The sequence below is a fragment of the Xenopus laevis genome, chromosome 4S (assembly GCF_017654675.1).
Source record: "Xenopus laevis strain J_2021 chromosome 4S, Xenopus_laevis_v10.1, whole genome shotgun sequence".
In the NCBI taxonomy this organism is placed as follows: Eukaryota; Metazoa; Chordata; class Amphibia; order Anura; family Pipidae; genus Xenopus; species Xenopus laevis.
This window is the reverse complement of record NC_054378.1, coordinates 90,460,034-90,748,391: the sequence shown is the minus strand read 5'-3', so window position 1 is coordinate 90,748,391 and position 288,358 is coordinate 90,460,034. Positions and strand designations below refer to the sequence as shown.

General features: G+C 38.2%; 3 protein-coding genes and 1 long non-coding RNA gene across 11 annotated transcripts; 2 read left to right on the top strand and 2 right to left on the bottom strand.

The window, feature by feature from the left end:
• The first annotated feature begins 20,328 nt into the window (after window positions 1-20,328).
• LOC121393335 lies at window positions 20,329-50,240 on the top strand. The gene is made up of 3 exons (XR_005960991.1): window positions 20,329-20,500; window positions 40,211-40,352; window positions 49,278-50,240. It is a non-coding gene; the product is annotated as an uncharacterized LOC121393335 (long non-coding RNA).
• Window positions 50,241-71,089: 20,849 nt separating this feature from the next.
• On the bottom strand, window positions 71,090-159,845 carry LOC495208 (receptor-type tyrosine-protein phosphatase C). Of its 8 annotated transcripts, none has more exons than XM_041561566.1 (33): window positions 159,742-159,845; window positions 159,553-159,651; window positions 126,772-126,783; window positions 123,871-123,954; window positions 122,881-123,021; window positions 121,397-121,528; window positions 119,381-119,455; window positions 118,554-118,574; window positions 117,456-117,722; window positions 109,634-109,747; window positions 106,513-106,668; window positions 104,394-104,525; window positions 99,086-99,238; window positions 98,232-98,431; window positions 97,652-97,712; window positions 96,305-96,413; window positions 92,968-92,999; window positions 91,585-91,694; window positions 90,837-90,927; window positions 90,286-90,362; window positions 88,886-88,922; window positions 83,977-84,074; window positions 82,478-82,603; window positions 81,972-82,126; window positions 79,698-79,833; window positions 78,485-78,634; window positions 77,506-77,596; window positions 76,609-76,742; window positions 74,778-74,912; window positions 74,070-74,195; window positions 73,300-73,475; window positions 72,929-73,064; window positions 71,090-72,726 (listed from the first exon to the last, which is right to left on the bottom strand). In XM_041561566.1, the coding sequence occupies exons 2-33, from the start codon at window positions 159,617-159,619 to the stop codon at window positions 72,466-72,468; spliced, it is 3,795 nt and encodes a 1,264-aa protein (XP_041417500.1). In that variant the 5' UTR covers window positions 159,620-159,651; window positions 159,742-159,845; the 3' UTR covers window positions 71,090-72,465. The 8 variants fall into 8 exon arrangements, with proteins under 8 accessions (XP_041417500.1, XP_041417501.1, XP_041417502.1 ...); XM_041561567.1 differs by having other exon boundaries at window positions 74,070-74,192; XM_041561568.1 differs by having other exon boundaries at window positions 126,772-126,780.
• A 25,336-nt stretch (window positions 159,846-185,181) lies between these two features.
• atp6v1g3.S (ATPase, H+ transporting, lysosomal 13kDa, V1 subunit G3 S homeolog) lies at window positions 185,182-193,349 on the top strand. Its single transcript, XM_018261093.2, has 3 exons — window positions 185,182-185,320; window positions 190,818-190,918; window positions 192,829-193,349. Exons 1-3 carry the CDS (start codon window positions 185,239-185,241, stop codon window positions 193,003-193,005), a joined length of 360 nt encoding a protein of 119 aa, XP_018116582.1. The 5' UTR covers window positions 185,182-185,238; the 3' UTR covers window positions 193,006-193,349.
• Window positions 193,350-241,569: 48,220 nt separating this feature from the next.
• On the bottom strand, window positions 241,570-283,282 carry nek7.S (NIMA-related kinase 7 S homeolog; the record flags this gene model as incomplete). Its single annotated transcript, NM_001091286.1, is given in 11 exon segments — window positions 241,570-241,945; window positions 245,433-245,546; window positions 258,481-258,575; window positions 260,932-261,039; window positions 262,023-262,131; window positions 266,078-266,188; window positions 267,948-268,010; window positions 271,174-271,314; window positions 276,449-276,534; window positions 279,799-279,899; window positions 283,251-283,282. Coding segments are annotated over 9 exon segments (909 nt in total).
• Between the last annotated feature and the right edge of the window lie 5,076 nt (window positions 283,283-288,358).

The window sequence follows — 288,358 nt, the reverse complement described above, 5'->3', positions numbered from 1 at the left end:
CATGACTTATGAATGTTTGTACATTTGGGATTATTGTATTCCTTACTTGAATATAACCCCTGCACAGTGTTTGTATTACATACTCTAAACAGGTCGCTGTTATCTCCAATCAGGAAAAACATACTGAGGCTCATTTATAAACTTTGTGCAGTACAGAATGATTCTCACAGTGAATATATTTGCCCTGTGCATGGTTATATTTATTAAGCTGATAAGAGTGGGGTATTTAATGTGCAAACAGAATTGAGAATGTCTCTAAGAGCTTTTTAAATATGGCATAATCACAAATTGGGAATATTTATATGCGCACTCTGCGTTTCAGTTACGCCACGACTTTGGTGGTAGAGAAAATATTTGCAAAACAGTTTTCGTAAAATTTTGAATTGAAACAAACAATATATGCATATAAATGAAAGAACTGTTTTTAAGTTTCTAAGATGTGAATTCTCCTGCCACAGACTCCTTAAGTTACTTTTCTATTAGCTATTCAATGCCATCATTGCCTTTCCATTCTCGACATTCAGGCAATTCCCATGTCCTCATCTGAACAATGCACAAACATTTATAATAAAGACCTCCATACAGCTTTAAATTACCCACCCTATGCACATTTTCCTAAGTGCAAGATCACTAGTGAATTTTCGCTAGACACAAACAAACGCTAGTGCATTTCACAGAAATGCTCACACTGCCGAAGTAATGCAAGCTAAAAGTCGCCAGTATTTGTCGCCCAGGACGAAACTCAGCATATTATTGAATTGGCATAGTCATAGCGCATTTGCGCCTGGCGAACTGGTGCGAGCTGTGCGAAGCTGAAGGTGGCGAAAATTCACTCGTTAGTGAATTTATCCCTTTGACTGCATGCTCTTAATCTTTATTAAAACTGTACTTTGAATGTATTTGTATTTATTATTTTACTTTGTATTTATTATTGTAATGACCCAGTTTGTGCTATTATTTTATTGTTCTGCTGCTATACAGTTCTGCTTACATAAGTAATGCTATATAAATAAAATATACATACATACAAAAATGTTTAAAATTTGGGAAAATGTTGCTCATAATATACAACGATGCTGATCACAACTCTTCAAATAAAGTGCCTGCCAATTTGTTAAAAAAAGAAAAAAAAAACCTGCACATATGCCCAGTCATATAGGACCAACATGCAGTAAAAACAAGAAAAGACCACTACACTATCGTATAAATTTGCTTGTACTAATAGACAGAAAAAACATTCACAAAACCAAAATAAATAATTATACATGGATGTCAGACAGGACTCCGCATCAATCTCAATTGTAATAGTTTGAGTGGCATTAGTCCAGATATGTCCCCCAGATCAATGTCCCCATTATTTATCTTTAGGAATTTAGGGATTTATATTTTGATCGGTAGCAATATTGATTTAATGCATTTGAAAAATACTTTTAAAACATATTCTATGGTTCCTGGGGCTGCTAGCTAATATCCATAGAATATCACACTGTTTGTGTTCGTTGTACATACTGCAGTAGGTGCAAAAAAATGGGAAAGAATGGTTTCAAAATGGCCCCCATACATAGGTCCTTGAACATATTTTTGGAATTAGTGCTTCAACCACATACTTCCGTGCTTCGAATATTCTGTGTTAGATGTGGAGCCAGTGGGAAAATTGAAATCAGGTTTTCTGCTCTTGCAAAAAATAACATTTGGCACAATCCAAACTGAGAGTTCAGTCACAGCTCAGACCAGAGTCAAATTGTGTAAATACTTCCACTTCGCCACAAAATTCGTCGACAAATGCATTAATTTATTCGCCGGTGGTGAAACGTGGAAACGTCTAGTAGACCCTAGGTCTACTAGAAAATCATGTAAATATTAAATAAACCCAACAGGCAGGTTTTGCTTCCATTAAGAAATCATTACAGTATATTGCATTTGGGATCAAGTACAAGGTACTGTTTTGTTATTACAGAGAAAAAGGAAATCATTTTTTAAAAGTTTGGTTTATTTTATGAAATGGAGTCTACGGGAGGCAGCCTTTCTGTAATTTGGAGCTTTCTGGATAACGGGTCTCCAGATAATGGATCCCATACCTGTACAAAAATACTGCAAAATGACTACACGGATGTAGCCATGTCAGTACAAACTGCATTTTGTTTTTGATTTTTATTATGGCAAGACATAGGGGGACATTTACTAAAGGGCGAAGTGGCTAACGCTGGCGAAAATTCGCCAGCGTGATGTCATTTCAGCACTTCGCCGATTTACTAATGGTAGCTGGCATAATTTCGCCAAGGAGATAGACTATGGTGCAACTTCGCACTCTAATGCCAGGCGAATTTTCGGTCTGGCGAAAGAGCATTACTACTCAAATTCACAAAGTTTTTGATTTTACTGATCGTTACCTCTATCGCCAGACTTGCGTTCACCATCTCAGGCGAAGTGCAATAGAGTAGATAGGAGTTCCTCAAAAAAAAGTTGAACATTTTTCTAAGTCCCAAAAAACGCTGAAGGGTGATAGACTGAAAAAGATCATAATTTTTTTTTTGGGGTACCATCCTTCCCCCCTGCATTTGCTAACCTATGGCACCTAAACTAAACTGTGGGAAATCATTTTTTAAAAATTTGGTTTATTTTTATAAAATGGAGTCTACAGGAGGCAGCCTTTCTGTAATTTGGAGCTTTCTGGATAACGTGTTTCCGGATAATGGATCCCATACCTGTACAAAAATACTGCAACATGACTACACGGATGTAGCCATGTCAGTTCAAACTGCATTTTGTTTTTGATTTTTATTATGGCAAGACATAATGTGAAAGCTAGCTCCTCCTCACTTGAAACCAATTGTGAGGTTCATACTTAACTATCGAGCTGCTTATACATCATCAACAAGACTTGTCCTCTGACACCAGTGTTCTATGTTGTGTTTTAAAATGTACCATCAGCTTTTAAAAATGTTAAGGTAGAAATTTAGTTGCATAGAAATGTAGCCAAATAAAACAAAAACTAAAGTGAAAAGCCTGTTTCAGGGGTCATGGAATTTGGATTCCCTTTCCTTCTAGTCTGTCCTACACATAACTTGGTTTCTGTGTGATTCTGCAATGTTACTTTCATTGTCTTTGCTTATTGAATGCCTGCTGTGCATTTTTGCTTTTTATTCGATCTGTTTCTTAACTTTAAAAAAAGCCCATATATATAATATAATACAAATCTGACATAACTCCTAAATATATATGAACACACACCTGAGCACTCACTGAACCTAAGGTTTAAGAGTGCTATTGACTGTTCTCACCATTCACTAATAAAGGCTATAATCCTGTTGTAATTAACATCATGGCAGTGTCATGAAAGGTCATCACCTCCTTTTATCCCTTCTCAGCCCACATACTCTCCCTTTTCATTTGTTGGCCTGTGTACATATTCACATTTTAGTCCCTGATTTTTTGTTTTAAACTGTTTAGTACACGTTTTGTCCATCTGCAAAGATGGCCTTTTCTTTTATGTTCTCTTGTTCTGTCTGCACCCAAAGCTTCTATTTGGTGTAGTTGTCCAGTCAAATCTTTTAAACAGGATTGAGCATTGCTGGTAGGTATATTGTTCTTGGACATGAAAGCCAGCATTATTGAGCTTATCTATAACACTTTCATCAGGCAAAATCCTTCCATATGAACCTACTGTTAAATATCTTCATTTTACAAAACCATTTACATATACTTCATGCAGAAATCTATAGAATATGTAAAGGATTCTTTGCAGCATATTAATTCTCACAACATTTATATCAAAATTTTGGTATATTTAAATCCTTTTTTATTTTCTACTTCCCCTTTGGGTCCATGTGCCTAGTCTGGTTTTGATCATGGCTTGTCTGCTTCTTAAACCTTTGACTTATGTCTTGACCATAACTCTTGTTGCTGACACTGCTACCAGTCCTGACTTTTGCTCTGTTTGTGAATTATACCTCCTTCTTGTTGTCATCCTGATTTTTGGTTATGAAAAGTATCTGTCTTTGCCTGTTTGTTTACCTAACACAGAGTTCCTCTATGTCTCTGCCAGAGTTGCTTTCCTCTCTATGGGCTTGGATCAGGCAGCCCATGTTTAGCTCACCACGTATATATTTATTTTCAGCATTTAAATGCAAAATAATTGTATCCCCTGTAATATTAGGGATCTTGAGGTGTACTTGAGGAAGGGGGTGTCTACCTAGAATATTGTACAAAATATCTTACAATAAAGATTTCAGATGAAGAGAAAAATATATATCAATCTGTGCAAACTTAGTGCATAGATACAATGTGTTCCGGGATTCATTGGAAGTTGGAAGTGGAGGTCCAATGGGGGAAATTACCATTAAAGCAGTTAAACCTTTGTTTGGAACTTAGACCAGTCAGCGTAGCTATTAGTGGTTTAGCTAAAAGGCAGTGGTCCCCAACCAGAGGCTTGTGAGCAATATTTTGGATGTGGCTCCCAGTGGCCTCAAAGCAGGTGCTTATCCTTTTAACTGCAAAACCTGTTTTGCTGGAGCTTTGCAATACATGGCAGCTCTAGAGACAATTGTCCCAATGCAATGGCACTTGAGTGCTTTGACTGATGGGGGGGAAATGGCCTGATTAAGTCTTTCCAGGACTGTAGAATACTGAAGGGCAAAACAAAAGGAGGCGCCATAGTTAAACGTACACAAAAGTTAAGGTAAGAGTCTCTATCCGAATTCCTTACACTCAGTTTTCTGTTAAATGTTTTTTCTAATTGAGACATATAGTGAGTCATGTGAAGCAGGCAGTGAATGATATAGGCAGGCAGCTGCAAATTCCCAAATCGCTATCACATTACTTATCATCTGGAACCTATGGTGAAAGTGACCCTGGACAGATGTTATTCCTGCTTTCTTACCTGTTTGTCAGAAATAGCTGCACCATTACATATTTGACTGTAAATTGTTAATTGTGTGCATTTAGTTTAAAACCACAACTTTTAAGACCGATTAGACATATGTAATACCTATTAGTTACATAGCCCTGACATAATATGTGTATTGTTCTTTGGCTTTGCCAATGCAATATCTTATTTTGGTTTGTATTTTACATGAGTAGTGTAACGTGCAGAAGAAATTTGGGGTTTACATATAAGTTAGGCTTTTTCAGCTTTTCAGGTCTATCAACATTGGGCAAATTTACACCGGGCATTAACCCATAACAATTTTGTAGAACAACAAAAGTAAACATTTGATTGGTTGCCACTGGTTACTGCCTAAATGCCAATTTACCCAGTGATTTTTGGTATATTTAAATCCTTTTTTATTTTCTACTTCCCCTTTGGGTCCATGTGCCTAGTCTGGTTTTGATCTTGGCCTGTCTGCTTCTTCCACCTTTGACTTATGTCTTGACCATAACTGTCGTTGGTGACACTGCTACCAGTCCTGACTTTTGCTCTTTCTGTGAATTATGCCTCCTTCTTGTTGTCATCCTGATTTTTGAGTAGGAAAAGTATCTGTCATTTCCTGTTTGTTTACCTAACGCAGAGTCCCTCTGTGTCTCTCATTCTACCTATGTCTTTCCATCCATGTCTCTGCCAGAGTTGCTTTCCTCTCTATATGTGCTTGGTTCAGGCAGTCCATGTTTATCTCACCACTTATATTTATTTTCAGCATTTAAATGCAAAAGAATTGTGTCCCCCATAATGATTGGGATCTTGAGGGGTACTTGAGGAAGGGGGTGTCTTCCTGAAATATTGTACAAAGTAACTTGTATTTCATCTGAAATAAAGATTTCAGATGAAGAGGCATATTAATGTCTGAGCAATTTAGTGCCTAGAAACAGTGTGTTCCGGGATTCCTTGGAAGATGGAAGGGACATATCAAAGACATAATGGGCAACTGAAGCGGAAAAAAGAAAAGAGGAAGGTCAAGATACCTCTCAATGACCCTTGTAGGATTGTCTGTATTTTTATACAGATTATAGAGCTTTTGCAAACCCAAAATATGGATACTATAAGCATGGAAAACCCTACATACAGGCTCTTAGTTGTATGATATTTTGCTGTGTGTCTTGCCAAAACCATAGTAACAGGAATAAAGAATTCAAAGCAGCCTGTAAAAATTGGAACATGGAAAAGCTCTGCAGAGTATTGATTTACTGCATTACTTCAGCAAGCGAATTCCTCAGCTTGGCATTATCCACGCTCTAATTCCTAGTGCCCAGGGCTTTCCACACCTCCCTTGCAGGATCACAAAGTTTCCTCTATGTGGTACTGTAAAGGGGCTCTGCACGCACAAGGTGTAAAGGCAAATGTGCAGTCGCCATTCATTCACAAGACATTTTATATATTAATCATTTTCACAGGCTCTCCCTGCCAGGGGCAGCCCAATTGGCTAGTGGGTCATGATGTGAGAACCTTTGTCTCTGTCATGGTATAAAATTTTACAGAGTTATAAAAATAAAAAAAGAAGAAAGCACATAGTAAAGAAATATTCACTTTCTTTTCCTTCTTATGAGGAGTCACCTCATGATCTCAGTTTAAAAATTCCATTGGGCAAAGACTGTGTCAGGCTGTTGATGTGGTCCTTTCTCTCTCTCTCTCTCTCTCTCTCTCTCTCTCTCTCTCTCTCTCTCTCTCTCTCTCTCTCTCTCTCTCATGGAGGCATATTTAGTGAAGAGCAAGTATTATTCCCATTTAACTCTTCCAAAGTTTGAAGCAAGAAATCGGGTGTTTTTTTGTGGAGACTCTACATATTTCCCACTGCAAGCATAATGTGCTGAAAATTTTCTGGTGTAAACGCAAATACACTAGTTATTATATAACAATTGAAAAAAAGGAAAATGCACTTGCAAATTAACAATATAAATTAGCATGGAAGATACGACATAGATAATACAATGATAACATGTCTTCTGTTTCTTTATAATGGTAGGTCACTGGTCTGGACCTGGAAAAATCATATTTGGAGAAAAAAATTCATAGGCACTCTAGATAAACTGAAATGTTTTAGACATTCTGAAGTGGTTTAATGATACCTGGCAAAAAGGCACGAGTGCTCATCAATGGAAGTTGATGCAAAATTTGCCCTACTCAAGTTTTACTTCTTTGCATATGTCATGACACTTTGAAATGTATTAAAATGTAAATATGCCCCATAGTCTGCATAGGCCCCTGCTGCTATTCAATCAATGGTATAGGGGCTGAGCCTTAAGGACCACTGTTCATATGGGAGCTAATCAGGTCCAGACTGGAACTGATAATAAGCCCCCCACGGGCCCAATCAATAATGACTGTGTATGGCGTCTTACAGAAGCCCCTATGCCCCCCTCACCACACACACATCTGGCCTGAACAAGTTGCTGCAATGATGTTTAATAAAAGCAAGTAGTGATACGTTTAGAAATTCAAGATGATAAAATAAGTCTAGTTGCTTTGGTCTATTGCAATACTTGGTGGATTCTGGGCCTGCGGATAAAATCTCACCCTCTATGACCAGGTCAGCTTTCTGATGTGCCTGCACCCATAATCATTTATTAGCCAGGCACAGGGAGCACAATTTTAGAGCAGAAACAAGCAGTATCCGTATGGATTTTGGTGCCAAAATCCACTTCTTGCAGGTCCTGGTACAGGCACATAATAAAATACCCATAAGCCATGCACTGTGTCAGTCCCAAACCATTTGCCATTTTGCAAATCTCTAAGCTAATAAGGAATTAAAACCAACCAAAGACATTACATTGCAATTTGGCTTTACACAACCCTCACATATCTTTAACTTTATACCCAAGCACTGTACTGCTGAATTATAGACCATTAACTGTGTCCTTTAAGACTCATCAATAGAGGAATTATTTACAATACAATACACACTACGGTCCGGTGGATGAGTAGGTGGATATTTAGGGGCTAGCCCTTGTATGTGTTGTAACGCCCTTAACAGTGAGTTATTCCCTAAGCTCAGTAAATGACAGCAGCACAGAGCATGTGCAGTAAATCAGCAGAAAATAAGATGGGGAGCTACTGGGGCATCTTTGGAGACACAGATCTTTACTGCTAAATGTTTGGGATTGCCTTGGGTTGGTACAGAAGCCCAAACCAAAAAATGTACAACACTGGCTCTGCCCAAAACAGATTTAAATAGTAATGTAAAACATGTGACTGGATTGTGAATTTAAATGGTTACACCCTTTTTAGGAGGGACAGAGGGATTAAAAAGGGTGGAGGAGTGGGTTTGTATGTAAAGCCTGAATTAAAGCCATGCGCTAAAGAAATAAAAATAGCTGGCACTGGTGAGGGTGTAGAATCACTCTGGGTAGAGATTTCGACTGGGCAAAAGGTATCAAAAAGAATTATCATTGGTGTATGCTATAAACCACCTCGTATAAGTGTCGAGTATGAAGCCCAGCTACTCTTGCAGATACAAGCGGCTTCACAGCTGGGTCAAGTTGTTGCTATGGGTGACTTCAATTATCCAGACATTGACTGGGGTAATGGGGTTGCTAAGACAGAAAAAGCTAGTAGGTTTGTAAATATGCTGAATGACAACTTTTTATTCCAGCTCGTTCAAGAACCTACTAGGAATAACTCTCTTTTGGACCTTGTAATAACTAACAATACTGAACTCATCTCTAACATTTGTGTGGGTGAGCATTTAGGGAATAGTGATCATAACATGGTCTCCTTTGAGATTCTGTTGCAGAAGCAATTCTATAAGGGAGTAACTAAAACACTAAATTTCAGACGTGCAAACTTTGACAGTATAAGGGCATCTCTGCAACATATTAAGTGGGAAATGCTTTTCACAGGGTTAAACACAGAACAAAAATGGGAAGTCTTTAAAATGCTGCTTAATAAATATACTTGTCAGTATATTCCACTTGTAAGCAAGGAACGTCGTTGCAAAGTAAAACCTTTTTGGTTCAATAGAAGCGTTGGTGTTGAGGTGGGTAAGAAAAGACGTGCTTTTAAGGCTTTCAAGTTAGCTGGTACAGCCGAAACATTTATAAGGTACAAGGAGGCCAATAAATCATGCAAAGAAGCTATAAGGCAAGCTAAAATTGCTATAGAAAAGGATATTGCAGCAAGCAGTAAAAAAAATCCCAAATTATTTTTTAAATATGTCAATAGTAAAAAAATGAAGCAGGAAGGGGTGGGACCCTTACTATCAGAGGGGGATCAGCTGGTTGATGAAAACAAAATAAAAGCGCAGATTCTGAACTCGTATTTTTCATCTGTTTACACAAATGAAGAACCAGTAAGTGAAGGTTTCCTTCTTAACACTCCCAATTCTAGTAATACAACTAATGATGCATGGTTCACACAAGAAGAAATTCAAAAGAGACTTGAACAGGTTAAGATTAACAAAGGTCCAGGGCCAGATGGTATTCATCCCAGGGTAATTAGCGAGCTTAGCTCTGTGATTGCCAAACCTCTTTACTTAATTTTTCAGGATTCATTGAGATCTGGTATTGTGCCAAGAGACTGGCGAATTGCTAATGTGGTGCCTCTATTCAAAAAAGGATCCCGTTCTCAGCCTCAAAACTATAGGCCAGTTAGTCTGACGTCAGTATTAGGAAAGCTTTTCGAAGGGTTAATAAAGGATAAGATACTGGACTTCATAGCAAATCATAATACTATGAGTTTGTGCCAGCATGGTTTTATGCGTAATAGATCTTGCCAGACTAACTTAATTTCTTTTTACGAGAATGTAAGTAGAGACCTCGATTCTGGGATGGCAGTGGATGTGATTTACTTAGACTTTGCTAAAGCATTTGATACAGTGCCACACAAAAGGTTACTGGTTAAATTAAGGAATGTTGGCCTGGAACATAGTATTTGTACCTGGATAGCGAACTGGCTAAAAGATAGACTACAAAGAGTGGTGGTAAATGGAACATTTTCTAATTGGACCAGTGTTGTTAGTGGAGTACCACAGGGCTCTGTACTAGGTCCCTTGCTTTTCAACTTGTTTATTAATGACCTGGAGGTGGGCATTGAAAGTACTGTTTCTATTTTTGCAGATGATACTAAATTGTGCAGAACTATAGGTTCCATGCAGGATGCTGCCACTTTGCAAAGTGATCTGTCTAAACTGGAAAACTGGGCAGCAAACTGGAAAATGAGGTTCAATGTTGATAAATGCAAGGTTATGCACTTTGGCAAAAATAATATAAATGCAAGTTATACACTAAATGGCAATGTGTTGGGAGTTTCCTTAAATGAAAAGGATCTAGGGGTCTTTGTAGATAACACGTTGTCTAATTCTGGGCAGTGTCATTCTGTGGCTACTAAAGCAAATAAAGTTCTGTCTTGCATAAAAAAGGGCATTAACTCAAGGGATGAAAACATAATTATGCCTCTTTATAGGTCCCTGGTAAGGCCTCATCTGGAGTATGCAGTTCAGTTTTGGACTCCAGTCCTTAAGAGGGATATAAATGTGCTGGAGAGAGTGCAGAGACGTGCAACTAAATTGGTTAGAGGGACGGAAGACTTAAATTATGAGGGTAGACTGTCAAGGTTGGGGTTGTTTTCTCTGGAAAAAAGGCGCTTGCGAGGGGACATGATTACACTTTACAAGTACATTAGAGGACATTATAGACAAATGGCAGGGGACCTTTTTACCCATAAAGTGGATCACCGTACCAGAGGCCACCCCTTTAGACTAGAAGAAAAGAACTTTCATTTGAAGCAACGTAGAGGGTTCTTCACAGTCAGGACAGTGAGGTTGTGGAATGCACTGCCGGGTGATGTTGTGATGGCTGATTCAGTTAATGCCTTTAAGAATGGCTTGGATGATTTTTTGGACAGACATAATATTAAAGGCTATTGTGATACTAAACTCTATAGTTAATATAGGTATGGGTATATAGAATTTTAATTAAAAGTAGGGAGGGGTGTGTGTATGGATGCTGGGTTTTCATTTGGAGGGGTTGAACTTGATGGACTTTGTCTTTTTTCAACCCAATTTAACTATGTAACTATGTAACTATCATTTTCAGTGTAGGCCACTGCTTGATATTTTCATTTGACTAATCCTGGGCATTTATAATCCCTTTCAAAACTGGTGATCCAAAGGCAGTTCCACTGTTATTTACCTCCCATCCCTCTAATTGTGCACGGTGCTAATAAGGTTTCCTAAAGGACAACATTGGTAAAGTGTCAGTATTTTAATTTTTTACCCTATTTTAAACTCATTCTATTTTTAAAAAGTGTAACTTTTTTTTGTCGTTTTTAAATTCTGTGACTAAAAGCATTCATTATCACCTGTATACTGTGAAGCAACAAAACCATTTGCTGCATTCTTTAGAAACAAAGCTAGTGTGGGACTGACCTATTCTATACTATGGGGAAGAGTCTGATCATACCTTATTATGCTTTTGTAATGTACAGTAAAATGAGGAAACCATTATAATGCAGGATATTGTTACGCTATACCATTTTGCATAATTAAATGAACTATGAAATGTCTTCAAATTATTTTTCGTTGGTGATATCTTGATAAATGATTGGATGGCTGATTATTTTCTTTAAATGAGATTTCACTTGAGCTTGTTTTTTTACCTTCTTAAGCGGTGCTTTAATGGTGTATGTGAATACAGCTTTTTGTATTATAAACATGGGATATTTACTTTACTACATTATATACCCTTTTCCCTTCCCTTTGATTTATATATTCTTTTGTCATTTTTAATCTCAAATAGTATGAATATGCAATATTTATATGGAACTGGAACTGTTCAAATACTGGCTAAAAGGGTTTTGTCTTATTTTGTCTTTGTTTAATCGGCTGTGTAATTACACTGGGAATATTTATAGGATAGCACCTCCCTACCTGGTTGCATTATCTTGGAGCAAATCCAAGATAATGCTGCTGCAATCACTTTTTAATCTCCAAGACCAACTCTGTTTTCATAAGGCCACCAATAAAGATATGGGGTTGGGGATACTTCAACTATGTCAAAATTTGGACTGCCTATCTTCTTAACTTGGCTAAAATACTGAAAAATAGAGGTGGTTTTAGGGGAACTCCAAGGCTAATTACTGCATAAATATAAATGTAATATAAGTAGTAGTGATTGTAGTTTGGCCAAATTCGTTAAAAAAGACATTGTGAGCAAGGCAGGAAGACAGTCCTTCAGAATAAAAATGTTGATTTTATTACAGAGATCAGGGACACAAGACTCATGCAGCTGAACAAACAAAAGAAAATCAAACAAACTCCCAACAGATACATTCTTGGGTTTTAACTATATTCATGTTAGGAGGTCCCTCGCTAGATCTGGTCTACTGCCTTTTGAGAGACTTCTATTGGCAAAAACATTGGAAGACTCACCCTGGCTGGAGGAGATATAGTAAATGACTTCTAGAATCTCCTTAATGTTAAGAAATGCAAAGACATCAGTTTCCTGAGAAACATTGTGGACTCTCTGTACCCTAGAATCTATAACCTAAAGCCTTATTGAGGTAATAGACTTGGCATATGGCTTATACCTGCTACACCTGTGATCCACACATGACCTCTTTGGAATAATGTAAAGGAATGCTTTCTGGCTGATAATAAGTACACTAGCTATTATTGTAGCCTTGATATTGAATTTTGACTTTCAGGTTTGTACAAGTAGATCTCTTTCTAATTGAAAAATGTGGTGCATAAACCATACTATAAATACTTATATACCATGATAATTTTTTTATTTATATAGCGCAGACAAGATACGCAGTGCTTTACCTTAGTTATAACAAACAGGGAATAAATGGTGGATAAAAAAACAAGAGTTTACAGAGTACAATAGGATTAGAGGGCCCTACAACATTTACAAACTAAAGGTTAGGGTACACTTGAGACATTAGGTTTTAAGAAAGAAATTTGTGATTTATGATACAGCAATGAATGATTAATTAAAGAACATTGAATAAGCTTCTTTAAACAGGTGGGTCTTTAAGGAGCGTTTGAAAGTTTGGAAAGAAGGAGAATGTCTGACAGCTCGAGGCAGAGGGTTCCAGAGAAAAGCAGAGGCCCGAGAGAAGTCTTGTATTCGAGAATGGGCAGAAGTGATGAGAAGAGAAGTGAGGCGAAGGTCAGAAGCTTGAAGTGAAGGTTGCGTGAAGGAGGGTATTTGGAGATCAGAGATGAAATATAGGTAGGGGCTTCATTGTTAAGGGACTTGATCTTAGTGTTAGTAATTTAAATTTAATTTTAGAGGAGATTGGGAGCCAGTGAAGGGACATGCAAATGGGAGCAGCAGATGTTGAGTAGTGAGATAGATGAATGAGTCTAGCAGCAGCATTTAAAACAGATTGGAGTTGTGAAAGGCGACTTGTTGGAATACCTGCGAGGAGTAAGTTGCAGTAATCAAGGCTGGAGATGATAAGAGACTGGATAAGTATTTTGGTTCATTCTGAACTGAGGTATGGTCGTATTCGGGCAATGTTGGGAAGTTAAATACGACAAGATTTTGCCAGTGTTTGGATGTGCGGTGAAAAAGACAGATGCAAGTCTAGGATAACGCCTAGGCAGCGTGCCTGTGTGGTGGAATGAAAGGTGTTGTTGTTTATGTGAGTTATATCTGAGGGACAGGGGAAGATCTTGGAGGAAATATAATGAGTTCTGTTTTTGAAAGGTTCCGTTTCAGGTGGCGCTGTGACATCCAGGAGGAGACAGCAGAGAGACAGTCTGTAACTTGGGAAAGGAGAGAGTTCAGAAGCAGACAAGTAGAGTTGGGTGTCATCAGCATAAAAGTGATACTGAAGTTCAAACGACTGAATATGTTTTCCTAGCAAAGTAGTATAGAGCGAGAACAGCAGAGGGCCTAGAACAGAGAGAGCGAATGTAGTCTGAACTCCGACAGAGAGAGGGAATGTAGTAGAAGTAGAGTTAGAGAAGGCAACTTTAAAGGAACGGTCAGATAGATAAGATGTAAACAATGAAAGAGCAGTGTATAGAATGTCTAGGAAGAGTGGGTGGCCAACTGTGTCAAAGGCTGCAGAGAGACCTAGAAGGATTAGTATGGAATAGTGACCTTTATACTTTGCCAGTAGAAGATCATTGGTTACTTTGGTAAGTGCAGTTTCCAGATTGCAGGGGGTCGAGAAGGGAATTGTGGGTGAGATGTTGGATCAGGCATTTGTAAACAAGCCTTTCCAGTAATTTGAAAGTGAATGGAAGAAGGGAAACCAGACGATAATTAGCAGGAGAGCTGGGATCAAGGGTAGGTTTTTTGAGGATAGGAGTGATAAGTGCTTGTTTGCATTAGGATGGAAAAGTACCAGTAGAGAGTGAAAGGTTAAATAGGTTGGTAAGTGCAGGACAGAGTGTATCAGAGATTGGATAAAGGATGCGAGAGGGTCAAGGGAGCAGGTTGTGGATTTTGAGCAGGCTAGAAGTTTGCTAACTTCATCTAGTGTTGCAGGGGTGAAGGATTTCAAAGTGGATTTCAGTGGACTGCATGTTAGTCTGAGATTGTTGTCAGATGGTATGCTCAATCTAATGAAATTGATTTTTTAATTAAAGAAATTAGCAAGATCTCATGCAGTTAAACTGTATTAATGGGTGGAGGGGGGCATAGGAGTGAGTTAAACGTGGCAAACAGAGAAGTACTGTTCTTTAGCTATTGATAGAGCTTGATTGTAGCAGGAGAGCATAAATTTGAAGTGGATGAAGTCAGGATCAGTTTGTGACTTTCTCCACCGTCGTGTAGCTGATCTACTACATCTTCTAAGGTACCGAGTTACACTAGTGTGCCAGGGCCGGGGTTTAGCTAGTCGGCTGTGACGGGTGGTAGAAGGAGCAAGGGAGTCGAGAGCTGTTGAAAGAGCATCATTGTACAGAGAAGCTGCCCTATTTGGACAGGAAAGATTTTTAATATGAGAGATGGGTTGTGCTGATACTGTTGACTAATGCGTTAAGGTTTCTGTATGTTTGGGTGGAGAGAGATGGTTGTGATAGTGCAGTTGAAAGTGTTATCTGAAAGTAGAGTAGGTGATGGTCAGATAGGGGGTAAGGAGAGTTAGTAAGGTTGGATGGGTGGCAGAATATAAGATCAAGAGCAACTTCTGGTAGTTGGTGGTTTTTCTTTGTCCAGCAACTATAGGTATACTATACTACAGTATAATACGGTACATTAAAATAACATGCAATACGGTGAAAGTCATAAAAGATGCAAACTTTGCACCATGTCTAATAACTCATCAGCACCCAATCAGATGTTTGCTCTTAGACAAAAGGCAATTAATAGCTACTTTCCAATTGATTGTTATTGGTTATTGGCCCTGATACAAGCTTTGCATAATTTTATGACATTACTCTTCTGTATCTCTCAAGTGATCAGGACCCTAAACAGGAGACCTCTGGTGTCCTCTGGTATACAATCACTGCTTCTATTAAATTCAGAACTTTGGCTGATGGCATCCAGGGCATAATATCTTGTTTTTTAGGCAGTTGAGTATAGGAAACAATGCACAAACAAGGCATCTCTCCTGCCGCCCCTAGCAATAGACCTTGTAGAGCAAAATGTCAGCTTTCTATTCAGAAGGGTTTGGACGATGGCAGCAACACAAAGAGAAATCAAGGGGACCTTCCTGACCCTGGGAACAGTTACATAGAAAATCGATCAAATTATGCAGATATTTTAGTTGACTTATCTGTACTATTTGCAATATTTACTTGAACTGAGTGTGTACATCATTTATGTATAGATTAGGAGAGTAGACAATTCCAGACTTAGGGGTACCTGAAGAACAAGCCATTGAGACCAGAAAGTTATAGGAGGCTTTAAGACTCTATTGGGGGAATGTAATAAAAGTCGCAAAGAGCAAAACAATTAGCACAAATAAGAATTAAAAGTCCAATTTCGCAATGCAATACTGTTATTACATTGCGAATTTTAATTGCGCACTGCGAATTTTAATTGTGAATTGCCCACTTTTAAGAAGTGCTTGAAGGTGTCGTAATCTTTTGGAGCAAACATAACAACTTTTTCAGTAAAAAGTTTTATTACATTCACTGCGCACTGGCGCTAACTATAAAATTCGCAAACCTTCTTCCACTGTCGGAAGTGGTCGCTAAACAGTTTCCGGGTTCACATATATTAAATTCGCACAAAGGCAAATTTGTTTGCACAGAGGCATACGTTTTCGCATTGCGAATATTTTTCCATTACGGACTTTTATTACATTCCCCCAATTGTTAAATGTTGGCTTTTTTCAGGTTAACACAAATTTGTGATAGAAAAAATTCCAGTAACACTATACCCCCTGCATGCGTGAGGACTGCCCTATAGTCTCTGACTAAAGCAGAAATATAATGCATTGTAGGCTCAGATGACAAAGGCTCATTGGCCTTACCAAGCAAAACCATGATTAAAACATTGCCCAGATATATGAGTGCCCTTATTTTATATACAACTATTATTATATACAATTGTATACAATATTTGCAGAACCTGCTCCAGCAAGTGTATGATTGGTTAGTTAACTGTCTCTTTAATTTTTTTTATTATTTCAGTTCTCCTCTCCCTTTTTGGCTTCTGGGTGACCAGTAGGATCCCACAAACTGCCTCTAGGTCGCCTGCTTACATGTCAATGACTAATCAGACGTATCACTGACTCCTGGAGAGCCAGTAAATGGCAGCTTTACCCTTTACTCAAAATGTTCATTTTCCCAGCCTATGCTAAAGCCATTTAAAAGCTTTTGACATCTGCAGTAGATAAACATGGTATTTTTTAGAATCTGTTTAAAACACTGGCAGCAAGTTCTCTGAAGAGTTAAAGGAAAGTGCAGCCTAGAAAAGTACAGTAATGTAGCTGGTGCATCTCTTAGTATGTTCGTTACCCATTAATTTATTATTAAAGCTGCACTAATCAATTTAAAGTTTTATAACATGCAGGATTAGGCTGTACCACCCAGACTCGAGCTGCCTGTCTCTTTAATCATGAAAGAAAGAAGAAAGAAGAACTAATAAGGCCTGTGGAATTATTTTTCCTGGTGGTATAGTTACCAGTAAAAACTGATATAAAAACCTGCATTCCTCTAAAACTCACATAAAAACACTGCAATATTGTTGTTATTTTTTACACTTGCATTTATTTTTTACCAAGGTACCAAAACGAGAACGGTGTAAAATAATCACTTAAATTCTGGTATTTTTCTGCCATATGCACAATTGTATCATTTATATTAAGCCGACACATTTACAAAGCACTTTAGAGAGATTATACATATTCCACTCTAAGATCTCTAGCACAGTGACACAGAGTAGGTTCAATGTTATCATGAGCCAATTAACCTGTCTGTATGTTTTGGAGTGTGGGAGGAAACCAATGAAGACTCTCTCAAGAGAGAACATACAATCGCCCAAGCTGGAATCAAATTGTAGGTTTTACATATGAAATTTACATACAATGGAAGTTCGGCTACAGGCAACTCTTCTGCCATTTTTAGCATGTTTTATACCACAGCTATAGAAATAGGCCCCATAGAGTCCTTTTCTATAACTGAAGATATGAGTTATACCATTCTAAAATTGCTCTGTCTTTTCATATAGAAAAATCTAATAACAGCATGTGCAGAACAGAACATCATTCTAACATATGACTTCAAGATGTGTTACAGTAGCTCCCCTAGCCTCTTGCCTCGCTTACTATGGAAATATATTGGAGAGAGAGTGAGATCTCTGTCAGATGGAATATCTTGGTCTCAAACAAAAGGGGGGTTATTGATTTTAGGTCATGCAGCATGTGGAGTATTGTGGAGGGGGTGGACAACTGCTCTTTAGATGACTGAAACCCTCCCTTCTGCCTGTCCTGAGGTCATGGGAAAAGATCAGATACTGAGTAACACCTCTTATCTTCTGTAGGTCCCCTATCAACCCCTTCTGAGATTTGACAGAGCCCGTGTGTCCTAATTCTGTCTAGGACATAAATGCCTTAATTTTTGTTGTTTTAAATTTTTGTTTGTGAATAGCAATGACTGTGCTACTGAATTTTTTCAGAGAAAATGCTGAAAAGCCCTAAAGGCCTGCAGCTAATGACAGTTTCATGAAAATAGAAGGGAGCCGTACAAAGGGACACGTTACTTATGATTTTGAGAGCAACAGCGCACAAGGCAAGTTAAAAAATCACTCAAAAATACCTTTTCACTTTCATTGTGAATAGTAGGAATCACATAATCGTGGGGATATCCTTTTAATTTGTTTGGGTGATTGGGTCGAGTGTTTTACCTGTACAGATTCTTACGATTGCAATGTAAATTTGGGATTTCCTGAGGGAGAGAAAGGGCCCCATGTGTCATACACATATTATTGAATGTAATGCATCCTGGCAGATGATCATGAGCTGTGACTGACAGATGTGCTTCAGCGTTTTGGTCTGTATGTCCCTGCATCTAGTGTATCCATTCCTGTAACAGGATTTGGAGCAGTGACAAACAGGATCATTTTGACCAACCTTGGGGTCTGCCAATGAGCAGTGCTGATTAATGTGCCCTTAGCCTAACCCTGAACCCTATTTCCAACAATTTTACTGTAATTCAAATTACAGGGCTAGTTTCCCTTCATGAAACATCATTTTTCATTTGGTTTCAATTTTTTAGTTTCTTTCCACTGTCTTGTGTTTCTATGTAGCCACTCAATAACTCTATAACAGTTTGTTACATTAGTTGTGTGCATGTTTTCTTTTATGAGGCCACATTCATTTTTTACTATATTGCCCTTGAAGTTATAGATCAGCTGATACAAATTGATACATTAGTTGCCAAAACATAATGTAAAGGTATACAACCACTTTTAATATTATCCAGGTAGAGTGTATAGAACAATCTAGGCTCAAGGCATTGCAGAGTCTGGAGGTACAGAACATATATTACATAAATCTATAGATATTGGATCATATTTCACAAATGTCCTACCTTGTCACAACATTTCAATTGAAGTTAAAATACAAGGAATTACAATAAAGATGTCCAATTTATAGCCCTTCGGCTGTCCGCAGGATTCTGGGAGTTGCAGTGTAAAGCTGGCTGTGCATTTAAAAATCCTCTTGTTTAGTGAGGTCACCAAACAAGCGGATCCCCAATATGCTTATCTTGATGTGGGTGATATTGGGTTGATCCAAGGGCCAAATGGATAGATCACAATCAGTGTCGGACTGGCCCACAGGGATACCAGGAAAAGTCCCGATGGGCCAATGTGTCAGTGGGCCCTCATGCTGCTAGACATTTGGCCTATTTCATGGCCATTCTCTATTTCTATGAGAACAAAGTGGCTAAATAGATGGAAAATAGATTATTGTATGTAAAGAAAAGGAGGAAAGATGAGTGAGGAAAGGAAGAATAATAGTACTAAGAGTGGGCCCCTGGCCTAAGATTAATTGGTGGGCCCTTGTCAAAGGTTTTTGAGTGGGCCCCTGGTGTCCCAGTCCGACACTGATCACAATGACTGTAAAAGTAAGGATTATTATCATAATCAGGCCAGTTTTCAGCCAGTTTTGGTTGGGCAGGTCTGTTGGAGGTGCCCATAAACAGATCAATAAGCTTTCAAACTTTGGGGAAATAAACTTCCACACTGTTTATGAAGTATAAATCCTTCCTACCTTGCTAAAGACCATTCCTTATCAAACTCCAACACAGAAATGTTAATTAATACTAACATTTAAAGGGCAACTAAACCTCCACAGTGATATTTTTTAACTTCTATCTCCAGTGCACAGCCCTCTTCACCACCCTGAGGTCCCAGACTTAAGTGGCAGCTAGCAAACAACTGTGTTGTTCTTAGCAGACACCATTTTTTGGCCACTTCACTTATGTTCTCCAGTTAGATGGCAATGCACCCCAGAAACCAACCTGTGGTCCTGGTCAGCACCATCCAACATGGAACTAAAAGTAGTGGCACCAAACATGTTGTCTGCCGGCACAGCTCTGCAGTTTAGGAGCCATAATGGGGGACAACTAAGTTGGGACGGGGAACTGTTCATTGGACTGGACTGCTCACAGAACTAAAAGTCATTGGATACAATGAAAATTGTATAAGTGAGAATATATTTGTTTGTAAAGCAAATTCAGGAAGCAGTCAGCTTCTGGATGACTTTGTTGTCTGTTGACAGGCAAGTTATCAGTGCTAAAAAAGAAAGTGATAATCATTACTGTTAAGATTTTGTAAATCAAGTGGAACTTCTACAGCGAGAAAATTCCTCCAGTCATTCTTCAGCACACACACACATGCACAGAAAAAAATCTTTAATAGGAGGATCCCCTGAGGCACAGAGTTTTTAACTTGTCCAATCCAGCCAGTGTAACGTCTGCCTTTGTAGCCAATGCTCAGCCAGTGAAAGACTCACGTGGTGCAATTCACCCCTCTCCCTCCTTCCTCTCTGCTGCCTTTTGAAAAGACAGAAAAAAACCCCCAGTTCATGTAAGGTCTGCAGCTCTGAGAGATGCACAATCTGTGGCAGGTCTGGGGTTTTAATGTCCCATTATGCATGTTAAAACCAGGAGGCTCTTGTGTCTTTTCATTTCTGCAAGGCTTCAAGCCTACGCTACTTTCTGTAAGTACCACTTTTATTTATCTTCAGCTTTGTGGATATACTTATTGAGGGGGTTTTATAGCCTGCCTCCAGATTTGGGAAATGTGAGAATGGAAAGGAAGGGAGTAGAGCTTTTTAACTCCTTCATTGCTATGTCTGTGATGTTAAACCTACCAGTTGTTAAACCTGCGCCTCTGTGCAGTTTTGCATCAATTCTATATTGTGTCCGACCTGACATGTCCTTGAATTCTTCCTTCAAAGAACACAGATTTCAGTCTTTTCTAGCTATGAATTTGCAGTACACAAATACTCAGTTTCTTTCTACATTATTACCTGTTTTTATTTACAGATTTAGGATTCTAATCTGAATGGGCTTTGCATTGATAATAGGTAAATAACCCTTGAGAATATTTGGGCATCAAATAGATTTAAACAGAAGGTTTGCTGTTTCATTCCTTGAAACTTTATTTTAGACAAGTTAAAATAAGAAGCAAAACACACCCAGATTTTATTGCTGCGGAATAAGCTGGCAGCCTAAATAAATGGTGTGAATAATGATACATCAGTAAGACGAATCATACATGAAATTTGACAATAAACAATCCACAGCATTGTTTTCTCCAAGGGTGGGGGGCAGCGGTTAAATTGGAGGCTCCCGAATATCGAATGTAATCTCCATATTCCTGTAGTCATCATAAAACAAAGAAAACTTGTGTTGTATTCACACAAAGATGAACAGCCGGCAGTGTCAGTCAGTACCGCCAGCTATTGCATTCAGAGCAACATCACATCAAAAATACATTATATATGTATATTAACTTTTATTATTATAAAAAAAGTCTGATTTACAAAACACAAATTTATTCCCATGTCCTAAATCCAACTGACCAAAACATTTGTGCTTTAAATACATATAATATATATATATATATATATATATATATATATATATATATATATATATATATATATATATATATATATATATATATATATATATATAAATAAAAGATATTTATTCATCTTTAAAGTTAAAAAGTATATTATAAAAGATGATTCCTCAGACACCGATCACAGTAGGTGTCCATAACCTGTAGTACCGTAATACATTTAACTTTAATCAGTACCTGCAAGTTAACAGCTTTATATTTGCAGTTTAAAAATGTCTGCCGTTACTCTTTTTCTTGGACATGAAGCAACAGTTTTCGCTGACGGTGTGAATTTCTGGAGACTGAATCTGTATAGAAAGAATAAAGGGAACGTATGGTAAAAAGTGGTAGAAATAAGTGCTCTAGTTTTGGCATCATTAAATGAGTCTAAACAATTAAAGAGGAAATAAAATGGACAGACATTTATAAGGACAATCATTGAGAATCATGTGAATGAATAGCTGACTGGGTAAGAAGAGCAATGTCATGTTACAGAGGGAACTGGACCAGTGAAAAGGACTGACGCAATAGCAATGTTTGGGCAATAACGAAGTAAGCATAAATGTTTTATAGTTGTTAAAAGGTTTATTTTAAAGACACATCGACATGCCTGTCATCTGTTAATCAATCTGCAATTCCCCACACATTCTTCAGTCACACAGGGATTTTGGGAATTAGTTCAGCAACCGTTTAAGTGCTGCATGATGGTTTATTAAGCAATACTTGGAGTCAAATTGCTATATAGTTTATTAGTACTAATGTGTACTTATGTACAGGTATGGGACTTGTTATTCAGAATGTCTGGAACCGGGGGCTTTCCGAAAAACAGATTTTTCTGTAATTTGGATCTTCATATCTTAAGTCTACTAGAAAATCATTTAAACATTAAATAGACCTAATAGGCTGCTTTTGCTTCCAATGAGGATTAATTATATTAGTTTGGCTCAAGTACAAGGTCCTGTTTCATTATTACATAGAAAAAGGAAATCATTTTTAAAAATGCGTATTATTTGGATAAAATGGAGTTCATGGAAGACATAATTTGGAGCTTTCTGGATAACAGGTTTCCAGATAACGGATCCCATGGCTATATAAGTATTTTAGTTATTACGTGCCACCATATCCTGCAATGTTGTATGTGGGAGCAGCAATAGATACAGATATGATAGAATAAGAAAAATACCTTATAGAAACTGGCTTCAGATTGTGAATGGTCAGGTTGATTGTGGGAGGCCTTGTTAAAAGGTATAAAGACACAGCTTTAGTAGCAGTAAGAGCAAGTTATTGTGAGAAGCTTTTTAAGGCAATAGGAGAGAATATGCATGAGTTTGTTATTGTAAGAACAACCTGAGTAAGATGAATGGATTGAGAGTGATTTTTCATGGAGCAAATGTGGGAGTCCCAAGCTTGAGAGCACTCTCATAAACAGACTTTAAACATTTCATGACAATCAGTGACTGCTAATGAATCTAAAGGGACATATATCCTGCACTCTCCTTTGTCTGTTTCATGTTACTGTTTGCCTCCCCCAGTCACCCATTATGTTAGAGACACCTGAATGCCGGCAGAGTAATCCTTAGAGGTTCAGACTGTCTGGAATTCAGCCATGGGCAGGGACTTATTTTTTTCTGCACTGTGTTAGAGCCCAGGCTATTCTACTGGGGGTGTATTATCCAGTGTATTCTACTTCTTAGATATTGAATATGTAAAGAATGTACCTAAACATATTTGTGGCCCTTCAGATATTTTATTTAAACCTAAACTCTTAATTGCTGTGTTCGACAAATATTAAGAGGCTATAACAGTTTATGAAAAAAAAATCACTTATATCTTTTTATTTTTGAGTGTTGACGTTCATTGCTTCTGTTTTGCATTGGCTTTGGATTGTTCCTTATTGTAGTTCTTATTTCTTGGTATCCAGATTCTCGGGGTACCCTGAATTTTAATTATTCTTTCAATCACTTGTCTTTGTTTTCCAGTGTCCATAACATGGTGGTGGTAGTTGTAGTGGGGGGGGCATAAATGGACTAAACTTAACTAAATGTGAAATTTTCATGTATAGTAATCATCTAACACCTAATTCAGAAACAAATGCCAATCCAAACTGATAAATATGATTTCATGACAACGGGTACAAAAACTCTTCACAAAACTGAGTGTGGCTTTAGTGATACAGCTTTACTACATTAATTTTTCTTACTACGGTTTTACTTTACTCCACCTTTGCCTCATAACTGCTGACATTCAAGGGAGAACCAAATTACTTTGAATACATCTAATGAGGGCTTTTATTTTTCTTACCCAAACCTAAATCTGCAATATTTCTTTTATTTTAATCCACTTCTCAGCTGGATGATGTAATGCAGGAAGTGCTATAACATCCGACAGAACAACGAAATGCTCCAATCGAATCAGACTCCCCTGATGCTTAAACTGTACTTTTCAGCAAGACAGTTCAATCTTTTAGGGTGCATTGCACTCCAGCAGGAATAAACAGTCGATTAACAGCACCTCAGTAATGGGAAGTAACCTTTTTCACAGGGGTTCACACAGTATAATGTGTTCACCTTCACATATTTTCATCCAGAATCCACAGCCATTCGCTTGGGAGTGCTGCAATCTCTGTGCACTCTAGCAGGAATGAAAGTGCATAATGCTGGGTGCAACAGACAAGATGTCACCCTTATAATCATTTCATTTATATGGCTTTAGCAAATAACATTTATGGCAGAGACACAAGTGGAGATTCGGGGAAATTAGTCACCCGATTTGTCTCTTCTTTGGGCAACTAATCTCCCCGAACTGCCTCCCGTCCGCCTAGAATCTATTTGCGGTTGGATGGCACTCAGAGCGCTTCGGTTTATGAAGTCATCTGAAGTTTCCTTGTGAGGCAACTTCAGAAAACAAAGCCCTCCGAGTGCCATCCCGCCGGCTATAATCAAAATCACTGGCGGGATGGCACTCTGAGTTTTTGTTTTCTGAAGTCGCCGAAGTTTGGGGAAATTTGTCTCTGGGCGACTAAATCTCCCCGAATCTCTACGTGTGTCTCCGCCCTCAGAGACAAGAAACACATTTTGTAATGGTCATGGCATTCCCGGTTACAAGTCAACATCCATTCCATCACTGATGCATTCAGAAGCGGCTGAACACACAGTTTACTTAAGAGATCACTATTTATTTTAGATGCCAGATAAACAATGGATAACAACTGTGTTGTATTTTCAGTCATTTACTAAAGGGGTACAAAGTGCCAAAAATAGACCCAAATCATTTTTTAAATCCACAATGAACATACTTTTCCAGATTTCTAGTGCAATTGTGTTTGACTTTTCTTGAATTCTTTTTTAAATCCACAATGAACATACTTTTCCAGATTTCTAGTGCAATTGTGTTCGACTTTTCTTGAATTCTTCACAGTTTTGAGAATTTCACAGGAAATTCATGAATTTTTTGGCAAAACGGGACAAATTCGCCCATCACTAAACATTATTTTTACAGTGAGCAAATGTCTAGGGCATTATATGATCTCTTTTGTCTTTATTAAGGTTCCTTAGGCGTTTGTAATAAAACGTGGCCACTTCAAGCATTTGAACCAACATCTCTAATAAAGACGTCCATACAACTTTAATGTACCCGCCCTATTCAAATTGACCTAAGCGGAAGATCACTAGCGACTTTTCGCTAGGCATAAACAAATGCTATAAAATGCTCGCACTGAAGAAGTATCGCTACCGAAAAGTCACCAGCGTTCGGCACCCAGGACGCAACTTCGCATTTTAGTGAATTAGCGTAGTGGTAACGAATTTGCACCTGTTAAAGTGGTGTGCAGTGTGCGGTCGCTGGCGAGAATTCACCCTTTAGTAAATCTTCCTCAAAGTCAGGTGATCCAAATCATACAGAAATAAATGGTATAGATTCCGACTCAAAAAGCAGCACACAAACACAATTAGTTACCTTTAGAATGGGGAACATATCTAGGGATGATTAGGAACACATGTATGTGGACCCAGAGAATTATGTGAATAATATCAATGCAAGTGTCATTTTCTATTATATCTATATTTGTTTGGTATCTGAGACATAGGAAAATTAACTGATATGTCCAAAGTCTTAGGGGTGATCCCACAGTCTATACTGAAAATGAACCCAGCCCTCTATGAGCCAATGTGATTCTCTTTTTAAAATAGACTAGATAATCATGTTGGTCTATGCCCCAACAATTGATTCACTTGTAGTCACTGTCCATACATTGCAGGGGTTTGTTACTTTGGGGTTGACTGTACATTCATTAATTCCCATGTAAATTCCCACATTTGTACTCATTCTGTACAGTGACAGGCATAATGTTTCCTACACATTGAACATAATTCATACAGTATACGCTTGCAATTTTCTGGGACAATTTCAAGGTGACAGAGTGGGGTGTTTATTGGAAAAGATAATTGTTGTGGTCACATTTTGGCTTCACTTGGCTGAATTGGGGTGTAACCAACATATTCACCTAATAATGTTAAACAGGAGGGGTTTTAAGCACGTTTTATTATAACTGAGAATTCCACATAGCGGCTTGTAGGTGTGAATAGTGATTTGTATTTTGCTATAAGTGTTAGAGTTTGGGGAAGTATCTAATAAGAACTTCAATGAATGACCACAATTGTGGCTGCATGGTCACCTTTATGCCAGGGACCTAGGCAACTGCAATACCAAGAAGTCACACAAGCCCTACTGGAATTATTTAAAGGGATATTATTATATTTATCATACATACAGAGAGATCAATATGTTTCATGTCAGACTTGGGTCTCCTGACATCACTGTAATATTTATACCCAACATGTGGAAGATACTAAAGATGGGAAGTAGCTAAGTACATGTTAATACCCCCCCCCCCCAACAGACACCTTTAAATAATGCAAGCTCAAAGCTATTTTTATGTCAGGCTTCACCATTTTTAATTCGTAGGGAAGAACATGGCCCCCAAGCATTGCAGTAAGCATGGCACTCCAATATGATAAGGGAAAACCCAATTTACATCAGTGCTGTCCAACATTTAACCATTCAGCTTTTGTTGAAACAGATCTTCCCTTTAAACAACAAACATACCACAGGTCATTGATTAAATCTAAGCTTCCATGACTATTTCATTTTCATTAGCTATGCTAATTTGAGGCAGTATTCCCTCAATATCTATGCTTAGCCTTTGTAAACCCATTATTAGATCTTCTAGTGAGAAGCATTAATAAAAGAGCAGATGCACCAACTGCATATTTATATAAAAAATTGAAAGAATGGACAAGCAGCAGCCAACATGCTTTTGTCCATATAGTGTATTTTAAGTACACCAATTTGGCAAATCTGACCTGCATTTATCCAGCTGTTTTTGAACTACAAAGTGTTAATAGGATGGTGGGAATCCTGCAACAGGGAGGCAATGCTTGTGATACTGACCCCTGACTGCTGGAGGAGATCCATTCAATAAAACTACATTTTCAATGCAAGCCAGAATATGCAAAATGATTTATTTGTCTGAAAACATTGGCATAATGCCCCATGCCACAAATTGGGCCATGGTTTCAAGCAAATAAATCACTTTTGTTGGATACAAGCTGGTGTGTTTGCTTCAAAAAGTTTATGTAAACAAGCTGCTTTGTAGCATGGGGGAATCTATTCAAAGCTAAAAAGTAGAAAAGGCACAGGTTACCTAGCAGATAACAGATAAGCTCTGTAATATACAATGGGATTCTTCAGAACTTATCTGTTATCTACTTTCTATCCTTTGCTTGAATGGCTGCCCCCATGACTACACAGCAGCTTGTTTATAAAAACTATAGTTGTGTTTCTATAGCTAACACACCAGTTTTATCAGTGGAGGGCAAAAGAACATTATATTGTCATTTCTTTAAGCCACTTTGATTCTTTGGTGTTACTGTTCCTTTAAAGGAAAAAATGTAAATCGCTAAAATCAATATGTGGTCAAAAAGGATGGGTGGATTTGTTTTTCTTGCCACTACCTTTTATACATTTTTGTTTTATATATTGACATGATATAGAGTAAAATGTCTCCTAGTGAGGCTTAGAAGAGTTTTCAGTAGTATTGCACAAGTGCCACCAATGTATTATTACATATTTCAGATATTTACGTGCATGGTTCGATTACATTTCATATTAGGAAGCGTCTGCAATAGAGTACAGCCTGTATACTCAAGCTTGCGCATCCTGACTTGTGAAATTGCACTTTGGCACACTATACATATCTCATTTGCAGGGGGCTCATTTGTTTCAGGTAGCTGGAGTAAACCTTGTTTTTTGTTGTGCTTTTTGAGCCAGATACCCATTAATCATGGAGAATAAATGCTAGGGTATTTTTTTTCACGTACAGTTGCCCTTTTCAATAATCTTAACCTACAGGGGCAGATTTCCTGAAAATTCACCAGCGTGATGTCATTTCGGAACTTTCCTAACAGGTGCAGGCGTCACTTCGCTAGCGAAGCAGATAGACGCTAGCGTTGCTTTGTACTTTAAACGCCAGGTGAATTTTCACTCTTGCGAAGAGACATAACTCCACAAATTCAGGAAGAAGCGGATTTTACTGAACGTTACATTCGCCAGACTTGCCTTCGCCAGCTTTTTTTTGGGGTAACCCCTCCATTTTGTAAGATATGGAACATAAACTATACAGTGGGCTCATGTGTAGGGCATTATAACAACTGTATTTTATTTATTAAGCTTCCCTGGACATGTGTAATGTAATGTATTTGCTGCAATAGATATGTCCATGTATCATTTTCCGCCGTATACAAATTAGGCAATGCTAGTGCATCTTTGCTTTGATTGCCGAAGTAACGCTAGCGAAAATTTGCCAGCATTCAGCGCCCTGGACACAACTTCGCACTTTATTGAATTAGCGTTATCCTAGCAAATTTACACCTGGCAAAGTGTTACGATGGCTGCAAAACTGCCGATGGCGGATTTTCGCCAGTTCGGGAGTTTGCCCTTCTTGAAAAGTACATATCTGTACCATAATACGTAAAATTTTGGTGAGAAATAATAAAGTATACATTTTTACATATGACCATAGGATATTATATTCACAATTGCAGTGGTCATTTTTCACGAGACCAAGGTTCTTGTAAGGAGGGCTGCAAGAGATTTGTATGGTTATTCAATCGTTGTGTGGCCTGGGGGTTGCCCAAAGGTTCCTAGACTTTAAGAATGAGAAATGATGAGAAAGATGTCACTTGCTGCTCACCCTCCCTTTCTGGAATAGTGCAGTGGGTATGGACCAACCTCTAGTGTCACGCTGGGCAACTTTCCAGCAGCAATTAAATGAACAATGAGGAAAGTCTCATAAGCGTGACTGCCCCTCCATGCTCACATGCAGACATACACTTGCACTCACCTTATTCCTTTGAGAAGAGAGACTGCCCCAAGACTTTACTGTTGCTAGCACTGTGCTATGGAACAGAAAATTCATATTGCCACCAATTAATTGTAAAGACAATCCTACGGAAGCAATTGTGAGCAAGGGTCTCTCTAGTGACTAGTGCACATTTCACATTTGTTGCAAATAAAACACATGACTGATCTACTTATCCTGGAACTAAAGCTTGAGTGTTCTGTAAGATTCTGGCAATAGAAATGCAAAAACAAGCTATGGTTCCTTTATGAGAGAGTGTCTATTTTAAAGGATTAACAATGGAATAATAAAATATGTATTTTTAAGTGACTTTTAAGTCTGTATTTCTCCCTCTTTGGTGCACCGTGCCTGTTTCTATGGTTCTTGACTATTAAGCTTTACCGGGGCAGCTCTTCGCGTGTTGCATAGAGGTTTGAGAGAATCGGTGTGCTCCCAGGTAATTATCTCCCTGCTAATAATAGAAATGCATAAAGGTTGATAATGCAAGCCTAGAATCGGCATTGATAGGGCTGCGAATTAGCAAATGGTTTTGAGGCATAGCTGGCTGTGTAGATGCAAGGTTGCATTGAATTTCTGTCAGTGTGTGTGAGTGTGCATATATCCCTGCCTTGGCATGAAACAAATGTGTAAAAGAAACGGATCCGCGACACAGTAGGATGGCGCACCCTGGCCCATAGAACTTACAGTCTACAGAGGTTAAATTAAGCTGTCTTAAGTCAAAGTTATAAAGAAAAGTAGAAGGGGTAATTGAAAAGTTAATGTGGAGCAGAAGAAGGAGCTTAAAAGAAGTAGCTACAGGCTGGGCTTAATGAGTAATAGTAACAGGGAGCTACAAGATGGGGCAGGCATAGAAGCATAAACTGATGATGTCAGGGGCCCCTATGAAGAGACTGAGTATATAATAGAACACTTGTTTGTGTGCTGGTGTATTCTGCTCATAAATGAATTCAGTAAAGTTTATTTCCAGTGGGCCATAAAAGATTCCCTCTTTGTGCTGGCTCAGCAGTCCTGCTCCCTCTGTAGGAGAGAGAACTAGTGAGTGTATGGCTGGCTTTAACTCTAAATAGCCAGACCTCCCCCAAACACACACATATACTTAGTATTTATTGGTACAGCAAAAACAAATAATACATTCCCGTTATTCACCCTGAATTATTTACATTATGAATGGCAGACTTGCAACTGTCTGTTCATTGGCATCTCCAGTTTACATGACTGTAGTCTGTGATGGGAGCAGCTCATAGAGCCAAATAGCCATACAGTTCATTCATACAATGTTATACATCCATCATTCTATTCAAGCCCAATCAAATTGTGAGCATTTTGCATCCCTTTACATAATGCAGATTTTCTTTTTCCTTTCCTTTGAGGGCTGTATTTGGAATCATCATATGCCAGGGACTACAGTTCCCAGCATTCCCTAGCTGGTGCAGATGGTTACTAGGTGTGGGCTATAAAAACTTAGGTTTTCCATTCCAATGTGTAATCCAATGATAGATTTAGTGCAATGATTTAATACAGTTTACAATGATTCAGTTATCATAACAAGTGGCAGAATGTCTGCATTTATTGCACTTGGAAAAACAGTGACATACTGTATGAAATAAAAAATTCAGTGTATTCATGTCGTCTTTTCCTAAATCGTATACTGTGCAACTCTTGTTAGTCCACTGAATGGAATCAACTGATATTATATGTTATTAGTCTTGATTCTGTAACAATATATATTAGAAAGGTAAAGGAGATTGTGTAAAAGACATTCAGGATGATAAATCAAGGACCTTTAGTAGGACAGCTCAGCTAATACTATATTGTTCTCTATATTGCTATAAATGAGAACAAGCACTTTAGTCAACTCCTTATCACTATAAAGGTGGAGCAATATAACCAGTTGGTTAAAACACAGAATAATAAATAACATAAATTTGATCACTAGGCCTGATGTAAACTAAAGACCCTACCCAGGCTCTACATTAAGTTAGGGAATCAGCTGAGTGCTGGTAGAACTACAACTGGGATTGATCTTCCATATTTATATTTTTTGGAAGCCATAAACAGAAGATCATACAGTTCTGATGGATATTGCCACAATCTGTGAATGTTATACCAGCTCATATCTAAAGGACATCCAATCTGTTGCTACTCAAGCTATTGTTTGTCTTCCAATCCTGGCATGCCCAAACCAACAGAGAACATTCAGAGGGTGCTGGGAATTGTCATTCAGTTACATCAAGAATGCCACAAGACATGAGCCACAACAGTCTCCCACCCAACAGGCTTCAATTAGTATTTTATAGTAATATTCTGTGATTCCTTGATTTAAGCATCCTCCTACTTAAATGTTTCTACTCTGTCTGCAGTTTTATGACATTTTATCATCACAGAACTTGAGTGTTATGAATAATAATTTCCAGCAGGGGTTCACCATGATTAGTATAGTTAAAGGTATGGGTATATGTTCATATAAATTGTTCTTTGTTGTACTAGGGTGTTCTATTGAATGTGTTTATTAGTGGTATGTCCATGCTGATTGATATAACATGCCCTTTTCTTACAATGTAATCATTTCTTCTCAGTTTTGGATCCGTTTCACAATATCTGCCAATGATAGCATGCATAACATGCAGATGGAAAAGCTTATTTCAGTTGCATCTCATTTCTCAGCAGAATATTAAATCAACAGGAGATTTTAAATTTAAATGGGGTTTATGTGGGGAGGGCAGAGAAGGATAAGTGAAGCCTTTGTATGTTCTGCTTGTCTCCTTAGTCAATCTTCCCTTTGTCTTTTGTTACTTATTTAATACTGGCAAGAGCAAGAGAAACTTTTTCTATGAAATATCCAAATGATTGCAAAATTACTGAAAAGCACACTGCCTTAGACTATTGAATGTTCTAATCTTTAATTATGCCTAATGAATTTCCAAAGTCTTTTCTAGCTGGAGGAAACAGTTCATATATTACAATGGTAGTAGTGCACTGTAGTAACTTGAATATTTATTGGCCAGCCACTTAGTGGTACAGAATTGCTGGGGTTTTTTTGGAAGCGGGGAGGTCATAATTACATTTCTTTGGCAGTGTTTTGTTTAAGGTTCTTTTTTAAAATACTCTTTTTCATACAAACTCAAAGGGCAGGGTGTTGACGTCAAGAGCATGTCTACAAACTGCAACAATCAGGGAGCAAGTGTGAGCTGGTAGCAGTCTGGGCCGTGTGCTAAATTATCAAGGGAACCCAGATGCCAGCTATATCCTTACTGCCACTATCAGGTTACACAACCTTAGTGCCTATTGTAATTACTGAAGTTTGTCGTGAGCTGGATTAGAATCTGTAGCCAGATCATAAGAATGTTTAAAATGAACAGCACCCAAGTCACGTTATATTATATATCTAGTTCATATCTTAACCCATGATATTGGCTGAAATATACATCTTTATCACTGGTCAGTGTGGTCATACTTGCTTGTTGCACTTTCCATTTATCATACTTACTTGCGATGCATTCAGAAGACAGATTTTGCATCAACATGCCCCTACCAAAAGAAGTGAGAGAAGAACCAGTTCTTAAGAGGCTGCTGTTTTATTTGAATAGTATTCTCATGAGCTATGTAACAGCACCTAAATATCAGTCACATGGTTATGAGTTGCCGTAGCGGGGTTATTTCAGGTTACAATGAGCTTTCCCCCATTTCCTGCTACTCTCAGGCTTCATATAACAGTCCCCCCATGGAATATCAGAACTACTTGTTTAACTCTTTGGAGTTTTGCCTCCACTCCCTATATGGTTTTGCATCATAGTATTCTTCTTCCATTCAGAAATGAATAGAAAAAGAGTTTTAGACTGCCACTAAACTGTGTTTTTAATTATGTATTTATAGAATGGGATCATCTCACAACGACTGCAACAGTTTCTCATATATGGTAACCGCTGGAAAGTTATGATCCTCTGTGTTCTGGTTCTGCCTTTCTTTAGCTGTTCTTTAATCCGCTGAACAGTTTAGAATAAAAAGCATGCATTTAAGAATAAAATGAAATTAATAGATCTAATAATTCGCTAAGTTAATTAAAATGTTTGATTCCCCTAAGGGGTAGCAAGCAAGAAGTATTCATATACTTATGCATTTATATATATCTAATTGTCCTAGACAAAATTCAAGCCATTTTTTCAAGATTTTTTTATAGTTTTTTGAGCTTATAAACTCACAAATTCAAGGTTTTAGGATTTTTGTTCATGATTGTATTCAATCAAGGTTTTTATATTCAGATGTTTTAATAAATAAGCAAACATTCAAGTTTTCTTAAATTGTGAGTTTCTTAAAGGAAAACTATACCCCCAAACAATATAGGTCTCTATAAAAATATATTTCATAAAACAGATCATTTGTAAAACCCTGCTTCATGTAAATAAACCATTTTTATAATAATATACATTTCTAGTAATATGTGCCATTGGATAATCATAAATAGAAATTGCCATTTTAAAAAATAAGGGCACCCCTGGGATCGTACGATTCACTGTGCACATAAACATACCAAACAAACTATAATTGTTAGGTCACATGAGTCAGTTAACAGACAGAGTTGTGTCTTTTGCTTCAACACTTCTTCCTGTTACAATTAGAGCTGCAGTATTTCTGGTCAGGTGATCTCTGAGGCAGCACACAGACCATCACAAAATGGTGGTTCAAGTCAAGAGATGTAAAAGGGCAATATTTACTTAAATATATATTCCAGTTTGGTAAGATTTTTTAATATGCCCCTTAATATGATATAAACTATCTGTTGCTTAAGTATTCATTTTGGGGGTATGATTTTCCTTTAATAAATAAGCCCATACGTGTGTAGGCCACAGTTGAATCATAAGGCAGATAGTATCGTATTCTTTTGCTGAGGTTTCTGAGCAATTGCATCCGATGCAACTGCAGTGCAGAGACAGACACAAGATTTATAAGGGGTTTATAATGTGTGAAATAATTGTGCAAATGCAGCTCTTAACTCATCATATGTGTTGAATAGTGTGAATTGTGTCATAAATGATTCCCCAGTCTCATCAGAGGCCTTACTCTTTCAAAGAATCCCTTTTGCCTATTTTGTCTTTAAAGACTTCCTTTTTCACTCTACCTGCATCTCCTTTTTTTGGTAATTTATTGCCTCCCTTAACTTATTTTCAGCCCTCCTTTCACATTGTTCCCTCTTACTGTTTCCTACAAACATTTCTCCCCTTGTGTGCTTCTCTTACTCTTTACACTCATGTTTCCTCTACCATTTTGCTTTTCCCATCCTTTCAAATTTCTCCTCTCACATCCCCTCTCTTTTTGCACCCCCTTTCTTTTGCAACTCCTTTCTTCTAACCCATTCTGCTCACTTAACCTTTCCATCTGATCACATCTTTCACATCCTCCTTAATCATCTTGCCCTTTAGCCCAATTTCTGTCTTTCCTACTCCATATTGCTCTGTTATTTTCCCTTTTGCTTACCACACTCTTTAGTCCTATTAAGTCTCACTTACCTTTGATCCTTTACCTGTGTTCACTGCCTCCCTTCCCTGCAGTTGATTGCAGCCATATACACTTCTCTTTAAGAAAACACAGCTGCAAGTTATTCATTGTAAGAAAAGGATTGCTCACTTGTTCTCAGTGCTTCCCTACTACAAAACAACTGAATGTTAATTGTGTGCTGGTAGACAGGAAGAGAAGGATTAGGTGCTACAGAGTACCAATGTAGATCTCTCACCAACTGCACCAGCCCCAGACCCTCAGCTTCAGGACAATCCGAAATAAGACAAATTGAAAAAATGTAGATATCCGGCACTCAAAAGGGCCAGAAAAATATAGTAAAAACTTATTCTTGAACTTTAAAACTTACACATCTCCATAAGCCCTACATGTTTTGTGCCCTATGGGCACTTAATCATGGGCTCATTAGATTTACCATTGGACCCCATGATTAAGTGCCTATAGGGCACAAAACATGTAAGGCTTATGGAGATGTGTATGTTTTAAAGTTCAAGAATAAAAATAGTTCTTACTTTAGTTTTTTTGGACCCCCAGCCACCTTGACCAATCAGACCACCCACTCATCCAAGAGGCTGCACTGATCAGTCAGCTGCATGATAAGTAAGTAGTGATTTTCCTTATGGGTGGTGCCATATTGACATAAATAAGGGGTTGGGGGTAACTCTAGGAAATGGCACCGCCGACTGAGTTTGCCAAATGTGTGTGGCTTGTATTAGTTACAGAAAAAGGCTATTGCACTGTTTCACAGTTTCTCAGAATGTTGGAAACTTTATTCACATTTCTTGGTCAGCATTTATTTTTACTGTTACCATATTTGTATTTATTGGAAGGAGTACTGGAAGGTTTCAACAAACATTTTAAAAATAAATGCAGGTTTTGGCAGCACTCATTGCATATTCATTTTTAACAGTGAATAAACCAATCCTATTTATATATGAATAGATACCATACCTCTGGTCTCTTGAAATTTCTCTTTCTGTACCAGTAGGACATTTGCTAACATTTAGGTTGCACAGTGTATAAAATTACAAATATTGCGCTATTTTCATATAATTTAATTCACTACTGGCCATTTATCAGATGTATTTTAATATTTCCTGTTGCCATTGATACAAAATTGACAAAACCAGATGGTAGAACCATCCATTTAAATCCAAAATAATATAGAGTTGACCACACTACAGAAGTGCAGCCATTATCCTGTTTGGCTAACCCATTTTTTTTATTTTGGTTTGGTTGATCAACTCTGGTTCAGTCATTCAGACTGTTCATCAGGAGGTCCCTTGAAAAATACTTTTGGTTAAGTCAGTAAAGAAGTGTACCATTTTTCATGATAATTGAGGCACTCTGCTGAAGGACACAGGCTTAAGCTGAATTTGTTTCGACATAGCAACCATGGTACGTCCCACTTATATATAGAAAAAATGCAGATAATGACAACTCCTTGTCCAAGCTAATTTACTAAATATACTTACATTATATTAATCATATTCATAACATCGATACATACACTGAATGTAAAATATATTTAGAAATATGCTAAAACTGCACTTTTATGGATATTACAGAATGTTTAAGTTTGCAGCTCACATTACCATAGACACTGACTGCATGTAGTCGAATGAGATCTTAATGATTTTTTTGTGAGTGCTTTGACTTACTTAGGCAGTGTGAGGTCTGAGAGTGGATGCATTGTGGGTAACATGTTGTTTGAAAGAAGGGCTAGACAAGGAATAAGGTAACACCCTGCGGCGATTCTGCCTGCATAAGAAAAGACTGTTTATTCTACATTTTAATGCCCAGACCTGACCCATGACCTTTTTTTTTCTTTGTGTAGCCAGGTGCAAGCATTAGCCAAGGTTCACACACTCTTAACTATTTAAAGGCCAAAGAGACTGACAGTGACTGCTGTGCATTGTCTTGGTCCCTGACAGTTAACAGAGAATAAATACATGTTTGTTGAATTTTTTTCCTCGCTCATAGTTGGTTTTAAACTGCATTTATCATTATAAATAGGAATCAATGAACATGAATGTGCTTGGGATCTTCTGCCAAACTAGAATACTATAGGGGCTATTATAAACTATATGAATATCGTATAGCTATCCAGATACATAGGCAAATTACACAGCAAGTGGCTTTCATTATGGTTTTGTCTAAACACCATCCAACCTATTTTGGCTCAGCCTTTGACTCCACTTGTATGCTCAGGCTCAGTATTTATTCTTCTCTGCTCCTGGGAAGAAGTATATGCTAAGTTTTCCACCCCATTTTCCAGGTATAGGACCTTTTATCCAGAAAGCTTGGGACCTGGGGTTTTCCGTAATTTGGATCTTCATACCTTAAGTCTACTACTAAATCATGTAATCATTGAATAAACCCAGTAGGCTTGATTTGCTTCCATTATAGATTAATTATATCATAGCTAGGATCAAGTCCAAGGCACTGTTTTATTATTACAGAGAAAAAGGAAACCATGTTTTAAAATTTGGATTATTTGGATAAATAATGGGATATGGCCTTTCCATAATTTGAAGCACTCTGGATAACAGGTTTTCAGATAATGGATCCCATACCTGTATTGGTAATGGTTTTCATTGTATAATTACTGTACTAACCACATACTGGGTCATATGTACCACCCCAACATTCATTCTAACAGAATCAAACCACCTCATTTACTATGCCATGCATGAACAGTCTGACCAACTAAAATTTGCTAGTTTAGTAATTTAATTTAGAAAACAAATTAATTGCCATGCACAGGACTGCCTTTAGAAACTACAGAGCTCTCTATTCCTACCTGGCTATACCCCTTTCACTCCCCTGATCCATCCCAAACCTCCCTCATTTCCTAACAATCACCGTCATTGTCATGGTAGCCCAAGCTGTTATGTGTTTCTGCACCTGCGTTAATAAATGAGCCCCATGGCTCTTAGCATACGTGGAAAGGCCACACAAAAGCCTTTAAGATATATATAAGAATCTCTTAATTTAGGTACATTATGTTGAGAAACAATCTTCTTTGTGTTTTGGATCTAAATTTTTAAATTCTTATTTTCTTTCAACTAAACTACCCATGTGCACGTATTAGAATTGAAATGTGTCAAGTGAACATTGGCAATAAAAAGTCTTCATACATTCTCCTGTCAAAACCATATATATTTTATTTATGCTTAATTCCAAGGCTTGCCCAACAAAACCAGTGGTTACACCTCTTGTTTTTATTCATTCATTTTTACTATTCTATTCACCCTCAAGTCTTTCATTCACACCACTGCCTGGTTGCTAATGTAAATGGAACCCAAGCAACCAGATAGCTGCTGAAATCCTAAACTGAAGAGCTGCTGAACAAAAAAGTTAAATAGGTCCAAAATTACAAAAAAAACAACAAGTTGTCTCAGACTATCACTGTCTACGTTATAATGAAAGTTAATTGAAAGGTGAACACTGCTGACATTTGTACTGTCATCCAAATATTTTGCCTTTTAGCCTATTTATGTTTAATTTACATGTGTTTCTACTTAGTTACTTAATAAAGTGTACTGAAGTTTCTAAATAAAGTGTTACAAAATAAAGTGTACCCAAGCACCTGTTTGATACAGAGGCCAGGGTAATGGCACACATGGCACTTTGCCGAAGCATGTGAAATTTCCATCCCCATAAGCTTGCAATAAATCTGGAATCACTTGAGCCAATGTTGGTCAGGAAATGGTTGCATGAAAAAATGCATTTGGAAAGCTTGTGGCTGAGTTGACAGTGAGAATGAAAAAAAAAGGCTGTTCACAAAGTAAAAATGCAGTGAACGTATAAACAAATATAAATATAAAAAAAATCCAAACCTCCAATCATCCAAAGTAATACAACAGCGTTCAAGTTTAAAAGTAATTTAATTAAAATTGTGTGCTAAAAACAGTGACAAATTGTTTAATAGCTTATGGCAGTCTATCTACAGTATATATGGAATTAGAGTCCATGTCCAACAAAAAACTGTTTGCTTATTTGTTTGTTTTTAAATAATAAAAGAAAATATAATTCTAAGAAACTTTTACAAATTAATAAATCTTACTTCTTTCAATAGCAATTACATTTACCTGTAAAACCACTGGAATTTTTAATTAATCTACAATGGGGAAATGTATTTCAATGTACTGAATTGTATTTCATTAGGCAAAGAATTGTTTTTGGGTGGTGATCCCATTTGATAGAGGAGCATTTACTCTATGGGGCAGATTTACTAAAGGACAAAGTGGCTAACGCTAGCGACAATTCACCGTTACCATCCACAGGGACATTACCTATTCACTGACAGGCGCAGGCGTCAATTCGCTAGTGAAAGAGACTGTCTCTATCGTTTGTTTGCACTCTACCACCAGACATTTCAGAACATAGGGAACATTCATTTTACAGTGGGCTCATGTGTAGGGCATCATATTAACTCTCTTGTCTTTATTAAAGGGATACTGTCATGGGAAAAAACATTTTTTTTCAAAATGAATCAGTTAATAGTGCTGCTCCAGCAGAATTCTGCACTGAAATCCATTTCTCAAAAGAGCAAACAGATTTTTTTATATTCAATTTTGAAATCTGACATGGGGCTAGACATATTGTCAATTTCCCAGCTGCCCCAAGTCATGTGACTTGTGCTCTGATAAACTTCAATCACTCTTTACTGCTGTACTGCAAGTTGGAGTGATATCACCCCCTCCCTTTTCCCCCCCAGCAGCCAAACAAAAGAACAATGGGAAGGTAACCAGATAGCAGCTCCCTAACACAAGATAACAGCTGCCTGGTAGATCTAAGAATAACACTCAATAGTGAAAACCCATGTCTCACTGAGACACATTCAGTTACATTGAGAAGGAAAAACAGCAGCCTGCCAGAAATCATTTCTCTCCTAAACTACAGGCACAAGTCACATGAACAGGGGCAGCTGGGAAATTGACAAAATGTCTAGCCCCATGTCAGATTTTAAAATTGAATATAAAAAAATCTGTTTTCTCTTTTGAGAAATGGATTTCAGTGCAGAATTCTGCTGGAGCAGCGCTATTAACAGATTCATTTTGGAAAAAAATTTTTTTGCGAGGTGTGCAAAGCTGACACTGGCAAAAATTCGCCGCTAGTGAATCTACCCCTATGTTAGTTACAGCTTTACAAGGATACAAATATGAAGCTTATTTGCTCAATATCCAGAGAAGCAGTTTGTTGCATAACTATATATTAGCAGCACTGACCCACATATATCCATTATGCCCAGTAGTCAGTAAATCCCTACTGTATGTATAATACAAATGGAGTGCTTGAAATCACTCTTCTAACAACAATGGCAGTTTTCTTTCTCTATATACAGTATATCTTCTCAGAAAAATACCAAAATTGCCTTAGAGTTTTAAGCTTCCTTATCTCATTCACACTGCTAATTATTCTTTCTAAGGAGCATGGCATATCGGTATATTCTCATATGCATGGGCACATTTGGATGATTCTGCACTGGCTGAAAAACACCCACAGAGAATAGGCCCCATGTGCTATGAGCCTTAGGGTTTAAAATACTGTACTTATGTAAACAATGGGTTGGACCACTACAATCAGAATTCTCAGTTATAAATATAGCTAGAATCAATGCCATAAAGCAAAACAGAATTGCTCTCATGAAAGGGCGAGTTAACCGCTTTATTGTTTTTTGCTACACAAGCACAAAAAGCAACCATTGCTTTATATTGAGGCACATAAAGGAGCAAACTCTGTTAATTAATATTATTTGCTAGGATGACCTATAGTTCTGCTGTCATTTCAAATCATGGTATACATCAAGATCCTATTCTTTTTGGTTTGCTGCATGCCCTTAATTCAACTCCCATATTTGTTTTTCAGGTCTCTTCAGGAAACCCATGATTAGATAACCTGCCAAGAATAACGAGCTGGTGTGCGTTTGGGTTCCAAGCTCTGGAATGAAATCTGATTTATGCACAAGAAATTTGTTACAGCATTCCGTTATCCTGACAACCAGGAGCAGGTAGAAGTTACTGCCCACATGCTCTGCACCTACAGTTTTACATAAACAATAACAGAACCAGCAACCCATCTGCTTGCCTGGGTCCCACCAATCATATGTCAGCGGTCCTTCAGGGTCCACAGTAGTATAAATCCACATAACATAAATTTAACATCTTTAACTTAACGACCATGTGCCACAGATTAATCTGTAGTACTGAGACTACTTGCTAATCTTAGCCTGTGGCCTATACCACACACACAACATGTAGCCCTTAACCTTGGCATCCTTCCTTTTCCAGCTTTCACCAGGGCAGTCCCTGCCAACTGCTGCAACTAAATTCTGGCTATTTTCCCACAACACCTATGAGTCTGTCCCTAAAGCTGGCCACAGATTCAAAGATGTGATCGTACAAATCAACGTACGATCGGACTCCCCCATCTCCCGACCTGCCGCTAACCATTCAGATCAAATAAAGTAGTAAAAGAACAGATGATCCGATGTTCTGCCCCTGACACCAATCGTATGAAAGTTATGTCCGACAAAAGCTAGTGACAGTCTCCCTCTGAAAATCGTACGATCAGCAATACATGCAGAGATATTACCCACAGCCGACAGAAATCTTTTAAACTGTCAGATCTACCAAACGACCGATCGCTGCCGGACGAAAAATGTCGGGACTCTCCACACACGGTCCAAAAATCGTACGAATCCCCGATTAGTAGGATCAGATCTTTGCGTCTATGGCCAGCTTAAGTGCAGGTGGGGGAGAAGCTGGAAAGGTAACTGCCCACTGGCGTTACACCCCTCCTTAAAACACCTTTCATACCCTGTCCAGTTGTTACAAACTTTCTAAACTACATTCCCCACAATTACCAGCTCTTCTCCATAATAAATTGGCCTAGTCTGTCTCCAAGTCATTTCCCCTGTCGCTCCACCTGTCTGTCCCGGCTCACTCGTTAGGGTCTGACCACACAGGCAGATTCGGGGAGATTAGTCGCCAGGCGACAAATCTCCTCTTCTTTGCCGTGATTAATCTCCCCGATCTGCCTTCCGCCGGCTAAAATGAAAATCGCCTGGGGGCAGGAACTCGGAGCGTTTTGTTTTCAGAAGTCGAAGCCTAAGTTTCCTCGTGAGGCAATTACAGGCGACTTTGGAAAACGAAGCACTCCGAGTGCCTGCCCCCAGGCGAATTTTATTTTAGCCAGCGGAAGGCAGGGGAAGCAGATCGGGGAGATTAGTCACCCCGAAGAAGAGGAAACTTGTCGCCTGGCGACTAATCTCCCCATGTGTGATATAACTTTTTCCAAATGCTGCCTTATGTGTGCCTTCAGCCCTGCCTTTGTCCATGTAAGGCGGATAATTAGTATAATTATAAAGTTTTATTCCACGACATGTTTCAGGCAAAGCCCTTTTTCACTTGAAAAAGGGCTGTGCCCGAAACATGTTGTGGAATAAAACTTTTTGCAGTTAATCTGCGAGTGATGGCTCTATTTTTGCTTATGCTAATCTCCCCATGTGGCCAGACCCTTAGGGGCTCCTAGAAATGCATTTATCTGAAACAATAGTAACAGTTAGTTCATTGTTTCATTTGATGAATGGACAAGTAGTTCATGTGCTTAATTGTAATACCAAAATACAAATGGTCTATTGGCAGGATGAAATGTAAATGCTGTGAGCTGTAAGGTAATTCCCTATTAATAACATTGGTATCAGGCATCATTTTTAGTGATGGGCGAATTTGTCCCATTTGTCCCATTTTGCGGGAAAATTCGGGAATTTCCCGTGAAATTCCCAAAACAGCAAAAAATTCACGAAACGTCGCCGGTGTCTTGTTTTGACTCGCGCAGTTACGCAAATGTATTCGCTGGCGGTGAATCGTAGTGAATTTCCCGCGAATTCGTGCCTGCTGAATAAATTCGCCCATCACTTATCATTTTTACTGTTTGGGTAAATAAAATACAAACTCTAGTTACATATAATAAAGCCATTTTTTTTAGCTAATTACATTTTTCATATATCTTGACCTAAAAATGAGGCCTGTCACATTGTATCATTGTACATACAGTTTAGTTATCTGTGCCTATAAACCATACAACTCAGTATAAACTGTGCATAAGCATTAGTGCATTAATATAAACCATACCATTCCAGCCTTCTAAAAGAAATGGGTTAGAATTTGCATGAAACTCGTAGTATTAGGCAGTCTGTGTAAGAGCAGCCTAAACTCTAATGGCTGCTTTGGTAAATACTTCCTCCATTAGATACGGAAATCTATCTGAGCACAAATACAGGCCCGGACTGGCAATCTGTGGGTTCTGGCAAATGCCAGAGGGGCTGCTATAAGGTGCCATAGAAAGTCAATATTTAGTGGGCTGGTGGGGGCTGTTTGGGCCTCTGTGTACCTGAAATGCCAGGGCCTATTTTAATTCTCAGTCCGGACCTGCACAAATATATTTGTATAAAGCCCTAATAACTAATATTAGCAAGAGTAAATCCTTGGCCAGCTGCAAGTGGGAATTGGGTCACAGAGTGTTTGAGCCTCTGTCCACGTGGCATGACAGATGTGGAAGCTACTGAAGTGGTTATGTTAATCTCCACCATTACAATACTCTACATCCTCTTTTCTCTTTTGTCCCCCACTAACATTCTCTCTCTTGAAAGAACTGAGGAATCTGAGGATTTCGAAATTAAAAAAAACCTTCTCTCCCTTCCATGTTGGATTCTCAGTCTCTGGTGGCTATGCCATTAGTCAACTGCTTTTTGTGCTAAAACACTCCATTCTACCTAATTTTCCAAGCTGAGACAAGCCAGCTTTATAGCGTGACCTCTCACTTCTAGCACTTGAAATTTTCAAGGTGACAGTTTAGAAGCATTTCTGCTTTCCTGCACCCTCTTTCATCTACCCACACACTTTAACCTTCCATGTTCACGCCATAAGCCACTTATTTAAAAATCATAAAATATTTCAGTAGCTTCGTCAGAGTTTAAAAAAAATCCTTCTCTTCTTTGATATATTGCGAAAAGTGGTTTTCTGATGTTCTTGCTAAACTGTACGAAAGCCTTCAATAATGAACTGATCTTATCGGCCTGTCAGAAAGCCTGGTCTGTTCTACTCCCTTCTCTCTCCTCCATCCCTGATCCTCTTCCCAATTAATCCTGGACATCCCTCTCTGTATATTATCTCCCTGCTTGCAGCGAAGAAGCTGGTTTTATCTCCGTCATGCAGCTCCAGATAATATATTCACTGGAAAAGTAAGATGTATAATTTTGAGGAGGGGGGCAGGGTGTTCAGGATTAGGCATTAGAATGACAGTTGGCTACAGAGTACATGCATGAATATATATGTGTATAAATAAGTGTATATAGTATGCATCTGTGTGTGTGTTTATAGATATACAGTATATATAAATGTAAATGTGTGCACAAATATGAATTGTCTTGGTGCTAGTAAATAACGTACATAAGTATTTATTTTTGATCCATTATTTGGGTTTCATGGCATTTTGAATTGTATGTTTTCTTAAAACATACAATTTGAGAAAAAATGGAGGTTTAACAAGTAGAAAAAATACTCTGTTGTTTCAATGGAATGAAAAGAGTAATTTCTACTGGCACTTTATACTCTCAAGCTACACGGTAGCAAATTCTTTGGCCATGCTGGGAAGCCATTGTGATTAGATATTTTATAACTTCACCTGCCAGTACAGCATGTTGGCTCTCCTCTTCATTTTCTGCAGTTCCCATAATGAATGTTAATGAATGAAACAATAGGAAGGTGGCCATGCATGTGTGGCAGGCAAAAGGATGATTGATTCCATTCAGGATCAGCCATTCTACGGCCAACTTTAATTGAAAGGTAGCACATAGTCCTATATAGTCTTGCCAAGTCACACCAGGGCCATTTCTTTCATGTCACCACATTGTACTTACCCTCCTGTTCATCCTGCAGGTTAGAAAATCCAGTTGCAGTAAAGGAAGGAAGCATATTACTCTCTTTTTCTCTTTTTCAGCCAATACCTTCCACCCCTATAGGAATATTTTGGTTAGAGCAGCTGACTTCATTTAAATCTGACTCTGGTTTCTCAGAATGGTCTCCTGTAGGTCCCCACACACAGAGTAATGGTTGGCCACTTTGGTTAAAAGCCACTGAATTGGCAGATCATCTTGCTTCATGTGTGAAGCATGCAAACACTTGCATAAGGCTTTAAAATGTATATATTTAAATATTGATAATAATTTATATTTTGCTTTAAAACAGACAGCTGTCCTTTAATTATTTTATTCGTTTAAAGTGTATTTCTATGTGAAACTGGGAATGAATGTTTGGTAAGAAAAAATGTTCTCACCCAGCATTTCAAATTTAGCACAAAGAACCTATTTACGGAGTCTTAAAATATACGCTCAAGCTTCTGACCTGGCAGGGGAGCTTAGCCTGTATCTAAATAGTGCCACTCATATGGCATATAAACTTAAAAAAAGCAATGCTCTTAGCAGTTACATTCCTGAATGTTAACATTAAAGGTGCAGTTTAAATTAAAACTGACTTATAGTATGACGTAGACGGTTATATTTTGAGACAAATAGCAACTGGTCTATTTGTGTTTGTGTGTGTGTGGTTCTTCAGTTATTTGCTGTTCTACTCTGTCATCTAAAATGTTATCTGGTTGTCTGGGGTGCTGATTTTTAATGTCACTTGTTTTATCATTGTCATTTGTGGTGCAGGACTATATGTTTTTCAATATGAAAACATTATTACCTGTACAACTAATAAATGTCTCTTTAAGAATAAGATCTTTCTAGTTTGTGAAAATAATAGTTCTGTCTTACACTGATGAAACTAATCTCACTTTTACTTTTACTATTATGTACTGTACCTCACGGATACCTGTATTCATGTGCTTAGGATAATTATGGTATGTGCTGCAATTCTAAAGCAGTCTTTCAAATGTAAAATCACAGAACACCCATGCGTTATCACACAGCAGACATAGGATCTAACTTTCCAAAAAGGAGCAATATACAAATTTCCAAAAGGAGGTGCAAAAAGTAATTTTTAAATTTTGCACCTTGTCCTGATGCAATTTGCTTTTAGTGCCCAGAATTTCAATTCTCTGTGCTCACAGAATGGAGCAGGGTGGCTCAAGGCACAAGGGAGCCCTTTTTCTTAGATGGTGGAAAGTGCAGAGTATAGATGCAGTTATTAAAAACCTAGGTATGAGTACTTAGAGCATGGGGCTTTAAGTGACTGCAATTTTGCACTTTACAAATGAGCCTTTTAGAATTCATCCTCTCCGTACAAAATATACACGCACAGCAATGCAATGCTGATATGTTGTCTATCAATGGTATAGGAAAATATGGTATTTTTTCATTAAAGAAAATGGGTATTTCCATGCCTGGCTTAAGGTGGCCATACACGGGCCGATAAAAGCTGCCGACAGACCATGTCAGCAGTTTATTGGCCCGTGTATGGGGCCCCCCGACGGGCTTCCCCAATCGAGATCTGGCCGAAAGTCGGCCAGATCTAGATCGGATGGGACGAAAAATCCCGTCGGATCGCGGCCGCCCTAGGGCCCACGATCGGATCAGCCCGATATTGCCCACCTCAAGGTGGGCATATCGGGGAGAGATCCGCTCATTTGGCGACATCGCCAAATGAACGGATCTCTCCATGTATGGCCATCTTTACTGTACTTCTTTTATCTGTTATAGTCCATTTTGTAGTCATCCCCTAGATTAGAACATGATTTTTGGATACAATTTTTTCCATAATGCTCCCTTTTCAATAGAAAAGGTGTCTAAACGTCATGGCCTGACTTACTCAAGGATTTTTAGTAGGCCATGTTCCTTCAGTTAAGATAAGTAGGTAGAAAGTGGACTTCCTGTGCTCCTTAGAAAGATGGGTCTAGAAGAACAAGCTAGTAGGTATTATGTATAGGGCTCCTTTGTACCTGCAAGTGCTGCGATCTGCTCCTTGTACAACTGGCACAGACCTGCTCTGCCCAGCACCAAGCACAAGCACGGATAATATTATATAATTAAATGTAACAAACATGTGGTCATTTTTACAAACTGTGTGCACTCCAAGGAAATGTTTGTAACTGTAATGTTAAAACTAGCTACCCTCTTATGCTGTAGTACAAGAGTGCAGTAGAGTGTATTCCTGTAGAATAATGCAACCTATTTATAAACTGTCCAAGTAGTAATGTTTTCTACTTTCCTGCCATTTGCCTTTTTTTTTTTTACCAATGTTGAAATTTGTGAAGCACAAAAAAATAGTTTTTGAAGTCAAATGCATGTCACAGTAGTTGTTAATTTACAGTAACAACAGATATTTTGCTGAAGTTGCAAATTGCTCCTGAGATCCTAATTAAAAGAATGATCAATGGGTTGAAAAACATCCATGACTTGTCTCACATAATAAGTAATAGAATTTTGGATAGGATTATACTGGGAACACATTTCCGGGATGTTTTATCAAACTGAAACTGTCAAAGTTCTTCAAAAATAGGACAACAAGTTAGAGCTGCGTCAGAAATAAAATAGAAATTGAAATGGTTTTCCCAACTTGTATGCTTTATAGACTTCAATGGGATTATCTAATTTTTTTAATCAACCATGATTCAGTGACCATCCTTCTTTCAATTAACTAGGTGTGCAATAGGAGTAAGGGCAAACAAATGGCAGGACTGGAAATTAATTCTATAGGCCCTGTCATCTCAAGTGAGGTATGCCTCAAATCTGTTGCTTTGAAATCATATAGGAATATCTGAAAAACTCTAATTTACTTCTTCATCCTATTGCACTGCCCTAGCCCACAAGGAGTAGCATTTTATTACCTTATATAAACGATTCATAGGGCTACATGCCAAGAGCAGACTGAAAAAAGGCCCCTTTCTGTCTTCACACAGACAAAAATAGCTGGAAATTACACAGTGAACCACAATCTTCTGGTGCCAAGATTAACTCAGCAATTTAACTTCTGTTTCACTTACATTATGCCTGAGCTGTGTAAAACAGCAGGACATCAATCCCATTTAGAATTACAGATGTTGTGTGTGTGTGTGTGTCTGTGTGTGAGCGGCCCATAGAATATATTGCCACATAATTGGTCAAACATTTATTATACCTAAGTTTTGTGGCAGGATCCAAAGAGGTATTTGTATCAGTCTGAGTTTTTTATAAAAATTCCTTGGAGATGCTCATGTGTGCCCAAACCTACAAAACCTCCTACATCACCACCAATGGCTTTAGAACCAATCTCCTGCCACTCTCCTCCACTATTTGCTGTGGTTGAAAGGGGTAAAAAAGTAAAAGGTACCATTTATGATCATGCCCCTATACATATATATATTCCATGAGTGAGAGACCTAATGAAAATATGCTGCTCAACTGCAACTTGTATAATCTAAGTGGAGTGGGAGAATTACCATAGTTGTATGGTCAGTAGTGAATTACCCTCAGAGCCATAGTAGTTCTCCATCAGCGTCTGACATTCAAATACACTTACAGCCAATCACAGATACAATTTACCATCAACAATTACAGATTGGTGCTCTGTTTCAAGCATTTACCTTATTAGGCTCATATTACTTGCACCTAGTATCAGGGCCGCCATCAGGGGGGCACAGGGGGGACAAGTGTAACGGGCCCGGGGCTAAAGGAGAGTGATATTCCGAGGCCCCAGAGCACTCCCGTCTGGGCTGTCCCCAATGGCGCGCACTGCCTCCCTCAGCACTACACCCCGCCCCTTCCCACTCCACATCCAAGTCTATTGGCTAGGCCTATACCACAGCCGGCAGTCTCGCCCCTTCCCTCCTTCCTCCAGACCCGATTGTGAGATTGTAAAAAAAAAAAAGAAAACTTAGCCGGCGAGCTGCGTCGTCTGCGCATGCGCACCGGCGTGTGGCAGCAGCAAGGGAGTGTGCAGCACAGGTACAGCAAAAAGGGGGGCGGGGGCCCAAGGGGGTCCCTGGACAGCAGTCCCGGTGGGCCCCCGGGCCCCCCATGGTGGGAACAGTCCACATCTGGGTAGCATACAACTTTCATTAAGTTCATTATCATATGAGCAGTGCAAGGATAAGAGAGGGGTTGCAGGCTCAGTGGCACCAGTGTCTGTAGGTTCACACAGATTTTGGGTTTATCTTACAGTTCAAAGGAGGAGCACACTGTAGTTTCAGGTTTATCTTAAGGTGTTTGTGGGTTCCAGGGGGCGGGGCTTGCCAGGCAGTATGTGGGGTTTTGACAAATTTGGCCTTGGCTGGTTTGGATCAGGGGTGTGGCCAGGGGAGTGGGCGGGGTCTGGGGTGGGGCCCAGGAAAAAAATTTGTACAGGGCCCTGTGATTTCTAATGGCGGCCCTGCCTAGTATTGCACAGCGGGAAACCTCTTTAGGAGAGAAGGAAACGTCTTACTGCTTGAGATATGATTGTCTTTACATGTTTGAAAACTGTGCTAAATTATACTTTGGTTGTGTGCAGATACATCAGTATCTGTAGTAACATAAGCAAACTGTGTTTTGCTTCTTCCCCTTACTCCTGTCACAATAGAGCAATGCTACAGTATATTCTGACCCCTCATTCACTGAAGTTTATTTTACATGAATTAGTAGAACAAAAATAATGAAGACGCGATGCCAATGCGGGTGGTGTACTTAAAGTACCTCCAAGGCTTTAATGTGCGGAATATAACCAAACGTTTCAGGAGCCTCGCGCCCCCTTCCTCAGTGGATAAGTGCACAAGTGCACATTAAAGCCTTGGAGGTACTTTAAGTACACCACCCGCATTGGCATTGCGTCTTCATTATTTTTGTTCTACTATTGAATGCATCCTGTTGAGTCACATGATCAGGAGACGCAGAGCCTGCAGCACACAAGTTATACAAGTATCATGAGTGTATTGGCACTATTTATTTACTACTATTTTACATGAATTAACTCCACAGAGCATATGCCCATCGCTATGTAGGGTGGACCCATGCAGCCGGCACTTCCCTCCTTTTGTCCTTGGTTGGCCTCCCGGTAGACATCTGTCTGATAATCTAACTAGGAATGCAGCTGTTTATATGGAGCCCACATGTGTTCCATTCACACGGTTCATGGCATTGCAACCGTTGCTCTACATCTACTGAGCTGAAGAGCAGATGTTTCCTGTCTAACGTCACTGTGTACAATCATAAACTCCTGTCCTGTATCAAGTGTGAGGATAATGAATAAAACTGGCAGGCGGAGGACCTAGAAATACATTCAATTGGAAGCAAACCCAAAATACAACTTTACAATACTAAATGTTATGCTTCGATGGCTTCCAATATACTGTCTATGTGGAATAAAGAGGAGACTAAACGTTCACTTTTTGCTGAAATTCTGTTAGTGCCGGTTTTATATACTGTATGTGAATATATAATGCTTGTATATATGCTTGCACCCTGTTTATGATTTTAGCTTCAAAAGGGCAATCATCTCCTGGCTATGTGTTGATATGTTAGTAAAGGATCAGGTTATTCTAATGTGCAGTGCAAATGCCAAATAGTCCTGAACTCACTGGTAGTAAAGACAAGGCAGAGAATCCTTTGTAGCATGCTTTACAACAGTGCTTCTCATTAAAGACTCAAATGCTTATTGTAATTAACAACCAGGCCAATTTCACGAATCAACACCGAGATCTATTTCACTTTCTACAGTTTCTTATAGGAGCCTGCAAGCATTGCTCTTCAATAGATTTTTTAGAAGCAGAATCAAGAACAATTAGAATGAAATAACCTGGCACTATAATTAAATTCTATGAAGCAGCATCAACAGACATGAAAGGAGAGGGTGCCCACTCCCTCAACATAATTGCAAATAAGACTCACAGATGGAGAAACACTGCTCTAAAAGACAGCACCATTTGTCTATTTGAGCCAGTACTGGATATATATATATATATATATATATACCGTATATATACCGTATATATATACATGTATATATATATATATATATATATATATATATATATATATATATATATATATATATATATATATATATATATATTGCTTTCCCCCTCAACTGCTTCCACATATTTTCTGTGCTCATTTATTTATGTCTGCAGATCAGGGTGCTTTATCCCCGCTTCATATGATTTAAATGAATGTAGGTCAGGGGAGAGAATTCCTGCAGAAACATCGCTTTTCTGCTCCAGTTCTCTTACTTGCCGCTGGACGTGCAACTAACCAAGTCACTTAAATTATGTCCTTTACATCAGGGCTTGCTGCCCAGGTCATTGGAGACAAGCCATGGAAACATGAAATGTCCCTACGGGTGCGAGGGAGATGGAGGGGACCAAGTCACCACCCCCACACCCTGACAACATGTATTAAAATAACAGGATCTTTAAAGGCAAATCTTGTGTACATTTTGCCCCATCCCTCTTGGCTAACAAAGCGTTTGGTATATTTATATCCCGATCTCCGTGCAACTCAACCTCCCCCCCACACTCAAATTTTTAAATAAAATTACAGTCTTGACAGTCTCTGTTCTGTTGAATAGGCCTTTAGTGTGCTGGTTTGGGTGGGAATGAACATACAATAAATGTAAGAAAAATATTTTTTAACTATATATGACTCCATTAAGGATGACACAATCCTTTGAATTAATTATATTGCGCTCGGTTATATATAACAAGACTCATATTTGCAAGTATAATATATAAAGAGGTTACTTACAGCAGTCTCATTGGCGAAGGGTGATTTTTTTGTTTGGGGAGGCTAGTTAAAGAGATGTCCTCTACTTTTGGTTTCATAGTGAAATTGCACAGAAATTCACCAAAGTCATTGTTTTTAATGTGTTATGCCCCAGAATACTTCATAAATGCTCTGCTACTGTCATGAATAATGCCGTCTGAACACACTGCAGGATAAATATATTGCTAGTTTGATGGATAATGCCCTGAGAACATTTGGCAGAATAAATAGAATGCCAGTTTTTTGTATAATACCCAGTGTCATAGGTAGAAAAAAATTGAGCCTCAAAGATAAATCATATTAAAGCCCCTTAAAGGGGTAATTATGTTATGTTATAGAATGACCAGTTCTAAGCAACTTTTCAATAGGTCTTCATTATTTTTTTTATTTTTTTTTTATAGTTTTGGAAATGCCTTCTTCTTCTGACGCTCTCCAGTTTCAAATGGGGGTCACTGACCCCCTTTAAACAACAAATGCTCTAAAAGGTTACAAATATATTGTTACTGCTACTTTTTATTACTCAGTTTCTATTCAGGACCTCTCCTATTCATATTGCAGTCTTTTATTTAAATCAATTCATGGTTTCTAGGGTAATTTGGACCCTAGCAACCAGATAGCTGAAACTGCAAATTGAAGAGCTACTGAATAAAAAGCTAAATATGTAAAAACCACAAAAAAATGAAAACCAATTGCAAATTATCTCAGAATATCACTCTCTACATCATACTAAATGTTCATTTAAAGGTGAACAACCCCCTTTAAAGTTTGGGAATAGGACCATCATAACTATATATAGCAGACAAAATACAATACTCATTCCATGAATAATGGCATTAGAGCATATAAGAAATTAAGTGCCAATTCAATGTATTATACCTTAGAATATAAATAAATAAGGAGCCAATTCTATGTATAATTCCCCATGGAGCTCATGCTGGAGAAAACACTGCATGAATTATAAATCATATATCTACAACAATAAAATGCATAAATAAAATGATGTTTTCAGAGACATTTTGCAATTCTCTCTACATTCTCTGATCTTCCTTTCACCTTTTTGTTGTTCAGTTCACATTGTCTTATGCCAGTAATTGGTATAAACAAGGTATTGTTGAACTGTAACTCTCAAGTCCTTCAGCCTTTCAGCTATAGGTTGGAATCAGAGTTCTAGGTCAACCTAATTTAGAAAACAACAGGGTGGCATAACTCTGCCTTGTGTTCTCCTTCTTAACACTTGGCTGTAGTAATAGGACCCCATAACAGATACTGAAATGATATTATTAATTAAAAAAAGCCAAATAAAGTAATAGTATTGCTTACACAGCTTTCTGGGCTTTTTATGAATGAATGAATCAGCTGTCCTAGGGAAAGGCAATGATGCTGTGGGGGCCAGAAGAGCACCTCTCTCAGACATGAACTGATTCATAAGCCCCATATGAAATGGCAGGTGAACAATACTTTTATTGTGAGAATTGCAGTGAGCTGTAGCACTGTTCTGTGAAGTGCATCTCACTATATGTGGCCTTGTCCTGCACTGCTGACTATTTGGCACGGATGATTTCTGTTCAGCAAAAAACAACAAACTACTAATGGCCAATGCAAGTTGCCCCAAACTTCCTTTTGTAGTAGTCAATCCTTCGTGGCTGCAGCAATACTAGTGGTATCTGGCTTCCCTTAGTAGAGAAGCAAAGCTACTTCCGGTTGGTAACAGGCAGAAACTCTATCTCCCCTACTCCACTCCACTGATTGGCCAGGTAACAGTAAAAGAGCTGTTTCTCTTGCTGCCCAACCAATCGCAAAGCAGGAGGATGCTCAGCCTTTTTTCTGCTTACTATGCAATCGGAAGATAGTAGGAGGCTCAGTCTTTGCAATGTGATCTCTCTTACTTTGTGGGAATTAGCAGTAAGTATTTTTTGTTTTGTTCTAAACTGAAACTGTTCTGAAAGTTTGATTCTGTCAGTTTTGGGGAGGCTTAGCCTCCCCAAGCCTTCATTATAATCCGCCCCTGAGCAGTCTACTTCACCCACATCTGCTCTTATGGACAATAACCCAATGTAGCACAATGCCGTTCTTCAGTCACCCAGTTTTGCCCTGTATAGTCCAGTGCATAACAAATACATTCATTTTAATTAACAAAACACAACTATGCTCATGTTTGATTGGGTTGATATAGCAATACAAATGGACCATTCAGCCTTTTCTCTGACAACAGTATATATATATATCTAATATTTATTTATTCAGTAGAAATGTATCCATGCAATATGTGTAAACTAAAATTCTAAATATCTCTGTATTACAACTCACTGCTCTTTTTTTCCAGCCAATTCATGTTATTGGTCCACTCTGTTTTTGTTAATTGTAATTTCTCACATATATTAAAAACCTTCTTTTTTAGCTTTATAATATATCTAGTATATCTGCATAGAATCACGTGGTTCAGCTTCCCATAAGCAAAATCCTTTCTGCATGACCTTTCTGAAAACTTTGTTTGACATGGCTACTTTAATGAACATTCAACGCTGTCGGTGAGTTTGGTATCTAAAGGCAAACCATCGATCGTTGACTGTACATTACGGCAATGCCAGTAACTTCTGTCTCCATGTGAAAAGCCCACTCTTATTTCTCTGCATCATGCTTTGATTCTGCTTTCAAAAGCCTATGGCCCTTCAGCATGAACTACAGGTCTCAGTGCTACTACTACAATCTCACCCAAAGTTTGCCCCTGGGTTCTTCTGTACCATTTTTGATAACACAAATGTTCCTTTAGTGGAATAAAGCTCTGGTGTTATAGAGAATCCCTGTGATACTGTCTTTGCCAATTACAACTAACCACCATTGACTTTGACCATGTTCTCCATCTATTACTCTCAGAGTTGTAGCTATTACATTTGCAATTGCTTTATGTGATTCAGTAAAAAGGTTTTTAAGCCATGTCCAGAATTTACATGTTCTGTCCGTGAAGCATATTGTGAGCATCTTGCCCACTGTTTTTATACGTAGTATAGAGAATTAATTGTACCATTTAGGGACATTTCAGGTAATATTTACTTTACTCTTCCCCAAGTGTTGGCCAACTTGGTTAAAAAATGTATACTATGAGATGCACTGTAAAGAATCAATATACCCATTCCTTTTCAGATTTAATTTTGTTCCATCACACTGTCTAAAAAAACAACATACTTTTCTGTGTATTATGACCTGACAATCTCCAAATTGTCTAGTGCCTCGTTGATATTCTATGTTGGTCCTACCTGGACTCTGTCTCTGATTGTCTTGCTTTCCATGACCATCATCACAAAAAATGCAAGGTCACAATCAACATTCATTGCTGTCGGTGGGTTGAGTTAAGAACACAAGCTCGCTGAACGATGAATGCAACTGTGTCCCTGACTTATCCAGGCAAGAAAACACAACTGAATGGATGAATGCATAATTATATAGGACTAAACCACAATAAAAAATTCAAGGATTAAGAATTCTTAATTGACAAGGGATAAGGTATTAAACTAGTTGTCATTTTTGCAACCCAGCATTTGCTTTTCAATTCCCTCTCTTTTGAAATGGTATTGCCTTCAGATGAAATGATTTTGCATTTTTACAGAGAACAATAAAATTAAATATAAAAACTATGGTTGTCTAAAGTCTTTTGTCATTACATTTCTATAGCAGGTATAGTCCCAAAGTTTGAGAACGAATAATTTATAGTATGCTGTTAGTTGGATGTACTGTTGAGGGAATAATTTTTAATGACTATTAAGATCTAAATCTCACCTGTTTCTCAGATTGTGGTTCCATATATCTTGAAAGTTAGAGCCTCCTAAATGATGTTGAGTTCAATCATTACTTTCCATTTAAAGTGATACTGACAACAGACAATTTTAACCCAATTTTAACCCCATAATTTCATGTGCATTAGAATATAGTAACTCTACCTGGCCCAGCAAGTATGTGTGCTCCAGGAGAATCAGACATTCTTGGGTGGCTCCTAATTCTTAAGCTGCTACACCAGGAACAGAGAAAAAGCAACAAGCAAATTTCACAAGTAAGTAAAACACAACAACGCAATCCATCTCTATACAATGCAATACAAAACAAGAACATAATAAGGGTCAATAAAAATCTGCCATTTTTTGCACCTTGCTTAGTGCTTTCCTCATTCTTTGAATTAAAGCAGGCCTCTATCTTCCATATCAGAACACAGAGACCGTGGCACCCCTAGAATACAGAGCCGGCAATAGCATTGGCCTGTGCCAACTGATATTGTGCTCACTGTTCATGTTGCTTAGTGTTCTTGTACTTCTGCTGGGGATGATCATAAATGACTAGTGCTGGTTGAATTTCTCCCGTTTCGATGAAAAATTTTCGCGAAACATCGAAAAATTTGCGAAACGTGAATTTTTACACACCGACGACAATTCTGACACCCGTTGAAGTCAATGGGCACCTTTAATTGTCACCGCCATCAAAAATATTTTGGCAATTTTGCAAATGTTTTCGCTGGCGGCGATAACATGGAAGATCACCGTGCCTGGCAAATAAATTCGCCCATTGCTATAAATGACCCCTAATATAAAGATGTTTTTAAATAAGTTCATACATGTTACAGGGCTCTTTCAGTTAACAAAAAATATGAAGTCTTCAATTCATGGGGCATGCACCATTCAGTATTTTAGATGGCATTTAACCCCTCTTTTCTGGTGGCCCTTGGACATATGGGCCATTTTACCCAGCTATACCATAAGTGATTTGTTTGCAATGCTCATTAAAAGCTCTAAAAGCTAATAGAAGAACCAATAATCTATCTGATTCCTAATCATAGGTGAGAAATTTGAGGGAATACAAAATATGTTCAGTGTAGGTCTATTATACGCAGCTCATTTTGCATTAGCTGTCACTATTCATCTATGCAAACAAAATATATTAGTCACTGCATGTGCACAGGGTGATTGGCTACAACCCCTTTGAAGATAAAGATGAAGATTATTTTTGGGTATTTAAGGGCAAAATATCAAGTGTTTGCGTGCCTAACATACTTAGGGTGCTTAAGGTTTAACAGGAATTTCTGTAATATGCACATAACTGACTGATCATATATTACAGTTTTGTTTAGAAGAGCTGTTCATTTATCAAAGCGGAACTGCGTTTTATGACAGAATTTTAATAGAAAAACATTTATTCACATTAACTAATAATGATTGAAATTCTCCTTCAGCAGATGTATGGATTTGTCCTCAATCCCCTTATATGGAACTCAACAGGAAAATTAATCTATGCAAAGTATCAAGTGGAAGGAAACCTCATGGAAATGAGATGTTAGGATTTATTCTTATGTAGAATACTGGGTGGATTATATGCTTTAGAACTGCAATCCCCTGTCCCACTTCTTGAAATGTATAATCAATGTAATCATAATTACAAACAAATTGGAAAGTAGATCGACATGCACAAATATAACAAGTTAAGAGGTCTCGGTACCTTTAAACCACTTTATCGGAAGAATTAATGTGATGTTGTCTATGCACAGACATATAATGCTTTATAAAGGGATACATGCTTCTACAGTGACTTTGAAACAACTGAACTTAAAAGTATTCATTTTGCATATTCTTTATTAAAATGGCCTGTAGTGGGCACAGCAAGTACTCATTATAACCCCTCTAACTATTCAATATGATGTGTGCAACTCACCAGTTAAATGGACCCCACAGAAAAGGGTAATTCATTTCAATTCAAGAACAGGATTCTAAAGACCTAAAGCTTCCTCAAGCTTTACATTTAAAGATTCGTAAGAATTAAAACTTTTAAAAGACTTTGGGGGCCATTCACTAAAAGGTGCAAGAGCACAACCCTTAGTGCTCATGTACAGAAGAATTCTGCCTGGGGTCTGGCTGCAATCTCACCTCGCACTGCTTAAAATATCTGGCATGGGGTGCAAAGCTCCACTCCTGTCTGATACTCCTGATACAGGGAGGATCCCGTTGTTGCCTCGGTCCACTGCTGTTCCCTAACTTGCACATCTGAATGATGCGTCTCCCTGCGGTATAAATATTTGATAGACAGCTCCGATAGTTCAACATGTTTCATTTGCAAAGAACTTTCATTATGCAGCTCTTTATGTACAGGTGACGGGGTCCGCTTTAAGCTGGCCACAGACGCAAAGATCCGATCGTACGAATCAACGTATGATCGGACTTTCCCATCTCCCGACCTGCCACTAACCATTAAGATCAAAGTCTTACCATTCAGATCAAATAAAGTAGTTAAAGAACAGATGATCCGATGTTCTGCCCCTGACAGCAATCGTACGAAAGTTATGTCCGACAAAAGCTAGTGACAGTCTCCCTCTGAAAATCGTACGATCAGCAATACACGCAGAGATATTATCGGCAGGCGACAGAAATTTTCTAACCTTTCCGATCGACCAAACGACCGATCTCCGCCGGACGGAAAATGTCGGGACTCTCCACACACGGGCCGATAATTGTACGAATCCTCAATTCGTACGATCGGATCTTTGCGTCTATGGCCAGCTTTAATCATTGATTGGTTGCAACCAGTTGAAGAACCCAGCAAAGTTTTGAAGTAGACTAAAAGCAGAGTGAGTGGGGATTACAATAAAAAAAAGTGCAGTTCAGTAACAGGTAGAAGATATAACAGAGTACAGCATTAGTTAGTATCCTTCTAAGGATGCTGTCATGTGAAGTAAACAATATGTCTAAGACAAAGCCAATTAGCAATACAGCTGGCCATCCATGGAAATGCAACTAGTGACTACCACTCTCCTTCAGAGTATCCGGGATTTAGCAAGTGGTTGAACACAAGGAGTATTGCAATTGCTTATAAGAATGAGTCAAAAGCAAATAGGTAACAGTAACATGGTCCTGAAAACAGCCCAGAGTCAAGCATAAATGTACAATAACTGGCCAAGGAAACGGTTATTTGCAGGACTGCCTGCCATTGGCCTTAAAGTGGAACTAAAGTCTAAAATAGAATAATGTTGGAAATGCTGTATTTTGTATACTAAACATAAACATGAACTTACTGCACCAGAAGCCTAATTAAACAAATGATTTATGTTTTCAAAGTTGGCCGCAGGGGGTCACCATCTTGTAACTATGTTAATCCATCTTTGCAAGACCATGCACATGCTCAGTGTGGTCTGGGCTTTAGTTGGGAGGTTAAGCTTAGGGATCTTCATAAATTATCACAACAGCACAAGTCAAATAATACCAGAAGCTGATACAGCAAGACTGATTAATTAACAGAATATGCAGATTGCACTGGGTCTGTGGATACAAATCTCTACACCGTTGCTGGGTGCTCTACAGGGAAACAAACAAAACTGCTTGAGTGTGGGAAGTAAGGTGGGGGAGCTCCCCCTGCTGTTTGAAAGTATGATCATTTACCTGCAGAGCAGTTAGGGGCCGTAAGTAAAATGGAGGGGGAATTTTACTGCATACAGTCAGGTTTATTATAAAAACGGTAGATATTTTTTAATTAAGGTATTGGAGATCGATTTCTTTTTCATTAAAGAAAGTAAAAATGGGATTTTATTTTTTTGCCTTACTACCCCTTTAATGTGGTCATACGTGGATGCAGTTAGAAGATTCTTATAAAAACTATAGCATGGACTATAGAGTCTATCTCCTGTGACCTCAGCCAATAAAGCAATAAAGCATGTGCAGTGAATCAGCAGAAAGGAATAGGGGGAGCTACTGGGGCATCTTTGGAGGCACATCTCTTTACTGCTAAAGGGCTCTTGGGCTGGTATAGAAGCCCAAAACATAATGTTCACATGTCTGCCCTATTTCTTTAATTAAGCTGTAGTTCTCCTCTAAGCTCAGTGGAACTAGGATCAATTGGTGAATAAAATAATTAATGGAGCTTAATATATGGACTGCTTATGTTCTTATATAGTGATAATTTCCCTTAACGTACTACTCTGCAATTTACACAATCTCAACTTGGTCATTAGAAGAAATAGCCTCTTCCCAATGAATTTATAAATGTATAATTCAAAGCTATTTACAGGCCCTTCTCAGTCAAGCATTTGCTCATTTTTGTAAAATGGAAAAAAAATGTTGTTTTTTTAAAATTCGGAGTGCATATATATATCAGCACTGTATCTACCTCTCTGGTGCCCTATGCTGCCTGCTCCCTGAGACCCCCCAATGCTGGACTTGGAGAGGGCCGGGAGGGGTACCATCACTGCTCTAAGGGAGACAAATTTCCAGTTATAAAAATGGAAATTTGTCTCTTAAAGTTACCATGGGCAGCAGACTATTTAGTACCCTAAACAGAATGTGCCATTAATAAGTACTCTCTGCACACAATCCTAAAGCCACATCTCAGACCAACAGACTTCAGTTTAGAAAGCAAACATATATAGTTAATTTACATTGTAAAATTATTTCATCAATTCAGTATTTTTAATACGGCACTGTATCCAAAGCTTTGGCAAAATCTAGGTAGATCACATCATCATAAAAAGCAAGAAGATGTGTGACCTGATCGATCATAAAAGGCTGACCTCCTATATACTCTTTGGCATAGGCCAAAAATACTTTCTGTCTGGAGTAGACGACTGTCGAGAGTAGCACTTGCACCAAATAGTCATTTAGTTGTCCATATCTTTAGTCATGATTATAATGAAATAAACTAAACAGTCTCCTATTATTATTTGGCATATATAGAAAAAAAACCTTATTGGAAAGCTTTTCAATACACTTAAAAATAAAACAAATAACGCACGCTGAGCAGAACAAGCCGCCTAAACCATAAACATATAACCTGTACAATATTTCTATCAATACACGTCTGCTTTATATGCTGAAGTAGGACGTCATTCATTTAATGTATGCAAAAAAATCATTCTCTACTCTCACATGCAGGTCTAATTAGCTTGATAATTAGTCAGCTGGAGTTAATTAGATGCTGTGGTTGTCTAATAATTTCAGCTTTACGTGTGCAGTGTCTGAATAAATCCATTGTAATCTTTGGAAGTTCGTGGCTGCCACCTACAGGGAACTTCTCTATGATCATCATTTATTTATATCCATCCCTTTCATCAGCAAAAGAGCACTGAGCCAGTTATTCCCTTTTTATATGAACTTTCCGGGACGATCCTTCTCCTTTCTAACACCAAGGGACACCTTCTTTTATAGCCATTCATTAAAGTGGACATCTAGTTGCTGGAATATGTTATGGCAATAATCCAACACAAAATACACTTACCCCTTACACGTCCCACCTGTTTATCATAGCAGTGCCCTTGTTCCTAACTATAAATGCACCGTTACACTTAACCCCTCCACAAGTAGTTCACTTAAAAATGAATGTTTAGAATGTTTGGATATAGACAGTTGTATTCTATATTTGCAGTTGGTCTGTTTTGTTTTATTTATATTTATGAGTTGTTTTTTAAATTGATGTACATTTTTTGTTGTTGCACAGAGTACAGAACTAAACATTTAACTGCTATCTAGTTGCTAGTGCTTAATTTTCCTAGCAGCAAGGCAGAAATTTGAAATTAAAATTGGAAGTTGAACAGTGATAAAGAAATAAAAGATTAACAATAAACTGAAGCCTCAAAGTATTTTTGTTTTTTAACATTTTCCTTTTCAGTCCAGATAGATGTAAAATATTAAGGCTTACACTTTGCAAACCATAAAAACGAACTGGATGGATGCTAAAATGTATCTATGTCTAATATTCCTAAACTATATTTTAAAAGGGGTTGTTCGCCTTAAAACACTTTTTTACCAGTTCAGTTGGTTTCAGATAGATCTCCAGAAATAAAGACTTTTTTCAATTACTTTCTATTTTCTATCTGTAACCGTTTTTCTAATATTGAAGTGTAAAATTAAATTTTTCACCTTCTTAAGCAGCTGGGGAAGGGGGGGACTCTGTAATTGATACATTTAGTTGATACATTTCTTCTATTTGGCTGTGCTGAGCAGAATCCCTGGGTTTCATTAAAGGCAGCTATTAATTGATACAATAGTTGTTAATATTCCACAGATGCTGCTGAGAAATGTGCCAGCTAGTGTAGCAAAATGTAACAGAATCTGCACCTGGATTACTAAACTGCCAAGACTGAAAACAGAGACAGAAACATTAAAGGGGTTGTCCATCTCTAAAGGGGCTTTTCACATTTAAAGGTACTGTCATGAGAAAACATGTTTTTTCCAAAACGCACCAGTTAATAGTGCTACTCCAGCAGCAAATGAACTGTTATTATGATGTAGAAAGTGATATTCTGAGACAATTTGCAATTACTTATTATTTTTCATTATTTGTGGTTTTTTACTTTTTTAGCTTTTTGTTAAGCAGCTCATCAGATCACAATTTCATCTATCTCGTTGCTAGGATCCAAGCAATACAAAAATACATTTGTAGCCTTAAGCTGGCCATGGACGCAAAGATCTGATTCTATAAATCGAGGATTTTTCGGACCGTGTGTGGAGAGTCCCGAAATTTTTCATCCGGCGGAGATCGGTCGTTTGGTCAATCAGACAGGTTAAAAAATTTCTGTCGGTGCCAATAATATCTCTGCGTGTATTGCCGATCGTACGATTTTCAGTGGGAGACTGTCACTAGCTTTTGTCGGACATAACTTTTGAACGATTGCTGTCAGGGGCAGAACATTGGCTGATTTGTTCTTTTACTACTTTATTTGATCTGACTGGTTAGTGGCAGGTCGGGAGATGGGAATGTCCGATCGTACGATGATTCGTACAATCGGATCTTTGCATCTATGGCCAGCTTTACAGAGCATTTGAGCATTTGTCACTAATCCCCATATGAAAGCTGGAAAAAGTCAGAAGGCAACTGATAAAAAAAAAAATTAAAAAAATAAATAAATACTGACCAATGGAAAGGTTGCTTATAACTGCCCATTTTATAACATATTAAAAGTTTACTTTAAGGTGAACCACCCTTTAAACTTTAAATTTCATTTTTTTATTTTATTTTATGATTAAAAATACAATATAAAAGGCGATTGAAAAAAGTTGCTACTTCTGGTGAACATTCTGAAAATTCAACATCAAAAAAGTGTTTGGAAGGTGAACAACCATTTTAAAGGTGTCTCCTACAAACCCTTTTCCCCCCAAGTGAGGTTTGAGGTATATATATATAAATTCTTGGCCAAAAAATGTAGACTTTTCAGACTGAGTCAGCAGCTTATTTGTTTATGTATGGGGCCATCAGGAGGGTTTACTGAAAATCAGCTAGATGTCTATTGGTCAGGATAAATCCTATAAAAAAAAATTAATACAGTATAGAATATACTATATTTATAAACGTCCCCAGTTAAAAATGAGTGTCCCATTAATTATTTTTTAATTGCTATATTTCTCCCAAAAAATTTAATTTAGCCTTTTTTTAATAACTCTGCTTATTACCCTAATTCTGCATATTCTATTGCTATACTGTAAATATTTCAGAACACTAATTCAACCTATTTCATGCCAGAGACAGGGTCAGCACATAAGTACTCCTTCCTCCTTTGGAAGTTAAACATTGGCCTGGCTAACAACTGCCATTAAATGAAGCCCTTTGATCATTAGATTCATCTTTTTACTGGCTTAAATCCACCCCGGAATTTATATCAATGGTCTTGCCAGACGACCATCCAAACATCGGAAACTGACAGATGACAGAATGGAATAATCCTGCCGAACGTGTGAGGTCATGGAGAGAGAAAACCACTGCTGTACTTACACATCACTACTTTTTTTTGGTAACATATATTTCTTTGGCCAAGCATATCCAAATCAACTGAAATGTTTTATTTCCCAAAAAGAAGCCTGCCAAAAAAGAGAAAGCTCTCTGGAGAAACATAATTCAGAAAGAGCAAATTGGAGATGACTTCTCCTAAGCTGCAAGAGAGACCTTACCAACATGACCCAGTTTTTAGGTTTACGAATTGCAATCCCAGACTTGTGTGATTAATCACTTGTCATGGTGCTGCTGCCAATGATAACACAGAACTGCTTAATTAACCGTTTTACAGCCTATAGCAAATTCTGAGTGTGAAAATCAGTGATCTACAGATAAGACCTTTTCAACTACGCAAAAAGCAGATTTCTGCCGCCAAACACTTCACCCATATGCATTTTAATATGAGTTTATGCAAAATGTCCCAACACATAATACAATATAAAATGAGTCATAGTAACCAAAGGAAAAGCAGAGGTCCCTTGGAGTTATTTTAAAACAGCTGATGACAGTGGTTGATCAAATACAGTGCAGTAAAAGTATATCAATATAGACACAAGAAGCATGAAGAAGGTGTATCTAGTACTGATTGTTACAGTCTACATACAGAGTTTTTTGTGCAGAGATTTATATTTTCCAAAAGGTATTCATTTTCCAACATGGTCCTTCTTTGTGCCCAGTTTTTTACTGCTACTTATACTAGTACTTATTCTCTGCATTATGGGAATTGGTTGGTACAAATCTGTACAGCGGGCTTTAAAGGAAGTGTTTTAAAGAAATGGCAATATAATGTAGTGTTGAACTATAGTTTATATAAACAAGCTGTTGTATAGCCATGGGGCAGCCATTCAAGCACAGATATCAAATACATTTTGAAGAATCCCATTGTATACTACAGAGCTTATCTGTTATCAGCTATGTATCCTGCGCCTTTTCAGACAGCCATTCAAAGCTGAAAAAAGGAGAAAGGGCACAGGATACACAGCAGATAACAGATAAGCTCTGTAGTATAAAATGGGATTCTTCAAAACTTATTTGTTATCTGTTGTGTATCCTGTGCTTGAAGGCTGCCCAAATGTCTATACAGCAGCTTGTTTATATAAAGTATAGTAGTATATTATGTTGTCATTCCTTTAAAAGGCTTACTTTTGTTGGTGTCTCTGTTCCTTTAATAGACATTATGAGAACATTAAGAAGAAAACACATGACATTTTTTCAAAATATACAAGAAAGGAGGGCGGGTGGTTTGTATAGGGCCCTCCAGCTGTTAACCCCTTACAGGAACAATAGCGAGTCGTAATAATTTTAAATAAAAATATTTCTGGTTTATTTAAAATCACAAAAATTTCAAACAGTCATACTTGCGGATTAAAAGCATTCATGCAACATTAACTTTCTTGCAAAAGCTGACCTTAGTTTCCACCACAGTTTCCTTAGGGCCTATCCCAGATCTCAGGGAGGGTTAACTCTTACCATTCTGGACTCCTCCACTGCTTGGTTCGGTAATCCGGTGCACCTAAGCACCCCTTTACCACTCCGCTAAGCCTTCCCGTCTCAGTAATCCGGTGCTCGACCAGCACCCGTTTACTATTCCAACCGGGATCACTAATAGTCCTTCTTCTTGCCCCAGGCCTCCTTAACCCTATCCTGTGTCTTCCCTATATTCTGGGTCCCTGACTTGTGGAATGTCCACGGAAAACTAATTTCCACTACACTCCTAGGTGGGGCAAGAAACTACCCATGCTAACTTCCCTATGTCAGACACCTAGTGCCTGCTAACTACAAACTGCTATGCTAGGTTCTACCTTTCTTTCCTTCCTGCTGTAGATCTTCTTCAGGACAGAGCTTCCTTCTCTGACAGCATCCTCCCATTAAAGACATCAACTCTAGGGTGTGGCCTCCTTTTATACCCTCTAGCCAGGGCCGGAACTAGGGGTAGGCAGAGTAGGCACGTGCCTAGGGCGCAATGCTGGAGGGGCGCCAGGCACGCACCTTCTCTGCCTCTGCTATCCCCTAGTCCGGTCCCTTCTGTGGCCGACGTGCGCGTTTGCGCGAGTGCGCATGCACGGAAAATACTAGTGCGCATGCGCGAAAAACGAAAGTGCGCATGTGCACTTGTATTTTTTCGCACTTGCGTCTTTTCGCGCATGCGCACTAGCGTATTGGGCGCTTTGCCGGGCCAGGCTGCCTAGGGCGCCTGCCTGCGTTGGCCCGGCACTGCCTCTAGCACCTCTGCTGGTGGGGGAATAAATTACACCTTTTTACTCTTGAGCACCACCTGGTGGCCAATTACCCAAATAACACTCTCAACAATTTTAACACATACTCACACACATTATTCAATCAACTTTCAACCACAAATCAATTACAACGTTTGGTCCACCCTCTTACAGGCTGCAATGTTTGTACCTGTCCTGCTCAGAAGATAAGCATGTGAACTGCTTCTTCCCCTGACATCACATCCCTCTCTTTCTCCATCCCCAGCGCAGTTTTCCTCTGATTTAACTCATTCATTTACAGCTGCATCTGATTCTGCCAATGTTTAAACATAAACCATAAAACATAAAAAGAGTAACCTGGCTACTGGTCAATTGGATCCCTTGACAAGAACCTCCAGGGCTTTCCTTTCTGGTTAGTTAGCAGCCCACTATAGAATATATGAACGCAATACAGTACGTATGAAATCTCCATTGTTCATAGACAGGGAATCATGTCCCTCTATCTCACCCAACAGTCTTGCTGGTATGACAGCTGCTCTAACAGACACATCTGAGCCCCCCTAGGGGATCCACTCAGAACAACAGCCAAGAAATCTCCCTGCTGGGGGCTCAGGCGTAAGCCTAACGTAGTACAATATTATGGCAAATAATACGGAACAAAATTCTTTATAGATACATACTCACAAACTAAAATAAAGACACATTTTTTTTTGAAAAATTTCTGAAATTATTCTGTGTTTGGGAGCCAATAAAATCTGCCCTTTTCCAGCTGTACTGTGCTATATCATTTAAAGCTGTTGTTCACTTTTAAATTAACTTAGTATGATATTATGATAGGGGAGGACTAAGCCCTATGATGAAAACCAATGCCCAGGTCGGGAGACCTTATTTTTCAGGTAATGCTCTTATGCCGGGAGGCTTTAGCATTTGAAATTATGACCAGAGGTAAATAGTTAGGGACCGCCATATGGGTTTTACCTTGACGTGGTATGGTGGCTTATCAATCTTATGATCATAATTTTGTAACTAAAAAACCCCCTGTCTTTGTAAATACATGCATCTGCATAGATTACTGATATGACAGGGGACCAGGGAATGTGCATTGATCAATTTTTCTTCTTTTTTTCTATGTCTGTAGTTAATTTGGCCAGATCAGTAGAACTTCCAATGTATTTTAGTACATTTTTATTTAGCCATGGAGTGCTCTCACAATTTTTCCTTTTTGTATGATATTATGATATACTGAGACAATTTGCAATTGACTTTTGAATTTTTTTTAGTATTTGCTAATTTTATTTTATTTATCTCTTTGTTCACCAGCTATCCAGTTTGGAATTTCAGTAGCTATCTGGTTGCTAAGGTCCGATTTAACCTAACAACCATGCAGTGGTTGTAGAGAGATTGACATATATGAACAGATACATAGAAAGATAATAATAAAAAGTAACAATAACAATGAAATTGTAGTCTCACAGAGGAATAGATTTTTAGCTGATGGGGCCAAAGATTTAGAAGAAGACAAATAATTTAAAAATTACGAATAGTGATGGGCGGATTTGTCCCCTTTTGGTTCGCCAGAGAATTCTCGAATTTACCCTGAAATTCGCTAAACGGCGAAAAATTAGCCAAACACGAATTTCGACGCCCACGTCAATTATGATGCCGGCATTGAAGTCAATGGGCATCCGAATATTGTTGACAAGCAACGGTTTTGACACGAGCGACTTTTCCAATGCGCGTCCAAAAATTTTTGAATTCTTGCAGCAGTTTTTCAAATTTATTCACCGGGGGCGAAGCGCAGGAATTCGGCACAAATTCACATCTGGCGAATTTATTCACCCATCGCTAACTGTGAACAATAGAAACTGAAGATCAATTGAAAACTTGCTAAGAATATGCCATTCTATAACTAAAGGTACTAAAGGTAGCATGTAGAGGTGCAGATGCTACAAAACAAAAACTCTTTAGGAAAGCACTCTCTCACTTTTCCACGCAGGTAACCAGGTGACAATGAAAGATATGTTTAATTGTTTCATAGAGCACTTAGCACTATAATATCATTATGAAGTAGTAGAGGTACTCAACACTTTTTCATTTCAGCTGTGAGTCGTATGGATTTCAGTTCATAATGGCTTTTTATTTAATCTCAATATTTTTTTTCAACATGATTCAGACGCCCATTGACTTTAATGCATTTGGGCAAAATAATTGCGCGTATAAAAAATTGTCGCTCGAGTCAAAAATTGTCCATTGTCAAAATAATTTTGATGCCAATTGACTTCAATGCATTTCGTGAAATGTTGCCGTTTCGCTAATTTTTTCGCCCATCACTATCCTGGATCATTGAGCTGCCAGACACTAGAGACACAAACATTCAATTTTAAACTTCAATTCTGGGAAAAGTCAACAATAAAACAATCTTAAAAAGTCTTTATTTCCACTGAACAATATAAAAAAATGAACGAAAAAAAGCAGTTTGAAGGGGAATAACTCCTTTATGAGATGTGTTTACTATAGAAAAGTCAGGTAGGAACAATGTTCATGTAGTACAGGTTGTAGTACAGAATATTGGATGCTTTTTAATTTAATTTTTGCAGAGCAGGTTGCTCTGCAAAAATTTAATTAAAATGCATCCAATATTCTATCTTTCGCTCCTCTGTTGCCATCTTGTGGATATTGATTGCTATTTCTAAGGACTACTTATCTGATATAAAAATAAGAAAACTTGAAGAGGAATTATCATGAAAATTAGAACTGGATACAAACTTCTGAAATAATCTAGTAAACCTTCATTCACATTTTCTCTGTAAGCTCTCTTTCAGCCTGCAGCAGTTCTTTATTGTTCATAATTCATCTGTGCTAGATGATGTTTTTGAGCTTTCAAAAAAAAAACACTAACTGCAAAGCTGCAATTAGAGACAGATTGGTGAGCATGGGATACAGTATTATTATATCCGGGAAATCTCTTATTTCCATAAGATTTTTTTCTTAACTTTGTATATATTCACCACCAAGTCTCTTATGTCCACAAGATAGTGTTTATATTGTCTTTTTGTTTTCCTCTTTAAATGTATATTTTTGCTCTGTAGTTTATAGTGTAAACTGTAATGGACACAAGAGAAGTGGATTGTTTTTTTTCAGGTATCCCCCTGGCCTCTTCATTCACCAGTGTAACTGATATGCCAAAAAGAAAAAATAGAGTCTGTACCTGTTATTTGTTACCTTTTTGACACGAGAACTTTTAAACATTTCTATGTTTATCCAACAATTGGTGTGTGAGTGAATTTGTGCACGTGGTTGATTTTCTTCCTCATGCCAAAACAGGATGAAACCATCTTGTTCTTTTCCCATACAGAATGCTAAATGACATTCCTGAATGTGACACAACATACACACACGACTTAACTATCTGCATGTAAGTAGATACTTGTTCACTAGTGGCACACTTTGGTCCTTTGTTTGAACATACACTTGCTTATATGGCCAGGGCACTGGCACAGTATAGTCTCAGTACACAGTGATTACAAACAGCTCCTGGATAGTCTACTCCAGTGTTTCCCATACTGATCAGTCTAGAATGGTGGTGGGTGCTGCAGCTTGAAGGGCAGTTGACGTTAGTTTAGAGGATAATGGTGTTCATTTATATACACTGGGCAAATGTGAACCTGGGCAGTAACCCATAGCAACCAGTCAGTGATTAACTTGTTCTAGACAGCTGACAGTAGGACAGAGACAGAAAACATCTATTTGGTCGCCATTGGGTTATTGCTTCATGCAAGTTTACCCAGTAATAAATGACCCACAATGTCTGTTTGCTTTTCTAGATAACTCTGAAAACCCCAGCTAGAATGTCAGTTAGGGTGAGAATTGAGGCAAACACTTTATCATTTGTTGCCATAGTTATTACTTGAGCTATGGTTGAATAGCCAATACTTTGTTATAAGCTAAGGGGCACCCTTAATATTAGTTGGTCTTCCAAGAAGCACTTCAACCGAAAAAGTTCAGCAACATATAGGGGGCAGATTTATCAAGGGTCGAGTAAATTCGAGGGAATTTTCGAAGTAAAAAAATTCAAAATTTTAATTAATTTTTTGGATACTTCAACCATCGAATAGGATACTACGACTTCGAATTTACTTCAAATTCGATTTGAAGTAAAATAGTTTCAATATTCGAATATTCGATAATCGAAGTACTGTCTCTTTAAAAAGACTTCGACTTCAATACTTTGCCAAATTAAAACTGCCGAAGTACTATGTTAGACTATGTGGACCTTCTACAGCATTTTTGAAGTCGAAGTAAAATAGTTCGCTCGTACGATAAAATCGTTTGAATCGTTCGATTCAAAGAATTTAATCGTTCGATCGAACGATTTTACTTCGATCGTTTGATGGCCAAATTCGGTGAAAAAAGTTTGAATCCGATATTCGAATTCGAAGTATTTTAATTTGATGGTCACATTTCTAAGTATTTTTTACTTCGAAATTCGACCCTTGATAAATCTGCCCCATAGTCTACAGTGTCCTCAACGCTAAAAGCCCAGACATCAGTATAGTGGCCCCAGTTTTCATAAAGATATACCCAGCATGTACACTTTCTCTTCATTATTAAAATAAACTCTATTTACAATTTAAGTTTGAGTCTAAACAGTTAAATAATACAAGCATAGCTGTTGTACTTTTATAATTGTACATACATTCATAGCTCCTATACCACTTGACTTAATTGGCCTATACAGATGCTGTTATTGTACTGAAGTTAAAGGGGAAGTTCACCTGTAAATTATAATGTAAATTTATAATGATGTAGCCATTGATATTCTGAGATAACTTGCAGTTGTTCTTTATTTTTATTTATTTTTCAGTTATTGTTCAACTAATCCCCAGCTTGGAATTTCAGCAGCATCTGGTTGCTAGGGCCTTATTAATTATTCAAAGTTGTTTGATTCAGAAACTGTAATATAATAAGAGAGGGACTCATAGGAAGATAATAAATTAATAAAAATCATTAATAATAATTAAATTGTAGCCTCACAGAGTAATACTGTTTCAGTGAGCCCAGTTTGCATGCTGGAAAGAGGCAGAAGAGGAAGGCAAATGATTTAAAAATTATAAAAAAAAATAAAACCATTAAGACCAATTGCAAACTTGTTAGGAATAGGATATTCTAGAACATACTAAAATTTAACTTAACTAGCTTTTTAATGGAGAATGCATCATTAAAGTGGACCCGTCACCCAGACATAAAAATCTGTATAATAAAAGTCCTTTTCAAAATAAATATGAAATCCAATTTCTTTTTTTTTATTAAAGCATTTACAGCTGTTGTAAACTCATTTAAAAATATCAGCTGTCAATCAAATATTGCCTGCCCCTCCTCTATGCCTAGGCATAGAGGCGGGGCAAGCAATTACTTTCACTTTCCATTCTGCACTTCTTAGGTGTCACTGCTCTCCCTGCATTCCCCCGTTCTCTTAACCATTTAATTGTGTAACCAGGGCATGGGGATGGACATCAGGTCCCCATTCTGGTGCACAAACAAGACTCTGAGAAGATTCAAGGCTTGCCTTAATAACAGTGTCCACAAAATGGCTCCTTCCTGCTTGCTATAATTATGAATTCCCAGACTGATGGAAACAAGATTCAAATAATTTAATTAAAGTGTAATTAAAGTTAATTTTGCTTGACTAACATGATAAAATAGAATTTGAAATAATTTTTTTGGGTGACGGGTCCCCTTTAAAGGAAGATTTATATATGTAATTGCAGCTATTCTCAAGCACACAGGCTACACATCAGAGGTGTAGTAGTAGCCAAGGATCAAAAAACAGACACACCTCCAGCAGGTTCACCCCTATATATGAGCACACAATAAATAATGCATTCACATTTTAAGCAGAAGTGCACATTGAGACATGCCAAAGTAGTTTTATCTTCTGGATACTGTGCAAAACAGGAGAATAACTGTTTTATCATGTCTGTGTAGCTTTGTCATGCACTACCTGGGAACATGAAATCTTGGGCTTCAAAGCGGAGCTAAAACCCATAACCTGTCATCTAAAAGGAAAAGACAGAAAACATAAACCCGTAAAATAAAAAAGTTTATTTATTTTTTTTAAAAAATATGATTTTCAAGCGTGTAACCCATATCTTAAGGAAATAAAGTTTCTTATGTACAGGGCTCCTATCAAACTATTCTGAATATAGATTAATGTTCCCATTGCTTATGGCAATGGGAACACGTTAATACCATGGTTGGATTGGTTATGTTCGATTAAAAATGTGAAATGACATTTTTTTTTATAATTCCTATATGGATTTATGCATAAAATACTCCACAAAATATATAGAATAGTACTCTTCTCCACACAGCTCAAAAGTTGATCTCATCTGTAAAACTGCGTGGCGAGATTATTATATTACTGGAATAGGGATAGAACAAGCACACCAATCATCTCCAATACATTGTCTTCAGTGCTAAGGAATTAGCGGTGTCTTAATTTCAGTCAAGGAGGATGGCAACCCTACCACAGTAGAATGCAAAAATTTAGAACAGAGTTATGATATGAAAACAGGGATAACAAGCCACCTTAAAACAAGAGCTACCTCTGTTTTTGCATCAAAACTGTGTGGTATTCTCTGTAGTTATTTAATGTGCTGTACACTGATACTTAAGCATAGTACTTGAGTACAGGAATGGGATTTATTATCTAGAAACCCATTATCCGTACAGCCCCAAATTAAGGGAAAGTCATTTCCCATAGACTCCATTTTAAAGAAATAATTAAAATGTTTAAACTTGATTGACTTCTTTGTCATTATAAATAAGGTACCTTGCACTTAATCCTAACTAAGATATAATTAATCCTTATTAGAAGCAAAACAATCTTATTAGGCTTCTTTAATGTTTTAATTATATTTAGCAGATTTAAGGTCCTGTCCCGACTCCCGAGCATTCTGGATAATAAGTCCAATACCCGTGTAACATATCATTACATGTAGCATAACAGTAATGTTGTATACTTTTATATGTACTACGTTCATTTTTAAATCAAAAACCTGTATAATCTGTAGCAAGATCTGTTTTATAATTTGCTTGAACAAATTCAAAAGAATTCATTGACACCATCCACACATTTTAAAAGATAAAGGTAAGTCTGAGCTCATATATGCATATGAATTACTATAATAAAGCATTTTGGAGAATATCAGAGCATGGTTGTTTGCCTAACTATATTACACAGAGATTGCCATTGCTTTTATTACATAGAAACTACCCATCACATTAGAACAGAAAATCATTATACAACTGTGTGCAGTCTAAGCCATGTATTTATACATTACTCACAGTTGCAACAGATTTGGGTTAAGGGGTGTTCGTTTATGTGAACCCATTTTGTAACTGTACTGTTCGTTACCATGCTAAAGCAGTCCTGGGAACTATGTTCATCATCCATTATCTTATTATTCGTCTATTCTCAGAGTCATTTCTGTGAATGGGGCTGCAGTGGGGCCGTTGGAGGTGCTTTCATCCACTTTTGGTTTAGTCTCAACTTCTTCCTCCTGTTGGACAGCATCCTTCTCTGATTCCTTCACCACTGGAGCTTTCATGGCTAATTCATTATGAATCTCTACTGTGTCCTCCTGCCGGATGGGTGTCTTAATTTGACCATTCTGAGCTGGCACGGTACTAGCAATTATATCATACAGAAACTGGTAATGTTCCTACAGGGATAAATTAAAAAAAAAAAATCAGCCGAAATTGCAACAATTATTCTTCTTTTATCATCTTTGATCACTATTTAGTATTCACATACACAGCACATTTTGTGATGAGGGTTTATGGCACATTCTAGCAGCTCAGAAAATGAATGTATCAGTATGTGGCTGCTCACGGTGGGTTTCAATACCATATTGCCTAACTTACCAAGGAGGACACCATTCCAGGACGCTGTTTGCGTATATTTTTTACAGTCTGAAAAACATCAATGACTCCCTCAGTGTGGGCACTTTCCAGAAGATTCCATAGGGCACAGAAAGTCCCCGTCTGTTGAGATCCATCACTGGTTAAAATAAAAAAAGGAAAATCATGAAAGTGTTTGTACTTCAGGAATAGCATCAAACAAAAACTTCCTTAATCGTGGTGACATAGAGAGTAGTAAGAATTAGCAGTGCTGTCCATCCGTGGTGAACAGTTTAGAACTAAATAACAGAGAAGGTACCAGTTTGAGGAATATATTGATAAGGTGAGGGATTTCTGGTTGCACAATTAAATGCAGAGAAAAAAATATAGTTTACCTGCAGTGAACAACAAGTGAAGCAGATTTGTCATGCTTGCTTGACTCCTCCACTCTTTTGTCTGGGTAAGTCTTTCTTATCTTCTCAATCATATTTAGCAACTCCTTGAAGTTCCCAGGAAGTTCTTCCACCCACTGCTCATAATGGAACTGGCAAACAGTCCTTTTGTCTGTTTTCTGTAAAGTCATGGAAAAAAGAAGGGTACACAGGTTTCAGTGAAAGAATGATCACCATGCCTTATCTTATTGTATGGTTGTTTACAGTGTTACATAGTTCGTATCCCCATGAACTAAGTATTGGTTCACCATCAGGTTCACTATCAGGGATTCATTTTCATTTCATTTGTCAGATATTGTGGTAATGAAAACACTGTGTGATAATGCTGATTGGGAAAGGTATATCTAAAGCAAACAGCAAAATGCAAGCAGCAACATTTTAGGATAAACATTGTCCACCTGGCTTGACTAACATGCACAGTTCCCTGACCTCAACACAACTGAACATCTGAGGGATAAATTGGAACACTGATGTGAGCAGGTCAATGTACAATTTCCTATGTATGCTATGTACGATTAGAAATCTCCCCAACAATCATCTAAGATCTAGGGGAAAGCCTTACCAGAAAACTAGAGGTTTTTAAAAAGGGCCTACATTATGTTTACATCCTTGATTTAGAAATGAGATATTGGACAAGCAGGTGTAACGTGTAAATTCTGCAAACTGTGGTCACAGAACTGCACAATGATAGGGTCTTTTGAGTTTTGCTTTACCTTGGAGTGTGTGATTTCAAATGTGCGCTCAGTGTAGCTGCCACAAGATTTCTCATTGGTCAGTTCCACCTCAAGATCTTCATATGTCTCTTTCTTCTTCTCCCAATATGGAAAGCAGGCTGCCTCCTAAAAAGACACAAACATGAAAGTTAAGGTTTCACAATTATTTTTCTGTTATCGATAAATCAATTTTTCCTTGTTCATCTGCAGATATCATAAATATTTATTTGGTTAGAGGACACTGTTACTGACTCCTTCCTTATGGATAAGTAGGTATGGAAATAAGTCTTTCAAAGATGAAAGAAAAAACCCATGCAATGAAGGGGTGAAAGCTAAATGCAAACATTTGATCCAAAATTTGCATTATAAAATGGAAAATCTAAGGCAAGACAGAAATCTTTTTATTGTAGCACATTTTCTTCTCTGTAAAATAGCAGGTGAAATTGACAAAAAAAAAAAAATGCCTCAATTCCGTTCAGTTTAACATAAAAGAGAGTGAATAGAGGGAGTAGTTTGAAGGCACATAAATAATATGTATCCATTGAGAGCATTTCTTCTCTAACGTTTCATTTGTTTATGAAGGAGCAGTGAGCTAGACTTCACTGATGTGAATCACTCTGCATAGTATTATACACAAAGCTTTCATCCACTCTTGCAGGCATCTCTGTATTCATACATCCATGTTGTTAACATATATTTTCCATTCACCTTGTTTTCCTGGGATGGTGCAGACAATGTGACAATGGCTTTGACTTTTTTTTGGAAAATCATTTGCCAGAAGTCAGGCATTGTGTTTCCCAGAGGTCCTTGAGTTGCAATGATGGCTCTGGTTCCCCAATATCCCTTTAAAAAGAACAATAAAGACAATGGGTGATCAGCCTTTCATTTCTTTGTTAATATTTAAGAATAAAGGCTGGCTATAAATGCTTACTTTGCCCCAGTTTCGAACTCAGGGAGCTGTGAGACCACCAGAAAATATTGCTAATAAGGGCTTACCAACAATATTATATTTTTTTCATGCAAGAACTGACTTAAATGGCAGCTACATTTTATAATCTTGTCTCCACTTCCCCACTTTTCTAAACCAATAATTTTTTTTATCTGCTATTGTCTCCCCTAGCCAACTTTTTAATATTCTTTCTCTTTCATTTTTTTTGTTTACTTCATTTTTTAACCCTTCCCCTTTCTCTTGTGCTAGCTTTCGTTTTTCTATTTCAATTGCATGTTTTCTAACCATTGCCCTTTTGCCCTTTCAATGCACAGTTATCACTTGCACTGCTAAGATCTTTGGCTGGCTTTTTATAATGCTAAGATCTTTAGTTTGCTCACTATAATACAGGCACACAGATGAGCCACTTTAGTTCACTTTGAAATGAAATGTCAACTTCGCCAATCATTGTTTTTTTCAGCTGCGTGGCAGCATTATAGTGAGTGGAAGATCTTAGCAATGCAGGTGGCAGCTCTGCATTGAAGTTAAAAGGGGCACTGATTAGAAGGGTGCCAACCAAGATTTCCCAAAGGGCCAGTCTGGCCCTGCTTTGCCCTTGTCCAATGTATCATGGCTCTTGCTTTATCAGCAAGTTAACCATATGAAAAGTAAAAGCTTTCAGTAATAGTGATGGGTGAATATGTGACGCAAAATTCACAAAACGGCAAAAAAATTGCGAAACACACTGAAGTCAGTGGACGTCAAAATAATTTTGATTGGTGACAATTTTGACATGAGCGATAATTTTTATACACGCGACCATTTTGTACAAATGCATTAAAGTCAATGGGTGTCTAAATAGTTTTTTTTCGTCACGCCCGAATCTTCAACATTTTTTCGAAACAAGGAAATTTGCCGCAAATTCATGCCTGCCAAATTTATTAGCCCATCACTCTTCAGTAACTGTTTTTTCTTAGCACAAAGCTAACCTGCTAACTTCAGAATTACTTCCTTACTTCTGATATCTCTGACATCACTTGAGGTCATTGACTTGACATTAAATAGTGCTTTGGTGTAAAAAGATATTATTGGACAGTTGAGTTAAGTACAGTAAATCATTCCCCTGTTTTAGAATAGCCAAGGAAATGTCTCACCAAGCAGCACTTTAAAGAGAGCTAACCTGTAAATTGGGGCCTTGATATTACTTAAAAGTTGACTACTATGCTGTTTTGTCATATTTTCATTCCTTATGTCATTTTTAATCCTTATAAGGCATTCTTTTTTCTGTTTATGGCTCCAAAGGTTAAGCTTAGCCAGCAAATTGACATTCTTTAATTAAAATTATCAATTTATTAATTATTAAAATTAAAATTCAATTCATATATGCATGGTTTTATATATAAAGGATGTGTACAGTATATATACAGCATATATATAAAAAAATATATAAAAATATAAAAAAATATATAAAAATATAATATTTTGTATATATATATATATATATATATATATATATATATATATATATATATATATATATATATATATATATATATATATAAACACACACATAAACCAGAAAGAGATATATTCAGCTGGTTGAAAACATACTATAATGTAAGAGGCGTTAATGTACTTAGTGTCGTCCTCAGTTTCACCCTCATCAGAGGAATATTCAGAATCCTCCCCATTTTCCTCACTTGGTTGCTCTTCCTCCAACTTTATTTGGACTCGATTAAAATCATCTGCAACATTAAGGAAAACTATTAATGCTAACATACACTGTGTACATTGCACGTAATTCATTCTACAATTTAACATTTTATTCTTGAATCAATAAAAGTATTTGTTTTTAGTTGTAATATTGGTGTGTAGTTTGTAAGGGATTTTAACTGTCCTTTATGGCCAGTGGAAAAAAAGCATATACCTTGGTGTTAATCATAGAGATCCAACTGGGGGACTAATGTATGTGACTTACTATTGTTTTGGTGGTTGTTAGAGGCACACAACTTATACAGTACCTGGATATAGAATTCTGCATTTTTAAACAAGTCCTATAAGCCACAAGCCAAGTACTCTTAAAAGTACCATTTAAAAGCTGGTAGCTAAAACCTGTTGACTTGCTACAAAAGTACCAAATAGCTAGTAGTTTGGTGCTACTGAACTAAATGCTTGTTGGTGCTTTCTCGCTACTTAAGCCATAGCATTAGCCACATAAGTAGACAGTGGTAACTACAGGATACAGGAGGGCAGAGGTATTGTATTGTATAATGATAACACGGATCAAGTTCAATAAGGGGCAATGATCACGTGATTAAGCCAAGAACTAATCAAAACATTGAAAGCATGCATGTTTTACTAGTGAAAGGTAAACAACAGTGCTACGCAATATGTTGGTGCTATATAAATACATGTTAATAACTCAAAATAAAATTAGCATGGGTTAAGACTATGCAAGAATGGAGAATGACTTTGGTTATTTTTTACTATGACAAATTTATGACTTACATGGGACGATTTTGGGGTTGCGATTCATATCCTTGTTGTTCTGGTCAATACCCGCTTTCTGTAGTCTCCAGTTCCTATAAGAAGGAAGTCTCTACAAAACAAATGTGCACATGATATTGCACCGGAAGCACAGAGAGTTATGTGTCCTGATTTTGTGAGTGTAAATTGGGTTTGCGCACACAACACAAGCATAGGTTTAAAAATGTGTGCAAAAAAACATTTTCTTCCTAAAACAATGCAGGCATTAAAGGAGAATAGATAGGATCACAGGCAAGTGAGGAACCATTGTCATTTTTGCCAAGTTAATTTGCCATGGTTTCAACTTATGCATGCCTGTATCATTTACAATAAAGTTTAGAACATTACTTCTGCCTTTCACAAGCTTCTTGGGTGTGAAGGGATTTCCTTTATATTGGAATTTTATTTTTCTTTTTATCCTGCTCAGACCTTTGCCCTATTCTATTTCATTCATTTTCCAACATTCTTTACTGTTCCCTTTTTGCCAGGTATGAGAATGATTTTGTGCTTATGTAACTATAGAATCTAGAAAGAAACCTATTATTCAGAAAGCTCCAAATTACAGAAAGGCCATCTCCCATAAACTCCATTTTAATCTAATAATTTACATTTTTATAATTGATTTTCTTTGCTATAGAAATAAAACACTACCTTGCACTTGATTCCAACTAAGATATAATCACTCCTTATTAGAATCAAACCAATCCTATTTAATCCTTTATTTAATGTCTAAATTAATTTTAAGTAGACCTTATGTATGGAGATCCAAACTTCGGAAAGATTCCATATCTGGAAAACCCCAGGTCCTAAGAATTCTGGATAACAGGTCCCATACCTGTACTATATGTCTGACTGTCCCTACCCCTATTGCTCTGAGAAGCACCCTGCTCCCATGAAACAGCTGCAGTGAAAGGGTGTTTAACGTTAAATATTTGATTTTAATATTGCCTGACAGTCTTACCTGAAATTCACTCTCCAGCTGGGAAGGCTCTGATGGAGGGTCACGGGTTTTTAGGTTGTTGAGTGAGTGAGGTAGTTCAGGAATGCTGATTTCTGTCTCCCCAAACTGACTGTATTCTACCAGGCATTTGTGTATGAAGATGTACTGAGACTAAATGGGAGGAACATACATTAAACTAGGATAATTACTGTAACCAAAGAAAAAGTCTGCAGTATTTAAATCGAGTGTCATAGAAAGGCTTCTGCAAGTACAGGTTAAAAATGGCAAGTTGTCCAATAGGCAGGAATGGTTAGGAGTTACTTTATTAAGAACTACAAATGTTGGCTATATATAAAATAAACAAGATAAGTGTGATAAGAGAATGTAAGATCTATGTTACTTGGCATTGTTTACAGTCACTGGGAGTAGATTACTATGTATACCACACAAACTGTCTAACTTCTTCTATCGCTGTAGATCTTTTAAAGAACAAAGGTCATCCCTTGTGATATGAATAAAGAGATTTCATGTTAAGATGTGAAAAGCCTATTTTGTTTTATAATGAAAGCAGTGAAGTTGTGTTCTCTTTCAGACACAAATGCAATTTTAAAAGACTGCTGGCAAGTGAGGATATGAAAGTTTATGGGTCTTAAAACTTAATACAAAGTTGATCCAGACCAGTCCAGCTGCTATTTAGGAGTCAATAAATAATTTGTTTCCTCAAATGCCTCAAAATTTGTTTTAATTTGCTTTCCACAGTGTCAACTAGATTCTCTGTCATTTTTAAGGTTGGACATGACAGATCTGTGTCTGTTTCAACCTCATCTACTATGCTGCTGTCTCTGTATCATGTTTCAAGAACATGGGGCCAAAACAAATTACTGCTCCACTTAAATAAATAATTCTGCATTGCAATCTACTCATGTTACACTTAAACACAAAGCAGAGAGTGGGAATAATACCCTGACTACATTGTTTTCCCAATCAATAACGAACCAAATTATATAACTTTTATGAAACAGTACATTTGCACTGTTTCATCTTATACTCAATTATTTTTATTGTCTCGTGGAAAACATCATATGTTGCACGATCCATGTCCAAAAGATTTGTCAGTATTTTTCACTGAACAGCAACTCAAACAAATCGTGATCTTTGCAATTATAATGATAATGCAGACTTATTACAAGCATTGCCCTAATGCAGTGTATGAGTATTATACAGCAAGACTCACCTCTACTTGGACCATAAGGCAACGCTGTCGCCTCAGCTGCACAACATAGCCATACACATTCACCCTGTTCTCAGCTTCAAGTCCTTCAAGCATGGCATCAATGCTCATGTATGTTCCTGTACGTCCTACACCAGCACTGAAAGGGGAACATTTAGGCACATGTAATCAATGCTTGACCATGTTCCTGTACACTCTAAACCAGTACTGGAAAGGGAAATAATTGGGGCATGTTTATCAAGGGTCGAATTTCGTATTGAAAAAACTTGGAATTCGAATTCAAACCAACCGCAATTAAGTCAAAGGTTTTTTTTTGGATGAATAGGTCAGTTTTCGATCGAATAGGTCCGTATTTGGCCAAATAGTACAAATCGAAGGAATAGCACATTTGATCAAATCCGATTCAAAGTTTTTCCCAAAAAAGTCCACCAATTGACTCCAAATGGGTTCTAGGAGGTCCCCTAGACCATAGGCTTAGGGGCAGATTTATCAAGGGTCGAATTTCGAATTGAAACAAACTTTGAAATTGTAATTCAAAAAGACCAACCGAAATTAGGTTGAAGTTATTTTTGGGGTAGAATAGGTCAGTTTTTGATCGAATAGGTCCGTATTCGGCCAAATTTAAATCGTTTGAATCGAAGGAATAACGCATTCCATTTTTCGAAGTCCACCAATTGACTCCGAATAGGTTCTAGGAGGTCCCCCATAGGCTAAAACAGCAATTCAGCAGGTTTTAGATGGCGAATGGCCGAAGTCGAATTTTTAAAGAGACAGTACATGATAGATTTAGTTATTCAAATTTTCTCATTTTTGCAAATTCAAATCGTATTTGGACTATTCCCTAGTCGAAGTACACAAAAATAGCTTGAAATTCGTATTTTTTCAATCCAAAAATTCACCTCGACCTTTGATAAATCTGCCCTTTAAACAGCAATTCGTCAGGTTTTAGATGACGAATAGTCGAAGTCGAATATTTAAAGAGACAGTACATTTCGATATTCAAATTTCAGATTTTCTTTCAAATTCGAATCTAATTTGGACTATTCCCTAGTCAAAGTACACGAAAATAGCTCGAAATTAACATTTCTTTCATTTGAAAATTCACCTCGACCTTAATAAATAAATAAATCTGCCCCTAAGACTTAAAAAACCTTGCAGGTTATGCCAGCCAAGGTATAGTCTAATAACGCAATATAGTCCAAGCACCAAAAATAGATATAGCTAAATCTCATATTTAAGGTAACCAAAAAATTGAAGTAGCTGGTTATGTATTAAGATCCATATTTTGGGCAAATAATTCTTCATATTAGTCAGAATCAGAATTAGAAAAATAAAGGTTGATAACAATAAAATGTATTTGTAATAAGGGACAAAACAACAGATAAAGCAGAACAGTCACTTCTGGAGGCAGAAAAACAGCTGACTCATAGGCAGTTTCAATACATTTTCTGCAACAGGTTATCCCCCAGGTAGGGGTGCCCCTTTAAAAGTTTGCTGTGGGACCCAGTGTTTTCTCTTTATGTCATTGCCTTACTTATGTCACCATCCAAACCTTTTTTCTGCTCTGTAGCTTTCAGACAGATAACAAGAAATAAAGACGCATTTTTCAACTACTTTCTATTATCTAAATAGTTGATATATTTATTTTCTTTGGTCCTGCTGAGCAGAATGAGTTTCATTAAAGGCAGCTGTTAGAATTGATACAATAGCCCCCATCCCCTCCCTCCCCTATTTCTGGTTTAAATCATTCTTGGACATACCCCTATTAGACAAGACAATAGTGACAATAACTAATTTCAGGTAATGAATGTTAAGCTTATTGATGTGCCTCTTCTCTTTCTACACAAATAAGTGTGACCGATTTGATAACTGTATACCACAATGTATGGATTGTAACTATACAATTGCTGTATGTTTAAGACCTGACCCTGTTAATTTTAAATAAAAATTTAATTAAAAAAAAAGAATTGATACAATATTTGCTAATATTCCCACAGATGCTGCTGAGAAATGTATCAACTAATGTAGCAAATTGTAACAGTTCACAATCTGCACCTGGATCACAGAGCTTGCAGACTGAAACACCAGATACAGTTACATTTAACTTTAAACTTTATTTGTTGGTAAACTGTAAAAAAATGGAAAGCAATTGAAAAAACAACTGAACTAAAAAAAATTTGGAAGTTGAACATCCCCCTGACACAAATACCCATAAATACTGGTATCTGGTGAAATTTTAGCAAATCAGCCAAGAAAGGAAACTGAAGTAAGAGATACCTGCAATGAACAATGATTGGCCCACTAAAGAAATTGCTCAGTGCATTAACCCTTCGACGTAGCTTGAGGAGCAGATTGGGTTCATCGGGAACTCCGTGATCTGGCCAGACAGTGAACTGGATGTGAGTCACATCTCTTTCAGATCTCTCCCGCTCCTGCAAAGAAGAAGTGTACATCAATTTATATATTTTTTCAAAACAAAATTGACATTGGATCTCAGTCTGATTCCATCAGTGGTGGAATCCAACTAAAAAAAGAGCCCATTTAATGTCCTATGTATTGCAGCTTGGCCAATATATGCAGGGACAGTTCCAATACCTTGGCCTGTCCTTCAGTAAAATGTTTCAAAATAGACAGTGCCACTGGCATCTTAGCAATAGGTGATGCTTGGCTTGCGTTTAATCATGTTGAGTCTATTATCATTGTTATATTTATTATAATTGATTTTGCTGCTTTCAAATTGTAAACAACTAAAAACAATTGTCACATGAGATGATTTCCCTCACGTTGTTGATGTGCAGCTTCCGTGTGATGTAGTCAGGAAAGATTTTCTCCTCTGTGATTTTCACAACAATTTCATTGTAAGTTGCAGACTCGTCCTCCAGTGATGGCCAGTACTGAGCACATTTGTTCTGACAATAAACAGATATAATATGAGCTTTTATAGTGAATGTGTGGGCAAGAGTGCTTGCAGTGAACAAAGTGTTAGGGGATAATTTAATAAAGTCCGAGGTCGAAATTTTAAAGAGGAAAACACCATTCATTCACTCGAATAATGATCTGCACTGGGTTTCGTACAATAATCCAAATAATTTGTGGTTTTTGGGCAAAAATCTAACAAAATCAGAGTTTTCGGGCATCAAACCTGAAAAAATCATACATTTTGGATTTTTTCTTAACGATTTCATCAAGTCTTTTTCAGCAACAATAAATTTATTGATAAATACTGTAAAAATGTGTACAGGAGCTTGGTCAAAGTAGTTTTAAGACATTTTCAGATTTTGTAAATAACCCCCTAAGTGTTCACTAGTTCACAAACAGAGAACACTGTGAGCACATCAGTGGGACTGGGACACCAGGGGCCCAACAAAAATCCTCAGACCAGGGGCCCACCAAAAGTTTTTAGACCAGGGGCCCACCCTCAGTACTATTTTCTTCCTCTCCTTACTCAACCTCTATTCTCCTATTCTCTCCTCTTTACATACTATAATATATTATTTCATCTATTTACCCACTTTGTTCTCATAGAAATAGGGAATGGCCATGAAATAGGCCAAAAGTATAGCAGCATGAGGGCCCACTGACACCTGGGTCCACCGGGAGTTTTCCTGGTATCCTGGTAGGCCAGTCCGACACTGGAGCACATGTGCAGACACTAAAGATTTCTGTGAGGGCAGACACACGTGCATGCAGGAATTTTTGTATGACTATAGACACCATTGCACACACACAGAATACTGCATTAGCAATTAGATAAAGGTTTATGTACAATGTGGAACCTACTCAAAGCTGGAACGTTCATAGCTGCACTAAATACTGGAAATGTTATACTGAAAAAAACATCAATTCTTAATTTATTGGAGAAAACTGTATGATTGCTGTTTGTAGCAGAAATAGCTTACAAAATGCCAAGCTCTCGCTCCCCTTCTGCATGGGGAAATATATTTTACTTTGAAATGCACTATTCATTACATTAACCCAGGCTAATGTAAAACTTTTATCCAAATCCTTATTCCCCAACACAATCACAGGTTGGGAAAATATATATATACTATTTATCAACAGTGGCTATAAGCTATAAGAAATCTGTTATTAGCTTTTTTTTAACCAGTTGCAGCTGAAAACAAAAATCTGATTGTTTGCCATGGGTTACTGCCCAGGTGCAAATTCATCCAGTATTTATAAATAAGTCCTGGTGTAATGATACATAAATACTGATTCTCAACATCTTTAACATCAAAGCTTTGTTGATGTGATTTTTCATTTTAATTCTGTTTTTGCTTACCCTTTTCCCCTCTTCACAGCGTGTCACCATCACAATTATTGTCGACTTTTGTTCCCAAACCATTCTCCAGAAATCATATATTGTTTCATCTTTAGGACCTGTAAAACACTTCATTCTGAGTGTCTATCCCAACAGCACAATTTTTGCATTAAAGTCAATGGGGGTCATTTATAAATTCGCACAGGTCCGATTGGTTCGCAAAGTGAATATATTTGCCCTATGCATGGTTATATTTATAAAGCTGAATAAGAGGGTGCAAACAGAATTGCGATTTTTTTCTTCACAATGCAAATGTCTATAGCAGCTTTTTCACTCTGCGACTCAATTACTCCACAACTTTGGTGGCGGATAAAATATTGACAAAACACTTTTGCAAACTGCGAATTTAAGTTACTGCCAACGCTATTTTCTTGCACAACAAGTTCGCACATTGGGTGCGCTCGCGCAAACTCCCGTCTCATTTGGCCCATCAATAGTCAATTTATTCAGCCTGTTCATGTTAATAATGAAGAAGTTCTGTCACAAAAAGGAAAATTGTTTTATACTTACCGTAATTTTCTTTTCCTGGTCATCCCTATGGCAGCATAATAATAACCTTTGGGTATGCTCTCTCCCTGTTGGATAAGCAGAGCAACATGCCTCCCATACCCATGAGTACCTCCTCCTCCAACTCCCCTCGTCTTAGCACTAAGCACAAACAAGCTAGGGTGGGTATGCTGCCATAGGGATGACCAGGAAAAGAAAATTAAGGTAAATATGAAACAATTCTCCTTTTTCCTGGTCATCCCTGGCAGCATAATAATAACCTTTGGGTAATACCACAGCAATAAAACACAAAGGGAGGGAAAATAACATGCTGAATATGCTTTAATCAACATAAGCTGCAAGGACGGACTGTCCAATAGAATCTATAAAATTAATTTATAATGCTTAAAAAATTATGAGATGATGCCCAGGTAGCTGCCCTTCAGATTGTCTCTGAAGAGACTTATGCTTCTGCTGCTCAATAAGCTGGAACACTCCTGGTAGAATGTGCCTTCAAGCCTGAAGGTGATGGTCTGTCCTGCTCTGTATACGCCTTGGAAATAGCTTTAGTAATCCAGCTTCTCAAGGTTCTCTTAGATGCAGGTTCCCCTTTTCTTGCACCTGCTGGAATAATGAATAGTCTCCTAGATTTCCTAACTTTCTCTGTTCTTTGAATGAAGCTTGGAGACACATGTTCTCATCTAAAGGACTCTCCTCTCTAACTGAAGGCATAGATGGAAGAACAATAGGTTTATTAAGATGAAAATTAGACACCACCCTTGGTAAAAAAAAAAAGACAGGACCAGTTTCAAGACCACCTTCTCCTCATGGAAAACTGTATAGGGCTGATCCACAGACAAAGCTTGCAGCTCTCCAACTCATCTAGCCGATGTCAAGGCTACGAGTAAAATAGTCTTCAGGGACAATGTCGGAAATTAAGGGAAAATAAGAAGACCCAGCTCAAAGGGGGCCTTAAGGACCAGAGGAAGATCCCATGGAGGAGCAATCTTTTTCAATGGAGGTCTGATTCTCAGAAATGCTTTAAAAAACTGATCAGTTAAAGACTCCTCTGCCCATTTCTCGTCTAATACTACAGATAAGGCTGAAATTTGAACCTTCAAAGAACTGAGACTCAATCCATAATCCAGACCAGACTTGAGAAAAGCCAAGATCTTGGAAGTAGAAGGGTTCAGGGGATACCCAAGCCTCAGACCAGGAAGAAAAACAGTCCCAGATCCTATGATAAGTGGAAGAAGTACCCACTTTCCTGGCCTTCATAAGTGTTTCGACCACCCGATCAGAGCAACCCTGTTGCTTCCGTCAAACTTTTCAATCTCTGAGCCACTATATTGAGGGTTACTGGATCCGGGTGCAGGCACGATCTCTGAATTAATAAATCTTAAACCACTGGCAATTTCAAAGGTGATTGGATCGTCAGGCGCCTCAGTAGTGGGCCTCTGTGGCCAATATGGGAGGATTACTATGGCATTGATCTGAGAAAAAAAATATCTTCTTCAGGACTCTGGAATTAGTGGAAGATTTTCTTAACTCTGTGATAGAGCATCCACTGCTCTTGTTGATGGAAAATGGGAGAAGAAAGTCTTGATCTTGGTCTTGAAATCCGAGGCCATTGGATCTATCTGGGGAGGCCCAAGTGAACCACAATCCACTGAAATACCTTTGAGTTCAGCTCCCATTCCCCCTTGTCTATAACTATTCGACTCAGAACATCTGCCTGATAGTTCAAGACTCGTAGAATGTGGATGGCTGTGATGTCCATTAAATGGGACTGCGTCAAAACCATGATTGGAATAGTTTCTTTGAAGAGCATGATGCTGCCTATGCCTCCCTGCTTCCTTTTATATGACACCGCTGAGGCATTGCCCAGGCATTGGCCTGAAGGCAATCAATGCTTTCCGAATCATTCTCAACTCCAAAATGTTTGATGGCAGGTGTAACAAATCTTTCTTCCACACCCCCTGGGCTTCTGTACTCCTTCTGTATGGGCTCTGCAGCTTGTGCCAGATGCATCGGTAAAAACCTTTATCCATTTAGACTCCACCAGGGAAAAAGAACCCCTGAAAAAATTCACTGGGTCTTGCTACCACACCAGATGAGACTTGAACTAGAGATAGATTTTCTGTGACCAATCATTGAGATACTGATTCCAGTGAAAGGTCATAGAATGCTTAAATGTTCTTTCCTTATATGTTCCTGCACACTTGATAAAGGGCCTAGCCCAAAAAATGTAGCGATTTCCATTTCCCCAATAAAATATTTGCAGTCTAAGACTACAGAGAAGCTAACTAATCACCTGTGTGGAATTCTAACTTTATTGTGGCAAGTGACTCCATCTTGAATTTCTGTTTTAAAAACTTGTTCATACGTCTTAATCTAGAATAGGCCATAAATCTCCTGATGCCTTTGTAACAAGGGGAAATAACGCCTAGACCCAATTGCTGAGGGGTACACTGGCAAAATTGCCTCCGTTGCAAGTAGCTGAGATATGTAGTCCTGAAAGACTGAATAATCGGCTCCACTGTTGGTTCTCCCTGAAGAAATGAAAAATTGTCTTGACTTTTGAAAAAGTGGGGCCAGCCTCATCTCATTGTGGCTTTGGTTGAATTTTAGGGGATCTGGAATTCTTAGCCCTAGAGGCATGAAAAAAATCACAACTGACCAGAATGCCATGCAGACTTGTATTCCTTCACAGGCCTGTAGGATCAATACTCCTCTTTGTGCCTGGAAGAACCCATCTTGTCTTCTCTCTTGAAAACACATAGTTTGGGGCAAAGATTTGGAAACAATATTGTCCAAAGATTTTACAAAAATACTCTTACTCTCGAAGGGAAGTTTACATAAAGTATTTTTTTGAAGCTGTATCCGCATTCCAGGAGCGAAGCTCAATGCCCTTGTAGCCACAGTGGTAAATGAGATATTACAGGCTGCCAATCTTGATAAATCTACTGTTGCCTTAGAACAATTCCGCTGCTTACTTCAAATCAGAAATTACTTCACAGATTGCCTCCTTAGGAGAATTCTACATATCAGCCTAATCAATGTTCTCTGCCCAAACAGACATTGCTTTAAAAACAGAAATAGCTGCAACTGAAGCTGCAACAACTGCAGCTTACAAGCAGCTCCTGCTGTTAACAGTGCTTTCTTAAATTCTGTCTGTCCATTGGATGCTTTAAAGTTGAAATGACGCCAGTCAGAAGTGCAGTCTTTTTAGACAGACGGGCCACTGGAGCATCCACAGTTAGCGGATTTTCCCAGATCTCCAGGTACTCCTAAGAAAAAGATAAAGGTTAGACATATTAAACTCTCAACAGGAAACTCTTTAGGGCCTTTCGCCCCCTCCTGGTCAATTATGTCCTTCATTCCTAACAGCTGAATTAGGGAAGGAATCAATTAGTCTCAAACATTCTGAACTTTCAGTTTCCTCCTCAGAGGAATGGGATTCATAATCCTCTAAAATAAGGAATCTTAAACAACAGAGGTAGAACAAACAGGTTCTTTAGAAACCATAGGTTGTCTTAGTGTATCAGCTACAGCGTTCCCCTGCATAAAAGACTCCTGATTGAAGGAAATAGTAGAAGTGGAAGCAGACTCTCTTTCTTTATCATGCATAGCAAATTCCTGAAAGCATGTCTGGCAAAGTCTCTTATTATATGCTTTATAGCATGATTGACACATGCCCTACAGGGTCTGAAATCTGCACACTCCTCCCTGTGCCATTTTTTAGAAGCAGCAGGGACATAATGAGAGTAATAATAAATGAACAGCTCTTTTCACAGAGCCCTAAAATAAAATATAAGTATGCTGGTAGAGCACTCACCCAGTAGATTGTAAGGCAGCCTGATCCATGTTGTAGCACTGTAAGGACTCCATAGGCACAGAACCCTGAAGCCACACTGTTTGAAATCAAAAGACCCACCAATTACGTCACTTCCGGTATGCGACTGCAGATGGCACCAGAGCACCAAAAAGGTATGTATACAAACCAGCCTGCTCCGGCTGCAGGGGCCTCTGCACAGTAATATATCGACAGAGCTTCGGTGGAGGAATCTGTAGAATTGCAGCCGGTGATCGGATTACAAGAATCCATGAGTGCCCTACCTGCAACTTCTACTTACCCACAGAAGAAAACAAAGACGAGGGGAGTTGGAGGAGGAGGTGCTTATGGGTATGGGAGACGTGTTGTTTTCGTCTGCTTATCCAACAGGGACAGAGCATTCCCAAAGGTTATTATTATGCTGCCAAGGGATGACCAGGAAACACCATTTCCATTGATTCTTTATTAACAATTATTTTAAAATCATAATTTGGGGTTTAAGGCTTCACTGTCAGCTGAAAGCAAAAATGAGCATACAATATTATATACCTTGTGCAGCAATGTATTTCCTGGGTTCTTTAAATCCCTATATGGGAAGAGAGATCAGTTAACAATTACACAACTCATTCTGAATTTATATCAAACTAAAATGTTGCAGTGATGATCCCTATATATACACCACAGATGGATGGTAGATATAGTGAATAAAGTACCCCCTCTTGTAAAATATAAGGATATTATAAGTTACCGAGGAGTTTCATGACCATATAAAAACACGAGGCCAAAGGCCAAGTGTTTTTATACAGGTCATGGAACTCCGAGGTTCATGGGAAAGGACAGAAGGAGAGAGGTCAGGAGTAGACAAGTAGACAAGTAGTAGTTGGGTGTCATCAGCATAAAAGTGATACTGAAGTCCAAACAACTGAATAAGTTTTCCTAGAGATGTAGTATAGAGCAAAAACAGCAGAGGGATTAGAACAGAGCCTTGAGGAACATAGTAGAAGTAAGGTTAGAGAAGGCAACTTTGTGAGTTGTGAGTGAGATGCTGGATCAGGTGTTTGTAAACAAGCCTTTCCAGTAATTTGGATGAATGGAAGAAGGGAAACCTGATGATAGTTAGTGGGAGAGCTGGGATCAAGGAAAGGTTTTTTTGAGGATAGGAGTAATTACTGCTTGTTTGTATAAGGATGGAAAAGTACCAGTAGAGAGTGAAAGCTTAAATAGGTGGGTAAGTGCAGGAGAGAGTGTATCAGAGATTGGGTGGAGTAGGCGAGAGGGTATGGTGTCAAGGGAGCAGGTTGTGGGTTTTGAGCTGGCTAGAAGTTTAATAACTTCATCTAGAGTTGCAGGGGTGAAGGAGTGCAAAGTGGATGTGAGTGGACTGCACGTTAGTCTGAGATTGTTGTCATCCGGTATGCTCAGTATAATGAGAGAAACTTTTTGTTTCTGAATTGAATTTGGCCCATATTTTTAAAATCAGTCTCATGCTCCTCTATACCTCTAAGGCCTCAAGCAGTCGCTCTCCTGCTCCCTCTGTTACATCAATAGATTGATAGGAAAGAACCATAAAGAAATGTTTTGCATATGACCGTAATCACTTGAGGAAAGGAATACTAATGTCATAAAGCATTTGTTTTCATTCTTTGTTTCTGTAGCATCAACATAAAATTTTAGGGAATGCTGCTTGCAGTTTTTCAGGTATTCTTGAAGTGCAGCTGTAGGTCTTAGTAAACTGATCCCTATCTACTGTATATAAAATGAAGAATCTAACAGCACAATACTTGGAAAGAATAGAATGGTGACACGAAATAAACAGAAACAGAAATTAAACATCTCAACATAAATCTGAACTAAAGTTAATATAAGCAGAATAACTAAATATATACAGTAAAACACAGCTATGCTTCTACTTTTGTTGAATCAGATTAAGAAATATTTTATAGTCTTACATTGACGTGACTGGCATTGATATAATCTGATCCCAGCTCTCCCTGTATCTCAGACAGAACCACCCGGTTATCATCATCTGAAAGATAAGATCAACTTGTATTAGTTGAAATGTTTTCTTTGGTTATATTGTGGCTAGTGAGATCTGTAATACTGACTACCCTAATGGATATCCAGATCAAAATTAGCATATGTTATGGGTAAATAGGCAAATATGAAAAAGCAAAATGGCAGCCATCCTGGAAAAGGATGTCCATTTTCCTAAAGGCTTCATTTTTCTATAGGGGCACTTTTTACAATAATTATCTCAATACCGTTATCCTTTGGCGGCTGAGATGAGTGCGGTACAGGGCTAGTAATGCAACCATGTTGCAGAGCTCTACAATCAGAGACCAGGTATGGGGGGTCCTTTACTTTTGAACTGTTGGGTATATAAAGTTGTAGAAGAGACTGGGAGGTGGTTAAAATCCAAGGCGGGGTTGTTTCCAATTTAAAGGTCATTTGGAATTGATATCTAGACTTAAGAGCAGTCTTTTTTTCACGGAATACTTACAAGGCAAAATATCAATATATCGATTCTTAGTCTGGTTGCAGGATTTTCTGGCTTCTTTAATGCTGAATTTACTGAAAACACGAGGGATGCTCTGGAAAAGAGCAGTGGGAACACCTATTAAGCTTACAGGGAAAAAAATATTGATTTCACAATTCTCATGTTTAAAAATATTATTGATGGTCATTTGATCATGCAATGATTTGGCTCCTGAGCACACCAAGTCCAAGATAGGTGAATCTGATTTGGTACTGTCCTGTCATTTGAAAGTCACACTGGGGGACTTGACCTATATTTGTGGACAGATTGGTAAGAAGAAATTGTGGAACTCCAATGCAAAATCATTTTGGAACCCTCCAATAACTTTGTTTAGATTGTGCAAAACTTTATGAAACTGCACATTGATCATGCAGGCACATACAAAATAATTTTACTATACATACTTCCCAACATTGACAACTGGTTATGTTAACATTTTAGGCAACAGCCCTGATGTGTCATAAGACCCCTCCCATTCTGAGGCCTGCGAAACGGGAATGTCCTGCCTAGACTGATGCAAACGCAATACTTACTGTATGTGTATAAATGGTAAATAGCATGTGTGCCTAAATAATTATAGATGATTTGTGTTTTATAGCAACTGATTTTTGAAGAAATATAATACGTAGGAAAAGGATTTTTTTTTTATACTTGGAAGTTAGACATGGGTGGTGAAGTCATGGGAACAATTGTTTCCCTATGAAAACTGTACCTGAAATTCATCAAGAAACAAGCGTCCTTCATCTGCATTCTTTTTTTTATAGGTATCAAGGAGAAGCTCCACAGGGATGGGGTCAATATTCATCAGCTGCTTCTCATCATCTAAACAAGTAAATGTGAAAGGCAATGAACTTGAGGGCCATTTGTAGAACCAGGGGAAACTGATAGTCACTATGGGGCAAATTCACTAAGATTCGTAGTTGCGCCAGGCGCAACTTCGCCGCGCTTCGCCGCACTTCGCCAGGCGTAGTTTCGCCAGCGCTCCGCAAATTCACTAAAATCCGAAGTTGCACACAGGGGTAGCGTAAGGTTGCGAAGTTGCTTCGCTAAGTGAAGCGAAGTTACGCTAGCGAAGGTTAATTTGCATACGGCGCCAAATTCAAATTTCAATGGAGGAATACGTAGAATCACTACAAATGCCTGGGAAACCTTCAAAACATCAAATAAAAATTGTATTTTGCCCTACACATGTGCCCACTGTATAGGTAAGTTGCCATGAGTCAGGAAATGTAGGGGGGAATGAGGGGAGCCCCAAAAATTTTTTCGATCTTTTTCAGCCTATCACCCATAATGTAGAAAACACGCCAGCGTTCATTGGGACTTAGAAAATTTTTTGCCTTTTTTTGAAGCAATCGCTATCTACTCTATTGCGCTTCGCCTGGTCTGAGGTGGCGAAGGAAGTCTAGCGTAAAAGGTAGCGTTCAGTACACTGCGCGCGTTAGTGAATTTGCGTAGTTACGTCGCTAGGCCTAAGGGTGTGAAGTAACACTAGCGAAACTACGCCAGCGTTCGTTAGTGAATTTGCGCAGTAACGAAAATGCCAAACGCTAGCGAAGTAATGCTAGCGTTCGGCGCTTCGGCTCTTAGTGCGCTGTGCATGAATTCTATCAATGACTTTTTGTCTATAAATGCTTTATATTTTGATATTTGGACATGTTTATGTGTATCTGAAGCTTATTGTGCCCATCCTGGCCATAGCGTTACCATTAATAAACACATAATATGACACATGATTCTGATTGTTGCTGGCACAAATTATGTAAATAATCAGGGACATTTCTGAAAACAATGCAGCTAAAAAGTCTGCACTGCAAGATTTTAATTTACAAATGTGCACTGAATAAGTACCTGGGGTTCTGACTTTGCACCCTCTTAGTGATTTAGGCCAAATAATAATGATGGGCGAATTTATTCGCCAGGCGCAAATTCGCGGCCAAAAAAAGGACGCTGGCGCTGTTTTGCAAATTTTTTGCCGTTTCACGAATTTCGCGGGAATTTTGTGAATTTTTCAGTGAAACTAAACAGCCTAAATCCATAACTACCAATTAACCCTTTATTTCTATTACACATGAAAAACAGAAAAATGTGGTTTTACCTTGGTTAACAAGTGGCAAGATCTCACACTGCCTGTAGAAATTAAAAATAAATAAATAAATAAATAAATAATAATAATAAATATAACATGAAAAAAACTACATAAAATAAGAAATGACTATATCTTATAATACTTCGCAGAAAGGGAAATGGAAGTGGAAGCAAATAAAGTATAGGTATTTTTATGCTAATATTGCTACAGGTAGATGGCAGGTTTACATGCAGATGGGAAATATATCATCAACACCCTAAACCCAAATGCAGTCAAGGACACAACATCAGGCAGACCACAGACTATACATGACCTTCACCCAGAAAAACAATTCTCTTTCTCAAAACCATATATTTAAACTGTACTAGATTTATGTTATGTATTTAAAGGGAATAATGAGTAGAGGCAGATTGACAGTACAGGTATGGGATCCGTTATCCGGAAACCCATTATCCAGAAAACTCCAAATTACGGAGAGGCCATATCCCATAGACTCAATTCTATAAAAATAATCAAAACTTGATTATTATAGAAAAAACAGCCTAGTGAGTTTATTTAATATTTAAATGACTTTCTAGTAGATTTAAGATGTAAACATCCAAATTATGGAAATATCTGTTATCCAGAGACCCCCAGGTCCTGAGTATTATTTATAACTGGTCCCATATCTGTATAACATATACTGTATGTTTGTTCTCTCTTCAATATTCTGGATACTGCTTTACCAACACTGACACTTGGATCTATGCCCTATGTCTGCTAGTATAGAACCTGCTAGTGAATGAATATAGAACTCTGTTCAGCCAAGAAGATCTGTGCATCAGTTTGCATATTTATAAGGATTATGGGCAAATTTATTCGCCAGCTGCTAAACATGTAGGGGAGGCCATTCCACAAGATACACTACAGACAATCCAGTCCAGTATAACTAAAGAAAGCAAAGTTGCAACTATCACTGCCTACTACACATAAGGGTTGTGGACAATATATAGACAGTGGCTGCATTTAGCATTGCTACATTTTGTGGTTATCATTCTTCAATATTTACCATTGGCATACAATATACAGTATATACAGTATATACTGATGTCAATCTAACAGGCAGTGCTTTAACTGTTCTCTGTACTCATGTTCTACGTACAATTTAAACTTTAAGCTAATAAATCTCCCAAGGTGACGGATTTCCCTCTAAGAATTGTATACTATCTGTGATGTTACCTTTTTTATTTTTTTTTCTGGGTAGTGGTATTTTATTTTCAGTAACTTTGTAAAAGTGCTGTGAATCTCTTTTGGGGAAAACTTCTTGAGTGCGTAGTGTGTGATGTGAAGTAGGGAGAAAAAAAGGACATGGCGGTTCACGTGTTTGCATCTTTTCCATGCCACGGTCGCACCAATGTGTGTGTTCGATCCTTGGCCGAGAAATGGGTTGAATTATTTGCATCAAAGATGCTGGTACGAGGGGTGCTAGATTTTCTATGGAACAACTTCTCTCTGAACTTTTAAGCCGGAAACCCGCTAGAAATGAATTCCAATGACTTCCAAGACATTATTTTAATTTTTTTCCTAGATTTCCAATCTACTAGAGTTTTAAAAGGAAAACAAAATGTACAGATTGTTCATAGTGTCTGTGTAATGATCACCGAACCAATAAAACCTGGTTGAAAAAGTTAAAAAAAACAAACAAACAAGCTGAAATGCCGCTCCTCACCTTTTTGCAGTTATAGCAAACAGGGAATAAATGGTGGATAACAGACAAGGATTACAGAGTACAATAGGGTTAGAAGGACCTAGAGATTAGAGTTTACAAACTAAAAGGTTAGGGTACAATTGAGAAAAATTCGCGAAACAGCGTTTTTTTTACGCCGGCGTGCTTTTTTGACGCCGGCGTCCGTTTTTTTCGATGCCGGGGAATCCTGCAAATTCGCGCCTGGCGAATAGATTCGCCCATCACTAGACATTAGGATTATATAAACACTTTTTGATACAGCAATGATTAATTAAGGTACATCGAATAAGCCTTTTTAAACAGGTGGGTCTTTAAGGAGCGCTTGAAAGTTTGGAAAGAAGGAGAAAGTCTGACAGCTTGTGGCAGAGAGTTCCAGAGAAAAGCAGAAGCCTGAGAGAAGTCTTGTAGACGAGAATGGGCAGAAGTGATCAGAGGAGAAGTGAGGCGAAGATCAGAAGCAGAGCAAAGGTTTTCGTGAAGGAGAGTATTTGGAGATTAGAGATGAAATATAGGGAGGGGTTTCATTATTAAGGGCCTTGAATGTGAATGTAAGTAATTTGAATTTGATTCTAGAAGAGATTTGGAGCCAGTGAAGGCGCATGCATATGGGAGCAGCTGATGTTTAGCGCGAGCTAGATGAATGAGTCTAGCGGCCGCATTTAGAACAGATTGGAGTTGTAAAAGGTGACTTGTTGGGATACCTGTGAGGAGTAAGTTGCAGTAATCAAGGCGGGAGATGATGAGAGACTGAATCAGTGTTTTAGTTGATTCTGAACTGAGATATGGTCGTATTCGAGCAATGTTGCGCAGTTGAATACAGCAAGATTATACAAGTGTTTGAATGTGTGGTGAAAAAGACAGATGTGAGTCTAAGATGACTCCTAGGCAGCGTGCCTGTGTGGTGGAATGAAAGGTGTTGTTTACGGTGAGTGATATCTGAGGGACAGGGGAAGATCTTGGAAGAAATAAAATCAGTTCTGTTTTTGAAAGGTTCAGTTTCAGGTGGCGCTGTGACATCCAGGAGGAGACAGCAGAGAGACAGTCTGTGACTTGGGAAAGGACAAAATTAAAAAGATCAGGAGTAGACAAGTAGAGTTGGGTGTCATATTATATATATACTGTATATTGTATGCCAATGGTAAATATTGAAGAATGATAACCACAAAATGTAGCAATGCTAAATGCAGCCACTGTCTATAAATTGTCCATAACCCTTATGTGTAGTAGGCAGTGATAGTTGCAACTATATATATATTTAATTCTTAAATAAACAAGCTGAAATGCCGCTCCTCACCTTTCTTATTGGGTGCACCTGGGCAAGGCTTAATTTGCATACTAAACAAGTTTAGTATGTAAATTAAGCCTTCATTGGAGGAGTTCAAAAAGTTGCACCAGAGTTGGAGGTCAACCCATAGCACCCTAAATCTACGCATTACAATAGGGTTGTCCAAACCGTAGCACTCAACTGCTACTACCACCCTCCCTACTGGGTGTTCAAGTTCAATTGTAGCTAAAGCACTGCAAATAGAACATTCCTGTTTTTGAACTGAAGTGATAAAAAGTTACTGTTATATATGAGACTGGTTAGCTCGCAACAGAGATGTTTTACATATAATTTACCTTGATGAACCTCTCTGCAGTTTGTAAATTTTAATCAGAACCAGGAGCAAGGCTAATGTCGTTATAACAATGAAGAAGACCAGGAAACCAATGAGGGCTTTATCATTATCTGCAAAGCACAAGAATTAAACAGAGTTAATATCAGAAGTACCCTACTGCTTTCCCCTCTAATACGTATGTAAGGGGTACACCGAGTAAATGGTGTGACTGTTACTGTACATGACTGTACTGTTACTGTACTGGAATGTGTGAGCATTATAAATATGCTAGGACTGGAAGGTGGTGCAAGGTCCTGGAAAGGGATGGGTCTATGGCAACTGGGGTTGTATTCTCCCTAGTAGAATGTTCAGTAAGCCTGTTGGTAAGTCTGCCTGAAAAGTGAACGTATATGGAAACTGTGTGACATCATTGTGAAAGCCTGTCTAAATGCGAGTTCAAGTTTATCACATTTTTCCACTAATTGGTATAATTTTCCTGTATTTTAAGTGTAAGCTCTTGGGACTGAATCACACATTTAATAAAATCTATTGGCTCCTTCTTTACTTTACAGATATTTGTTAGATATTCTGCACTAAACAGTATGATGTTTATGAGTGTTTTTTGCTGCTGTATTATCTACCGGCTATGTTTTTATATTCTTTTTCAAGCGGCATAGTGTATTAAGTACTAGTAACTGCATATACACAGCGTGCTCCATTTGTTTGGCAAGGTGTTTGGAAGCTGGAGGGGATATTGGAGTGGACCTGAGTTAGGCCAGGGGCACATTCACTAGTTATTATACATTTACCGGCAAGTACACTGCTGGTAAATTTGTAATACCAGCCTTACCTTAGCTAGTATTTTACTGGCAAGGCTGGTGAAATACTGACAGGGTGGCAATCCTATCAACACATGAGCCTAATTTGAACAAGCGCTGATCTGATTTTCGGCCTATGAAGACTTGTTTACACAAGAGATTGTAAAACATGGCAGAAAGATATCTGGCTGATTTCAAGATACAGGTATAGGATAACTTATCCAGAAACCCGATATCCAGAAAGCTCCTAATTACGGAATGTAGACTCCATTTTATCCAAATAATCCAAATTTTTAAAAATGATTTCCTTTTTCTCTGTAATAATGAAACAGTAGCTTGTACTTGATCCCAACTAATATATAATTAATCCTTATTGGAAGCAAAAAAAGCCAGCTTAAGCGAAACAATTACCTTGTTGTGACTTTTTGATTAAAATTTTTTTTTTACATTAAAAGAATAGTTAAAAGATCATTTTCTAATATATTAGCAAAAGTTTTATTAATTTATCGTATTCTGAAAAAGGTGTTTACTGCTTATTTATACATACTTACATTTAGTTGTTACTGTAACTATTTGCGAGGGTCCAGAAAATACTCCATTGAATACATTAATCTGTCAATAAAACAAAAGCAACATATGTAAATGTAAGGTTTTACCCTCAGTTATCTGCAAGTCAGTTACTCTGCCGCCTCCAGTAGTCTCTATTTATAAGCATGTACCGATCACCAGCAAGTTCTAGTTAGAAACCCTAGACAATGGCTTACTTACAAACAACAGCCAAGGACTGCTTTAGACAGTTCTGTAGAAGCACATGACAAGGCTGATATTAATGGGCTTTTGTTTAGGGTTTGTGGAGTCCCTCAGAGGAAGGTAGTATAGTGGTATGGTTAGTTGGGAAAGGAATAAATTATACAATGCACAGACTAAATACTGACCTGTATGAAACATCTATCATCTGTGAGCATTACACTGCTTGTGAAAGATTTAACTATTTTTACCATGGAAGTGGCACATTGTACATAAAATCACATTTTGGTACATGTGGTAGAAACCTTAAAGTTACTATATTGCTCTGTGTAATATGTGTACTACAGTATGTTGGTCATTTATACGATAAAAATAACCTCTCACCTTAAATGTATAAGTTGTCAAATAATTCAGGTCTGAAATTTGAAAGTCGCATTCTTCATGTTTTTTCGGTTTGCCGCCATGAAATTCAAGCTGAAAACGAGCTTTTGGCCCCTTTAATTTTTCTTTTTGGAGATGGCATTTTATTCTAATAATGTTATTTCCCTCGAATGTGGTACTAACAATTGTAACCTTATCAGGAACTGCGTGAAAGAGAAAAGCAAAACTACAAGCTGAAACACTCATAAAACACTCACAAAATTCATTCTTAGTACAATATTCTGTCACTTTGCTTTACCTATCTGAGTCTTACCGGCCTTTATATATAATGAGTTTCATTGCATCAGCCAGACCCCCCAAATAAATCCTAAGGAATCACTTCCAACTAAAAGTCTAATATTCATATGGCAGGTAATGTGTGTTGTAAGATAACATCTCTCCCCCTTCTGTGCATATCTATAATTTTGCTATCCTGTATTTGATTCACCAGTGTCAGGGCCACTGGCTGTAAGATTGGTTGTGCAGATTTACAAGCAGGGGTGCTTTCGGGTCCCGTGGGTATCGGGCTGGCTCGCACATCACTCCAGCACACACACAGCTTTTGCGTCGGCTCCATTACAGGGAACTGCTACAGTGGGGTTAGTGCAAGGATTTTGCACTACTTTTCTACATTAGCATAGATTTAACAGAAATATATATACTAGGGCTTCTCCATCCAGAAACTCAAGAATATGATTTTACAATAATATTACTGAGTACTTGGGATCTCTTGTCTTTTATCCCTGCATCATATTATAATGTCACTTTAAACTATTTGTATGTCTAAGCACCTTATATGAACAGCGTGGTAGACTTACCTCCCTCCGTGGTGTTACATTTTATGTTTTTTCCTTCTCCGTATAAAGTTATATTTTGCTCACGATTGAATGCTTTAACACACACTGTATAATTCTTGTATGGTTCCAAGTTTTTAAAAGTATGATGATGCTTTTTCTGAAGTGTGACATTGTCTGTTCAGACAGCAAAAATAGATTAATATATAATACGAGGTTTGTGTTATTTTATCTGCCTTTCTCTAATATCATCTGTCATCTATATAACTATTTACTATTAATGAATGCTTCTGAGATGAAACTCACAAACGTAACTGAAAGGTGATACTTTTTCCGGGTTAACTAAGATAGATAACAATCGCAAGCTTCAAAACTTTACATTTCCTTTTTCTTCTTATTTCCACTTTAAAAAATGTTATGGTATTACTTTGCATGTCATATTCATCGTTCTATGACTAGGGCATCTGTTTGTAATCTTTTTTCAGTAGGAGTGCAATTTAATCATTATGGGGGTGGTGTTCATGAGCTGGCACATCAAGAAAAAACAATATTTTAATTCTAATAAAATGGATTAACCATTACAGATCAGTTTTACCTTTTTAATTACTTTTTTTTATTATTTTTAAATTTAAATTTAATTTAATTACAGGTATGGGATCAGTTATCTGGAAACCCGTTATACAGAAAGATCCAAATTAGGGAATGACCATCTCCCATAGACTCCATTTTATCCAAATAATCCAAAATGTTAAAAATGATTTCCTTTTTCTATCTAATAATAAAACAGTACCTTTTACTTGATCTAAAGTAAGATACAATTAATCCTTATTGGAAGCAAAATCAGCCTATTTAGTTTTTATTGCTTTCATGATCATCTAGTAGACTTAAGGTATGGAAAGATCCGTTACCTGGGAAACCCCAGGTCCCAAGCTTTCTGGATAACAGGTCCCATACCTATGCCTTAAAACACTTTCATTTTTGGTGTTACTATTCACAAACTAATATTGCTTCTAAAGATAAGTAACATGATTTTAAATGCACTACAGAATGCCAATAGGCACTGCAGAACTCACATGGTTTCACATAAGTATAGTACACATTTGTTTTTGTAACAATCATTTTTAAAGAAAGAAACTGTGCTCTAGCAACCTTTAAATCGCTCAGATGCTGCCCATTAAAACAGGGCTTAACCCCAAAGGGTCAAAACATTCATTATAGAAATGCAAAAAAGTTACAATTGAGCTCGTAATATTCTGCTAAATAATATTCCATGTAGCTCCAATGCCACTGACATCTTAGATATACGTTCCAAATTGCACTTCTGCCCTTCAGGGTGAGTTGTATGTAGGAATTATCTTCATGCTTGCTGCTGACTCGGCCCTGCAAATGTTGCAGTTGAGGGGCGCTCTGGGGAGTTTGTTTTCTCTTCTTTGCTATGTTCTATAGCCTTCTGCAACCTCGGGAAAAAAAGCTGGCACCTTTTCCTTTAACGCAGTTCTCACTCTAGCTTCTCGTAGGCCGGCCATGAACTGTTCACAAAGGAGTCAGCCAGTCCTTGTTAACCACCTTAGTTTAGCTTGTTCCAGAGTTCCCATAGTGCCACTGCAAACTGGGGGAGCATCTCTCCTTCTCTCTGTACTCGCGTGAAGAACCTGGGGTGTAGATCTGTGGTGGCTGCAACTTTCTACCACCGGTAGCTGAAGCACTGCCTTGTGAGCATCACCCTTCAGCGAGCCGATCGCCAGGTCAGCTCCTTGCTTGGTGGGTACCTTATACAAGCGAGCTGTCCGTTGCAGCCGTTCGGCCCAGTCCACCACTGTTACTTTCTTTCCATCAAACTTGGGTAAAACTGGAAATTATTCCTCAGTGATCCACCAATTGGTTTAGTTAGTCAGACTCTTCCACAGACAAATGGAGTAGCCATCTCCACCACGGTAACATATAATAACAAGAAAATCTGGAGAGTCTTTGCAAGTATGTAGTTTTATTATCGCACCATGTAGTTTTATTATCGCGATAATAAAACTACATACTTGCAAAGACTCTCCAGATTTTCTTGTTATTATAAACTGGCCAATCACGGTAGGAAGAGCATCGCTGACGCTGAAATCCCAGCTCCAGAGTCTTCCATCCTGCTGCACTATGCCACATGTAACACAAGGTATGGAAGACTTTCTCATAAACAGATCACGTTCAGTGGCGTAACTACAGGGGGAGCAGGGGGTGTGATTGGGCCAGGGCCCGCACCCCCTCAGGGCCCCCGGCAGCTCGCTCGCCCCTGACTTCTGCGGAATTGCAGGCAGAAAAAAAGCGTACGGGGGGGGCCTGGCTGCACGTCCTGCACCAGGGCCCGCCCCCCTCTAGTTACTTTACTGATCAAGTTTATGGTTCTGACTTCTTTGTAACAGATAAGTTGTGGCACAATCCTTTCTCCTAACATAGACTGCTGTCCCTTGCTCTATCAGTGCCAAACTGGCCACACATTTCTTGTTCTTGTTTTCTTTTATTTACTTTTTACTGCCAACAATCTCACACTTCACAGTTTAACTTATGACTCACTACCTCCTTGTGGCCAAGCTAATTATATATTACCCATTACTTAACAGTGCACATTTCCACCACCTTAAAGGCTGGCTGGAAAATTTTGATTGGGTTTCTTTGAAGGCACCTAAACATCGGCCAGTGTTAGTGCTGAATCGTCAGATACAGGTAGAATTCTTTGTTTCTAACTGTATATCTGACGATTCATCTCTACACAGGTGTATTGAAACAAACAATCTTTCATGCAAAGATTGTTTCCAGGAAAGATCATAATTGTAACGTCTATGGCCACCTTAACACAGGACAAATCCAATTTATTACAGAATTAGAGGCTTTTACAGAGCGATTATTAATAGTAGGACTACTCCAACTTAGCATTAAATCCAATACATGATTCATCAAGTCAGAAATTTAATGTTTCTTACAAACTGTATAGAGCACTTGTAAGGCCCCATCTAGAATATGCCGTACAGTTTTGGTCTCCAAAACTCAAACAGGACATTATTGTATTAGAGAGGGTACAGAGAAGGGCAACTAAGCTGGTAAAAGGTATTGAAAATCTTAGCTATGAGGAAAGACTGGCCAAATTGTGGATGTTCACACTGGAGAAGAGGTGATTAAGGGGTGTTATGATAACTATGTATAAATATATAAGGGGATCATATAATAATCTCTCTAATGCTTTATTTACCAGTAGGTCTTTCCAGCTGACACGAGGTCACCCATTCTGATTAGAAGAAAAGAGGTTCTGCCCAAATATTCGGAAGGGGTTTTTTACAGTGAGAGCCTTGAAGATGTGGAATTCTCTCCCTGAATCAGTTGTACAGGCTGATACACAAGATAGCTTTAAGAAGGGGTTGGATAGCTTTTTCGCAAGTGAGGGAATACAGGGTTATGGGAGATAGCTCATAGTACAAGTTGATCCAGTCCTATTGCCATTTTGGAGTCAGAAAGGAATTTTTTCCCCGTCTGAGGCAAATTGGAGAGGCTTCAGATGAGGGGTTTTTTTGCCTTCCTCTGGATCAACTAGCAGGCAGATTAAAAAAAAAACCTAAAAGGTTGAACTTGATGGACGTGTGTCTTTTTTCAACCTTACTTACTATGAAAGAAGCAAAAAGGCTTTTACAGAAGTTACATTTGATAGACACCTGGAGTTACTTAAATCCCATGATGAGAGAATGCACTCATTATTCCAAATCCTTTCAATGTTATAACAAAATAAAATTCAGTGATCCCCAACCAGTGGCTCATGAGCAACATGTTGCTCACCAACACAAGAAAACACAAAACTGAGGTTAGCAGATGAGCAATCAGAAGCCAAAATACCTTAGCCAACTTACGATGGGCCAATAAAACAGGATTACCAACTAACATATTGTCACACTCGACCATCTGTCCCATTTTTTTTAGTTCTTTGCTTCATTTCTCTTCATTTGATATGGCATTGAATAAAAAGTTGAAACCATATTGCTCTCTCTCTCCAATATGTATATATATACTACTAGTGATGGGCGAATTTATTCGGCAGGCGCAAATTCACGGCGAATTTGCGCGTTTCGCAGACGCTGAATAAATTTGCGAAACGGGCACGAAAATTCGCTGGCAAAATAATGCGAATCTACGCCGGCGTCAAAAACGAGACGCCGGCGCCGTTTCACTAATTTTTCACCGCTTCGCGAAGTTCGCAGGAAATTTGAGAATTTTTCGGCGAAGCGAAACGGCGCAAATTTGCCCATCACTATATACTACATTACATTTGCTTTTTTTGTGCTGTTACTTACAAATTCTACACTGATATATCATAAACATGTACAGTATTTTCTTAAATCCCTACCCCTTTTCTTTTCTGTACCCCTTCCAAGTTAAAATCTAAAAAAAAAAAAAAAGACTAAATAAAACAGCGAAAAAAGTCAATGGCCATCAACAAAATTTTTTGACGTGCACAAAATTTTTTACACTCGCAATGCAAGTTAATGACCTTTTTTTCTTAAGGCAAATTTTTTTGTCCAAATGCATTAAACATACATACATACGTAAACATAAAGGTCCCATCCCATACACGTTTTTTATTATGTGACTACCCCCGAAAGCAATGTAAAATAACGGCATCAAATCTGTCATTCGCTTTGCGTAAAATTACCCACACCTTTATTGTTTATATTACATAGCTTTTTACTATGTTTTTTTTTGGAGAATTTCGTTTTACATGACATAATATATACAGTATTCTCCTAAATGCCCACCAAGGGTTATAGGTTAAATATAATCTGGAGAGTTTAAAGCTGGTTATTTTTCAATAACATAAGGCATATCTGCAACACCTCTGGCATTGCCAATATCAATATATCAATCACATGTGGTTAGTACAATAGGTGATTGGCTTGTGTATGCTTAGGATGCTGGGAGGTATAGTTCATGACAGAAAATACAGTATACAGTTTGACATACATGATTAAATTGGTGGGAAAAGGAAACTATTGTACTTTTTGAATGAATACATTGCTAGCAGTGATGGGCTAAACGGCGCCAGCGTCTCGTTTTTGACGCCGGCTTCTCGTTTTTGACGCCGGCGCCCGTTTTTGACACTGGCGTCTGTTTTTTCAAAAAAAAAAAATTGACACTGGCGAATTATTGCCGCAAATTTTCATGGGCGTTTTGCGAATTTATTCGCTGGCGGCAAATTGTGCAAATTCGCGCCTGCCGAATAAATTCACCCATCACTAATTGCTAGCTTGATACAAATAAAAACATGATTGTGTATAAAAAGTACTGACAGATATTAAAGAATTACCCTTTTCGCTGTCAAGTTGTCTTGATAAAATATAGCCAGACAATGGACCATTACGCTCTTCTGGGGCTTCCCATGTAACATAAATTGATGTATTGCTTGGCTTACAATAAAGATTTCTGATCGGCCCTGGTTCTGTTGTTGGATAAGAATAAAACAAATGGAATGGAATTTGCAGGAAAAAAGTTATCGTTCCAGTAGCTGCATTATTGCAAGACAATACAAATACCATTCATCCATCACCATCATGGTTCAGTTCTCATGCTTTTATTTATTATCCATTTTATACAACCAACACCTGTCATCTTTGCATTAGATAGCGTAACATTTTATTGCATTTTTTTCTGTGTAAATGTAATAATCAAGTCGTTTTCATTGGAGATTTGTGGGCACCATGAAGGTTTGTTTATTGTATTTATATATTTATTTGTTTATATTTATATATTTTTTTCATTTGTGGTCCCTCTTCAGTAACCCTTATGTATAACCCTTGCTTGCAGATCTGTAGGTGTGGTATGGCATTAGATGTTTTTATCCAGTGTTTTTTACCATAATTTCAGTGTAATTGCACCTATGTACAGAAATCTGTACGTCATAGTTGTGCCCCATGCATACAAATGAAAGCAATTGCAAGTATATTGTCAAAATCAGAAATATGCTGCAGGTATCATTTTCCAAGGTAGGACTACATCACGTACTAACCCCATTGTAACATGGGATGATTTTGAGGTCACTAGTGGATAAAAAAAATGTATAGGTGTTTATTCCCTAATCAACTGACACCAGTAGGGTTGGACTGGACCAGGAAAAATCTTGATCAGTCTGGATGCTGCTGTGTTGGGTTCTGGTGGATCACCAGCTGCTTTTCTGATCATCTTCTGCTATGATGAGTCATGCTGACTGCTGCTTCCCTGCTGGGCCCCTCTGACAGACTGCCTGCCTGTCTGCCTCCATACTAGATCTTATTTGCTAACCAGCCACCGTCCATGCTGGGTCCTTCCGTCCTGGATGAACATGCATATACATCTTTAATTTTTTTTTATTTTTCTTAGTCATGTCATCTGTCATGTTTGGGGTTAATTTGCTTATTATTTATTTTCTGCAGGCATCTTATTTGTATGTCTAGGGTTAATGTGCATATTGTCCATTTTCTGTGCTGATCCCATTGTTAGGTTTGGGGTTAATGGAGTATCATTTCTGCAACAACCTTCCAGGGATGTCTGGATTTTATATGCTTATGGTATATTTTCTGCAGCATTGGCTGCAGCAAAGGGTGCACTTTTGTGTTTGGTGAGCCCTTGAGTGAAGTCATCTGGTGGGGCCCATGTACCTTAGAATGACACTGAAAACCAGTGTTTTTTTAAGGTATACATAAATTATGCCTAAACAGTAATTATGTGCAGAAAGCAGTTTGTGTAACCTCCTGTTAGTGATGGGTCTGGGCCTCTGTGCTCGGACCAGAAGTAAAGCCCAGCGAGTCTCCATATATGTTACCTTATTTGAGAGGTAGAGACATGGATATAATCAGTGACAGGTATGAGGCATGAGCACCTGGGCTGGTGAACCACTTTAGTGAGCTTATATTGTTGGAGTTTCTGTATCTTTTTTTGGGGAGCAATACAGTATGGTATGGTTTATTTCCTTTTCTCTACTCAATCTTTAGTATATTTGATTCGATTATACATGACTGCACCCAAACTGTCCCTGAGTTGGCAGTACTGTCTCTTAAAGTTTTAGAACTTCACAGAGAATGCCTGAAAGCCTATTGGTGCCACAAGGAAATGTGAGACTTGTAGTGACATAGTAGGTTAGGCTGAAAAAAGATCTATCAAGTTCAACCTTACTATCTTGGATGACTTGGTCCAATGGTTTTCATTACCGTATTTTAAAAAATAGTCTGCTGTATGTTTAAGAGCATCTCAAAGCAACTTTATTAGGAGCTTAAGTACATTTAATACACCTCCGCTGAGGTCCAGTTTAAATGTAATGAGTCAGGATGTAACAAATATGTCTACTGGATGCAGCATATCTAGAGTCCAAAATATAGTGTTACACACATAAAAAAATATATGCATATACAGTAAATAACATACAGTATAACACAGGAGAAAATGAAACTTACTTGCAGCCTTTGTCTGTGTGGTAATATTTGTAGTATTTATTACTGTTCCATTATAAGTCAGCATTGCTGTGCATATGTACTCCGTGTAAGGTTTCAAATTAGTAACTTTCCTTGTTTGATCATCCTGTCTATATTCTTCAGTAGGATTATTTTGTTCTGAGTAAAAGAACAATAAACATATATAAAATGTCTATATTAATACTAATATTGGGCATGATGTCTTTATCCTGTATTGTTATCCTGTATTGTTAAGAAGCACTCTCCAGCTCTAGCACTCTCCAGCTCTAGCACTCTCCAGCTCTAGCACTCTCCAACTCTAGCACTCTCCAACTCTAGCACTCTCCAACTCTAGCACTCCACTGAATCCTATTCTCTCCCTCTGGAGCACTACATTCATTCTCAGTTTAACCAGCAATGACCCCAACACTCATTCTCTCTGTATGTTTGTGTGTACTTTTGTATAGTCTTGAAATGTAGCTAAAACATGGATTATCTTCTTTATTGACTTGAGGTGCATTCTTTTTAGGTTCTGTAAGCATTGCCTATAGTGAATAATAAGTCTATTTTCCCCTACAGCAATCACCACCCAGGCCTAAAGAATAGGCACATAAAATAAACCAAAAAATGTCTCTTAATAATAATAAGGATGCACACCAAATTCAGACCTTTTTAAGCAGGATTTGGATCTAGCTGAATCCAAGTGCCTGGCCAAACCAAATCCGAATCCTAAAACTCATATGAATTTTCATCACACGCAGACGCAGCACTATTTTGCTCCTTGTTTTCTTAATTTGCATATGCACATTTAGGGGCCAATTCACTAACTTCGAGTGAAGGATTCGAAGTAAAAAAACTTCGATTTTCGAAGTGTTTTTTGGGCTACTTCGACCATCGAATGGGCTACTTCGACCTTCAACTAGGACTTTGAATCGAAGGATTCGAACTAAAAAACGTTCGACTATTCGACCATTCGATAGTCGAAGTACTGTCTCTTTAAGAAAAAACTTCGACCCCCCTAGTTCGCCATCTAAAACCTACCGAACTCAATGTTAGCCTATGGAGAAGGTCGCCATAGGCTTTCCTAAATTTTTTTGGTCGAAGGATAATCCTTCGATCGTTGGATTAAAATCCTTCGAATCATTCGATTCGAAGGATTTAATCGTTTGATCGAAGGAATAATCTATTGCGCTAAAATCTTAATTTTAATTCCCAGTCGAATATCGAGGGTTAATTAACCCTCGATATTTGACCCTTGGTGGCCCCTTAGAGTCCGGCGAATCCTAAAATAGTGCATTCGGTGTATCCCTACTAAATAACATGATCCATACCAGTAACTCGTCATTCTAAAATTAACAGAGCATTTGAAAGCATTTATTTTATGTATCTGTGATGGGTTACCAAGTAATTCCAAGTTCATCATTTCACATAACTAGTAGTTGACAGTGAATAAACCTGACAGATGTCCAGCTTTTCTCTAGAAACTATCTCAGCATCAGTCACTCACTTAATGACTTAAAGGGGTTGTTCATCTTTAAATTAATTTTCAGTTGTAGAAAGTGATATTATAAAAAGATTTTCAATTGGTTTTCATTTTTTATTATTTGTGAGTTATTTAGCTTTTTATTCAGAAGCTCTCCAGTTTGCAATTTCAGCAATTTGGTTTGCTAGGGCCCAAATTATCCTAGCAACCATACATTGATTTGAATGAGAGACTGGAATATGGAAAGGAGAGGGCCTTAATAGAAAGATAAGTAATAAAAAGTAGCAATGACAATACATCTGTGGCCTTACAGAGCTTTTGTTTTTAGATCGGGTGAGCGACCAGAAGAAGAAAAGAAAGAAGAAAGCAAATAATTTAAAAACTATAAAAAAAAAATAACTAACGACAACCAATTGAAAGGTTGCATAGAATGGTAAATTCAATAACATACTAAAAGTTATTTTAAAGGCGAACCACCCCTTTAATGAGTGTCCTGCAATTATTGGGGCTCATTTATAAACACTGAGCAAATTTGCGAGTGGGAAACCACTGTTTGATTTTTTCAGCCTGCAGGTTGCACAATGAAAGCAAACATCCTATCTGTTTCCATGGGTTACTGGCCAGGTGCAAATTTGCACAGTATTTATAAATGAGCACCTTTGTGTTTGGTTGCAAATTTTTAAATGTCCACTGATCATGTTAAAGGATAACAAAACCCCAGTTTACTGGAGGGGCACTGCAATACCCAGTGACTCTAATGTCTAACTTGAAACACAGGGCTGTCTCTCTTCTCTTCTACATGTTCTGCAGGGATTCATTCCACCACTCTTGGTTGGCTTTGAAGTATAGTAAGTTTAATTTAGTAAATTTAGTACAGGTATGGGATCAGTTATCCGGAAACCCATTATCCAGAAAGTTCAGAATTACGGAAAGGCTGTCTCCCATAGACTCCATTATAATCAAATAATCCAAATTTTAAAAAATGATTTCCTTTTTCTCTGTAATAATAAAACAGTACCTTGTACGCGATCCCAACTAAGATGTAATTAATCCTTATTGGAAGCAGAACCAGCCTGTTGGGTTTATTTAATGTTTACATGATTTTCTAGTAGACTTAAGGTATGAAGATCCAAATTATGGAAAGACCCGTTATACGGAAAGCCCCAGGTCCCGAGCATTCTGTATAATAGGTCCCATACCTGTACTATACTGTTCATGTCCTGAACTAGGACATTGAACATCCCTGGGGAAATTGAAGAAAATGGCAGCTATTGATTGTCTTTCCATTCCATTTTTAATGGATTTTTTAACACCTGTAAACAATTTCCCTTAGAAACAAATGGGTCCTGTTGCTCTGCAGTAGCAAACATATTTTTGCAAAAAAGCTGACAAACATTCTTAACATCTCTTATTAAAAGTCATAGGGACAAGTAAAGTGATGGAAAAATAATTGTATGCTGTATTAGTAAGAGAAACATGTACACTTTTTTAGTGAATATCATTATTTTCTACTTCTAAACTTTCATAATTACTATCGTAAAGGTATAAATTATTATTTATACTTCATAAAGGTGGCTTTCTGGTTAAAGAACTTAATATGACAATGGGACCAAACAAAATAGGTATGGGTGGAGTTCTTACCTATACAAGTATAATTCTCTTTTACGTGACAGGTATTCAGGAGTTCTTTTCCGTCCCATTCAAAACGAATACTATTTTGTCCCTCATAAACGGATAAATTAAAATTTCTGTAATCTGGAGGAAACACAATGTTATTAATGTGTATTTTTTAGTGCATTTCATCAAATAAGAAAATGGAGTGATTTCTAGTATTTTTGCACAGTTTGTCTTCAGGAGTATAGTGTAAAACTATCAAAATCATTTTCACATAGTTCTCAAATTCAATTACAGTAAGAAAACCACATGTGATGGCAACAATGGAGGAAAATTACTGTCATTTAAAGTGATGCACTGTTAGCAGTAAATCAGACAGTGCAGGGCCAAGCAACTTGGACGCCCAAGGCAAGCCTCACTGCCATTGATCACTTGAGAGAGTGATCAAGTCACTATCCACCGGCAACTAGCAACTAGCTCCCCCCTGAGTGAGATAGATGCAAACAGCTGACTGCCTCCATTACAGAAGGGCTAAACTAGGGGTAGAAGGAGTATTTGCTGAGCATCCCCCCACTTCAATGTTGCACCTTTGGTATGTGCTTTTCTGCCTACCCTAGTCCCAGTCTTGGAATTAGAGTTAATTGAATGTTCTGTAAAACATATCGCCATTAAAACATTTGACGTGCCAAAGGCATCATTAAAGCTTTTCCTTTTGTAGACATGAGACAGGACCACTCTGCCACACTGACAAATCAGCCTCATCATACTGTCTGAGAAGGAACATTATATAACTTTGGAATTATATTAATATTTTTTTTTGTATTTGTTATCAAAAGTAGTTTCTATCTGCTGAATTCAATTACTAGTGATGGGTGAATTTCTCCCTTTTCACTTCGCCGAAAAATTTCCTGCCAGCATCAATTTTGGATGCGCGTCCGAAAAGTCGCTCGTGTCAATTTTGACTCCGGCGGTAAAGTCAATGGGCATCTGAATAGTGTTGACGCGCGCAGATTTTGGCGCAAGTGACTTTTTGAATGCGCGTCCAAAATTTTTTGACACAGGCGAATTTTCGTCAGCGAATTGGAAATGGAGTTTCGCAAATTTATTCACCGGCGACAAAACACAGAAATTCGCCGCAAATTTGTGCCAGGACAATTTATCTGCCCATCACTACTAATTACGTGTTCCAGTGCTATATTCTGCTTCCTCAAGTTGAGATTTCATTTTCCACAATGCCTTACACCCTAAAGGTCCGTGTATGGGGCCCCCCAATGGGCTTCCTCAATCGAGATCTGGCTGAATGTCTGCCAGATCTCGATGGGATGGGACAAAAAATCCCGTCGGATCGCGGCCGCATCTGTTCGTTGATGCGGTCCTGCGATCCCCATTCCCATATTTGTTAGGATCCGATCATTGGGCCCTAGGGCCCACAATCGGATCAGCCCGATATTGCCCAACTCAAGGTGGGTGTATCGGAGAGAGATCCGCTCGTTTGGGCGACATCGCCAAACGAGCGGATCTCTCCGTGTATGGCCACCTTTATGTGAGTCTTCCCTTGTAGAGGTCTGTTAATCTCTGAACATGTAATAATGAGACACTGCAAGGGGAATCTGAGGATAGGATGTATAATTGTAACACCGGCAGTGCGCCAGCGCATAAACGCTGGATCGCGTCAACTTAGGCGCCGGCGCATAAACACCGGTGCATGCCAAAATGGACGCTCCCACCAAAACACTTAGGAGCTATGACATCTAATTTGGGCGCCTGGCTTCCTATTGGTCCCTGATCTGTCTGTCTTCCTCAGCCTGCTCCTGATTGGTTCCTGTCCCCTTAAATACCTTCCTCTTCCTTCTCACATTGCCCAAGCTGGCTTCTGTTTCCACAGTTCCTGCTCAAGTCCCGTTTGCCTGCTTTCCTGTTTATTCGACCCTTGGCCTGTTTATTCGACCTTGTACCTTCGCTGCCCGGACCGACCACTGCTTGAACTTGACGACGCTTTTGCCTTATCCCTTGGTACTTCGCTTCTCTGCTTCCTGAAACCGACCACTGCCTGTAATTGACTACGCCTTTGCCTGATCCCTGGATACTTCGCTTTTGGCTAACACGCTTGGCTCCTTTGCTGACTCCGCCGCAGAAAGTCCGGGGCCCCAAAAGGGCGTCGGTGAAGACCGGAGCCGTAGAGGAGTTCCAGTTGCCATCTGTCCGCCTAGGACCAGCTGTCCTCCTCCGGGATCCCAGGTAACAGATCGTTACAGTTAGCTTGGGCCCTTTAAAATGGATCCCTCCCAAGCCGCTGGTCGACCTTCCTCTCTGGAGACTGTTTTGGAGGCTCTCATGAAGCGTCTTGAGGATTCTGAGACCCAGCAGTTGCATCTCGCTCAGAGTATTCAACATCTGTCCAGTCGCCTAGATGTCCTGCAGGCCTCCCAGACCCCATTGCCTCCTGTTTCTGTGGCACCGCCTGCTCCAGTTCTGGTCTCGGCTCATTTACCCAGTGGGGAGAGTTTTTGCTGGAGACCCAAGATTTCTGCACCCCTTCGTTACTCCGGGGACCCCGAGACCTGTCGAGGTTTTTTGAATCAGTGCAAGATCCACTTCGAGCTTTCACAGTTTCCTAATGAGAAGTCCAAAGTGGCCTATGTCTTGACTTTGCTTTATGGAAAGGCCCTGGCCTGGGCTTCCCCTCTCTGGGAACGGGACGATCCTCTGGTTCACAACTCCACGGCCTTCCTATCCACTTTCCGTGAGATTTTTGATGCTCCTGGCAGGAAGGAGAATGCCTCGACTCGTCTCTTAAAGATCTCCCAGGGGTCACTCTCCGCAGCCGAGTACGCCATTGATTTCCGTACCATTGCCGCGGAGGTATCCTGGAATAACGAGGCCCTTGTGGCAGCTTTTTGGAACGGTCTCAATGAGTCCCTAAAAGACGAGTTGGCTGCCCGAGATCTGCCTACGCAGTTTGAAGACCTGGTCTCTTTGGTCATCCGAATTGATGTTCGACTGAAGGAGAGGCTTTCAGCCAAATCATGTGCTCACAGACTGCTCCTCGACTCCAACATTCCTTCTCCAGCTAATTCTCTTCCTGTGCCGGAGGAACCCATGCAGCTGGGGGCTACTAGACTTACCTCCGAGGAGAGGTCTCGTCGTCGTACGGCAGGTCTGTGCCTTTACTGTGGCCTGAAGGGTCATTTTGTCAAAACTTGTCCTAACAAGCCTCAACCTCGGCCGCAGGGAAACTCCAAAGCCTAGGTCGGCCGGTGGAGACCGTCCTGGGCACTGCCGCTTCTTCTCCACCAAGAAACTACTCTTGCTTATTGGTTCCCTGTCTTATTAAGCACTCCTCCAAAACCATTCCTTGCCAGGCTTTCATCGACTCCGGTGCTGCTGGGAACTTCGTTGACCTCTCTTTTGCCCGAGCCTCTTCCTTGCCCCTTGTTCCTCTTCAAGTGCCTCTGGCGGCTCAAGCAATTGATGGACATCCCGTCTCTCCTGGACTGATTACTCACTCCACTTCCCCTCTGCACTTGCAAGTTGGTTCTTTCCATAAAGAGAAGATTTCGTTTTTGGCCATCTCCTGTCCTTCCACTCCGGTCATCCTAGGGTTGCCCTGGCTACAACTGCATAACCCTGCTATTGACTGGTCTGCTGGAGAACTGTCTGCTTGGAATTCCTGCTGTTCTTCCAGTTGTTTGCTCTCTTTTTCTTCTTCTCCAGTCTCCGTTTGTTCCTTATCCACCCTCGAGTCTCTTCCTGCCTGTTATAGAGACTTTTCTGATGTCTTCGAGAAGAAAAGCGCTGAAGTCCTTCCCCCCCATAGACCCTATGACTGTCCCATTGACCTGATCCCTGGAACCGTCCCTCCTAGGGGAAGAACTTACCCTTTATCCATACCTGAAACTCAGGCTATGAAGGACTACATCCAGGACAATTTATCTAGGGGGTTCATCAGGAAGTCTAATTCACCTGCTGGTGCCGGATTTTTCTTCGTTCAGAAGAAGGATGGGGGTCTTCGGCCATGCATTGATTATCGTGGTCTCAACAAGATAACTATCAAAAACAGATATCCTCTCCCTCTCATTCCTGAACTTTTTGATAAGCTCAAGGGCGCCAAAATTTTTTCTAAGTTAGACCTCCGGGGAGCCTACAATCTTATCCGTATAAGGCAAGGAGATGAGTGGAAGACAGCCTTCAACACACGTGACGGCCATTATGAGTACCTGGTCATGCCTTTTGGCCTCTGCAACGCCCCCGCTGTCTTTCAAGACTTCATGAACGATATTTTCCGAGACCTCCTCTACTCCTTTGTTGTCATCTATCTAGATGACATTTTGATTTTCTCCCCTTGTGAATCTCTTCATGTTACTCATCTGAGACAGGTCCTTCAGCGCCTCAGAGAGAATAATTTGTTTGCCAAGATTGACAAATGCGAATTTCATCAGCCTAAGATTTCCTTTCTTGGTTACATCATTTCTGCCACTGGTTTTGAGATGGATCCAGCAAAAGTCTCTGCGGTCCACAAATGGGTCCCTCCTTCTAATCTGAAAGCAGTCCAACGGTTCCTGGGCTTCGCCAACTTTTATAGGAAGTTCATTAGAAATTTTTCCGGCATCGTCCTTCCCATCACCGCCCTTACTAGGAAGGGTACAAGGTTTGTCTGGACCCCTGAAGCACAGAGAGCTTTTGATGACCTGAAACAAGCCTTTTCTTCTGCTCCTGTTTTGATTCATCCAGATGTTTCTCGTCCTTTTGTTTTGGAGGTGGATGCTTCTGATTCCGGAGTTGGGGCCATCCTCTCACAACGGTCTGACTTTCATGGCCCGTTACATCCTTGTGCCTTCTTTTCACGGAAATTTTCCTCTGCTGAGAGAAACTATGACGTGGGCAACAGAGAACTTTTGGCAGTTAAATTGGCCCTAGAGGAATGGCGTCATCTGCTGGAGGGTTCGGCTGAACCTATCACCATTCTTACGGATCATAAAAATCTTGAATACATCTCTTCTGCCAAGAGACTGAATCCCCGCCAAGCACGTTGGGCTCTCTTTTTCTCCAGATTTAATTTCATCATTTCTTTTCGCCCTGGTTCAAAAAACTCCAAGGCTGATGCCCTGTCCAGATCATTTTTGTCAGATGAAGCCCCTGTTCTCTCTCCTACTCCAATTATTCCTCCTGAATTCATTGTGGCTCCTGTTTCTGTCTCTCCTCCAGAATGTCCTCCTGGAAAGACCTTTGTGCCTGCCTCCTCTGTCCCTCAAGTCCTGTCCTGGGCCCATTCATCCAAGTTGGCTGGGCATCCTGGTGTCAACAAGACTTTCGATTTGTTATCCAGGTACTTTTGGTGGCCCTCCTTGAAACGAGATGTCTCTTTGTTTGTGTCTTCCTGTGTCACCTGTGCTCAACAGAAGACTCCTCGTTCCCTTCCTTGTGGCCTTCTTCAACCTTTACCCACTCCCTCCCAACCCTGGGTGGACATTGCAATGGACTTTGTGGTGGATTTACCCAAGTCTTCGGGGATGACTACCATTTGGGTCGTCGTGGATAGATTCTCGAAGATGGCGCACTTTGTTCCCCTCAAGAAGTTGCCCACAGCCTCCACTCTCGCTCAGCTTTTTGTCAAAGAGGTTTTTCGCCTGCATGGCATTCCTTCCTCCATTGTCTCTGATCGTGGCGTTCAGTTTGTTTCAAGATTCTGGAGGGCTTTTTGTAAACTTCTGAACATTCATCTGAACTTTTCCACGGCTTACCATCCTCAGAGTAATGGGCAGACTGAAAGGACGAACCAGTCTTTGGAGCAGTTTCTCCGATGTTTCATCTCACAAAATCAGGATAACTGGTCTGATCTTCTTCCTTGGGCTGAGTTTGCACATAATAATCTCAAACATAGCTCTTTAAACTGCTCTCCCTTTTTCTGTGTCTATGGTCTCTCTCCCTCAGCTCTTCCTCCAACTGCTGTCAAAGTGGACGTTCCTGCAGCTGACTCCTTGTTTCGGAACTTTCAGAAGATCTGGACAGATGCTCATTCCGCCCTTGCCAAGGCTTCTTCACGCCAGAAGGTGGCTGCCGATAAACATCGTCGCCCTGCTCCCTGGTTCAAGGTAGGGGACTCTGTCTGGCTCTCTTCTAGGAATATCAAGCTCAAGCAGTCCTGTCCTAAGCTGGGTCCTCGCTTCATCGGTCCTTTTAAAGTCAAGGAAATCATTAATCTGGTGTCTGTGAGGTTGGACCTTCCTCCCAACATGAACATTTCCAGCTCTTTCCACATTTCATTGCTCAAACCTGTTGTCCAGAACGCATTTTCTTCTCTGGAATCACCTCCTCCTCCTGTTTTCCTGAATGGCCATCAGGAATTTGAGGTACAAGATATTATTGACTCTCGTAGGTCCAGAGGAGGAGTCCAGTACCTGGTCCACTGGAGAGGCTTTGGTCCTGAGGAGAGATCGTGGGTGAGTGCTGCCAATACCCATGCCCCCCGATTATTGAGGACCTTCCATAGGAGGTTTCCGGACAAGCCCTGGGAGCCCCCAGAGGGGTCTCCTGAAGGGGGGGGTACTGTAACACCGGCAGTGCGCCAGCGCATAAACGCTGGATCGCGTCAACTTAGGCGCCGGCGCATAAACACCGGTGCATGCCAAAATGGACGCTCCCACCAAAACACTTAGGAGCTATGACATCTAATTTGGGCGCCTGGCTTCCTATTGGTCCCTGATCTGTCTGTCTTCCTCAGCCTGCTCCTGATTGGTTCCTGTCCCCTTAAATACCTTCCTCTTCCTTCTCACATTGCCCAAGCTGGCTTCTGTTTCCACAGTTCCTGCTCAAGTCCCGTTTGCCTGCTTTCCTGTTTATTCGACCCTTGGCCTGTTTATTCGACCTTGTACCTTCGCTGCCCGGACCGACCACTGCTTGAACTTGACGACGCTTTTGCCTTATCCCTTGGTACTTCGCTTCTCTGCTTCCTGAAACCGACCACTGCCTGTAATTGACTACGCCTTTGCCTGATCCCTGGATACTTCGCTTTTGGCTAACACGCTTGGCTCCTTTGCTGACTCCGCCGCAGAAAGTCCGGGGCCCCAAAAGGGCGTCGGTGAAGACCGGAGCCGTAGAGGAGTTCCAGTTGCCATCTGTCCGCCTAGGACCAGCTGTCCTCCTCCGGGATCCCAGGTAACAGATCGTTACAATAATAATGCAAAGGGCAAACTCGGCATTACACACAGTAGGTGAGTGAGAGGGCACAATCTGTCACACAATATTAGGCAGATCAATTTATTATTAAACAAAGCCTTTGAATTGTTTTTAAATAGGCACTCCACCTAGATTTGTTTGTTTTTATTTGCATAATATAAGAAAATGTAATTCTAATACGGACACTTTACTATCGCTTTTCACAGGAACATGTCATTATCCCTTTAATTCAATATTTTCAGTGGTTTTACAGTTATTTAGATGTAGTTGCTATTTAAAGCAATATGTTTTTATTTTCTGTACTGTTGGTTCACATCTCGAAAGAATGTAGCAGATGCCTGCTGATTAACAGACCTGTGAAGAAGCACACAAGACATTGAGCAAGGTGGAGTCTTGGATGCAGGAGAGCTGATTTCTGCTACATTGTTTCAAGAGTCAGAAAAAGTAGCCCAGAAATGGAGTAACAAATACTGTTTTAATTATATTTGCAAAATAAATTAAAAACCACAGAAAAGCTTTTAGCAATAGTGGAAAGTTGTTTAAAGTGTTCTTTCATTATGCAAAAAAAAAAATTGGCTGGGGAGGATATCATAATACGAGCTGTATAAATCAGGGTACAGGCATAAACAATAGCATAATTCATACTTTATTTTAGAAGAAAATAAATATTTACTTAATGGTATCATCTCTGTGAAAGAGAAGGGAGTGCTGCAGCTCTTGTTGATAAAGTCACACATGACACTTAATTTTGTACATTGCGGCTTTGTGAAATTGAAAGCGTAGGGAGTATCTTGACTTATCATGATATCTTGACTTGTCCCAATATCAGTGCAGTTGAGCGTAAGATTCTCTGCCACTTTTGGAATATTCTCAATTGTCACTATTCCTGAGGATACGCGGTTGTTTCCAGGGTTAAAAACAATTTTGTGTTTTATTTCACCTGGTAGAAAAGGAAAACACAAACGTGATAACACAGAAATGAGCAACCATACCCAGTACCTATGAGTTGCTGTCTTTAAGGAAGACAAGTCTTACAGACAAGTGGTGCTTTGCTAAATCAGGTGTGTCCAACCTGTTGCCTAGCTACAGGTATTAATAAACTAACAGCTATTAATAAACTATAATAAATAATTAATTTATTCAATGGGAGGTTGAGTTTTGTGGTACCTAGAGGCACGCAGACTAGAACTGATTAATAAAGTCTGAAATAATCTAACACTTTTGTAACTCAGGACTTCAGATCCATGTCACCCCCTCAACTCCCCAGTATCTTTCCTTCTTTTTAGACTAGGGAAGAGAGTGCCATGTGCTCATGTACACTTAGGCGCATACTTATTATACTGTGTAAAGAAAAAAAGGCAGGATAATACACCCCACATCGCCACGCTTTGCCGAATAAAAAAAAACAGTGTAAAATTTTTACGCATTTTTTCTTGTGACTTCTGCCGAAAGCAATGTAAAATAATGAGTCGTATCTGGCGTTTGCATGGCATAAAATTGTACATACCTTCACCATTGATTTTACACAGCTGTTTTTTTGGCAAATTACGTTTTACACAGCATAATAAATATGCCCCTTAAAATAGCTGAATTCTTGTTAAAAATAAGTCGAAGTCCAGGTCCTAAAATACGTTTGTTCCACCAGTTTTGTCCAATTTTCATGCCGCTGACCAAGGCACTGATAGAACATTACAGGTACTAATTCTGTTTCTTAGCAGCGTGCAAGAGAACTTATGGCAGCATGTGTTACAATAATAAAATATATACTTACTGCAATTAATGTCTGTTTCACCTTGAAAAGCAAAGAAAAGAAAAATGAATGCCCAATCACACACACATAGAAAATTAATTTTACACAGACAGACAGAATTACAAAACATTCATAGCACAGAGATCTCATTCTTCCTACCATTTATGATGACACTGCACTAGGGTAAACGTGTCAGATCATTTGCATTATTAGGGTTATGCAGGTTGCTGACTTTTCCAAAAAAAAAGGTTTTTAAAAGTGTCCCTGATTTTTACATTAGGGCAGTGTCCTGCTGTACAATTAGTGACAGTTCCCTGACTACATTTTACTGCATTCAGCAGTCATCCTCTATTGGTGCATGTATGTCCATTAAACTAACAAAGATAATTTTTCATGTGCAGCAGCAGCAACTCAACAGGAATGAGAAGGAACACACATAGAAATAATTTGACTGACAATGCTTTAGATATTTAATGGCAGGGAGGATGATAACTGTTGTGTCAGATATATGGGCAATGTCACACTGGGAATTTTGACTGCTGCTTTTATAGCAGGGATGAAATCATTATTGTCCGCAGGTTACTTTCTCTGCACAGCATATTGCTGGGTAGTGAATGTATTGAATACCACTACAAATGATGCTTGGTCAAAACAATGGCTCTTTGCCAGGTTTGTTTTTTTTTAAAAAAAAACTGAAAAGCAATGGCATTAACAACTAAAAGAGAGGTATATCACTTATACAGCATTGTGGAAAAGTGAGAATGAGTAGTGTCCTGTTGGCTCTGCAGTGTATGCTTGCAGGCAGAGATAGCACTTATTGCAGTGAATGCTTGTCTGAGGTTGGTCACCTATATGAGAAGGACTGGTGAAGAAGTTTGTAGTTGGTGAGATGGTTGTATGAAAGTCTGACGTGTTGAGGAGACCTAGAGTGATGGAGAAAAATCAAATATAATATATTTATTATACAATATCCAGTCTTATTTAAAAATCTAGCATAAACATAGCAACAATATAGACTATAAATAACAACACTATGCCTACACATCACAATAAGCATGCTACAAATGTCATTATTGATGTGGGAGTTTCCATATAGTGATTGCAGATTTCAGGATTTCTATTTAAGAAATGTTTCTTGCTTGTCATATTATGTCGCTATTGAATAATATTTTTTGACATCATTTGATAACCCATACTTTACTATGAATGTGTATTACAGGCGTAATAGTTAAAAAAAAAACAATTTAAAACAACTAATTGGCTATGTGAAACTGAATAAAAGGGAAACTGACAAAATCACTTCCATGTCATCCCTATGAAGGGTGACACTTTTGAAGTAATGTAATAAAAACTCTTTGTTTTTCTGCATCTAATAAGCGATAGCAAAAAAGCAGATGTTTGTTTTCAAAGAGCTGACCGTTAAATGCTACCTACTGATTGATTGCTATGGGTTACTACTAGACAAGAAGCTAAAACCAATACTCCCATTGCTGCAACTACTGCTACATGTTTGCCTACCTGCCAACATTTCAATATAAAACTGGGTCATTTAAAACCATGCTTTAATACCCCCCCCCCACACACACACACATTATTATTGAAAATATGCCATAACATAACCAAATCTGACCAAGCTCTGCCTACTTTTTATTAAGTTCTGATTTTTAGGAGATTTGTGAACCGGTTTGAATCCCAACTGTTTCATGGAGGATTCAAGCTAATCCCAAACTGAATATGAAAGCTAATTTGCATATGCACATAAAAAAGCCATTTCTTATTATTCTTATCTCTCATATGACCAAAAGTCACGTGATTTTAAAGTGGTGATTCACCTTTAAGTTAACTTTTAGTATATTATAGAAAAGTAAATTCTATAATATAACTTTTCAATTGGTCTTCATTTTTTCTTTTTTATAGATGTTGAATTATTTGCCTTCTTCTTCTGAATTTTCCAGCTTTCAAATGGGGGTCACTGAGCTTAGCTTTGTAAAGCTACACATTTAGGGGTATAGTTACTAAGCTCGAGTGAAGGATTAGAATGAAAAAAAACTTTGAATTTCAAAGTTTTTTTTCTGGATACTTCGACCATCGAATTGGCTACTTCGACCTTTGACTACGATTTCGACTTCGAATCGAACGATTCGAACTAAAAATCATTTGTCTATTCGATCATTCGATAGTCAAAGTACTGTCTCTTTAAAAAAAAACTTCGACCCCCTACTTCGCCACCTAAAACCTACCGAACCTCAATGTTAGCCTATGGGGAAGGTCCCCATAGGCTCTCTAAGCTTTTTTGGCTGAAGAAAAATCGTTCGATCGATGGATTAAAATCCTTCGATATCCTTCGATCGATGGATTAAAATCCTTCGATATTCGAAGTCGAAGGATTTAACTTCGACAGTCGAATATCGAGGGTTAATTAACCCTCGATATTCAACCCTAAGTAAATCTGCCCCTAATTGTTATTGTTATTTTTTATTAGTCATCTTTCAATTCAGGTCTCTCCTATTCATATTCCAGTCTCTTATTCAAATCAATGCATGGTTTCTACGGTAATTTGGACCCTGTCGATCAGACTGCTGAAATAGAGAGAGCTGCTGAATAAAAAAAAAACACAAATAATAAAAAACCAAAAAAGAACCAAAAAAGAACCAATTGCAAATTGTCTCAGAATATCACTCTCTACATCATACTGAAAGTTCATTTAAAGGTGAACAACCACTTTAAGGTTTCAGATTTGTTTGGCCCGGCACTAGGATTTGCATGAATACTGCTGGCTGAAGAAGGCTCAAGTATCTCATATTGGAAGGCCCAGACATTATAGGTATTTATGACAAGATGGTGATAAACTCGAGCAGCCAAACCTGAGATGGTACTGCCTTGATATGAAGGCATGCGTGCAGTTGAATCAGCAGAGCTGTTGGGTGCAGGTGAGAGATCCTCTTTGTTAGTATAAGTGGGTGCATGCGTGGAAGAGGGAGATTCTTGTGAGTCACCTGCATCAAATCACCAATAGAAAAAAACTAAACTAAATGTTAAAAGTGGGAACTTTATAATATAATGTGAGCTAATTCTAATGACTGACAGTGTTTTGACATACATTATTACAGCATTACAAATCTAGAATGACTATATTTATCTCAGACAAACCGTATTCAGATTTTGTGTACGTGTATATGTAGAAAATGTACATTCATAATAAGGTATGCTAAGCCACAAGTTAATAGCAATATCTGCATTCATAACACCTACAAGCACACTTTGATGTTGAAAAACTGATCCCCAGATTTTAAAGGTTGCACTTTTTTTGCTTACCTACTGTACTTCTAATTTGTATTTATTAGTGTGTGTAAACATGTTTCCTCTTCACAGCTTGAACCCACAGAATTTAAACATATTCCCACATTGACTGCAACATTTGTCCCACAAAGCCACACCATTGTCTCGTTGCCAGTTCCATCAATACATTTTCATCTATCTGTATTTCCTCTCCACAGTTGGAGCCTTCATAATATAAACACAGACCTTCTCTATAGCAGGAGTACACAGTTGGTAATACACAGAGGCATATGGACTGGGGGTCATTTATCAACACTGGGCAAATTTGCCCATGGGGAGTAACCCATGGCAACCAATCAAATTGCTGCATTCATTGTTCTGCTTGCAGCTGGCTTCAAAAAGCTAATCACTGATTGGTTGCTATAGGTAACTGCCCATGGGCAAAATTGCCCAGTGTTGATAAATGAGTCCCAGTGACTAACCATCAGGAGTTGTGCCCTCCTCTTGAGCTTCAACAAACTGCCTTGTAATCCTATTAAAAGTTAGGCCATCATATCAAAAGGTATGGCCAAAAATTAAAAAATCTTGTTTACCAAAGACCACTGGGCATCATTTGGAAGGTCATCAGTTTTGGAAATTACAGGAAAATAGAGAGTTACCACTAATCACTTTTAATAATTTTAGTTCTAGCAGGTTCTCTTCTAGTATAAAAGCAGCATACTGTAGGCTTGTGACACTATCTCTTGAGAATTTAATAATATATTGTTTTTTCAAGGAAAGTAATTCCCACAATGATTTTCAGAGACAATAGAAAGCAGTCTGCAACATTTCCAGTTAAAATTCTACACTTATCTCACTTTGTAATTGTCAGACCATGTTGACTTGTGTTTTTCTAAAGGCTCTCTCTGAGTAAAAAATAAATACCAGCATTGCCCTACATTGTATCAGAATGCAACTTTTGTAGAACCATGTGCTGGTGCTTAGTTAAGAGTGTGTCTTTTTAATGCATAAGAACACAGCAGAGTAATCATTAAAGACATGAAGGGTGTTGTTGGATGCCTAACCGGACCTGTGCTTGAGCTCAGATTGTCTGTGCTGGTTGGAGTGAGTGTAGAAGAGACAGCAGAGCTGGTGCTTGCAAGTAAGAGATCTTTGCTGGTACTGAATGGTGGTGCTATGAGACCATCACTTGAATAAGATTGAAAATCACCTGAAATAAGAAGTATGTTATGAATACATTTAACATCATTTCACAAGGTATTAACAGAAAATGTTCAGCTAAGGTGTCTTATTTATAGGTTACTGTGCCATGTGTTTTTTTGTTTTTCTTTTCTAAATTATTGAATATAGCTAAACCGCTATATTTCTTTTCAATACTTCAATACTAATCATAATTTACTTTAATTTGATGATGCTATACCCTAGCATCTGATATATATCTTCTAGAAAATGCTTTTCCTGAAGAGATGCCAAATATGGTTACTAAGAGTGAGAGATCACCATGTCCTTACCTGCAGAAACTGATATACAATAACACTCCTCCTCATATATCTCATAAACATCTACAGCATTTCATACTGATACCCCTAAAGACAGAGTTTATACATTTCCAGTCTGATGATGTATAATATTTAACAATGCACTAAAAATATATATGTAATGGTCCTGTTACATGTGCCCCAATACTAATATAATTCTTAGGTGCATTTTATATCTCAATGACATTCTCAGGGACTATGCTAAACTTTTCCAACTAGTTTCTAGTCAATCATAACTATTGCATTGCCAATTAAAGGTTTTTTGGAGCTTTGCTCTTCTTTGGCTGTTTCATCATAGACCAGAAAGTTACTTACTGAAAGAAAGTTAGAAGAGATAGACAGGGAACTCGAATGACAAGAGATTATATCATACTGAGTAATATATCATACTCTTTGCAAGACAACCTACTTATGACATCTGCCTTTGACATCTAATATATAGGGCAGAATTTTGCACATTACAGAGCATAACACACAATTACTACAGTACTGATGATGAAAGAAGCATGGAAATGAGTTACTCTGGGTGCTGTTGATAGTGAGTGCTGTGATGGTTGCAGAAGGCGGAGTTTGGTTGAGAATGGGTGAAGATGAAGGTGTGATATCTGTGAAATGAGGATAATACCTGTTAAAAGTGATTATTCATGGTGCATAATTACAACAAAATGCTGCACAATTCTATGATAAATATTTCACAAACAGATTCCTGATTCCAGATTCGCTCTCTGATTTAGGAATAAAAGATGCCTATGAAATACACTAAAAAGCTGAATAGGTTTCATAAATCATCAGATTGAATTTCCTGGTAACTTTATTAAACGAGTCCTGGGAACCGGATTTGACATTGACTGGACTAAAAAGATGAATGATTACACATTTGATGAATGTTGTTTCAACCATATAATCCAATTTCTTAAGACAAAAAAAAAATGACCTAAATTCCTACTTACTTCAAGCGCTTATTGCTTGTTAGGATATGAATAATAACTCTCAGTAGAATTATTTTTCTTCACCTATTGTTTTCTGCAAATGTAAAAATTATTGTCTTTTGGCATCATAATGTTCATGAATTTTCATATACTTTTTTCTAAGAATGCTTTAGACTTATCCACTGAGTAGGTTCGGCCTTCCTTATTGTACAACATTCAGTAGAATATTGGGAATACAGATCAATCTGCAATCAATATTTGCAATTTTGTATAGATTTCTTGAAACTGACACATTGCTTTGCTCAGCCCTACCCAAAAAAAAAAATTAAAGTAATCTTCGCTTTTTTAAAGGGAAAAGTTGGGCCAGGTGTCATCTCTTTCACCTGGATATCCAGAGAGCAGGATCAGATAGAATAAAGGCCCTCTTATTATAGAAAGGACTGCTGGGCATAGGGTACTTGGCAGAAATTCATGCCAGAAATGCTTTTAAAAAGTGAGTTGAACTGACCAAAGTTATATAGCGCTAGCGATGGAGATTTATAGTATTGGAGGGTTGACTCCTCATGGGCAATTCATTAGGTTGGTTTAGTTGTGGCACTGGCATTGGTACTGTGAAACAGTGAGATTAAGGGTAGATGGGTTAAAGGGCAAAGAAAATCACAATTTACTTGTTTGTGTGATGAACTTGGCATTTGGATTTGGCCAAATCTTGCTTAAAAAAGGCCAAATTCCAAATCTGAATTCTGGATTCAGTGCATCCCTAGTTTATTGATAATAACCTAGCCTTTATTATACTGAAAAATGTCACTGGGTCATTGTTCTACAGATAAAAATTGCTGTGGCTAGGATTATCCAAATTCAAATAAACGGTGCCTGTCTGATTCTTTCAAAGAAGAATGTAGTTATTTTTTTTGCTTGGGCTGCAGCAGGAGTGTTAATGGTTTGTAAGTTTAAAGTAAGTCAGAGACGTCAACACCAAACACAAAGTTATAAAGCTGGCCATAGACGCAAAGATCCGATCGTACGAATCGAGGATTCGTACAATTTTTGTACCGTGTGTGAAGAGTCTCGACATTTTTTGGACAGGTTAAAAGATTTCTGTTGGCTACCGATAATATCTCTGCATGTATTGCTGATCGTACGATTTTCAGTGGGAGACTGTCACTAGCTTTGTCGGACATAACTTTCGTACAATTGCTGTCAGGGGCAGAACATCGGCTGATCTGTTCTTTTACTACTTTATTTGATTTGAATGGTTAGTGGCAGGTCAGGAGATGGGGAAGTCCGATTGTTCGAGACTTTGATCAAAACCGCCTAATGAGAAAAAGAAAATGTGTCTAGTGCAGCTACCTTAGCATATATGTAAAAATAATAATAGACAAAGAATGAGACACTATATTTTTATATTTAATTATAGTTTCTGTGAAAAAAAAGTCTTCAATTGCTAGCATTCCCATGCTAGCAGCCCAGATGCTCTCTCCCCACTCCATGATTAAAACATCAGCATCAAAGGGGGCAGCATCACTAGTGCAATAATGCTCTCTGCACTAGCAGAGCTGAATTTCCAGGTTAAAACTGTCTCTTGTCTCTTATATCCAAATTCACTAAGCGCCGAAGTGCCTAACGCTAGCGTCAATTTGCTAGCGTTGGGCATTTTCGTTACTTCGCAAATTCACTAACGAACGCTGGCGTAAATTCGCTAGTGTTACTTCGCACCCTTACGCCTGGCGAATTTTCGCTACGGACGTAACTACGCAAATTCACTAACGCGCACAGTGTACTGAACGCTACCTTTTACGCTAGACTTCCTTCGCCACCTCAGACCAGGCGAAGCGCAATAGAGTAGATAGGGATTGCTTAAAAAAAAGGTCAAATTTTTTCTAAGTCCCAAAAAACGCTGGCATTTTTTCTATATTATGGGTGATAGGCTGAAAAAGATCGAAAAAATTTTTGGGGCTCCCCTCCTTCCCCCCTACATTTCCTAACTCATGGCAACTTAACTACACAGTGGGCACATGTGTAGGGCAAAAAAAATATTGTATTTGATGTTTTGAAGGTTTCCCAGGCATTTGTAGTGATTCTACGTATTCCTCCATTGAAATTTGAATTTGGCGCCGTATGCAAATTAACCATCGCTAGCGTAACTTTGCTTCGCTTAGCCTTAGCGAATCAACGCTAGCGCAAGTTCGCAACCTTACGCTACCCCTGTGCGCAACTTCGGATTTTAGTGAATTTGCGGAGCGCTGGCGAAACTACGGCTGGCGAAGTGTGGCGAAGTGCGGCGAAGTGCGGCGAAGTTGCGCCTGGCGCAACTACGATTCTTAGTGAATTTGCCCCTTAAAGTTCCAAGAAGTAGCTTTTTGCCTCCCCTTGTAACTGGCCACTCGCTGCCGCCTGAGACAAGGTTCTCTCCTTACTTCATGGCAGGAGTGGCCCTTTTCCCAAGCAAAGAACTCTCTCTCCTCCCTTGAAAATAATATTAATTGATCTTACCCTTTTTTTCTTCTTTTCCGGAAAAGAAAGAAAATTGAAAGAAAAAACAAAGTTTAGATATTGAATATATGGCTGAGCACTTAACAGCACTTAAATATAGTGTATATAGTTATGTACTGAATTAACATCAAAGCTATGCATATTGCCAAAACATTGTATTTAGTTCTATGTGAATTACTTAACCAGAAACATGTGATAATTAACTTTTTCTTATTATATCAAGGGTTAGCAATGCACAATTCCTGCTACTTTGTTATTGTTTTCAGATCCAGTGAGGATTTACATGTAACGTTCCCTTTGCACTTGTTCTGAAGGTTTGTTATTCAATTAAATGTTTCACACTATTGTATATATGCTAATAGCCACATTGCACTTGTGGTACGTCAAGACCAGCTCCTACCAAATTTAGGCAGTATGGCAAAAATTTTGATTTTTATGATATACAATAATTCAAACTTGCTTTACAAATTTCTACAAAGACACAGTATCCTGCACAGCAAACCAATAAAATGGCAGCAGTATTTTGAATTCATTAGCAATTGTCACTAGAGGGCAGTCTTACCTCAGCTATAGTATAAAATGAATCTAAATCCTTAAACTAAAAACGTTTAAAAAAAAAGCACAGAAATGATGAGAGATGCAGGCAATATAAGTATGTTATAAAAAGAAACATATGGTGTAATAAGGTAGAAGATAAAACAAAGACTTTCAGAAACATAACCGTGCTTGTTTACACCCAATAATAGCTGTGTGTCCTGGATATGTGTTTTGTTTGAGGGGATGCTGAAAGTTGCAGTTTAACGGCAGCTGGAGGGCCACTAGTTGGTCATCTTTAACACATATCCTATTACTATCTGACAGCTTTTTTTGGTCAACCTGCTTCTCAAAGGGGCCCTTGTGTATACAATGAGGTTATTCATACATAAGGCCAGACATATTTACACTTGATATCGTAAGCAGATCTGGTGCAGTGCAAGTGCCTCTGACGTGCAAGACCATTCTGGGAAGGTATTTGCATAGAAAAGTTGCATTCAGTACCTGTGCAAATTACCAAGTGAAGATGTGACAAGGTCTTGTGGCAGATGTGGGATTGTATATCACTATTTCCTTTTGAGAATGCAAATTGGAAATCCCACCTGTCGCATCTGACATAAAACAGACTCACTTTCAACAAATGGCCATGAAATGCCTTTGTACAAAAGTGTGTCACAGGTGTAAGATCAGGCTCAGTCCTCTTTCAGCAACGCACTTTCAGTCTTTGCACCCACCACAAAATGTATCTCACCCCACTGCCATACTCCAACCTTAAAATACATGTGCCATGCGAATTGCACCCAGAGTTAAAACTGCTCGGGCCTTTGTGACTGAAGCCACCGAGGGACGAGCAATCCCTATGTTGTTTATTAGGGAGGTCCTTTTTTTAAGAAATGTTTTAAGAAATTTAAAAATCTGTTAATGTCGTTAATATATTGATAATGGGTGAGTATAGATCTCTTGGGGCATAGATGTATTGGGGCACATTTGTATGCTGTGCAATGTTGGACATTTCCATTAGTCCAGTGTTCTCATTTGAATACACAATACAGGGAGAAATCAAATAAGTAGCACTAAAGTTGTTGAATCCTAATTATTTGTCTTAATTACATATAGGAGCCAAGGAAGACCCAGTAATCTCTTCCTTTTGCAAAACATATACAGCAACATAAAGTTTTATTTTCTCAACAGTGGGGCGAGTCAACCTAGTCCTCAATTTGGGTTTTTCTAAGGGGTGGGGCATGGCCTGACTGACTGGCTAGACATTTGCTGTCCAAAACACAACAGAATGGTTTTAAACACTGCTTCTTGTTTAAGAGGTGTTCCTCATATAGACACAGCCACTGTAAAACCACTTCCTCAAACAAGGCTGCCTCAACATCTGAGAGCATGCAAATAACTAAGATACAAAATGATTTCCCAAAATACAAGGCTCGCAAGTACAGTTTTACTCATATAAATATTATAAAAGATATCCCGGCTCCCTTTTTAAGCAATGCAATACACATATTGTTTTGTGGAACACAATAATAAAGAGAACTACACATTTTACACATATACAGTACACTGAGTTCCAATGCAATCTTGCTTAGTTAGGGTACTATTAAAATGCTGGTGCTTGGGGTACAGGGAGATTAAAGTAGCTGACACACTATTAACCCTAGGCTGCCAGGAATGAGAGTAACTAGTCTCTATGTTAGCCAGTGAGACATTATATAAGATAAATCTATCTGGTCTGCAGCATTTCGTCTGCAATTTTTATAATGCACGCAGACCAGGAACTAAGGGTAGGCAGAGTAGGCACGTGCCTAGGGAGCAAAGGTGGAGGGGCTCCAGGCACGTACTTACTCCTACCCCTAGTCCGGTCCCTTCTCTGCCGACCGTTGTCATTCTATGCGCGATAGCGTGTTGCTCCGTGCATGCGCACAAGCATCTATGCGCACAAGTGCCTATGGCGCCTTCCCGGCTTGGCCTGGCTCTGAATTCCCGGCTTGGCCCGGCTCTGAATGCACGTGTAACCATTGGTACTGTAGCTGTCATTCAGTACACGCTGGAATGATACAATATGGACATGTCTCATCAAACATACACAGAGACTGCTAACCAGTGGTGATGGGTGAATTTGTCCAGAAAAATTTGCGAAACGCATTGGGTGTCAAAATTATCTTGGCGAGCGACAATTTTTACACGAATGTCAATTTTTAAATGTGTGACCTTTTTGTCCAAAATTATTTTGACGCACAACAATTTTTACACAAGTGACTTTTTTATGTCACAGCTAATTTTTTCACCTGCGAATTTTTGCGGCAGTTTCGTGAAACATTTCGCAGGTGGCGAAATTCAGAAATTCGCTGCAAATCCATTCCTGGAGAATAAATTCGCCCATCACTACCAACCGGGGAAGGATTACACTGAACAGTAAAAGCTTATACCCATATGTGTTGACTAAGATTATATTTTAGATCAATATTTCTTAATCTATAGACACGCTAAATGGCCTGACGGTATCGGTATCCAGGCTGAAAAGAGTGGCTACCAAATGGCCTCCTTTCTGTTCGGCTGCCCAAAAACACAAACAGCTGATGTATCAAGCAGTAGTGCATGATGCACAAACAGATGAAGTTTTCAAACCTGTTTGATTGATGAACCAACCAATATCCATGGTACACGGATAATGGTCAGGATTGTAAAGTCAGACCATGGCCTTATTGTTTGCCAGCATTAGATGATTTATTTGGATCACAATATTGGTGTTGTTGACCTTTTAGTAATTTGCCACAAGACAAACTGGCCTTCATTATTTATATACAAATGTCCACATCCACCCCTCCCCCTACTGCATAATTTGGCACCGACTAGATCTCTCTATTCAAGGCCAGAATAGAAAGGTAAGTAACAATTAAAATAAAATTGTAGCCTCAAAGAGCAATATACTTTTGGCTGCTGGGGTTGGTGTCCCCCATCTGAAGGAGGAAAAAGACAGGAGAGTATGACAAACAATGACAAATAATTTTAAAAAACTATGAAAAAATAAGGAAATTTAAAAATTTACGCAGAACAGGACATTTTGAAATATACTAAAGTTAAAGGTGAACAATCTTTTTAATGGCATTGGGCACTTAACATATTTTCTTTATACATTAGACTTCTTGGGTTCTTGGCATATAATTTAACAGGGAACACCTCTGGAATGTGCATTTAGCTAGCGGTTCTCTAAAGTCACTGTGTCATTTTTAAAACTCCTCGCTCCCTTTGTGTTATTTTCTGATGCCTTCATCAAATGTTGGTGTTTTTTTAACAGTGGTGAATATTTACCTGTATCTGTATGGATACATTAACATTTTTCAATAGGCCACTTTCTATTTCAATACACTACCTGTATGTAAATTGTTCCCAAATATATTAAATGACAACCATAATCACCCATAACCTTTTATCTTATTTCTCTATCTGCGCTTTCAGTTCAGATGTCCTACCTATAAATTCTCCATAGACCTCATCCCAAATGAGTTTTTCACAAGCAGAGCCTTCTTAGCTCATGGTGTTCTATATATATATATATATATATATATATATATATATATATATATATATATATATATATATATATATAGGAACAGAGATTTGCACGCACACCGAATCCTCTTTTCTCCAAACGATTTATTAGGATACAAAAGTGTTAACACAAAAGAATGCGGAGCTAATATGCAGCCAGTTAAGTTTGTGGACACTGCAGGTTTGGAAAGACATAAACATATGTAACAAAAACTTCAGTCTGAAAATGTTGCAACTTTATAAATATTTAGAAAAATAATCCTTCCCTTTTGAAAACACATTTATGAATAACAGGAACACTAACAGGGTAATGTAACAAATGCTGCAAATGCTCAGTCGTTCTAGTAACTCATAGTAACTAGATATTTTTTTCCAAACAGCTTCATACGGATTGCTTTCTATGGGTTACTAGACCAGCTCTTCATCTATATACTTTATATGGTCCTACCAGGTATACTTGGGTATGTACAATTTGCAGTGTTCCTTAATAAGAATTAGCTAATTTTTGAGCATCTCAAGTGGGTGGGTGTGCTGACCTTTCCACATAAAACATAATCCAAATGGCACTGACATAACAGCAAAGTGCAGTGGTTTGGGTGGTTTTTATTCAGATGTTTCAAGGGTAACCCCCTTCTTTAGGTGCCATGGATTATTTTACTTGCACCTCATTCTAAAGCCAAAGTTAAATCTGCATCTCCCCTGGGTCTGTGGGTAGCACACCATTTGCAGGAACATGTTTTATAAAGTGACCCACAAAAGACATGCATGTCAGTGTATGTAAAATGTTTTTTTACACCAGTATTGCAATTCATTGATCTGAAAATAGTGATGGGCGAATTTATTCGCCAGGCGCGAATTTGCTGAAAATTTTCACATTTCGCCTCCGGTGAATAAATTTGCCACAAAAATTCATCAACGAAAACTCGATTAATGGTCGCCCATTGAGTTTAATTTTGCAGCACTGGGATTCTAGAAGGCTTTCACCAAACATTTTTAAGTTTCTGGTAACAACAAACCACTTTGAGTTCCCTGATTTGGAACTGTTGTGCATAAATCAGGACCATTGTGAATAATTTGCATATCTGACCTGTCTTTTATTTTGCCTATGTTTATAAAACTTGATCTCTGGCCTAGGGATTCTCCTGACTTTGGCTCATCTCATCACAATTTTGTCTAGCACCTTTAGCTATGTAACAGTGTGGTCTTCCTTGTTCCCATCATTGTATTACAATACTGGAATAGGTGCAAATGGGCTACTATTCTTTATTTAATAATATGTATTATATAACATTCTCCAGATGTTTTGCTGTGTATAAATGTACCTGTTATAAAGACAGCCTAGCTTGACTGTTTTTTAAGATGATACTCCGTGATATTGGAAAAATGTTTTTAGTTAAGTGTACCTAGATAACAACGCATACATTATGTATGTTGTATGTTTGGCTTTCACCATAAAATTAACTTTTGGAGGGGGATTGGTCAATTTTTGATTGAAATTAGGAAAAAAGTAAATTTATCCTTGAGTGCTAGCAAATTTATAAGGGTAAGCTTGGACAGAATAACCAAGAACATCTTTTGTCACAAAAAAGCCATTCACAAGCCAAAATCAAATTCATTTTCAACAAGGCTATGCAATCCTGGCTGTTCAATAAACAAACTCAAACTTGCTTGAAATCTCTAGGGGGTATTTCCCAGTTGAATTTCTACAGAAACTCTACCAACAAGCCCTGGGCAAAGAGCCTGCTATGTGAGCAACAGTCAACAGCACTGCACTAACTATAGATATTGCCAAGTTTTCTGTTTATGCTGATCAATGCCTTCACATTTGATTGGCTAAATTGCTCCATAAAGTTACAGATATGCATGGATTTAGTGAATACAGATAGGAGAATCGATTAATAGTCAGGTATATTAATGACAGGTGAAAGACTCAGAGTGGTTGCTGTCAACTACTAGCCCTCTGTGCTTTAAGATTCATAAGCCATGAGTACACTTCTCTGTGTCTTTGTTTGTCTATTTATATATATAGTATATTATGCATTTCATGTATAAATAAATATATGGCTCTATGTGGTTTTTGATGCTATACTAATGCACTGTCCTGTACATTACGATCTATTTGATGGTAACCAGGAGTGAGTACCACGGTTGACTCGAGAAATACATTTTAAAATAGTGCAAATGCTATATATATAGTGCAAAAAGGTCACAATATTGTTTGTATTTCACCAGCATTAGGCTGGTGAAATATAAACTCCAGGGAAAGGTGTGTTGCTGCAGCCAGTAAAACTGTGTAAATTGTGTACCAGCTCAGGAAAAGCTGGGTTATAGGTCCCTGGAGTGATGGAAGACAGCAGGGTGGGCTCCCATTCCATGCTCCATGTAAGGTTTTGCAGCTGTCTAATTAGAGGTACAGTAGTTTGCTAATTAATTTGTAGTTAAAAGGAGTTGTGGAGCAACACCTGAGGGCTTCCCCCTAGAGACCTCCTTGAGTGGACAGAGGGGCCAGGTGAGCGGCCATGTGAAGTCCTTCAGTGCATGAGAGGTGCCTGTGTGCAGCTGTTAAAGAGAGTGATTCTCCTTAGTTGGAGAGAGCTCCAAAGGACTGGAGAGTGGAAAAGAGAAACCCCTCCCAGGAGACAAGTGTGTCTCCAGTGTGACCCAGAGAGGATTCTGGGATTTGTGTCTGCTGATAGCCAGTGAGGGCTAAAAACAAAACGTGAGTTAATGTGTACACCAGTGAGGGTGTGAATCAGGACTGTTAATGCTTATGTGAAGCAAATGTGATTCCCCATGTGAAGTCAGTGGGCTGAAGAATTGTGTTTTGTGCAAATAAAAGCAAGCAAAGTGGTAATTTAAACTATTTAAGGTTGTCAACCTCCATTTTCTGTGCTGAAATCTGTGCCGTGGCCTTGGATTTCGCAACCGGAAGCTATATATATACCAAACTATATGCTGGTGCACTCAAAAATTAGTCGCCAATGCCTGAGTGCTGGTTATATATAGATAGATAGCAAGAACAACAAAATTTGTAGTTTATTTCGACGTTTCAGCTCCTAACTCAAGCCGTCCTCAGGAAGTGCATACAGCACAAACAGCATCCCTTCATAAAGGCCCTTGTTGCGCCAAAGCCAAACTGTGATGTCCTAACAGGGTTTGCATACTGTATCATTAGTGGCAACATATCGAAATGGATTATGGGCATCGCCACCCAGCCAAACTAGAATTCCAAAACAGAAACTCCTTACCCCCATGGAGTTATAGTGACGGCTGGGTTTGTACTCTTTCCCTTTTGTCGCCCTTCATGCAGGACACATACCAATGTGGAGTGCCGGACTACCACTGCAGGCTCATCCTTACGCAATATAATCAATTATTTCCCAATCGATCCTCCAAATGACTTAGGGTCAGGCTCTTCAACAGATTAGTAGAGTAGCTATCTCCATAGCAGTATCATGAATGATGAAGGAAACTGTCGAGCCTTCCAGTGTAAATAAATGAAGTTTTTATTACAGCACTACATGTTTCAGACCTCAAAAGTCCTTCCTCTGGTGCAAGTTTTTTGGTGCAATTTTTTTTGCACTAAAAAGCCATGTGAGTGCGGTTCCTTTGATGTTTATGTGTTTGTCCACTCTTCTGTGGAGAACTGTAGGATAGATTAACCAGAAATTGATCGAAGCAATACTTGTGTATGTATGCTGTATCACTAAAATACTGTGAATTTGTATTAAGATTGACATTGAAGAAGATCTATATGAAGTGCAAATGCCTTCTAATATTTCCAGAACACTGTTATCACATTGCCAATGCAAGCACATTTTAGCTGGCACAAAAGAGATGCTCACTCAACTGTGGCAAAAAAATCTACACAAATAGCTCCCCCCACGCACCTACAGTAGTTTGGGGGAAATTATAAAAACAGAAAACAGTTAGAAAATCCTATTGAAATTGAGGGAAGCCCCAGAGATGCCGTGCAACTTCTGAACAATGAAAAGCTAACATGCACTAACTCATAGCACTATCCAGTGTATCCCTTCAATATGTTTACAAATAGCAGTAGCATATCAGTTTAGCAGCCCCGTTTGCTTAATAAAAAAAAACCATATCATCCTATAGTTACAAACTATTGACAGTCATATGGATATTTTTCAGATATAGAAACTAGCAACTGCCCTGAAAAATGAACTTAATGTGAGCTTTGTGGGCTCGGAGATGTTAAATTGGTTAAAAAGTTCTAATACAGTAGTAAATTTAATCAGTACTTTTTACTCATTACACAAATACATAAAACTGAATTTTTTTCTAAGTCCTCTCTTTATAAATTAAGGTGACAATCATGAAAAGTAACTTTTTTTATGGAGGCCTACGAAGTCTTCAAAAATATTATTAAAATCTAACAGAGGAAGGACTAGTTCTGTACAAATCCCAGATTAGTTAGGGTATGAAAAGAACTAATAATTTGGAATATTTTACACAGTTGAATTGATTGGTTTGTTTATTAGATTATTGTTACTGGGTTTATTGACCCCTTCATAGTTAATCATTGCATTAATTCTGACAGAAGCTTATATGCACAATGTAAAAGTATAGTACAGGTATGGAATCAGTTATCTGGAAACCCGTTATCCAGAAAGCTCGGAATTGCAGAAAGGCTGTCTCCTATAGATTCCATTTTATCAAAATAATCCAGATATTTAAAAATGATTTCCTTTTTCTCTGCAAAAGTAAAACAGTACCTTGTTCTTGATCCAAGTTAAGATGTAATTAATCCTTATCGGAAGCAAAACCAGCCTACTGGGATTATTTAATATTTAATGATTTTCTAGTAGATTTAATGTACTGTATAGATCCAAATTATGGAAATATCCATTATCTGTAAAACCCCAGGTCCTGAGCATTCTGGATAACAGGTCCCATACCTGTGTTTGTCAAGGCTTAGCTGTGCTTTCTATATGGAATCAACTGTCAGAATAAAGAACAACACAATTAAATTTCCCTGTGACACCAGAGATGAAATCTTAGCTCTATGTCAGCACTTGAGACTTTCAGCTCTTTATTTCATGTTTGAGGCTGTGCATCTTACCTCTACTGTGATGTACAGAGAACACTCTCTTACCTCATTTGAATGAATCTACTCTTTGGCAGGAATGACTGCTTCTTTCATAGAAAAGAGCCCAGTATGCTACTTATCTTTTCTCATCTTTTCTCATTTTATGCTTGGATTTTCAAGGGATAGTGTGGTATAAACATACAGCTATGTATGCAATGTACCGTATATACTCGAGTATAAGCCGTCCCGAGTATAAGCAGAGGTACCTAATTTTACCTCCAAAAACTGGGAAAGCTTATTGACTCGAGTATAAGCCGAGGGTGAGAAATGCAGCAGCTTCTGGTAAGTTTCAATCAAAAAATTGAGGGTTTCTGCTCCCATTGGAGGTGCCGGCGTCTTGTTTTTGGATGCCGGCTAGGGATGTAGCGAACGTCGGAAAAAAAGTTTGCGAACATATTCGCGAACTTGCGCAAAAATGCGAGCGGTTCGCGAACGGTTCGCGAACCCCATAGACTTCAATGGGAAGGCGAACTTTAACATCTAGAAAAGACATTTCTGGCCAGAAAAATGATTTTAAAGTTGTTTAAAGGGTGCAACGACCTGGACAGTGGCATGCCAGAGGGGGATCAAGGGCAAAAATGTATCTGAAAAATCTGCCTGTGTGTGCTTGGAAGAGATAGTGTAGGGGGAGAGCTGTTAGTGATTTCAGGGACAGATGATAGTAAGCTTGCTGGCTAGTAATCTGCTTGATACTGCTCTGTATTGGAGGGACAGAAGTCTGCAGGGATTTGAGGGACATTTTAGCTTAGGTAGCTTTGCTGGCTAGTAATCTACTGTTCTCTTTAAACAACTGCCATACGTTGACCTTGTAGGCATTGTTTGCCCAGTTTTTTTGGACGCAGCCACTGAAGCACAGTTGCCAGAAAAAATATGCCATATAAATGCTGAAAATAGTAATTTTTCGCCATACGTTGACCTTGTAGACATTGTTTGCCCAGTTTTTTTGGACGCAGCCACTGAAGCACAATTGCCAGAAAAATTATGCCATATAAATGCTGAAAATATAAATTTTTTTGGTTGCAGCCACTGAAGCACAGAGGCCAGAAAAATTATGCCATATAAATGCAGAAAATATGCATTTTTTTGGTCGCAGCCACTGAAGCACAGTTGCCAGAAAAATTATGCCATATAAATGCTGAAAATATAAATTTTTTTGGTTGCAGCCACTGAAGCACAGAGGCCAGAAAAATTATGCCATATAAATGCAGAAAATATGCATTTTTTTGGTCGCAGCCACTGAAGCACAGTTGCCAGAAAAAATATGCCATATAAATGCTGAAAATAGTCATTTTTTGCCATATACGTTGAGTCAACGTATGGCAAAAATTACTATTTTCAGCATTTATATGGCATATTTTTTCTGGCCTCTGTGCTTCAGTGGCTGCGGCCAAAAAAACTGGGCAAACAATGCCTACAAGGTCAACGTATACACTACTACAGCGGTGGATACGGATTACGTAAAATATATTATGGCTGCTTGAAAAAAGTCACTCCGGTGTTTTTTCTGGAGACGGTAATATTATGGATATTTAGACAGAATGTGAACAAGGTCACACAGCTAGATGGCGGGTTGAAGAAAACAGTGTGCAAATAATGCCTACAGGGCAAATAATGCCTAAAAGGTCAACTTATACACTACTACAGCGGTAGTAAAATAAAAAAAGTAAAATAAAAAAAAATGAATATTAAAAAAAAAAATTAAAGTTGGTGCTGCTGAACTACTAGGAGCAGCAGATTAGCACACCAGTCCCACTCCCCAACACTGCTAGACTAATAGCACTGGGCTCTTATAGTAGTAGTAGTAGTAGTAGTAAAACAACAAAAAAATAAATAAAAGCAGTCCTTACAAGGACTACTGTTATTGCAGCAGTCAGCAGATGAGATCAGAAGCAGGACAGCTGCCCACTGCAGCTACATACAGAGCACTGCAGTAGAAGGTAGATTACTAGCCAGCAAAGCTACCTAAGCTTAAATGTCCCTCAAACCCCTGCAGACTTCTGTCCCTCCAATAACAGAGCAGTATCAAAACGATTACTAGCCAGCAAACTTTCAACTGTCCCTGAAATCACTAACAGGCAGCAGCTCTCTCCCTACACTATCTCTTCAGCACACACAGGCAGAGTGAAAAAACGCTGCAGGGCTTCGGTTTTTATAGGGAAGGGGAGTGGTCCAGGGGAGAGCTTCCTGATTGGCTGCCATGTACCTGCTGGTCTGGGGTGAGAGGGCAAAAAAAAGCGCCAACAATGGCGAACCCAAAATGGCGAACGTCGCGCGACGTTCGCGAACTTCCGGCGAGCGCGAACACCCGATGTTCGCGCGAACAAGTTCGCCGGCGAACAGTTCGCGACATCTCTAATGCCGGCGACCATTCTTGGACGCCGGCGAATATTCTTGGAGACTATTCTTGGACGCCGGTGACTATTCTTGGACGCCGGCGACTATTCTTAGGCACGGCGACTATTCTTAGATGCCGGCGACCATTTTTGCTCTTGACCCGAGTATAAGCCGAGGTAGAGTTTTTCAGCATAATTTGGGGGCTGAAAAACTCGGCTTATACTCGAGTATATACGGTCGAGTATATACGGTATATGTTTATTTGCATAGCACTGTTGTGCTGCATCTTTACTGGTGGCACAGAGCAGTGAAAAATCAATGCAAGTAAATAATACTGTATATATTAATGCATTTCTTATTAGAACATTTCATTGTTAGATGACATGTGAATATAAACTTAAAAGATGCTATGCTTGAAGTTTAATGTGCAAAGCAATCTGCAGGCAACCTGATATCTTCCATGGGTTACCTGCATTTAGTTGGTTTTGCCCAATTCAGGGCACTCACTCACACTCTGTGGTTTGCATTCTGCATCTGCTCTGCACCTTGACAGTCTAAAATTATAGAAAAGTACATTAACACATTTGCACACTGGGCCTGTATGAAGCATAGTCTCACTAGTGATGGGGGAATTTGTCCCACTTCGCTTTGATGAAAAATTTACGAATTTACCGGAAAATACACGAAACTGCGAAGATTTGAGAAACACATTGAAGTCAAATTCTATGTATTAGGCACAAGTACATCTCAATGTCTACTTGCAAGAGGAAACCTAATGAGGAAGCAGGACAGCTTCTGGCATACACCAACAAAAAATTCTAGACACCCTCATTACAATTTCAATCCTACATTAAAGGATCAGCAAATTAAACAGATGGCCAGCAAAGGGTTCAGCAGTTCATCTTTATGAGTCATTATATATCAACCCACTGTCTGTCTAGACACTGAATGTGCAGCGCAATGGCACACTGGGTTGTTCTGTAGTGCTGGGGTTCTAAGTAACATAGTAAGTTAGGTTGAAAAAGACACACATCCATCAAGTTCAACCTTTTAACTTTTTTGTAACCTGCCTGACTGCCAGTTGATCCAGTAGACTGCCAGTTGATCTAGTAGACTTATCCATAGTATGTGTGAATGTGATAGAGACCTTAGATAAGCCCCACTAGGCAGGAGCTCTAAATCTTTTAAATTAACATCCTTTTGGATGATCTGATCATATAATTAAGGCAATTAATATATTTTCCACAAGAAAAATTGGCTGATACGTTTAGTATTTTTCTTATATGTATATAGGTAATGATTATGGTTCAGTTGAGCAAAATTTGCCATAAAAAACCCATTTCAATTGCAGGTTAAGCCATAGCTCATATTATTACACCACAGGATGAGATCCACATTGTCTGGCATTAGCCTTCCTCATTAGGGTTTGCTTAAAATAGACATTAAGATGTACTTGTGCCTAATACATAGAAGTTGTTATATTCAGCTGGGGATATGACTGTAGCTAGATACAATATTGTCTTTAACCTATCGAAAAATTCTTTATTGACTATTGCTCCTAAATACCATCTCTGGGTCATGTGTAGCAGGACATGGTTTGAGACTCCCCAGGGATATTTTTGGTGGAGGCAATGTTATGGAGTCAGTCTAGATGAAAGCTAGCAGTCATAAAGCACACATTTGTTTAAACTTGTAACCATCCATGCCCACCTATAATTATACAAGCATGGATCTGTCAAACACATTTGCTCCTCCGCTGCCCTCTCCTGCAATCAGAAACATTGCTTCCACTCGGGTGAGACAGACGCAGCAAATTTTGTCACTGAGAGGAGCGGATTCACAGTTTCTTCAGGCTGATATAAGCATTGTCTGGCATTGGTATAAGGGGCTGATTTAATAATGCTCAAGCCTCCTAAACTCACACATGGTTTCTACATCCAAATTCCTTGGCTTGCTGCTGCTTCTGATTTTTATCCCCAGACAAAAAATAAAAATTTTGGCAGGTTTTAGGTGCCAAGTTTTGATTCTTTTGAAAAGCCGGGTCTGGAGTGAATAAAAATGGTTGGGGAAGCATTCGGATGCAGAAACCACACATGAGTTTGGTAATCCACACATGATTTAAGGTACCTGATTGCTCGGGCCTGCAACCCTCACTTTATGCCACTAAGCAAAGTGCACGAAGGCATCCAACCTGCTTGTACCAAAGGTATTGTGGTGCTGTATTCACGTGTTTTGGTTCTGCAGGGTAAGTTAACATTTCTGGGGTGCAGTTATGTAGAAATTAATTAGAGTCGCATTTGTCTATCTCTATATCTTAACCAATAAAGCCTTAAAATAAGGGCATTCTGGCAAGAACAGGCTAGAAACATCATAGATAATAAATGGAGATACAAAGGACATGGGGTTATATGTATAGATTTTGTAAATTAAAGAAATAAAAGAAGTTAACGGGTGCATAACTGCCACGTATTTCTTTTAGCACCCCTTTTGCACTTTTCAGACCAGTTGCAACTCTTGCCCTCAACATAAGTGCGGGTTTGTTAATTGTATTATCTGAACACCATCCTATATTTCCTGCCTGCAGGAAGGAGCCCAAATTTGCCATTTTTGCCTGACTAATTTGCTAGGCAATGTCATATAAATCAGTTTTGTAAGGCTACAAATTATTATTATTATCGGTACTTTTTATTATTCATCTTTCTATTCAGGCCCTCAAATCAGTGCATAGTTTCTTGGACCCTAACAACCAGATTGCTGAAATTGCAAACTGGAGAGCTGATGAATAAGAAGCCACATAATTCAAAAACCACAAATAATAAAAAATCAAAACCAAATGCAAATTGTCTCAGAATATCACTCTCTACATCTTAATACAAGTTATTGCCGTGGTTTACAACACCTTTAAGTTAACCATCCCACCTTTTCCTTTTTTATACCCTTTGCCCATCTTTTATAAGGCAGAACTGCTGGGACTGCCATTCTCGAACACTGTACAGCAGAGTGCTGTTTTTACTGTTCACTCAATAAGACACATGTGAAGTTAGAAAAAGTACACAGGCGTCAATAAAACATTGTATATTGAATGAAATGAGATTATAATTTATTTTGATAGGTTGCTGTCTAAAGAATTAAACCCAGTTGGTTGTGCTTAAAATGAATGCCAGCATTATATTTCAAAGAGGTCACACCAGTGCCCTCCCTTTCGACAGCATAAAAATGCAGTTATTGGCAGGGAAATTTGCTCTGCAATATACGTGGGAACCAGCACTTCCTGCAAACACTTCCTGTGTACTAAGAAATAGAGAAGTGCAGTTTCCACACACCCTCCTTCTATTTTTTACTCTTCTCCCCTTTGCGATTCATATAGAAACTCTTCATAGGTATATATAGTTAGCAGCAGCGTATCAGACTCACAGATACCTTCTCCGTTTAACAGATGGTCAATGCAAAGATGGAGGATTCTGACTGGTTAAGCTGAAGCTCACACACTGAGCAATGTAACAGAAAATGGCTGCCCACACTTCCCCCAAATAGCAGCCTAGGAAGGGTTTTATTATGCTGTGTAAAACGAAATGTGCCGGAAAAACAGTGTATAATATAACTTTATAAAATAAATGGTGCACTTATAAAGTTTTGTGTTATTTTATGCCATGCGAACACCAGATTTTCTGCTATTATTCCACACTGCTTCAGACCTTTGTAAGTTCCGGAAGTTGCTCAAAGAAAAAGCACAAATAAAAATGACATACAGGAGAAGTATGTTGTGATATTGGGGTTTTTGGGGACCTCATGACTGGGTTTGGGGGCTCGAGGTGTGTGTGGGGTACAGCCCTGGTGTGGCCAGACACCCCCAATCCGACGCTGGCTATGTCCATATAACCTCACAGAGTTGAATGGGGCACAGTTCACTTTTAAATGAAAGAGAAAGATCAGAAAAGCTGATACAGAGCATGGAAAGTTAAAAAGAAAAGCAAGCCAGTTTGGTTTTGTTTGGAGATGTGGCTCTTACAGTGAAAGATATGCTCACAATTTATAAGGGAACAGTACAATGAACTCTCTGATGCTTTATTCACTAGTAGATATTTCCAAAAATCACTAGATTAAATGTAGGAACCTATGTCCTAAGTTATATTGACACTCCCTAGAAAATTGTAAGCCGTATGGGGCTACCACAACTGGTGAAAGAGATTTACCTGTACATATTATTATTATTATTAATCCTCCATCTACTGGTTATTCTTTTGCAATTTGTCCTATGGCAACATTTATCACCTGCTTAGCTTGTTCCTGTTAGGAGTAGGTTATCTTCAAAATGTCCTGCTAAAGAACCTCAATGAGAAATTGTCAGGCATGCGGCAATTAACAAAAGATGAACGTTGCAACTAACAAAGAATTTAACAAGAAAGCGATAAAGGTAACACTGCATTGGGAAAAGGAGAGCGTATGTGGCTGGTTGACTCCAGCTTTGCATTGTGGAATGCCAAATGGCCAGGAGCAAAGTGTCTTCCATTAGAGCCCAGGCTCTCCAGAAATTGGTGAAGGATCCGGACTTCATTCACAAATTGGACTGGTGTTAAGAGAGGCCAATATAAGGGAAGACACAGATGGAGACGACGAGAGGAGTCGGCCAGCCTATTGTTCGGAGAGATTCCTTTCCTCCTATTTCCCATCCCCCGTCCCTCCCGTATACTATCATCCCCTCTTTCCTTTTGTTTTTTTTTTTGTTTTGTTTTTGTAATGTCTATTGGATCGCTGTGTATAGCAATTTTTTGTTGTTTTTTTCTATTTATAAAAAATAAATAAAAGATAAAAAAAAATAAAGCGATAAAGGTTCATAAACTGTACTCTCCCTATTTCTGACACTGTTTTTCACCAGATTTACTTAAAAAAACATCTCTTTCCAGTTCTTTTAGAAAGATATGATTGTTTCCAACACCATAAAGACTGATAGATGTGACTGTGTTCTATTGATGTGGCTCCATCGGAATCAACTCAAATGTCTGTGTTAAAAAGGGACTTCATTTTCAAGTCGCAAACCCTAAGGCATTTTACCTCTAAAATAGGATTTTCAGTCAGTACGACAGTTCTGAAACAAGGTGGCCTATTCACTTTCATATCAGAGATTGGTGAAGACAGTTAACGCATCTGTCTTCACAGAACAATGATACTCTGGTGTAAAGCCAATAAATCCAACAAAGGGTTTAAAGCTAATGACTATGAAAGCAACCAATAAGCTTTTAATTTTCATTTTGTAAGACGCTTAATAAAAAAAAAAAATTCACATTATTTTGTGATATACGTTTTAAAAAGAAATGTAGATAGAGATATTGTGTTGACAAGAACAGCACAGTGTATTGTGTACATATAGAGATCACACCCACACAAACGTTTGAGTCTACTTGTTTAAATTATAAATTATATTATAAACCTTTTAACTCCAATCATTAATTAATTAATGAGCCAGTCAGTGTCATACTAAGGTTTTGGGCATGGTATACAAAATCAATGAGAATGCTAGATTATTTGTGCTGATCGTTTCCTTCTTTTCACCAGTGTAAAAAATTACAGTTGTCAGTGAAATCCCTTATATTTATATATATTATCTATTGAAGCATTTTTAAAAAGATCTTACTGGAATTTCCTATAGACTTGAATTGTGAAATGTTTCTAGCCATAGGATAAAATGGTTTCACCCTCTCAAACTTTGCAAATGTTGAGGTTTTTTTTTTTGGAAAAGTTTAGATGATGGAACAAGATCAGTAAAAATATTTTTAACCTTAACTAGCTTTATAAAATTCATCAAAGGTGAGAAAAATTCAACCTATTTGAAAAATTTGAAATTTAAATAGAAAAGCAATTTGAACTTTACTATACTTGCTCCATTAGATAATCTTATCAATTCTTGTTTTTCCCTTATTATCCCTTTCCCTGCCAGTATTTTTGTCCAAATAAGGACAATTCAAGTTAAAAAAAAAGTTAAATACTGGGCAACTTGCTTATCCCATAGCACAACTGTATTCATAGAAATGTAGATTCTGCATCCTTGGAACTCTTGTAATTTTGCATTACTTTTAGAGGTAAGGGACCTGTTATCTAGAATACTCAGCACCTTAGGTTTTTCTATATAAGGGGTTTTTCCATAATTTGGATTTTTTTTACTTTAGACCTGCTAAAAATCCAATCTTAGTTGGGATCAATTACAAAGTACAGTTTTATTATTACAGAGAAAAAGGAAATCTTTTTTTTAAAATGTTAAATATTTGATTAAAATGGAGTCTATGGGAGAGCGTTCTGGATGAAGGACCCCATACCTGTACTATTAATATGGATTCTGTCATTATGATTCCACTTCATGTTTAAACATTAAGTTGTGTTTTTTCATCTGATTCAGCTTTAATACATTCATAAATTAAAAATGATAACATTTCTGTCCACGGTATATTCATTAAAATTGCCTTTTCTTGAGACTTGGCAGATGCAGAACAACATTTTAGATTACCATGCTTAATGAAAATTATTTTAACCTTAAACATTGTTCTTCATCTGTCATTTTAAAATAAAGATGATATTAAAGGAGAACTAAACCCTGAAAATGAATAGGGCTAAACATGCCATGTTTTATATACTGCACTTATTGCACCAGCCTAAAGTTTCAGCTTCTCAATAGCAGCAATGATCCAGGACTTCAAACTTGTCACGGGGTCACCATCTTGGAAAGTGTCTGCAACACTCACATGCTCAGTCGGCTCTGAGCAGCTGTTGAGAAGCTAAGTTTAGGGGTCATCACAAATTATTAATCAGAAAATGAGGTTTGTCTGTAATATAAGCTGATGCTACAGGACTGATTATTACATTCTGGTGCTAGTTGCACTGGTTTCTGTGCTGCCATGTAGTAATTATCTGTATTAATTACTAATCAGCCTTATATTGTGAGATTTCTATTCTATGTGTACTGTATTTTGTGAGTGGGTCCCTAAGCTCAGTAAGTGACAGCAGCAGCACAGAGCATGTGCAGTGAATCAGCAAAAAAGAAGATGGGGAGCAACTGGGACATCTTTGGAGACACAGATCTTTACTGGTAAAGGGCTGTGGTTGCCTTGGGCTGGTACAGAAGCTCAAAACATAATGTACAACATTTCTAGCCTACTTCTTTAGTTTAACTTTCCTTGTCCTTTAATGTCAATGATGATAAATTTAAAGATGTTCAAGATGTATTTGGATTGCCAGCTACAGCAGAGGCTGGTGGACTAGTAAATTCTGAACTTGGGCCCTAAAGAGTGTAAGCAGTTACAGGTAAGTTGTGTGTTTCAGACTTAAATTGTTTCATTAGTTTCAGCTGCATTTTCATATTGATCCTACTCTACATAGTACATAGTTACATAGTTAAATTGGGTTGAAAAAAGACAAAGTCCATCAAGTTCAACCCCTGCAAATGAAAACCCAGCATCCATACACACACCCCTCCCTACTTTTAATTAAATTCTATATACCCATACCTATACTAACTATAGAGCTTAGTATCACAATAGCCTTTGATATTATGTCTGTCCAAAAAATCATCCAAGCCATTCTTAAAGGCATTAACTGAATCAGCCATCACAACATCACCCGGCAGTGCATTCCACAACCTCACTGTCCTCACTGTGAAGAACCCCCTACGTTGCTTCAAATGAAAGTTCTTTTCTTCTAGTCTAAAGGGGTGGCCTCTGGTACGGTGATCCACTTTATGGGTAAAAAGGTCCCCTGCTATTTGTCTATAATGTCCTCTAATGTACTTGAATTTTTTACTCTGTGAATTTAGGAGTCTGATGCGAATGATAATCTACATTTAGAATTCCAACCATACAGCGTATCAGCATTGCTATATATGGAAACCTATAGAGACAGTCACAATTACCAAGGAACTAATTCTCTCCATGCCTGCAAAAAAAAGTGTTCTTTTTTTGTTGTATTGAAATAAAATTGTTCATCCCTAGGAATACACGACACTAGGAATACACTACACAGCACATCATATTGTTTGTGGGCATAAATAACACATTGATAGCAGTATCTCTGGACATTGTCACAGAGACAATCATAGCTGTGGTCAGTCTGTACTTTTTCTCAGAAATAAACCGCAGCTCAGCTTCCATTAATAAACTCCTGTTAAATGTTACTTCCTCATATAGAAGGAACAAGGGGATGGGGCTCAACTCCTGTAACTCATTTGCAGTATGTGAATTGTGATTGGCATTGGATTGACATTTATGCTGTTTATTATACATTTTTAGCTGCTACTTTAAACAGTCATCCACCATAAGCCACCGGCAATGCATTGTCGGAGAGAAGTTGAGCAGTACAGTTGGAAGGCCTGCAAGATGGACATTCCAGCTTCAGACCTTGCAGCAAAAAAAAAAATTAGCTGTCTTGTAATCTCCCAAAGTTTGAGAAAGCATATCGTTTTGAAACTGATATTCTGTTTGACCATTTGTCTTTGCATTGTTAAATTTAGATGCTCTCAGAAAAAAGGGAAACGTGTGCAATGACAATGGGATCACATACCTGTCAATACACACACAGGGAATATGGACAGGATCGGACTGGGGTTTTTACAATGGTGGAAAAAAACCCTGTGTGCCATAGGCCTTATGCATCAAACAGAAAATCATTACATTTTTTCATCAGCTTAGATGACAAAGTATGGTTTGGGTTTTTTGTTTTTCTGCTATCAGCTCTTCTGTATTCAGCCATCTTTTATCTGTTGTCTAAACAATGCCATGCCTTGTTTGTTGTCTTTGATGAACTTTGAATTTAACCACAATAAAAAAAAACAAACGTTATATTTTTATGATATTTGCTCATAATAGCGCCTGCCATTTTTCCCGCAAAGAACACTGCTTCCTTAGATATATGTTTTTAAAACAAAGGATAAAGAAAATCATAAAATAAAAAAATACTGTATTTCCGTACAAAGGTTTTCAAAGCTTGGCAGAGATGTTCTTCGGTAGATTTAGAGCTGATAGGATGTTACAGAGCAACTAACCTAAACGTGTCTGCAGCTTCACTTTTTCTCATCACAAATATTATTGGGAAAATTGCAGTGGAGTTGCATTCTAGATAACAGGTTCCATACCTGTAGTACTTACAGTATTTAAATGCAGATATTTTATAGATTGTTTACAGATCACTCACAGATCAGTTTTCTTATAAAGGGGTTGATATTATGTTTAGACTTTGGGAAGCCTGAGTAACAAGAAATCAATTTCCAATATCAATATAATTTGGGTAGCAGAGTACCTTGCAATGCTTGGGACCTAATTTCAGTTCCAACCTGGCAAAAATAATATAAATGCAAGTTATACACTAAATGGCAGTGTGCTGGGAGTTTCCTTAAAGGAGAAGGAAAGGCTTGTTGCACTTGGGGATTCCAAATGTTAGGCACTCCCAAGTGATTGTATTGACTTATCTGAAACCCCAGGCCGGTGCTCCTATCAGCAGAAAATTGCACCAGCCTGGGGTTATTCCAGTGAGCACCACGGAGCGATCTTCTTCCTCCTTCTTTGCCTGGTGTGCATGTGCAGTAGAACGAAAAGCCGAACTTCAACTAAAGTCAGCTATTTCATTCAACTGCACATGTGTTTGCCCCAGGAAATTTGAATAAAGAAGAAGAGGGTAGTGGATCGTTCTGTGGGGCTCACGGGTATAACCCCGGGCCAGTGCAGTTTTCTGCTGATAGGAGCACCAGTCTGGGGTTTCAGGTAGGTCAATACAATCACTTGGGGATGCCTAACATTTGGCACCCCCAAGTACAACAAGCCTTTCCTTTTCCTTTAACAGAGAAGGATCTAGGGTTTTTTGTAGATAAAAAATTGTCTAATTCTGGGCAGTACCATTCTGTGGCCACTAAAGCAAATAAAGAAAAAATATAATTATGCCTCTTTATAGGTCCCTGGTGAGGCCTCATCTGGAGTATGCAGTGCAGTTTTGGACTCCAGTCCTTAAGAGGGATATAAATGAGCTGGAGAGAGTGCAGAGACATGCAACTAAATTGGTTAGAGGGATGGAAGATTTAAATAATGAGAGTAGACTGTCAAGGTTCAGGTTGTTTTCTCCAGAAAAAAGGCACTTGCAAGGGGACATGATTCCACTTTACAAGTACATTAGAGGACATTATAGGCAAATAGCAGGGGACCTTTTTACCCATAAAGTGGATCACCGTACCAGAGGCCACCCCTTTAGACTAGAAGAAAAGAACTTTCATTTGAAGCAACGTAGAGGGTTCTTCACAGTCAGGACAGTGAGGTTGTGGAATGCACTGCCGGGTGATGATGTGATGGCTGATTCAGTTAATGCCTTTAAGAATGGCTTGGATGAATTTTTGGACAGACATAATATCAAAGGCTATTGTGATACTAAGCTCTATAGTTAGTATAGGTATGGGTATATAGAATTTAATTAAAAGTAGGGAGGGGTATGTGTATGGATGCTGGGTTTTCATTTGGAGGGGTTGAACTTGATGAACTTTGTCTTTTTTCAACCCAATTTAACTATGTAACTATGTAACTATATAACTATGTAACTATCTGCAATGTATTTGTCATACCCATGTTGACTTGAGACACGAGTTTTCTCCCATGCTTCAAAAAGCATACTAGCAGGTTAATTGGCTATCAATGTAACTGACCCTGGTGTGTGTAAGAGGAAACCTACATTGCAAGCACCGATGAGTCAGGGACTGAGGTGATTGACAAACAATCTCTATAAACTGGTGCATAGATGTGTAGGAGCTATATAAATTAAAGGGACATCTCACCTTTAATTTACTTTTAGTATTTTATAGAATGGCTAATTCTAAGCAACTTTTCAATTATATTTTTTATTGTTTTTGAGTTATTTCCCATCTTCTTCTGACTCTTTCCAGCTTTCATATGGGGTCACTGACCCCATCTAAAAAAAACAAATTCTCTGTAAGGCTACACATTTATTGTTACTGCTATTATTTTAATTAATCGTCTTTCTTTTCAGCCTTCTCTTATTCATATCCCAATCTCTCATTCAAATCAGTGCATGGTTGGACATTAGAAACCAGATTGCAAAAAATAGCAAACTGGAGAGCTTCTGAAAAAAAAACTCAAAACTTATAAAAAATAATAAAAAATAAACCAATTGCAAATTATCTCAGAATATCACTCTCTACATCATACTAAATTTAACACAGTGGTGAGCATCCCTTTTAAGGATCATGTTTGAGTGTATATGTGTGTGTCAGAACTATGTAGGAACTCAAAAAACAGGGCAAGTGCATCCTGGTGATGCAGAAGCAGGTATCTTTTTGAAGGAAATAGCAGGCTTCCTTTCACCGTCTCTCTTCCTTTTTTATAAGATTTACAAATATAAGTTAATGGAGGGCACTCCCAGTATTAGAAAGGGAAAAAAGATCTTTTTTGAAAAATATGAGGTGCAAATAACCCCCGGATAACCCCACATTCCGTTACCCAAAACCATATATGAAAATAGAGAGGGGATGCACACTCAATAAAGAAAATAATACTTAATAAACAAAGGTGCTATTTTAAAATTCTCTTTTATATAGTGACTAAATCTTTCCATCCCTATTAGTGCAGAGATTTGATGCCTAAAACCCTTCTTTTCTCTATATAATGCGCCACTTGTGTTGCTATCGGTGTCGGACTGGGATGCCAAGGGCCCACACGAAAAACCTTAGGCTGAGGGCCCACTTTCCAAACTATTATACTTCTTCTCCTCACTCAACCTCTTTATTCTCCTAGACTTTTTTCTCTACATACTATACTCTATTCTTTCATTATTAAGCCTCTTTGTTACCTTAAAGAAATAGGAAATTACCATGAAATAGGCCAAATGGATTCAAGCAAAAGGCCCACTGACACCTGGGCCCACCGGGAGTTTTCCTGGTATCCCTGTGGGCCAGTCCGACACTGGTTGCTATGATATAATGTACACTGATACTGTCATCAGTATTTGCATAAGTAGAGAGCTGCGTAATTACGTTGGGCTTTACCCAGCGTAATAACGCTGGCGCGTGTGACGTCACGAATGCGGAGGCACGTGAAAACAGAGATTTTCGAGTCTAATTGAAAGGGGTATTTATACCTTAGATAGCTTGGTGACACATCAGAATTCCCCTTGACAAAGGCTATAGTGCCAAACGTTGGGGTGTTCTCATCACTGGCAAGTGTATCTGCTCCCTGTGGTTTGTCCCTTTTTTGCCTTGATCTTATAACTTGGTGGTATGTATATATTTGTGCTAATACTATTTTCATATTTTTTGATAAGATTTGCAAGTATCATTTTTACAATCAGGAAAAGTATAATAGTGGTCAGATGGCAACCTCTCTCATGGGAGAACATATTGTTGTTGCCATGAAGAAAACTAACAGACATTTCCCTAGTAGGCTCAGAAGAGTTGGTAAAGGTTTGATTGACCCAGAACAACTCCTTGCCTTTTACTCCATCTCAGTTTATATAGGAGGCTGCACTGCTGGGTGGGTGAATGCCAGTGGCAGAACTACAGGGGGAGAGGGGGATGCAATTGCACCAGGGCCCAACCCCCTCAGGCCCACCGGCAGTTCGCGCGCCTGTGTATCCGCCAAGAAGGTCGCTTCTGGAGGGGGGACGGCTGCACGGCCTGCACCCGGGCCCAGTGCCGGTTAGTTACATTACTAGTGAATGCACAAATAATGTTACAGCTGTGATTCATGTTGGGCAGAACTAGTATATATAATTATAATAAAATACAGTATGTGTGTTTCTTGGAAAAATACCAACATACTTCTCTTTAGGCATCTACAAATACCGGGCTGATGCTGATTTTTAGACATCTTAGCAATAAAGAACAGGGCCAGATTCTTAATAAGGTTGATGGAGCTGCAGCTACAAGCTCCCGGACTTCATGTCAGTATGTCTTTTTCCATTGGTGACAGTAGTGATGCTTACAGTGGAGCTATCTTGAAAATAAAGATTTAATATAAGCTTCAGCACACTGAAAGAAGATGTTTTCTAAATATAATCAATTAAATATTCTGTTCCATTTCTGAAATAATCAAGTTTATCTTCACTATCCCTCTCAGCATCTGTTTCTCTTCATTCTGTCTTCATGCAGGAGTTGGGTGTTAGATATTCATTGACAGTTAGATCCAATATATCTTATAGGGGGGCTCCTTTTGCCTAGAAGATGTATTAGAGCTCACTCTATTAAAAACACCAGACATCTTCTCTACATACAGGATTTGTGCAAAGGGCAGTTATTTTGTTAGATTTTGTTTGTACTGGAATCAGTTATTTGAACGAGCTCTAATACATCTGCTAGGAAAGGGAGCCCCCCATAAGATATTTTGGATTTAACTGCAAATGAATATCTAACACCCAACTTTTAGAAAGTTTCTTATTTCAGTATGATGCAGCTTTTATAAAATTTTCATTTTTGCAATAGTTTCCCTTTACTATAAGCACCATACAAAGTGCTCCATTTGGCATTTTAGACACTTAGGGGGTTATTTATCAAAGGTATAATTTTAGAGTAATGTGATTTTTTTTTATACTCTAACAAATTTGATTTTATTCACAATTCAAATATTATGTTATTTCTGAAGAATGCAAACATCTAAAATTCAATCGAAAACTTGACTTTTGCATGTCAAATTTTTTGACATGCAACATTTTTTTTGACACATGATTTTTTTTGTTTTTTGACCAAAAAAATCAAAAATTCAAATACACCATTCGAACTTTAGTAAATCTGCCAATAAACTTCTACTACCTATTTTGCTTTGATCTCTATTCTCCTTATCGCGAGAAATTGTATTGATGTGCAGTGGAAAATACAAACCCTTATAACACAACCAATATCTTCATGATTTGACATCATTAGTGATACAGCATTGTAAACTAATGAGTACTGGTGTTGCAATTAGAGAGAATGGTGCAGAAAGCCAATATAAGCCCTACCAAAGTATATCAAAGTCTAAAAACAGGAATACACAAAAATAATGAAGGGGAGAGAATGTACTCACAGTTCACCCCAGTCTATGGGTGCATGTATATGGAACAACAAGAGAAATTGTAAGTTTTCACAAACAAATTCAACCAAAAAGTGGTTAAAAGTTCAAGAACGTTTATAAGGACGTGATAGGTGAAGGCCTACTGGTGTTGCACCCTTTGGCATTCTGTGTGGCTGCCCATGTTCCTTTGGGAGGAAGCTATAAAATGAAGGAGGAGAGACATAAAGAGACCAATAAAAGCTGGTGCATGGTACTCTAATAAAAATATTGAAGAGGACAGGTTTTTGCAAGAAACTTTCCTTGTAACCAAGTGGTCCAATGAAAAACTTTAAGGGATTTGTCAGGAGGACCCTTCGTTCAAATGTTATTGCAAATGTTGATAGTAGGCCATGGGAAAATCCCCCTGTCACATATTTAATAAAGCACTCCTGACAACAAGAAAAGCAGGACAGGATGCAGGTTGACTGCACCAGTGCTGACATCAGAAGGCAACCCCATATCTGCATAATAAATTATCTGCGGTTCTGTGCAAAGTAAGGGATGCACACCACTTTAGCTGAGAAAGAGGGAAGTGAGACTTTTCTAAAAAGAAAACCCATTTACTCCTTAAAGGGGAAGAAGAACTAAAAGGTTCAGTGTAACTGACTGACAATAAAGTGAAATTAGTATTATAGTAAATACTTAGTAACATCTCACATCACAAATCAATACTTTGCACAAAGCCATTTAACTGTTACAATTATATTAATTTGTCATTCCCAAAGTTTGGATTTACTTTAAAGTAATGAATTAAAAGGTAGGTCCTAATTTAGTCCCGGGTTTGAGGTGCAAATTATTTTTGTATTAGTAGTATTTTTTTTTTTTTTTCAAACATGTTTTTATTTATATTTAAACAGGTAAAAATTGTCTTCGTTGTGCATTGAAATGAATAGTAAAAGTGAACATTGCGTAAGATTAACAATTTTCAATATAGTATTATCAATAACATACAAGTACATTACAAAACATACAGCTCATAATATAGTAAATGGTGTTATATGGGACTCAGTGGATAAGATGCCAATAATCTATTTATCTGATGACTCCTGGGGGGTACGAAGACCAGTAGTTCTTGTTCACGTTGCCAGTTGTCGAGGTATTGGGATGCTGCCACCACAAGCGGGTGTTCTGTGGTATTAGTAGTATTTTAAACTTAGCTGCCTGATTGAAATTGGCAGAATATTCAGTATGTTTTACATCAGTCTGTCTCAGATACCATTTGCATCTAATCAAAGAAATACATGCATTTATGTCAGCTATTTAAAAGGGTTGTTCACCTTCCAAACACTTTTTTCAGTTGAGTTGTTTGCATGTTCATGGATCGTGCCTTATTAAAGGAGACATATTGTGAAAAGCAAGAATGTGCATTATACTCCTTTTGAATATCGTCTGGTGGGTTGATTTATTGAAAATTCCTATAAAAACCCTACATTCCTGTCCATCTGTTCCATTATCTGTCACTACCTTTCCCAGACTATGCAGAGGAGCCGGTGGCACTCAGCACACTGCATTGTAGGATAGGATCTGCAGCAAGGCTAACCTGATTTGAAAAATGGAAAGAAGGACAAAAAGATCTGCTGTGCGTAGCGCCCTGTCCCGCAGAAATCAGGACAGTTGGGAGGTATGTGGTTATGTGATTGGCTATTCAGGCCACACCCATCCACTCAAATGAAAGAGGAACAGGAGCCATGTCAGACAAAAGGGAAAACAAAGGGGACATTTTGAGAGATAATATAAATTTTTAGCCAAAAGTAAAACCAAGACAATATTATTCGTTATTGTCTATTGTCTTGGAGGGGTTTGTAGTTGTTATGCAATATGTCTCCTTCAAGATGATGATTTGATACAGAGATACAAATGCAACATTTTGTCCTTTATGGCAATACATCACATTGAGGGCCAGATTCAATTAGATAAGGATGACTTTTCCCCTTCTTCAATTCCAGTTTTCCCAAAAAAACAGATTCAATTCTCACTGTTAATCACATAAACTCTGTTGAAGTCCATGGGGAAAAAAAGTGGACTCACCCGATTACATGAAGTTTTTCTCTTCCTATTGAATCTCACCCCTAAGCACAATGAAAGAAGGTTTTGTCATTGATTTAAATCTGGTCCTATATAATGGTAAACATTTTCTGGTACAGAAACAAGTCTATAAGCAGGGGCGCTCCGCCAATGAGGCGAGTTGAGGCGGCAGCACCCCCCTGGTTGCCAGGGGCGGCAAAAATGTCCGGTAACTAAATTCCGGTTTTCAACCCAGAAATTCAGCTCTTCTAGTGCAGAGATCGCAATTGCGCTCTCTGCACTAGCAATGTGGACCCCCCTGACCCCCGTCCGACGCTGAAGGTAAGTGATGTGGGGAGGCAGGGGGCGGCAAAAACTAAGGCCATCTTGCGCGGCAAATTGGGCAGAATCAGCCCTGTCTTTAAGCATTCCAATTTTTATCCTGGCCTAGCATTGGCTGTAAACCAGTGTCGGACTGGCCTGGCGGGACACCGGGAAAAAACCCGGTGGGCCTCGACCCTAGTGGGCCCCCGCCGAGCCAGACTTCCTCTCCCAACAGTTTTTCCAAACAAAAAATGTTTTTTTCTGGCGCATCGCAGCGCCGTTTGCGCATGCGCGCCGTGCAATGTTTGCACATGCGTGATGCGCTGCCTGGGCAAGTGTGCCAAGTGGAGCCTTCACGTCACAGTAGGGGGGCCCTGGACAGCAGTTCCGGTGGGCCCCAGGCCCCCCAGTCCGACCCTGCTGTAAACAGTTATTGCTGCTATATATAGGTGTAACGTATGGTATCCCAACACTTCTGCCTTTAGCAGCCGCCTTTGGCTTCGGGAGGAGCCTCCGATACTTGGATCCTGCCAGGTCTTAAAGTGAGAGGACCAGGGAGATAGTTCTGGGCAAGCAAGGAAACCGTAATGCATACAGGAGGAATGGGGAACAGAGAGTGAAGTCTTGGCACAGACCAACCGAACGGTGCAGTACAGAATCAGGAGCCAGGAGCGTAGTCAGGATAAATAGGTCAGAACAGTACCAGGCAGACAGTGCAGTACAGAATCAGGAACAAGGAGCGTAGTCAGGTCAAAGAGCCCGGGGTCAAAACCAGCCGGTAACCTGGCACAAAGTCAGGATACAGAAGAATAGTAAAATAGGCCCTACTTCGCCACCTAAAACCTAAGGTCCCCATAGGCTTTCTAAGGTGTTTTTGGTCGTAGAAAAATCGTTTGATCGATTGATTAAAATCCTTCGAATCGTTCGATTTGAATGATTTAATCGTTCAATCGTTCGATCAAACTAATTGCGGTAAATCCTTCGACTTCGATATTCGAAGTCGAAGGATTTACCTTTCGCCAGTCGAATATCGAGGGTTAATTAACCCTCGATATTCGACCATATGTAAATCTTCCCCCTAATGTGATTAAGATATTAGATGCTAGATAAAGTGGATCAGTGGATCAGTGATCACATATTGGTCAGTTTATATGGATCATTTATAATGACCAGGTTGTGAAGGAAGCAAGTATCTTTGGTGTAACTTGCAGATATAGGGGGCTAACATAGAGGAATGGGAACCTAAATGTAACTGCAATTATTTTGCCAGTAAATTTTTAATATGGGCCTCAGTTGCAACCCTTTTGTTAAGGTAGCCATAGCTGTTGAGATTTTTAAAAGATATTTTCGTTATCATAAGACCAAGCTTATCCTGAAACAATCTTTTATATGTTTGATTTATCCATCAACTAAAAAGACCATGGAAGCCAGCAAAACTGTGGCTAGCTGCCTGCTTGGCCCTAAAAACAATTGGACACTGCATACATTTCACTGTGGACGATGACAATCTTCTAACCTGCCCGATCAATATTCTGCCCGATCAATTTTCTGACCAATGTCGGATAAAAAATGGTTAGATGCACGATAACTTGATGGATTTGTCGCATTGCTCTAAAATCGATCATTAAGGAGAGACAAATCTTAATGTCTATTGTGAATTTAAGCGAGAAGCAAATCTTTGGATGTTCTAGTATTATTCTGGGATTTTGCCCCTGACATTTCTCCCAAACAAAACACTCGGAATCGGCTCTAAGGAAATTGTATGAAAATCATCCTGGTTAAAGCATATGCAGGAGGCGACTTCCTGTGGATGATAGTAACACACATGTGCCATAACCCCAGCAATCCTTAGATTTATTGACAGAATTCCTTTACTTTTTATCTCAGCTGTTTCCCAGGGAAAGTTTTGCATGGAAAACACATACAAATACCCACTGTGGCATCACCCTGAGTATGCAAAGCAACTGCTCCATGCACATGTAATACTCTCATAAGCAAGCTGACCCAAAATTTGACAGACCAAGGTCAATTTTAACTGTCCGGTACAGTCTGAGCTCAGGTGTGGGTGGGTTACATGGATGCACATAATACAGTATTTATAGTACAGTCTCATTAATGCCAATATATACATTTCTTACAGTGTTAGCATCTGAGCTTTAGCAGAGTAATGGTTACAAGTTCCATTATGGGGAAACACATGTAAGAACTCATGCGAAATTAGCGAAACAGCAAAAAATTCACGAAACGCATTCAATCAATGGGAGTCAAAATTATTTTGACGCACGTCAATTTTGAATCTGAAACTGCCCACATTGTTCACCTGTTCACACTTTATACAAAATGCTAATGGGGCACCAGCACTGTGTCAATGTATGTAGTACATATTAGACTGGTCCTGATTCCTGTCTCCTGCTGTTTTGCCTTCTATATGTTCCTGTGTGTGCCATACTTTGGTATTTGTTCTGGGGGTCTGTTAGCATTTGAAAATTATTGTTTGTGGCCCCTAAGGTGTTTACTCATATGCTGGGGTACTGTTTTATACACAGGGGAGGAGGAGGCATATGGATTTATGGGTATTTCTTAATATGACTTAACTTTTTTCACATATGAGTGACATCTTTGCCAGGGCAGGCACAAGGTAGTTTGGCACCCTAGGCAAGAGCTTCAATCAGTGCCCCCCTGTCCTGCATTAACATTTCCCTCCTTACCATGATGGTTTTTAAATAAAGAGAGCAAGAATATGTACAACACTTTTTCATTTATATTACTGCCCCTGTACCTATACCAGCAAGCTCAGCAGCCATCCATCATACAGTCCTCCTGCAGCCATCATATTGCCCCCAATCTTTACCTGTGTCAGCAGCAGACAAAAATAAATCTGATCACATCATATTGCCCCCAAGTATTTATGTACCTGTGCCAGCGCCCAGCAGCAACAGCAAACATATGGGCCCCAAATCTGTACCTGGCTGTGCCAGCAGGAAGCTTCACACTTTACAGTAATAGAAAGAAAGTCTTCAGTTCAGTGCAACTGTGCAAGGCTGAGAGCAGTGAGAGCCACACCAAGCAGCCCCCCAGCTCTCTGCTCTCTCTGTCACCCAACACATCAGTCATTGACGCATGTACGCACATTGTGGTGCACCGCACAGAAGGAGCTATTACTTGCCGGCAAGAGGGAGAAGGGGAAGGAGATGGATTCCACCCAACTGGGTGACCATGATTACTGAAACAAATTATTAAATAAACGCTTGAAAAAAGTGCACCCCTCAATGAGGGCAACCTACTCTGCCTACCCCTAGTTCCGGCCCTGATCCCTGCAGTGAGCACCAACCAATTGTTTTTTTTGGTGTGCTATTAATGTGAATATGGTCTTGTGGTAACATGGGTGTGGCTTAAAGTGAGTGTGGTCTAAAAACAGGGAGTGGCTAACACTGGCTTACGTTATCGGCCCTCCACCATGTAGATTAGAAAAATTCCCACCCTCTGTAACATAGGAGTTGGACAGCACTGGTCTACAGTATACTGAAGTTTGTTTTAAGGTAAACTACGATACTGCAGCTGCTAATGCTCACCACAGGCATTCTTTATTATAAAATATGGAAAATCACCAAGCAGCCCCCTGTACATAACGAAACCAGTTCAAGTTATCAGAGATCATAAAACTTATTTTGCTGCATTGTAACATTGTAGCAGAGTAATTGAGAGTTAGTGGTACATTATTTGCTACATACTCCACAGTCCTTACAATCTCTTACAAAGGAAAATAGGGAAGCTGCAGTGTTAGCAGATTTATGGTTCGAAGAAAAAGGGTGGGTCTTTAAATGACACTTAGGCTGATGAAAATAACGTAGTATTAACAACATTAGTATTGGCGTGTCAGTGTTAGAATATGCATAGAATTTCCTTTTTATCTACTGAGCTGATTATCAGTGAAATCACATGAAATGTAATCACATCACAGAATATATAAAATAGTATTCTCCTTCTTAACAAAAATATCTGTAGAGCTCTTAGGGTTGGCATCTTGCCCTATGCCATTAGGAAGTAATTAATAATAAAAAATTAAATATTTAATGCAAAGCATCAAGATAATGCTGAAAACTACAAAACCGTGCCCCATGGGTTTTGCATTCTATGCCTACAGCTGCCACCTGGCCACTCTTCTACCAGCTCTGCCAGCAAAAAAAGATACTTGATACCAATGTTATTGGCGATATGAGGATGATATTTTGGTTGGGTAGCAGCCCTGTGCATACTCAATATGGTGCTGCCTATAACTATGGGCAATAAAACAGAAAAGGATAAAAGAAAGCCAGATAGACGAGGCACATGGATAGAGGGAAAGATAAACAGACAATATTATCATAAAAAACATGAAATTGAATTTTGAAAGCTATTTTTGGTGAATAAGTGTAACATTCAGTATTCTGAGACATGTTACATAGTTATATGGGAACCGTGTGTGGGTTTTCCAAAATATAAACATCGTTTTTTGATTATTCAAAATGTATTGAAAGTTTTTGAATTTTAAATAAAGATAAAAAGTAAGAATACTAATTCCAGTACAATTTACTGCATCGTTAAACATATCCATTTAGCTATTAATTAAGAAAAATCAATTAAACAAAAACATGGTTATGGATAGTCATGGAAATCTATGGATATAGAGCATCCAACTCAAACTCTTGAGCAGAAAGGTAAAAACAGTATGTCCAATGTATAAACCACTGTCTAAAACTAAATTAAGCATTTTTTAATTGTGAGCCTTTACACAGAGTCTGGGAAACCACTGTGCCCATTTGAATTGAATAAAGTCTTTAACAAAACAATAATAAATGAATACCAAAATCTTACTCTTACCTTCAGCCATACAGTTTTGGAACTGTAGCAGGAACAAGACCATCAGCGAATTCAGATACAGGACCATTGTAATGCAGAGACCCCCAAATGTATTAGTCCCTGCAATAAACACAAAACAACTTAATCTGTAGCAACTGTTAGCATGTGAAATGGAGAAGGAATTGTAAAAAAGAAGGGAAATTTACATACAGTGTAACCTTCTTTATCAACCAACTTGCAGCTTCCTCTTAACATAAATGCAAACTGCAGACCATGCTAAGAGAGTGTTGCTCAGTTCTACCTACTTCTTCAAATTGAAGCAGGAAGCTTTTTAAACGACATTGTCATTTCCTTAGTTGTGAAGTACACTCATATACACATCTTCCGAATGTATAACTTTAGTAGCATCGAATTTATAAGAGAAGAACTTACTGGCAAATGTTATAGAAGTTTTAGCTTTCAAATAAAATTATATTATTTTCATTTTTTTTTAAAGGTTTAAATGTGTTACTACCAAAAGGAACAGGAAGGGGGTTATTGATCAAAATCTGAAAAGTTCTCACAATTTTCTGAAAACAGTTTCCGCGTTCGCAAAAGCTATATGTTTTTATATAATATATATATATATTTTTTATATATATATATATATAAATATATATGATTTGTTTGCACAGAGGCATAACGTTTCGCATTGCAAATCCATGACCAACTTTTACTGCATTCCCCCAAAAGTGTTTAGTGGGGAGGAATATATATATATATATTTTGTAAAGTTTGTAGACCAAATTGTAGACCAAACACTCAACTCATACATTTTAAACTCTCAATCTACCCCTTATTCTCTCAATAATCCACACAGAACTGGACGCAACTGTATTGTCATAGCGACACAGAGCAGAATTAATTAAAATAATTATTTTTCAGAGATTGTTATACCCTCTAAAATCTTTACCTCTGCTTTTAAAGCAAAAGGATGAGAAATAGCTTAGAACAGACTTTAGCGCCTATAATGGTAATGACAAGATCAACTATAGGTTAACATAAAGTAAACAAACCTAAGGCACATGGTGGCATTCATTTTCCTTATGTCAAGCTCAGCTGCATTTCAGGGGCTGCTGCTGTCTCCGGCTCCACGCTTTCAACTTTTAGTACCGGAGCGGGTCAAGGAGGGCTGCATCGCGCTCGCTGCAATAGCAAAGTTGAATTTCTGTGTTGAAAAATGGAAATTCAGATGTTACCAGAGGTGGAATTATGTTCTCACCTTGCCTTATGGCAGGAGCAGCCCTGGTCAAGATATATATCATTGCAACACATCTTACTGTAGATATGGCAAATATTGGTTACATAAAGGAGATATTTTCACTCAAAACTAGACAGGCAACTTATTCCACTTATTAACTTAGTCACTCTACTCCATATGACACCACATAGCATGCCAGCAATAGTACTGCATACCCCCATCCTTCTCCACAGCCTCCAATAACCTGGAGACAATCCAGAACAAAAGTTAATCTTCATTGGGCTCCCCTTAGAATGGTACAGCTAGCACACTTTTTCCCATGTGTTATTAACTGGGTGGGGCACTTACCCTCCACAATTAGAAAATGATCATTATAGAAGCTAGTGCTTTATTTCCAATAATAAACACATACATTTACTTATTACCAAGCCAGGAGTTATGTGTATTCATTGGGATGCACCATTCGAGACTTACTGGGATGGTGACTTAGACAACTTGACCATACCAGACCAGTGGAATAACTAGTTTTTACTGGGCCCCAGAGTAAATTCATGTCCCCACATTGTGGACATTTAATGCACCCTAATCTCTACTTAGCTTGCCCTAAATGTGAAACGACACAGACTCTGTGAACTATGTGCCTCTGTCCCCTGAGTGGTCATGAACTATGTCTTTTTCCTCATTATACCTGAAATGAAAGAACAAAAAACAGTTCTAGTGCTTGAAATTGAATTACACTTTACTAACTACATATCAGACATTTTATTGGATTCTCCTGGAGTGAGGGGTGTAGCCAGCATTACATTGAAATTAAAATGCTTGTTAGGAATGTTTGAGGAATGAAAGAGAGATCTACATTTTGAAAAAAAATTTAAAATAAAACTAAAAAATGTAGATTTCAAAGAATTTTCAAGTTCATAGGACAAAGAGACAAATGCAACAAAACTCATGCAGGTTTTTTACATGACCATGTGTTTCACAAGTTTTTTTTTTCATTCTGGAGTACTAGCATATTTAAGAAAAAAAACTCACACACAAACACATATCACATTGCTCCATTCAATTTGAGGCTGCAAATCTCAACATTTGTAATAATTTGGGAAAACCAACCCGGTGTGCATTTTCTTCTGAAGAAGCCTAAGTGGCAAAATGTGCATTGGGGTTGGTTGGTGAAAGGTAAAAACACTCTTGTGCTGTGAGATCCTCTTCAACTAGATTACTCATCTTATTCTATTTTATTATTCTAGTTTTTTTGACTAATATTGTTATTCATTGGAGATGGAGAAGGCGAAGTGCAATAGAGTAGATAGGGCTTGCTTCAAAAAAAGGTGAAATTTTTTCTAAGTCCCAAAAAACGCTGACGTCTTTTACTTTTTTAAGGGTGATAGGCTGAAAAAGATTGTACATTTTATTGGGGATACCCTCCTCCCCCCCTTCATTTCCTAACATATCGCACCTAAACTATACAGTGGGCACATGTGTAGGGCAATATAACAACTCTCCATTGTACTTTAACTTGGCGCAAATTAGGTATCGCTACCGTAACTTCACTTTGCTTGACAAATTAACGCTACCGTAACTTCACTACCTTTCGCCTCCCTGAGCGCAACTTTGGACTTTAGTGAATTAGCGCCGCCCTGGCGAAGTGCGGCAAAGCCAATGCTGCCGCATCTTCAAAGGTAAGTAAATTTGCCCCCATGTCTGGAGCTGGTTTGCAACACAGGTGTTCAACTTGGGACCACTGAAGAACTTCACAAATAAGGTACTAATCTCTTAAAGGGCACCTGTCCAGCATTTTCCTTACTGCCTGCCTTGAGATAGTAAGTACAAGGCCACAATACAGGTAGCACATCGAGCCAATCGCTACCTTGCTCATCTGAATGAAGCGTAGGGATGGATAGGGGGCAAGAGGGGAGGACACCTAACGCAGGCCATATTTGATTCAAAGAGCAGTCCACAGGTCTCTGTGCTCCAAAATGGAGAGCAGAGCCTGTGACTATTTTCAAAGATTTTCATTTTGCACACTGCATGGGGCATTGTAATGTCAAAAATAAATACTGATGCATGACAGTGACTGTTTGATAGGAAGAAAATGCATATTACCAATGTAAACATTTAGGACAAATGTGTAAAGTTGTGTGGAAAATAAAATCATTGGGGGAGCATTGCAGAAGAACACTAAAATTGTCTTGTCTGGCTACTCAGTTCTGTTGAAGCTGAGCTCTCACACATGTAGTTAGAAAAATTCTCTACATGCTACTGTGCCCATTATGGGAAAAGATCACCCACTCCATAGGTTTAGTTCAGGAGTAATCTCATAGAGAGTGCAGGTCTCAGTCGAGTAGCAAGTAATAGAGTTTAGTGGTTGCATGTGCAGGAATGGAAGAACATTACCTACAGTTGGTCTGACACTGGTTAGTTGGGATTGTTCATATTCCAGACTAGAATAATATGTTATTGTGAGATGTATGTATGTGAATAAAGGATTGGATGTTGATATTGTTCAGATGAGGAAATGGGAATTGCCTGAATGTGGAGAATGGAGGGCAGTGCAAAGGCAATGATGGCACTGAATAACTAATAGAAAAGTAACTTAAGGAGTCTGTGGCAGGAGAATTCACATATTAAAAACTTAGATACATTGGTATCTCCTGACATTATTTAGAAGCAAAAGGTGGTTAGTTTGCAAAAAAGGAGGTTATTCAAATTTCTTGTTTTGTGCTACTTATTTCTATGGTGGGTGTCCCCTACTGACTGGGTAATAATGGCAAACCATGTCTTCTCTGTGGTATTCTAATATCCTTTAGTGTGCTGTAAGCTCTTTTGAGCAGGACCCTCTTTTCCTTACGTACTGAGTGTTTGTATGTAACATGTATTTTTGATGCTTACTCTCTTCCATTATACAGGGTTTTAGAATTTGTTGGTATTAATAATAATAATGAAAATGTACAGGGGGTACAAGTATTAGCCCACTAGTTACCTGAGCCCCTGGTTAGTGAGACATTACAACAAGTAAAATGTGGCGAAATGCACCTCAGATCTGCCACTTCGCAGTCCCACCCCTTTCACAGCCAGCTAATTTAACTTTTCCATATTGGAGCCCTCTATTTCATGGCCCCCAGACAACAGTACCCCTTCCCCCCAATGGTGGCCCTGTTTTTCCATAGCAGCAGCTAAAACTTAATTTGTAACATTTGATCTATGACAGGTTTTAGTAAAGTTCATTCATTAGTGGCTGATGCTTCTGAGCAAATTATCAACTCATTTATCAAATGAAAGTGATCTGACTTACTGGGCTATTATGGGAAACACAAGAGGGGAAATCATATTGCTCCATCCTAACGTTTCAGCATCTCAATAGCAGCAATGATCCAGGACTTCAAACTCATCACAGGGGGTCGCCATCTTGGAAAGTGTCAGTGACATGCTCAGTGGGCTCTGAGCAGCTGTTAAGAAGCTAAGCTTAGGGGTCATCACTAATTATCAAGCAGAAAATGAGGTTGGGGATAACCACCATTGCAACTGCTATTGTGTGGCAGTACTTCACTTGTATAGTCCATTGAATCGTGAGGAGAGCAGTATCCCCAAAGGACTGAGCACCTAACAACAGTAACAGAGGAAGGCCTGGGTGTGCAGACCAGCTTCGCTTTATTCATAACTGCTGGAGCAGCCATTGAGGTTGACCAGGACAATCAGCTCCATTTATTCAGCATGTCAATGAAAAGCTGTTAAGAAAGCAGTGGCTTTTAGGTTAATAAAAATCTGTCCAATGCTATTCACAGCCCTTTGCAGGATATTAGAATGAAAAGGTACTCGTGTAAGATACAATTGTATATAAATAAATAAATGCTGGAGGAACAGATTCTAAATATGTAAAAAAAAAAATATTCTTTTTGACATTAGTAGTCCTTAAACATTTTATGAAGAAGCAGGTTATAGAGCAAACATTGGCACTTTTATTATATGTTGGGTACAAGACTCAAAATGTCCTGCCATCTGCCACTCATTTTCAGAAATGAGAAAATAGGTCAGTTTTCAGGAATAGTAGGATGGGACTTCTCACCCAAACTATTCTCCTCTGGTATTTGCACTGTTAGATATTTGTAAAACAAAATAATTAGTTATAACTTTATTTCTGCAATTAACACTCATTCTTGTCTTCAACAAATCAGCTGACATCAATAGCAACAAATGTCAGACAGAAACTCCAACAGAACACACAGAAGAGTGTGAAGAAATTAAAAGCGACTGTGGAAAGCCACAGTTGGAAAAGCAGATGCCTAGAGGAATAAAAGGCATATTAGTCAGTATACTCAACAAAATTAGAATACAAATAAAAACAAAAACCAGTGATAAAACTCCGAAAAATTAGAAAGCACCGAGAACGGTGAGTATAAAGAATACTCAAATAGCAGTAAGAAAAGTGTTAAAAACAACACAAAAGCAAAAAAATAAATGTCAGAAGGAAAGTGTAGTAGAACACAAGGAAGAGCAAAAAAACAGACAGCAGTATAGGGACTGCTGAGAATCTGTGTACAGACTGTGGAAAGCCACAGTTGCAAAAGCAGAAGCCTAGCCGAAGAATGTTCAACTTTGTTAGGATTTTTTCAATAAGAAGAGAACGATGAATGAATATAACAAACAGTGAGAAAAGAAAATGTGAGTTTTGCAGAGATTCTGTGCACCTATTATGAGATCCCCATATTGAAATGGAGGAAGATAAAAAAAAAAGTAAGAAGAATCATAAGAAGATTTGCCGTAAGATCACCTTGAGGTTGAAGAAGAGGATCTGTATAATGATACGATTCATCAGAAAAATCTGCAACAGGAACAGTGAGGAAAGCAGTGAGAATGCTGAGTACGAAGAACACTCAGAAAAGACTAGGAAAAGTATAGGAAACCCCCACAAACTATTCAGAAAAGTGAGAACACGGGGAATACAGAAAGATTTGAGAAAATCAAAAAAGAAAACACTGAAGAGACTGTGAAAGAAACTGAAGAGGGTCTTCGTGTCTTCTTCCCGCAATTTCCGTCAATTTCGGCACATGCACAGTTGTGAACTGGGAAATTGCTTCAACTGCGCATGCGCCGCTCCGCCGGTCTCATTCTTGGATTGCCAAAGACCCAGAAGATGGCTGCCGTGAACTCCGATCCCTGAATCCGCACCGAGGGGTAAGTAAAAAGTTAGGGGCATTTGCCCGGGATAGCAGCTAGGCTTGGGGGCAGAGGAGGGAAGGGGTTTATGTGGGGTGGGGGTAGGGTTTTTTTCATAATGGGTTTGCTTCTCCTTTAATATTTGATTTATAGAATTATCTGCTAATAAAATTCTGAGAATGAAATAAAATAATTAAAGCTCAATATATTGTGTCTTTCTCAATTACTTAATGTTTGATTTACTGAAAATAATTAAGGTTTGCCCGGCACAGTAGGCAACACAGGTATTCACATGGGTCTCTTGGGCAGTTGCTGGGGGTCATTGTTTTAAGTTGGCTTTATACATGACAATAAAATCATATGATATTTGGTACATGTATGGAGGGTTGAACTACAATGCGCACATATATTCATACACTAGATATTAGTCGGTTTGTTGATCAGGCAGATTTGAAAATGTAATTTGCCAATTCGGTATATCTGCCAGTGTATGATCTTCTGAAAGACGAGGAACTGAAGAAGCATCAGAGTTGCTGCTATTCAATCACTTGGACTGACAGCCTAAATGGACAGATCAGTAGACAAGCACCAATCAGCAGGTCACATGCTGGTTATCTGCTTGACATCTGGTTGCTATGGATTACTAGATGTGGGCCTTTTATTACGGTATTACAGAGACAAAGATCTTTACTGCTAAAGGACTGTGGTTGCCTTGGGCTAGTATAGAAGACAAATACATAATGTACTACATTTATACCCCACTTCTTTAGCCAGGCCTTAGTTCACCTTTAAACTTAAAGAAAATATAATGCAGTTGCGCAAAATCATTGTTTTGGTGCATTCATTAAAAATGATAAGTGGAAGTGAAATGTGCCTTTAACCAGTTGGCATATTTATCCTAAATTCTAAGCCTATGAATCATTGCAGTATAGGAAGCAATGTATGGTATTATCTTACCATCTGATATCCTGTTGGTTTCCATTTTAGAATAGTGTTTGTTTTCCTTTGATGTTTACAAAGCCTAAACAAGTGCACACAGCAACAGCAACTGCTTGCAAAAGCTTAATGACAATTGTGAGCTGTGGTACATTTACTGTAGCTAAAAACATTGTCTGTAATTGGGAGAACCCTAGATACGCTATTTGTGTATGCATTTGGGCAAATAACAACTCTACAAACTTGTCCCCATATATATTAATCTTACCTACAGAGAATGCAGCCTACCTTCAGTAAGGGTGTATTTGAGATATAAATCTTGCATCTCCGCTTTGAAATAGGTGTACATAGAGTAGCCCCATGTGAAAGATTATATGGTGACCACCTGGAGTAAGACAGGGAAAGTGTTGGTGGTAGTGATGGGCATATAAAGTCACCAGGCGCAAATTCGCAGTGAATTTCTGCTTTTCACCACTGGCGGATAAATTCATGAAACTGGCACGAAAATTTGCCAGCAAAAAATCTGCCGTGCCGAAAAAAAATTGGGAATGCGACAGTATAGGCGCGCGCATAAACATTGTCGCACATCAAAATTACTCCGACGCCCATTGATTTTAAAGCATTTGGCCAAAATAGGCCGGCATATAAGAACTGGCACGGGTGTCGAAATTGACTCACGTCAAATTAAATTTGACGCCTATTGGCTTCAATGTGTTTTGTGAATTTTTCACTTTCACGGAAAATTTGCGATTTTTTTTTTTTGGCGAAGTGAAACAGGACAAATTCGCCCATCATTAGTTGGTGGTTGTTGCCAACAATTCCAGGACATTTTGCATAAAAATAAAAAAGCTATATGTGTGCCCATTTCTCAAAGCAAATAGAGTTGGTATCAGTCACTTTAAATTAGGGATGCACCGAATCCTTCTGCCTGGCCGAAATGAATCAGAATCCTAATTTGCATATGCAAATTAGGGGCTGGGAGGGAAATCACGTGACTTTTTGTCACAAAACAAGGAAGTATAAAATGTTTTCCCCTTCCTACCCCTAATTTGTATATACAAATTAGGATTCAGATTCGGTTCGGTATTAACCCAAATCTTTCGCAAAGGATTCGGGGGTTCGGCCGAATCCCAAATAGTGGATATGGTGCATCCCCCAGAGCTGCTTTAAAAAGACAGAAGAAGGAAACTTTTTAAACTTAAATCAGTCACAAATAGAAATTATGAAGTAAATTAAAGAACATAAAAAACCCACCTGCATGAGTGGCACCAAAACTCAACGGGGCTCATTTATAAACACTGGGCAAATTTGCACCTGGTCATTAACCCATAACAACCAATCAGTGGTCAGCTGCAGGTTCAACACTGAAAGCAATTATCTGATTGGTTGCCATGGGTTACTGCCCAGGAGCAAATTTGCCCATTGTTAATAAATGAGCCCCAACGTCCCTACACCCTGCCCATAATATGTAGCTATAGAGGGAAGAGAATAGTTATATGTGCTACGTTTTCTGATTAAGATCTTATCACACCCAAGTTCAAGATATACCAAAACGGTAATGCATATTTGGTAATGTCACCTTATAACCCATTCCACAATGTGATGTTATATACTGTTACACCTTGTGTTATTTTGCAACATTTTACTGCACTTGGCTTTTTTTTTTTTTTTTTTTATTATGACTATTATTTGTGTCAAAAATCAATAAAATAAAGAGTTATTAAAAAAAGTAAATGAAAAAAGACTTTATTTCTGGGGAACTATCTGAAAACAAGTAAACTGTAAAAAGTGTTGGAAGGTGAACAACCCCTTTAAGTGTCGGAATGTAGCCCATAATATACTCTGAGTAACCAGAAGGGTCAATTTGAACTATAAGCATATCTATACAATCACAAATGCAGTGTTAAGCAACAGTCTAAAAAAAAGGTTCAGATCATTAAGTTTTTGCCTATAATGCCTGATTCACTCCCATAAGTCCCAGGTAAATGCACATGCCCTCTGCTATTCATAAATCATCCTCTTATCTCCACAAGTAATGTACTGTATATTAGAAAACAACATATGGAGCAAGAAAATGAAGACAGAACAGTGGATCAGTGGCAGAAGTGACAGAGCAGGTGTCAGGACAGAGTTTCTGAAACCAGGAACATAACACTAGAATCAATAGGCAGGACCAAGTCAAAAGCCTGGCCAAGGTCAAGGTTACCGTCTGGCTGGTATAAATTATGCTTGCTGCCAATTATATTAAGAACAATAAAAATATAGCAAGGCCAGTTTTTTTTCCAGTAAAGGTGGTACAATCCTTGCCAGGACAGTAAGCTCTCAGTCGAGGAGAACAGCTTGAGGCCAGATTCAGAAGCAGTGATTTGGATAATGCAAGTCGAAAAATCTGGAAAACAAGCCAAGGGTCAGCAACAGAGGAGTCAGAGTAAAATGGCTTTGTATGACTCAGGCACAAGACAGAGATAACATTGTACAGAGGATTGGGCCTGGTGCCATTTAGGGCGCTTTTAGTACTAGTAGCAGACAAAAAAATACCCTGCTATAGACAATACAAAGAATTGCCTCCTTTAATTCACATGTAGGTGGAAATGTAATAAAATTCGCAAAGAGCAAAATTTTACAAATACAAATTTGTCTCAATGTTATAGTCTTCATTAGGCTTTTATTGCATTGTGAATCTTAATTGCGAATTGCAAACCTTTAACACCTGCTCTGGAGTTTCATTACATATTTCGTCACTAAATAATTGGTTTGGGATCGGCAAAATGTTAACATACACTGCGAATGTTCACAAAAGCAATTTGTTTGCAGGTTGAAAAAAAGACCAAAGACCAAAGTTCAACCCCTCCAAGTGAAACCTACTATCCAGACACACACAGACACACTGACCCCTCTATACACTCACATAATATATACACATATCTGTACTAACTGTAGAGTTTAGTATCACAATAGCCTTGAATATTGTGTTTGTTTAAGAAATCATCCAAGCCCCTCTTAAAGGCATTAACAGAATCAGCCATCACAACATCACCCAGCAGTGCATTCCACAACCTCACTGTCCTCACTGTGAAGAACCCCCTACGTTGCTTCAAATGAAAGTTATTTTCTTCTAGTCTGAAGGGGTGGCCTCTGGTGCAGTGGGTAAAAAGGTCCCCTCTGTTTGTTTATAAACTGGCAGCACCCCCAGTGATTTAGATTTTAGGCTAAATGTTTCATACTGTTGTACAGTAAACTATGAAACATTGTAGAGTTACAGAAAACCGGGGCAAATTACAGAACTCTGTGCTGGGGGAAGATCAGAATGCTGATTATTGCAAAAGCAAGTGGTTCATAGACTGAACATGATATACACAGACAGGTTTTGCTCACCTTTAATGCAGGCAGTCCCTATGGGGGTACCTGGCAATTTCCTTTAGTGGCCAGGGGGTGTCAGGTTAGTGCTCCACCTGAGAGACAGGCGGGAGTGCTGGGGGGTCCATCACTTTCTGGACTTTCTGGATTAAGCTGGGATACTAGGATTCCATGACTGAGGAATAGTTATTTATAGGAAGACTTATAGTCATAGTACACAATACACAGGAAGAAATCTCAGTCTAACTCACTCTATGGTGTTGACCAGCTGCTATAAACACTGTAGTGCCAGTGACCCACATTCTGGAGATGACCAGCTGCTATAAACAATAAAAAGCCAATATTTGTACACAAAGACAAAGAGAAGATTTGCCAGCACTATAATCATTACAAAAAATGAGGAGTCAGTACCATACCTTGGCCAAATTAAGTAAGCTCAAGTGCCATGTCAATACCCCTCATTGTACGTGAGTCCAAAACTATTTGTGAGCATTATAAGTTTGTAGTGCATTTAAAATCAAGTCCCCCAGCAACCAATGTGAATGAGTAGTAAGACCATGTTGGTCCACATACTTGTGTGTAATACATTTTCTCTGGCAGAATTGTCTTTGCCTGAATTCTGGTTTATACAGGTTTACAGGTTTATACATATTATACTTGAAAATTAAGGTAATAATCATAACTTTGACAAAGGTAACAGAATACAACACTGCATTACCGATAGGCCTATAGACACTAAAAATATTATTTATTTAATAAATAATTGTCATCTGTAGTTTTGCCAAGGACAATGTGCCATACTGCTGTTGCAAATACTGGTAAATTAAGCAGAAACATAGTATACCTGACATCAAAGTAGGAAGTTTGTAAGCCCCAAAACTGACTCTGAGTCTTTAATCTTTCATGTTATTCCTTATCATAAACTTGCTGCTTCAGCAATGCACCACCAACCTACAGGGGGTAAGTAGCCTAGTAAAGAACAGGGCCCAGTATATAATCTCTGTGTGTTGCAATATGTCTTCCCATTGGATTTACTTAGCAATAAACTTATATGAATGAATAAAAAATGAAGCAGAGGACCATTAGAAAAGAGTGTTTCTCTTGAAAGTTCACAAGAAAAAGTTTGGTGTAAAAGAAAACCCACAGGGTGCTGCAGGAAGGAAATTTAAAAAGCGAGAATAAAAGAGTTGTTCAGTCAACCAGGAAGGAGGGGGCGGGTGATATACCTCTACTATACCTCTAATGTTAACCGGCCAGTGGAAATCATAGAGCATATCCTCCCTGGGCACTAAGGTGTCTCTGTACTGTCAGCTGCAAGATTGCCCATAGCAAACACTAACAATCACTAGCAAATCTATCCACACCTCACTAAGTATATGGAAAACACAGTATCATAACTTTGTGAAGATTCGTATTCATCCAGATCATGGTATATCTGTAGAAATAAGTCAAATCAACTGGACTTGCTGTGTTTTTCTTGAAGACGTTTCATCAGTCATCCAACTGGCTTTCTCAATTTAGAATGACTTGTAAAAGATCTTTCTGGAATAAATACCCTGGGAATTTGCTCCAATCAGTATAATCTGTTTATCATAATCAGCAAGGATGTCATGAAGTTAGGTATTGATTGTATTAGTCCAAATAAGAAATTAAGGCGGCACTCCGGATGAATTTGAAGAGGTTTATTGCAACATATTAAGGTAACAGCATCGCCTTAAGCGTTTCGGGAAAACATTCCCTTAGCCATAGACATACAGAGGAACATTCACCACTTCCTTAAGTAGTCGGGCTCACAGTGACCTCTGCTGGGCTTAAACATAGAATAGTCGCCCATTATGATACAATTGTTATGACATTGATAATATGTATCCAAATTCTAAAATTATGTATCCAACTTTTAAAACAAACTTTTATTAGTGTATTAAAAAGCACAAAAGAGAAAAAGAAAAATTAAGCGTAAAATGAGTAAGAACTCAGCAGTCTCTCAATTGTAGTAAAAATTGTTATCCATTTGGGGAATTGTCAATGTTTCTAGGATGGCCTGGGAGTAATCATATAACCGGACCTTAATACTGAAAAAAAATTTATTCCTGCAGAAATGGTAAAGCCTGCAAAACCTGTAAAAACAATGAAAGAAAAATGTTCAAATTTAGATCCAATGTGACAAATGAGGAATTTAACATAAAAAACGAAATCACTTGTAACAGCTACAATGTGATATATTTGTTACAATGTCCCTGCAAGCTACAATATATAGGAAGAACTACTAGAAACCTAAAAACTAGAATAAGGGAACATTTAAATAATATACAAAAAAGTATAACCACACACAGTGTACCAGCCCATTTCAAAACTCACCATATTTCTGACCCTTCCCTACTTACCTTTATGGGAATAACTCAGAAAAAGACACACTGGCGTGGGAGCGATACGATTAAACTAATATCACAAGAAGAAACTTTTTGGATACATAAATTAAAGACACTTACACCTAATGGTCTTAATATTGATATTGATCTAAAATGTTTTTTAAATGATTAATTGTATTTTACCAAACTGTTTAATTTTTATTTCATGTATGTTTTATTGATACAACTCTCATAAGCAAACGAATGAATGCGATTATCAACACTAACTGATAGAACCACTCATGGAAGAGATCTGTGGTACGAACCGCGTTGGGCTAAGAATTTTGTTCATTTTAAACTGAAACAATAAATTGATCTTTATAACAAGTTGTGCCCCTAAAATTCCTTTACGAGCGATTCCATAGAAAAGCAATCCTGTTAATTAATTGAAGAAATACAGAACCGAGTATACAAATGGTGTACACCACGAGGAGAAGAACAACCGGAAGTACCGGGAGACCCCAGCAAAAGATTTAAAGAAAACCCGACATCCATTAGCGCAGTCCCCGTGGGCGAAAGATCTTTTCTTGAAAAACCGGCTTTACAACAGAGGATCCGTCTCCGCATTAGGCAGACCCCTTTACCGGCAACAAGAACGAATTTCCACGACCAACGGAGACCGCACGGAGATAGCGTAAGGCAATATTACATCTACAGTCGGTAAGTGCATTTTACCCGCATGCGTTCCCCTGATCCATGACGGTGCTTCACTAGCTTAATTTAACAGGTACAGTGACGGCTGGTAAAAGACGGAAGAAATAATCTGCTCCCTAAAATAAGACACATATATCGCCTTTTAAATGTGAGTAGATCCGACGTACATTACAAATCTCTGTATAAAGGTTAATACAACATCGAGCCTTTTCTTCCTATAGGAACCTTTATATCCACATAATTGTTCCAGCGCACCTTTTTTCCTTTTCAACCTTATAGGTTCCAATGGTAGTGGATAGAGGATTCCAATAAATAGTAAATATTAAAATTAATAGCTCCTATGGGGTTCATGTATTATATGTAAAACTCAAGGGGTCCCTAGCCAATTACTGCCATAATTATTAATTGTAAATGCCCAAAAATAATATAATATAAATCAATATAAATCAAAAGAAAGGGGTTTTTTTTTTCTTCGAAACTTAACTTGAAAGTAGGGGGTATGTGTGCGCATGGATAACCAGAACTCATGTTAGTATAAATACGTAAGATCATGCCTGGTATTCAGGCCATTGGGGACCCTGGTGATTAAAAATCCAGAAGGCTTCTCTTAAATTAAGGGGGGCGTAAAATATCCCCACCAATGGGAGGAATCTTAACTTGCTCAATGACCTTAACTCCCAAGTCATGAATACCCCCATGGGAACAGGATACAACGTGTTTTCCTATGGGGGATTTGTCTTTTCAAAGGCCCTTACGTGTTCTCGTATAGAGATGTCGCGAACTGTTCGCCGGCGAACTTGTTCGCGCGAACATCGGGTGTTCGCGCTCGCCGGAAGTTCGCGAACGTCGCGCGACGTTCGCCATTTTGGGTTCGCCATTGTTGGCGCTTTTTTTTGCCCTCTCACCCCAGACCAGCAGGTACATGGCAGCCAATCAGGAAGCTCTCCCCTGGACCACTCCCCTTCCCTATAAAACCGAAGCCCTGCAGCGTTTTTTCACTCTGCCTGTGTGTGCTGAAGAGATAGTGTAGGGAGAGAGCTGCTGCCTGTTAGTGATTTCAGGGACAGTTGAAAGTTTGCTGGCTAGTAATCGTTTTGATACTGCTCTGTTATTGGAGGGACAGAAGTCTGCAGGGGTTTGAGGGACATTTAAGCTTAGGTAGCTTTGCTGGCTAGTAATCTACCTTCTACTGCAGTGCTCTGTATGTAGCTGCAGTGGGCAGCTGTCCTGCTTCTGATCTCATCTGCTGACTGCTGCAATAACAGTAGTCCTTGTAAGGACTGCTTTTATTTATTTTTTTGTTGTTTTACTACTACTACTACTACTACTATAAGAGCCCAGTGCTATTAGTCTAGCAGTGTTGGGGAGTGGGACTGGTGTGCTAATCTGCTGCTCCTAGTAGTTCAGCAGCACCAACTTTAATTTTTTTTTTTTAATATTCATTTTTTTTTATTTTACTTTTTTTATTTTACTACCGCTGTAGTAGTGTATAAGTTGACCTTTTAGGCATTATTTGCCCTGTAGGCATTATTTGCACACTGTTTTCTTCAACCCGCCATCTAGCTGTGTGACCTTGTTCACATTCTGTCTAAATATCCATAATATTACCGTCTCCAGAAAAAACACCGGAGTGACTTTTTTCAAGCAGCCATAATATATTTTACATAATCCGTATCCACCGCTGTAGTAGTGTATACGTTGACCTTGTAGGCATTATTTGCACACTGTTTTCTTCAACCCGCCATCTAGCTGTGTGACCTTGTTCACATTCTGTCTAAATATCCATAATATTACCGTCTCCAGAAAAACACCGGAGTGACTTTTTTCAAGCAGCCATAATATATTTTACGTAATCCGTATCCACCGCTGTAGTAGTGTATACGTTGACCTTGTAGGCATTGTTTGCCCAGTTTTTTTGGCCGCAGCCACTGAAGCACAGAGGCCAGAAAAAATATGCCATATAAATGCTGAAAATAGTAATTTTTTGCCATACGTTGACTCAACGTATATGGCAAAAAATGACTATTTTCAGCATTTATATGGCATATTTTTTCTGGCAACTGTGCTTCAGTGGCTGCGACCAAAAAAATGCATATTTTCTGCATTTATATGGCATAATTTTTCTGGCCTCTGTGCTTCAGTGGCTGCAACCAAAAAAATTTATATTTTCAGCATTTATATGGCATAATTTTTCTGGCAACTGTGCTTCAGTGGCTGCGACCAAAAAAATGCATATTTTCTGCATTTATATGGCATAATTTTTCTGGCCTCTGTGCTTCAGTGGCTGCAACCAAAAAAATTTATATTTTCAGCATTTATATGGCATAATTTTTCTGGCAACTGTGCTTCAGTGGCTGCGTCCAAAAAAACTGGGCAAACAATGTCTACAAGGTCAACGTATGGCGAAAAATTACTATTTTCAGCATTTATATGGCATATTTTTTCTGGCAACTGTGCTTCAGTGGCTGCGTCCAAAAAAACTGGGCAAACAATGCCTACAAGGTCAACGTATGGCAGTTGTTTAAAGAGAACAGTAGATTACTAGCCAGCAAAGCTACCTAAGCTAAAATGTCCCTCAAATCCCTGCAGACTTCTGTCCCTCCAATACAGAGCAGTATCAAGCAGATTACTAGCCAGCAAGCTTACTATCATCTGTCCCTGAAATCACTAACAGCTCTCCCCCTACACTATCTCTTCCAAGCACACACAGGCAGATTTTTCAGATACATTTTTGCCCTTGATCCCCCTCTGGCATGCCACTGTCCAGGTCGTTGCACCCTTTAAACAACTTTAAAATCATTTTTCTGGCCAGAAATGTCTTTTCTAGATGTTAAAGTTCACCTTCCCATTGAAGTCTATGGGGTTCGCGAACCGTTCGCGAACCGCTCGCATTTTTGCGCAAGTTCGCGAATATGTTCGCGAACTTTTTTTCCGACGTTCGCTACATCCCTATTCTCGTATTCTGTCTTTCAGACAGCGAATCGATCTACCAACATATTGTTTAGAACAGCTTCTGCATTCTAAAAGATAAACTATGTTTTTCAAACTGCAGTTAAAGAACCCCTTATTCTGATATTCAAGACCTGTTATGTGTGATTGAAAGCCATGGCTTATAGTGATTACTTTGCAGGTTTAACATGTGGTAGCTCCACATTTGTAAGTGCCTTTAATTGAAAGCCAGTTCGCCCCAACAGCTGATGTGGAAGAAGAAGAAACCACGCGGCGGGCTAAAATTTTACCCAAGGTGGGAGATTTCCTTGATACAAATGTAATATCCTTGGGGGAGATTATCCCCTTAAGCTGGCTGTCATTATATAAAATAGGAAGATATTTGTTAACTGTTTTACAAACTGAAGTAAATTCTTCGCTGTGATATACCTCTACTATACCTCCGGCCAGTGGAACTCATAGAGCATATCCTCCCTGGGCACTAAGGTGTCTCTGTACTGTCAGCTGCAAGATTGCCCATAACAAACACTAACAATCACTAGCAAATCTATCCACACCTCACAGTATCATTACTCTGTGAAGATTCACATTCATCCAGATTATGGTATATCTGTAGAAATAAGTCAAATCAACTGGACTTGCTGTGTTTTTCTTGAAGATGTTTCATCAGTCATCCAACTGGCTTTCTCAAGAATGACTTGTAAATAAGATCTTTCTGGAATAAATACACTGGAAAGTTGCTCCAATCAGTATAATCTGTTTATCATAATCAGCAAGGATGTCACAAAGTTAGGTATTGATTGTATTAGCATGATTGGAGTTATTATTAAACCTCCCAGGGAGAGGTGCCAAAACAGCATTGTATGTGGCATCAGGTACATAACAGAAAAATGCATATAAGTAACATGATGCCAGGATATACTGTATGTTTTATAGCTGTTGCTTCTTCAGGGCATTGGTGGGCCTAAGACTAAGATAACATCTGGCCACACCTCATCATTTGTAGCAATTATATAAAAGCTCAAGTGTTGCACTTTTATACCAATATAGCATACAAACACTCTGAAGCCCACACACTCTTCCAGAGCAAAACTATTATGCTCACGCACATACAGCAACAACAGCACACAAGCATATACAGTACAAATACATGTGTTGCCAATTGTATAACATCTGCCAGAAAGCACATAATATAGTATTCCAAGGATTATATCATTTCTCAGCAAGCAATAGAACATGGAGCATCTGAAACCCCCATCTGGCAGACAGTACAGGAGATGTATTCCAGATACTATCTGAAATTGCTCAGCCCGCATACAGTGAAGGTTATATTTGTCTGAGCATTTTGTACAACTCCTCACAGTGGTGCAACTACCTCTTAGTGGGGGGTGGGCAGAAAGGACATGGTTCCCCCAGCACACACCTTTCTACCTGCTGTTAGAGCCATTTGTTCATGGGTGAGGGAGCGAGGGGTCCGATAATGTGATATGAAGGGCGACCCTAAATATTGCTTTGCAGGGGGCTCCAGGAAAGTAAAGTACAACACTGACTCCATTTAGCAAGTATACATGCATAATATATATATATAATACACAAAAGCCATGAATATCTTGTAAATTATATCCTTATAAACGGTGAGTTCTGATGTCATCAGTTATAAACGGTGAGTTCTGATGTCATTTCTGTCACATGACTCACTGAAATTTGTGTATTATAATAAATAAAGTACCCCCAGTTGCAAAATATGAGGATATTAGAAGTTACCTCGGAGTTCCATGACCTGTATAAAAACACTCGGCCTTCGGCCTCGTGTTTTTATATGGTCATGAAACTCCTCGGTAACTTATAATATCCTTATATTTTACAATAGGGGGTACTTTATTCACTATATATATATATATATTTATTGATAAAGTGGCACAGCTGAGCAAATGATAGCATATCGGTCAACCGGAACATGGATATTACTATCTATGGGAAGCATCTGTACAATTTATCCCAAGCACAATACTGAGAAATAATTCAATCCACTGGGACAGGTATGAGACCGTTATCCAGAAACCCAATATCCAGAAATCTCCGAATTACGGAAAGGTCTTCTCCCGTAGACTCGATTTTATCCAAATAATCCAGTTTTTTTTTAACAATTATTTCCTTTTCCTCTGTAATAATAAAACAGTAACGTGTACTTGATCCCTACTTAGATATAATTAATTCGGAAGCAAAATCAACCTATTGGGTTTATTTAATGTTTACATGAGTTTCTAGTAGACTTAAGGTATGAAGATCCAAATTATGGAAATATCCATTATTCTGGAAAACCCCAGGTCCTGAGCATTCTGGATAACAGGTCCCATATGTGTACTAACTATTCTTCAAAGTTTCTCCAAAACTGCAGAAAAAGGTCAGGGGCCCAGAGTTTCCAATTGGATGGAGCAATGCAGCCCTACTTCATTTATGTCTGAAAACATCTGTGTATCTAAGGAGGGAGTTTCCCCATGGCAATCCAAATTCTAATAAATATCTACAGAATATGGGCTCATTTGCCAAGTATTGGGCCAAGGTGCAATGTGCCTTATCTTTTGAAAACAATGCACGTTGAACTGAATAAATGCATCTGCTGCTGTCAATTGAAATCTCTCCACCTCACTAATGAATTGTGCCCAAGTGGGCATCTTGTGCCTGTCTTATAAGGGTCAGTACTTTAATGGTCCATTGGCATGTGTCCTCTGTAAGTGCATCATTAGACTTTAGAAGTGCCTGCAGATGCAAGGCTCAGTGAAAACCTGGTAAATAATGGGTTGCATTTTGCAGGAGAATGCTATGTTCTGTACCTTGCAATGGATACAAAGTCACAACTAGCACAAGGGTGGCAAAGTCCATTGGAACTAGATGCAAGTAGTAAGTAAATTGTGCTGTAATGGGCCCTTTAGTGGGCATAATGCATTATTTATAAATTACCTCTTAGATGGCTCAATAAAAGGAATGCAGATTATAAGTAGGAAAGCAGAGGGGCATAATTTGGACTATTAAAGAACATTTATTTTGCTCATAGAGAGATTTAATGGATGTATGAAAAAGTGACAGGAGAGGATGAGAACATTATATATACTTATATACAGTATTTATATAATAACTTGACTAAGGTCATTAGAAAAGCTTTAAGATGCTACAAAGAGTACAGCAGAAAAGTTAGTACCCCAGGTCAGAACCATAATACAGTAGAATCTTTCCACGAATCTATGAACACAAGTATAGTGCAATCAGTGGGTAAAAGAAGAATGAAGTAAACTGTGATGCTGTTTTGAGGTGTGTTACACTATCAAAGCTTTTTGAGTGGTTAGGGAGACTTAAGGTGGCCCTAGACATTAACATGTTTAAAAGATCATTTCATTATCCTAAGACCAAGATTATCCTAAGCAATCGTTTAAACTGAAAAAGATCTAAAAAGGCCATTTGAAGCAATATCGTCTAGTTGAAGTCAGCGAAACTGTGGCTAGCTGCCTGCTTGGCCCTACAAACAAATGGACAATGGATACATTTCACTGTGAACAATGAAAATTTTCTTACCTGACGATCGATTTTCTCACCAATATGGGAGGAAAAATCATTAGATGCACGATAGTTTGGATCCCACTAACCTCAAAAGCCTCACAGATTGCACTAAAGTTGGTCATTAGGAAGGGAAAAATCTTAAAGGGATCCTGTCATCGGAAAACACGTTTTTTTCAAAATGCATCAATTAATAGTGCTACTCCAGCAGACTTCTGCACTGAAATCCATTTCTCAAAAGAGCAAACAGATTTTTTTATATTCAATTTTGAAATCTGACATGGGGCTAGACATTGTCAATTTCCCAGCTGCCCCAAGTCATGTGACTTGTGCCTGCACTTTAGGAGAGAAATGCTTTCTGGCAGGCTGCTGTTTTTCCTTCTCAATGTAACTGAATGTGTCTCAGTGGGACATGGGTTTTTACTATTGAGTGCTGTTCTTAGATCTACCAGGCAGCTGTTATCTTGTGTTAGGGAGCTGCTATCTGGTTACCTTCCCATTGTTCTTTTGTTTGGCTGCTGGGGGGGGGAAGGGAGGGGGTGATAACTTGCAGTACAGCAGTAAAGAGTGATTGAAGTTTATCAGAGCACAAATCACATGACTTGGGGGGAAATTGACAATATGTCTAGCCCCATGTCAGATTTCAAAATTAAATATAAAAAAAAATCTGTTTGCTCTTTTGAGAAATGGATTTCAGTGTAGAATTCTATAGTAGCATTATTGACTGATTCATTTAGAAAACATTTTTTTCCCCATGACAGTATCCCTTTAACGTCTATGGCATCCTTTAGCAGGGAGAAGAGACCTTTTACACTGCCATTTTGATGAGCCGAGGTAGGATTCTTTTTACTTTAATGGAGAATTGTTAGAATCATAAGTCCTGCTGGATTTCCAGGTGCCGTTCCTCAGTACATCTAACAAAAAAACACGACATTTCTATCTCCAAATAAGACTATTATGTTGTCCTCTTGAGTTGCAGCTGTGGCATTATCTTTAGTTGCATAAAATAATAGTTTAGTTGACAATATAATAATACTAATAATTTTAGACATTTGCAGAGCCCAGCCGTATGCCCACAGTACCAAGCCAGACTCTCTTATAACCCACTAGCACATTTTGTGTTACCTAGCTCAACTTTTTTTTCTTTCCCTTTCATTCTGCCCTCCCCTCAGATTTTTTTTCTCTACTTTTTGTGGTGGAATTTTCAATTTGCTTCCAAAGCATTTCTGGCCTTGGTTCTAAATTATGTTCCAAAACGATTCTACTTAATATTGGTGAGAAGCAATTTATCATTCCCTTATTATCATGTCTAGCCATAACCATAGGGCTGGGTCTTCTTTTTGGCTTAGGATGGAGGAGGTGTTACCCATCCAAGTGTACATGCCCTGTGGCAGGTAAAAATCCCCATTGTTACAGGAATGTCAGGTGTCAGGTAAAGGTAAACAATCCTTGCATATGTGCACATACATTAACTGGACCATAGTCAATAAATGATGGCCATTAATTAATTAATTCATTCATTCATTCATTAAAAGGGTCCAACTCCCTCTAACATAACGTAAATTAATTCGGTGGTCCAGGGGAAATTGTAAATACAGAAATAAACCTGCATGAAACAGCTGCTCAACCTGCCTTCCATTCTATTATTGGTTACAAGCCTGTGTCCCACAAATAAGAAGTTATAATAAGTGAATATCACAGCGATTGCAAAGAATACACAGCTAGCTAAAATGGTGTAAACAAGCCTAAAATGTTCTATGATGAATGCAGATTTATTTCATGCACCAGAACATCTAGCAAATGTCTCCAGCGACCTGTTCCTCAGAACCTCGTGTCGCTGTAGCAATTGCCTGAGTAGCAGATTACACAAAGCCTGCAAATGTTGCAAGTGTGGGGGGAAATGTAGAAGAGGAATACTGTTGCAAAGTTTCCTGTTGTTATAAGTTAAAAGTACATGTATAGATGACTATCGTTTCTGTGTCTAGGTGCCTGTATGTGAAAATTACTGTAGCTCAAGAAAAGGTTTGGTCTCAGTCTAATTACAGCCCAAAAAATCTGTACTGGATAGTCAGTTATTTAATAACTGTGTTACGTTAACTTGGGCTATACAGGCCAAAAGGGGTTAATGTCCAGCTAGTGTTAGAGCATGGGTTACATGTGACTCAAACACTTCAGGCTAGGGCCTTCGCTAAGTGGAAGATTTCAGGTGTGGTGTAGCGTAATTACAACTCCCACAGGCTACTGTGCAATAAAACAGGGAAAAAATGGGCACCAGGAGGTTCTTGCAGTCAAACAGAATAAACTATTTATTTGTACCACAAGGTTGTACTTACATGGATACAGAAGCATTTGCAGAATATATATGCACACCTCACTCACACAGAGCTGACAGAGGTAGATGCAGAATATATATATACTGTATATAGGCACACACACCACACAGCTCACACAGGACTGGCAGGCTCACAAAGAGCTCATAGGTAGAGGCAGAATATATGTAGGCACACAACTCACACAGAGCTTCAGAGGTAGAGGCAGGTACATTTTCCTGCGGATGTAGTCAAGGCAGTACAGCACCTCCAGGCAGAAATACACACGTGGTCTGGATCTCACCCAGCAGAGTGATTAGGGAAGAGAACCTAAAGCCTGACACCCTATCCACTGTGGTAGTGTTTTAATTTGTCCTGTATTTTGTGCTGCTCCATCTCTGATTGGGCACTCCAAGATGTTGAACACATATACTGTATAGTGCACATTTGTTCTCAGCTATAGATGGGCATGAATGTAAGCAAAATGAATGAAAGCACAGGATTAAGGGCAAAAAAGGTGCAACAAAGGGATACTTAACAAGATAAAGCCTTTATGAATGAGTCCCAGCGAGCAGCAAACTCAGTAGATTTGAAACTCAAGACGCACACCCAGTTTTATTTCACATTTGTTTCTTGTGGTTATTTTCTAGGTTTCATAGTTGCATTTGCACCATCTACTGGAAATGACACAAAATAAAAATACCTTTTATAAGAGCAGCAATTTCCTTATTATTTATTATTGGCACACTGAGGCATCACTGCCACCAAAATTGTTCCACAAGACTGAACCAAATGGTCAGGCCTACACAGTTTAGTAATAAACAACCTTCTGAAACAAAATGGAAGAAGATCCTACTCTCAACAGCTGTTTTACCAAGTGACTTCTTTGTTATGTAAGTATTACCCAGATGTAAAAATGGGTATATACTATACTGAGCTCTGCATTGAGTGATGGATGAAAATTCCAGTAAGAAAGGTGTCAGGATATGCAACTAGCCCTGTCCTGAGGCAGGTGAAATGGACAGGGCCTCAATGCTGCACATTATAGCTCTCCCTAGGGCAAGAGAAGAAGATGCCTAAGTGCCTCCCCTAAAATGCACCCCACTCTATTCAAAGAGCAGTCTTCAGGTCTATGTGCTCAAAACGGATACATACACAATGCCCCACTCAGTGGGCAAAGTGCAAATATACAGTAAGCCGGCTGCATTGTGCATGAGCCCTAATGTACAAGATGTGTCTCTACTTTGTGACCAACGACTCATTGTGGGGTCACTGTGAGTAATGTGAAAAGTAAAGTGTAGTAGTGAAGCAGTAAAGTGTCACTACTGCACTAATAGCATGAATGTGATAGGGATTTACATTGTAAGCTCCACTGGGGCCAGGACTGATGTGAATGATGTAAAATCTATTTGCTGAATATGCCAGTGCTATATAAAGGATTATAATAAATAATAATAACACATATTTATAAAGCAGCAACATAATTCAGCAGCACTGCGTACAATAGAAGAGTGTGTAGATTAAATATACATAAAACATGCAAATACAGACTATTAGGGGAAATAAAGAGGGCCCTGCTTAATTGAAAACGAGAAAGGGGTATAAGATACAAGTATGGGGATAGGTATTGGGCAGGATTGAGAATCAGCTAGCGATGTGACATTGAGAAATACACTTTAGAGAAGGATGTGGCATAAAGCGCATAGTGTAGGAATGCTAGACAGCCAGACGGCACTTGGCCAACCTAGAGCTGCTGCCAGGCATCTGTTGGCCCACTTACTTGGGGTTTTATTACATTTTCAAGAGGGGGGAGGAGGGAGTTGGCAACAAGGGAAGGTGGCATTCACGACGGTGGGACTCTGAGGTGGACACTGGTGGGCCCCAGACACCCCTAAATGAGGGTAACCCTCTCTAAAGAAATGTTTTTAAGAGATAATTTAAAGGATGAAAGATTGGGAGAAAGTCTGATGGTATGGGAAAGGAAACAAGGAAAGGGGCAGATCTAGTGATGTTTCAGAGAATGATACATGGTTTGTTAAATACTGAGATAAATTTATAGATATAGGGTGGGAGTTGTATACAAGATATCCTTATTGCTGTGTGTTACTCTGGAGTTGTACAGGAAGGTGATAATTGATGTCTATGTAAAAGGACAATCACACAGCAGCCCTATACATCCAGATTGCTGGGGCAGCTTGGGTCTTAGCTGCTTTTAAAGGGGACCTGTCACCCTAAGAAATAATTTCAAATTCTTTTCTATCATGTTAGTTGAGCAAAATAATTTGTAAATTTGTAAATTTGTAAATTTACTTACACTGTATTCATTATTTAAATTTTGTTTCCTTCTGTTTTGGAATTATACAATCACAGCAAGCAGGCAGCTGCCATTTAGTGGACACGGTTATTAAGGGAAATTGTGTATCACCCCAAAATCTTGTGTATGAACCAGAATGAGGGACCTAATGTCGATGTGCAGTGCCCTAAACAAATATAGAGCCTAAGGAGGAAAGGGGGAATGTGAGGAGAGCAGTGACATCTAGGAAGTGCTGAATAGAAAGTGAAAGTAATTGACTGCCCCGCCTCTATGCCACGGGCATAGAGGCAGGGCAGGTAATATTTGATTGACTGTTTAGATATTTAAACACCTTTATAACAGGTATGAATGTTTTAATGAAAAAAAATTTTGGGGTTCCATATTTAATTTGGAAAAGACTTTCATTATGCAGTTTTTTATGTGTAGATGACAGGTCCACTTTAATTTATCTATTATTTATCTTTCCCAGGTTATTGTGTCCACAGAACTCTGCCCCTCTTTATGCAGACATTTACCCATAGCAGTAGCATTATATAAAAACAAGACAGGTTTACTATATAAACACAATTTATTTTTTACCATTCATGTTACACTGTTTGTGTGCTAATGGAAAAGTAAGAGTCCTTGTGTATTCCTCTGACCCACTACACGTAATCGCCGTTACATTCAAAGAAAATCCACCTTTATCTTTTATACACAAAATAAATCTAGCTTTTTCTGGTCTGCCCAGTTTCCCAAGCATAAGAGCAATGTTATGACATCAAACAGAAGTAGAGAAGGATAAGAGCAGCCTCCCCGGCATCAACAGGCAGAGAACAGGCAAGAGCAGTGACAATGACCAGCCAGTCCCGGGGCATCCAGCAACTTCTCCAGGCAGAGAAACGGGCAAAGGACAAGTTAGAGGAAACAAAGAAACGTAAGACTATCTCACAAATTAGCTTTACTATCTTGAATTTCTTTTATCAGAACTTATTACTGCCAAAATGGGCAGACAGGGACATTTGCATTGTACCCTCAATCTTTTTGGTCTGCATTTATTTTATTTTATATATTTTCAAATTATAGCACCTCATTTCCTTCATTTCAAGACTCTATTTCTGTAACCCTGCCTTATATCAGTGGTGCCACTTGGCCCAACAGAAAACTATTCACTCCAAATATAATATAACTTGCACCTATATATACAGTGCAACAGCTAGTCCAGTATGAAAGATATAATCAAAGTGGAATTAATATAGTTATGACATCAGTTAACACTGCCAGTCCAATAAAATTTGTAATGTACTGTATGTGTGTTAATCATTAGAGGGACAAATAGGGAGAGTTTATAGGGAGATTTCGGGTGGCACTTACTGGATTACATTAGGGGCGTATTTCTTAACATTGGATACAAACATCACCAGTTAGATTTGAACAGTCACCTGTTAAAAAACAAAAATTAAAAAACAATAGGAAATATCCGATTGGCTGCTATGCCCAGATTACTGGTGATGTTTGTCTCCAATGTTAATATATATTCCCTTTAAGCAAATTGTTATTCCTCACAGAGTTACTTGGGGGCTTGCTTTAAAACTTATTTATAGCATTCTTCACAGTGCCAGTGAAAGCAAAACTTGTGATGGGCAAGTAAAGGCTATTGTGAGGTTATTTAGCTATGAATCCCTGTTCCTACTAGAACTGTCAGTTGTCTGTTGTCTGTGAGATCTGGGAGTTGTAGTCTGAAGGATCTTCAGTTTGCCGGGACTGGGCAAACAAAATAAATAAATAAGAGCACAGCTTTCAATCAGTTTTTTTTAAACATACAATGCAAAGTTATTCAGGGAGCTAGTGGTGCAGTCAACATCCTTAATCATAAATCCTTGGCACCCCACACAACCCAGTAAAGTATAACCAGGCCAGTCGTGCATTAACTGTACCCATATATTCAGTGAATGCATGGTCTCCTAGGAGTCAGATCAAACATTTTTCTCCGCTCTAAAATACCTGGAGTGCTACAACAGAAACCTTTTTGCATTGCTCGTCCCATTGTCGGAGGCACACGCCGATAAAGGGCATCTGGCAGGCCCGGACTGGCAATCTGTGGGTTCTGGCAAATGTCAGAAGGGCTGCTATAAGGTGCCATAGAAAGTTGGTATTTAGTGGGCTGGTGGGGGCTGTTTGGGCCTCTGTGTGGGCTGTTTGGGCCTCTGTGTATCTGAATTGCCAGGGCCTATTTTAATTCTCAGTCCGGACCTGGCATCTGGTTGCAATTCGCAACAAAGCAAGCCAGAATCAAAGGGGAACAACAACGGCTCCAAATGCAGCAGTTACTTTGATCACAAACACAAATTTTATAGGGATTTTTTCCTTAGGATCATAAACTTACTACTGCAAGCAATATGTTCAGAGCTTAAAGGAGCAGCTATGTCTGCCTGTATAGAACACTATAGAAAGCTTTCCAACAGGAGGCTTCTGCCTCCACCCATCCCCAAGTATCATTTGTGCCATTGTCAGTCACTGGAGCAGAATAATTTGCATCCAAGCGAAGCCACTAAAGAAGGGGTAGAATGTGCAACACCTTCCTCAGCCTGAGCCCGTTAGGATGGCCTGTTTATTGGCTGCTGTATTTGATGTTGAGCTGTATTAAACCCACAATTACCAAAACATGAAAAATGAAATCCTTGAGAATGTGTCCTTTTAGCACATACATGGAACCAGTTGAATAAAGCTGTACATGAGCAAAAATGCCTTGTTTTTTGGCTCCTCTGCATAAAGAAGGCAGGTTGGGTGTGAGGAGAAATTTTCATGGGGTTCTTAATAAAATGAATAAACAATGGTCCAAAGAGAGTGCATGTTTTAAACACCTCTCATTCAATACTCGTCTTGCTCATCCAGAGTCTTATTTCAATCCCATAACAGCACCCAGGGTCGTTATCTCTGCAAATGGGAAGGTAATCATTAGTAATCCTGGTGCATAGTCTGTCAATTCCTGCCACATACTGCATGGAGCCCCTCTCAGTAATCTCTATACACATATAACCTGAACCTGCTGCTCCTAGTTGGATCCAGGGTTTTTTCTGTCTCGTCTGACATTCTGAGTTTAGGGAGGAGGAAAATGTTTTTACTGCAAACTAAACCAGTCCAGGCTGTTCTTCCTCGTTCAGTGTTGATGACTGCTACAGCCAAGGTACTTGTTTAGAAAACAAACATAACATACCTGTAAGCTTTTGTGCAAGTATTCCATAGATTACTATCTACATGTTCACTGTTTAAAGCAGGCAATCTTTGCAGTTTTCATATATAATGTCTGCTCCTGGGGCATTTCCATATAAACTAATTGTCTTCTTCTCCGCAATCTCCTCTGCTTCTCTCTCAAATCTCTCATTTGCTCCTCCTTTATCATTTATCCATTATGTTGTTCTTCTTCATCAGCATTCTCTCTGATTCCATGAAGGCTATGTGTACAAAGACATAAAAGTTAATGAATGTACTGAATTATGTCCGTGTACATACAATTGGGTAAATTTATCAAAGAGTGAAGTTCCGCCACTAGAGTGAAATTCCACAGCTCTCAATTCATTTCTATGGGATTTTGAAAGGCGTATTTATCAATGGGTGAAAGTGAAAGTTCCCCCTTTGATAAATACGCCTATAAAAATCCCATAGAAATGAATGGAGAGTGGCGGAACTTCACTATTAACTTCACTCTTTGATAAATATACCCCAATATTTCTGGCACTCACAGGAACACCTTAAAGGGAACATGCTAATTTAACAAATACTGTATGTCATTAAATTACAGGGACTCTAATGTCTTACCATTTGTGCTTTTCTTTCTCTACTCCAATTGCTCACATTCCTATTTGAATTTTTTCTATTCACCTCTTGCTTTTCCAATATTCATGTGGCCAAAGTCATATTTAGGGGCAGGAGGTATACATAATTGTAGCTAATCAGAGCACCTCAACATAGTGGGGTTGTAATGGTAAAAATGCTGGCTATAGCTTGTCAGTGTCTGCCATAGTAGGCACAGTAAACAGATCATATTAGATCAAGTTGTGACCACTATAGGGTGGCACAAGAGCATGATATGGGTGTCCACTTGCATGTCCCTTACCAGAGGAGCACCCGTTGGTATAAGTCACAGCAGGAATCTCACAGCCGCAGACCCGTTGCACTTGGGCAATTAATGTAAAACTCAGGGTGCAGCTTGGTCTTATAAGGACTGTAGGTTTGGACCAGCACCCCATATTTAAAGGGTGGAAACAATGAACTTGTAATATTCTCACTGTAAAGTAATAGCAGGCTGTTGTTTCTCCTACTCAATGTAACTGAATGTGTCACAGTGGGACCTGGATTTTACTATTGAGTGCTGTTCTTAGATCTACCAGGGAGCTGTTATCTTGTGTCAGGGAGCTGCTATCTGGTTACCTTCCCATTGTTCTGTTGTTAGGCTGCTGGGGGGGAGGGAGTACAGAAGTAAAGAGTGACTTAAGTTTATCAGAGCCCAAGTCACATGACGGGGGGCAACTGGGAAACTGGCAATATGTCTAGCCCCATGTCAGAAAATCTGTTTGCTCTTTTGAGAAACAGATTTCAGTGCAGAATTCTGCTGGAGTAGCACTATTAACTAGTGCATTTTGAAAAAAAATTCCAAACAGTATCCCTTTAAGGTTCAGGAGCCACTGATGTAGTCCATTCATATCCAGATAAAACAGGCTTCTCCCACCTATGCTGCATAAATATTACATAAAGCAGCTTCAGAGCCAGAGTGAAAAAATAAGTTCCATCTGTTTCCTATTATACTTTAAGCACTAGGGGATCAGAATTCTCTTTGTTTTTTTATCTGTCTGATGACCTTCTGCCTTGTCTTTATAACTTTATTTTCTCCTGGCTTGTGCCAAGTCTCCTGGTTTTCATTTGATGTTTAATGATTTCTAGTAAGATTTGTTCTGGTGCAGCTCTGCTGCAGGTCATTGTATTTAATTCGTACTGTGATTGGCAGATGCTGTGGCGAACAGCCATTATTACTATCTATACTAACTAGGGATTGCCAAACGGCCTGCTCAATCTTACGGCTCGGGCGTTCTTTAGGCCTACAGATTCAGATGAACGCTGTCTGGCTTTCTATAACCTTTTTACACAGTGAAACTCTTGCCTTGTCACTGACGTGTTAGGAAAGAATACTTACAGAAAGTGACTGTCCTTTCAGACTACTGAATATACTTTCACAATGTCAGTTAACGAACAATGGTACAATGACATGTATCTTATGTTAGCTTTCCTTGAAAAGAGTGATATATGAGGGCACAGCTCACTGCGTGCACATCCACATTTCTACAAATGAGCCGACCCTTCCATCCTGCTTAACTACATTTTCCATAGAAAATCATGAACAGCACAATAATTTCATGAACTCTTGAGCAGCTGCCTTATTATGATCTATGGAGAAGTGAGCTGCTTCCCTCAGCTGAATCAAGCAATAACATATCATGGGGATGGATTTAAAAACCTGCCCATTTTAGCTTTCACTTATAATGGAGGCAGAGGGTCTGATTTGTGGAATTTAGGACTTTGGGATTACTTGAGAGACAGAGTACTCCTAATCTTTGAAGAGCAAAATTGCTCTAGTTAAAAAAACAGGGATTAATTTAAGTTTACCCAAGGAAACCTGCATTTTCCTCCTGACCAATGTCCCTGCACTCTGTGCTCAGAAACATTATGAAGCATTTTTTAGCATTTTGCACACTGCATCCAGCAAGGTAGATGAGCCATACACACATATTTTTATTAGTGGACATGAAATATAACATTCCCTGCAGATAGTAGGAAGCCAGTTGAACACCTAAATATAACAGGAATTAAGAACTGGGTAATCCATTTGTATATTTCATATTGGGCTCAAACATGACACACTTGCAAAGACAAAAATCAAGTCTCTATTTTTCCTAGCACTTTGAAAAGAAGTGACAATTAGAGATTTAATTTAGAAATCCCAATGACTCAAAACAGGTAGACGGCACTTCTGGAATAGGTTTTATTGGGGTTGCTGCTGTGAAACCTAACGCGTTTCGGGAGTAAATCCCTTAATCATAACCCCTTGCCTCCTTAATATTTGTCTATGTCGTTTTTGGCCACTAATTTGATGCCAATACTGAGCTGTCAATTGACTGATAAGTACAGTATGTTCTGGTAACCTATTCAGTAAGGCTCAGAGTTTAATCTAGGGTCATAGATAAATGATTAAATTACCATCGCAAGCAGGAAGCATAGTGGAAGTCAGGATGGAAAAGTGAGGGTATAAACAGAAAGATAAAAATAGCCATAAAACTGATGCCTCACAATCTGATTTTTTTAACTGTTCAGTGAGAATAGACATAAAATGGTTCTAGTTCAAAATTGCAAATAACTAGCCCTTTGTTTTCTGATCCTAGGAAAAAACAAGCGCTTGCGGCAAGCGAAGGAAGAGGCAACGGCAGAAATTGACCAGTACAAGTTAAATAGAGAAGCAGACTTCCGGCACATCCAGACATCTGTGAGTGGCTCACTGTGCAATGATATGAAAAGCAGAGGGTTGTTGCTAACAAATAACCCTGCAATCAACCCCTTGCTCCCCATGCCCTTTATGTAACTACAGGGAAGTCAAATAACTTGTTCAGTTGGTCTAAATGGAATCAGAACAGCCTGAAAAAAATCTTATATTTATCTTTTTTTTTTTTTTAAACAACTGTGGACTGGTATTTCATGAGAACATACACTGATGTTACCTGCAAGAAATAGGAACATTAGAAAATGAATTAATAAAGAAAGAAAGGTGATATCACCTTGTTAAGGCACTGTAAGTAACTCGAATCTTGGATGTTTTTTAATAAAACCCTGGAACCTGTAGAGCAGAATGCTGCATTTAATGCTCAGTGTTTCACCTGCACCCAGACAGGTTAAGTGAGTGTTTGGGGTGCTCCTACTGGATGTTTATTTATAATGAGTATGAGAAAAATAAGGGATATTAAAATGCTCTTGAATTGTTTCCATTTCTTACCAGTGCTCTCATGTCAGATCAGAAATTCTCTGCCCAGAACTTGTCTCTGAGGTTTTTTCTACCATAAGGAATGGGATATGATTCAGCAAAACACAGCTTCATACATTCAGTCATTTGCTGAACAAAATTGGCCTTATATATAGAACTGTTCGAGTACAAACTAAAATCTGAAGAATTTGATTTGACTGCAGAAAATAAACATGCAGATAGCTGCAATGCCCCAGAAAGATGGCTCCTCGGTGCACCAAACAATGTAGGGTTATAATATCATATCACACATTGAGTCAAACCAACTAAAGTCTGTACAGTCCAACTCAGTGATCCCTAACCAGTAGCTCAAGAGCAACATGTTGCTCTCCAACCGCTTGGATGTTGCTCCCAGTGGCCTCAAACCAGCTGCATATTTTTGAATTCCTGGTTTGGAGGCAAGCTTTAGTTGCATAAAAGCTAGATGTACTGCCAAACAGAACCTCCTGTAGGCTGTCAGTCCACATAGGGGCTACTAAATAGTCAATTACTGCTCTTATTTGGAACCCCCAGGAACTTTCACATGCTTGTGTTGCTCTCCAGTATTTGAATGTGACTCAAGGGTAAAAAAGGTAGGGGACCTCTGGGAGCGGATATCCCCTGTGAGACTACCCACACAATACTCTCATCAATGCAGCATAATTTACTCAGCCAGCTAGTCCTATCACTGTAACACTCAAAAATGGTCATTTACAATGCTTCATGTAGTGTGCTCAGCACAAAAAAGGCTGCAAATCCGTATTTTTATTTTGCAGTTTGATTATGAATTCTCAATTAACTGCATTAATAAACTTATTAAATCAAATTATTTTCACTTAATAAAGATCTATAAAAATCAGAATTGCCAAGCACATTTGGATAGCTCCCGTTTACAGCTATTATCTAAGTTGTCAATTAAACAAGACAAGACATCAATATAAAAAGCTAAATAGAGTATATGGAGTTTTATTCATTATTCTACAGCGGTAGAATACAGTGGACAATTCCAGTGCAATTATATGAGCGTACTCTGCCCTTTTGAGCACTTGCATCCAGTTTAATATTGGAAAAGTCTAAGGGTAACCTCAGATGCCACATTTACTATAGCTTAGTGCTTTATCTATGGAAATGACACAAGGAGTATGATGGAACAGCTAAAAGCCCAATTGTCCTAACGTACAGTAGGGACAGGCCAAAATTGTAGCACTGTAAGGATGGGCTTACCAGAAGATTGCCATAGTTTGGAGCAAATTGGCGTGTCTGTGTGCAACTTGGTCTAAATTTCCACTTTTTTTAATATTCAAAATGTGTAAATTACTAAATTTTGGCCCCACTCTCAGCTACATATGCCTTGAGAAAAAGCAAATGATATGACACTGTATTTTGTTATTTCTCTCCAGGTGATGGGGTCCCAGGGTAACCTGGCAGTGAAGATAGAGGAACAAACTGTCGAGAAGGTTCAGATCTACAATTCCAGTTACCATAAATACAAGGAGGGCATATTAAAAGAACTGCTGGATTTAGCATACAATATAAAACCAGAACTCCACACAAATTACAAATACAAGGTTCAATAAAGCAGATGTGCCTAAGCAGAAGCTGGCTGAGAATTTAAGCTTCTGTTGAAAAAATGTTTTTTTTCCTTGTAAAATCCTTACTGTTTCGCCTCCAACCCCTCCACAACGACCTACAACATGACTTGGTATTGGATTGGGATTTGGAGGAGTATTTAAAAATCGTTTAAAAAGAAGGAACTTTAAAGAGAAAATAAATATCCATATCTATAACCATCTCTCTCTCTCTATAAATATATATATGTATACTGTATACATGTGTGTGTTCTTTATTGGCCTGCTAATGAGCACAGAATAATAAGACTTCTTCATGTTCTGTTCATGTTTAATAAAAGCACTAGAAATTCAAAATTGGAAGTGGCATGAATGTATGAGCCCTGAAAAAGCTAGCAGCAAAAATATAAATAAGTTTTATGCTCGGAATACATTATGTCATACACATTTTCAGCTTGTAATATATTTTTACTTTGAAAAAGAGCTCATTATACATAAGTGTTTTGCAAACTGTAGGTTATATTCCCAACCAATGGGTGCAGAAGTGTTGTTTTTGTTTTTTGTGTTGTTTTTGTACATGGATATGGTTAGGCAGTTTTCGTCTCTTGTTGGTCTTGTTGGAAGGCAGGACAGATTGTTCTGTGATACAATTTAATATGGTGTTCCATGACTCATGTCAGAATGTCAGTTGGGCATTATAAGAATAAAGATGTAGAAACCAGCAGCTCTACCCAATCAACTGTTCTGACTCGCTCATTTGGGCCTAGGAAGTGTATCACAGCTATCTTGAAGTCCATGTTCAGATACAGTATTAAAGGAGAACTAAAGTTTAACTAAAGAAGTAGGCTAGAAATGTTGTACATTATGTTTTGGGCTTCTGTACCAGCCCAAGAAAACCATGGCCCTTTAGCAGTAAAGATCTGTGTCTCCAAAGATGCCCCAGTAGCTCCCCATCTTCTTTTCTGCTGATTCACTGCACATGCTCTTACTGAGCTTAGGGACCAACTCCCAATAAACTGTATGTATAGAATATAAATGTCACAATATAAGGCTGATAAGTACTTAAAACCGATAATTACTACATAACAGCACAGAAACCAGTGCAATTAGCATCAGCATTTATAATCAGCCTTGTAGCCTCAGCTAATATTCCAGCTTAACCTCATTTTCTGCTTGCAAGTTTGCGATGACCCCTAAGCTTAGCTTCCCAACGGAGCATGTGAGTGTTGCAGACACTTTTCAAGATGGCGACCCCCTGTGACAAGTCGGAAGTCCTGAATTATTGTTGCTATTGAGATGCTGAAACTTTAGGCTGGTACAATAAGTTCAGTATGTAAAATATGACATTTCTTATCATATTCATTGTTAGGGTTTAGTTCTCCTTTAAAGTATGCAACTGTTCCATCTGTTTCCTTCTCATACTGTAGGTTAAACATGAAGGTTGACTTGTCTATAGCTACTTTAACAGAAAGCACAGAATGGGCTAGAAGGGTTCAATGCAAAATAAAATTGGGGTAAGGAAGCCCCCTTCTTCTAGTAAAACTTCTGGATAGAAGGGTTCCCTTTCCCTAACATCTTTCAAGATTTCCTAACATCATATGTGTTTCGAACAGCTTTCAAGATGGCACATTAAAATCGCTGGTCTCCAGAGCTTCGATGTGGTGAATCCCTCCTTGCAAGCTTTTGCCCATATTGGATGTTGGCTGGTGTATTGCGTGTGCTTGAGTGTGGATATTCTAACATGGTCTCCTGCACAGAGAAGCTCCACCCAGTTCTGTGTGCAGGAGAAAAGCCTAGTTCAGATTCCATAGCAGTACAGGCACATGGTAATAATGGCTGCGCACTGCAGTGGGGGAGAGAAACAGTTACTATAATAAAAAACAAGCACTGGATATTGCTGTTAGGGAAAAAAACGTTTAAAAAAGACTTAAAAGAAAACTATACCGCCAAAATGAAAACTTAAAGGAAAACTATACCCCTCAAACAACGTAGGTCTCTATAAAAAGATATTACATAAAACAGCTCATATGTAAAACCCTGCTTCATGTAAATAAACCATTTTCATAATACTATACTTTCCTAGTAGTATGTGCCATTGGGTAATCATAAATAGAAATTGGCGTTTTAAAAAATAAGGGCCATCCCCTGGGATTGTACGATTCACTGTGCACACAGACATACCAAACAAACCATACTTGTTAGGTCACATGAGCCAATTAACAGACAGAGTTGTGTCTTTTGCTTCAGTACTTCTTCCTGTTACAGTTAGAGTTGTAGTATTTCTGGTCAGGTGATCTCTGAGGCAACACACAGACCATCACAAAATGGTGGCTCAAGGCAAGAGATGTAAAAGGGCAATATTTACTTAAATATATATTCCAGTTTGGTGAGATTCTTTAATATGCCACTTAATATGATATAAACTATCTGTTGCTTAAATGTTCATTTTGGGGGTAAAGTTTTACTTTAAACAACAGATATATCATATTAAGTGGCATATTAAAAAAATCTGGAATATATATTTAAGTAAATATTGGCCTTTTATATCTTTTCCCTTGAACCCCCATTTTAGGATAACATCTGTGCTGCCTCAGAGATCACCTGACCAGAAATACTACAACTCTATCTGTAACAGGAAGAAGTGTGGAAGCAAAAGACACAACTTTGTCTGTTAATTGGCTCATGTGACCTAACATGTATGGTTTGTTTGATTTGTTTGTGTGCACCGTGAATCCTAGGATCCCAGGGGGCGGCCCTTGTTTTTTAAAATGGCAATTTTCTATTTATGATTACCCAGTGTCACATACTATTAAAAAAATGATATTATTATGAAAATGGTTTATTTAGATGAAGCAGGGTTTTACATATGAGCTGTGCTATATAAACCTACATTGTTCAGGGGTACAGTTTTCCTTTAATAAATGAATACAGGAATTTTCTGATGAAGTATTTCCTTGAAGGAGGCCTCTTTTTTTCTCGGTCCATCAAAAAATACAAATGCAAGCCCCAGTGACACTTCACTGACTACACCATGGATAGTTCCTTCCATGCGCCATACAGACTTGCCTGGAACCTCAGATAAATGATTATCCTTGAAGTAGACCAATTTAGAAGTGCAAGGGCAGATAAATCCTAATCAGACATCATCTCAATTGTCCTTAAGTCTGAGGAAAACTTAAGCAAGAATCCTCCCAGGCAGTGAAAGGGTTGCACAAGATAAGTGGTTAATTTTTTCCTGGCTCCTATCATCTATGCTCATTTCCATATTCTCGTTAGATCCCTAACAAAGACTACACAAGTTGACACAGGCCTGATTTGCATATCCCCTCTCTGCTTGCTTTGATACTCTGTCACTAATTGCTCCATATGCCCATAAGATTTTTTTTTCCACTTGAAATAGCAGAAAGCTTTTAACGTGTTTGTGTGTGTTTGTGTATGTGTGCATGTGGTGAGGTTTTAAATCTGCTAATTAGCCGCTTGTGGTTAATTGGCATGTATATAGAAGATATGTGTTGCCCAATTACATTACTCAATTGCAGATCTTTTGGCAGGAGGGCAGTCTGTAAAGAGGCCATGAAACTGCAAATAGCTATCAGTAATTGTAAAATAATATCCAACTCAGCAAATCAGAAGCTACCTAATGTTGGTAGTTGGATGCTGGCTGGTTATTGGTATCCATCTTCTTTTAGGAATTAAATATAGACTTAAATAAATGTGCAATAACTGAATAAGGTCATTTTTATCAAGAAATGTTACATATATAGTTTTACACTATGTCAGACAGACTGTCCTATTTACAGTAATTAAAATGTTCCTGTTGTTATCTTGGAATGTGAAATGATCAAGGGAGAGCCAACCAAAAAATTAAGCTGCAGAGAAACACCCAGGGAGTAACAATCTGCCCCAAAATATGGATACAAGCATCAGTAGCGTATGGTAATAGGACCGGTATTTACAGTTCCAAATTCCCGTTCAGCCATTGTTACTAAAGGTTGATTGGAGCCACATTAGGTAAGTGGAAAATGGTGGAAACAGAGACTTAGCAGCAGGCTGTCAGTTCATCAGAGAAGCCAAGAATATCAATGGCTGGACTCCTGGGTAATATAACCACATGTATAAGTCAGCCCTTTTTAGAAGATGCAGCAAGACAGGCACTGCAAACTCCAAACATATACAAGGTGATGGAATTTCCTTGTATTAGGCACTCTGTAATTGTCTTTTAATCTAATTATGAGATAACTAAAAATATCACATAAAATACCTGAAGAATATAGTACCTAGTGCAGCTTTGGTCTGTTTAAATCAGCTTGAAAGGACACATTGGTCTCCTTTAAATTAGAAATGGATTCTCCCACAGATGTTCACAAAACAGAGTGGTCTTCCTACACCTCTGTCACAATAAACAGATACTGCTTTGCACTAATACATGCTACTGGGCTTGACCTGAAATGCAAAAAGAGCCTGTGTGCCCAAGCTGAAAAGGAGGTGCAAGAGCTCCTTTATAAGGCAGGTTGGAGGGAGGTTCCCTGGGTAATGATGATCATGGGGTGCACAAATGAACCATGTTGGTTTCCATCAGTTTCCCTGGCTGGGTACTTTGCAGCTGTAGGAACATCTTGAGTTGAAGAGGAATCTATAGTAAGTGTGCATTGGAGTTGGGTAACCTTTTGAATGGCCACACACTGATTATTTTGAAAACTATTCAGGGTACAGGCCCATGTAGTACAGAGCCCCCAGTGGACCAATAAATCATTCTTATTGTTATAAATATTATCATGGTTTATATTTATAGTGCATATACAGTATGTTACACACTTCAGTAGTTCATCCCTTCACCACGACACTTTAGATTTTTGTAGTTAATTGATTAAAGGAGAAGAAAGCTTAACTAAAGAATTAGGCTAGAAATGTTGTACATTATATTTTGGGTTTCTGTACCAGCCCAGGGCTAACACAGTAGCAGTAGAGATTTTTGCCTCCAAAGATGCCCCAATAGCTCCCCAACTTCTTTTCTGCTGATTCACTGCACATGCTCTGTGCTGCTGTCAGTTACTGAGCTTAGGGACTGACTCATAATATACTGTATATACAGAATAGAAATTTCACAATTTATGGCTGATTAGTAATTAATACAGATAATTACTACATGGCAGCACAGAAATCAGTGCAACGAGCATCAGAATTTAATAATCAGCCCTGTAGTATCATCTTATATTCCAGATCAACCTCATTTTCTGCTTGATAATTTGCGACAACCCCTAAGCTTAGCTTCTCAACAGCTGCTCAGAGCCCACTGAGCATGTGAGTGTCACAGACACTTTCCAAGATGGTGACCCCCTGTGACAAGTTTAAAGTCCTGGATCATTGCTGCCATTGAGAAGCTGGGACTTTAGGCTGGTGCAATATGTTCACTATATATAATATGGCATTTTTATTTTTTTAGGGTTTAGTTCTTCTTTAAACCCATGCATGAGAAGAACATTCCATCCATGACCTTGCCTAGGGCAGAATATAACCCAAGTCCCCACTGTTACAGGGCAGCAGTGCCAAATACTAGGGTACATCAGCAAGCCCAAATTTCTATTTTGCCTGAACTGAGATAATGGACATAAAACAGAATGCAATAGATCAAGATTTCTTGTGAAAAAGTCTGCTACTCTTAGATTCATGCATGATATAAGAAGTCAAACATGTAGGAAGCATCGAGGAGGGACAAAAGGTCTTTTCTCACAGATAAGCTATGTTCAGGTTGTCATCTTGCAATTATGGATCTACCACTCCACTCCTGTAAACCTCAGCAGGCATTCGAATATAAAAATCAGCTGTGGATCCTGGAAATATTATCCAACAAGCAAATGGACAGAGGTGGTATGTCACTAAGTAGACTATGCCATACCTCCCAACTGTCCCTTTTTCGGGGGGACAGTCCCTCTTTTGACAGCTCAACTCGCAGTCCCCTTAATTGGCTTTTAGCAGAGAGCCCAGAACAGCTAACAGGTGCAAATAAGATACTTTGTAACAATTTTGAGACACAAAAACACAGTTTAGATAAGGAGAAATATTTTCAAACTTTCATATCCTGCCAAATTTTGTAAAACAAACATGGTAATTAGGGGGTGTGCCCACAGAAAGGGGTGTGGTCAAACAAATTGCTGCGCTACGTGCGGGAAAAAAATTTTTGTCTCTCTTTTTACTTCCAAAATGTTGGGAGGTATGCTATGCTTGCCTGCATTCTTCAGTTATGCAACTCATGAAAGGGGTTGGTCGCCTTTGAATTAACTTTTAATATGATGTAGGGATTAATATTCTGAAACAATTTGCTATTGGTTTTCATTTTTTATTATATGTGCTGTTTGAGTTATTTAGCTTCTTATTCAGCAGTTCTCCAGTTTGCAATTTCACTAATCTGGTAGCTAGGGCACAAATTACCCTAGCAACCATGCACTGCTTTAAATAAGAGACTGGAATATGAATAGGAGAGGGACTGAATAGAAAGATGAGTAATAAAAAGTAGAAATAGCAATGACACGTGTAGCCTCACACAGAGCATGTGTGTGTAGATGGGGTCATTGACCCCATTTTGAAAGCTGAAAAGAGTCAGATGAAGAAGGCAAATAATTCATATATAATAATTCAAAAACTATAACAAATAAATAATGAAGACGAATTGAAAAGTTGCTTAGAATTTATCATTCTATAACAAACTAAAAGTTAACTTTAAGGTGAACCACCACTTTAAAGATGAACCAGCCCTTTATAGGAAAAGCTTGTAAATACAAATATAAAAGAATTGAAATAACTGAGCCACCTACTGTTCATTTTGGATGAGTGGCAACAGTCGGCTGGAAAATAATTTAATGAGAAGAGAAACACCTTGTGACATTGCTCTGCTTATAAGTGCAGAGCAACAGCACAAGATGCGCAACATCAGGTAGTACTATTGTTTTAAATGTATATTAGTAATCTAAAAGTGCTAATATCTTGAAAACAAGAGAAGAAGTTTTTATAAGGGAAATTATACATTAATTTGTTTGGGGGTTTACAGTTAGGATAAGAGTTTAACAACAATAGCACATTACTATGGTTAACCTGGTACTCTCTTTATACTGCCAAGCTATTCCATAGAGAAAACTAGGTTCTAATTGCAAGTAAATGTACTCCCTTTGATTAAACATTGCACCATCATTTAAATAATTACCTGTATGAAAGAAATTAATTCCTACTGAACAAACTGTGGGGTATATATTTCTAGATTATTGTATGATTCTAAAATTCTGTTCTGCATTTACCATGTTTCTTTACAAGCTCTTGAAACATTCCCAAAAATATACAGAAAAGTTGCCATGCAGTGTTTAAACACAAGGTGGCGCACAGTCTACACCATTACTTTTAAATTTGGTTTCAGATTCGTTTTCTGTTCTGGTCCCTCAAGTAGTAGTGTAACAGCAGGCAAGATCCATGGAAAATGCACCCAGCAGAGCTCCATTAGGATACATGCTGCCACTCCTACCCTGCAATCCCACCTGAACCTGTGTGCTAATGCTCATCTCAATGACCAACTGTTTCACAAACACAGAGATGACGGTTACAGTAAACGCAAGACCTCTTACCCAGAATTCTTGAGATCTAATGTTTGATTGATAAAGGGAATTTATTTTAAGTAAAGTGGCATGTCATAGGACTACTAATTAACCTTAGTAACATTTAAATATAAAAAAAAAACACTAATATAAATATTCGTGTGTATGGTGGGCGACAAGCCAACCAATATCGGCAGAAGACTTGGATATCAGTCGGCTCGTTGGTCAGGCTGGCCGGAAAATATTGGTTGGGTGCCTTTGAAGGCAGCAAAACATCAGCCGTGGTTAGTGCTGAATTGTCAGATACAGGTAGAATTCTATTGGTTCTACCTGTATATCTGACGATTCAGCTCTATATGTCTGTTTTGAAATTAACAATCTTTCCTGGAAACATCTTTTCCAGGAAAGATCATAATTGTAAGGTCTATGGCCACCTTAAGATTCGGCACTCTTGGTTTTATGCTATGCTTGTTAATATCATGCACAGGCTATATTGCCTTACTATTCCAGAGAAAAAGCCAGCCAGTCAAACATAAGGGATGGGAAACGTATGAAAAATGGTATTCCTGTATTTCAGAGCTTTTTGGACAATGGGTTATACAGACTTATTGCAGTAGTCTTAAGAGCACTAGATGGTAAGTATCCCCTTATTCCAATAAACCAGAGTTAGGAATCACCACTATTATAACAGGCAGACAATGGTAACCTGAAGCATAATGTAATTAAATAGTGCATAGATCTATAGAAGCTTTAGTACCAGCTAGTTAAGGTCACACATGGAAATATATTTACAGATCAAAGTATATTTAGAAATGGGTGATCATCCTCCACATTTTCTGAAACTTAATCCCAAATCCTATAAAAGTGAACTGGGTATGGGAGTAGATTTTAAGGATTTTATAAGGTTCACCCCAAGATCTATATATGCCCTTTCTCTACAAAAATTGCCTTTATAATCAGATGGGATTGCCACTGAATAATATAGGAACACACAGGGGTAGCAAAAACAGCCAAATTAACATTTTGTAACCTGAATTTCATCTCTTTGTAGCAAAGAGAGTACAGTGACATTTCAATACAATCTAACAAGACAAGACTGTCTATATTGCCTAGAATGTCATGATAAACTCCCATTATCAGAAAGTCTCTTTTACCCTGGCTATTCAGCTTATGATGTTTATATTGATTGTTATATTGATTAACAATATCATATGTATAATATATATATATATATATATATATATATATATATATATATATATATATATATATATATATATATATATATTATTATTTATTTATTTTTTTATCATTTTATTACTATTAAATGAAAATGAAAGAAAAAATCCGGACTGTTGGATTGGCAAAAGGCAAAAAAAAAAAACTGGTATCATTTTACAAGAAACAAAATAAAAACAACTTTTCAACCCCATGGCAGTCATTATGTTAATCTGCTCCTCCGCTGCAGGCCTACTGATTGCTTGGCCAAACTAATTAGTATTCTGGCTGCATGACCCGAATGAGTGACAGCACAGACTCCAGCTTCACAGGTTGCCAGCAAGAGGCTTGGGCTTATTAATTAGTATTATTCAGATGATTTCAATAAAAAGAATTAGCTTTGACACACAGAGTTCTATATTGAGTATGCATGTGTATATATATATATATATATATATATATATATATATATATATATATATATATATATATATATATATATATATATATATATATATATATATATATCCTAATTCAGAGTTTGTTATCTGTTATTTATTTTTATAGAATAACATAGCATTTACTGCTATCCATCAGTCACATCATTCCCAGCCCCATTGAAACTTACAGACTAAAGTACCTACCTAGTAGAGGAATACTAGGGTCAATGTTATATTTCAAAAATTAGGGACCAGTTCATCTGCCTGATGAAGGTTGACGGCACACTGAGATGGAGACAATATACAGTACATACACCATGCAGCTAGTGCCCTATGGGTGCACATTCTAGGACCTCAACAAGCCATTCTTCTTAACCCCTGCTCCTTGTTGTTGTTGTTAACATCTTTATTCAAAGAGGTATACAGGTATGGGATCAGTTAGCCAGTAACCCATTCTCCCATAGACTCCATTTTTATAAAATAATTCAAATTGTAATACAATTATTTGATTTTTTCTGTGTAATAATAAAATTAGTAGACAAAGTGTATATATATCCATATTACAGAAAGACCCTTTATCCAGGTCCCAAACATTCTGGATAACAGGTCCCACAGGGTTCTATTCACTTGCATAGGATTTTTATGGGGTTCTGTTTTTTAACCTTTAATAAACATGCCAATAGAAAATCTTATAAAAGTGAATAAAGTGCTGTGGAACTTCCCTGATGAATTTTGGCAAAATCACCCTTATGCCCCATAGCATAGTCATAAATTTATTTTTCACGTTTTTTATCATCAGTGCTTATTTATAGGCTCAGGCTTTGGCATGGGAAGACCAGATGTATCATGGGAAATAAAAAAATAAGAGCTTCAGGGATGTATTCAGCTACTTGCTGCTCTTTTATGTGACCCCATTTAAAGGGTTAGAAAAATACTTCAGCCCCTAACAGCCCCCCATCAGGACACAGTAGGAGAGGAAAATGGTGCATAGAGTAGTGTACAATAATGGGGAATTTCTCGCCACTGGCAGAGAAAGATATTTTGCATAATACTAAAATACAGGAAGGCAATAAATATGCTATGGCTTATTTCAGTGGTTAAATATTAAACATAGTTTTGTGAATATAGCCTTAGGGGTAAATATTTACTTGCCTATAAAATACTTTGCATTATGTGTGATCTGTTTGGCAAGACCTGCTAAGGATTACACCTGTATCACCACCCACCGTGGTGCAAAGGGTCACTGCTCCTCCTTAGATATCTCAGGGCTGCTCATTACAAACAGGATCCCAAGCATTTCCCCGTTTTCCATAGACAAGAAGCGCTATTGAACACATCCATGTCAGAAGCACAGGAAAAATAATGAGCAGTTAATGCTCTGTTCCTGCTGGCCACAGGGGCTTCTCTAACAGACACCTTCTAGCCTTTAGCTCCTCCTTTTGCCCAATTAACAGCAAAGTGTGTTTGTAATTAATGTTGGATAAAAACAGGAATAATCCCTGCCGCTTCATTATTGGGTACGGTACATCTATACCCCTGTAAATTTATAAATAGCAGCAAATATTCCTGTACATTTAAGCTATAAGAAGCACAATGTACTTTATAATTATTCTGAGAATCCTAACACTGATCCTGAGCGCTGTGTCTGCTATAATGATGCTCCGTCTGTGTACAACCATCATTAACATGCTGCTCTGTGCTGTAATGCTGACTTCCAACACACATATGGGTACAGTGCCTTTTACTCTGCCAGTCAAACTAAATGCCTTCTGTGCTTATGAAAACACAAGTCTCTGGAAAAATACAATGTACACATCCAATGTTATTAAGGTAACTGCCATTTTTCAACATCACTTGCAGCACATACTCAATTCATGTGTAAGGAGTGTAATGTTTTTTAAAGACTTTTCAAGGAATTACAAATCAGCCTTATATACTGAATTACATATATATATATATATATATAGAAAGCACAAAATTGGTCTCTCGCACACCTTCGAATGGTGAAGTACCAGGTGCTGCTGCTGTGTCAAATATTCAGAAATCCATCAGTAGAAAGCAGCGCACACTGGAATTTTTAAAAGTTTAATTTATTTATCAAAATTTTTAAAATTTTACATGTATCGACGTTTCGGTCCTGGTCTTGGACCGTTCTCAAGATGAGAACGGTCCAAGGCCAGGACCGAAACGTCGATACATGTAAAATTTTAAAAATTTTGATAAATAAATTAAACTTTTAAAAATTCCAGTGTGCGCTGCTTTCTACTGATGGATTTCTATATATATATATATATATATATATATATATATATATATATATACACATACATATATATATATATATATATATATATATATATATATATATATATATATATATATATATATATATATATACACTATAACAAACAAGGGAAAGTTGTGAAAGGCTATGACCACAAAATACATTTAGACAAATACAAGAGGCAATACAATATATGGAAAAACAATCCCTGTTTTGTTTAAAGGGTAAGGCATTTTTCAGTAGCAGTATGCACAAAATGTCTCTGTCTTAAATATATTGATAATGGGTTGAGTGCAGAGGACTCTTGTATTTGTCTATATGTATTTTGTGGTCACACCCTCATTGCACCCCCGCCTAATGGTTTTAAAAATTAGTGGTGAGCACAACTTTCCCTTGTTTGTTATAGTTTATACAGGAGCAGTGACCAGCTCCATGTTGTAGCTCCCACCCTTCCCAACTATAGTCAGGTGATCCCACTGGTGTCTAATAAAAGGGCAGCCAAGTTTGGGAGTTTTACTTTGAAAGCAGCTAGTAAGTTGCAGGTAAAACTTAGTCCCTTTGTAAAATGTATAATGAAGCAATAGAATTCTTAATGAATCAGATGAAAATTAAGCGTAGGACTGGCCAGATATGGGATGACTTTGAAGAAGTTGGCCAGCTTAAATATAAGGAGTATATATTGCATACAGGTATATTGCAATATATGGACAAACAATCCCGGTTTTGTTTAAAGGGTAAGGCATTTTTTAGTAGCTGTATGCACAAAAGCTCTCAATGTCTTAAAGGAGAATTCAACCCATCTGTAAAAAACTGAGTACCCCCCACCCCAGGTAGACCTCCCTCCCCCCTCCCCCCAGGCTAACTGCCCCCTGGGGAAATGCCCCATACTTTATACTTACCCCTCGGCGCAGATTCTGCCAGTGGAGTTCCACGCATCAATCTTCCAGGTCCTCTGTAAGCTGACTGGGAGATTGGTATTTCAGGGCATGCGCAGTTGGAGCAGTTTGACAGTTTGCGACAACTGTGCATGCGCAGAATTACACGGAAATTGTAGATCTCCCAGTCAGCCGAGGACCTGTAAGATGGATGCAAATTAATAAGCAGTAACTTGATGCCTGACTTTATATAGACGTAGAAGGTTGAATTTGTTAGATGTGTGTTTTTTCAACCTAACCTACTTTGTTACTATGATTATAATTGTTTATCTGATACCCCAGGCCAGTGATAGCATTCACTGAAAACCAGCCCTGGGTACTTCCGTTGGAGTCTTAAGCTGTAGCTGTATGAAAGAAAAGCAGACCACCCCCTCCTTCAAATCAATTCTGCCACTTGTTACCTGATCTGTCTAGTGCATGTCCTGACCCCTCCAGGCCTCCATATCGCCAACACTTGCAAAAAAAGATTAAAAAAAAAGTGACTATCTTAACAGTCAAATTGATGTTGATACAACCACCCAAGTAAACAAGTTTTTTAGCAAACTGTGATTTGAGGGATTTGAGGGATTTTGAGGGTCCTTTAAGGATCTAAACATCAATATAACTATATGAAAAGCATTTGATTCCGTATATGTTTGCTACATACTGTTTTTGTGCATTAAAAATAAATGTGCTGAGTGGTCTATTGATTTTGAGAATATATTTAGCTTTGTTACAATGAAAAGGCTGCATTGTATAATGAATGAATAATAAACACAGAGTGTGATATAATGAGCAGAAGTATACTCTGATACAAAACATATATGGGCAATGAATGTGCTGCTGGGATAAAATGACTGTTTGCACATATAGCAAGTAGGCTGCATTGTCTAATGATAATAAACATGATGTCTAGTATAACAAGGAAGTGTTATTCTGATATGAGAGTACCCTGTGCTGGAAAGCTAAATATCTATACAATGTTAGCCCAACATGCTGCCCAGCATAACAATGGGGATTGCACTTGTATACTCATCACGGTGCCCCATCCATCCACTAATTGCAATGTGATGTTGATATTATACTGTGGAATATACCCTGATGCTCTAAAATAATGCTGTGCTGCTCCACCAGAAAGGGCTTTTCATTTACTTGTTACAGAAACATGCTGCCTATGATACACACCAGTACTATTAGGCAGGTATCACTTGGGTACTCTGACTTCCTCATTCCCAAGAGATCATTGCTGACAGTGCTAGTGAAAGATCTGTACTTACTGGTGGAGACAGCCATTTAGATTTCCATGATTTTATTATTCTAAGAGGATGATGGTGACCAGAAATGTTAATTTGCCATGTGCTGTACACAGATGACAAACATAAGTAAATCAAAAAGTTCTCGATCCAATAATCCAGTTCTGGTTTTGCTAAATTCTTTTGAGATTATATATTAAGAAAGGGATGGATTTTGATATTATTCCACAGGAAGTGTTGACAAGTTTAGACTGTGCTATTAATATGATCAGAGATAAAAAAAAGAATTCCCTCTAACAACATGAATGGTTGATTGGGTTAATAAGCATGCCATCATTAGAAAAGGGGAGAGTAGGGCTAGTTTTAGGTAGAAAGATAATTAATGATTAAATTAATGATTAAATGATCCAGGTGAAAATTGGTAGAAGAAGTTAGTGGTTGATGATTCAATTTAATCAGTTAATGAATAAGCTGATGAATGTATTTGGATATCGCCAGTAGCACTCACAAGAAAGACGTTACCGATGCCTGGGTGCAGTTTCAAAAATGATGAACATATAGTGGTCGAAGTAGCCGCACTCACAGGACTTATGGTGAAAGAAAGTATTTATTGAAGGTGAAAAACTGACGTTTCGCTGGAACAGCAGCCTATATCAAAGTTTTTCTCCTGCAGATGGCCCCAGAGAGGGTGCCAAAACGTGAAACTAAAACATCGGCTTTAACTTGCTACATATCAAGTCATTAGAGTGCGGTTTGTTTGCCTATTATGTATTAATGTTTTGACCAGCACCCATGAAGTTGTGGGTTGTTTTGAGTGCACCAGTCTGGCATAATATATATATATATTTACAAATGAGTGGATGAAATCTCCCAAAGACAGAGTATAAATAACAATGGCAAGGTAAAGGATTTGCTTTAGGACAAGATTCATCGACAGTAGCAAATGCAGATAAGAAAGGACTAGAATTAAGGAGTATTTCAGAAACAATAGTTACCCTATTACTCGGGAAGAAAAGTTATATGAAACATGCTCTGTTTTCTAAATCCCTAATGGATCATTATTATACTAACAAGGGCTGGGCATATAATAAGCAGTTAAACCCTAACTGCAAAATACAGAAACAAATTAAACAAAATGAAAGTTTTAATTGGCCAAGTCAAAGTCTTTCTTAAAAACTCAGTATAGATACTATGGCAAAAGTGGTGTAACTAGTGTGCACCGGGCCCCTTCAAAGATTTTTCTTTTTTTGGGGGGGGCGTAAACACTAGTAGTACCACTGCTGCCACAGTATCTATATTGAGTTTTTAAAGGGATCCTGTCATCGGAAAACATGTTTTTTTCCAAACGCATCAGTTAATAGTGCTACTACAGCAGAATTCTGCACTGAAATCCATTTCTCAAAAGAGCAAACTGATTTTTTTATATTCAATTTTGAAATCTGACATGGGGCTAGACATTTTGTCAATTTCCCAGCTGCCCCTAGACATGTGACTTGTGCCTGCACTTTAGGATGGAACTGCTTTCTGGCAGGCTGCTGTTTTTCCTTCTCAATGTAACTGATTGTGTCTCAGTGGGACATGGGTTTTTACTATTGAGTGTTGTTCTTAGATCTACCAGACAGCTGTTATCTTGTGCTAGGGAGCTGTTATCTGGTTACCTTCCAATTGTTCTTTTGTTTGGCTGCTGGGGGGGAAAAGGGAGGGGGGTGATATCACTCCAACTTGCAGTATAGCAGTAAAGAGTGATTGAAGTTTATCAGATGACTTGGGGGAGCTGGGAAATTGACAATATGTCTAGCCCCATGCCAGATTTCAAAACTGAATATAAAAAAATCTGTTTGCTCTTTTGAGAAATGGATTTCAGTGCATAATTCTACTGGATCAGCACTATTAACTGATTTGTTTTGAAAAAAATTTTTCCCATGATAGTATGCCTTTAAGTAGAAGTCTGACTTGGCCAATCAAAACTTTTCTTTAATTTTGTTTCTCCCAACAATCCTTACCTGCCCCTGCCCACATACTCCCCAACAGCTTTCCACCACTTAAGCCCATCCTATTGCCCCCATACATCCTCCCTCCCTTGAGCCCCACTGAAAGATTGACCAGTGGCTTGGGAAGAGAGGGATTTTTTTGGACTATAGAGGAAGCGGACCCCACTATACTACTTATGTAGATTACTAATGTAATCATGAATATTTGTTAAAATAAATACCAGTAATACATATTTGTTTATAAGATGCAAATCACACCAACAAATATTATGGCAGCCAAATTCTTGTTCTAAACCTTGCAAGTCACATAAACGAATGGAACATAGATACGCTGCCAGCTAAAAAATGGTCACCCGGGGCGTAGAGTTAAGATTTGACCTTTTTAGCATTAGCAACATTCCCATGAATGTATCCTTTTGTGCTCATCCCTTTTGTTTTACTGAGAATTGTTATGCTCACACAAGTGTCATCATACAGCATGAAATAAAATGATATTTATGCAGACAGTGAACAATGAAGAATTCCTCTAAGAACTGATAAGGAAAACATTGCACTTTATAATGATGCTGGTTAGCTCTAAAATGATAATGAGCACACTGGCTTGTATAATATTATGGGCAGAGACTGCTATTTATTACCAGGAGGTGAGAAAAAGATGAAATGCAGAGGCAAGAACACATTGTGCAATTATACAGAGGATCAGGATACTAACACGTACTGCTATTTAAATAGTTTGTTAACTGATGCTGAGATGTACCTGTTGGTGTGCATAACATCAAACATTGCTCTTTTCTGTAGAGCATTTTATTTTGTTGAGTATATATATATATATATATATAGATTTTCCAAGGGAGAATGAGTGAGGTCCTTGATGTGGACCGAAACGTCGGCCTGTTTTTAATTAACTTAAATAAAATTATGGTTTTAAAATAACCTATTTAAATGCTCCCAGTGTGCACTCATCCTCCCTTGGAAAATCTATTGATATTTTTTACTTGAGTAGCACCTGGGTATTTTGCTTTATTCAGTGGTGTGCGGAAACCACAAGTATTCTTTTGTGTGTGTATATATATATATATATATATATATATATATATATATATATATATATATATATATATATATATATATATATATATGTATCTGGTAGCCTAGCAGCCGCACTCTAATCCGGATTTTGGGTATAAGCGTGGGTGCAGGCTCAAAATATATTATTACTTAATGAGTTGGATAGAGCCGCACTCCAAGTAGTTTGTGAATCAAATAGTTTTTATTAGCATAGGTGTCCAACATTTCGGCCCCTCTTGGGGCCTTTTTCAAGGATGAAATATACATATGTATATGTGTATATAATATGGATGAAGATATGGGTACTTCTCTGACTAGTACAGATATAGGAGTTGTTATCCAAAAACCTGTTGTTCAAACAACCTAAAGTTAAGGAAAGATTGTCTTCCATAGAGTCTATTTTAAGCAAATAATTCAAATGTTTATAAATGTCCTCTTTAATAATAAAACACTAACTTGTAATGATGGTAACTAATCTGCATGAATCCATAATGGTGGCGAAACAATTCTATTATGTTTATCTAATGTTTAAAGGGGTTGTTCACCTTTTTTTAGTTGCTTTTAGTCTTTTAGTCTTTATACCGTTTTTCCAAAATGTAAGTTTAAAGTTGAATGTTCCTGTTAGTGATGTGTGAGCTGACTCAAAGCCCACAGGATCTGCAGGTTTACCTGTGGGTCAGGACGGTTTGGCCTGTCTTCTGCACAACGTCCTTGGGCCTTCTGCTGCACCACTTCTTCCTCCGCGTGCAACTTTTTATATACTTGCGTGGGCCCTGCCCCATCCCTTTCGTGACATCACAGCGTGGCAGGCACATATATATATAAAAAGGGGGAACGTGCTGAGTTAGGGTCAGATGCTGGTGGAGGAGCAGCAGGTTTGGGTTGGGTGCGGATCGAGTTTTGCTTGCCCTGCATTTTAATAGATCCAGTCTCTGGTGTTTCAGTCTGGCAATTCAGTGCTCCAGGTGCAGATTCTAAACAGTTACAATTTTCTACATTAGTTGATACGTCTCTCAGCAGCATCTGGGGAATATTAGCAACTATTGTATCAATTTTAACAGCTGCCTTTAATGTAACTCAACTAAATGTATAAACTTCGAACAGTTACAGAGTCGGTGCCCCCCCACCCCACCCATAGCTGCTTTTAAAAGAAATAAGGTGAAAAATAAAACTTTAAACTTCAGTTTAGAATATAACATTTACAAATAGAAAATGGAAAGTAACTGAAAAAAGCTTCTGGTGAAGTATCTGAAAAACAACTGAACTGAAAAAAAACATTGGAAATGTTTCAAATGAGCAGACTTAATCTTTAGCTATGATCGAAATTTGGAAAGGATTCCTTATCCAGAAAACCCCAGATCCCAAGCATTCCGAATAATAGATTCTATACCTGTAGTTAATATTGGTTGATAATGGCCAACTGTAGCACTAAGATTCTTTGTTGGACTCCCTTGTAGACTGGAAGTATTGGCAGTTGTAGTTAAAGGGGAAGGAAACCTAGTCGGCGTAAACCCCCCACCCCCCCTCCCGTTTGTTGCCCCCCCTCCCTCCTCCCCCCTGGCCTACCCGTCCTGCTGGGCAAATGCCCCTAACTTGTTACTTACCCTTCTGCGCAGGTCCAGTCCAGGGAGTTCACAGACGACATCTTCTTCCACGCGATCTTCTTCCTGCTTTGAACGGCGCATGCGCAGTAGGATCATTTCGCCAGTACGATCTACTGCGCATGCGCGTGACTTTTGGCGCATGCGCAGTAGATCCGTACCGGCGAAATGATCCTACTGCGCATGCGCCAAAACGCCGTTCACAGCAGGAAGAAGATCGCGTGGAAGAAGATGTCGTCGGTGAACTCCCTGGACTGGACCTGAGCAGAAGGGTAAGTAACAAGTTAGGGGCATTTGCCCAGCGGGACGGGTAGGCCAGGGAGGAGGAGGGAGGGGGGGTGGGGGGTTTGCGCCGACTAGGTTTCCTTCCCCTTTAAGACAGTACAGAGAGATGAGGAATGCTGCACTCCTCATATTCATGAACTTGTTATTGTATAATACTTGGATTACATATTCCATATCAATTGGCACAGTCCATTGAATACTTATTTCCTTTTAACTCAGGTGTACATACTTTTAAAAAAGCACACCTTGAGTCATTACAAATGGAATTTAGGCCAAGGAGAAAGCTTAGCATTTGTAAGCATCAGAGGTTTATAAACAGGTATTGCATTTTTACAAGTTTCAATCTTTTTTTGTCGAAAATTTGTCAGCACAAAAGTTTCTTAACAAATTTTCTCTAGCGTTACCTTTTCCCTAGCAAACTTCATTAATATACTTGTACTTACATCATTTTCAATGTGGTGGCTACATACAAGTCATATGTATGTATTTATTAGTGATGGTGAAATTGCTGGAAGTGGCCACTTAGGGGTAGATGTATCAAGGGTCGAATTTCGATTTTTGAAAAACTTTGAAATTCAAATTTAAAAAGACGACTGAAATTAAATCAAGTTTTTTTTTGGCCAAATAGGTCAATTTTTGATCGAATTCGAAACATACGAATAAAAGTAATAGTGCATTCGATCAAATTTGATTCAAAGTTTTTCCAAAAAACCTTAGATCTTTCAAAGTCCACCAATTGACTCCAAATAGGTTCTAGGAGGTCCCCCATAGGCTAAAACAGCAATTGGGCATATTTTTGAAGGTACGTATAAAATATTTGCTATTTCTTGGTATCAATCACTATATATCTATTCTAATAAGTGAATAGCCTCTTAATTAGGCACTGAAAATCAGTGTACAAATGAGCTTTCCTAATTAGTGCCATTAGAATGTACAGGCGGCCAAATAAATATTTTCCATTTAAACAGCTCACCCAAAAGTGATAGTGACCCGGGTGCATGTACCCCGGGCCCCACTCTTAAGTTCAGACTAGTACCAGTAGAACACCAGTTACACTGGACTCTCTCACCCAGAGTGGGCCTTTGCACAGTGGAAGAGGAAGGTAATGGTGTTGTGCAACTACACCTGTCATGCTGCTATGCAGAAAAATAAGAGAGAGGGCGCCAAAGATTCTTGAAAATAATATAACAAAAAGGGTTTATTGAACATCCACAGGGTTTACTCACATCACAGTGGTTCAGAGACAAGTGGTACAGGCACATCACATGCAGAGTGTAACACAGGCTGACACTCCCTGGGGACAGGCTTGGCAGGAATCTCACTTCATCTCTGCGACATATCCAAGTAGTGGTCTGGATCACCTCAAGGAAATCCTCTAGTCTGATACCCTCTCCACTGGGATCCCTACACTACAAGCAATATAGAGATACCTCCAAACTGTCATTCCTATGTTGGAGCTCAGAACTGCTCTTTTTAGCTCAATCCTAGCTGACTTACACTCCTAGAGTGTACTATTTCAGGAGCTACACCTGCCACTATCTAATGCCTCATTAACGGGGCCCTGTATCCAGACTTTACTGGACCCCTGCCCAGGTTCAGAACACACATCCACACTGTTCCTCAGGTGGAAGGCAAAGAGGAAGTGCTACTCCTTTCCCAGCACTATACCAAAGTGAGGAAGAAGTGGTCACAGCACCTCCTGGCAATAGCTGGGATATGCAAATACTTAAACTAGATACATGAGCTTTCGCCCTGTAACAAGGGTGATCAGGAAGGATAGGGAATTAAAGCCATAGAGACAAATTTAACTCTATACATACACCCGGGAGAAAATCCATTTCATCCTGACAATGGTTCAAAACATTCCCCACATGTATCAACACTATATTGCAATATACACAGTACCATGTACATCCTCTTCTGGTAGCCTCTCCTGAGCTCTACCCGGTTACAATGGTCACTGAAAAACAAGTAAGGCAAATCAAACATTGCAACACATTAACAGTGCAAACATATTATAACATTTGGGGTACAATGGGATGCCATGCCTCCCCTATTCCAGATTCTTTATCATCACTGACAGTCCTTTAAAAGCAGAAATCAAAGCAGACCTCAGTTCAAAGTCTCTGCTTCTTCCCATCCAGCAGTCCCACAGGCAATGGGGGCATTTAGCAGCAAAGTCACGCAGCACCATGGTGACCTCGACATTGCACTTTCCACAGTAAGGAACCATAACCTTTCTGCCGTCACTGTCAGACTTTTCCTCAAATGTACCATGCCAGACATACCTCTGGCCCACCAGGATACCAAGAAAAGTCATGGTGGGCCTAGGTGTCATTGGGCCCTCATGCTGTTAAATATTTGGCCTATTTCATGGCCATTCCCTATTTCTATGTGAACAAAGTGGCTAAATAGATGGAATAATAGATTATAGTATGTAAAGAAAAGAGACTAGGAGAATAGAGGTTGAGTGAGGAGAGGAACAATAACAGTACTGAGAGTGGGCCCCTGGTCTACGGTTTTTGGGTAGGCCCTGGTGTCCCAGTCTGACACTGCTGGTGCCACCCCTGGAAACACCAGCCGGTGTGTTCTCTTCCTCCCAGCCATCCCAGCTGGCCTCCACCATATTATGTGGGTAGGGGCCTACAGTCTTCCGATGCACACAGAGTCACTGATAAGATACTAATAGTCCACAGAGATATGCGGGTGAAGAAACAGTATGCAGCAGTCTCTCCTCAGCATTGATTAGAGATAATGCACACACCCAGGTACAGAGCAATCACCAGACAGCCGTCTTCCTTGATCGCTACACACAAAATAACAGTGATGACCTCACATCCGGGAACACCCCTGGTCAACTCACCCCAAATATTCACTTGCACCAAAACAGTATGCGCATGAGAATTAAATGACAGGCAGTTACTGCCACCAAAGTGAGTAGCGGGCAAGAACCTCAGAACTCGAACCCACGGCTAATTACATTATGCCTTTTATGGAGGGAACAAGCGCCTTTCTCGACTGCATCTGGCAGTACCATATCCCTAGGGATATGATGTTCTTAACAAGATTGGAATAAAAGTTACCTTTTAATCTACACGGATGACAATGGAGTGCTCGTCTAATTTTGAAGTTGAATGGTTGAAGTTGAATTTTTAAAAAAAACAGTAAATGATTAATTTCGAAATTCTAATCAAATTTGGACTATTCCCTTGTCGAAGAATTAGAATTTTTTAAATTCGAATTTTCACTTCGACCTTTGATAAATCTGCCCCTTAGTATTAAAAACATCCAAGGAAGCAAAATAAAAACAAAAGAGATCCTCTATTGTCCTAGACATAAACCCACCCTAAAACAAATACGGCATGAGCTTGAAATGGTTAAAAAAGTGTAAATGACATATATTTAACAGTTACAACCTTTAAGCATAATCCCACATTAAAATATGAAAAAATGCCAGCGTTTTGTCTTTTTAATTACTTTTTTGAATACAAGATATGATGTCACTGACTTAGTAATGCTGAGGATGTAGCTTCATCTTAACAATTTGCCTGGTAGAACCAGGTGAAGTAGACTTTGGCAAAAAGGGTTACGTATTGGAAAGTATATACTTTGATACATTTTCAGACTAACAATAGTTCACCAGAGTGAAAATTTGCTTGGCGAAATGGCACGAAAGTTCTCTAGCGCTGAGATTTTTCATTAGCAGAGTCTTCTTCACCTTTTAGCAAATTGTTAAATTCACTGCAAATGGTCGATTTTGGGCCAAAAAAAGCACAATTCGCCTCTTTAGCAAATGTACCCCTAAGTTTTTCCCCAGAGTCAATTCATACAGCTGCTTAGGTGCCATTTTTCATGGGATGCCAAATCCATTTTGCTGATGCTTCCAACCAGCACATGTAGATTTTCAGCTTTTTTTTTTCAGAAGTAAAAAAAATACCATGCCTCTCCTCTACGCAATGAGCAGATCAGTGGAATTTCTCCATAATGTGCTTCTTTGCTTCTGATCCACTCATTTATCCCCTAGTTCACAAGGCAATCAACTTTACTTGTAATCTATGTGCCAATTTATATATGAAGTATGGGTCTGATATGAACTTTGGCGCTCAGGTTAAGCAAAAATGGGGTATTAGGGCCTCATTTGCTATGCTATGGGCAAAGTGCTAAAATCAGATGGGAGTTGGCTATGTTTTTTCCCTGAATTCCCAAGTATTTGCAGCAAGATAAGCACAAAGCAAAAATACACAAGGAACATACTGGGAAACATTAGAGCAGAGGCTATGGGCATAAACTTACACAGCTCTCAACTGTATGGTAAACACTTGGTTGACACTACATATAAAGTAAACAGCTCCTCTGCTCCGGCATCTCAGACCTGTCGAGGTTGCATATAAGTCAATGGGAGAAGTCCCAATGGTTTTTTTTTTTTTTATAACTTGTTTTTATTTAAGGTGATAAAGCAAAATCACAAGATACATTCTGACATGTTTTCACAGAGCAGAGATTGTAGTGATTATGATATCAAACATAAACATTTCAATAACAATTTAAACATTCAGCTCAGTTGCGATGAAAAGCATGGGGGGGGACGTAGGTCCTATGAGGGGAGAGTTAGATAAGAGGTCAGCAACCTGTTAGTTTGATGACTTCTGGGAGGTGCTGTATCGGATTGTAAAGATTCTTGTTGCAATGTAGTCAAGTATTGGGATGATTCTATGAGCAAAGGGTGGCCTTTGAGAGTTTCCATATCATACCATGGCGTATGTCTGAAAGTGTAGATCGTGAGGCATTTGATCCGTTGTGGGAGGTGTGATATATAGGTAGACCAGGTGTTGAAGAATTTCGGTGTATCATGTTCTTTCCTGGTTACAGTTTCCAACCAGTCCATATGGAACATATGATGTAACTTTTGTTGTACTAATATCAATGGAGGGGGATCAGTGTGTAGCCATTGTTGTAGTATTGTTTTCCTGGCTGCTGCAGCCAGTCTTCCCGTGAGGTGTTTGTCAGTTTTTGTTAGTTGTGTGAACGAAGTGGGATTGCTGAACAGGGCCCATTCTATATGTGTTTGGAGAGGTTTCCCAGTCACCTGCGCACCATAAGAGACGACCTCTTTCCAGAAGGATTGTATTAAGGGACAAGACCATAAGGTATGTATCAGGTTTGCCGCAGGGGCGTGGCATTTTAAGCATTCGTCTGATGGGAGGTTACCCATCTTAAATCTTCTAATTGGAGTAAGGTAGGAGTTATGGAGAATTTGTAATGACATCTCTTGATATCTACTTACTGGAAGTGATGTCATAATTTTACTATGTTGACTCAAAATGTCCAATTCTGTGGCGTTAGGAATTTCCGTAATCCATCTGAAGTTAGGTTTGTCTTTGTCATCTACGTTTAATAATGGTTTAATGGTGTGATAAATGTGTGAAGTCGAAAGTTTCTTGGTTTTATGCTTCCATAGTTGGTTCAGGAAGTTGTTTTTGTCTGTGGTTGTTAGGAGTTGTAATGTAGCGTTCGCAAAGTGAATGATTTGCAGAGTCAAATATATGTGGGTATTTGTAAACGGAAATTTTTCTGTCAATTTGTCTAAAGAGAATACTGTGTAATCATTGTCTAATACGTCATGTATGTTATGTAGGCCACTGACACTCCAGCGATGCAAAATGGGATTTCTTATACCAGGTATAAAGTTTTTGTTGCCCATCCATGATATGTAAGGGGAGATATATTGAGATATGTTTTGCTGTTTCCTGACAGAGTGCCATGACTTATACGTGTCTAGGAATAACGGGTTGTGTTTTATGTGCGTCGGAATATGTTGTATAGGTGTATGCAGTAGATAATTCAAGGAGTGGTTATCCGTGCGATATTGGTCTAAGGAAAGCGTGGTATAGAGATCCCTATTAAGAATCCAATCTCCTGCATATCGAAGGAGTGCCGCTTCATTGTAGGCCTTAATGTTGGGGAAATTGAGACCGCCTAAAGTTTTAGGTTGTTGTAGCTTAAAGAGACTAATTCGTGGGCATTTTCTGTTCCATATGAAGGTTCTAAATATTTGGTTTAAACGTTTTTGATCGATTGGTTTAATATAGTATGGTAACATTTGTATTGGGTATAAAAGTTTAGGGAATAGGATCATTTTAATGAAGTGTATTCTGCCGAGGAATGATAGATTAATATGTTTCCATTGCTGCGTTTCTTGTTGTATGGTGTCGATTATTGTCCTAATGTTTAAGGAATATAAATCCTTGTGGTGCGAGGGAATTTTTATGCCTAGGTATTTGATATTTTGTTTTGTTTTTCTAAAAGGGAAGTGTGGAAGCCAATCTGTATTTTCTGTATGATATAATTGGAGAGCTTCTGATTTATCCAGATTGATTTGAAATCCTGCAATTACGCCAAATCTCTGTATAATTTGTAAGATGGCGGGGATTTCTGTCTTAGGTTGAGAAACAAAAAGCAGGATGTCATCCGCAAACGCTGTTACTTTAAGAGTAGTTTGTCCGAGTCGTATCCCTTGCAGTCGTTGGCATTTTAATATGTGTCTTAACAATGGATCGATCGCTATGTTGAAGAAAAGGGGCGATAGTGGGCATCCCTGGCGTGTACCCTTACAGATAATAAATCTATCTGAATTAGTGTTATTAACCGTTAAGAATGTTGTGGGCGATAGATATAACATTTTGTATAAATTAAAGGTCTGAATGCCGAAATGTTGGAATTTAAGCAAATGGCGTAAATGTGCGTGTGATATCCTATCAAAAGCTTTATCTGCGTCTAAATTTATTAACATTCCGTGCTTTCTTTTTTCCAGGTTACTGTGGTAGACTGCCGTTATTATCTTCCTGAGGGCTTGAACTGGATGACGGTGTTTGATGAATCCTACTTGATGTTCGGTAAGTACGGGAGGGTAGTATTTGTTGCAGTCTATCTGCCATTATTTTAGTCAGTATTTTGAGGTCTTGGTTAAGCAGAGATATTGGCCTATATGAAGTTGGGTTCGTCAGATCTCTTCCTTCTTTAGGAATCAGTATAATTCTGGCCACATTGGCTTCATGCCATAGAGGTGCTCCTTGTAGGGTGTCATTATATAGTTTAGAGAGAATGGGTGTTATATCTGGGGACAAGTGTTTATAAAATTCTGCTGAGAGGCCGTCTGGTCCCGGCGTTTTCCCGTTTTTTAAATGTTGAATTGTGTGTGATATCTCTTTTTCTGTCACAGGTGCGTCTAATATCTCACGATCCTGAACCGTCAGTTTATGGAGGTCTGCTTCTTGCAAAAATTTCACACCGTCTTGGGGATCGTCAGGTGTCGAAATTTCCTAAAATGTTCGGCCATTATGTCCCTGATTTGTGTGGTGTCATGTGTCCAGCCAGTAGGTGTTTTGATTTTTTGTATATATGTGTAGTGAGTTTTCCTCTTAGCTATTTGTGCCAGTAATTTCCCTGATTTGTTACCATATCTGTAAAATTTGTTCGCAGTATGACTAAGTGATTTGTGAGCTTTTTCCGTTAATAAAGTATCAAAAAGTTCTTTTGTTTCTTTGTATTTATTTTTATCGTCTAGAGTGTTTGTCGTCTTAAAAGCTGTATAGTGTTTGGTCAATTGTTTTTGTAATAGATTATATTTTTCATTAAAATACTTCCTCTGTTTGATCAAATATGAAGTAACCTGTCCCCTCAGAACTGGTTTAGCCGCTGCCCAAAGTAATTGTGGGTTGTCCCAGTGATCAAAATTATCATCTACGTAGTTGGCCCAACTCGTTTTGAGAAAGGTTTGGAAGTCCTCACTAGTGCACAGGTAAGCCGGAAACCTCCAGTTGTAAGATTTAGGTTGGGGTGTAGGTAGCTTTAAGGTAATGGAGATCAGCGCGTGGTCTGAGATGTCAATGTTGCTGATATTAGCTGATGTCAACATGGGTAATAGTGCTTGCGATAAGAATAAATAATCAATTCTAGAGTGTGTGCCATGAACCCCTGAGTAGAACGTATAATCTTTAGTTGTAGGATATGTGTGTCTATACGTGTCACAGAGTAGCAATGTATCACATAGTGCGTGTAGAGGTTTTGCTCTGTTACGTGAGTGAACAGTAGGCTTGCCTGATTTGTCCATGAAATCATCCCAAACCGCGTTGAAGTCTCCTCCTAACACAAGATTTGCAGCCTCCCAGGAAGTTATTCTCCGTAATACATCTGCAAAAAAGGATTTATTATAGTCATTAGGTGCATATATATTCATTATAGTGTATTTGGTACCAGCAACATCTATATCTACTATCAGATAACGAGCGTTCTTATCTTTGTAGGTTCGTAAAATAGTGCATGGAAGAGTTTTACTAATCAGTATCGCTACCCCTCTCGATTTGGTCTTATAAGAAGCATCTATTGTCGTCTGTACCCATCTGTCATGTAATTTTGGAGTGTCTGTTCGCTTCCAATGAGTTTCCTGCAAGAGTACTATTTGGGCCTTTTCTCTGTGTAGTTTGTCTAACACTTTTCGTCTTTTAAGTGGAGAGTTTAAGCCACCCACATTCCAAGAAACTATATTGACGTGAGTAATAGATTTTTCCGAAGGGGCCTCGGGACCTATCTTATGTGAAGGGTGCATGATTTAACCTATTCCCGTTTTCCAACGGATAATTTGGAAGATATGAATGTGATTCGGGAACAGTCTGTCCCAGCGAGCAGACCGAGTCCCTAGATTACAAGTCCCATAGGAGTGAAAGTGAAACCAATGATCGTACAATTGCTGCGTATCTAGAATTGCATTGAGCTGAAAAAAACAATAACTATTCAACTTATCCAATAACATAATGGTCAAAGAAAAGAAAAAAGAGAGAAAAGAAAAAAAAGAGTAAAAGAAATCAGAAAAAGATATAACAAACATCCCACATCTTGCCCTACTATAGTAGTGTCCAGCTGTAACAGTTCGCTCATGTGAAGGACAGTGAACCTAAAATCAGGAGACTTTTCTTCAGTTATTGTCTTGTGAGTCAGTTCAATATCAGTACGGAACGTAGGTTTTCCATCGTTATGCTTCATTAATAAAGAAGGCGGAAGGGAAACATCAAGAAAGACACAAGTCCAGTGGGTAGATTAAGTACGATCCGTGTCTTTCGTCTTTTCATCAAAGTATTTCTTAGCGAGTTGTGGGTCGTCAAAGAATAAAGGCTTCCCATTGTCTTTGTCTATAATTTTGAGCTTTGCTGGGAATAATAGGGAAAACCTGAATCCAGAATTGAAAAGGGTGGTGCAGATCGGCGAGAACTCTTTCCTTTTCGAGGCAACAGAGGCAGAGAAATCTTGAAAGATCAACAGACGGTTGCTGTCATATGAAATATTTTTTATTCTTCTGTAAGCTGAGAGAATGTTAATTTTATCCGTGTAATTGAGGAGTTTGAAAATGACCTGCCTTGGTCGTTTGGCTTCCGAGGTTAGTGGGGGACCGATTCTGTGGAATCTTTCAATCAGGAATTGGGATTGATCTTCTTCCATTTTCAAGAGAGATGGAAGGGTGGTATGTAGAAACATTTCCAGTTCCGTCCCTTTAACCGATTCTGGAATGCCGACCACACGGAGATTATTTCTCCTGCTCCTGTTTTCCAAGTCATCCACTTTCTCGGCCAGAATTGTAATTTCCCTTTGTTGTGTATCGACAAGACGTTGCGTTTTTTCCAGTTCATCTTCAAACGTACTGATTCTTTGTTCAGCTTCAGTTATTCTCTGATTTTGGTTTGTAAGTTGTTGAAGCACTTCTGTAACTGATTCTTTAATCAAATCCAGTTTTTTATCTAGTCATGGGCCTAGTATTTTCATCAGGTCTTCCGCTTGGCTTGGTTCTGTTTCGGAGTCTGTCGGATCAGTTTCTTGAGTGGCCTTTTTGGTCTTCAGTTTTGGTTGTTTATGTGATTTTGTAGTGGAGTGGCCCAGAAATTTGTCCATGGTCGATTCCGTCTCCGAGTCCGACGGGTCAGCTCCCTGGGCTGTCTTTTTGAGTTTGGATTTTGGTTGTTTTTGTGATTTTGTAGTTGAATGGCCTAGGTATTTGTCCATGATGGATACTGGACAGTGGTACGATGGAAATGTTGCGGTCAAAACTTTCGTGGATGTCCAAGCTGTATGAGGGCAGAAAGAGTTCTCTGTGTTGCAATGGTTAGGTTGTCTCCTCCATGTGGGCAAGTTGGGGGTATTTAGTCCATCATGGTTTCATGGTGTGGAACGCTTTAGTGTTAAGGTACACTGGCTTGTGCAATGAAGAAGGTATAGTGATTTGCCACTGGGTTTCTTTTTACAATGTTCGCTTACGAGCGGGTAGGAGAGGCAGTTCCTCAGGATTTTGCAGGGTATAAGCAGTATACAGCCAGGAAGAGGAGTATAGTAGTGGTGGGTTATGTGGCATAAATGGGGCTGCGCAGCAACAATGTCCCTTAGGCGTAGTGGCTGTAGTGAATTTTTGTAAAGCCAGGGTATTGGAGTAAAGGCAGAGTAACGTTATTTTGTCTTTTAAGTCCCGTGATTATGGCCTGGGGGATACTGTGCCCTTATCTTATAATTTAGTCCAGTCCGTGATACAGAAGGTTTGGACTGCGCACTTCCTGTTTCCAGGGAGAGTGACAAGGCCGTCCGGTATGAAGTACCTCGCCCTCCCGTGACCGGGTCCCACCTAGGTAAGCACAGCCGTGTCTTAAGAGAGGTCAGGAGGAGTTGGATGACGGGGTTCGGGTCCACGTGGAGAGCGCCAGGGAGATATGCGCTAAGCAGAAGTGCCCGGCAGTAAAGGCAGACAATCGTGCTGAACACGGAGCGGGTTGGTGCGCACTTCCGGTTCTCCGGCAAGGCCGGTAAGGTCGTTGTCTTTGCGCTCCCCGCCCTCCCGTAACCGCGTTCTGTCAGGGTAAGCGTAGTCGGGTGTAGATAGGCTTACCGACCAGTGTAGCGACAGGGCCAGAGGAGAGAGGCGGTCCGGTTCGGGTCCACGGGATGAGCGCACTGCGTGTGCTGCGACTTCCAGGGACTGCAGTTGAGGTAGGAGCCGAATAGCTGCGGCTATATATTCCCCTCACTATCCCGTTGGTAAGAGCAGAGAGATTCGCAGGAGCCTTGTGTTGAATGGCTGTGATGGCAGTCGATTGCGATCTCTGCTGAGGAGCTCCTCTAAAATGCGGCCATCTTTGGGTCCGCCCCCCGGAAGTCGTCCCAATGGTTTTTTGATGTGCGCTGGGTTTTTGGCAATACCCTGAAGTCTTCTGAGTTTTTAGGTGAAAAATTAAAAAAATCATTAAAATCGGATGAAAAATCCAAAAAAAATCACGAAATCTGATATTTTTTTGGACAAAAGTCAAAAAGAAAATTCGGGAAAGTGTATTAATAAATATGCCCAAAAAAACGTGCCAATTTGGTCTGAGTTTTTTCCAGAAAATATTGAGATAAATTTGGACTTTGATAAATAACCCCATAAATGTAGTTTTAACTATGTACTGTATAGATGTGAAATTTCAGAACAGAGGAGTACAATTAATTGTCATTATGCAAACAACAGGAAGATGGGACTATGCCAAGAAACTTACAATCTAATTATAAGTGTTTTTTCTCTCCCTTCTGGCCTCGCAGATACATAAAAATCTTATCATTTAAGCACAAGGTGGACATCTTTCGAGACAAAGTTTTCTTTGAGATTGCCATGGACTTATTATTGCTGAGGGAAAAGAAATATCCATTCATTATTCATATCCATCGAGGAAAAGGACAGTGCAAAACTGGATAAATCCTTACATAGGTGACAGGAGGTGACAAAGGCTTCAGTTTTATGGCTTGTGTCCTGTCTCTTCATTGTGCTGTGGGCCAAGCTGGAAGAGAAGGATGCTCACTAATGACCAGTGTGATATACGTGCAACTGCTCTTTCTGTGACATGAAGGGGCCTCTGCTGAACATCCAGTTTTCTGAAAAGGATCAGAAAGAAGGGACAGCTCCTGGTGTGTCAGATGGCAGCATAGGAGGGGTTTGGAATGCTCAAAATTAGATTTTAACTTCTTACACAGGAATGGTAAAATTGTAGAGTTGCTAAGCTAAAGTTATGTTTGCTAAGGGCACAGGAGAAGAAAATGGTTTAGGGAAGGTCAAGGGAACACAAGTTAGCTTGCACTCAAAACTCAATCATATTATTCTATGTTTAAAGAGTATTTATAAGAATATAGAATACTTTTTTCTTCTTCATATAAAAAGGCTTAATATGTTGACTCTATGGCTGTATTTAGCCATTGGCAGATATAAAATCTCAAAGTATTTGTGGAGAACATTAAAAAATATAGAAACCCAATAGGTCTTTTTTGCAAGGTTTAGGGAGCTCTGCATTCAGCGAATTAGACTCACTAATCAGGTAGAAGCCAACAACAGGTCTGCTTCCTGCAGCACCAACGCACTGCTCACAATTCCATACAAAATGCAAATGTAGTCTTTGCAAGGAAAAAATATGTAAATTTACAGCAGACCTTAAGATGAAAAAGTTGAAGGAAACTTCCATAATAAAATGATCTTAGGTTTAATGTACCATGGCAGTTGATGAATGTTTTATTCTACCTCAGAGTAGGCAGAAGGGCAGCCCCCACAAATATTAGTAAGTAGAAATATTTCTTGAATAGAAAATTTTTAAATAGAAATTTACCAAGGCTGAGCAGGAAACATATGCCCACTTGGGAAATAACATTGAATCCAATCTAGCTTAAATGTTTTAGCTCAAGCGCTAAGATAAAAATTAAAAAAAAGAAAAGAAATGTGTGCTGAAATGTAAAAGTAATTTTTTTAACATTTAATTTATGCAGATCAAAAATACTTCTTTAAATATCTAGCAGAGGGCACATGTGGAATATGCACTCTCTTCAGATGATCCTTGGTACAATGAGTTTAAAGTACATACTTACTAGCAATGACAAAACCAAACATGTCTGCATTTCCCTTTTCTTTAGTTTTTTTGTCATATTGTTCGTTTGCCCAAAAATATTTATTGCCCAATGTGACTGCTTGATTGCTTGTTTGTGACCATAAAAGCTTTATAGCAAAACAGAATTTGTGGAACTGGAATTTTGACCAATAATCTTACTTTGTGCTAATTTTTGGTTTTATTGAATTTTGCATTCTGTGTTGTATGTGTTTACGTTACTGATTATTCATATCCATATTTTATCTCAGCAGCTACCGATATGTAGGAGAAGGACATATTTACTCATATATTTTTCCACATTTTGAGGTGAATTTTTTTCAGCAAGCTTTGTAGTTTGAAGAAGAAAGACATATTTAGCCATTTTGGATATGGCAGAATGTGTTCTTCCCAAAAATATATGACTTCCTGGGATCAACTTACTGTTTGTGGCTTTTACCACACATAAAATGTATCACATATCAATAACTGTATAAATGTTCATGTACATCTTTTATTTTGGGGCCTCTATATGCCACATACTTTGGTAATTCAATGCATATCAGGCATCAAACTGTTCAGAAGACTCCTGGCATCGACATTCAGAATGTTTTATCCTAGCACTTAATGACATGTGGGAGATAAGAGGTTGTAAAGTGCAACCGCTGAGGTAATTTATAGAAAAACTTTGCAGTTTGGTGTTTGGGAATAGAAAAACTGGTATGAGATCTGTTATCCAGAAACCAGTTATCAAAAAAGCTCTGTATTATAGGAGTGGCATCTCCGATAGACTCCAGTTTAATCTGATTTTTTAAACATTATTTTTTATGTAATAATAAAAAAGTAGCTTGTACTTGATCCCAACTAAGATAGTATTAATCCTTATTGGACCCCACACAATCCCAAAGTTATGGAGATCCAAATTATGGATTGACCCCTTATCTTGAAAAACCCATGTCCCAAGCATTCTGGATAACAGGTCCCATACCTGTATATACATTTTGACATTGTCAGAATGTTTACTTTCTAAAAAAAAATACATGTTTTTGGGGGTAAACTTGCAATAAACACAAATGTAAAATTGCGTTGGCAGTGAAAGGGTTAAATGAAGGTAAAAAGAGAGAAAACACATTGCTTTAGACAAAGGGGCCCAGCGCACTGACTGGTGGCTATACCTTGTCATTAGTATGAATCTAAACAAACATAGTTAGAAATATTCAGAATGGCAGAAGGGGATTACACATTAACCATGTGCAGGGTAAAAAGTGAGTTCCTGGTAGTTGCCCTTGTATTCCAAAATAGATGCTATTATGCACAGTGGTGTAAAATATATCAACCTCCACTTGTATTGATTTAGGAATTAACACAATAAGGTTTGCAAAAATAACGATCTCTAATTATATACAATATTTATAAATGTGCCCTAATATTTACCCTGCCTCTGCCAGTTGGTATGGTTGTTTCTGTTGGGGCTGCTTATTTCTGTTTCCTTATTATTGTTTTCAAGACATAAGGGCTGCTCAACTTTTTGTGTTTGCCTACTGCAAGCAACCCATCCATGCAGTTTGTCAGCAGCGCATTGCAAATTGCTGACCTGTGCAGGAATCTGTCAGTGACTTAAAGCATGTGCGTGGGGTCATTGCAGCTGGAAAAAAAAAGGTTAGATTGAGGAACTCACATGTAAAATATTAGAAATAGAAAATGGCAAAAAAAAGAAAAAATATTATAAACACAATTTGTAAAACAGATTTATGAGACATCCACTTTAATTTGGTGGATGTTTTATAATACTGACAGTTGCCCTTTAATTAACATTCTGCAGTCCCAGGCACACAAATCCCACTAAACCTCTCCCACTCAGGCCTTCCTTATTTCTCTCCAAAATCATCTTGCTTTCTCTCTACTCTGCAGGGACCTCTGAAAGCAATATCGCCAGTTACCGTGTATTTTTATTAGCCTAGTGGAACAATAAAGGCTCAATTCTTGGTAAATATGCATTGTGTGAATGGATTATGCTGACATGGTGCTTCTCTGGCCTTCGTGAAATGAATAACTTTACAGCATGAATAAACCACAGTGCGAAGTCCAGTCGTCTCATTAAAGCTGCCCCAGTGGAGCACAGTGCAGGCTGCTGGATATTGATTCTTTGTTTTTAGAATATACGCTGGTTCCGCTGCTAGTGAAACTCTCCTGCTTCTTAAATCCTACAACATTAAACCACATAAATGTCTCTGTTAATAGGCGTAAAGTGAACTGTAAATGTTAATAAGTAGTAGAGGGTTCACAAAAAAAGGCTTTTAAGACCAGAGTGTGTGTGTGTGTGTGTGTGTGTGTGTGTATATATATATATATATATATATATATTAGCAATAATGGTTATGCTCCTAACAATACATATATGTTGAAGAAGAGTATACAAAGTGGATTCAAGTGTTTTAACCTTGTCCCTATTAGCTTGCTGCCATGAAATGGTAATTTATTATGCCAGTGATATTGATATTCTACAGCTCGCAGCACTAAAAAGAGTTAAATATGGAACTCCACAAGCAGAAATGCAAGACTCCACTCTCCAGCCTGCAACGATTTCTTATTTCCCATGATGTGCATGAACAATCAGATCACTCAGGGCATTTAGGTAAAAGTGCACACTGAATTTATGACAGAATTTGTATTTTATAAGGAATGGGGGAAAATATGCAGAATAAAGATCACAGCTCGTGTTTTTGTCTCAAACAATAGTAGTTCCTTATTAGTGATTTAGAAGGGACAGCATTGAAAAAATATGCAGCACAGGGTTGGGAAGAAAAGTTACAAGGATCACATTTGGTACAGACATTTAGGGGCACATTTACTATTGGTCGAATATCGAGGGTTAATTAACCCTCGATATTCGACCCTCGAAGTTAAAGGGGACCCGTCACCCAAAAAAATTATTCAAAATCCTATTTATCACATTAGTCAAGCAAAATTTAACTTTAATTACACTGTATAAATTATTTGAATCTTGTTTCCTTCAGTCTGGGAATTCAAAATGATAGCAAGCAGGCAGCAGCCATTTTGTGGACACTGTTATTAAGGCAAGCCTTGTATCATGTCAGAATCTTGTTTGTGCACCAGAATGAGGGACCCGATGTCCATTTCTATGCACTGGCTACACAATTAAATGGTGAAGAGAACGGGGGAATGTGGGGAGAGCAGTGACATCTAGGAAGTGCTGAATGGAAAGTGAAAGTAATTGCCTGCCCCGCCTCTATGCCCATGGCATAGAGGAGGGGCAGACAATATTTGATTGACAGCTGAGATTTTTAAATGAGCTTACAACGGCCATGAATGCTTTAATAAGAAATAGAAATTGGATTTCATGTTTAATTTGAAAAGGACTTTTATTATACAGATTTTTGTGTCCGGGTGACAGGTCCACTTTAAATCCTTCGACTTTGAATATCAAAGTCGAAGGATTTAGCGCAATCAATGTTAGCCTATGGGGAAGGTCCCCATAGGCTTTCTAGGCAATTTGCAATCGAAGGAATAATCGTTCGATCGAACGATTAAATCCTTCGAATCGAACGATCGAAGGATTTTAATCCATCGATCGAACGATTTTCCTTCGATCCCAAATTGCCTAGAAAGCCTATGGGGACCTTCCCCATAGGCTAACATTGATGCTCGGTAGGTTTTAGGTGGCGAAGTAGGTGGTCGAAGTTTTTTTTTAAAGAGACAGTACTTCGACTATCGAATGGTCGAATAGTTGAACGATTTTTAGTTTGAATTGTTCGATTCGAAGTCGTAGTCGAAGGTCGAAGTAGCCAAAAAAATACTTCGAAATTCAAAGTATTTTTTATTCTAATCCTTCACTCGAGCTAAGTAAATGTGCCCCTTACTGTAGCTTTTCCAACTTATCCCAAACATATTGCAACTTTGGTATAAAACGTCCATTAAAGAAAGACATGTTTTAAACGCTTTACCCATCGGAAAAGAAATGTGCTGAACTACCTTTGGTGCTGCAGGGACATGTTTAGTTGGCCTTGAAGCCTTTATTGGACCTTCTGTTTTCAAAAATTGGAAGTAACAGGGGTTTTCGGGTATTTTGTGTAAAATATTATTAGTATTTATACTACTCAACGTCACACTCATTCCTTGCCCATCCCTAAACCAGGGCCCTTCATCACAGTCCTGAATATAATGCTCCCTCTTCATACTGCGGCTAGCATTACAGACATGGTGGCATATATGATGGTGCTTAGTAAAAAAAAAAGAGGAATAACAGTAAACAGGGGCTGCAAAACACACAATGCTACTATTGTATTAAAATATCTTTAGCAAGACTGCCATGTTCTGTCTATTACATTGGCTAAACCTTACTAAAATTTGTAAATGCAATGGGCACATTTCAAAATGCCTATTTTATTTGTATGCGTTTTTACAGGGGTTAAAATGCCAATACACCAATAAAGTACAGAGGCTTATCTCTCCTTTAAAGGGGACCCATCACCCGAAAATAATATTCAAAATCCTATTTTATTACATTAGTCAAGCAAAATGGACTTAGATTATACTATATAAATTATTTGAATCTTGTTTCCTTTGGTCTGGGAATTCATAATTATAACAAGCAGGCAGGAGCCATTTTGTGGACAGTGTTATTAAGGCAAGCCTTGTATCATCTCAGAATCTTGTTTGTGCACCAGAATAGGGACCTGATGTCCATCCCCATGTCCTGGTTACACAATTAAATGGTGAAGAGAACGGGGGGAATGTGTGGAGAGCAGTGACATCTAGGAAGTGCTGAACGGAAAGTAATTGTCTGCCCTGCCTCTGTGTCTAAGCCAGGCATAGAGGAGGGGCAGACAATATTTGATTATATTTTTAAATGTGCTTACAACATCTATGAATGCTTTAATATAAAATAGAAATTGGATTTCAGGTTTAATTTGAAAAGGACTTTTATTATATGGATTTTTGTGTCTGGGTGACAGGTCCACTTTAAGGAGAAGAAAAAGGATTTTTTTTTCCACTGGGAAACCAGAGGAACAAGCTCTTCAAATACCTTGACAGTCCTTTAAACGCATTCGTTCGTAGCTCTCTTTATACCTGACTTTGCAGGGTTTTCAACATAAAATATTGTTGAAGTTTACACAGATCCATAAGCCGGGAATAACATATCCAATGTATAAATACAGGTTTCAGTACGACGTTCTAAGCAAAGACATAAGATATTACTGTTCTGTAGCACAAATGCAATTTTTCATTACTGATCTGCAATGCATTAAAGTGCCCTCTGGAGCACCAACATAATGTATGAGCCTTACTGCAAGGTCTCTGCTCTGTGACAAGTATTCCATATTCTCTCTAACAAGCCATATCCTTTCTCTCTGGCAACTTTTGCTTTAACCAGTATTCACATTTGCCCCCTTGCCTTGTGCCTTCTGGTGCCTGGATGAAAGTCTATTTTTTTTTTAAAAAAAGGGAGGGGGTAAATAAACACGCCCCCTAAATATTCAGCTAGCCAGGTATCCAAAAATTACATTACTGAGCTGAGTAGTGTCTCCTGCTGCTTTTCTGTTCAGCGCTATCACTCACAATACATAGCAATGAGTTGACAACGAGTTACTGGAATAAGAAGAGAACCACAAGGAAATGCTTTTCTGCACTGCTGATTCAAATTCATTATCCTAACACAATCAACTAGATTGCTGATATTTGTGTCATCTGCAGGTGCACCTTACTTTGGATATTAAGTATAATATTTATATAGGGGACTGAGGCATCTGCATTGCCCAGAAAATGTGATATTTTAAAGATTTTGAAATTAAAAAATGTTTTGTTGTATGCCATATCAAGATCAAGATGTAGTAACATGAAATAACACTACAAATAGGGGTCTAATATAAGTAGGGCAACTAAATCCAGAGGTCCAATGTTTTTTGCAGAAAAAGTAGTCTCCGGAATATCACCTGGGTGAGAAAATAGTCTCTGAAAAGTATCATTGCAGTTGGCCATACCATGTCAAAACACATAAAGCAAACACCCAACTACAATGGACAAACTTTTAATTTTGAAAGATAAGGATATGTACATCCTAATGTAAAAATAAGGATATTAAAATTCACCAGAGTTGTGTGACCATTTAAAGATTTAGGAGGTATTTATTAAAGTCTGATTTTTTTCTGTTTGGAGTTTTAAAGGGGAAAGCACAATTTTTCGGAAAAAAACGAATTTTTTTGTGATTTATTAAACCCCGAGGCTGCTAAACGTCAAATAAAAAAGTACCCCATCTCAAACCAAGGCGAGGTCATGTAGAATCACTGGCAGATGTCCCATTTACAATTGGAAGCTATCATGATCTGTGCTGGGTTTCATACAATAATATGATTAATTTGTGGTTTTCGAGTGATAATCGGAAAAAAAAAAAAACAGTTTTCAGGGGTCAAATCAGAAAAAATTGCACAATTTGGATTTTATCATCATTTTATCGAGTCTTTTTCCACACCAGCTTTTATTCCAGTAAATTCATTGATAAATACAGTAAAAATGTGGATGGGAGATTGGTCGAAGTGGTTTTAAGAAAATAGTGAGAAATTTTCAGATCTTAGTAAATAACCCCCTTAGTTTTGCTAAACTTGCCTATTGAATGGGGTTTAAAGATCACTGACAGTTAATCACTGCATCTGTTCTCCCCTAATTTCCCCATTAGTAAGAATATGACCTAAAATGGCATCATTTAGGTTGGCTTGTTTCAGAAAATATTCATACAAGAAATCTAGTTATATCTGTTTTTAAAAGATGGGAAAGCTGGAACAGCCCTGCCCATGTCAAGCATTTTATATTTTTTATAAATATTACATTACCCTTCAATGGCTCTCTCTGTAATAAGATTCACTAATTATATGTCCAATTCCTCCTTCTGACTTGGAACCTATACATTATACCTCTCCAAAATATATTCATCCCCTCTACAGTTACCTAAATACTTGTAACATTAATTATATTTTTATATAATTATATTGACTTAATGCCATTCTCAACATACAAAGCAACTTGAACTCCATTGTCAGTTCTGTCTTTTCTGAACAATTAATGTAAAGTAAAGTAACACTCCTCAAAACTTTTATTGTACCATGATTCAGTAACAGCTACAAAGTCTTTATTGAACATTTTCACTATGCAGCAATACATAACTGTATCGTAGACTGGTCACATCACACTGATACTTAATTGTGGGTCGAATTAGAGCAGCTGGCCACCAGTACCAACTTTAGTGATGGGTGAATAAATTCCAGACGAAAATTCACAGTGAATTTCCGCATTTCCACACAAAAATTTGCGAAACTCCCGCTCACATCAAAACCGTCATGCGTCAACACTATTCAGATGCCTGTTGACTTTAACGCCGATCTCAAAATTGACACAAGCATCAAAAGTGACGCAGGCATCAAAATTAGAGTTTTGCAAATTTCGCAGGAGCGAATTTTTCGGCAAACGGGAGAAATTCTCTAATCACTGCACAACTTCCTTGGATAGACAAAATACACAGGAGACTACTGCATAAAGATCATCCACTGGTATTTCATACAATTGCATATACAGGATTTGGGATCAATCTCCAACCAAACACACTTCACCACTAATGCCCCTTTTAAAGTGGACCTGTCACCCAGACACAAAAATCTGTGTAATAAAAGTCCTTTTCAAATTAAACATGAAATCCAATTTCTATTTTTTATTAAAGCAGTCATAGCTGTTGTAAGCTCATTTAAAAATCTCAGCTGTCAATCAAATATTGTCTGCCCCTCCTCTATGCCATGGGCATAGAGGTGAGACAGACAATTACTTTCACTTTCCATTCAGCACTTCCTAGATGTCACTGCCCACATTCCCCCAGTTCTCTTTACCATTTAATTGCGTAACCAGGGCATGGGGATGGACATCGGGTCCCCCATTCTGGTGCACAAACAAGATTCTGAGATGATGTAGGATTTGGAACATTTTTTTGGGTGACGGGTCCCCTTTAAACAATCCAGCATTGTTTTTGGAAAATGGATTTCAGTGCAGAAGTCTGCTGGAACAGCAGTATTAAATCGTCCATTTTGAAAAAAAAACATGTTTTCCAATGACAGTATCCCTTTAACAATTTTTTAATAAATATTAAATATCCTAAGATTTGACTTTGACATGTTGGTCCCACCCATTTTGTTCCTAAATACTGTGCTCTCCCCACTAACTTCTTTCTCCCACCCGCTTTCAAAACCCCCAAATCATACCTCTTTTCTCACTCAAATTCAGCTTTGTCTGCTTTTAAGCTTCTTTAAGCCTATCCCTCTTTTTGTAACTCCTCGCTATTCCACTTCCCCCAGTCATTTGAGTTTCTTGATGAACCCTTGTACATTTCAGCCAGGGCTGCACTGACATTACCAATTACTGAAACATGGGGAAAGCAAAAGAATGATCAAAGGATCTACAAGCAACAGTAACTCAAATCTATATCTCAGGAAAAGCATATAAAAGGATAGCCAAATATTTAAAAATGAGCAATAAATAAAAAAAAGTTGAAAAGTAGGGGTTTTGTTGGGTAGACATCTGTTGGGATGCAAAGAAAAATTTACAAGCAATTTCTACTAAAATACAAGCTTCTCCAAAACAAAGTGGTGTGGCTTTTTTAGCATGAACAACAAGACATGGGCTGCATGGTAGTGTTGCCAAAACAAAATGTTGCCTCAATGCCACAATGCAGCAGAACGATTTTTAGTTCGAATCGTTCGATTTGAAGTCGTAGTCGAAGGTCGAAGTAGCCAAAAAAACACTTCGAAATTCGAAGTATTTTTTATTCTATTCCTTCACTCGAGCTAAGTAAATGTGCCCCATAATGTAACTGATCATTTGCAAGTGAAACAACATATACTCAAAATGATTATTGCAATACACACATAGTAAATACCATCTCAGGCACATGTCCTTACCTTCTCAAGAATCTAGCTAAGTAGTAATGAGTCCTAATGTTGCAAATCTAAAGCCAAAGCAGCAATACATAAAAAAAGAAACATGATTCAACTTGTGTCCCCCTAGCTAGCAGCTACATCTTTCCATTAGTGACACAGCTTAGGCAGTGGGGCAAAAGACAATTTTTTCTTAAAGTCCGAATGCCAAAAACTAGAAAAATTCTAGTTTTTTTTTAACTAACATTTTTAGTGGAAAAAAACAAAAATTTTTTGAGATTTATTATACCCCCAGGATGGAAAAAGTCAGTATCTGAAAATCCAGGATCTCAGACCTGCCGAGGTTGTATATAAGTCAATGGGAGAGGTCCCTATCATATTTGGAAGTTTTTGTGGTCTGCGCTGGAATTAGCCCGAAAGTCCAAATATTTTGGACTTTTCAGGCAAAAAATTGAAAAATGTGGGCTTTTTGGGAAAAAAGCCCAAAAATCGTGCAATTTGGGGAAAAAACTCTGAAAAACCATACAATTTGGATGTTAGCTCGATTTTTCTAGGTTTGTCCCTGATCCGATTAAATCGTGATTTTTTATTAAAGGAGAACGATCGCGAAAATGAAAATTTAATATAAGCTCCTTCGTACTGGAGTAAGAAACTTTCTAAATACAATCAATTAAAAATTCTGCCTTGTTTCTGAAATAATGTTTCTAATTTCAGTATGCTGAAGTCAATATTCAATTTTCATTTTCAAGATTGTTTCCCATTAATAACTAAGGTCCAATTGCGCATTCTAGTTTGGTTAGACTTCATTGATTAAAATAATCAGAACAATTCAGACTTTGATAAATAAGGCCCCCAAAGTTCCAGTAAATCTGAAACTGCATTCATGACATACTTGATAGCTAGTAAACGCAACAATTTGTTGATAATGGATGCATTTTTTTTTTTGACTGTAAACCTCTTTTTTCGCCTAAAATTCAATTATTGGTTTTTAGTGATATCAAGAAGATGAAAATGTGGCAGGGACTTTAATACTTCCTTAGCTTAAAAAAATCTACAATTCTAAATATATCCAGTACATTATAGAACACATGTAGTCACAGGTTCAGCTCAAATATTAGATGTTCAGAGAAGAACAATGATCCATGGTATGTAACTTCAAAAGAGCAATATGAATAGTAATTGTTAATGTGAAGAGAACTTTAAATTCTATCAAGCAAGACTTCCTATGGTTGACCTCGGGGGGAAGCAGACTATTTGAATCGCTCTGTTCTTTGAAGATGTGCAGATTTTTTTAACTGAAAAACTGTGTACAAATGAAATATTGCATTTTTTTTTCTTTAGGGAAAAAAAGCAGAGCTAAATATAAAAACAGCTTTTTTTTTTAGTCTGCCCTTTTATCCCTGGAGGGAAACAGGACCAGAGGAAGAGGATATTGTGTCCAGCAGAACCTGGGAGAGGTTTTTGGATCAATAGCTGTATCAGCAGGATTCCGCTTAATGAAGGTTCCTTCAACTGTGTGGCTTTCTTGCTAATAACAGTAGGTATTATGGATGGCTGTGTGGTTCAAAACATCTGTAGGAAAGACAAAATAATTGCTTCGATTTGCTTTGGAAAGGATTAGGAAGAATCAAACCCCTCAGCAAACGGTTTTTCTTTGAGGAAGTTTAAGGAAAGCTTTTTTATTCCCCCTCCTCCTTGTGTTTGTATTGAATAGAATAAATCATTAATATCTCACTGCAGGGTGAAGAGTCATGGTTTGTAATGCACAATGAGCGGCAGCTTAGAGGTCATGGATATAGTGCGAGGAAATCTGTACATACAAGAATCTTCATTGTGCCAAGTGACGTGTGTTTTGTAGGTCATGTTTTGGATATATAGTTAGAAGCCAACGCACATCAGGCATAGCGCAAATGATAATAGACTGCCTGTCTTGTGTACCAATCTGAAAAGATTGCACAAGTAACTGCTCTTAGATCATTTGTCGGGTGGAAATATACTTTTCAAATCATGCAAATATTTCACAGCATTTGTCAGGATATATCTTACATATTAAACGGATACTGTTACCACAAAAATAACTGGTATCAAAAATGTGGTAATTAACAAAAATTAAAATGCTACGGTAACGGCATACAGGCTGCTTGCATTCATTTTGAGCACTATTTTTTAAGTATTATGAGAAAAAATAGTGCTTAAAGGAGAACTAAACCCCCACCTCTCTGCCTCCCTTTGATTAGTGTTTAAAAAATTTGCACCTTTAAATGCAGAGAAGCGCAGCGGAGCTCCCGGTCACCATCTTGCAAATCTTTGTGAAGTCTTCGGGTCCCAATGCCGATTTGAGCATGCGCAGCTGAAGCCGATTCCTGGCTTGGCCCAACTGTGTATGTGCCAACAGGCTTTGTGATGGTGAAGAGACCCAAAGACTACACAAAGATCCAGAATATGGTGACCAGAAGCTCCGCTGCGCTTCTCTGCATTTAAGGGTTAGAATCGCTCAAGGAAGAAGCCCATTTGGCGAAGTGCGCCATCGGTGAAGAAAGCGGAAGCAATAAGGACATGCGCAGTGAGGACTAAGGGACGCCGAAGACATCTAAGCCCACTCTGCGGGAAAGCCTTTTTTGAACTTCGTCGATTTACTGCGGTTGCTGGCATAACTTCGCTAGTGAAGGAGATAGACTCTAGCGGTACTTCGCTTCCTAACGCCAGGCGAATTTGCACTCTGGGGAATGGACGTAATTACGCAAATTCACTAAGATGAGGATTTTACTGAATCTCTTGCGCCAAACTTGCCTTCGCCACCTCAGACCAGGCGAAGTGCAATAGAGTAGATAGGAGTTCCTGAAAAAATAGTTGAATATTCAAGTCCCAAAAAATGCTAGCGTCTTTTTCTTTTTTCAGGGTGATAGTCTTCAAAAGAGCGTAATTTTTTTTGGGGTAACCAGCTTCCCCCTACATTTCCTAACATATGACACAAACTATACAGGAGGGAGAGCCTTTTTGGTTTTCCAATTCTTTTTAAAGTGGAAAATTGTAAGTGCAATATATTTTATTGTGAAAGACGCTTCCGTTCATGCTACTCTTTGTTGTCCAAAGTAGGAATACCGCAAGCAATGATATTATTGATGAGTGAAACATAATCTATGTGTTTGTGAGTATAATCAACCACCAGAGATATCGTTACTTGTTGTGTGGGTATCTATCTACTCTAAAATAGTTTTTCCCTTTAAAAAAATAACAGTGCACTCTATTTGATGCTGTATGAGTAATCCTGAAATCCATTCACTTGCACTTTAAAGTTACTGTAAGTGGGTAATACGGCACTGATAATGTGTGCATACAATTGCACTGAGGAGTGATTTTATAAAGAACGCTACACTATGAGGCAAATATACTAAAGGGCGAAGTGAGTAACGGGGGTGAAAATTTGCCAGTGTGACGTCATTTCGGAACTTCGTCGATTTACTAGCGGTTGCTGGAATAACTTCGCTAGTGAAGGAGATACACTCTACCGGTACTTCACTCCCTAACCCCAGGCGAATTTGCTCTCTGGCGAATGGACGTAATTACGCAAATTCCCTAAGATGCGGATTTTACTGAACTTTACCTCTCGCGCCAGACTTGCCTTCACCACCTCAGACCAGGCAAGTGCAATAGAGTAGATAGGAGTTCCTGAAAAAATAGTTTACATTTTTTTCAAGTCCCAAAAAATGCTAGCGTCTTTTCCTTATTTCAGGGTCATGGGCTGCAAAAGAGCGTACATTTTTTTTGGGGTAACCAGCTTCCCCCCTACATTTCCTAACATATGGCACATAAACTATACACTGGGCACATGTGTAGGGCAATATAACAACTCTATTTTCTTTTATTAAGGTTTTCCCGGGCTTTTGTAGTGTAATGTATTTGTGGAAACATATACGTCCATTCAACTTTAACTTCCCGCCATATGCAATTAGGCAACGCTAGTGCAATTTCGCTTAGTAACGCTAGCGCAACTTCGCCAGCGTTCGGCGCCCTGGACGAAACTTCGGATTTAAGTGAATTAGCGTTGTCCTGGGGAGTCTACGCCTGGCGAAGTGTTACGCTGTGAGCAAAGCCGTCGCTGGCGAATTTTCGTAGGTTAGTGAATTTGCCCCATGTATTTTTTTCTTGTTTTTTCCCCATTTTTCTTATTTTGAGGTACGATCAGTTACACCTTTTGGAACAAATGTGTATTTGCCGACAGACTTTGTGACGGTGAAGAGACCCGAAAACTACACAAATATACAGAAGATGTTGACCAGGAGCTCCACTGCTCTTCTCTGCATTTAAGAATCAGAATGATTAAAAGGGCTTTTTTTAACATTAAAGCACATCACGGGGAGGGAGAGGGGATATATATAGGGTACTAGCATTTCTTGTTTTAATGACAGCATCCCTTTAAGAATACCTTCTGTATCCCTTTCATGTATAATGGCTGCATGCATATTTATTAATCACAAACATTTAAAACATGTAAATAATAAGAAATTGATACTTTATTTTATTATAGAGCATTGTACAGTAAATAATGTTTCTTGTTCTGTAACACAACAGGGCACAATGGACTTATAGCATGAAATAGGCTATGAAAAATTTGCATATTTATATGCAGTCATTTCTTTTGTTGCACAGTATAATATGATGAAAGCATTCAATGTCATGGCAAGTAGAATGTAATAAATAGAAAGTAAACATCCTGCATGTACATACTAGCTGAAGTTAGTCTAGTCTTTTGCTTTACTTGGTAGGTATATGCTGCAAATCTCTGAAGCAGGACGAAAAATTCAATGATAGTGTCCATAACAAAACAATAAGGTTGGAAAATGACATCTAGAAAATATACAAACTGATTTCTGTATGGAGAATTGTTATGGGTAAAGCAACGCACACAATATAACTGTAGAATTCTTGCAAGAAACTCACCAAAAACATTGTAAAAATATCAAATTTCACTACGGGGCAGATTTCCAAGGGTTGAATAGTAAATTCAAATTCAAATTTTCAGGTGTCAAAATTCACACACTCTAATTCTAATCCCCCTATTCGGATGTAAATTTAAATGTGAGATTTATCATACGTCAACCATGAAAACAGTCCTAATTCGAATATTCACCACTTAAAACTTGCCGAATTCATGTACAAGTCAATGGCAGAGGTCCTTTTAGCCACTTGGAGATTTTAATAGCATTTGAGGTTTTTTTTCAGAGGAAAATTTGATTCATACAATTCAAATACCATTTGATCAAATATTAGACATTACAAAAAGAAAGAAACTTATTTGAAAATGAAAAATATTTGCTAGTGGTTATTCTATTATGTTACTGGCAAGAAACAAAAAGCCAAAGCAAAAACAAAACCAGAATTTCAAGCATCACAATTTTACCTTCAACTAAATTCTGAGGCAGAAAAACTCTCCAAATATTTTAACTGCTTTACTGTCCGCCGAGTCCAAAATCCATCGCAGCCATCTAGTTACTTCAGCGCATCACAAGTAAAGAGATGGCAATGCACAGAAAGCATGGGGAGATACGTGGCTGTAAAAGTCTAACTCTACTGACAAATGATTACAATAGGATGCACAGAACAAAAAAAATAGTTATCAGAAAGGTTTTGGAGGGCGATTCTTTGGATTTAGCATTTTGTAAGGCACTCAAAATATGTGACAGATATAGAGGAACTGGGCTAGATAAATGTGATTTAAAACTGCAAAATACTTGTGAAATAAAATGTATTGGTAGATTTTGCACTAAAACAATAAATTCAGAGCAGACTCTGAAACTTGGAGTTAGCAGTAAAATGGCTCCCATCTTGCACTCATTGTGCTGTTCCAAGATTAAAGCCAAGCTTTTAGAAGAATAGAGGACTTACACAAACACTACTCATCTGATAGCTTTCACTTAAAATTTCATATATAATCATATAACCGACTTGACGGACCTGTGTCTTTTTTCAACCTTACTTACTATGTAAATGTATGTGGAAAATAAAAAGGTTTTTGAAAAACTATTTATTAAGGCACCTGTAATTTAAAAAGTAAAGGACGATCTCTCGGCTATTAGAGAAAAATCCACTGAACTCTAGTGGATACTCCAGTTTCTTTCACAAGTAGTCTGTAGAAGTTATTTTCTTATGGTTGTTCAGATATTTAAGGATTTATTTGTGAGTTGTTTAACTGAACTTTAGTTTTTTTTTAGCTGCAACTAACAGTCGGTGTAAGTCACTGACAGGTTTTGCCCTCCCTAACATTCCAGAATGATCTGCAATTTGCAATGCAATACTGACAAAAGTAAATGGACATCATTTTAAATACAATAAAATTTAAATTAGGTTGAGTATGCTGCAAAACAGGTTAATGTTAAAGGCACTATTGCTTAACAGCAAGTAGGTCAATCCATTTAAGAATACAAATATATACTGTAAATACGAGTTAAAATGCAAGTTCACAAAATTTATAGTATATGAATAGCATGCTTAGTTAGGTATGGGATCCTCCTTATGCACAAAAGCTTGCCATATAAGGGGGTTTCCTGCAATTGATGCATTAAAAATATTTTTAAGGCTCTTACAGACAAGTGTTTTTACCTGCGCTCAGCCGCAGGGGAGCGCAGGAGTAGACGCACTGAATAATTTTCAATGTGGCTGTACTTAGGGCTCTTACAGACGAGGGTTTTTACCTGTGCTCCCCTGCGTTCCGGTTTCATGCCCCCTTTAGGGCTTACAGACGAGCGTGTTTACCTACGCTCCCCTGCGTTCCGTTTTCATGCGTTCAGCCATTCGGCACTTATATGGCTGTGTATGAGTACAGCCACATTGAAAAGATTTCAGTGTGTCTACTCCTATGCTCCCCTGTTGCTGAACGCATGAAACTAGAACGCAGGGGAGCGCAGGTAAAAAGGCTCGTCTGTAAGAGCCCTTAGTGTATTGCTGAATGATCAAAGTTTCAAAAGATAAAACTACTGCCTCCTCTGCTTCTTTCTTAATATTTGATTTGACAGTGAGAGGAAAGGTGAATGAGAGGTGGCAACATACTCCCAAATCCTTTAAAATTACAGATATGGGGCAGGTTGGGGGCCAACCTTATATTCTAGATACTGGTTTGTAAGGAAACCCAATTTGCACAGTAGAACCAAGTTTATAGTTTTCAGAGGACCAGAAAGAAATTTGCAAAACCTGGGAAAATGTAAAATTAGAGAAATGTATTATGCACAATATATAGGTGGGACAACAAAAAAAGATGTAAAATGAGGGAAAACGTAAAATAAAGGGATTTAAAATTGAGGTTTCACTGTAATTCAGGTTAATATTCTACAACATAGGTATTGGGTAGCCAAGATGAATGGCTGATAGTAAGGAGGGAAAAAACCAAAATATTATTTCTATGTTCTGGTGTCTAGGGTTATTAAAAATAAATAGAACATTGGACAAAGGCACTATCGAAAAGAAAAACAATCAAAAGGATTTCTCCTTTAAAGGCAAAAGCATTACAAACATTAGTTTGGAAATAATATCATATTCATTGCATATAACAGTTTATAATCATCTTATTATCAGACAAAGCATTTAAAACAAAAAATTGCATGTCATTGTTCTCTAAAGGTGCATCTTAGATCATTCACGTGTATATTAAACCATTTCTATGAACTGTTAGAAAGTACAGTATATCATGGAACAAACCATGTGTACGTATTCCATTGCAAGCAATGGACCTGCTATCCAGAATGCTCGGGACCTGTGGTATTCCGGATAACGGATCTTTTCATTATTTGGATATTCATACTAGAAAATCATGTAAACTTTTAATAAACCCAATAGGCTGGTTTTGCTTCCAATAAGGATTAATTATATCTTAGTTTGGATCAAGTACAATGTACTGTTTTATTATTACAGAGGAAAAAGGGAATCATTTTTAAAAATTTGGATTATTTTCATAAAATGGAGTCTATGGGAGACGGCCTTTCCATAATTCAAAGCTTTCTGGATAATGGATAATAGGTCCTAGGCTATGTATAAATACATCTATGTTGTGCTACTGTGCATGCAGCATTGTACATGTTTTAAAAACACATATAGGCACAACTTGTAATTTTGATTTTAATATCCATCTCACTCATTATTCACATTGATAATCATTGGTCGTCCAGTGCACCCTATAGTGTGAATATAAAAAGCTTTCATATAATTCTGATCCCCAAAGAAGAAGTTCTGCTAAGCATTTTGGGCTATACAGTACATCAGGGGTCTGAACTGATTCCATAGTCCCTTCCCACAGTATCCCCTCTTTCAATATTGAACATACTTGAAAGTCTATGACTAATTGGAAAACTACTGGTGCTGCATGTGATCTAACTTGTTGCAGTTCGAGCGTGCATCCGCTTTGCTACTTCATAGACATAGGTGACATCGGGTCTCTTCTCTGGATCGGGGTTGATACAGGTATTCACCAGCATTCGCAGCTTTGTAAGGTAGGATGGTGATGGAAGAGAACAACAAATATCATTAAGTTACATTATCATTGGCTGAATGCTTCATTTCAATTTATACATCTGTAGAAAATGTATTAAAAAGTTTATCATTTGCTAGACATACTGTATCAATAACCCTTTCATACCTACACTTACTAAAAACCTAGAAGCTAAAAAATATTTTTCATTTAAAATTGTTGCCACACAATATGCTTTGCTCTGTTCTAGGCATAACAATGTTTATTCAGCCCAAGTAATGAAATCCCTGCATCTCAGTGACAAGCAGTAGCAGTGAGGGAGTTAAAGTGAAGATTTGGGTGATTTTTTACGGTTCTTTAAAGTGCAAACTTAACGTGTTGCAAGAAATAAGAAAACCATAAATCTTTTTTCTAACTGGGAAGATAATCTTCTGTGTGGGCCAGAGGTTTTTGATTTGTGCCTTTGGGCTGTGACACAGGATTCACACTTAGCCAAAGCTTCAAGCCCTGCAGACAGGATCCGCACAGCCGCTCCACTCAGTGGTACCCTCATTATAATCCTCATGCAGGTTACCATGGCGACTGCCATCCTGGAGCATCCCTGTACCTTCCTAATAAGTTACCATGTGAAATGCAAATGCGGACAGTCTGAAAATTAGTCAAGGAGAATAGGCGATGAGGATGCAGATATGTGAAATATTCATGTGCAAAGTGAGGGGGGAAAGAAGGGACGGGTAAAGGGGGGAGGGAGACAGCATGAGTGTCAGAACAAAAGGCTGCCCCTGACACTCATACCATCATTGTATATAACTGCTTGGAGCCACTGCACACAGGGAGGCACCAGAAGTATTTCTGAACACATGGGTTGTTTTTTTAAACACACCACATACACAAGTATTTGATTGTATATTAAAAAGAAGAAAATAATAAAAAGCAAAAAAAAAAAAAAAAAAAAAATGACTAGTATTTAAATAACAACAGATAGATACTAGGGTACATGGACCTTAACAGCTCATGTTTTGTAAAGTGTCCACTTTATACTTTAGCTGCATAACTTATTGCAGTTCAACAGTTGTATAGCGTTGTATAGCGTGATCCATACACTTTCTCATGTTCTCATGTGGCTAGGCAAGGTGTATTCCAAAAGTGTCCAATATAAAAAGATGTACTGGTTCCCAGTTTAAAAAATATACTATTGCATAAGAGCGAAAGTTTAAGCTCTTAAGGAATAAAGCAGGGAAAGCAATCATGGAGGAACACTATGCCAGAAGCAGAGAAATAAGCGGACAGCCCAGAGAACCTGATGATAGGCATTTTTCACTTATAGGAGATGGAAATGGAGAGAAAGGATGGTAGCCAGGCTACACACAGACAGAAAGAGAAGATGGTGATCTGGCTACAAGGTCCTCAAAATATTCATATAGAAATAGAATAGGTGAAGAACTATGGGGTCTACACATATGTATTTTAAATTGTAACTTTGAATAGAATGATTTCTATTTTTATGAGAAATTTTTGAGTCACAGGATATTTTTGAGGATCTGAATGCCTGCCCTTGGGTTCTGAAGGCTTATCATGTTTCTCTCTGACCTTGTATACATTGTTCCCATTGTTAGGGATCGATCTGGCTACAAGCGACATGAAAAGAAGAGATGCAGTTAGTGGGAAGTTTCAGGGTGACAAGCAAAGTAAAGTGGACAATAGTGGAGAAAAGGTGAGCAGCTTGGTGGTAATAAAAGAATATAAAAAGTAGGCAATAGTTGATATATGGGGTGGGAGGGTATAAGTTGAGAAATAGGACAGGAGGGCAGGCAAATTGAAGAAGAATGTGGACAGGAATGTGGAAACTGGACCTGCTAAACAGGACTGGAAATTATGCCAGAACTTGCTGTCCCTGAACACAATGAGCTTTTAGCAAATAGAGACATAAAACTCCAATACAGCCCTATGTCTGCAGATAGTGGCAACAACGGCATTGGTCCATGATTCTAATATACATTATTCTAATATGCCTTATGTATATTCATAAAAAAGCCAAACTAGACAAAAATGTTGTATTGCTACTTACTGCCCTGTTTCCAAGATATTGCTAAGCTCTAGGCTCCTCACCCATATAATCTGCTGGACAGTATACAGTCTGGTTATTTAACAGCCCAATGACACAGTCTTATGTAGAGTTGCAAATGATCTCCATATTGCCATGTCCAAGGAATTCCTCCTGCATTTATCTTCTGCTACTGATTCTGTCAACCATTCTATTCAAATGCAAATTCTTCATTCCCTTGATATCAACAACAAAGATACATCCTGGTTATCCTCTTACCTTTCTGAGTCTCCCCTCTCTCTGTTGCTAACAAACCCTCTTTTTTAGTTCCACTTAGTTTGGGGGTGTCTCAAGGTTTTCTAATCAGCCCTTTGCTGCTCTTCCTGCACATTGTTCTTTGAAAGACAATGCATTTTTTATTTAAATATCATCATTAACTAAAGAAATCCAGAGCTTTAGTTGTCATACAGCTAGCTCCTTCTACCACCTCAAAAGGAACCTAACTGATAGGGAACTGATCCTGCCACATCTATCCTCCTCAGTCTATATTAAACTTTTATGCTAGAATCTTCCTGCTCTCCCATAAAAAAAGCTGCTAAACATTTATTAGGGCTCCCTGTTATGTAGACGATAACTTACAAAATCCTTCTGTTAACCCTTATAGCCCTTTAGACGTCTACACCTTTTCATATGTTTCTGGTTCTCTACTACATATCCTTCAAGATTCAGCATCTTTTACATCAACCACATTAACTGACACCTTTCCTGAAAAGCTTTTTTGTTGCTATTCCTTAACTATGCAATACTGTTCACAAAGTATTTTGAACTTTACCTCAGTGTCTTAAAACAAAACTCAGTTACTACCTGGAGTACTTATAAGTCAATGCCTGAACTGATGCCAATAACAGAACTTATTACCCTACTGTGTGTACATATCAGTTACTCACTCAGTTAGACTGTAAGCTATATGAAACAGGGCCTTGCTTCCACCCTAGTCTCTTAACAAGTAGCAACCATGTATATATATTTCAAGTTTGCTCACCTTGTCTGTACTATTACTATACAGCAAAAATGTACAGTCCTGCTGTAAAAAGTAATATAGAATATAATAAACACAAGAGGGCAGATGAGTGTACATGTAGAAGAAAACAAAACTATGGGCAGTATTGGAGAATGGAAAATAAATGTAAAAGTAAAGAAGGACAGTCAAGCAAAGGACAGGGCAGGCAAACAGATGGAAGAAACAAGAGAGGAGGTTGGAAAAGCAGGAGAGACGAAGTCAGTATATATACACACATCTTTATTGTCCATTATTCCATATAGACTTACAGAAATCTACAGTAGAAATATGGAATTCACTATTTTAAGCAAACTTTTTATGGCGATGTATAAGCAAGCATAAATTGCAGCCACAGCTAACTGTAAATATGATAAAAAAAAAGGAAAAGAATAATACCTCCTCGGAGTAGTGGTCCGATGGTAAGGGGGGATAGTCACACTGTTCAATCTTCTTACACAGAGAGTAAAGGTTCATTTTGTCTCCATAGAATGGACTCTGCAATGCTGCCATCTGAACAAAAAAAAACATTTAAGAGCAAAGCTTTAGAATTAAGCAGATTTTGTAATCAGAAGTGTTAATAGCAGTGACCTGTAATGCAGATGTTGATGAACTACAACTCTCATAATCTCATTATAACCACAGATTTAAATAGTAAACCTAAATTGGTTTCTATGAAGCAAATTATATTTTTATACTGCACTATAGGTATTTTTGCCTGTTTAACTAGGGGATCGTAAAATGTTTGGCATCCCCCACTAGTTAAAGTTTTTCCTTGGGCTGGGGTTCTTTTTCAGCTGTGGCAAAATTTTCTAACTGTGAAGTCAATATGTTACATTTTTTTTTTCCACAGGGGGAGCTTAACATTTTGGCATTGCCCAGTAAAAAAAGTGCTTTCACTGTCCTTTACAGAAGTCAAATGCTTAAACGAAAACTTTACCCCCTAAATGAATACTTAAGCAACAGTTTATATCAAATTAAGAGGCATTTTAAAGACTATTACCAAACTGGAATATATATATATATATATATATATATATAAGTAAATATTGCCCTTTTACATCTCTTGCCTTGAACAACCATTTTGTGATGGTCTCTGTGCTACCTCAGAGATCACCTGACAAGAAACAATGCAACTTTAACTATAACAGAAAGAAGCATGGAAGCCAAAGAGAGAACTTTGCCCAATAACTGGCTCATGTGACCTAACGCGTGGTTTGTTTATGTGCAGAGTGAATGGTAGGATACCTGGGGGCGGCCCATAGATCTTAAAATGGTAATTTTCTATTTAGAAATAAAAAAAAAAGTCAAAAAATATAGTATTATTGAAATGATCTATTTACATGAAAGAGGGTTTTACAAATGAGCTGTTTTATGCAATAGAGACCTATGTTGTTTAGGGGTATAGTATTCCTTTAAAAGCGGCAGTAATATAATACATTTACTTTATAAAGAAAAGTGTCATGGATGTTTCCATATACTGTATGAGCTCTCATGGTTTATTGTGGTTGCACATAATATATATTAATTATACAATATCTAAATAAATTTTATTTAAAGTAGGACTGAGTATGACCAGAATGTCCTTTTAAACACATGTGGCTTAATTTCTTTCCTATTTAACACCCTTTGCCTATTTAGTGTAGCATTCTTGTACAAAAATCCTCTGTGAGAAATGCAGCTAAAGAGAGGAAGCCCATCATCAGCACAAAAAATGGTTGACAATAAATGCAATTTAAATGTGACACTTAGCAAGCACTCTAATGTATTGTGTACTGTAGACCATTTGAAAACGGTGTATGCAGTTTGACATGCAAGGACTACTTTGGTGTCAACTTTTAGATTGCAAGCTCCTTTTGGCAGGGCTCTCTTTACCTCTTGTGTAGGTCATTGATTGTTTATTGTATAATCTGTATGATTATTGTATACACCCATTTCTTGTACAGCACTGTGGAATATGCTTGTGCATGCTTATATATAGCACATGCTTATAATAATGGATAATTATAAAGACAATATTACAAAATTAGGGAGATTTTTGTGTAAGGCCAAGATAAGTGTCCCTTAACAAACTATATAATAAGACCATGTACACCCTGAATTTAAAAAAATAAATAAATAAATAAATTGGGCACATTATTTATATACAGAAGCAGACTGTTACTCACTTTGTACAGACAGACAGATGCGAAATCACACAAGCGCACAATTACCAAAGGATGACTGGTTAGAAAAGTAACAAGTTCCTTGATACTAACCCATCAAATCATCCAGAGAGTATGCATTTTATATAAATATATATATATATATATATATATATATATATATATATATATATATATATATATATATACACACACATACATATATATATATATAAATTTGTGAATAAACTAGCTATATTTTTATGAAAGACATTGTAAGATTGTTCCGCTTGACAGTTATCTCTGGGGTTCATTTATAAACTTCTCGAGTTAAACCACGACTTGCAAAAATATTTGCAAAACAGATTTGCAAATTGCGAATTTAAATTACTGTCAACTATATTATCATGCCCAACCATGCACAGTGACCACGCTCACACAAACACACTTCTCATTTGTGAGCCAATTGTGAATATTTGTTCACAATGCACAAAAACTGAAAAAAAAACTGGCGCAGCAGTATTCAGGAACATGGGTAATATAACTATTTGTGAGTAATTATGCTCTTTGCAAATATTATAGAGGACCCCCACTGTCCAAGTATTCTACTAACAGCTTTAAAAGATATAGCTAATGGTTTGTATCTCTTCTTATATTTCAGACATGTCTTAAGGTCCCCATGGAGGGAATTGTGGGGTTCTCTCAGAATATCACTCTCCCCATCTTACTAAAAGTTATCTCAAAAGGTGAACAACTCCTTTAATTATTAAAAAAGTATAGATATGAGCTGGAAATACCCATAAATACATTTAAAACATTGATTGTCCATCGCATTGAATAGCAATTAGCCAGTGTAATGAAATCATCAGATCCGTAAGCGTGTATGTCTTCTGAAACAATTATTGCACAATTGCTTCCCAGGTGGAGATGAACTCACAGGGTGCATAGACAGCAACAATATTAATTAATTTAATCTCATATTTCAGTATTTGAAGATATGGTTTAGATTTACATGGTCAGTTCATGGCAATAAAATGAGTGCACTATGTTTGTCAAAATGAGAACAACATGAGAAAACTGAAATACAACTGGTACAGGTATGGGACTGTTTAATCCAGAAAGTTTGGGACCTCGGGTTTTCTGGATAAGGGATCTTTCCATATTTTGGATTTCAATACCTTAAGTCTACTTTAAAATAACTTAAACATTAATAACCTCTAATAAGGACACATTGGGTATATTTATCAAAGAGTGACGTTAGAGATATCCACAGTCCACTAAAGTGAGATTCCTCCACTCTCCATTCATTTCTATGGCATCTTTAAAGGCATATTTAGTAAAGGGTGAATTTTCACTTTCACCCACTGATTAATACTCTTTTAAAAATCCCATAGAAATGAATGGAGAGAGGCAGAATGTCACTCTAGCAGACTGTGGTGATCTGTAACTTCACTCTGATAAATATACCCCATTGTATCTTAGTTGGGGTCAAATACAAGGTACTGTTTTGTATTACAGATTAAAGTTATTTGATTATAGTAGACTCTATGGTAGATGCGCTTCACGTAATTATGAGCTTTATGGATACACAGGTTTCTAGATAACAGATCCCATATCTGTATAGAAGTAGCATGTAAAAAACACTTTAACTGGCATACTCTTTTAGTGAAAAGATCTTATATAAAACATACAGTTCTGCATGTAAACATTGGGCACATTTCCTGGGACCCAATATGTTCCAATTTCGTATAACAAAGATGAATTGATAGGAATGGCACACAACAGGGTACCATTTTTTTCAGAATACATATTTTACAGCCAAATAATGTATATGCTAAGGTCTCCAATGTTTAGATTGTCAGACTTCAGAGCTGCACAATATGTTGGCACTCTTAAAATACATAGTAATAATAATAGACTAGTGTCAGTGTTTTCCACTGGCTTTGTTATAAAACCAATTACATCAACACTGTTGTGTTACTTTTCTTGCCTTTGTTGGCACACAGGAATTCAATACCTGCAGAATAATATATGGCTGATTTAATGCCAAATATCTATTTTTTTAAACTAAAATCCACATAACAAAGGCAGCATTTACAGCACCATACTTCCCACATGCCCTTTTCAGAATGATCAAAATTCCGGTTAGAGTTCTGTACAGCTCTAAAGGTTAGGGATCATCTGAGTAAATCAAATCCACATATTCATAGGGTTCCAAAAATATGTGGCTTCTAGAAACCACAACATTAAAGTGCATATTTTTATAGCTTACACTTGGCCCCTGCATAAAAAACATAAATAACCCTATTAATAAGTTAAACCTAGATCACATATTTTTAAGTATGCATTCTGAGAACAGGTTGAGGTCTTGCTACAGGAAACATATATAAAATATATGAATAAAACATGTATTCTAAGTAGTTTAATAACCACTCTGCATACTAAACTTTGTGGCATGGTATTCATGGCAGACACTTTGGCCCCTGTTAACACCAGATACTGGTTACCCCTGAACTGCAGGAAAACCATATATCTGTGGAAACTGCACATTCTAAAAAAAAAGGTAAACAGGGCATTTCATTCAAAACTACTAAAATTAAAACATTTTCTAAATGTAGTAACAATGTATTGCAATTTACAGTTTTTTAAGACTTTCTACAGTTTGGGTAGAAATACAAAATGTTCTGAATATGAATGTTAAATATCTCCTTAGTAAAGGTATACTTCCACATTTTACTGGTACCTAAAATACAATACATAAAAACAAAGCATCATCAGTGCCTCATACACTTATACAACCCAACAACATAATTTGTAATTGCAAAGTAGTGAAGAGTCAGTAACTATAACTTCCTGGACACCCTAAAATTTAAAATGCAGATTTTTATTCCCAAAGGTTTTAATATTTTGCCCCTTTAAAGAAGCGATCATCAAAATCTGAGACACCAAGGTAACCCCACAATCAACTATGTCTTTGAAAAGTTAAGATCACAGCAAATTCAAAATGTGTAAATATGCATTTATACACAAAACTAACACACTGCAAATAGATGAATATCTTCAGTTTTCACTAAACTTACAGATATTAAAAGAAAAACACAGCAGCAAAAATTCTGTAAATTGCATTTATGTTTCTAAACACTATATTTACCATGCATTGGTATTTTTTTCTTAAAGGGGAACTCCACAAAAACATAACCGCAAACATAATTTCAAGCAACTTTGCAATGCACATCAATTAAAAATACTTCACTTCATGATTTTTAATGGTTTGGAACAGTTCCCTAAGCCTAGCCACCTGCTCTCCTGCTGATCTGTCTGACTACTTTGCTGAGCTGGCTGACTACTGTTACTTTGTTTTAGCAGCCATCTGTCCTTAGCCTGTATCCTCCAAACCCCACAAGATACTACCTTTCCAAGAAAATCCACCAGTTTAAACAAGCCCTGATCAACTGTGAGGCCTGCTATTGTAAAATGGAAATAAAATAATTGATTTCCCACCAATACCCCCATTTCCACCAGGTGTCAATGTTTAATATAGTATTGCCTTTACGATATGCAACAATAAAAGTATTTTAAGGTCTTATGCAAAATGTTCTTTTTTGCGTATCTTGATAAAGGAAGGAGTCAAGAAGATGATGTCACAATAATGTTTGTTCTGCGCTATAAATATCCTGTATTATTATTAGAGGATTATTATAAATATCCTGTGGATTTTCCACTTCTAGCTTGAAACCTAAAGGAAGTTTCACATCACATCCCTTCCACTTTACTAATAAAGCATGCACTTAAACAAAAAAAAAAAATTAAATAATAATAATGAGCTGTACCTCTAAGATTTACTTTGAAACCATCAAAATGCACAAGTGCAGTCTATGGAATCTGCTAGTGTTGCAATTTGCTCCATGCTACTGCCTGGCTATGTTTTGCAGGGCGTTTCTGTTGGTGAACAGGTTAATGTCACACGTTGTAGGTGGGAAGAGAAAAAAAAATTACACTCGGAACGTCCCCTGGAGGAGCCAACCGACTTGTATATTTTCATGCATCTCCTGCTTTGACAGATGAAAAATGTCAACTGTCCTGTTTTTATTTTGAAGCTTTATGCACTATTCATCTGCTTCATTAGTGTAACTTCCCGAGTTCTCTGACAGCTGCTCTCTCTCTCTCTTTTTCCTCCCTCCCTCCGACTCACCCCCTCTCTTTATTTCTCCTCTCGGCAGCTGAATTTTTCAGGCTAATTTAATCTTGCACACTGAGCCGATCTTGGGGAATGATTGACTTGCTCTCCTGACCTCGCGGCCTGATTAGTATTCTAGGGGTGTCTTGAAAGGACAGGATCCCACTGTCTGTCTTTAGAGCTTGTACTACTCTCTCTCTTTTGCTTCCTCTTCCCATGCTGTGCTGAAAAGCCACCAACTACAACCTTGTCAAGAATGCAGGCGCTGTGCTTAACAATAAGACAAAGGGATAATAGCTTGCAATACCTATTTTTACAAGAAAGGTCTATGTACTAAATCAAATCCACTTCATCTTAATTGAATCAGACTTGTTTCCACATCAATTAAAAGACAGATTTTAATAGTCTCACTTTACTAGATAGCCCTCTGCAATTTTCACTCAATCCTATAATTAATTTCAGCCTGCCATTAATTAAACTGAGAGAAACATTTTATTTCTCTAAAGAATATCTGTAATTTTTGGAGCTCAAAGTGCACTTTAGATTATGAGCCTCCATATGCATTATTAAAAGGAGTATAAAAAGCCCTACAACCAAACAGATGAAACTAGAGCAAGACAATGGCACCGCTAAAGGAAGGCACATGCAATTAAGTAAGATTAAAGTACAGTGATTTAAAAAGCAAAGTTGAACCTGTAGTACAGCAGTCAATTATTGATGGCAAAATGGCTGGAGTGTCTCTAAGTCATACTAGAGTGTGTTTGTGGTCGGGGGGAGTATGATGCGTCTGTCTCTCAGTCTTGACTATAGTTGAGAGCGGACTCAAATTTGAGAGGATAGCTATCAAGATAATGCTCAAGAACCATACATATTCTGTAAATGGTATCCTTATAAATGGTGCTTCGCCATATCATCCATTATAATTTGTGCTTGATGTAATTTCTGTCGCTACAGGTATAGGATCCGTTACCTGGAAACCTGTTATCCAAAAAGATCTGAATTACGGAAAGGCCAGCTCCCATAAACTCCATTATATACAAATAATCAATAAGTAATGAAAAATTATTTCCTTATTCTCTGTAAAAATTGAACAGTTCCTTGTACTTCATCCAAACGAAGATATCATTTATCCTTATTGGACGCAGAACCAGTCTATTGGTTTATTTAATGTTTACATGATTTTCTTGTAGACTTTAGGTATGAAGATCCAAATTATGGAAAGATCCATTATCCTGAAAGTCTCAGGTCCCAAGGATCCTGCAAAACAGGTCCCTTACCTGTGCTTACTGAGACTTATGTATTATTTTAAATAATACCCACTGTTATAAAATCGCATATAATTAAAAAAAAAAAATATATATATATATATATATAAAACATTTGCAAAACATCTCAGAATATCACTCTCTACATCATACTAAAAGTTAATTTAAAGATGAACATTCCCTTTAAGAGAGCTGCTGGACTGCTCGGACATTGCTGGGTGAATCAAACATATTTGAAATGTATGTTTGTGCACAGATGACTCTGTTTTGGGATTTCCTTGCGCTTTAAAGGCATGAAATAACAATAGCACTTAAGAAATACTGTTTAATCCATCTGGTGAATTAATAGGGTATTTTAACACAGCTTGCAGGTCCAGTGTGACCATAAGGAAAAAAGGCAGGGGAGTTTCAGCTCTGTCAGGAATTCAGAAATTAGCTCATTTCCTTTAACCATTTCCGTACCATACATCTGCCTGTGTAGTTTAGGGAAAAAGACATTGCCTAGCAAAGTAACTTTGCCATTGATTTGGTTATTGCATTTCGCTTGTGTTATGCCAGGCCAATTTTAAAGGGATACTGTCATGGGAAAACATGTTTTATCAAAACGCATCAGTTAATAGCGCTGCTCCAGCAGAATTCTGCACTGAAATCCATTTCTCAAAAGAGCAAACTATTTTTTTTTTATTTAATTTTGAAATCTGACATGGAGCTAGACATATTGTCAATTGCCCAGCTGCCCCCAGTCATGTGCTCTGTTAAACTTTAGTCACTCTTTACTGCTGTAGTTCAAGTTGGAGTGATATCACCCCCTCCCCCCCAGCAGCCTTACAACAGAACAATGGGAAGGTAACCAGATAGCAGCTCCCTAACACAAGATAACAGCTGCCTGGTAGATATAAGAACAGCACTCAATAGTAAAGTCCAGGTCCCACTGCGACACATTCAGTTATATTGTGTAGGAAAAACAAAAGCCTGCCAGAAAGCAGTTCCATCCTAAAGTGCTGGCTTTTTCCGAAACCACATGACCAGGCAAAATGACCTGAGATGGCTGCCTACACACCAATATTATAAATAAAAAAGAGATACACTTGCTGGTTCAGGGATTACATTTTATATTGTAGAGTGAATTATTTTCAGTGTAAACAGTGTAATTTAGAAATAAAAGCTACATCATAAAGAACATGACAGAGTACTGTGTGCTCTTTTAAACTTTAAGGGAACTTCATTGGGTTATTTTCTCCAGGACCACATTAGTTTTCTAAATAACTAAATAAATAACTTTCGAATTTCTGTGTAATTCCACTTCTGCAAAAATATTCAATATCTAAAAATGTATTTGTTTGTGGAAACACAACTGATTTTAAAAGCCCATATAACCTTAGCAAGTCAATGTGTGCAGATTTATGGAGGTTTCATGGCAAAGCAGTACGAGAGCAAATTTTTAAAAAAGCCACAACAGGTAAAATGAGACTTTGGATTGAAGGCCAAAACACATCGTACATTCCATATGATGTCTGATGAAGCTGATAATTAAATGAAACATGAAGCAGATTATGTTGAAAGCTAAAAAAGTCCAGATAACCAGTGGTTTTTTTTTCAATATAGGCCTTATGGTGAACATACTTATGAGAGATATTATTGTGTGCTCCAAATACACACCCAACCTATTTCCAGAATACACAGTGAGAGGTAAACGTGAAAGCAAGTGATCAGAGACTACCGTGGCACCAAGAGAAAGAAGAACAATTGCTAAGGAGTCTGAAAAATGAAATAGAGGAGAAGTAAAAACATGAAATGCTGAATTTGTGAGAGCAGACAACCGAATGAGTGTCATCCAAAGGGTTTTTTTATTTTAAAATGGAGCATCAGTATTGTCATTAGTGGTGCTTGCGAAGCAAAGCATCACTACTGTTATCTTGCAAACTTATTAGTGGTGCTTGCGAAGCAAAGCATCACTACTGTTATCTTGCAAACTTATTTTTATTCTTCTTCCGTATGAAAGTTTGGCGCGTAACTAGTCCCGCCCCGTTTGTCCTAGACCCATGAATGAGGTGTCAAATCGTGCGGCTTAATCGGGAATGGGGTGGTATGACTTTTCTAAGGGGTGGGTGGTTAATTGCCCCTTGCGGGGGCAATTAACCACCCCGAAAAGTCCCATAGATTAACATTGAGGCCAACTTTTGACGGATTCTAGCGCAGAGAGGGAATCTTGTAGAAACGTTAAATTTACCACATTTGAAGAGGTTTGCGACCTGTGTCAGATGATACCCCACACGAGGGTATAAGTTTTACCCCCGGGGCAGGAGAGGTCCCCAAATTTGCCCCATTGACTTATAATGGGGAATTTATCGAATAATTAGTTTGTCGCAGACCCATGAATGAGGTGTCAAACCGTTCAGCTTATTCGGGAATGGGGTGTTGTGACTTTTCTGTCCTATTTTGGGGACCCAAAAAAGTGAGCGGAGCCGCAAACAACCAATCAGATTTTCCCTATTGACTTCAATGAGAAAATGTAAACAGCTGTAATTCTCACAGTAATAAAGCCAGAGCTCCCAAACTTGGCACCGTGGGTCACTGGGTGACTGCAGCCAAAATTTACAAAAAGTGGGCGGAGTCTACAACAGCCAATCAAATTTCAGCCATTCAATTAAATAGGATTTTAAACTGCTGCCGCTCTTAGACGGTTAATGGCAGGGTCCTCAAACTTGGCACAGTTGGTCACTGGGGGACTGGGATTAAAATTAAGAAAAGTGGGTGGAGCCAAAACCAACCAATCAGATTTCTTTGATTGGTTTTAATGGGAAAAATTAAGAAGGCTGCCATTCTCTCAGTATTGATGTCAGGGACCTTGAATATCACAAATGTGGTCGCTGGGGGTTTCCACTTCAAGTTTAGAAAAAGTGGGCGGAGCCACCAACAACCAATCAAATTTCATTCATTGATTTTCAATAGAAAAAAATAGAAATGCTGCCATTTTTACACATTAAATGACAGCATTCCCAAACTTTGGTATGTTAGTCACTGAGTGACTGTGGTTCACAATTAGGAAAAAAAGGGGCGGGGCAACAACAGCCAATCAGATTTGGGCCTGAGTTTTGCCACGGCAAGCACCACTCACATTTTCTTCAGGAAATGTACCTCTCTAGTCTATATTTGCAATCTTGGATTTATTATTGTTTTGCTTGATTGGTAGCCATGATAAAGGTATCAAAGGCAAAAGACCCTTTTCTTTGTTAGGCCCATGGAACATAGGGTAAGAGTCACTCATGAGCTTTCATGGATAAAACGGTCACCAGCAGGATTTTGGCAAGTAAACAAGCATTTAAAGCTAATGCCAGGCTACTCTACAGCTCCTCTGCCAGCTGAAAACTATCAGTGAACCATGAGCCTTAGAATGATAGCAAGCTGCAGTTGTCTAGGTGAAATAGGATGAGGATATGGATATCTGTTGGTTAAGAAATTAAAGGACAGAATTAGGATATACTCTGTAGCAAACAGAATGCCAGTTCTTGCCCTTGGTTTGCTGTAATCAGAAAAGGACAGGAAAGATCAGCTTTCTGAGTAAAAATGGATAACAAATATTATCAACAGTAATAATACATCGCTGAGTAGGGCCAGGTTTGGGTGGATAAATGATCACTTCCGTTTTTGTAAGATTCATTTTGATTATCCAGAAACAAATAGTTAAAAAGCAGTTAGACATCTGATATTGAATTTCAGTGGTTAGCAAAGGTAGGATAAATATATCCAGACAAATTCACCATAGATAAATTGCTTAGTGTAAATGCTATAATATACAGTAGCTTCAGAATCTACATTTTGCAGAAGTAGACTACCCACTGAACTAAATACTCCAAAAAATGACTAATTATCTTTTTTTCACTAGCCCCCCCATTTATCAACACATTCTCACAAATTTTTTCTTTTAATTATTTAGTACCCGAAAGCTACAATTTTTTCATAAAAATCACCCCAAAGCTGCAATTTTTTCAGAAAACCCAGCGCAACTCAGAATATCTTCCAATTGATAAAGAAAAACTATACCCCCAAAATGAACACTTAAGCAACAGATAGTTTACATCATATTAAGTGGCATATTAAAAAATCTTACCAAACTGGTCTATATATTTAAGTCAATCTTGCCCTTTTACATCTCTTGTCTTGAGCCACCATTTCCTGATGGTCTCTGTGCTGCCTCAGAGATCACCTGACCAGAACTACTGCAGCTGTAACAGGAAGAAGTGTTGAAGCAAAAGACAGAACTCTGTCTTTTAATTGGCTCATGTGACCTAACTAAAGTATGGTTTGTTGGTATGTTTGTGTACACAGTGAATCATACGATCCCAGGGGGCGGCCCTTGTTTTTTAAAATGGCAATTTTCTATTTATGATTACCCAATGGCACATACTAGTAGAAAAGTATATTATTATGAAAATGGTATATTTACACGAAGCAGGGTTTTACATATAAACTGTTTTATGCAATATTTTTTCTAGAGACCTACATTGTTTGGGGAGTATAGTTTTTCTTTAACTGGACATCTGCCATTGACCTTTATATGTTCTCAGCAGGTCTGAGTTGGAGTACTTTTTACATCTGACTTTTGCCACCATTGTATTTTCCCCTTTAAAAGTTTGACTAGAAAAATTCGGAGCTTAATAAATAACCCCCTATATCTGGCAAACACTCTCGAGTACAATGACATTTCAAAAGGTAAACACTGTTTACCAGATACCATATATCCATAGGGTATCACAAATCCATTCAGTAGTGCATCTGAATTTTCTTATCTGACATTTCCGGCTTCTACAAACAAAACACACAACTTACTTTTTTCTGTCAGAAAAGCTCCTAATACTAAGTTAACCCCAGAACACTGTTTATATTGTAAAAACATTTCTCAAAACTGCAAATCTTTGCTTAAGTTAGGAGTTTAAAAAAAATATTCCAATTATTTAATGGTGTTAGTGACACTTGTCTCCCATGTGTTCGGGTATAAAAAGTCAAATCATCAAAAATATGATCAGGTTCAATTCTGTGGCATGTACACATCTTAAAATTTACAATAAAAATATGCCATGCAGGGACCCCAATATTTTAGCAGTGCATATTTTTTTTTTGTTTATGGCTGACACTGTGGTCCCTTTAAACACAATAACCCACCTGTGTTTTGTGTGTTGTAAAAAAAACTTTTAGCCCAAAAACAATACAGAATTTATACTTTAAAATATGACCAACATAAATCCTCTTAAACATTGTAGATTCTATATGCTGTTGCACAAAAAATAGTTACAAGAATATTACTCCCTTTGTGAAACAGCTATAGTGCTCTTCCTTTCTGATTTAAAATGAGGAGTTTGCCATTCATGGAAGATGCTTCATTAAAATGTTATATTATAGCATTACTGATATTAAACAACCCCAACTTCTTCCTCTCCTGTCCTGGTGGGCACATCTGTCCCATTTAATAAAGTGGCCCATTCAATGGAAAGATTATTTGTAATTGAAAAACATTCTATCAGGATAATGGTCAGGGATTATGAAGAGTAAATAAAAGGAAATACTATTGCTTTTAGTATGCTTCATATGGAACAGTTTCCCCATTCCAGATCCTGTACAGCAAAATAAGATTTATTGCAATGTTATTATTTCTAAACATAAATAAGTGTATATTACACAGCACAAACACAGTATTCAGGCATCACACTTAACACTATAGGACGAGGGGTTTCTATAGACAGATAGCAGTATGATGCTTCACAGTTGTGTGGCACCAGAGTTCTCTTCAGTCCCTGAGCAGTGCTAGCTCATTTCGTTTCTAATTTCACCCTGGCATATGCATGCACAAATGATGTCATTACCTCATAAAGAAGACATCCTAAAGACCAAATATCAGATTTGAAGTTGTATCCATTTTCATGTATCCTCTCAGGTGACATGTAATAAGGGGTTCCCACTGAAAGAAAAATATAATTAGGAAAGAGTCTTTCTCAAGTGAACTCTATGAACAACCATCAAAGAAAATGTACCAAATGCATACAGCTCCTGAAATGAGAGAGAACATTCATTTTTAAAAAAGTTTTTATTTTGTTTTCAAGCCAAGGGGAATGGGGAGAAACATACAAAAAAAAAACTTGGTTCGCAATTGAAGATAAGCATCAATATGTGGTGTCTCCAGTAACCCTTTCTAAAGGAACCACCAAAGAGATATTTGGTACAGTTTGAAACACCTTACATTCATGCTGTCCTATACAGACATGTCACTCTAACCAGCAGGTATATATATAATTGGGGAGCTCTATCAGGTTAACCTCAAGCCATGGACTCCATATTCTTTAAAATGTATCTGGACACCCCAGGGAAAGCTAAGGTTAACCGATTTGGTAATTGTGGGAGAATTGGTACCCATACAGTTCATTAGTACCAGTTTTTAGCACAATACAGAGTAACTCACACGAGTGATCTGGTTTTGTTCAGAGGTACGAGTTCCTCCACTAAGCCTAGTATACAGGTTTCTGGAAAGCGCACATTGGGGATTGCCAAATTATCAGCCAAACACCTCATCACCTCCATCCAGAAGCTCTGTATTAGGGGACAGTGCCATGTTAGGTGCAGAATGGATTTGTCTGGCTCCTGGCCTATGGCCGGCGGCCCATTTATTTGGAGCTTTGTAGGAGTAATAAACAACAGATTGATACATTTGTACTGGATTTGTTTGTCACCCAGGGAGATTAAATCAACAAAGGGTGATTAAGTAGCCTCATCCCACTGTTCCTCACTCAAACCTAGGAGTGACTACTGCAAGTGTCGTTGGGCTCTGATAAAGGGTGATGGGACTGTGTCTATGAGCGCCTGGTACAATCTGGAATTTAGATTTTTCCACTCAGGGTCGCAAAGAATTAGTTCCACTGAGGGGGTATTTTATCTGCCCTCCAAGGAGGAGAACTGAGCTTTAAATGCATGGAAAAATTGGAGGTATCTATAAAGTTGTAGTTTTGGCTTATTATGTTGTGTCTTTAGCTGTTGAAATGTAGGGAATGCCTGATTAGTCAGAATATCCCCGAAAAGTGTAAGACCCATTAATGGCCATTATGTGAAATGTTTGAGAGATTTGAGCTGGGGCAAGTTAGAGTTCCTTCACACTGATAGAAAAGGGGAGATTAGGTGTGTGTCCTGTGTATGAGCATGCAATCCTCCAGGCTCTAAAGGGAGTAAAAATCATCATAGTCAATCAGCCGCCTGTATGGCACATTCTGAATTGCCCCAGGGAGCCCAGCCTTCAGACCAGAAGCAAGAGACCAGGGTCATTGACATGAGAAAACATTCATTTACTGAAATGCCCAACGCTATTACATATATAAAGTAAATGCTTTAAATTGTTTACATCTACACTGCAAAATTACATGTTTAAAATCTGCACAATTAATTTTATTACCATCATTCTGCAAAATATGTGTTACTAGAGATTTTTTTATATTTGACTTTTAATTGAAATGAAATGTAACTTTTATTGTCATGCAATTTTTATACATTTCTTCTCTTCTGAGGTTTTTGAATTATGTAGCTTTATATTCAGCACCTATCCAGTTTGGAATTTCAGAATCTATCCACCAAGAAGTGACTGGAAGAAAATTAGCAGAGGGCCTGAACAAAAAAATAAACATTTTTTTAAAAAAAAACAGCATCACAGTATAAAAAAAGGCTTTTCAGCAGCCATGGTCAGTGCTCACCATTTGAACACTGTAAAGAGGCAGAGGGCAGTAGGTAAAAACTATTTAAAGACCTGCTGATAAGTTGCTAAGAACAGTACATACTAAAAGGTAACAAAGTACTTTTGATTTTGTTTATTGGGATACACTATATGCCCACATATAATAAGTCATATAATTAGTTAAATGTTTGACATTATTTATTCCACACCATTTTCTTCAGACTAATTCACTGATCTCAAAAGAAATATTAAAAAAAAATTTACAAGCATTTAAAAAAAATTGGATATACAAAGAATATGTATCTTTCTGGTTAGGCAGCAAGTTCTGTGAGTTTGTTTCCTCCCTTTAAAATTTAATGATTGTCGCATAAAATAAATAATCAGTGGTTATGGTGGCAGTGGGATCTTTTAACGTCAGTTGGAGGGTTAGAGGTCGTCATAACAGGAAACTCATGAAAGCTGCGTGAAATTAATAGTGTGTGCTCCCAATGCAGGTTAATAAGGTTTTCCGGAGGGGGCCGTGGCTTTCACAGCTGACACATGGCATCAGGCAGGGCAGTAAAACACCCTCTTAGTCCCTGTGCCTCTCAGAACAGCTTACCTAAAGAATGTGCAGCTGTGGTTTTAGAGCTGAAGAAGCGGCCCAGGCCTAAATCTCCCAGCTTCACCACCCCTGTGGCTGTTATAAATACATTGGCTGGTTTAATATCTGCAGAGAACAGAAAATGTTAGAAGAACAGAAAATAAAGGTGAGGGGCAATAAAAAGGAAACACTGGTCTGTTCTGGAGCAAGTTTCATATATCTATACATCTATCATATTGACATTCTTAAAACTAGAATTGCACTCATTTAAGAGCAAAGAAGCAACTTTAAAAAAAAATGGCGGGCGTCACAAAAAATTCACTGCGCGTCAAATTTTTTTGAACGCCCATAGACTTTTATGGGCGTCGGCGTCATTTCGCCGGCAGCGAATTTTTGGAGAAACTAAACGGGTCAAATTCACCCAAGCCTATAGATAAGTTATGAAGAATCCCATTATATACTATAGAGCTTAACTGTTATCTGCTGTGTATCCTGTGCCTTTTCTCCTTTTTCAGCTTTAAATAGCTGCCCCCATGGCTACACAGCAGCTTGTTTCTTTATATAAACTATAGTAGTCCTTCTCAACCAAACACACCAGTTGTACCAGTGCAGCACAACAGTACGTGATATTTTCAATGCTTTAAAAAACAAATTTTTTGGTGTTACTGTTCCTTTAATAACACTGCAATGTTCTGTATGGTTTTTGTTATTTGCATTTTAGAGCTTCATCTGCACATGAATCAGAACCTTATAGCAGGCGATGTCAGTATTATATAAGAAGTTACAATTAAAGGGGCAGTATAGACCCTTGTTCAACACAAGACCTTAAACTATTTCCTGAAAGGTTATTTTTTTTACAAAATCATGACAAATCTTTTTATGTTAGCATCTGAACAGGACAAACAGGGAAACAAAAAGCTAATCCATGTTTGGTTCTTGCAAGGTAGATAATTACTTAAGTGCAAAGATAATTTCCCTGCATAATGGACTTCTGCTTATCTGTAGGCCAAAACAACATAAATAATATAACTTCTATTTATACATTTTAAAAGTTCAAAAAGGTGTATATAGGTGTATATTGCTCCTTTAGAGTGAGGAACATTCTGTACCTCTGTGCATGACACGACGAGAATGCATGTGTTCCAAGGCACTACAGAGTTGGACAAAGTATTTCCACACGGTTTTTTCTGGGATCAATCGTTTTTGTTTCTTAAAATGCTGAAAACAAAAAAAAATAAAAACAAAACTGAAACACTCCATTACAGTACTTACAGTATCTAATGTATATTATCAAATCAGACTAAAAAGCTTTGAATGAACTATGTTAGATGTTATTGTTCACAGTAAACATTAACCATTTCATAATCTTTTTAAGATCATGCAATTAACAAAATGGGTTTAGCATAGCAAAACAGATTTTAAAGTGGTTCAGGACATTCGATATATTGAACTTTCTGCTTTAAAGGAATTGTCCAGTGTAAAAATAAAAACTGGGTAAATAGATAGGCATAAAAAATGTTTCTAATATAGTTAGTTAGCCAAAAATGTAATATATAAAGGCTGCAGTGATTTGATGTATAACATGTCAGTCAAAACACTACTTCCTGCTTTTCAGCTACCATACCTCCCAACTATCCCGTTTTTCAAGGGACAGTCCCAAATTTGACAGCTCAGCCCACAGTCCCAGATTCTCAAATTTCTCTTTGATCTCCTGCACTGAACAGCCAGAAAAAAATACAAAGTGTCTAAAACTTAATTGGCTTTTAGCTGAGAGCCCAGAATATGTGGCAGCTGCACTTTGATACTTCTGTAATACTTAAAGATAAGCAAAGAAAGAATTTTAACTATTTAAGATAAGCAGGTCTCTTGGGGAAACTGTGACTTGCAGGATAAATGGCAATTCAGCTTCATTAGCAAAACTGTAATTACACATAAAAAGTACAGAAATGTGTTCAAACTTCCAAAACCGGCCAGATTTTGTAAAATGAACACTGTAATTAAGGGGTGTGGCCACAAACATGAGCATGGCAAATCTTTTCCCCCATCTTTCTATTTCCAAAATTTTGGGAGAACCCTTCCTTAGTCTAACACCGCACACAGCGTTTTTCACGGTCGTGTTCTGGCACAATTCTGCCCTGTGTAGACAGTGACAGGTAGGTGTAATACCTGTAACTATCTGGACACATGAAGTGGCAGTGGGTCATATTTGTGCTAACTCTGCTTTTCAAGAGGAGCTGGTGGAGAAAACGTCTTGTGAGAAATTGGCCTTATACCTCAAATCAACTGTCTCAAAGTCTGACCATCTTAAACCACAAGTTGTGGCAAAAGTTTAACCAGAATGCAAACCATATGCCAAAGAGACTCTTGTCCATGCCCTTGCATAACAAGCTCAACTCCCTATAATTTATAGTATTCAGTCTACCATTCAGTCATCATCATCATTTATTTATATAGTGCCGACAAGATACGCAGTGCTTTACCTTAGTTATAACAAACAGGGAATAAATGGTGGATAACAAACAAGGGTTTACAGAGTACAATAGGATTAGAGGGCCCTACAAATTATAGTTTACAAACTAAAGGTTAGGGTACAATTGAGACATTAGGATTTTAGAAAAATGTTGTGCTTTATGATACAACAATGATTGATTAATTAAGGTACATTGGATAAGCTTCTTTAAACAGGTGGGTCTTTATGGAGTGTTTGAAAGTTTGGAAAGAAGGAGAAAGTCTGACAGCTCAAGGCAGAAAGTTCCAGAGAAAAGAAGAGGCCCGAGAGAAGTCTTGTAGATGAGAATGGGCAGAAGTAATCAGAGGAGAAGCGAGGCGAAGATCAGAAGCAGAACGAAGGTAGCGTGAAGGAGAGTATTTGGAGATCAGAGATGAAATATAGGGAGGGGCTTCATTGTTAAGGGCCTTGAATGTGAGTGTTAGTAATTTGAATTTGATTCTAGAAGAGATTGGGAGCCAGTGAAGGGACATGCATATGGGAGCAACGGATGTTGAGCGGTGAGATAGATGAATGAGTCTAGCAGCAGCATTTAGAACAGATTGGAGTTGTGAAAGGTGACTTGTTGGGATACCTGTGAGGAGTAGGTTGCAGTAATCAAGGTGGGAGATGATAAGAGACTGAATAAGTGTTTTGGTTGATTCTGAACTGAGATATGGTCGTATTCGGGCAATGTTGAGCAGTTGAATACAACAAGATTTTACAAGTGTTTGAATGTGTGGTGAAAAAGACAGATGCAAGTCTAGTATAACTCATAGGCAGCATGCTTGTGTGGTGGAATGAAAGGTGGTGTTGTACTGTGAGTGATATCTGAGGGACAGGGGACAGGAAATATGAGTTCTGTTTTTGAAAGGTTCAGTTTCAGGTGGTGCTGTGACATCCAGGAGGAGACAGCAGAGAGACAGTCTGTAACTTGGGAAAAGACAGAAGTGGAGAGGTCAGTAGACAAGTAAAGTTGGGTGTCATCAGCATAAAGGTGATACTGAAGTTCAAACAACTGAATAAGTTTTCCTAGTGAAGTAGTATAGAGCGAGAACAGCAGAGGGCCTAGAACAGGGCCTTGAGGAACTCCAACAGAGAGAGGGAATATAGTAGAAGTAGAGTTAGAGAAGGCAACTTTAAAGGAACGGTCAGACAGATAAGATGTAAACCATGAAAGAGCAGCGTCACTAATACCAGCTGAGTATATAATGCCTAGGAGGAGTGGGTAGTCAACTGTGCCAAAGGCTGCAGAAAGATCTAGATGAGCTTATTTTTTCCACTGGATTTCTCAAATTAGGTTCCTGATTTGGTTCAAGACTCTAACTGACCCTGTTGTTTTTATGCTTTTGTAGGTCTGTTTTTCTTTCAATTGTGACACAAATCTCAGTAAAAAATATAGAAATTCGCTTTACTTGTTTTTCTATGTTTTTTTTACACGTTTTACTTAAAACCTTTATTTTACAAAAAAGTCCACCTTTTATGCCTCCCACAAAGGAACCCCCTGCAAAACATGAATCATATTCTCAACTAACAGTTAGTTAGTTTTGTACATTTTGTGATCCTTCCATAGCTTAATTACAAATGAAAACAGGACTTCAGCCTATATAAGGATCAATCCACCCCCAGCCCAGCGTTAACTGAAACAACCACAGAAGATCTGTAAGTAGTGTCAGAGGGTCGGCTTCACAAAGGTTTTCGGGACTGGGAGTGGCTTTTCGGGAGCTTTTAGAGGAAAATCTTCAGCGTATAGCACCTTTTTGATACGGACACATTCCCGTGATTTTTATAGGAACATGTCAGTATTGCTTTAAGTCTATGAAGAAGTCCAGCAGTCTTAAGCAAAAAGAAGTCCAGCAGCCATGGAACTGAAGGCAGTAACACACATGGGAACAATACTCAGTAGGTGAACAAACATATTCAGAACGAGGGGCCATACATAATATATCTGTGTCTCTATACATAAAAGCCTTAAAGGAATTGTTCAGTATAAAAATAAAAACTGTGCAAAATAAAAAAATGTATCTAATATAGTTAGTCAGAAATGTAATGTAAAAGGCTGGAGTGACTGGATGTGTAACATAATAGCCAGAACATTACTTACTGTTTTTCAGCTCTCTTGGTTTCCACTGATTGGTTACCAGGCAATAACCAACAGTGACTTGAGGGGGGGGGGGCACATGGGTCATAACTGTTGCTTTTAAATCTGAGCTGAATACTGAGGATCAATTGCAGGGTGTTGGGAAGCCCTGTAACCACCACCAACCTATGGTAGATGTTAAGTAAAGGTTTACTTTGCACCTCACAAAGCAACAATCTGCATGACTAATAACATGAAAGCAAATGCTCCATGGATGGGTCCAGTGGTTTAACTACTGAGGGTGCAGTGGACAAAACTCTTTCACTTTAGTTCTAAAATATGTAATTTAAAGAAAAACAAATATATTTAGTAAGTGGAAACTGCCTGTACTAATAACAAGAGAATAAAAAAAACAAATATTTTGGGCTGGTAGTATGCCTTTGAATTATATATGTCCTTTTAAATTTACATTGCATTCAAATTAAACATGTTATAAATGATAAAATTTTACTTTCTGCAGCGCCAGAAAACCATTCACAAAATATCTCCGTAACTGAGCCTTTATTTTAGCTTCGAAGATCATTGTTAAAGAGTACCTTTATCATCCTGGAAAGATCCCCAGCGTCTGCTAATTCCAATACTATATTCAGCTCATTATCCTCAATGAAAGATGCGTAGTATTTGATAACATTTGGGTGATTCAATTGCTAAGAGAAAAAAATGTACACAAACAAGTAAATTCTAAGTGGCAGTAAAATGTCGAATTTGAATTTTCACTTCGACCCTTAATAAATCTGCCCCTTAGTGTCTTCCAGCAAGAATGCTGCATGTGTCCAATTTTTAGACAGAAATACGCTGTGGCTATTGACACAGTCTACTGTTGGAAGCATGAAGACCTAGGGTTCACTAGCATCAACAGGCAGGTTTTTGGTGGCGAATAGTCTGATTTGAAGGGCCAGGTTTTGATAAATCTCGAAAATGGAATTCAAATTTTTTTTCAAAACTCAAATCGAGTTTGGATAATTCCCTAGTCAAACTTGACAGTTTTAACCATAAAAAAATTTAAAATTTGAATTTTCAATTCGACCCTTAATAAATCTGCCCCTTAATCTGCCCCTTAATCTGCATGGTAAAAATCAATTTGCAATTTTGCATGTAAAAGTGTACTAAAAAGTTGCCAGTTTAACTGCATGTCATGTACAGGCATATTTAGAGCTAGGATAACTAAGTTTTTCGAATGCTGCAGTAATGGGTGACTAAGGAAACAACTTAGGGTCTTCTTGAGAGCAAGATGGCAGCCAAAAAAATATAGCTTACCAAGAGACCGATGGATATATGTTAGCTAGTGTGCCACTAAGCTTGATAAGCCTCCAAATAAAAAAATACTAAGGAGAGCTTTACATTTTGAAGATGAACACTGAAGCAATGGATAATATTTCTAAGTAACTTCAGAGATTGGCTTAATGCAGGGGTGCTCAAAAGGTAGATCGGGATCTACCAGTAGACCTTTAGCTGGTGATCAGTAGACCTCAAAACACTGTCAACAAACAGCTTATCTAAATCACCCTCATATTTCATGGTTTTCATTCAGATATTTATTATTACAAAGGTTACATAAGAAATAGTTGTTTGTTAAATATAGTAATATACATTTTCTAATAAATCAATATTTAAGTAATATTTTTCATGGAACAGAATGCTAATAATACATTTTATGGATGTAGATCATAATGGGACAATATCACTGAAAGTAGACCTCGCATGGGGAAAGTATGGGCACTCATGGCTTAATGGTTCTAGCTGTAACTTCTGTCATTTCATTTGCTGATATAAGGATATTTAAAGGCTGTGGTCTCAAATCCGGGTTCTCAAAGGGGCAGTTAAATCATTGTGTAATAATAGCTACAAATCATCTTAGCATTCCCCATAATTATCAATGCAAAACCTACAACTATTTTCCATAATGTAACAGAAATCTATAGCAACTTTATATTATTACGATGAACTCTTTCTGTCTACAATTAGCAGTATAAATATCATGATACTATAACCAGCTTATAACCATATCTATCATAACCATCTACTATATACCAAAATAATGTTGTATAATTACCGAAGACTACTTTTACTTACTTCTGACTTGTCTTTTTTAATATTTATTAAGTAAAATATTACAAAAGACAAGGCATAATTGGTTGCAGGCCATCATATAATCCTACTGCCAAAATTTCCAGTAGAGATCAGTGATTTTAATACAGTTTTATCTTAAGATGTAAACATCTTTCCTTCATTATTTAAGGATGTGAAGTTCACAAGAAATATGAAAAATAAGTGGTTCAAAGATTTCAAGAGGCACTTAAAAAAGGGGCTCTGCTAGACGAAAGAAAAAGAAATCATCAAAGCAGCAGACTCAACACAAAAACTACGCTGTACAAATAAATTTTAGGGTGCATCAAAAGTGTTTACCTTAAGGAGGTCAATCTCTTTGATACAGTCTGCTCGAGCCTTGGCATCCATCAGATCAAAAATCTAGACAGGATAAAATAAATATGCATAGAGGTTATTTTGATGAATAGTATTAATGAGAGTGAATAGATGTAGTCTATAGACAGAGCTAAGTTTTAAAAAAAATGGGGGGGGGGTTAAAAACTTTCAGCCAATTCACAGCCAATGGAACACTTAACTTTTACAATGTGATATGTATAATGAAAATCTTTAAATGGGTTAACAATTACTTTTTCAATCAAATGACTTACTGCCTTATTAAAGAAAAGATACCAGCTATATGTAATATAAAACCCACCTCTTAAAATAAAAAGCCAAAATGCTTTATTACAACCATTTAATTTCCCCATCTTAAAGATACAGTCCACAGCTAAATTTTAACTGCAAAACACAATCACAAACTAAGGCATTGTATTGTTATGTTGAAGGTAAGGAGCTCTTTGTTAGCCAATAAAGATATCACCTTTATACCACTTAGTTATTTTCGATTTCAAAAGGTTTGCCCTGTCACATTTTGTACATATACTTTGGGCTGAGGTTACAGAGACAATAAGGTCACTCATCATAGCTGTCTTATAGAAGAGACAGGTGAACAATATTATTATTATTGCATTACTAATGTGGACAGAATGCTCAGAGCCACTGGTGGAACAGGATGATATAACTGCCATTAGAACGATTCTTACTAAAAACTAAAGTCACACTTGTTAACTGGAAACTGAACCCAGCTCTATTTTCTATTTCTAGAAAACTAACACCTTAAATCCCCCTATACTATGACTTGCCGATTCAATTTCTTCTGCACAAACAACAGCACACATATAGGCACAGCATTGTCCTGTTTGTGCACAGAGGGGGAGAATTTTGGTGTATAATTGAACCTCATCCATGCTGTGCGGTCAGTGCACATTTATGGATCAGATGGAAGCAGATCAAAGGTTTCTCCCACACCATAGTTATGCCAGAGAAGAAAATGCCTGGTGTGAAATGGCCCTTGTGTGTTACATCCTTTGAGCTGGTCTAGCCCTGAAAGATAACGGATTAATGAGGAAGTCTTAAAATGTATTTCAAAATCCTATCGGGTACTTATCCTACCAGGTAGGGACACTAAGTTCACCTTAAATCATAACCTGAAAGATATATCCTCACAAAATCCACATGTCAAGGCTAATGTCAAGCGTTGAGTTTCCTCACCAAAGGAGAAAATGCAAACTGGTGCCTTCTGCCCTGTCTTTAGAATACACTTACTGTTACAGAGGGATTTTGGAGCAAAAAGTGGCAATCCACCCAGTGTGCACTGACAAGCAAATGTTGTGCCTGTATGCATTATTTAGACTGGTAAAAGGCAGTGGATTGCATTTGTGTGCTTCAATGATGCACCTTATTAGAGGAAAGGGAAACGGAAGAGGCAATTTTGTTCAGTTAGTGCCCTATATATCTTTTTTCTCTTTTAGAAAAAAGCTACAGCATCAAGTCTATCACATAATGTCCATATGGTGGCTACCCATACAAAACCTACATGTACTAAAAAGAATGCTGCCTGCATTCTAGATAGTGTAAAGTACTAGGAAAGAGGATCAAAAAGGAGCTATTATTTATGTCATAGTGCTACTGAACCTCCATGTTAGTAAGGCATTGCCTAGACCTAAATTAGCTCAGGGCAAAGACTAAATCTGTATGTGACCTCATTTTAAGATTAGAATATTTGACCCCCCCCCACCTTTTATTTGCATCCTTCTGTTCCCACGGAGCCCTGTTTTGCATACTCTGCTCAGGGTTACAAGCTAGCTAACCCACATTGCCCTCTCTCTTTCCCAGTGAAAACCCTTCACTTTACTTTCTTAGGGTCCATATTCACTATTTAACATTTGGAATATTCCCACTCAAAAAATTCGGTTACATGTATGGGGCCTGTTATACAGAATGCTCGGGACCTAGGCTTTTACTGATAAGGGGTCTTTATTTAAACAATAAATAAACCCAACATGATTGTTTTCCCACCAATATGGCTTAATTGCATCTTAGTTGGGATCAAGTAAAAGGAAATGTTTTGTTATCACAGATCATTTTTTTAATTCATTTTTTTATCCCAAAATGAGAGAGTCCATAAGAGATTGCAATCTTGCAATTCGGAGCTTTATGTATAATGGGTTTCCGGATAATGCCTCCTATACTTGTACTATAGAAATAGCTTACTTACAAAGCTTCCAAAGTTGTCTACCAACCTGACTTTAGATGGCCAGCTTTTAATGTGAGAGAATCTCCTCCTAAACTTATGTTCTAATATACATATAACTCAGTATGTACAGCAGACATTTATACATGTACAGGAAACTTGCACACAATCTTTATTTATATATATATGATCTCTATTATAAACCTGAATAAAGATATGATTTCTATTTATATGATGATAAGGTGCTATTTATATTAAGAAATTCAAAAATAAAATTATATTTTTAAGCGAATATCTGCTTAGTTACAGTGACACTATAATGACCAAATACATTTAAAATAAAGCTGTAGTCTTTATAAAGTATTAGCATTTTGCAATAATATTTTCTATGCTGCTGGCAGCTGCCAGTCACAAGAAATGTCAAAACCCTACTATCATGCAGATGAGCATGAGATATGGGAGCATGAGCCTATTTCTTATTCAATAAACAAGTGAAAAGATTTTTTAATTTAATTGTTTACCTTTTTATGCAACACATGATTTTAAGATGCCCATATAAGAAAGGATCCTCTAATTTGACAAGGTTGCCCCTTATAAAGGATTACAGGATAATTTTCTTCTACCGATAACCCATTAACCAGAAGCTCCAAATTAGGAAATAGACTACATTTTATCTAAATAATTAAACTTTTTAAAAATGATTTCCTTTTTCTCTGTAATAAAAAATAGTACCTTGTACTTCATCCAGACTAAGATTTAATTTAATTTCCTTATTGGAAGCAAAACCAGCCTGCTGGGTTTATTTGGTGTTTAAATGATTTTCTAGTAGATTTAAGGTATAAGGATGCATATTAGAGAAAGCTCCATTTTCTGGAAACCTCAGGTCCTGAGCATTCTGGATAACAGTTCCCATACCTGTACTCTATTACCAAAAGCTTATGAACACCTACTAGTCCAATAGCTTGTTACATACGCTGGCAGGATGTAATTGCAAGATAAGAGTTCACTTACTTGAACTTTTTTAAGGGCAACAGGTACACCATCCAGTAGGCAGGTTGCTCTGCAGACTTCACTAAACTGGCCTCTTCCAATCTTCTTCTCGATTTGGAAATTTGCAAGTGTGTTATATCCCATGTCGGGCCGTAATGCTTTCTAGAAACAAAATAAATAGGAGAAATTCATTATAAAGAACTTGTTCTATACAAAATGGAAGTGAGAAGTATATGTAAAGACTTCTAAGCTAGTAAGTATCCATAGGTATACTGTTTCTAAACAAGATCACTGCAGTGGCATTCAAAATTTATGTCAAAATATACAAAAGCAGAACATCCATGGATGGATTAGCAACACTAGCTGACCAGAGAAAGTTATACTAGTTTGAGGGGGAAAACATCCACCACCCACCTTAAAGATAAAGCTCCTTATGGTGAACAACAAAAAAAAGTTTGTCATAATGAAGGTTATTTGCATTCAAGTACAAAGTTGTATCAGAAACAGAACATTTCTAAAATTCCTGCAGCGGCAAGATTTCCTTTAAGGGAAACTCCTGCTTCCAAACCAAAATTTGATAAAGAGGCCCACATAACACAGAAACCCCTACTATACCCATCAGTTTCCTGTTTCTTCAAAAAGTATGAATAAATGCCATTTTCTATGCTGAAACCCAGCTGTTTAACAGTTCTTCTCTTTCTGCATCATTTGAAATCCTGGCAGGGAAGGAGGGACTAAACACTGATGTTACAAATTGTAACAACTTCTCCGCAGCTTACAGACAGCATGCAGGAACTACATAACCCACAATGCATTGCACTGTGATGTTCTGTTACTTATTGAAATCAAGTGTGCAGGGAATTGTGGGGTTTGGAGGCTGCAGGCTGAGGACAGATGACTGCTGATGCAAAGTAACAGTAGTCAACCAGCTTAGCAATAGTAATAGTGTACAGTAATTCGACAGGTTTTAGGTGGCAAATAGTCAAATTAGAGTTCTTTAAGGGCCAGAGAATGATAAATCTCAAAATAAGAATTCAAACTCGAATCGAGTTTGGATAATTCACAATTCGAATTTGATCGCTTTGACCAAAAAATCCACCCTTAATAAATCTGCCCCTCAATGTCAATTTGTATAGATCTTGCAAAAGTTTAGTTATTTAATAAATGTCTACATCTTACACTATACTAGCTTAAAAATCAATCCAAACATATGCATTAAGGGGAAAATGATGAGGAAAAAACTTGCCACGCTTATAATTTAAGAATGCATTAGGACTTGACAAATATTAGCATGAGTCTTTAAGACACAGTGACAGCCGCATGCTGAGTCCATACTCTAGCTAATGTGTTTTGGCATGCCAGTTTGTAATCGCACATTTACATATGCAATGACCTATATTTGCATGTCAGTTCACACACTGTCTAGCATGGTAAGGGTCGGCACCTCTCTGCAAGAAGGAGGCAGAGTGGAAATCCACAGCTAAAGGGCCAGGGGTTTGCCCAGAGACACTGAATAAAGCTGCCTCTACTTATTAGGCTGATGAGCCCTAAGCATTAGACACTTCATTAGAGGTAATCTGTTTAACAGTGGGAATTGTACGCAAACTTCACAGCCCTTTTCCTAGCATCTGAGTCTTTCCCCCCACCCTCTATTCCTTGCAGTGGGTAGAAGGGTCACTGAATGACCAGCTGTCACATCTGTGGCATCATGACCTTTGGAGAACAGAATGGTGTACAGTGGATTTTCTTTTTAAATCAGCTAATTGGGTTTTATGGATTAACATCCAATCTGTGGTATACTAGAAATGTTGTTTTGTTAAAAGTGCAAAGTTTTATAGGGATACAATATTCCCAAACTGCCAATATACTCTACTGTAAAAAGTGCAATCTATAAAAACCATTCCAAACAAACCACACCCTGATTAAAAAATACTCAGCCATAAAATGTACATGTGCACATATTGTGAGTCCCAATTTATTAAAACAGCTAAATTATTCAAGTAATTAAATGTGGTATTTTACTTTAGCGCATCGAAAAACCTGTGCTTCCAACTCCCACTGTAGATCAGAAATTTAATAGCACGTGTTTTATAATCTATCCACATCAGTCCTTACAATACATTTTTCAACAGCTACACTAAGATATTCGCGACTCTTGATATGCAATGACAAAAGATGCTGAATTCACGAAACATGAAGCTTTTCCAATTAGAAGCATCTTTGTAGAAGAGTAAACAACCAGAAATTGACACAATACTCCAACTCTACAACAATTCCTCTGATCTCTGGTGCCTAGCACAGCACAGAGCTGGTCTTCTTATGCATATATATTTATTTAAATGTTAAAAAAGAACTAAACCCTAAAAATGAATATGGCTAAAATGTCATATTTTATATACTGAACTAATTGCATCAACCTAAAGTTTCAGCTTCTCAATAGCAGCAATAATCCTAGACTTTACACTTGGCACAGGGGGTCACCATCTTGGAAAGTGTCTACAACACTCACATGCTCAGTGGGCTCTGAGCAGCTGTCGAGAAGCTAAGTTTAGGGGTTGTCACAAAACATCAATTAGAAAATGAGGTTGGCCTGTAATATAAGCTGATGCTACAAGGCTGATTATTCAATTCTGATACTAGTTGTACTGGTTTCTGTGCAGACATGTAATAATTATCTTTATTAATTACTAATCAGCATTATATTATGACACATATTCTATGTGTTTATTTTGAGTCGCCCCTAAGCTCAATAAGTGACAGCAGCACAGAGCATGTGCAGTGAATCAGCGGAAAAGAAGATGGGGAGCTACAGGGGCTTTTTCAGAGGCAAAGAGCTTCACTGTTGAAGGGCTGTGGTTGCCTTGGGCTGGTACAGAAGACAAAAACATAATGTACAACATTTCTAGCATACTTCTTTAGTTAAGCTTTAATTACTTTCCATTATTTATTTTTTACTGTTTTTCCAAAATCTAAATTTAAAGTTGAATGTTCCCGTATCTGGTGTTTCAGTCTGGCAGCTCAGTAATTCAGGTGCAGACTCTACACAGTAACAATTTTGCAACATTTAGTTGATCCATTTCTCAGCAGCATCTCTGGAGTATTAGCAACTATTGTATCAATTCTAACAGCTGCCTGTAATGAAACCCAGAGATTCTGCTCAGCAGGGACAAAGAAAAGAAATGTTTCAACTAAATGTATCCATTTAGAACAGTTTACAGGGTCTGCAACCCCCCTCCCAGAGCTGCTTCAAATTTCTGGTGATTTATCTGAAACAAACTAGTTTGAAGATGAACCACCCCTTTTACGGTAAGGGCACACCTGGCGATTCTGGGAGATTTAGTCGCCTGATCGCCTCTTCTTTGGGGCGACTAATCTCCCCGAACGCCTTCCCCCTGTCTTGCGCAGGCTATAATGAAAAGTCGCCTGCGGCATGGACACACGCGGCGCTTCGTATTCCAAAGTCGCCCTAAGTCACCTCACGAGGAAACTTTGGGTGACTTCGGACTACAAAGTCATTATAGCCGGTGCAAGACAGGGGGAAGGTGTTCGGGGAGATTAGTCGCCCCAAAGAAGAGGCGTTTAGTCACCAGGTGACTAAATCTTCCCGAATCGGCAGATGTGCCCTTACCCTAAGGAGAACACATCAGGAAGGAAGGGGGGAGAGAGAGGGAGAACACTAAAGTTAAAATCACTGGAGAGTTCCAAATGTTAGAACCCCCAGCCCCTACTAGTGATTATATAGTGAATAAAGTACCCCCTCTTGTAAAATATAAGGATATTATAAGTTACCGAGGAGTTTCATGACCATATAAAAACACGAGGCCGAAGGCCGAGTGTTTTTATACAGGTCATGGAACTCCGAGGTAACTTATAATATCCTCATATTTTACAACTGGGGGTACTTTATTAATTATAATACACAAATTTTAGTGAGTCATGTGACAGAAATTACGTCACTACTCACCGTTTATAACTGATGACATCACTACTCACCATTTATAAGGATATAATTTACAAGATATTCATGGCTTTTGTGTATTATAAGAGCTTACCTGATACTTCAAGCTGGTGCGCCCATTAGCAGAAAACTGCACTGGCCCAGGCAGGCCCGGACTGACAATCTGTGGGTTCTGGCAAATGCCAGAGGTGCTGCTGTAAGTTGCCATATACAGTCAATATTTACTGGGCTGGTGGGGGACTGCTTGGGCCTCTGTGTACTTGGAATGCCAGGGCCTATTATGAATTCCAGTCTGGACCTGGGCCCAAGGTATTTTTGCAGCACAATTTTCTTCCTCTTCAGTTTTGTTTTCTCCAGACCAGCGCAGGAACATTCACAGTAGCGTGAAAAAGATGGCTTTTGATTCTACATTTGGTTCTTAAATTTGGCCCAGAAGAGAAAAGCGCTGTCTGAAGATGCATTTGGGGGGGGGGGATAATAACAAAGACCATATACACTTGAAGCTACATTTGACTACTGTAAGTGGCAGAGATTAAAGGGGTAGCTTACCTATGATTTTTTTAATATTATGTGAAAAGCAATATTCTGAGACAATTTGCAATGGGTCTTTTATTTTATTCGTTTTAACGCAGCTCACACGTCTGGTATTTCGGCAGCTATCTGGCTGCTAGGGGCATAATTTCCCTGGAAACCAGACAATGGTTTGAATGTGGGACTGAATATGTAGATAAGTAAGACAATAAGAGGAAGGTAAATAAACTATAAGAATAAAATAATGAAGACCAATTGAAAAGATGGTAGGAACTGGACATTCTACAACATACTAAAAGTTACCTTAAAGATGAACCACCCCATTAAGAACAGCACCTTTTCTACAGAGAGGAGGGGTTTAAGGATGGCAGTAAAGGTTATTACAGGTGACAAATTGGGACACCACTGATTAATATTAGATAACAGTTTGTAAACTTTAGCCTGGTGTAGGTCTTGAACCCAGGGCTTTCAGCTATTATTTCCCTGACATTTTCTCTGTGCTACTGAAGCAGGCTACATGCATTAGGCTTTCATATAGAATCTATTAATGTAGTCTGTGTTCCATACCTGCCCTAGCCTATTTGTGAATGGCTGCACAACAGTTGCTGATAACCTTTTATGCTAGGTTTTCCCCCCAAGTGATACTTCATATACAATAATTTCACACCTCTATAGAAACTATAGAAAGTCAGACATCATGATGCATTACAAATTTATTTTTCATAATTACAATTACAAAAAAATAGATAGTGGGAGGATTAGTGTAACTTTAAATGATTGGCATTAAATATACAGCTGGGACCTTACCTGTGTATGGAATTGCTGAACAGGAGGTCCTTGCATGGCCTGACATTGCTCCTCCATTGTTTTGGTCACACAGACTAGGCACAGATCTGAAAGGGAGGAGAAACAACACAAATGCATGTATAAGTCATTATTACATTAAGGTTTATTGCACATATTAATACATATTTTTGTATAATAAACAGCAGAAGTAAAAAGTTCCAGATGTAATTCCCTTCAAAGATGACCAGGATTAAAGTTTAAAAGCATAGCTGAGAAAGAATAAAATGCTATTTGTGTTTTAAAAGGACAGCATACACCTACCTGTTTCTTAGCAGAGCCATTAAAAGGAACAGTAACACCAAAAAAATGAAAGTGTTTTAAAGTAATGAGAATATCATGTACTGTTACCCTGCACTGGTAAAACTGATCTGTTGGCTTCAGAAACACTACTATAGTTCATTTAACCAAGCTGCTGTGTAGCAATGGCGGAAATTGAAAAAGGCTATATGGCAAAGGTTAAATAGTGGATAACAGATAACATTATGTTCTACAGAGCTTATCTGCTGTGTAATCTAAACCTTTTCTCCTTTGAATGTCTTGAATGTTACTGTTCCTTTAGGGTAAGGCCACACTGGGCATTTTGGGGATATTTGGTCGCCTGGCGACTAATCGCCTCATCTTTGAGGCGACCAATCTCCCCAAACGCCTTCCCTCACTCTGAGCCGGCTAAAGTGAAAAATCGCAGGCGATAATCACACGCGGCACTTCGTTTTCCGAAGTCGCCCGAAGTTTCCTTGTGAGGAACCGCCGTGTGTGATCTCCCCAAAACACCCAGTGTGGCCTTACCCTTAACAAACAATAAGATGTGTAAAAACAACCCCTTCCCTTCATCCTGCTTTTGCTTGCAGATATGCAAAACTGCATTATGGAGGGGGATTATCAGTGCAATGGTAATCTAATGTATCTACCTTGCAGGAACAAAATATGGAGTATCTTAGGTTTCCCTGTTTGTCCTGTTCAGCTCAAGATTCAGCTCATGATTAAACCAATATACAAAAAAACTATGTTCAGCACAAGCCGTATTCACTGAACTGGTGTGCAGGGAGGTATACTGCCTCTTTAATCCTATATGAAATCTTAACCTCACACGAAACAAAAAAAAAACAAAAACTTGACAATAAAACTGGACCTATGAGCCAGCAGATGGTCAACAAGATCAATGTAGGTCCTACGCTTTTAAGAGACAGTCGGTGGCTTTTAGGGGCAACGTAAAGCACTGATTATGAGATACATATAAGCATTACAAGAGCTTAAAGGTGTCGTTAACCTTTAAATTAACTTCTAGCATGGAGAGTGATATTCTGAGATAATATATTCTGTTTTAATTTTTTTAATGTTTCTATTATTTGTGGTTTTTGAGCTATTTGGTTTTTTTTATTTAGCAGCTCTCCAGTTTGCAAGTTCTGGTTGCTAGGGTCTAAATTACCCTAGCAACCATGCACAGATATAAATAAGAGACTGTAATACGAATAGAAGAGGACCGTGAGTAGAAAGAGAAGTACTACAAAGTAGCAATAACAATACATTTGTAGCCTTACAGATCATTTGTTTTTAGATGGGTTTAGTGGCCCACCTCTTGCATTCTTGCATGAGTCTGGTAAAAGTGATATATCCAGAAAAAAGAATTTAGTTTGGAAAACTAACCTATACCTGACCGTACAGTTGGTCAGTGGGTAACCTGCAGGGGGAGTTGGTTGAAATGTGTGGCTAGCTGGCAGAGATTAAGATGTGCAGGTCAGCGAGTCTAAAATCTATATAACTATAAAGGTTAACAGTATACAGTATGTTCTCAAAGCTCCAGGTCCACCCATTTGTAAAAGGCGTCAGTGGTGACTTATTTATAGGAAGCCTCCATAGTTCCAGAACCTGATTGTTACTCCCATTGGACAGCTGGAAAGTGATAAAATTACATTGGCATATATATTTATTGATGCACCGAGTATAAATTAGGCTTTCAAAATCAGTTATAAATAGATACAAGGAGGAGCAAATAGTCAGAAAACTAAAACTATCAAGTTTCTGGTTCCATGTAAAAATTATTTCCAATAGCAAAACAGATAACATAATGTGAGTAATAGTCATTCAATGAGTCCAAAAGAAAGTTTTTTTTTAACCCTGATGAAGTTTTAGGCTTGGGCATTTGGAGGAACACTATATACTGATCTTACCCTACTGATCTTGTGAAGTGTACGTCTTACCATCTATGCATTGGGGAATCGAATTGTCTTTATACCTCTGGAACTGTTCGATGAGCATTCTGTAGTTTGTAAGTGCGAATTTAAATATTTCTTAAACGTATTGACTGGGGCCTGTACCCGCTGCTTTTACATATGTTTCCAAATCAGGGTTTTTTGTTCAATTTGTTTTGTTTTATTTTCAATACATAATCTTTTTTAATGTTTTAGGGGTCGATTTAAAAATGTGCAAACCTTCCAAAAAAGAAACGCAAATGCAAATGCAAATGTTCAGGAACTCTTGTGTGATTTTAGCGCCTGAAGGCTCATGTGTTCTTAAATTTTCCCCTATTTATTTAGACCCACATATCATGTTATACAGGGGGATTACACACAAATTAGGACATACTTTAAAAGATTATGCTGTCTTGAGTGGAAAGTCGTTTGGCCACCAAAAATGTATAACTTGGTACTGGTTTGGGATCAATTATCCAAAAATACTAATTATGGGAATACCTTCTTTCACTTTAAGCAAATAATTCAAATTTTTAATAATTATTTCATTTTTCTCCTTTTATTTTGTGAACGTCATCATACCCAGACATGGCTGTATGAGCCAATGAAGAGGAATCCATTTTACAACTATATTTTTACTCAGATATTGTTAGCTATTCTCTTTTTGTCCACCTTCTGTATATTTAAGGACGGAATGAATTCTAAATGATATTTTGTTGCAAACAAAAACCATAATATAAGAAACACTTTGAGTAAGGTACAAGGTCCTTTGAAAATATAGCTACTACAGTTGCACAAATTTAGAAGTGTGCTGCTCATAACAATTTCCTTCTCTGTCCACCAGATTGTGTAATGAAACATTCTGTCATAGAGTTGGCAAAAGCTGAACACCAGATATTCTTTGGCTAAATTAATTGGGTATTGGCACCATGGTATTTTAAGTGGAAAAATATGGCAAAATTTAAAATCATAATGCATAATATATTGTGTAAAATGAGGGGAAACTTAAAACAGGGTATGTAAAACTGAGGATTTGCTGTATAATACAAGTTAATATATGCTCTAATAATTTGACAAAGTCAATATATGTAGGATCTAATTCCAAAAGCATACTTACAAGACTGTAGACTACTTGTTGTAAGCTATGGTCAAATATAATGCAGACTGTTTTTTGTTTCATTTAGCATGTACCAGTCTCATTCAACACAAAGATCATTCAGTTCCTAATGGAAAAAATAGGCAGCAATTAATATAAAAGAAAAATTAATTAAACTTTACATTATGCATATATAAGTGTGTGCCATGTACCACTTCTCTGCAAATGCAGATATAATAAGTATGAAAATAAGCCTAATGTCTTTAAAAGATAATTATATCTAAAAGGATACCTTTATTGAAATATGGATGATGTTTTAGAATGGCTGAATAGTAAAAGGGCCAATTCTGGAAAAGTATCTAAGGCAAAGACCATTTACATCGAAATATTTAAAGGTGGGAGTAAAAAAAGCCAGGTTTCAGAAGCTAATATGCAACAGCTTGCCTGTTTATAAACTGGTAAACCAGCTAGTCAGGATGCTCTGTTTGTCTATTTATGAACAAATTTGTCTAGATCATAAAGCCTTTAGATATTAATGCTACCATGATATCATGTTAAAATTTATCTATAGAGGAACTAGACAATTGATTAAAAAGGTGGTTCATTTTAAGTTAATATTTAGTATTATATTTAGTAACACGTACACATACATATTCGAAGACTATTTGCAATTGGTTTTAATTTTCTTTTTGAATTATTTAGCCTCTACTGTCTAGAATGTAAGCATGTCAGGGTCTAGAATGCAAGGGTCCAGTTTACTCTAGTAACCAGGTAGTGGTTTAAATATGACTGGAAGATGAAGAGGGACAAAATAGAAAGAGATGCTATACAATATATCAATAAAAGAGCATTCGGGTTTTTTTTTATATGAAAGTAGGAATGAGGCAGAAGACAATTCACCACCTAAATAGGTGCTCTTGATAGTTACGGCAACAAGCAGTAGACAGCATGTGACTTGTCCCAGCGAAATCCACCCAGCCAAGGAATCAATTTTATCTTTTCTAATCTTTGCAAAAACTTATTTCTGCAGATTGAGCTAAACAGGTCTGTTACTTGAATGCAGTGATTCAAACAGCAGCAACTGATGAATACAATTACTGCAGAAAAGACCGCAAAGGCAAAAAGGGCATAGAGAAAAAAGGAACAAAAAAAGGCGAGTAGGCGAGAAGTCACCCATACAGGGGGAGAAGAGGGTGAAGAGAGCACTAAATTCAGGAAAGCTTCAGACAATCTTAATTTCAGAAAGGTGCTGGTTCTGCCCCAGGCATCTTATGGTGGTGATATACTGGCTTGGCCAACACAGTATCCAGTCGATAAACTCCTAATGTCTAACACATGTTGCTTGAATAATAGAAGAAAATACTGAAATATGCTTTTATTTCAAATGCAGAAAGGCAATGAAAAAGGCATTTTTGGGGGTAGGGGGCGCAAGAACAAGAGCAGCACCCTGCATTGAGCACGCAAAAGACATGCAAAGTAGGGGCAGGTAGGAGAAGATGCCCCTACTTTGCATGTCTTTTGAATCTAGTGCAGCCTAACGCTGGCCGTGTTATATTCAAAGTGGTCTGCAGAGGCCTACACACGATAGGGCTCATTTAGTCCACAGCAAGCAGCTTGCTCTTTTCCTCATAGTGAAGTGCTTGCATCAAAATGCACTACTCAAACTTGGCGCTGTTTAGCCCTTCCTGCCTTCAATTCTGCACTTATAAATGCAGGGGAGCCCTGGAGATACTTCAACTCCTGACCAGGCCGGTACCTTCAGGGTTCACTTATGCATACAGAGAATCAGACGCAGATGTCACTTGTATGGTGAGCAACAGAAGTAATGCAAGGCAGACTTTAAAAGCATTCAACACAACTGCGGCCGATTTGCAGCCTATTTTGACAATTTCAATACAATTGCAGTAGACGCAGAGCAACTACAGAAAAAATAATCATCCATTTGCATCACAACGATGTAGAAATTCTGGGAATCATTTTTGCCATGTTGAAAAATGGTGATTGCACTCAAACTGCACTTTACTCGGTGTGTTTAGGTATTACATTTAAAAGAATATTCCTTTAAAAAGGAATCCTAGCGTTAAAGTATTCATTCATTCAACTAGAACTCCAACTGCCTCCTCCAAAATAGAAGAGGGGAATGGTGGTTAGCACAGCTTTTCCAAATGATATGCATCCAATTCCTAAATAGTTGTTCTGTGCTGCAACTGCTGTAAAAGATTCAAGTATAGGAGAAGGAAGAGGAACTCCAGCAGTATTACTGCAAACAACTTTTTATTCCAGGCAGTGGTAAACACCAAATCCAACTGCCGCCTCATAGCATACAGGTATGGGATATTTAACCCAGAAACCCTTTTTGCAGAAGCTCCGAATTGCAGAAAGACCATCTCCAATATATCCATTTTAAAGGGATACTGTCATGGAAAAAAACATTTTTTTCAAAATGAATCAGTTAATAGTGCTGCTCCAGCAGAATTCTGCACTGAAATCCATTTCTCAAAAGAGCAAACAGATTCTTTTTATATTCAATTTTGAAATCTGACATGGGGCTAGACATATTGTCAATTTCCCAGCTGCCCCAAGTCATGTGACTTGTGCTCTGATAAACTTCAATCACTCTTTACTGCTGAACTGCAAGTTGGAGTGATATCACACATGTTTTCCGATGACAGGATCCCTTTAAGCAAGTAATCCTAATTTTTAAGAACAATATCCTTTTTCTTTGTAATAATAACACTTTATCCTAACTAAGATAAAACAGATTTTTTTTTGCAGTCTTAAGACATGAAGATTCACATTGTAAAAACATCCCTACTCCTGAAAAGCCCAAAGCACTCTATACCTGTATAAACAGAAATATGAGCAATGTTTTCTTCATTGTATATTTTCAAATGTCCTGCTGTGTACATAAAAGGCCTAGCAAGCTACACTCCCTCATACAGATTAGCATTAGGCTGCAAATGCCTGGGTCACAGTTCAAGTGATCTGAAGAAAACATTTGTAAACAAAAGGAACCTAACACGTTCCTAAATGTCAGTACCTTCTAATTGTATCTTAAATTAGGAGGCCTCTCTCTAGTTTGTAGCCTTGTGTCTGAAGTGACCCACTGTATGACCGAAATAGTTGGGTCCCCCTGGGAATTATAGACTCTGGGTTCCCCCCTTGCCTGTAACTATCGCCTCTCCTCAGTTATGGGCCATGGTAACATCAACAAGAATCAGCACACAAACAAGCAGCAGATAGAAGAATAATGTGTCAGATGATCTTGTCACTGACAAGTGCCGCCTGTCACTGTTGCCATGGACACTGCCATTCCATGTTAGCGCTGATAACTACGCTGCCAGGCACAGCTGCGTAAATGTTGCCAAAACAGGGCTCCTATATAATGACCATTGATGCTCAACAGTTCCGCTTTTCGTTTTATTTTTTAGTTTTGATGTTTTTAAAATAGCCCGCAGTCCCGGATCAGTACTTACACGGAAACGCTGTGAATAGCAAACTCCTTGGCTCCTGTCTTACAGGAAATCCCGACGCCACAAGTGTCCTCTCGCGAGACTACGGCGTCTCGACTACACGTAACCGTAATGACGCGTCACGTAGCCGACTTCGGGGAGTGACGAGTAGGGGCGCGTACTTCTGTAAGTTGCGGTAGGTTTGGTCCCGACATCTCATCGAAAGTAGCTTCTATTTTCCGCTTAGAATTTCGACTTGTGTAAAAGTTGACATTATTCCTGGTTGCTAACAGGCCGTGTTCCTGTCAGAGTCTCTTCTCCCAGTTTGACGAGAAAGGAAAGAGTTTTCATGCAGACTGAGGCCAGGTGACATTAACCTTTTAATGTGTTACTCTGAGGGGCCCAGTGTGTTTGTTGTGCTTGCAGGGGCCTTATATTTTAATTTAGGAGAAGGAAATGGGTCACATTTTCAATACAATGACTCATGAATTTAACAATATCAGAGGGTGCCTTTTATAAGGGGCCAATTTTTCATAAATTGGGGACAGATTAATGGCCAATTTTGAAGAAATAAATGTTCAATTTTACTTTTTATTTTCTCTGGTCCTAACTCTGAACTAGTAATTCCTTCTATGTGCTCAAAAAAAATCTTTTTAAACTTGTGTGTGCTGTTATTAAATACTATGTGCGTGAGTCAGAATTAATACAAAATTTGTGCAGACCTTAAAGCAGTGATCCCCAACCGGTAGCTCAGGGGCAACATGTTGCTCTCCAACCCCTTGGATGTTGCTCCTAATGGCCTCAAAGCAGGAGCTTATTTTTGAATTCCAGGCTTGGAGGCGTTTTGGTTGTATAAAAACAAGGTGTACTGTCAATCAATGTAGGTTGACAATCCTTATTTGGAACCCCTAGAACATTTTTCTTGCTAGTCTTGCTCCCCAACTCCTTTTACTTCTGAATGTTGCTCACAGGTTCAAAAGGTTGGGAGGGAACATAGAACACCAGCTGTCACCTATGGTTAAAGGACATGGAAACTCCATTTTTGCTATTAGCATTATTTTATTGTCCATTTCCCCCTCCTAGATCACTAACATAGTTTTCTGAAATACCTCTTGTGACGTTCGTATTCTTCACCTAAATCAGGGACATAATAGGCCTCTAATCACTTAGGTCTGGAGTGAGCCATTTATAACAAGGTCACAGCCTACAATGCCCATCTCCAAGCCCTGGCTGATAAGTGTGGAGGGTGAAAAGCCCAAGGAGGGAGAGCTTAAGCTGGCCATAGATGCAAAGATCCAATCATCTCCCGACCTGCCACTAACCATTCAGATCAAATAAAGTAGTAAAAGAACAGATCAGCCGATGTTCGGCCCCTGACAGCAATCGTACGATATCTATGTCCAACCAAAGCTGTGAAGGTCACGCATAACATGTCCTAAACCATATTTATCCTCAAAGAACCCATAACTGTTGTTCCAACAGCATAAAAAAAACTGGTGATGGGTTGAAGGTAATTTCAGGTTTCAAACAAGTCCAAACATGACTAGGTTTGGTATTCTGTACAACAGATGTGAATATCGGGGCAGGTCACACAGTATTGATGTTTAATATCTATGGAATCCATGAGAGAAGTAACCAAGGAATATAATATCATCTCTCTCCTAGGTTCCTGTAAGTAGTTATGGTCATTATATTCTTGGTCCAATTCCTACTCACAGGAGATCATAAAAAAAATCAATCTGTGTCCTGCTAGACCACACCCCTTTGTATTCCTGAGGGAGGGGGCAGTGTGCAGTTACCTGATGCCCCTGAAATAACAGATAGTCAGTTCTTCTGACTAAGAATTGGTTTTACTTAGGAGGACCAATTGTGATTGGAAGTTATCCCATTTTTTTCCCCTTGCCTCCAGGACCAGGAATTCTATACCTTTGAAGCTAGTATAGGTTTTCCATGTTTTCCCTTTTATTTTATAAACTGTTTGTAATTGTATTATTGAATGTATAACTTTTTTTGTAACATCTTTTTGTTAATTGCACTGTTATGCCTTTTATAATATTAAATAAATATATAACTTAATATGTTTGTCTTTGGTGCTCTAAACAAACCTAGCCTAAAAGAGTGTAACTGTGAGTCTGAACCCTCTGCATTCTGAATGCAAATGCTAGTTTGTCTGAATGCTGATTAACCCTTGGAGTACTTGTTTTATCAGTAGGAACTTACCCTGACTATAGTGAGAGAGTGTTTAATGCTTTGGTGTACTGTGAAATATTACGTGGTAGAGCAAACAAGGGAATATTCACATTAGGTTTCTATCGCATGTAAATGATAGGCTGTGGCAGCGAATTAATTATCTGGGTTGTGGTTGGTGTTTGGGGTGCTGTTATGCTAGTCTAATCTGTGTGCAAGGTGTGTGAGAAACTGAGTTAGTGACCCCTGATAGCCACACCTAAAGTCACGTGCGTCTGGAAGTACCGTATCTGTGACCGCTTGTAACAGTAGTAGTGGTGCATGAGCATCAGAAGCGCTTGTTGCTGTGAATCAAAAAAAAAGAATTGCTCCAAGGTTACGCTTTGCCTTTCCTAAAAGAGCTGTTTGCAAATATTGTATAAAGGAGCTGTGTGTGTCTGTTAGTCGTGTGTGTGTGTGTTTGTTGTTTTGTTTCATTGTTTTATAAAAAGAAAGGAAATACAGTAGAACCCCAATTTTATATCCATGAATTTTACATTTTCCTGGAAACAGACACTGTTTTGTCACAGTCCCTTTCAGGCCAGTTATGCTTTTTTCTTTTCCTGAATTTACCGGTTCACAGAATTTATGCTGTTTTGTCACAGCTCCCTGGGAAACGTAAAATTGGGGTTCTGTTGTATATAATTCTTAAACCATTACAAAGTTACTTGATCTTACAATAGGATTCTTGAGTGTCCTACCTCATTAGTAAAGTATCTTGGTTCTGTTTGTATCAAATATCACACACAGACATATAAGGTCACTGTAGAGATTGTTCCCAATAATTTTTTTATGTTCTACGGATGAACAGAAACCACTTTTTGGGATTCAAAGTAGTTCCTTCACAAAGGATTCAGCTCATACCAAACCTGAAGCACAATTTGCACAAAAAATTGATTGTGTTACTAAAAGCGATGTGATTTTAAGGGTTTGGATTCAATTTGGCCAGGCAATTGGATTCGGCTGAATTCTGCTTGAAAAGGCTCAGATTTGGCCAAACCCCAACCAAATCCAGAATTCCATCCATCCCTTACAAGTTCTTAAAAGTTATGGCTATGGATTCCTGTATATACTTACCACTGAAATATATACCTGTGTGATATAGGTAAGTGTGATCTGAACAAAACAATTTGCTTTACATTTTCCATAATTTTAGCCTGTTGAAAACAAACACTGACAAAAAGGTTATGAGAAAAATAACAGGCAGATGTATGATATAAAAAGGATAAACCCGTGCGTGAGAGGGAAATTTCAAAGATTTGATTCAGACCGTGACAGTGTTTCATTGTCTTTCCTGCACAGCTCTTCTCGCACTGCTGATCACATCATGGAGGTTACATGCCCGTTCCATATTATGAGCATTTCAGTGCTTCACTCCCTCTTACTCCTGCCAGATGCTCAGCAGAGCAAATCAGGTATCATGTCCCAAGCACGTCCTGTGTGTTTATTGCTGTGAATGTATTCTGATGATGAGCCCTGAGAGCAGCTTGCACATAAGTACTGACACGAGCAACTACTAAATGAAGTTTCCAGTCCTCTTGTCTTTAACTCATGCTACATGCATCATACATCTGCTATGCTACACCACCCAGAGGGAATAAAAAAAAAAAAAAGTAAGGTTAAAATGCAACACCATCCTTTTAAGTCGTTTCGTCCCTTCTCCAAGGATGCCTTGGGGCAAATTTACCAAAGGGCAAAGTGACTAAAGCTGACGTAAATTCGCTAGCGAAGGAGATCGACTCTAGCGCTACTTTGCAGTCTAACGCCAGGCAAATCTTTGCTCTGGCGAATGGACGTAACTACGCAAATTCACTAGGATGCAGATTTTAATGAACGTTACCTCTTGCGCCAGACTTGCCTTTACACAGTGGGCACATGTGTAGGGCAATATAACAACTCTATTTTATTTTATTAAGCTTCCCTGGCCTTGTGAAGTGTAATGTAGTTACTGCAACATATATGTCCATTGTACTTTAACTTCACGCCGTGTGCTAATAAGCAATCGCTAGCGTAACTTCGAACTTCTTATCATATTATCGCTAGCGAAACTTCGCAAGCGTTCGGAACCCTGCACGCAACTTTGGAGTTTTGTTAATTAGTGTTGTCCTGGCGAATTTACACCTGGCGAAGTGTTGCGATGTCAGCGAAGCCTGTCACTGGCGCAATTTCGGAGGAAAGTAAATTTGCCCCCTTGAGAGAAGCTGACCTGAGTCATTATAACAGTTCCTGCGTTAGTGATCCATTATATGGGTTGCCATGATGATTATTTATTGGATGGATATATATTTTATTCTGGAGGAGAGAAGCTGTGCTTATATATTATTACAAGGGATTCTGGGGGAAATAAGTGGTTCTGGTCCATTATTACAATAGGAACTAAAAAAGTTATACTGATCCATTCCATGGAGGAAAGCTTATCCATTGAGCCATTAAAACCAGGCACTGTAGAGAGGCTTTGCTGATATATTGTTAGACCAATGATGGTGGAAAGAAGCTGTGGTTAAACACTATTGAAAGGGATGCTGCAGTAGATAAGTGGTGCCTATCCATTATTTAACAGGAAATGCTGTATCATTTAATTCTTAAAGCATGCTAGGGTAAATTATTTGCTCTGATCCATTATTAAAGGAACATTAGGGAAGATAAACTGTGTCGATCCATTTTGATATCCGTTTTGTAGAGGAGAGAAACAGTGGTAATTCATCATCAAAGGGGCTTATTTATATATACTGTGTGTGTGTATATATATATATATATATATATATATATATATATATATATATATATATATATATATATATATATATATATATATAAATATATATAAATATATAGACAAACAATCCCTGTGTTGTTTAAAGGGTAAGGCATTTTTTAGTAGCAGTATGCACAAAATGTCTCTGTCTTA

Coding starts and splice junctions, on each gene's coding strand:
- LOC495208 (XM_041561566.1), bottom strand. CDS start 159,619: ATGGTCCTGTATCTGAATTCGCTGATGGTCTTGTTCCTGCTACAGTTC. Junction 99,239..104,393: donor ACAACTTGACAGCGAAAAGG/GTAATTCTTTAA, acceptor CTGTCTGAACAG/ACAATGTCACACTTCAGAAA. Junction 96,414..97,651: donor AGTTACAGTAACAACTAAAT/GTAAGTATGTAT, acceptor TGTGCTTTGCAG/ATAATGATAAAGCCCTCATT.
- atp6v1g3.S (XM_018261093.2), top strand. CDS start 185,239: ATGACCAGCCAGTCCCGGGGCATCCAGCAACTTCTCCAGGCAGAGAAA. Junction 185,321..190,817: donor GTTAGAGGAAACAAAGAAAC/GTAAGACTATCT, acceptor TTCTGATCCTAG/GAAAAAACAAGCGCTTGCGG. Junction 190,919..192,828: donor TCCGGCACATCCAGACATCT/GTGAGTGGCTCA, acceptor ATTTCTCTCCAG/GTGATGGGGTCCCAGGGTAA.